Consider the following 288,358-nt stretch of genomic DNA (forward strand, 5'->3'; position numbering starts at 1 on the left):
TGTTTATCTTCCAACACTAGAGCAAACCTAGCCACCATTTTCTCACCAGATTTTTTTTGCCACAGGTTCTGTTCAACTGTGGTTGAATGTGTTTAAACAAAACATTAATAATGCAGTGACACAGTACAGGAGTGCACATCAAACATTTGAGTCAAGTTAACAGTAAAAATCTTTGCGGGATCCTTCAATACTTTATTTTTATTTGTTCATGGGATGTGAGCTTCACTGACTGGGTCAGCATTATTGTTCATTGCCCTTGCCCTTCAGATGGGGTCACGTTGCTGTGGAGTTGCATGTAGGCCAGACCTGGTAGGGAGGGCAGATTTTTTTCCCTAAAGGACATTAGTGAACCAGATGGGTTTTTACAACAATGGTTTAATGATCACCATTGGATTTCTAATTGAATTTGAATTTCACCATATGTAGTGGCACGATTTGAATCCAGGTCCCCAGAGCAGTACTCTGGGTCTTTGCAATACTAGCCCAGTGAAAACACCACTCTGCCCCCCTTATTACCACACTTCCAGCAGCATTGTCACTGGGAAGAAAAATCTAGGCTTTTATCCCGAGTTTTAAAAATATATTTGCCATTGCCATTTCCCAGAGATTTGGAATAAAGTTAAATTTCACTTAGATGCAATTTCATTTTGTTGTTTATGAAAATCACAATAGAATTGGAAAATCAGAAGGCTCGGCAAAGTATCATGATGTCTTTCCTACAAATCAATCATAGGGAGAAAGTGCAAAAAAATCTTTTAAATGTTGCTGTCCAAATGATATGTATCTCATCCTCTGTGACAGGGTAAAGGAAGAGAAACATAACTATGAAATAAAGCTGACGAAAGCAAATTTTCTTGACTGGATTCCTGTTATTGACTGTCTGTCACATGACAGGATATTTCACTTGCGCAGCTATACTTATCAGCTCAACTTCTGCTAGGAGAACTTTTAATTAGGAGTTTCCTTTATCACCAACTCCCTTTTCTTTTCGGAAAGCAAGATCATTTAAAACCTTATCACCTTCTTGCAAAACGTTAACAAAATGTCTGCGAAGTGCGGAATTCTGTTTGTTGCTTTACTTTGTGTTATCCAAACCGTTAGGTGTGGAGGTAAGTAACTTACGTCTTATTTCTTGTGATGCTTTTTACTATAGCTCATTGAAATGTTTGGGACTATTAAAAAGACAAGATTTTGATTGCAACTTTCTTCTCCAACTGCTTTTGCATTTTGGAGGCAGCATCTACTTTAGCTCAAAGCTTACTTTATATAAAACCATATCAACAATTAATAATTGGATGGCTGTATCAATAGATCCCATTCAAGTACATTGCACTACCTGACTTTCTTTGATGGTGTAAATTTTTATGTTTCTATAATTACTTATTATGCAACAATTGCTTCTCTTACTTTAAAGATGCTTTTAGTCAGTTTTGCCAAATGTAAGACTCCATGCAAATATTTGTGGCTGTCAGTGCTTTTTCAGAAGATGATTCAATTTACAGTTATCCTATGGAGCCAAAGAATATTTATCAGGGGAAGCCACCTTTTTTGAATGCTTATTTTTGTAAGTAAATAACATTCAGAAAATATTCTTTACACTGGCTAGAATAACAGACTGCAAAATGATACATCTCACAGAGACTTCCACTAAGTGAAGGAGAGACTTACATTTAATAAACTGTAGCTTAATCAGAGCATTATACTAAAATTAAGGAAAAATTGGACTTGATTGTGTCTGCAAAGACACATAAAATAGTGAATGTAACAGATGTGACATATTTGTCAGTCAATCACTGGATAGAAGTGAAAACAAAAATGATCCCAACCCAATTTTTAAAATTGGCAGATGGGATTTTATGGTTTTAAAAACATATGTATTGTATGTTATAGAAGACTATAATGTTTCCTGGCATTATTATATTGCTTGTGTGCCAAATATTACCTAGCGTCAGGCAGGCATTTTGAGTGAGATGGTTAAAAAAATGTAATGATAAATTTCATAGACTAGAATTCTACAGTGCAGAAGAGGCCATTCAGCCCATTGAGTCTGCACAAATGCTCTGACAGAGTATCATACCCAGGCCCTTTCGCCCGCTCTCTCTGCATAATTCCACACATTTCTCATTGCTAATCCATATAACTAACACATCTTGGGACACTAAAGGCCAATTAAGCATGGCCAATCCACCTAACTTGCATACCTTTGGACTGTGGGAGGAAACTGGAGCACCTGGACGAAACCCACACACGGGGAGAACATGCGAACTCCACACAGGCAGTCAGCCAAGGTCAGAATTGAACCCAGGTCCTGGCACTGTCAGGTAGCAGTGCTAGCCACTGTGCCACCGTAGTGTATGAAACGTTCATCTAAAATCATGCCATAAACCAGCCGTGGGCAGTTGAAATTATGACTTGCCATCAGCATTTTATCAAAGTATAGTAGTTAATATGCTTTCTCATCTTGTCTAATTTCCCCGTGAAATCCCCTTGTGAGTAATGAAGATGTTGAAATTTCTGATGTATTAAGAATTTAAGTGGTTAAACTGTATTGATAAACATCATATGATTATTCTTGATTGAGTTAGCAGCTGGCAATGTCACAAGGAAAGGAATCATTCTGCTTTGAGATGAAGAGTTAAAACATGGTCCTTTTGCATAGAATCGTTGAAAACTTACATCATCCATTGTGCCTTCAGTGGCTGATTCAGGTTACGGCATTTCAGGCACAGATCAAGACACCTTTTAAATGAGTAAAGGGTTTCTGCCTCTGCTATTTTGAAGAAGTAACATATGCTTTTGTAAAGGGGAACCCATGGATGTAAGGTACATTGATTTCTAGAAAGCATTTGATAAGGTGCCTCTTCAAATATTATTCCAAAAAAATAAAAGCACATGGTGTAGGGGGTAAAATATTGGCATGGATAGAAGATTTACTTGATAACAGGAAATAGAGAAGAGGCATAAATGGGTCATTTTGTAGTTGGCAAGGTATTAACAATTGGAGTGCCACAGGCATCAGTGCTGAGCTCTCAAACTTTGACAATTTATATAAATAATTTGGTATGGTTGCTAAATTTGCTGATGACACGAAAATAAGTAGGATAGTAACATGTGAAGAGGACACAAAATGTCTACAAAGGGACATAGATATGTTTAATGAGTGGGCAAAGACCTTGCAAATGGAATAAGGAATGTGGGAAAATGTGAAATTGTACATTTTAGCAAGAAGAATAAAAAAGAAGCATATTTTCGAAGTGGTGAGAAATTATAGAGGTCTTAGGTGCAGAAGGATCTGGATATCCTTGTGCATGAATTACAAAAGGTTAGTATACAGGTGCAGCTAAGGGAATGTTATTTATTGTAGGGGGAAATGAATACAAATGTAGGGAAGTTATGCTTTAGTTGTTCAGGGAACTGGTAAGACTACATCTGGAGTACGTTGTACAGTATTGGTCCCCTTACTTAAAGGAGGAGGTACATGCATTGGAAGCAGTTCAGAGAAGGTTCACTAGCATGATACATGGAATGGATAGGTTATTTTATGAGGTAATGTTGGACAAGTTAGGTTTGTATCCACTGTAACTTAGAACAGTAAGAGGTGATTCAATTGAAATATATATGATCCTGAAGGGTCTTGACAGGATGGATGAGGAAAAGATGTTTTGACTTGTGGGAGAATCTGCAACAAGGCGTCGCTATTTAAAAAGCCGCTATCCATTTAAGACAGAGATAAGGAGAATTCTTTTCTCTCAGAGAGTCGTAAGTCTTTGGAACTCTCTTTCTCAAGAGACAGTGGAAGTAGAGTCTTTGAATATATTTAGGGTAGAGATAGACAGATTCTTGATAAGCAAGGGCGTGAAAGGTTATTAGGGAAGATTAGATGGATTTACCATGCTAAACTGCTGCTTAGTGTCCCAAGATATGTCAGTTAGGGGAATTAGCTATGGTAAATACACAGGGTTACAGGGATAGGGTGGGGGAATGGGCCTAGGTAAGATTCTCTGTTAGAGAATAGGTGCAACTTTGATGGGCTAATTGTTCTCCTTCTGCAGGTTAGGTGCATTGGCCATGCTAAATTGTCCCTTGGAGTCAGAAGGATTAGCAGGATAAATTCATGGAGTTACTGGGATAGGGTCTGGGTGGAATTGTCATTTGTGTGGACTCGATGGGCTGAATGGTCCCCTTCTGCATTGTATAGATTCTATGATTCTAAGGAGTTAAGCTTACAATCAGATCAGCTATGACCTTATTGAATGATGGGGTGACTCCAAGAGTCAAATAGTCTGTTCCTACTTCTAATTTGCAGGTTTATATATTCATATGCACTCTTTCAGGAGATGAGTTCCAGACCCCTACAACGTTCTGAGGATAACATTTTTCCTCTGCTTCCCTCTAATCTTTTGATCCAGCACTTTAAATCTATGTTCTCTAGTCACTGACCTCATACTGAAGGAAATAGACACTTCCCATCCACTCTCTCCAGGCCCTCAAAATTTTATACAACTCAATCAAATCTCCCGTCAATCTCTGCTGTTCCAAGGCCTATCCACCAGCCTATCCAATTTCCTCCTGTAGTTGCATTTTTCCAGGCTTGACAGCATTCTTGTAAATCTCCTTGATACCTTTTCTAGTGCAATTACATTCTTTCTGTAATGAGGTGACTGGAACTATATACACTACTCAATTTGTAGCCTAACATTTGTTTTAATGTTTTATATAATTCCAGCATAATCTCTCTGTTCTTATATTCTATGCCTTGTCTAATAAGTGAAAGGAGTCCATATGCTTTCTTAACCATCTTATTGACTTGCCCTGCTTCCTTCAGAGTTCAGGGAACATACACTCCAAGGTTCCTCTACATCTCTCAGTATCCTCCCATTTACTGTATAATTCTTTGCCTTGCTTAACCTTACCAAATGTGTCACCTCACAGGAGGCAATTGTATGGTGTCATTGTCACTGGACCATTAATCCAGAGACCCAGGATAATACCTTGGGGGACCCAAGTTCGAATCCTACCACAGCAGATGTTGAAATCTGAATTCAATAAAAAAATGGAATTAAAAGTCTAATGTTAACCATGAAAGCATTGTCGTAAAAACTCATCTGGTACACAAATGCCCTTTAGGGAAAGAAACCTACTATTCGTACATGGTCTGGCCTAAACGTGACTCCAGACCCACAGCAATATGGTTGACTTTTAACAGCTCCTCTGAAATAGCCTAGCAAGCCACTCCATTCAAGGGCTTGCCCAGCCAGTGATGCCCAGATGCCATGAGCAAATCAAAAAAGATATTTAATCCTATCACATTGTATCCCAGTTAATTTTGGGATAGTTAAAATCCCCTATTGGGACTATTTTGTCATTATGCTTATTCTGAATCACACGGAACCATTGAATTATTAGGGGTGTGGCAGAATTAATGAGACATAAAAGATAATATAAGAATCCGTCCTGTTTGTGTTTCAGATCCTAACATCTTTGGAATATTCAATGAAGGCCACAAGAAGTGTGCGGAGGCAAGAGGTGACAAATCTGTAGTAGCAACTGCTTGTAACATTGCTGCAGAATCACAGCAATTTAGATGGGTCTCTGGTAAGAGACTCATGAACATTAAGTTCAAAATGTGCCTCGGGGTTTCCAGCAAGATAAACTGGGCTGTCATATCTCTCCATTCATGCAACGACACAAGTGATCTGCAATCATGGAGATGCAGGAATGACACACTCCTGAGCATCGAGGGGGCCGATCTCTACTTCAACCATGGAAATAGGAAAGAGGAAAACATTGTGCTGTACAAAGGATCAGGATCATGGAGCAAGTGGAAGGTTTATGGCACCAAAAATGATCTGTGTTCGATAAAGTATGAAGGTATGGAAATGATCAAGCACTGGGAATTAATAAATTATCGCATCAATGCATGCACTTCCTGAATGTGTGAATATACTGTTAATCATTTTCAATAATACGTTATAATAGTTATTATTCAGACTGTTAACTGATGTGTTTCATTCCATCTTCAAGCATACACAAAATTTGACTGGAATTTTATGCTCCACTGGGTAGACCGCATTTGGAGTACTGCGTCCAGTTCTGGTCAGCTTACTGCCAGAAGGACGTGGAGACCCTGGAGAGAGAGCAGAGGAGGTTTACCAGGATGCTACCTGGTATGGAAGGACTGGGTTATGAGGAAAGATTGGGTAAACTGGGGCTCTTTTCCTTAGAAAGACGGAGATTAAGGGGGGAATCTGATAGGGGTGTATAAAATAATGAAGGGTATAGATAGCGTCAACAGTGGCAGGCTTTTTCCTGGATTGGAGACAAATATCACGAGGGGTCACAAGCTAAGGGTGAGGGGGGAGAAGTATAATTTGGATACAAGAGGGAGGTTTTTCACACAGAGGGTCGTGGGGGTATGGAATGCACTACCAAGTAAGGTGGTGGAGGCAGGCACGCTGGACTTGTTTAAGGTTTACTTAGATAGGCACATGAGTGAAACAGGGATGGAGGGTTATAGGAGACGGTTTTAAATAAGGGTCAGAGCCTCGGGACGTTCCTGGAAATCTAATGCTACATGTGTTGATGTTTTGTCTCTTTTACTCCGCAGGTGTGTCGGACTACCTTGTTGTCTAATGAGGGGCATGCACACGGTGGGTCGTGCGTGGGCTGCTCTTGGATGTTTCGAGAGTGGCCTAGTACTTCACGTCGTTGTGTGTGCTTAAAACTGGACCAGCAGATGGGCACCACAACAGCTCAGTGACTATCACTGCTAGCTGTGCAGATACATGGATTTGGGCCAGTATCTGTGGGAGTTTGCGCATTCTCCCTGTGGTTGTGTGGGTTTCCTCCGGGTGCTCTGGTTTCCTCCCATACCCCAAAGATGTGCTCTTAGGCTGATTGGTGTCACAAATTGTCCCTAAATTATTCTCCCCTGAATCTGGTTTCCAATGGGGGTACCATATGCATACACACGGGTCAAGGTAGGTGTAGGAAAATGCTTTGTTAAGATGGTGGCGCAGGCTCATTGGGCCAAAGGGCCTGTTTCCCGTGCTGGGTTGTTCTTTGTTCTTTGTTAAATACCTCTGCCTCCTTGCACATACATGATTGCATCGTGAAAATGCTAGGAAATTATATTTAAGTTAAAGTTTATTTAATGGTTTCACAAGTAGGTTTACATTAACACAGCAATGATATTTCTGTGAAAATCCCCTAGTCGTCACACTCCAGCGCCTGTTCAGGTACATTAAAGGAGAGTTTTAGCATGGCCAATGCACCTAGCCAGCACGTCTTTCAGACTGTGGGAAGAAACTGAAGCACCCAGAGGAAACCCACAAAGCCAACGTGCAGACTCTGCGGAGACAGTGACCCAAGCTGGGAATCAAACCCAGGCCGCTGGCACTGTGAGGCAGCAGTGCTAACCACTGTGCCATTCTAAGAGAAGTGTTACAGGAGTCATATTGTACATGTGTAATCACGTGTGGAATCAAAAGTTCTAAATTTTGCATTCCCTGCCCCTTCCTTTAGGTGCACAGATGACATCTGCAGCAGTGTGAAGGCAGTCTGCTGATCAGTTGTCCCTGTTGTCTTGGATAACATTGAACAAAGAACAACACAGCATGGGAAACAGGCCCAACGAGCCCACACCGCCATTTTAACATTTTGAGTCCCCTCTCCACCCATGACCCTTGTCTATGCTTATGGCATTCCACACTGAGGGAAGACTAATTTAGGGACAATTTGTTACACCAATCAGCCTAATAGCACATCTTTGGGGTGTGGGAGGAAACCGGAGCACCCAGAGAAAACCCACGCAAGCACGGGGAGAATGCGCAAACTCCCGCAGACACAAATCCATGTATCTGCACGGCAAAAGGTGATAGTCACTGAGCTGTCGTGTTGCCCAGCATCTGATTCAGTTTAAGCATACACTAATGACGTGAAGCACTAGGCTACTCTCGAAAGAACCAAGAGCAGCCCTTGTACGACCCATCGCGTGTATGCCCCTTGTTGGACAGACAACAAGGCGGACCGAAGCACCTGTGGATTAAAGGAGAAAAACATCAGTATCATCCACATCCTTATACAAACATTCAAGGGAATCCCCAAGTGAAACAAGTGAGCCAGAAAATATGTTGGAAGGTCCATAGGAATCAATTGATTCTCAGGGATGTCCCAAGGCTCCTGAGCCTTATTTAAAACAGTCTCCTATATCCCTCCATCTCCATCCCGCTCATGTGCCTATCTAAGTAACTCTTAAACAACTCAATGATGGCCATCCTCAGAGACTAGAGGCTTAGAGGTCCTTGGCTTACCTTAGGTGTCCTGCTGTAGGTCAGCTGCTCCTTCTGCAGTCACACAGGACAAAACTGAAGGGAGCAAATACAAGGGAGACTCCGTGGGGCCTGACACCCTTGGGTCTTCCTGAATGGAGGTCCCAGAGGTTCAACAGCCCACTTGATTCTTTGGGTGCCTGGGGCTCCTGTCTGACTCTTTGAGGGGTAGGCGAACTGGGAAGGAGGCTGAAGTGCCCCAACCATCTTTATTGCTCACCATTGGCTAGTGATGAAGTGCAGGTCAGCACGCATCTCTGACAGAAACTGGCAATTCTGCTGGACCAGGTTCTCCATGGCATCTGCCATCCTCCCCTTGGAAACCTCCATGCATTTCCATGTTGGCATCATTTTGTCAGATAGTAGGTGGATAGACTCCTCCACCTCACATGCCATTCTGTTGGGTGCCTCTGATTCATTGACAATGATTTTCATCATTTGATTTTTAATTCCAGATTTTTAAAATTGAATTCAAATTCCATTTATCTGCCATGGTGGGATTTGAACCCGAGCCCTCAGAGCATTATTCTGGCTTGCTTGATTATTAGTCTAGCAATAAGGACACTATGCCACCTCCTCCCCATCAAGTAGCTAGATCATTAAAATGTCATGATCAGTTGAGAAAATAATTAAACAGGCTAATGGAATGCTGGCCTATATACCTAGAGAAATAGAGCACAAGTCATGCTTCAATCAAACAATGGTGGAATGGGGATATCCAGAACCAGGGATCACAGTCTGTGTATACAGGATAAACCTTTTAGCACTGCGATGAGGAGAAATTTCTTCACCCAAAGAGTGGTCAGCCTGTGGAATTTTCTAGCACAGAAGGTATTTGAGGTCAAAGTATTTTAGGTGCAATTTTCCCAGGCCGCTGCACTGCTTGACTAGCTTAGGAAATAGCAGCGGGAGGGCTGAAATGGGAATCGCGACCAACTGGATGCCTGTCATGACTTTGCAGGGTCATTTTTGATATGGTATAATCATATACCATATATGGTATAACCTCGTGCTAGGAGACAGTGTTCAACAATCAACATTTGCATCTATTTAGCAAACCAAATTTTCAATCTTCTGGGCTCACTAATGTTTCCGACCCTGCCATGGGAAGTTCCTACCAATGGGGACCTGATGGCCTGTGGATGTAGGGATCATTGGGACCCACCTGGTGGTTCAGGGCAGGGTGGAGTGTGCTCCTTGGGCAGTGCCAGCCCAGCAATGAGAGCCTGGCACCCTGGCACTGCCCACTGGGCACCCTGGCACTGCCAGTTTGTCACCAGGCAGTGCCAAGGGGGTTGGGCCTTTTAGGAGTGGGAGCTTCTGGGGTGGGGCCAGTGAGTGAACTGATGCTGGCCTCTTGGGGGTGATTATGTCCCACCTCTCCCCACTACCAACATGAATCCCCCAGTGGACTCTATGAAACACAGAATGCTGGAAATTCAACCAACTAAGTTCACTCAATAAACAGGTTGGAAAATCTCCTGCATTTAGTTATTTGAGAAAATCATCCCCTGTATGTTTTCAAGAATCAGTTAGATATAGCACTTGGGGCAAAGGAGATCAAAGGATATGGGGGTAGGTGGGGTCAGACTATTGAGTTGGGTGATCAGCCACAGTCATAATGAATGGTGGAGAAAGCTTGAAGGACCACATAGCCTCCTCCTGCTCCTATTTTCAATGTTTTGTATTTCTAAAATTGTGGTTAGGCAACATTTAGAACACTATGAGCAGCTCTGGGCACCACGCCTTGAGAAGGATATACTATCTACGGACAAAACACTCAATAGATTTACAAGACTGATACCTGGATTCTAAATGCTATAGTGCAAGGGGAGATGATATAAACCAACGGAAATTTAAGATAATCAAGAGGAAGAGGTAGTTTTGTCTATCTACCCTATTTTTGCTAATTGGGGTCTATAGAACTGGGAACAGAGTCAACAAATGGGAGCCGGACCCTTCAGGAGTGAAAGTAGGCAATTGTTCTTTACATAGGGTTGGTAGAAATATGGAACCCCCTCCACAAACAGAACCTCATGTAAATAAACTACTAATGCTAAAACTGATACAAGGGACGTTCTTATCCAAAGATATGAAGGTACATGGTGAAAAGATGAATATGTGGAATTAAATTGCACTCAAGGTTCTACTCATATCCTTAGCTGTGGAAAATCTTTAAAATTTGAGGTGATAGATGACATATCAGAATATGTTCTAACAGGGCCAAAAGGGAGAACATCAATGAACAAAGCTCTGTCAATCAACAAAAAAACTCAAAACTGACACTTGTAGAAAAGACATATCATAAAAGTTAAGCTAGTAATATTAAATGAATTAATGTTAATTTATTAGTGTGACAAGTAGGCCTATATTAACACTGCAATGCCGTTACTGTGGAAGCCCGCTAGTCACCACACTCTGGTCCCTGTTTGAGTACACTGAGGGAGAATTTAGCATGGTCAATGCATCTAACTAACACATCTATCAAACTGTGGGAGGAAACTGGAGGGAGCACCCAGAGAAAACCCACACAGACACATGGAGAACATGCAGACTACATATAGACAATGACCTGAGCCAGGAATCAAATCTGGGTCTCTAGCATTGCGAGACAGTAGTGCTAAACATTGTGCCATCATGCCACCCTTAATAGAGAATATAGAACATATTGTGTGCATATGTAAAAGAGATTAGCAGGACTAAATGAGAAAATGTAAAAGAAAATAATCAGAATTTATGTAAAGATATAAAAAGCAGAATTAAAAGGGCCAAGAGCCAGTAATGATTGGTCTGTAACTAATGAAGTAAGTGAAATGTATGAGGAAAGGTTATGGTCCAATTATTTGAGATAATTGTAAAAATAAATTAGTTCTCGAAACTTAGAACTTAAGATGGTTAAATCACTAATGTCATGTACCCAAGTCAATCAGAAAAAACTCTGTGAAGAAATACCTGAGGCTCTTACCACAATGTTCCCTCTTTAAAAATTGTGCCATAGCAATGGAGAGTACACAATACATGACTGAGAAGAGAGAGAAGGATACTCTGCGTAACTATGCAGCAGGAAGCTAATCTAACGGTCTTTAAAAGCAACCCTTCTACTTTCTTGAGATAGCAGTTCTTAGGAATCCTGTTTCTTTTTCAGATTTATTTACACTATTTGGAAATTCCAATGGACAACCATGTGTAATTCCTTTCAAGTACGCTGGGAAGTGGTATGCAGACTGTACTACTAAGGGGAGAAGTGATGGCTTGCTTTGGTGTGCAACTACTTCAGATTATACTGATGGCATGTGGGGAATATGCCCAGTAAAATGTAAGTATGTAAAAATATCATCTAGAGTTCCATAACTGATGTGATTAATATCTTTTTGCCATTTTTCATCGCCACCATTTCAGGCAGGGCACAATGGAAAATTCCACAGTATGCTTTGGTTTTGAAAGCAGGATTGGAAGAATGGAGCAATGTCAGGTGGGAGAGGGGGTGCTGGAGGTACATACTGTTGCTGGTAAGCTGGCACCACAGTATAGAGGCAAAAGGCTAGGGTACATTCATCAAAGAAGCAGTGTTTCTTGCTGCAACTTGACTTCCAAGTCACCTTGCACATCTGTGAAGCTTTGCACATTCATACTTTTTATAGAGAGTACACTATCTCACAAGGAACAATTTTCTACATGATATTCAATGGTTTGAAGTATCTCCAGTACGCCCATTACACAGAATCTCATAAATCAAACTCCATGTGCTCTGTCTCCACAACAGCCAATGTTTCAGCAGCCAGAATATTTTTTAATATCCTTTTCATTTTCTTAGCTTCCCAAACTGAAGTGCTCCAATTCTCCCTCATCAGAAATATTCTGAAATCAATTGCTCCAGTTCCATATGAGCATTACTAAAAGTAATCAACTTCATGTTCTTTAGGCCACCTAAGCAACTAAAACTTAAAGCACATCTTCATCCAGATTTAATTTTCTTAAAGTTTTATTTGCCCTTGAAACATCCACTATTTTGCTTTTATCATTGTAGTACTTAACTCAAACACATCAAAGCTTGCAAGTGGTTCTAGTTTGAGTGCACGATCAGTTCAACAGATCAATTAAGCTTTGCAATTGCTGTCAGTTAAATATAACCTCGTCATCCTGTGATGACCGAGGATAATTAACTGTGATTGGAGTAACACTCTCTAAATAGGATTGTGAATTTAATGTTATCGCTTCTCAGCCTTTTGGTTAAGATCAAGGGATAGATCACGCCTAAGATGGGGTGCAATGCCTCATCTTGTCAGCTTGGATCGTGTCTGTCTCCCTGTGGTGAACTTGAATTGGGTTCAATTGGTTTTTGAATTTGGTTTTTGGAGCAAGCAAGAAATAGATTTGGGTTTGCCTGGTCCAATCTGAACACTGGATTTGTAACTTCACGATTGGGGTAAAAATTTAAATCAATTTATTTAGAAGCAACACAAACCTTCTAAAATTTTCAAGTTTATTCATTGGTCACAAGTAGGCTTACATTAATAATGATGTAAAAAAATATGAAGATTACTTTTCAATGTATGGGAGAATCCATTATGACACCTCTATCTTCAAAACTCGTAGCAATCAGAAATGAGTTTTTCAATACAAATCCACCCATCTGACAAAGCTAATCGAACCTAATCTGGTATTTCAGAATTAACTCCAATCTCCTTCCAACTCTCTGGCTCTCTATATTATGACTTTCTAATTATTTTACCCTCAGTTTTTTTGGCAGCCATTGAAACTTCACAATTGCGAAGATTTCTGCTTTCAGTTCTGCTCTGTGGCTTTTATTTCATTATCTAATCTCCTCTAACTATAGCTTTGACGTTCATTTTTCTGCCTGCTGGGGATTACCAGAGTGAGATCTTCTCCTTTCACTGTTGAAGATTATTTCTCCAGTTTGCGATTGTTTCCTGCAGCCTGAATCCCTCCCAGACTAACTAACAGGACATGTGCTGTACTTCTTTTTAACTTTGCTTTTCCCTTTTACCCATTCTGCCAGTCCATGAACCTCACTTCTTAGCCATCATCCTGAATATTGAGTCAATATTTCCAATGACCTGTATCTTTTCCTGCATGCCCCATAATCATTGCATCCTTACATTCCTTAGACCCTTTGGGAGTATAGACAGACTTTAGTAATTGCCCTGTGTATATGATAACTTTATCACGTGTGTCATGATTCAGGCCTTGATCTACAATTTACAGCTTTTTAGCATCCTTTTCTGAAAAAAATTATTATCCATGCTACAAGGATTGTTTCCTTCTTTCAGCTGCTCAGAGTCCATGATTTTGTAATTAAGCTCAAATAATTGTGGAGAGTGAACCTTTTCAGTTTAATTGCCATGTTAACTTCATGACATATTATCATATTGTGGAGATGTTGGTGTTGGACTGGGGTAAGCACAGTAAGAAGTCTCACAATACCAGGTTAAGGTCCAATAGGTTTATTTGGTAGCACAAGCCACAAGTTTTCGGAGCACTGCTCCTTCATCAGGAGAGTGGGAGTTGTGTTCACAAATAGGGCATATATAGACACAAACTCAATTTGTAAGAAGCCTCACAACACCAAGTTAAAGTCGAACAGGTTTATTTGGTAGCAAAATTGAATTTGTGTCTTTATATGCCCTGTTTGTGAACATGACTCCCACTCATCTGATGAAGGAGCAGCACTCCGAAAGCTTATGGCTTGTGGCTTGTGCTACCAAATAAACCTGTTGGACTTTAACGTGGTGTTGTGAGACTTCTTACTATATTATCATATTACCAGTGTCTTTTCATTTCCTATGATATTCTGTTTTGTCATATACATGACTTCCCATTAAACTCTACCTCAGATATTCTTAGATATTGCCTCAATACTATTTGATTCTTTACATCACGCAGCACAGAAGGCAACTCTGCAATAGGATTGGTGGGGGAGGGTGTGAGGAGGCCATCGGATCTGGCCATCTGTGGGAGCAGGAGGTCAGGGCTGGCAATGAGGGGAGTGGTGGGGGGGGGGAAATCGAGGCTGGTCTGGGAGGGGTGTAGGGACAGGGGGGAGGCCAGCGATCGGGAGTGGGGTCGGGAGGCCAGCCATCAGGATGGCATAGCCGGCGATCAGGAGGAGATAGCCAGCGATTGGAGGCAGGTGATGGGGTGGGGGTGGGGGGGGGGGGGGGTGGTGGTGGCTTAGGAAGAACCCCAGGCCAGATTTTCTTAAAGGGATACAATAATATCCTGACTGGGTAAACTACAGATCCATTAACTTTCCAAAACTAACTGCCTTATCATGCTCCATGCAAAGTTTTATTTGTATTTTCATAGAAGGTTTACTCAATGCCACAGGTATCTCACCAGAGACTATGGGCAGGATCTTAAGCCCATTCTTGCTGTCCGTGGGATTGCCAGCACGGGCTCAAAACGTGATAAAACCTGGTGAGATTGCGACTTCTGATTTTCCCCAGCTTTCCTGGCAACATAATCAGATTCGTGCCCATAATGTGCATGAACTGGACTTACATACATTTAAATTAGTTTACATGTTATTAAACACCACTCCCCCATCCCTGCTAGGTATTGAACTCCATATTGGAAGAGCATTTTGATTTGATTTGATTTATTATTGTCACATGTGTTAGTATCCAGTGAAAAGTATTGTTTCGTGTGTGCTTGTACAGTCGAAACATACCACTCATAGAGAAGGAAAGGGGAGAGTGCAGAATGTAGTGTTGCAGTCATAGCTTGGGTATAAAGGAAGATCAAATTAATGAGAGGTAGGTTTATTCAAAAGTCTGAGGACAGCAAGGAAGAAGCTGTTTTTGAGTGTGTTGGTACATGACTGCAGCAATATTTATTAGTGTAACCACCCATTCTGACAAGAATTAAAAAATGCATCCATACTGATATGGGTGCCCACCACTGCCATGTTGACCTCTCCTGATCCAAACACTCTGGAGATGTCAGCAACAATCAGTGGCACCAGCTCAGGTGCCCTTGTATTGATGGAATGGGTACATGCAAACACAGGGCCATCATGTCCACTTTTGTGTGCCTTACTTTCACAGTGTTTTCACTCATCAGTGAATGACTAACTAACTTTTTGATCATCATGAAAAGAGCAAAGGGAAAGTTGTGGAGAAATTATTCTTGCAGACATTTGTTAGGATATGACTTGAACTAATGGGGGACATCTCAAATAATTTAAAAGGGAAGTGGATAACATTTGAAAAATATATAAAATAAAATGGGTATGAGAAAATAACTGTGAATAACTTGAACAGAGATCAGCACAGATACAATGGGCTGAATGGACTCTAACTGTGTTGTAAAATTCCAATCATTTTTTGCTTAAGCTTATCTGATCAAATAGTTCAGCTGTTATTTCCTGTTTTCTTGTGTTGGTGATGATAGCCTCAGTAAATAGAATTTAAAGTTAATACGTGATGGCTTATCGTTGCTTACCCGTAAGCAGAGTGCTGCACATTTCTTTCGAAGGTCCTTTCACTGGCACATTAGATATTGTCGAACATTGTCTTTAGATGCCACTCACTCTCACTATGTCTAAATCTGAACATAGTTGTGAATCAGGATGTGAATGAATTGCTGACACTGAAAGTTTTGTGCAATGTTAAGCACGTTTTTATTATAGATGAAATGGAGCCTGTGGAAATGTTGACATATAAAAAGTAAATCTGATCACTCTTTTGGTGCTTCAGCTCACTTCCCATTTGGATTGATTAGTGAGGAGAATGCAATTTATAGTAACGAGCAGCTCACATTGTTTTATTACTCATTGACAGATACATAATTCTAACCCAGAGATTATTCTGGTCAATAACAAAGACTGAACGCATAATATTTTCATGGCGTCTATATACTACCTGTCAACCTGTCATCATCAGGAAACGCAGTTGCAATTTTTACGTATATGCTGACAACAGCTCTCCCTCATCACCTGGATTCCTCCATTCTCTTTCAATTATCTGACAGCTTGTCGAGCAACCAACTCTGGAAGAACGGAAGTTTCCTGCAATTAAATATTGGGAGAATAACAAATGAGTAATTGATGAGTGTTTTCTTTTATTGTAAGTAAGATTAGTTATCACGAGTAACGTGCTAAGTATTGGTAGACATTGTCAGTATTAGTAAGGCCTATTAATAGTAGTAAGTTTTATCAATATTGGTAAGGTTTATTATTAATAATAAGGTTTATTTACAGTAATAAGGTTATCATTTAATAAGTAGAGAAATAGCAGGACAGCTCCAAACTCGAGAATGCACATCCTGCATGATGTGGGAACTTCCTTGCCCTGAATAATCATTTGTGAAGGAAGTATCATCAGTTGCAGCAGCTTGAGCCCCAGGTTTCAGAACTCAAGCAGCAGCTGGTATCACTGGGGTGCATCCACGAAACTGAGAGCTATGTGGATAGTACTTTTATATTGCGGTCATCCCACAGTTTAAGAGTAGGCAGGGAGAAATGAAATGGATGATCATCAGATAAATGGAAAACAGAAAAACAGCAGGTAAAACAGGAATTTCCTGAACGTATCTAACTACTATTAAGTTCTGAGTGCAGATGAAAGTGATAATTTATCTGAGGAGTACAGCTAGAGGCAAGTCCATGGCACCATGGATAGTTCAGCAGGTACAAGGCAATTTGGCGAAGCAATGGTGATAGGTGATTCAATACTTAGAGGATGAGTCAGGTGTTTTTGTGGCTATAGATGTGGATGTAGGATGGTGTATTGCCTCCCAGGGGCCAAGGCCAAGCATGTAATTGAGCAGCTGCAGAATTCCCTGAAAGGGAAAGGTAAACAGCCAGCGGTCAGGGTACCAATGATGTAAACATTGGGACTGGATCTGGGGGAGATGGGACCGATACAGGCCGAACTGGTTACACCTAAATATAGTTGGGAGTTCCTTTGCTAGTGCTATTGCAGAGAGTTTAAACTAACTTGGTAAGGATATGGGACTCAGGAGATAATGTCACATAGGAATACCAAGTTGCACAGAATATTGGGAGTGATAAATAGCACTAGAATAATAGTAAATTAATAAGTTGGGTCACCTGTTGTGACCTCCTGAGGTCCTGAATCATCTGATGCACTGTCTCCTGTTGCTGACTTCCTTGATCATTTTTACCTTCACGTCTGCTTGGTTAGATAGGTTATCCTTTTCCACCATTCTTGGGTGAGTTCACCTCACAGCAGCCCCTTAGATCCTGCAGCAAGACCTTCAGGTAAAAGGAGAGGCTCGGGCCTCCCAAGCCTCCTCTCCAGTCCTGAAGTTACTGTGGCTTCAAAAACCCAAGTGCTGATCAGCTTTTCTGACCCATGCTGTGGTCCCTTTAATTGGAGATCCTTCCTTAGACAGAATGGATGCGTCATAACCGCTGACCCCCACAGCCCTCGGAACTCCCAACCCCTCCTACCTTTCTCACCTGCCTTCCCTTGGTAATAAGGAGCCAAGAGGCAGGTGCTAATAGCATTGCTGTGGAAAAGAGTCTCAAGAAACAAACATATAAGAAAATCAGGTCCCTGACCCAAGAATTGTCCCACTATTCTGGCAGGGAATAAGTCCCCAAGATTCAGCCCATATCACCATCCCTGCAGCATCTTGGCCTCAGCTCCTCTGCTACTGAAACCTTCATGCCTTTGTTACTGTTCTGCCTTGTGTTCACTGACCCATACTGGCTCCAGATTGAGCAATACCTCCACTTCAAAACAGTTACCACTGTATTCACATCACTCCATAACCAATGCCACCTCACGATTTCTGTTACCTTCAGCAGCACAACAATCCTCCCAAATAACTGCGCTCATCTAATCCATATAGGAATATAGGCACTGTGGCAATATATGAATAATATAATTTTGTTGCTAAGGTAATGTAGTACTCCTTTTGTACATTGTTTTAAGTTACAGAAGATGAATGTTGGTACTTGCGAACTAATATAAAATCCCAGATGGATAGTGATATTCTCCGATGATATATTTATAAAGAAAGCTTTGCAGAATATCAAGCACTATACCAGATAGGAAAATGCTCCTAAGGAATTAATGAGTGTTAGTGCAAGGCATGCAAATAACAGATCAATCAAAAATGCGCAAAAGGAAAATTACAGAGAAAATAAAAGTTTTCTTAACTTTGTCGTATACAGGATGACTGCTATATCCTTTCTTTAGTGAAAAGACAGCCCCTAAAATAAAGAGCCTGGAACTCACAATAGACTAAAGAAATAAAACGACATCAACTGCAGCAACTGTTTCCACAGTGTCCAAAGCTTCTTCCTCTCATTGTTCTGTAAAGTATAGCATAGCTGCAAAATCTAAATATGAGAGTACAATTCTGTGTCAGGTAGCAATTTCCTGATGCCCAGATATGAGAGCTTGAAGAGAAATGTGGAAAGCAGATCTGATGCTTTTGATCATTGATGTCTGTGAAAGATTTTGAACGTCACCGAATCAGCTACCCACTAAGTATGGGTTAGAATTCTCCAGCTGTTCACATTCGCGGGATTCTCTGGTTCCACCTATAGCATACCCCACCCATGGGTTTCCAGTTGGCATGGGGTGATGTGAATGGGAATTGCCATTGACAGCGGTGGGATTAGAGAATCCCGCCACTAGCAAACAAAATGCCACCTCCTACCGATGGGAAACATGTGGCTGGGAGGGTTGAGAATCTCACCCATGCTTTTCTTTCCAATGTCACCAATCTCGGGGGAGGCGATGGCCTACTAGTACTATTGCTTGACTATTAATCTATATATTCAGCTAATGTTCTGGGACCCGAGTTTGTGGCAGATGATGGAACTTGAATTCAATTTTAAAAATCTGGCGTTAAGAATCTACTGATGGCCATGAAACCATTGCTGATTGTTGGAAAAACCCATCTGGTTCACTAATGTCCTTTAGGGGAAGGGAATCTACCATCCGTACCTGGTCTGAACTGCATCTGAATCCCGTGCCACAACAATGTGGCTGACTTGCAACTTCCCTCTGAAATGGTTTACCCAAGGGCAACGAAGGATGGGCAATAAATGCTGCCCAGCCAGTGATGCCCATGTCCCACAAATGAATACAAAAAATTTTACCATGATTTCCAGAAAGACCAAGCTCATGAAATCACTGTTGACAATTTCACAAAAATCCATGGATACACATGGGCATAAACTGCCTAGCTGGCGAAGACATCTGCATCTGAGTGGGACTTCCATCCACCAAACAGATGTTCCTGTGACTCCAGCTGACTGATTGTCCTGGAGATTATTTGAATGTGAAAGGTGGGTTACTGAGCCAAGAAGTTGTCCTTGACGGGAGGACATGATTCGCTGCACCAGGCCTTTGGAGAAAATAGAGATCTGCCAACATGTAAGGAGAAAATACTTCATATTTCCACAGAAAACTTTGCTCACTGTTGATGTGGTCTGTGCATGGCCAAGCTCTGGTGTCACTTACACAGTTCACGCCTTCATAGAACCCCAGAACCCCCCTCTGGACAATCTTTGAATATGGAATACCAGTGCTGAACAATCCAGTTGGGCAGACTGCTGGTTGCATTTCACTGAATTTCACAGTAACTTCATTGCAGTGTTAATGTAAACCTTACTTGTGACTAATGAATAAACTTTACTCATTGTCATGTCATTTGCCACGCATATGTAGGCATGCTCATGTTACACTGCAGGGCTTGTTGTTTAAAGAGGGAGAACAGAATACATTTCAGGACAGGTTTCTAGCCCTCTTGGTTATTTTGGCTAGACTGCCAAAAGAAACCGCAACATGTGGCCTGAAATCTTACATTGGCTCCAGATTGATCAATTCCTCCATTTCAAAACTGTTATCACTGTTTTCACATCACTCCATAACAAATGCCTAAGATGTGGTGTTTGTGCTTGATTAGATATCAGCTGTAGTTTGATGGTTAGCATCTTGCATCTGAGTCAGAAGGTTGTAGGTTGATGCCCCAGTCCAGAGCTTTAAGCACAGCAAACCAGGCTAACGTTCCAGTGCAGAACTAAGGTGCTGCCTTTCAGATGAGACATTTAAGCAAGGCCCTGTCTGCCCTTTCAAAGATTCCATGGCATGATATTAAAGAAAAGCAAGGGCCTTATATTGACCTGCTCAATATGGATCCCTCACCAACATCACTAAAGCAGAGTATTTGATTATTATCTCATTGTTATCTGTGCGCTCTTGCTGTGTCCACATTGGCTGCTCCTATCTCTCACATTAAAAGAATGGCTTCTCTTTCAAAAAAAGGGCAAAACACTGCAGATGCTGGAATCTGAAAGAAAAACAGAGAATGTTGGAAAATCTCAGCAAGTCTGGCAGCATCTGTGGAGAGAGAATAGAACGTTTTGAATCTGGATAAGCTTTGTCAGCTCTGACAAAGGGTCATTCCAACTCAAAACAGTGGCTCTATTCTCTCTCTGACCTGCTAATTTTTCAAGCATTTTCTTTTTTTTGTTTCTCTTCAAAAGTACCTTGTTGACTGTAAGTTGCTTTGGAACATCTGGAAATTGTACAAGTTGCTACATTCAATCATTTTCTTTTTTATTCTACTGCCATGATTACATTTTGGGAGTATGAATTAATTATTGAATTATATACCACAACGTAATATAACATGAGATGGACTCTCACAACTCTCACAAACTTCATTTAAGAAACAATCGCATAGCTTTTTCCTCTTAAGGAATAAAAACCAACATAGGAACTCCTGATTTTCACTGTGAAATTTAAGTTTAAGATGTCCTTGAAATTTACTTGTGCTTGTGTCAACAAGCTTTATTGCTCATGTGAGTTTCAATTTGATCCCTGGTCTGTATTGAGTTCAGCTCATGTTATCTGGGTAGGAGAACATCAAAGTACATCAAGCCTAATGAACAAAAACAGGTCATTCTGCACAACTGATCTAAGCCAGAATCTATGCTTCCCAGGAACCTCTCCCCACCCATGGGGAATGCTCAGCCGCCCTCAAAATTGCTCAATTGCAGACATGATTCCAAATATGAATCAAGTTTGGTTGTGATTCTGCCTGTTTTAAAAGAGATTGCCCAGACTTCCTGCATCAGTGTACATCTGAGAGATAACCATTCAGGAGAAACAAAGGTTTATCATCCCAATGTGGACAAAAATGGAGGCAGAAGAGCCATAAATTCAAATTTTCCACCCAATTTCTGATGGCTTCCTTTTCTTTATTAATTCATGGGATGCGGGAATCGCTGGCTGGGCCAGTATTGGTTGCCCATCTCTAATTGTCCTTGAACTGATTGGCTTCAAAGATCATTTCAGAAGGCATTTTAAGAGTCAACCAGATTGCTGGTTACATGTAGGCCAGACCAGGTAAGAATGGCTCATTTCCTTCTCTAAAGGAGATTAATGAATCAAATGGGTTTTTAGCATCTTGTCAGGGAACTTCAAAGATTATTATATTGACCTCCAGAATATTTATTTATTCAGTTGTGCACTATAGTCCCATTATGAATGCATGGCTGAGTTCAAAATAGATTTAGGTCATCAGGGCTGGTTTACGCAGCTACAGAAGGTATGGTGTACGTTGTTTGATTGATGGTTTTATGAACAGTTAATAGGTTAACAGTTGAAGAGGCTTTTGAGTTACTGCTGTTTAGTTTGAAAGATTAATAAACACTTGAGGAGAGAAAGGTTTGCTTCATTATTTGTGGATTGGGTGCCAATCCAGTGTGGTGTTTTGTCCTGAATGGTGTCAAGCTTCTTGAGTGCTGTTGGAGCTACATTCACCCAGGCAAGTGGAGAATATTCCATCACACTCCTTACTTATGCTTTGTAGATGGTGGATAGGCTCTGGGGAATCAGGGGTTGAGTTATTCGCTGCAGGACTCCTAACCACTGAGGTGCTCGTTAGACCATAGTATTTATCTGGCTAGTCCAGTTCAGCCTCTGATTGATGGTGAAGCCCAGGATGTTGATAGTGTTTTGATGTTTTATACTGGACCTCATAAAATTAATTTCTTTCAAAACAATAGACAAAAAAATCACTGAGTTAAACAGTTGAGATTGTTGTAAGTTGAAAATTAATAGTTCGAAGTTATCAAGTGACATTTACTAAAGATTCTAAGTAAACATGTCAAACAGTAGGAATGTTCTATGAAAATACATAGCTGAGAAAAAACCCTTGCTCATAACTGTCGTATTTCCTGTAAATGTTTGGAACTTTCACTCTGTTAGAAAGCTCAGCCAATTGGAAAGGGGGAATATCTATGCCTGACAATCATTTCACAGCGTAAGGGCAACCAGAACACATAGGACACAGAAAATGCCTGCCTGAGTTATCACACATCATTTGGCACAATTTTCTTGTGATTTATGAAATAAAGATTTGATTGATTTAACTTTCTCTTCAACATATTTAATGCACTGTTCTTAACTGTGACATGACTTTATTGTGGACATAAAAGGTGATTCCATCGCACGATTCCTTCTGTACTTTTGGCATCCTATCACTTACTCAGTTGGCCAATTCCCAATTGATCGACTGACTTCCCGCAATAATCAGGCAACAGCTTTGTTTTAGTGGACAGATCTGAAATCCCACATCAGTTTAAAATAAATTGCTTTGGTAAATTTGTGAATGGCTGCTGACCATGTAGAAGGTATTTTTTGAATGACTTAATTTTCCTCGAATAATGGAGTCAGAGTCCCTCGTCAAATGTAATATAGAGTTGAAACATTCAAGTCATTATTGTCTTCAACCAATAATAGATGTATTGTTGCATTACTCTGTGATAAAATGAAATTGCTCAGTCATTTGCTTTCAGTTTAGAATGATGTTAGTTAAAGTAAGCTGCTTTTTTTTAATGTCTGCTATTTCCAATCATTTACTTGGGGTAAACAAAGTTGCATTTTGTAAGTCAGCAGTTTTAATTGCTTACTTGAGTAAATTAAGTTGCTGATGGTATATCCTTTCCCAACGACCCAGGATGGTCTTCCTCTAGCAGTCATTGATAAGAACTAAAATAATTAATGCAATGTTTATATAACTGACTTGACATGTTGCCTTAATGACCCATGAGTTGGTAATGGCTTTCAACAACAAGTGTTGTTTGACGCAAGGTAACAGTGATGGAGTTGATAACAAGTACAAGGGAGCTGTTGTGTCTTCATCAGATGCAATTGCAAGCTGTGCTTGTTTATAGGTTAAGAGTGGGGTGTTTTCAGTACTTTGTGAACTATTACACGGAACTCGTGAATTTGGTCATGACCTTCTGATCTGGCGGATTTGCCAAGTTTCCCAGGCAGGCACACAGCCATCTGGAACTTCCCAAAAGCTGATGAATTAACATTTGTTGCAAAAATCCAAGCAGGAAGATTCACTTCTGATGTGCCGGAAACTATCAAACTCATATGATCCCTATAGTGCTGAAGGAAGCCATTTGGCCCATTGAGTCCACACTGATCACAATCCCACTTGGGCCCTATCCCCACAACCCCACATATTTACCCCACTAATCTATGCATTCCAGGACACTAAGGGGCAATTTAGCATGGCCATCGCACCTAACCTGCACATCTTGGGACTGTGGAAAGAAACTAGTGCACCTAGAGGAAATCCCATGCTGACACAGGGAGAACATGCAAACATGAACCTGGGTCCCTGGCACTGTGAAACAGCGGTGTTAACCACTGTGCTACTGTGCTGTCCATCGTTGTTACCCCAGCATGATCTGATCTGGAAGCCCATCTAGTCCAGATTCAAATCTCATCTCTGCCGTTGTGTTCCTCATGCCAGTATTTATGACAGTCAATGGTGATGTTTTGGTAAATTGTTTCACTTCTGGTCTATGTTAAGTATTAAATGTCACTGTTTGGAGATATCTACTGAAAGTTTGTTAACAGTACAATGTTTTGAACTTTTTTTGGGGCAGGGGAGGTGGTGACAGCGGCTCATTGAATTTAAATTCTCGAATTGTAAGCAAGCCTATGATGACCATGTAATCACAATTAATTGTTATAAAACCCATTTGGTTTATTAATGTTCTTTAGGGAAGGAAACCTGCCTCCTTACCTGGTCTGGCCTACATGCGATTCCAGATCGTCAGCAGTGCCGTTGACTCTTAACTATTCAATGAAATGATCGAGCAGGCCAGTCAGTTCAATGGCAGTTAGGGAATGGGCACCATGTCCCATGAAAGAATGAATTAAAAACGTGTTAATTAAAAGCCAGAAAGATTCATACATCAGTTGATTCACTAACATTAATTTTCAACTCACAAGTACATTACCAAGCATGGCAGCAATAATTTAAAGTTAAAGTTCCACCCAAATGGAACATTAGAAATAACAATTTGTTTATATTCAAAGAAGGAGCACTTTTGAATCCAAAAACACATCTGTATATGCTAAGTTCTACTTCAAGAATGGCATTTTAACAGATTCTTTTCCATCCTCTTGTTATTTGGAGTTCTTTACCTAAGCCAAATGTTTAAATACACAAAATCCCATTCCCAACTCATCAAAACTTATTCTAATTCTGAAAGGTTTTATATTTGCGCTGATTGTAATGGGATGGCATGATGGCACAATGGTTAGCACTGTTGCCTCACAGCTGCCAGGGTTCTGGCTTCAATTCCAGCCTCAGGCCACTGTCAGTGTGGAGTTTGCTCATTCTTCTCGTGTGTGCCTGGGTTTCTTCCTACAGTTCAAAGATGTGCAGGTTAGGGGGATTAGCCATGCTAAATTGTCCCTTAGTGTCAGGGGATTGGAGTGGTACGTAGATTGGGTTACAGGAATAGGACCTGTCGGATTGTGGTTGATATAGACTTGATGGGCTGAATGGCCTTCTTTTGCACTGTAGGGATTCTATGAAGATTTTATGAAATGCAAATAACCACTTGAGTCACATTATTCAATTGTCATCTTCAGCCCAGAAAACCAGGAAAAGGTGACTAACAATGTCAAGAAATTCAACAACAAAAATTTCAAGAGGAAATTAGACAGTTAGCTGAACAGGAAGAATTTGCAGGGTTAGGGGGAGAAGGTAGGAGAATGGAACCATGTGAGTTGCTCATTTGGAGAAGCAGCATAGATATGATGGTGGGTCATGTGGGGTATGTGTGTGAAACAAAGCCACTGCTACAGAAATGAGGCATTTTAAATTCCACCAAGAGATCAAGGGCTGAGGGGGCATGAGGGAGAGCTCGCAACCGAAGTTTGAGAGTTACGGTCCCCATACTGACAAGACTTAGAGTGAATTTCCATCCCTGAATTTCTGTAGGCCATTCTGTGCTGGATTCCTGGTCTTGTCTGCAGGTAGTCATTCTTTAGTTACAAGAACTAGGATGAGAAAAGGAGACATGCATCAGTTTAGTAAATAAGTTTGACTAACAAGTATATCTTACTTGACCTTGAATGATATTATGTTACAAAGCAGAAGAGGAAAAACATTTGATTTATTGCCCCAGTGTAAATGTTATCTCTTTAATTAGACTGGTCACCATATTCCCTGCCTTTCCACGTGCTTCCTTTCCAATAAACAATTCACTTTTAATTACTTACATAATCCATAACTCTGTAGTTCCTTGTAATAATGTCTTGTCCTAATAACCATTTGCATGCAAATATTTCTCCAGCCACCCCCTTTTTTTTATCTGTTGTTAAGCTTATGTTTGTTTGTAACTCTACGTATTTATTGACAACACTCTGTCCATGCCATTTTTCATTGTCTGAATGGGCCAAGTACCATTTTGCATCTGTGCAAATGAGATACGCTGTGATGTTTAAGGTCGCTGTATTTTCTGGATACCACTCCCACAAGAACCTTTTTTTGATGCAGTGCCTTCAACCTAGTGGAACAGTGATATATTTCTAAGTCAGGATGGTCTGTGACTTAGAGGAATACTTGTAGGAGATGGTGTTCCCATCCATTTACCTTTATTTTGCCACCAGAAGAAGAGGCTGGAGCCTCAGCTTGATAAGGTACATGGGCTAGTTACCAAGGAGAAGTGTTGTGTCTTTAACATTGGGAGGTAATCAGATGTTTCCTGATGGTCACAGGATATATACCGAATGGCCGGAATATGTGTGGAAATTCCAGAGAGAAAGAACACACAGACTAATCTTCAAATAAGAATCTTGGTTGTCGTGGAGAAGAGTGAAATGGCAGCAAGTAGTTGAGACGGACCTCTCTCCAAATGGAGACTGTGATATCAGGACTTGATGCAGCAATTGGTCATTGATGTTTCTTCAGAAGGAACTCTTCAAAAATGCAGCTAAAGAAAATACAACAAAACTTATTCCAACTTATAAATCAAAGGGTTTCATTAAGAAACATCATTATTCCAAAATTGGGGCCTCACCTTCGGCCACTCCAAGCTTCCGCAATTCTACATAGTTCCTTATTTATAGTGAATCAGCTGGTTAGCTGATTATCACATCACTCTGTAATTGGTTCCTTGGTTTACTGGGTCAGCTGACCCTTACATCTTATTCCCATTGGTCACATTACATCCTATCAAAGTTGTCACCACTCACATTCTAACAACTGAGTTTGTGAACACGACTGGCAGCTGTTTGGCGAAATGCACCATTCAGCTACTGCTTTGTGAGGAAAGCACAGTCTTCTGATGCAGTGTCAAATAATAATAGTGAAGTTATCCACCCAGATCAACGGACCAGTACCAACAAATGAGACCTATCATTTCTGCACCATTCTCCCATCTCAGAAAAAAACAGGGAGAAGCTCAAGGAAGGCCACATTTGTACACAAGGCCACGTTCTCAATTTATAAACTATAACAGAATGTTGAAAATATTTTCAAAATATTTTAGGAAAACATTTTCTAAAAATGTTCACATTTTAAAAATGTCTCAATAAATCAAGTAAAACATTTTAACAACCTGAAACAATAAAACATTTGTTGGAATTTGATGCAGAGGTGAGGGTTGGGACTGGGGTGGTGTTTCATACTATTAGGGAATTATTAGAATCAGGCAGCAAGGAGAATGAGACTTAAACTACCACTAAACCTTGAGAAACTTTCCTTTCTCTGCCTCAGCATTCTGCTTAGTGTCAGGGTGAACATCTCCTATCATCTGCACCCCAGAAACACTTCCTCTTTCCATAGAATATCCAATTGTTCCTCAAGCTTTGTAACTTTGAGCTGCAACAAAATACATTGGGAAGCATTTATTACATATTTCATTTATTTGTGCACAGGATGTGGGCACCACTGGCTAGGACAGTATTTATTGTCAATCCTCAACTGACCTTCAGAAGATGGTAGTGAGCCACCTTTCTGAACTGCTTCAGGTTATAGAACATAGAACATAGAACATTACAGCGCAGAACAGGCCCTTCGGCCCACGATGTTGCGCCGACCAGTTACAAAAACAATGACCCACTAGCCTATACCAATCCCTTTTCGTCCATAAACCTATCCAGAGATCTCTTAAACGCCCCCAAACTAGACGCATTTACAACTGCAGCAGGCAGGGCATTCCAATCCCTCACCACCCGCTGGGTAAAGAACCTACCCCTGACATCCGTCCTGTAGCTACCCCCCCTTAATTTAAAGCCATGCCCCCTCGTGCTAGCTTTCTCCATCCGAGGAAAAAGGCTATCACTATCCACCCTATCTAAACCTCTAATCATCTTATATGTTTCAATAAGATCCCCTCTTAGCCGCCTTCTTTCCAACGAAAACAACCCTAGATCCCTCAGTCTCTCCTCATAGGACCTCCCCACCATACCAGGCAACATCCTAGTAAACCTCCTCTGCACCCTCTCCAACGCCTCCACATCCTTCTTGTAATGCGGGGACCAGAACTGCACACAGTACTCCAAGTGCGGCCGCACTAGAGTAGTGTACAGTTGCAACATTACACTGCGACTCCTAAATTCAATCCCCCTACCAATAAACGCCAAGACACCGTACGCCTTCTTGACAACCTTATCTACTTGATTCCCAACTTTCAGGGATCTATGTACACACACACCTAGATCCCTCTGTTCATCCACACTATTCAAAGTCCTCCCGTTAGCCCTATACTCGACACATCTGTTGCTCCTACCAAAGTGAATTACCTCACACTTCTCCGCATTAAATTCCATCCGCCACCTCTCGGCCCAGCTCTGCAACCTATCTAAGTCTCCCTGCAGACTATGACACCCTTCCTCACAATCTACCACACCTCCAACTTTGGTGTCATCAGCAAATTTACTAATCCACCCAACTATACCCTCATCCAGATCATTAATAAAAATTACAAACAACAGTGGCCCCAAAACAGATCCCTGAGGCACACCATGTAGCAAAGGTACACACACAATACTATTTGGGAAAGAGTTCCAGGATTTTGATCCGATGACAGTGAAGGAGAGGTGATATATATCCAAATGAGGGTGGTGAGTGGCTTGGAGAGCACTGATGGTGTTCTCTTGTATCTGCTGCTCTTGTTCTACTGGATGGTAGAGGTAGAGGGTTTAGAAGGTGCTATCTATTGAGCCTTGGTGACTTCTGCAGTACATCTTATTGGTGGTACACACTGCTGTGTGGAGGAAGTGAATGTTGAAGGTGGTGGACAGCGTACTAATCCAGCAGCTGCTTTGTATTGGATGGTATCAAGCTGCCTGAGTGTTGCTGGAGCTGCATTTCTGTAAGTAAGTGTAGAGCATTCCATCACATTTCTGACCTGTGTCTTGTAGATAGTGAAAAAGGTTTGAGGATTCGGGAGCTAAGTTTCTTGCTACAGACTTCCCAGCCTCTTATAATCACAGTGTCCCTATGGCTGGTCCAGTTCAGTTTTTGGTTAGTCTTAAATCCCAGGACATTGATGGTGGGGGGATTGTGAGGGGATTCCACTATCAAGATAAGACTGAAGCATTTGCAACAATTGTCAGCGAGCATCTTTTGCTCCTGATGTCCTGGGCTCCCCCTTGATTGAGTATCGGGATAATTGCGAAGTCTCCTCCTCCTCCTGTTAGTTGTTAATTGTCTACCACCATTTGTAATTGGATTCAGCAGGACTGCAGAGCTTAGATCTGATCAGTTGGTTGTGGAATCACTTTGTTCTTTCTATCGCGTGCTACTTCCACTGTTTGGCATGCATATATTCTTGTGCAGTAGCTTCAGGTCAGCACCTCATTTTTAGATAAGACTGGTGTTGCTTGTGGCATGCCCTCCTGCACTCTACATTGAACCAGGGTTGATCCCCGCAGCTCGATGGTAATGGGAGATACGCTGGGCCTTGAGGTTTGAGGTTGAGTTCAATTCTGCTGCTGCCAATGGTCAAGTGTTGTTCAACATGGAGATGTACTGACTCAGCAGCTGTGTGTTAGTGGTTGTTGATTAGCATGAGATTTCCTTGCCCATGTTTGACTTGATGCCATATAACTGCATTGTGTCTGGAGCTGATGTTGAGGACTCTCAGGGCAACACCCTCCCAACTGTATACCACTGTATCACTGCCTCTGGTCTGTCTGTCCTGAATGTGAGACAGGATATACTTTGGAATGGTGATGGTGGTGTCTGGGACATTGTCTGTGAGGAATGATTTCGTGACTGTGATTATGGCAGGTTGTTTCTTGACTAGTCCATAGAATATCTCTCCCAATTTTAGGATACTGGGTTTCCCATTATCATTTTCAGTCAATGCTAGGCAGTCCATCTAGTTTAATTCCATTTTTAGATGCTGTGGCTTGATACAACTGAGTGACTAGTTAAGCCATTTCAGTGGGCACTTAATGGTCAACAACATCGCTGTGGATGGGATTTTCCAGCCCTGTCATAGCAGGACCTGCCACTGGAGATTCGGCAGCCCAACTAAGAGTTCATTGACTTTCAGTGGGACTGGGCGACCCCGATAATGGATAGGGATGGAAAAAATGGTTTACAGAATGTAGGTTCCATATGGCACGAGTTCCAACTGTCTTGTTATAATAACTTAACTCATAGTGTTCTGAAATTTAAATAATCATAAGATTTTCCACTGAGCATATCAATAAGACAAGATTGTGGACAGCATGGTGGCACAGTAGTTAGCACTGCTGCCTCACAGCACCAGGAATCTTGGTTCGATTCCTGTCTTGGGTGGCTGTCTGTGTGGAGTTTGCACATTTCCCCCCCCCCCACCGTGTCTGCGTGGGTTTCCTCCAGGTGTTCTGGTCCCTTCCCACATTCTGAAAGACATGCTGGTTAGGTGCGTTGGCCATGTTAAATTCACCCTCAGTGTACCCAAACAGGCGCCGTAGTGTGTTGACTAGGGGATTTTCACAATAACTTCATTGCAGTGTTAATGTAAGCCTACTTGTGACACTAGTAAATAAACTTTATAGATTATTGAGTAAGTGCTGAACAAAAAAAGTCGCTCTTTCCTATTAGCCACGTTTGAGTTGCGAGGGAATGAATATTAGTTTACAGAATTGGTCCTTGTTATGGAGCGTGAGAAATATTTGGTACAGCTCAATAGTAACAGCAACTTCATCATTTATTACCATTTTGTCATTTTCTGTTAACTATCCAAATAATAGCACCAACTTGGTGTAATCATTTAGTATGATGGAATCAACAATTTGAAATTGTTTTGCTGATCTGGAATAACCTGTGAAAATATGTTGAAAAGTTGCCAATGCAATATTACACTGCTTTTAAGTCTGCAAACTCACATGATTCTTTTGTTCACTGACATTTGGAGCTGATTGTTAGATGTATATTGCAATCACTTTATTTTCCTGTTTACAATATTTGGCACTTTACAAGTTGCCTTAGAAATCCCAGTTTCCTCTCTTTCCTAATCTATGGCACAGCTTTCCTCCCTTTTTGGATCAGAGCAGCATTAGTTGTTTGGAGACAGGAAAAGGAAGGGACATCACTTCTTTTTCCACCAAGATTATATCCAATATGTCTCTGGCCTCACTTCGCTGTTGTGCATTATTTTATTTCTGGCCTCTGCTATATCAAATATACAAATTCTTGGCTACATGCAAGAGAAAAATCTGCATTCTATAGAGTCCAATCCTTTCCTATTTCCGAAGCAACTAAAAAGGTGTCAAAATAAGCTGCAACATTATATATTTTTAAAAATGTGTTCATGGGACGTTGGCATCGCAGGTTGGACCTGCATTTATTGTCCATCACTAACTGCCCTTGAAAAGGCTGCCTTCTTGCACCCACTGCAGTCCAGTGCAGAAAAATTCACTGAGTTTCAGCTCAAGTATAACATGCTTTGGCTACTGCCATTGGCAGGAAAAGGGTGTGGGTGAGAGGAGTGAGAGGGTTTGGTGGCGGTATTGCAGGGTTGATAGGGAAGATAATGAACAGAGAACGGGCTTTTCACTCCAGCAGGATTCTCTGTTCCTGCTGCAGGGAACAGAGGTTTGGCTGAGTCCCAAATATTCCATCCTCGCTTACAGTGGCAAGGGGGCATGAATTGCCGGAGAATTCTGGCCCGGGTTTAGTTCCAGGCACTGAACCCCTCGAGATTCTCCCTTTCCCTGAAGGGAAAGATAATTGAACACAGGTGGCTGCCTGCTGAGCAAAAACCATTAAAGTGTCAATCAAAGACTTGTTTAAGGCACTGAATTTGAAATTGAATGAATTCATAGAATTTGAACAATTTTCTAGGTATTTACATGGTCCTGTGCTTTCTAAGAGGGTTCAGGGACTAGCAATAATGGCAGTACTAAAAAATGGGGCAGAATGAGCAGTTGCGGAGGAAGGAATTTCTCCCTCCCTATCCCCCCTCACCTCATTAGAGTGACTTCTCCTGTCTGCCAGAGGACATGACAGGGATTTTCCCACACCTGCAGCTTCTGACAGAGAGAAAGGGGAATCTCTTCTGCTAAATGGAGTGCTGCTGGGATTTGGAAACCTGCCCAGAGGGGGTGGCAATTAAAGTGGCCAGGCCACTTCAAAGATTTCACAGTCCATTGACAGAATGAAGACTTTAATTAGTGAAATGTCTAAAATCACCACACCAAGAGTGGTGTTCAGGTTTCCCAGGCTAGAAGGGGCAGTTTAGACATGAGACCCCCATCTCCCCCACCCCAGGAAAAAGATACCCTCAGTCAACCTCTTGATACATGATATGTACAAATATAGACACTTAGTTCTGAAAGTCATGCCAGTCCATTCATTTCCTATTTCATGTAAATTAAAAAAAAATTTCCATCATGTTTTCTTTTTCTGAATTTGGTCATGAATTGTGGCATTGCTACTAAAGCCAACTTTTATTGCCCATCCTTCATTACCATTGACATGATGGTAATGAGCCACATTCTTGAACCGCTCTAATCCATTTGGTGTGGGTACGCTGACAGTGCTGTGGGGGAGGGAGTTCCAGGTTGTTGACCTAGCGACAGTGAAGGAAAGGCAATATAATTCAGGATGCTGTGTGACTTGGAGGTGCACTTGCAGGAAGTGGTGCTCCCATGTGTCTGTCCTTGGCCTCTCATTTTACCATTGTAGAAGAGGTTGGAGATCACCTTTACCTTTCTAGATGTTAGAGTTCACGAGTTTGAAAGTGCTACAAATAATTCTTGCAGCGCATCTTGTAGATTGTACACACTGCTGCCACTGTGTGCCAGTGAGGAAGAGACCCTTTAAGGTGGTGGAAATTTTATGGTTTTACTCTCTAAACACAGTACATGGATTAGATCAACCACCCAGTCTCAGTTATGATTTTCCTCTTGTAGCCCTTTATTTGGAGACAGTGCCTGTATGAATACATACTCCATTCTAAAATTTTGCATAGAAACATAGAAACTAGAAGCAGGAGTAGGCCATTCAGCCCTTTGAGCCTGCTCTGTCATTCATTTTGATCATGACCGATCATCAAATTCAATATCCTGATAGCCCCTTCCTCCCATATCCTTTGATCTCTTTAGCCCCAAGACATACATCTAATTTCTTCTTGAAATCAGATAACGCTTTGGCCTCAACTGTTTTCTGTGGTAATGAATTCCAAATGTTCACCACCCTCTGGGTGAAGAAATTTCTTTTCGTGTTCTCATTATTTTCTGAAGGAAGTTTTTCACAGCTGGTAATTTCTCATGAACCTACTGGCACTCCACCCTCCCTAATCGCTGCTTGCTTCATTTATGTTGTGGTTGTATGAACAGCAGAGTAGTGAACTAGGATCCGAATGCATATAGGGAAAGCTTTCATTTTCATTTTGTATCTAGAACCTAATATGAAATCAAACAAAATTTACAATGTCAAATGAGGCGTCCCTGTGTGAGCTGGGCAATCAGGTTAAAAAATGGTTAAAAGTTACATTCGATTACAAACTATATTTTCATTGTGCCATGATAATGCTACACGATAACAAAGAATGATTTTAAACACAAGGATCTGATATGCTTCCAAAAATAAACAAAGTGCCCGATGGGGGTGAAAACGGGAGATTTTGGGCGTGCTTAATTTTATGAATCTCCAGCATGCTGTTCCCCAGAATGACACAGAGAGATTCACACTGGTAAGAGAGGGGTGGGGCTTCATCCTGCCACAGAGGCCAGAATCAGTGCGCTGAGCGGGCCACAGCACATGCGCTGATCTGTCTGTCAATGGGAGATCAGTGCCTCTGCACTGCCCCCCGCCCTCCCCCACCCCTGCTCTCCCCCCCCCATCCCACTCCCCATTGCCGACCACCTGATTTCTTTTCCAGCTCCCTCTCCCTCTGCTGATCATCGTCTCCCCATCACCCCCCCTCAATCACTGGCCTACCTGCACCCGCCCCCATCATTGATCTACTTGATAACTGCCCAGGCCAGCCCCTCCATGTGCAGCCCCAACCCTCCCCTTCTGTAGGCCCATTCATTTGCCCCCACCCATATGCAGCCCCAATCTCCTCCCGGCATTTGCATCAACAAAGAACAAAGAACAGCCCAGCATGGGAAACAGGCCCTTCAGCCCAATGAGCCCGCGCCACCGCATCTTCCCACACCTACTGTGCCCTGTGTGTACGTGAATGGAACCCCTAATGTAGCCAGATTCAGGGGAGAATAGTGTCAATTTGGTATACCAATCAGCCTAAGAGCACATCTTTGGGGTGTGGGAGGAAACCGGAGCGCCCGGAGGAAACCCACGCAACCACAGGGAGAATGCACAAACTCCCACAGACACAGGCCCAAATCCATGTATCTGCACAGCTAGCAGTGATAGTCACTGAGCTGTTGTGGCGCCCTTCTGCTGGTCCAGGATTAAGCATACACAACGACACAAAGTACTAGGCCACTCCCGGAACCTCCAAGAGCAGCCCATGCACGACCCACTGTGTGCATGCCCCTCTTGCCTTTTCCCTCCCTCTTCCATTGATCCCATTGCAGAATATGCAGCAGTCCCCTCACCACCAATTGGCCCTGCCCCTTCATTGGCCCAGTCCCTCTGGCCCCACTGTCTTGGCATTGCCTGGCACCTGGTAGGCAGTGCCAGGGTGCCAGGCTGACACTGCCAGGCTGGCACTGCCCAAGGGGCACCCTTTCCCCTGACCTCCCAGCAGGGTCCTCAATGGCCTTTGTCCTCACCAGGTGGGTGGGTGATCAAGCCTGGTCACCTTTGATGGGAACCTGGTTTCTGCTGGCGGGAACCTCTCCCAGCAGGGTGGGAGACAGTAGCGAGCGTGGAGACTACCGTCTTGGCTCGCTAATCATATTGAACTTCAGATTACAATATGGTAATCAGCCTCACACCAATTTCTGGCGCAAGGCTAATTGCATTGAGAAACATTGCCAGGGAGACTCGGATTTGGCCTGATGCCTGTCACCAAGTCCTGTTACAGAGCTCCCACTGATGTCTCCCAGCTGACTGTGCTACTCAAGCAGCGCAGTGGGCTACGAGAATCCCCCCCATAGCTGAATGGAGAGTGAATTAACTATGTATTGCTTCTGTACATAACCAGGAGAAGTGTTTTTTTTACATGACAAGAGAATGAAATATCTTCCAGATGGAGGATCAATTTACAGTGGAACTTATCTGTTTTTTTCAGCGAACAAGTGTGATACGTTATGGTACAAAGATCCTGTAACAAGTAACTGCTATCAAATCAACTACAATTCAGCTCTAACATGGCATGAAGCAAGAAGAAGTTGCCAACAACAGAACTCAGACTTGTTGAGTGTGACGGAGCTACACACCCAAGCATTTCTGTCAGGTAACGAATGATTGCAGTTCCGTGCAAATGTTTTCACTTCTATTGTCAAGCAGAACACAGATCCTCACACCTAGTAAATTATTAACTTTATTGATCTGTTGCTGTGAGAATGGCCTCAAAAACTTACATCATGTTTCAACAGTCACCTCAGTGATCTGTGTTTCCATCTGATTACAACCAGTTTTTATTCCTTTGATCAAACATTTATGCTTTCTTGTTGCCCCTCCCAAGTCCCGCAACAGCAGAAAGATTAACAGTGACAATGATGGATGTTTTTGAGACCCATGAAGGCTACACAGGGAGATGTGGAAGCCTGGGCGAGGGTAATGATTGCGAGGTCTCAGGAAGGGAATTGGAAGACAAACAAGATTTCAGGAATGAGTTTCCAAAGCCCTTCACAATCACTGTTGTTGTGAAGGGGGCCCCAGATGGGAAAGTAATAGGGATGGCATCAATTGTTTGCTCAGGATGTTTATCTTTATCCCTTCCTGGTCAGACTTTTGTACCCTACGTTACTTGCCAGTAAACTATTATGATAAAACATGCCATATCACTCCATCTACTCAACGTTTAATATGAACTCTGCCCCACTATAAGCCTTTCTAATCTCTCTTCCTCCTGTAGCCATGCCAGAAGAAGAAAACACATTCCATCACACCTGGCCTTGCCAGTAATGTTACCTAATGTTATATTTGGATGCGAGTAACGTGATGTATTTCCCAAGTCAGTCGTATATTTGATTCCGGGAAGTACAGTCAATATTCTTCCATTTATACTTAACTCTGAAACAAATTAAATTATATTGTTTTCTTTAAAATACTCTAATATTCTCATTTGATAATGATCATTGTATGAGTTAATCGATGTATTGATTTATTATTTATAAGCTTGCAATCTTGCCAGTGAATGTGGGTTCTCTCATCTTGGCCTGCTTTTGATTTCTTTTCAGTTATTCATCCCTAGCTGTTTACTTCTGCTTTCAATTCTCCACCACACCCAAGTTATTTATGTCTTGAGAAATGTCGTTGCCTTGTTTTGCTTAGCTTCTGCTTATTCTGGGGTCATCTTTATATGGAGCAGCTGCATTAAATAGTTCTGCAGCACATTCAATTCACCAGTGAACCATCCCTGTGTGAGCTGGGGTATCAGATTAACTACCTGTTGCACTAAAATGAATAGTCAATTACCCTGGTTAAGACTGCAAACAGGGGTGAATTTTACAACCTCACTTTCTTTTTGGATTGGCTCCAACTCCACATGCAGAGGCCAACAACTCAATCTCCAATTAATAACTGGAGGAATCTATGCGTGGAGCCAGAGGAAATGGGCAAAGTATTAAATGAGTACTTTGAGTCAGTGTTCACCAAAAAAAAGGAATTGGTAAATCATGAGTTTGGGGAAGGGTGTGTAGATAATTTGAGTCATGTTGAGATCAAAAAGGAGGAAGTATTGGGGTTCTTAAGAAACATTAAGGTAGACAAGTCTCCATCACTTGATGAGACATACTCCAGAATACTGAGAGAGGCAAGGGAGGAAATTGCTGGGGCCTTGAGAGAAATCTTTGTATCCTCACTGGCTACAGGGGAGGTCCCAGAGGATTGGAGAATACTCAGTGCTGTTCCTTTGTTTAAGAAGGATAGCAAGAATAATCCAGGTAATTATAGGCCAGTGAGCCTTACATCAGTGGTAGGGAAATTATTGGAGAGGATCCTTCAGTACAGGATTTATTCCCACTTGGAAATAAGTAGACATATTAGTGAGAGGCAACATGGTTTTGTGAAGGGGAGGTCATGTCTCACTAACTTGATTGAGTTTTTCAAGGAAGTGCTGAAGATGATTGATGAGGGTAGGGCAGTAAATGTTGTCTACATGGACTTCAGTAAGACCTTTGACAATGTCCCTCACGGCAGACTGGTGCAGAAGGTGAAATCGCATGGGATCAGAGGTGAGCCAGCTACGTGGATACAAAACCAGCTCGGTCAAAGAAGACAGAGGGTAACAGTGGAATGGTGTGTTTCTGAATGGTAGTCTGTGACAAGTGGCATTCCTCAGGGATCAGTGCTGGGACTTTTGCTGTTTTGTAATATATATAAATGATTTGGAGGGAAATGTAACTGGATTGATTAGTAAGTTCGAGGACAACACAAAGGTTGGTAGATTTGCAGATGGCGACGAGGACCTTCAGAGGATACAGCAGAATATAGATGAGTTGGAGACTTAGGCAGAGAGATGGCAGATGGAGTTTAATCCGGACAAATGTGAGGCAATGCATTTTGGAATGTCTAATATAAATAGGAAATATACAGTAAATGGCAGAGTCCTTAAGAGTATTGATAGGCAAAGATACACAGGTCACTGAAAGTGGCAATGCAGGTGGAGAAGGTAGTCAAGAAGGCTACGGCATGCTTACCTTCATCGGCTAGGACATTGAGTTTAAAAATTGGCAAGTTATGTTGCAGCTTTATAGAACTTTGGTTTGGCTGCATTTGGAATATAGTGTTCAATTCTGATTGCTACACTACTAGAAAGATGTGGAGGCTTTGTAGAGGGTACAGGAAAGATTTACCAGGATGTTGCTTGGTATGGAGGACGTCAGCTATGAGGAGAAGTTGGAGAAACTTGTTTTGTTCTCATTGGAACGACAGAGGTTGAGGGGTGACCAGACAGAAGTGTACAAGATTATGAGAGGCATGGACAGAGTGGATAGTCAGAAGTTTTTTCCCAGGGTGGAAGAGTCAATTACTAGGGGACACAGGTTTAAGGTGCGAGGGGCAAGGTTAAAATGAGATGTATGAGGGGCAGGATGGTGGGTACCTGAAACTCATTGCTGGGGAAGGGAGAGGAAGTAGATACAATAATGACTTCTAATGATTGGGCGTCTTGACAAATATGTGACCAGGATGGGAATAGAGGGATATGGTTCCCGGAAGGGTGGGGAGTTTTAGTTAAGTCGAGTAGCATGGTTGGTGCAGGCTTGGGGGGCCGAGGGGTCTGTTCCTGCACTGTAATTTTCTTTGTTCTTTGCGAAACAAGATCAAATCCTACCATGGCACTTAGCAGAATTAAAATATAATTTATAAATCACAAACAAAGAGCTAGTATTAGGATCAAAAGCATGTTCACTGGTCTTGACATCTAGATTTATTTTTGTTGGTGAGCTGAGGATGATGGAAAGAAAAAACAATATAAATTGTTAACTATTGCTGTGGCCCTATCTTTCCACTGGATGTTTCTCAATATAAGAACATTGCAGCAAAAAAAATCCAAATGTCCTCTTTTTCTTCTCAGTTGTAAAGGTTGCCCACAAAGTAGCTGCTGTCAGTTTAATCTTGGTGAGTTGCTGCAGTGCATGCATCCTGTTGATTAAACCTACTGGTCAAGTATGAACTCATCAAAGATAATTGGCAGAGATATGAAGACCAGTTGAATTTCTGAGGAGGTCACTGACATATGGGAAGGGAATGTGTTTAGGGAATATGTTTATCTCAATGCACTTCCATTGCATATTTGTTATCATTCCATACAAGAGATTATTCACATAACTAAAAGCCCATGTACATGAAAGTAACGTCACATCGTTTGATAACTGGTTCAGTGGTAGGATTTCTTCTGCAGACTGTCATTACACCTGCTCTGGTCAATATCTTTTCTCCCTGAAAATTCTTGTTATGGGACATTATTTGTCTCAAAATATAAAAATAAGACAATGTTTTGAGTAACAGTTATAAACATTGCATTTTTATTTCATTTAGGAGCTATGAGTAATGTACAGACACCACTTTGGATGGGGCTAAATAGCCTGGAGGCTGAAAAAGGGTGGCAATGGTCTGATCAAAGCCCCTTCAGATACTTAAACTGGGCTCCTGGTAAGTATTGAAAACACGAATGTTTCAGCATCGGAAGACTGAAGGAAACAAATGGATAAGCGTTTCTTGAACTGATTGCATGTGTCCTAGCATTCTTGGGCTTGGAGGACGCTAATGTCATATTTATATGCAGTTCTGTTGGGGGAAGTGGAAAGAAAAAATTTATTTATTAATTTATCAGTCAAAAGTGAGGCTTACATTAACACTGCAATGAAGTTACTGTGAAATTCCCCTAGTCGCCATAGTCTTGTGCCGGTTTGGGTCAATGCACCTAACCAGCACATCTTTCAGAATGTGGAAGGAAACCAGAGCACCTGAAGGAAACTCATACAGACACAAGGAGAATGTGCAAACTCCACACAGACAGTGACCCAAGCCAGAAATTGAACCCAAGTCCCTGATGCTGTGAAGCAGCAATGCTAATCATTGTGCTACCATACCGCCTGTGAGGGTTGTAGGTGGAGTTGTGGGTTGGTGGCAAACTTCACCATTATGCCTCTGAAACCAATTGCAACTTCAAGAAGTTGGGCACGCATAGAATAGTGCGAAAATTGTGAAGTAGTGCCCTGTCACTCAGGGTTCTAACAGATTGTGATGTGGATCCTGAATCCTTTACAAATGGTAAAATCACCATTTCTGCCAGATATCACCTTTCATTTCTACAGGAACCAGTGCTATGTTCATTAATCCACTATTTTACTTTTAGCCTACAGGTCTGAATATTTCTGTATGGCTGAACTGTGTCTTCTCTGCTGCGTTGCCAGGATTTCAAAACTTAATTTTGTCTCCACTTCCTAACATCATATTTCATGTTCAAACATGGCATGCATTCTCAGTGTCCATCTCAGTGAGAGATCTTTATTGAACTGATTATAAGTTGGCAGCCTAGAGAGATCCCCCCCCCCCATGGCAGAAGTTACATGACTACAGCAAGCACGTAGTTGCATTTTAAAACACAAACATCATCTTTTTCATAACAAACAAAGGATTCAAATGTCCCCCTTTTCCTAACAAACAACTGAAGACACATTTGCATGCATTAGCAGTTATTTGTTCTACTTGTCAGTCTCCGCTGTACATTGCGTGTATTTCTTTAAATTGTTCAAGGTCTTTTAATGGTGTGCATATTTGTTGTCATTGGCTGTTTGTCTGGGTGATGCTCCTTATCCAAAGAATGTCACTTCTGTAGCATTTGTTGCTGTGGTAAATGTTGTTCAATTGTGTTTGTTGGGAGTATGTAGCTCTGTGGAATTGGAGGTGGTCCTATATTGAGTACAATTGGTCGGAGCCCTCCTTTCTGATTGCTGACTGGGATGAAGGAACAGCTTCACCATTTGTTTGCAGGCTGCACCAATATATTTGGTTGTTCACCTGCGAGACAAATGATCAAACTGACAAATTCTCTAGACATGTCCCAAGTTTCCGTGTGGAATGAGTCCTGTTGAGAGCATTACAGGTTTGTACCATGACTGGTCCTCCAATGTTCAGCTCTGGTAATGGTTTAGCAGTCTTTAAAATGGAATTTAGCTTCATGCCATTTGATTTTTCGCTCACACCTGTTAGTACTTCTGGCTTCAGCTTTTTTGCTGTTAGAAGAATAATTTGCAGGCAGTGTCACATTCGTCTTTGGACTCGACTGCTTTCCATGTCTTCATTTGATATGTTTTTCCACTCAAAGATTGCCTTGTATACATCTGCGCTAGTTTTGCCCGATTGTTTGATGCTTCCTCTGGCAGTTTTCATCGCTACCTCGGCCTTTCCATTTGATTTGGGATTACCATGGAGATGAGTTTGCAAGTTTTCCCCAGGTATGCCTGGGTTTCATCTGGGTGCTCTGGTTTCCTCCCACAGTTAAAAGATGTGTAGGCGAAGTCAAGCTAAATCACCCTCAGTGTCTCAAGCTGTATAGGGTAGGGGGATTAGCGGGACAAATACATGGGGTTACCGGGCAGGGCCTGGGTAAGATGCTCTGTTAGAGAGTTGGTGCAGACTCAATGGGCCAAATGACTTCCTTCTGCACAGCAGGATTCTATGATTCTAAGATCTTATGATTCTATGATGTACAGATTGAATTTCCCAATCTTTAGTGCAGTGACTTCACTTGTGAACTGAAGGCCATTGTCACTCATCACAATATCTGAAATGCCATACTGACTGAAGTGTGTTTTCAGTCATTCTGTTGTATCGCTTATCATCATGGAAGTCAGCTGGTGCAATTCCAGGAATCAGGAGTCTACAGTAACAACTTAATTAGTCGCAGTTAGTGTGAAGTAGTCTACTCCAAGCTACGTCCATGGTCTGTCTAAGATATCTAGGATGCCGTGCACATCAACAGTTCTCTACTGTTAAAATAGAGTTGAGGCGAAATTTCTTAGCTAGAGAGTAGTGAATCTTTGCTGTGGAAGGCTGTGGAGGTCAAGTCATTGAGTGTTCTTAAGACAGAGATAGATAAATTCTTGATTAATAAGGACACCAGGGGTTATGGGGAAAAGGCAGGAGAATGGGGAGGAGAAAAATATCAGCCATGACTGAATGGCAGAGCAGACTCGATGGGCCAAGTGGTCTGATTCTACTCCCATGTTTTATAGTCTTATGGTCTAGCTTACTTAGCTTGGTACTTGTTACAAGCATTGCACTGGCGAATGAGATATTTCATTTCATTTTTTAGCCAGTCAAGCTCTTCTCGAGCCTTTCTCAAACTTGATTTAATTACATAATGGATTTCATGGATACTCTCGAGCATCTCTCCTCTCATTGCCTTAGGGATGATGATGCTATTTCCTTTGTGCAAGATATCAGCTTTGGCTATTAACTCATCTTGGTATTCCCAAAATTCTCATGGGACCACAGATGTGTCCTTGATGCTCTTGGGTTGTCCTTTCATCATTACTTCTTAAAGCACTTGAAGACTTATATCTTGTTAGGTCATGGTTTGAACAAGGTTCTTGTCTGTCAGATTCAATGTCTCTGCTGGGTTGATGACTTGTATATCATATTGTGCAGCTGCTTCATACTGAATCTTTGTCAGCATGTTCAGGGTTACGAGTCCAAGCTTTAGACGTGCTTCAACTGAGATGAGCAGCTATTGCATCCCATCTATGATCTGGAATTCTCAATCTTTCTTCTTGCCATTGCATTGGCCTCTCATACTAATCTGCCTTCTCAGTATGAGTCTTGTGCTATCATATAGACTCAATCTTACTTTTGAGTGTTTCATTTTTGGATTACCATATTGAGTTACTTTGCACAGGTCTGTGAAGGTCATTATGTTGCATTATGCACCAGTATTTATCTAACATTTCTTAATTGCTTAATATTCACTTGTTCTCAACATTGTAACGGTCACAAACTATTTATCACCTATAGACATGAGTGAATCAACCTGTATGTATTCAGTTGCTCATCAAGCTCTTCTGCTGCTATCTCCCTGGTACCATCTGCATACACTTGTTTTGCTTTATTCTCACCAAATATTTGTGTGCATAATGACTCTGCTTCTTACAGTTAAAACACTTGTTCTGCACGCTGGCCAATCATTCTTTTCCTTTGTATGATATCCTCTGCAGTATTTGCATCTCTCCCATTGCCTATGATTGCTCTGTTCATTTAGCCTGGAATTTCTCTTATGCATCTCCTGATTTGTTCTGCCATCAATGTGCTCTAACTGATATTTTACAAGCTCTGCATTTCTGCACTTGTCTATCACATTGCTGAGTGTAGGATTCTCCTCTTTTAGTCACCTTTTTCTCACTGAGGGCTCTCATATACCTTGAAGAATTTTATCTCAGATCAGAACATCTTTTAGCTGCCCAAATTCACATGACTGCAATCTGCATTATTGTATTCCCATACTGTTCCCTGAGCATATTTGCACCTTGAGTTCTAGTGTTGAATATATACCTTTCATAAGTAGTATTCAGTTGGGGTTCAAAATGTGCATTCACGGTTTTCATTAGATATATTTAAGGTGGAATACAATTCATAGCAATTCCTCCCCAGCAGTGTTAGGAGTGTAGCTATTCTTATTAGTTCTGGCTTATTAGTTAAATCATTTGCAAACTTGTAGTTTCGCCATTGCAAATGATAAAACTGCCATTTCTGTCACATATCCCCTTTCATTTCTACTGGAACAGGGGGTGAAAAATTCACTGCAATGTTCATTCACTCAGTATTTTACTTACAGCCTGCAAACCTGACTATTTCTGTAAGGCTGAGCCACGTTGCCAGGATTTAAAACTTAATTTTATCTCCATTTTCTAACATTATGGGCCTAATTTTACCATCACGTTGTGCCTGTTTTCAGGTGTGAACACTTGGTAAAGTCGGGCTTGAGGGGAGTAGCACAATCTGTGCTTGCCTCCGTGTCTATTCCCTCTTTACCAATGGCCAAAAATTGCTGCTGTTAGGACCACACCTGAAACAGCGTGACACCAAATTAAATGCATTTGCGTGGCTCTCTGGTGGGGTGGAGGGAGGCAGGTCAGAGGGCTGTCTGTTTGTGGGGAGGGGGTGCAGGGATAGTGGGAGTAGCCACTCTGCATGCAATCAGTGGGTGGAACGATCAGTCTGGGTAATGGCGGGGTGGGGAGATAAGGTGGTCAGTTATGTTGTGGGATTGGGGCAATGTCTGTGGGGGCAGAGGGAGGCATTATCCAGCCCAGGAATGATGTGGCAGAGGAGTGTTTTTCAATAATTTTTAAGGTGCATGCACGGTTGGAGGCGCTGATTGGATCTGCAATGTTTTGGGTATATTAAGCCCGGCCCACAGGCTTGTGCGGCGTGATTCAGAATTGCTGATATTTTTGCAGGCAGGATGCACATGGGGGCGCCTGATAATGGGTCAAAAAGTCAGATCACTCCCAGTTTCAAGTCCACCCCAGCACTTAGAATCAAATTGGTAAAATAGGGCCCTGTGTTTCAAGTTCAAAGACTACTATGCTCTCTCAGCATCTGTCTCAGTGAGAGATCTTTATTCAACTGATTGCAAGTTGGGGAGCTTACAGAGGTCCCCTCACGGCAGAGGTCACATGAATACATCAAGCCAGATAGGATAAGTAGTCCGATTGCATTTGAAAACCCAAGCAGCCAGAGTCAGCAATCATCAAAACCAGCACAAATTGTAACTTTCCCACATCACTCTTGGAAACATTAAGAAAGTGTATCTTGTTCAGGTCCAATTGAATATTAATGGTGATGCGATTAATTAAATTTGGGAAACAACAGAATCAGCCCTGAAAAATGAATTACATATTCATGGAATGTTTATAAAATTCTAATAGGGTTAGACAGGGGAGATTCAGAAGAATGTTCCCAATGGTGGGGGAATCCAGAACTAGGGATCATAACGTAGGATAAGGGGTAAGCCTTTTAAAACTGAGGTGAGGAGAAACTTTTTCACCCAGAGGGTGGTGAATATGTGGAATTCATTACCAAAGAATGTAGTTGAGGGCAAAACACTGTCTGATTTCAAGAAGAAATTAGATATAGCTCTTGGGGCTAAAGGGATCAAGGATCAAGGGGGAAAGGGGGAATCAGGATATTGAATTCAATGCTCAGCCATGATCAATATGAATGGTGGAGCAGGCTCAAAGGGTCGAATGGCCTACTCCTGCTTCTAGTTTCTATGTTGTTTAATGATTAATGAGTGGCACAGGGCACAGTAGTTAGCACTGCTGCCTCACAGCGCCAAGGACCCGGGTTTGATTCCCGGCTTGGGTTAATGTCTGTGTGGAGTTTGCACATTCTCCCTGTGTCTGTGAGGGTTTCTTCCGGATGCTCCGGTTTCCTCTCTCAGTCAGAAAGCTGTGCTAGTTAGGTGCATTGATCAGAACAGGCACCAGAGTGTGGCGACTAGGGGAACTTTGTTGCAGTGTTAATGTAAGCCTTACTAGTGACTAATAAATAAACTTTTTAACTAAACCTAAAACTAACTTTTTAATAATTTAAGAATATGCTTTAACAGAATTTAGCTTCTATCTGAGTGTAGGCATGTTCTAATCTTCAATTTGTTTTCTGTGAAAATGGTTGAAGATAATTTTATTTAGATGCTTTTAGTTTCCAGTTTGTTTTGGGGGGGCGGTGGTGATGGGTCCGTGAAATTCCTTTAAACGACTGGCTGCTTGGACATCCTGATGACATCAATGCTGTGTCAGACTGAATTCTTGGTATCGAGCACTGTAATTAACAGCAGCGTAATTGTGATCGAGGTGCAATTTTCACCAGCCGGATAGCTAGCTCTCCAATAAGGCTGAGGTCACAGTCAGTGGAGAGCACCCTTCTTTTATCATTGATCTCACAATCCAGCTTACATATGCCTACTCTCTCTTTAGCTGCTGATCGAACGGCCATACTGAACATCTATTATGAACAAGCCATTTCAACTGTGAATTTACAAAGTGTTGTCCCTTTGATTTCAAACTGGTTTCCAATGATTTTGCCCCAGGGACACTTCACTCAGAGAATGCCTCTAACCTGTGCATTGCTTGCAATTTTGTAATTGGAATCACAATAATTCGCTTGTTGATATGACTGATGTTGTGTGTTTTTCCTTTGTGAACTTAAGGACATCCATCATCTGACCCAGATTATAGATGCGTTGTTATAAATCCTTCCTTGGGATCAAAGTGGGAAACCAAAGATTGTTCCCAGAAACTTGGATACATTTGCCAGGATAATCGTGGAAGCACAAATACTTCCAAGACAATTAAAGGTTAGTCCTGTTGTGTGTAACTATTAGAAAGTTAACATTGCATATATTATTTGAACATGGCAACAAGTGCCAACCAATGCAGGAAGTTGCACAGTGATAGAAATTATTTCTAAGGTTTTACTTTCATTGAGGTAAGAAATCCAGTGGCTGCTTGTTAAGTATTGATGAAGATTTCCTCTGTTTATTATTTAGTTATTGTTATGATCCCAGTTGATATCACTGCTGGTGGGAATGTTCCAGACTGGAACCCTGGCTCAAAAGACCACAACTTTTACCTTTTTTTAGAAAATGTAGATGAATTGAGCCATAGGGCTACCATTTAACTTTTAACAACAGAAAAAACATTAAACATGAAAAGTTTGATTATAATACAATATTCCTTCAACCACCTGTATCTTCATAAATGTGTGCATATTTTATCGATAAAACAGGTCACAAAATATATTTTATGCTATCATTCTCTCAATAAATACGCAGTCCCTGTAAATCAGTAGATCAACTGTGGTCAGAGAGAGAGAGACACAGTGCCTTCTTCCATCAGTTTCTAACAGCAACTGCGGACCAAAACTAAAAACTGGTCTTTTCTTTGGAAAAAACTGTCCCAAGGCATATCACTTGACCTGTCAATCACCCCTGAATCCAGCTCCAAAGGACAATAAAACCTCAGAACACTACATCAGTCCAGATTAAAATCGACATGATATCAATTATACTGCCTCAGTAGCAACAAAGGACATTGGCCACAGATATCACGGCACCAATAAAATACTAAGGCCTGCAGAGAAACATGGTTAAAATACATTTCCTAAAGGCACAGTATCATCACACATGGTTAATCTGATTGTGGCTCCAGTTCCACTTTCCTACCTACCCCCGATAGACTCTCACTCTCTTGTAAATCAAGAATCTATCTATGTCTGTTTTAAAAATGTTCAGTGACCCAGTCCCCTACTGCTCTCTTGAATGAGAATTCCACAGACTCACGACCCTCTGAGAGAAAAAAATTATTCTCATCAATGTCTTGAGTAGGAGACCCTCTCTTTTTTTAAACTGTGTCCCCTAGTTCTAGTTTCACCCAGAAAGGCACACATCTTTTTAGCAGTCACCCTGACAGGTCCCCTCAGGACCCTACTTGTTGCAACAAGACCGCCTCTCAATCTTCTAAAGTCCAATTGATACGTGCCCAACTTGTCCAACTTTTCTTCATTAGATAACTTCTTCAACATAAGAATTAGTTGACTGAACTTTCTCTGAACTGCTTTGAATACAATTATGTCCTTTCTTAAATAAGGAGATCAAAACTGTGCCCAGTACTATAGATGGGTGCTGAAATCTTGCTGCCATTTATGCTGTGGGATCTTAGTCGTCCCAGTGACTATGCACCCACCCCACCCCACCCCACCACCACAAAACACACTGCAGAGAGCAAAAAAACCCGTCCACTCTTTCAACAATGTCCTGTACAAAATCATAGAATCCTACAGTGCAGAAGGAGTACATTCGGTCCATCAAATCAACACTGACCATGATGTGGATGAGAATATAGGAAGCATGGTTAGAAAGTTTGCAGATGATACCAAGATTAGTGGCATAGTGGACAGTGAAGAAGGTTATCTCAGATTGCAACGGGATCTTGATCAATTGGGCCAGTAGGCTGATGGCTGGCAAAAGGATTTTAATTTAGATAGATCTGAGGTGATGCATTTTGGTAGATTGAACCAGGGCAGGACTTACTCAGTTAATGGTAGGGCATTGGGGAGAGTTACAGAACAAAGAGGTCTAGGGATACAGGTTCATAGCTCGTGAAAGTGGAGTCACAGGTGGACAGAATGTTGAAGAAGGCATTCAGCATTTTGGGTTCCATTGGTCAGAACATTGAATACAGGAGTTGGGGATGTCTTGTTGAAGCTGTACAAGACATTGGTAAGGCCACACTTGGAATACTGTGTACAGTTCTGGGTCACCCTATTATAGAAAGGATATTACTAAATTAGAAAGAGTGCAGAAGAGATTTACTACAATGCTACCAGGACTTGATGATTGGAGTTATAAGAAGAGATTAGATATTCTGGGACGTTTTTCTCTGAAGCGTAGAAGGCTGATGGGTGTTCTTATAGAGGTCTATAAAATAATGAAGAGCATAGATCAGCTGGACAGTCAATATCTTTTCCCAAACATAGGGGAGTCTAAAACAAAAAGGCATAAGTTTGTGATGAGAGGGGAGAGATATAAGTGTCCAGAGGGGCAATTTTTTCACACAGAAGGTGGTGAGTGTCTGGAACAAGCTGCCAGAGGTAATGGTAGAGATGGGTATAATTTTGTCTTTTAAAAAGCATTTAGACAATTACATGGTTAAGATGGGTACAGAGGGGTATGAGCCAAATGCGAGCAATTGGGGACAGCTTTGGGGTTTAAAAAAAAAGGGCGGCATGGACGAGGGCCTGTTTCCATGCTGTAAACCTCTGTGACTCTATGACCACAATTCTACTCAGGCCCTATCCCCATAAGCCCATGCATTTACCTTAGCTAGTCCCACTGACATTAAGGGACAACTTAGCATGGCCAATACACTTAACCTGCACTTCTTTGGATCGTGGGAGGAAACAGAGCACCCGGATGAAGCCCACACAGACACGGGGAGAATGTGCAAACTCCATACAGACAGTGACCCAAGCCAGGAATCAAACCTGGGTCCCTGGTACTGTGAGGCAGCAGTGCTGACCACTGTTCCACCATGCCACCCTTAACTGTACAACTTACTGTACAACTGTAACAATACATTCTTACTTTTATATTCCATTTGCCTTACAATAAATAATAACATTCCATTTGGCTTTCCAATCACTTTCTGTACCTGGATGCTAACATTTCGCAATTCGTGTATCAGGACACCCTCTGTACTGCAAAGTTTTGCAATCTCTCCCTATTTAAATAAAGTGCTACTTTTCTATACTACCTGCCAAAGTGGATATTTGGATTTTCCCATATTTTATGCCATAGGTCACATTTTCCCACATTGTACAGCATAGCTCATATTTTCTCACGTTATACTTCATCTTACCTTACCCAGCTGCACCTATCCAGCTACCACATTACCATGCTATCACCTTGTTCCTTACCCAATTACCTTAGCCACCCTACCACTTCATGCACTTAATTCAGCCTTCCTTTCCACTTCAACACTTATGCATTCATCCATCAACTTGTTCATTCATTCACTAATATGTTGAGAAACTTTGAAACATTTAAACTCTTAATCACCAGAGTTTGGAACATAGCAGGAGTCCATATGGTTCATCCCCATTGTGCTGTACAGGCTCTTTGCTGCACATTTAGTGCTGCTGTCTTCCACCCCTTTAAACTCTATCATAAGAACTGGAAGCAGGAATAGTCCATTCGGCCCCTTGAGCCTGCTCCACTACTCAATATGATCATGGCTGATGAGCCTCCATTCCATTTTCCAGTCTGTTTGCCATAACCCTTCAACCCATTACTAATTAAAAATCCATCTATCTCCCTAAATTTATTCAATGTCCCAGCATCCACCATGGTCTGAGGCAATGAATTGCAGAGATTTACCACCATTTGATGTAAGTACTTTTTCCTTGTCATTTAAAACTGCTGGTGACTGAAGTACTTAACTCAATTTTCTTTAAAGGAAATTATAGCTTCTGTCTCAACCATTACTTTGGCAAACCAACTGATGTCTAACTCACTGCAAGGAAAATTCTCCCAGCCTCTTTCTCACTCTCTTGGTCATAATTTTAAATTGATGGTTCCTCATCATTAACTCCAAAACCATAAGAAATAATCTTAACCACACCATCAAAACACCTTATACTCTCAACATCTGAAGTCTCTTCTTCTAACTGTAGCTTACTATTTCTGGTATCATCTGGGTCAGTCTACTTTGTATGTTTTTTTTATTGTTTAAGATCCTTCCTAAAATAAGTCACCAATATAGCACAAAGTACTCTAATTGCAACTTAAGCAATGTTTTAGAATTGTCGGAAGGTCAGTTAGTAATCTACAATTCTAAATTAATTGTGTTTGCTAAGGAAAAAGGAAGGAAACAGGAAAATAAATACTGTGAAACATGGGATCAAAGGATGCTGGATAATAGGAAGCAAAGATTCCACAATGCTGACTACAAAATAAATGCAAACATTTTGGAGAACCGTGACTGTCATTCATACCTTTATTGAATCACATCCAAATCGTTATGATAGATACGGGAGGTGGCATGATGGCAAGCACTGCTGCCTCACAGTGCCAGGGACCTGGGCTCAATTCCATCCTGGGGTGACTGCCACCTAAGATGCTCCCAGTTGCTTTTCTTGTGTTGTTGCTTATTGGTCTGGCATCCTTTGTTTAGCTTGCATAAATTATCTCTGTCAACCATTGCAATGGCATCATTCTTGTGATCCTTGTTGAATGTAATTTATACACACCATTCACACTGTAATGCTGAAAATGTAACCCTGTTGAATGGGCATAGTGCTATTGAATTCGGAGGTTGGAGTCCCACTGTCTGCAACCTAAGATATGTAGGTTAAGGAATTAGCAGGTTAAATGCATGGGGTTAATGGGGATAAAAGTTTATTTATTGGTGTCACAAGCAGGCTCACATTAACACTGCAATGAAGTTACTGTGAAAATCCTCTAGTCGCTACACTCCGGTGCCTGTTCGGATACACTGAGGGAGAATTTATCATGGCCAATGCACCTAACCAGCATGTCTTTCGGCCTGTGGGATGAAACCAGAACACCCAGAGGAAACCCATGCAGACACGGAGAGAACATGCAGACCCCACGGAGACAATGATAGGGCAGGGGGTGGGCCTGAGCAAGATGCTGTATTGCAGAGTTGGTGCAGACTTGATGGGGGCTGAATTGCCTCCTTCTGCACTGTTGAGATTCTATGATTCTATGACTCCTGAACTGGCACAACACCAGTTTAAAGTCCAAACAAGTTTATTTGCAGCAAAAGCTGCAAGCTTTCGGGACAGCCTGTCCCTTTGTCAGGTGGCTGGGAGTTCTGATCATAAAAATGACACAAAGACATAAACTTCTTCGTGACACAAAGATACAAAACACAAAATGGATATAGATCGATATCCATTTAAAAAGAATTCATGGAAGAAAAACTCAAGCAAACTTGATTCATGTTTATCACAAAGAAAATGCAGGGGAAATGAGGTAAATCTTCAATTAAAACAAACAAATAAGGTTATTGAAAGGAAGGGATTTAACTTGAGGAAAGGTTGTGGGACTAGAATGTAGAATTTCAAATTGAGTTCCCAGATATAGTCTGAAAAATAACCAGAGCTGACCTGCCAGTTATTAGCATTTGTTTGCTTTCCTGTTTGTTTATTGAATTTCTTTGACCCCTATGAAATATTTAAGGGGTTATTGAGATGTTAGATAAATATGTCTTTATTTTTGTAATTGAATAATTTTTTTTATTCAATAGTAGAATTTTTCTTTGGAGTTATAGTGTCTTTAGAAGTTAGTACTTGTGAGAGGGTTGATATGTGGGAAGTTCCCAGGGTTGATGTGTGGGGGGTCCCAGAAGTTTATCAGCAAGTGCAGGAGATCAGGGAGCAAGGGGTGGAATTTTGTGAGTAAGTTCATCTTGGCAAAAAAAGTTCACAGGGTGTATGTCAACGTTCCAACTGTACCCCACACAGAAACATTTGCCAACCATTCAAGTGGAAAACACAAGTGCAAAGTTCATAGGGAAGCAGAAAGAAAGGTTAGAATAAACTTCCTTTCCCACACGATAGTGGACAAGCAGAATAGTCTCCCAGTGAAAGTAACTATTTTGGTGTTAATTAGCACTTCTTAAATAGAGCTGAATTAATATCTGCTGAATGTGAAGTTTGAAGATTGCAAGGAAATATACTGTAAAGCTTGATTTTTATCAGGGTGTAGGGGAAGGAATGTAAAGGCTGTTTTCCAACATATCTATAACTGGCCAATTATCCACTTTAACCAAGGCGAAGAGGAAATATATACCTCCTGGTCTTTCATTGCTCGAGTGCATAGTCCAGTTGCAGTCTGACAATATTTGTGCTCAGAGAATCAACATGTTTCTCTGTACATTTATGTTCTTATTTTATTTTTCCTCTTTATTTTCCCATTCCTTCCCTTCATCGTGAAAAAAATTGGCTCTTCACCCAGCTGGCAATTATTCTTGAGGTTCTTCACAGTGATTCAGCAAAGAGCTGAGAGCAATCTATTCCGGCATCCACTGCCTGAATATACATAGTTCCCACAGTGAGTAAAATTCAGATATAGGTAGCCAAGCCAAAGACTTCCCTCCATAACTGTAAAGATGCACTTTCACAGACTCATTAGTGAACACTAAATGTAGTTATTTATTAATAAGAGTTATACATAAGCCACATGGCATATGCTAGCTCCCAAAATGTTGCTGCCTGGGAGCATCTCTCAATGTGGGGTGATTTCACATTCTGAATCCTGAATGGCCATCCAGGCCATGTGAACTTTACTCTGCGATATTGCCCTTAAAGGGATAATCACTACAGTAATCTAGGGCTGTTGTGGCCAATAGCTGTGCCCACAACACCTTCCAAGTCAAGATCAACTAATGTAATATAGACTCTGTGTTGAACCTGATACTTACTTTTAAATTCACTGAATTATTGGAAGAGGTCTCTCTCTCTCTCTCTCTCTCTCTCCCTCATGGTATTCATTGTTCTGCCATTAGTCTCCAGGCAACTGCATTGGCAACAACATCCTTGAAGTTTGTTTTTAGATCCTTTCCATACTTACATCTTTTAACAATTAGTGTGGATCTGTGCTTAATTTTTGGAGTGGCTTAGGGATAATAAACATACTCCAAAGACCAACAAACCTGATAACATATCCATACAACACAATGTAAAAACTCAGCTTTGTAAGTGTCTGACAGGTTTCTGGATTCAATAGATAGTATTTCCCTTGCCTGTGAAGTTCTATGATGTGATGGACATGAATATGTCTATTAAAACAAATTGAACTTGAATTTGTCTTTCAGCGGTCAATGCACCCATTTTTTGCCCAGAGGGATGGCAATCATATGCAGGTTATTGCTATAGTCTGCATCGGGATCTCAAAACGTGGCAACAATCTTTGGCAGCTTGTCGAAAGGAAGAAGGAGATTTGGTTAGCATTCACAACATTGAAGAACACAGCTTTATCATTACACAGCTTGGATATTGTGAGTACAAAGTGTTATAATGCTGCCTTTGTTTCTACAACAAATTATTATTTGAGAGGAATCATAATTAACTGCTCGCTTTAGTTGTGCTGGAGATAAGGTGGGAAAGTGCTTTTCATGTTAAAGTTCAGCAGGTCAAGGAACCACGTGGCCTGTGGCTTATGTTCTTTTATCGATTAGAATCTCCTAGAAGTCATGTTGCCATTCTTGTCTCCAGCTGATGAGGAAAAAAGATTCAGCAAGTTAAGTGGCCACCATTCAATCTGCTGTTACTAGATATTTGTCCTGATAGAATTTAAAGCAAAATCAAAATCAAGGACAAAATACTAAAACAAAATAAAACAACACGTGGATGTAGCACACTTGGATTTTCATAAGGTATTTGATAAGGTGCCACACTAAAGGTTTTTGCACAAGGTAAAAGCTCATACGGTTGTGAGTAATTTATTAGCACAGGTCGGAGATTGATTGATTAAAAGTTAGAAACAAAGTAGGAATAAATGGGTCATGGAGCTGGTTACCTTTTCCAGGTTGGAAAGAACGGGCTCCAACCTCAGGACAAAACACTGTGCCAAATTGTCCAGGCACATTGACACTGGCAAGAGGCAGGTCTGTCAATGCACTAAGCATTCCTGTCTGCACGCTCACCAAGTCTGCTCCTACATATCGGGTGCGATTTTCCGGCCACACTTTCCCCAAAACCGGAAAATCCCAGGTCAATGGACATTTGCATGGAACCCACCAACCACCCACCCCCCCCCCCACCCCCCCCCCCCCCCCCCCCCCCCACCGCTGCCCATTTGTTACAATTCCCATGGTTGGTGGGATGGGAAAATTCCCCCCCATTGCCTCATCAAAATCCTCATCTGAATCCTTTGCAGCAGAACATGCCTGCCACCTGGTTCTCATGTGAACTGACACACATATTACCCTTTCCCCATGACCTGGCTGCAACCCATTCATACCTGGTGACTCCCCACATGCTGATCTCAGTCCCATTCTATCCCCTAAAAGATGCACAGTGTTAGTATTGAACTGGTGGTTAGAGTGTCCAATCAAGTGATTGTAGTCATTCAGCAGACATCTGTTGTTGCTAAAGTAAACAGAAAACACGGCAGAAGGTGGAATCTGAAACAAAAACGGAAAGTGCTGAAAAAACTCAGCAGGTCTGGCAGCTGGTCTGACAGCATCTGTTGAGATAGTCACCGTTTTGTGTCTCTCTCTGACTTTTCTTCAGGGCTAAAGCAATGGAGAAATGTGACAGATTATATACTGTCTAAGGGGGAAGAAACACCTGGGGCAGAGTAGAAGGTCAGTCATTGGTAAGAGCTAGGAGAGATTGTGACAAAGATATGTAGGTTATGAGACAGAGGAAGTACTAATGGCAGGGGAAGGGGCATATAGCTGTATAAAGGCAAGATATCAGAATGTGTTAATGGGAGAACAAAGGGCATTGCTCAGTGACAGAAAAACAAAAGAATAAATGACAGATGGCCCAGTGGGGGAGGGGTAGTGGGATTTTGCATTGGGACAATGCCTGAATTTCTTGGGCAGGCTGAACTACCCCTCCCAAGGCAGTCCAAAACGTATGCTAAATTCTCCCTCAGTGTACCTGACCAGATGCTGGGGTGTGGCAACTAGGGGATTTTCACAGTAACTTCACTGCAATGTTAATCTAAGTCTACCTGCGACACTAATACATAAACTAAATAAACCAAGATAACCTTTTCCCACGCAGCCTCAACTTTTAGGCTGAATGATGTGGGTTAAAGTAAGGTGAGAAACCAAGAAATGAATGAATGTCCATCTCAGGCTGAATGTTGGGGTTGGGGGGGTGGGGGGGGTAGGATTTGGGTGAGGTGCTGCCACAATCTGCAGGTCCTTCAGATTTGCGACACCATGCCCTCCAGGACCCACAGATCCAGCACTTTCTCCCTCACCCCAGTCTACCCCCTCGGTGCTGTGACTGCATTCCATTCCTCATCCTACCCCCAATCGACTCCCCTGGGCAACCGCTATCATACCATCGCAGGGACCACTGGAACTTGCCCTATGTGCTGTCCTGGTATTTATTTCCACTACCGCTTCTGGCAATTACAGCATTGTATCTGGATGAGTCTGAGAACTGTCGGCTAATCAGATTGGTGACAGGTCATCCAAGCGGAACTCTCTTCCAAAGGCTGTGAGACGCCCTGCCCACTACCAATCAGAGCTCAATTAAGTGTGAAGTGGCCGTGGGCAACCGAGAGTTGGTGGGAATAGGTTACATGCTGACTCTCAGGATGGGGAAGGCTGCTGAAAACTCTGCTTACTACTGTACAATGGCATGGACAGATTGAGGAGTCATGGAGTCATAGCCATTTACAGCAGGCTCTTTGACTCAACTTGTCCATGTTGCCCAGGTTTTACTACTAAGTTATTTCCAATTTTATCCGCTTTTAATCGTATCCCTCTATATCCATCTTACCCATGCAACTGTCTAAGTTCTAAATACCCACCTCTACTACTACATCTGGCAGCTCATTCTAGAACTCACTGCCCTCTGTGTGAAAAACTGCCCCTCTGGACCCTTTTGTATCTCTTTTCTCTCATTTCAAAGCTATAGCCTCTAGTTTTAGCCTCTTCTACCTTTGGGAAAAGGTGTTTACTATCTAGCTGATCTATGCCCCTCATTATTTTATAGAACTCTATAACATCATCCCTAAGCCTCCTATGTTCTAGGCAAAGAAGTCCCAGTCTGTCCAACCTCTCCTTATAACTCGAGCCATCAAGTCCTGATAGCATCCTCATAAATCTTTTCTGCATTCTTGCTAGTTTAATAATGTCCTTTATATAATAGGGTGAACAGAATTATACACAGTATTCCAAGTATGGCTTTACCAATGTCTTGTTCAACTTCAACAAAAAGTCCCAACTCCTGTATTCAATGTTCTGACCAATGAAACCAAGCATGCTGAATACCTTCTTCACCACTCTGTCCACCTGTGACTCCACTTTCAAGGAGTTTTGAACCTGTACTTCTAGCTTTCTTTGTTCTATAACTGTCCCCAACGCCCTACCTTTAACTGAGTAAGCCTTGCGCTGGTTCAATCTACCAAAATGCATCACCTTGCTTTAATCTAAATTAAACTCCATCTGCCATTCGACAGCCCACTGACTGAATTGATCATGTTGCAATACTAGATAACCTTCTCTACTGTCCACTATGCCACCTGCAAACTTACTAACAATGCCTCCTAAATTCTCATCCAAATCATTAATATAAATAAGAACATAAGAACATAGGAGCAGGAGTAGGCCATCTAGCCCTTCGAGCCTGCCCCGCCATTCAATAAGATCATGGCTGATATGTTGTGGCTCAGTTCCACTTTCCCGCCCTCTCCCCATAACCCTTAATCCCCTCTCTTATCAAAAACCCATCAACCCGCGTCTTAAAAATATTTAGCGAGGCAGCCTCCACCACTTCAACGGGCAGAGAATTCCAGAGATTCGCCACCCTTTGAGTGAAGAAGTTCCTCCTCAACTCCGTTCTAAACCGCCTCCCCTTTATCTTGAGGCTGTGCCCCCTAGTCCTACTGTCTTTTTTTGAGCGGGAAGAGTCTCTCCACCTCTATCCTATCCATCCCATTCATCATCTTATACGTCTCAATGAGATCTCCCCTCATTCTTCTAAACTCTAACGAGTACAACAGTGGACCCAACATCGATCCTTGAGGCACACTGCTGGTCATAGGCCTCCACTTTGAAAAACAACTCTCTACAACCACCCTCTGTCTTCTGTCATCAAATCAATTTTGTATTCCATTGGGTACCTCGCCCTGGATCCTGTGAGATTTAATCTTATACAACAGCCTATCTTGTCAAGGTCATTGTCTACATGGACTTTAGCAATGTCGACTGCACTGCCCTCACCTACCATCTTGGTTACCCCTTCAAAAAACTCAATCAAATTCATGAGACATGATCTTCTACTCACAAAGCAATGTTGACTGTCCCTGATCAATCCTTGCCTCTCTAAATGCCTGTAGATCCTGTTGCTCAGAATACCTTCTAACAACTTACCCACGACAGACGTGATGTTCACCAGCCTTTAGTTCCCATGCTTTTTCCTGAAACCTTTCTTAAACAAAGATACAACATTTGCCACCCCCTAATCTTCAGGCACCTCCCCGTGGCTGTCGATGATTCAAATATCTCTGCTAGGGGACTCGCGATTTCATCTTCAGCCTCCCACAACATCCTGGGATACACTTCATCAGCTCCCGGGGACTTATCTCCCTTGATGCGCTTTAAGGCTTCAGGCACCACCTTCTCTGTAATATGTATACTCCTCAAGACGTCACTATTTATTTCCTCAAGTTGCCTACCTTCTATGGCTTTCTCAGCAGTAAATACTGATGAGAAATATTCATTTAGGGTCTCCCCAATCTAATGTGGATCTGGACATAGTTGACTTTATTGATCCTTAGGAGTCCTACTCCCTTCCTCGTTATTCTTTTGCCCTTTATGTATTTGCAGATGTTTTTTGGATTCTCTTTGCCTTATCTGCCAAAGTAATCATGTTTCCCCTTTTAGACCTTCTGACTTCTCTCAATTCTATTCCGACACCATCTAAAGTCTTCAAGTCATCTACTTGATCCTAGGTACCTATGCATGTCAGATGCCCCCTTCTTCTTCTTGACGAAGGCCTCAATATCCCAAATCATCCAGTGTTCCCTACTTCTACCAGCTTGCCCTCCACTCTAAAAGGAATATGCTTACGCTTAAACCTGGTTAACACACTTTTGAAAGCCTCACACTTACCAGATATCCCTTTGCCTGCCAACTGACTCCCCCAGTCAACTTTTGAAAGCTCCTATCTCAGACCATCTGAATTGGCCTTGCCCCAATTTAGAATTTTAACTTTTGGGCCTGACCTATCATTCTCCAGAGCTTTCTTAAAACTAACGGTATTATGGTCACTGGCCCCAAAGTGATGCCTCTCTAACACTTCTGTCACCTGCCCTTCCTTATTTCCCAAGAGGAGATCAAGTTTTGCCATCTCTCTAGTCGGGTCATCCACATACTGAATAAGAAATTCCTCCTGAATACACTCAACAAATTTCTCTTCACCCAAGCCCCTAATACTATGGCTATCCCAGTCAGTGTTGGGAAAGTTAAAGGAAGTAAACATATTACAGTTCAAAGCTCAATCAGTTCTTTATCAAATTGAAATGTCCTTTAGAGTTAGCCATTTGTAATATATTCCCCCATTTCAGTGTGACTTCTGTAATGACTCTGAAAGAGCATCTTACCCAGGCACCATCACCCCACCCGCCTGAATCGTATCCAGCTCCTTGGCACTGTGAGGCAGCAATGCTAGCCATGTGCCACATGAGGATGCTCTGTTTTTCTTTTCCCATAGGCCATTGGTATGGTTCAGCGTGACTCCATGGACAGACCTGCTCCTCGTTGTGCTCAAAATTTAGGATGGAAATCCAAATGCAAACCTGTACTTATACCCTGAGCCGTGAGCTCAGTAGAGAGATGCTGTCAGAAAAAAAACTTTCCATGCTTGGGTAGGGAGGCGAGATGGGGGTGAACTGTGGTGGGTTCCACTAAAATGATGATGTTGCTACATCTTCAGCCTGTCCTTGGGATTAATGCAGACATTTTGCTCTATTAGAGGCTGCAAGGAGACCCCCTGCACAAATACTTCTTAGGGAATCCCTATCCTGGGGCATTGAATGAATGTGCTTGGAGGAAGAATGAAATAGAAAAATGGAACTGTCTCTCCCAACCTTACTAAAATACCAGTGATGTGCCTGCACTCTTCTACAGATACAGGCAGATCCACATGGGTATGCATAGTCCCAGAATAGTCCCGGGCAGGCCAGTTCGGAAGGAGGTCTGTTGTATCACAACTATGCTCCTCCAATCTACAACGGGTTGCCAATTCTATAGGTACTGGGTAGAGGAATACCCTAATCTCAGTTAAAAACAAATTGTTTTTGTATTTATTGCAGTATCCACTGATGAGCTGTGGCTTGGAATGAATGACCTTAAGATGCAGATGCTGTTCGAATGGACAGATGGATCCCCAGTGACGTTTACTGCCTGGCTGCATAATGAACCAAGTCACTTTGATAATAAGCGAGAGGACTGTGTTGTGATGAGGACCAAGGTTATAACTAAAGCTATTCATTTTGTAAATGATGACAAGGGCATCTTTACATGTGCTGATGTGTAATTCTGAATAGGACTCTTTAAAAAAAAAACTGGGGTAAAGGGCTAAGATCCATTGTACAGTGCCAAGATTGGGGCAAAGGAAGAAGTAATCTCCCAAATATTGATAAGTTGATATTAAACATGGATTAAAAAAAAAGCTGAACAGTTACATGAAGTCCAAAGAGACAGAGAAATTATGGTAGGTTACAGGAACCGTGGTGTACAAAGGCTGTAATAAATCTAGTCAAGAAGAAAAGAAAAGCTTACAAAAGGTTCAGAGAGCTATGTAATGTTAGAGATCTAGAAGAGTATACAGCTAATAGGAAGGATCCTAAAAAGAAAATTAGGAGAGCCAGAAGGGGTCATGAGAAGGCCTTGGCAGGCAGGATTAAGGAAAACCCCAAGGCATTCTACAAGTATGTGAAGAGCAAGAGGATAGACATGAAAGAATAGGACCTATCAAGTGTGCCGGTGGGAAAGTTTGTATGGAGCCAGAAGAAATAGCAGAGATACTTAATGAATACTTTCCTTCAGTATTCACTATGGAAAAGGATCTTGGTGGTTGTAGTGCAGATTTGCAGTGGATTGAAAAGCTTGAGCATGTAGACATTAAGAAAGAGGATGTGTTGGAGCTTTTGAAAAGCATCAAGTTAGATAAGTTGCCAGGACTGATGGGATGTACCCCAGGCTACTGTGGGAGGCAAGGGAAGAGATTGCTAAGCCTCTGGCGATGGTCTTTGCATCACCAATGGAGACGGGAGAGGTTCTGGAGGATTAGATTGTGGATATTGTTCCTTTATTCAAGAAAGGGAGTAGAGATAGCCCTGGAAATTATAGACCAATGAGTCTAAACTCAGTGGTTGGTAAATTGATGGAGAAGATCCAGAGAGGCAGGATTTTTGAACATTTGGAGAGGTATAAAATGATTAAGAATAGTCAGCATGGCTTTGTCAAAGGCAGATCATGCCTTACAAGCCTGATTGAATTTTTTCAATGTTACTAAACATATTGATGAAGGACAAGTAGTAGATGTAGTACGTGTGGACTTCAGCAAGGCATTTGATAAGGAGCCCCATGCAAGGCTTTTTGAGAAAGTGAGGGTGCATTGGATCCAAGGGGACATTGCTTTGTGGATCCAGAACTGGCTTGCCCACAGAAGGCAAAGAGTGATTATAGATGAGTCATATTCTGCATGGAGGTCAGTCACCAGTGGAGTGCCCCAGGGATCTGTTCTGGGACCCTTACTCTTTGTGATTTTTATAAATGACCTAGATGAGGAAGTGGAGGGGTGGGTTGGTAAGTTTGCTGATGACACAAAGGTTGAAGGTGTTGTGGATAGTGTGGAGGGATGTCAAAAGTTGCAGCGAGACATTAATAGGATGCAAGACTGGGTGGAAAAGTGGCAGATGGAGTTCAACCCAGATAAGTGTGAAGTTGTTCATTTTGGCAGGTCAAATAGGATGGCAGAATATAATATTAATGGTAGGACTCTTGGCAGTGTGGAAGATCAGAAGGATCTTGGGGTCCAAGTTCATAAGATGCTCAAAACAGTTGCACAGGTTGAAGCTATGGTTAAGAAGGCGTGTGGTGCACTGGCCTTCATCAATCGAGGAATTGAGTTTAGGAATTGAGAGATAATGTTGCAGCTATATAGGGCCCTGGTCAGACCCCACTTGGAGTTACATGCTCAGTTCTGGTCGCCTCATTACAGGAAAGATGTGGAAGCCATAGAAAGGGTGCAGAGGAGATTTACAAGGATGTTGCCTGGATTGGGGAGCACGCCTTATGAGGATAGGTTGAGGGAGTTCGGTCTTTTCTCCTTGGAGAGACGAAGAATGAGAGGTGACCTGATAGAGGTGTATAAGATGTTGAGAGGTATTGATCGAGTGGCTGCTCAGAGGCTTTTTCCCCAGGGCTGAAATGGTTGCCACATGAGGACACAGGTTTAAGGTGCTGGGGAGTAGGTACAGAGGAGATGTTAGGGGTAAGTTTTTCATTCAGAGAGTGATGGGTGCATGGAATCGGCTGCTGGCAACGATGGTGGAGGCGGATTCGATAGGGTCTTTTAAGAGGCTTTTAGATAAGTATGTGGAACTTAGTAAGATAGAGGGTTATAGGTAAGCCTAGTAATCTCTAAGGTAGAGACATGTTCGGTACAACTTTGTGGACCGAAGGGCCTGTATTGTGCTGTAGTTTTTCTATGTTTCTATGTTTCTTAAGATGTGCAGATTAGGTGGATTGACCATGTTAAATTGCCCCTTAATGTCAGGAGAATTAGCAGGGTAAATACGTGTGGATAGGGTCTGGGTGGGATTGTTGTCAGTGGAGGTTCGAAGGGTTGAAAGGCCTCTTCTATATTGTAGGGATTCTATGATTTGATATCATTTATTTTGACTGGAATTCTGATAGATCAATTAGTAGTGATTGTTTTTCAATTTAAGTGGCTTGGATTACCTTCTAGGTCAGTTGGAAGCTCCAATTTAAACTAATGGACCTAGCCTAGGATGCAAAGAGCTTAAATTGCCCTTGGAGTTCTACCTGATCCACTTCATAAATTAATCTACTTGAAAATATCAGAGTGTCAGTAGTGTTAAGTTCTTCCCAATTCCTGGGTAACAAGATAAGGGCCAGTACTCCCAAGTCTGGCCCCATTCTGAAAGGCAAATTGAGTCCATTTGCGAACAGGGTGCAAAAATCCTGGACAGAATTCTCTGAGCTAACAGGTTATTCATCGGAGGCAAGTGGGTTCCTGACTTCACTGCCCCCACCCCCACTTTGTAAATTTGAGCGCATCCTGGAAGCACTGGGGGATTGACTCACAAACTGGGAACACTCTTTTCAAAGCACACATTTTCCTGCTTTAGCCCCCAAAGGCAACTGAAAATCCAAGCCTTGTTCATATTAGAAGATATTTTACTTGAATCCATTACCTTCTGCTAATGCTCTAACCCCATTCTATGGGTGGTTCTGTCAACCTGCCACAAAACGTCTTTAGAAAATGTAAAAGGGAGTGAAAGATGTAGAGAAATTTAGGAAATTTAAGACACCTCTAGTGATCAAACAAATTCCATGACACTACTATATCTTTATGTTGGCCACAAGCCACCTCATTTCCTCTATTCACTCAATTTGGGCCCTCATAAATTCCATGCCAACTCTATGCCAACTGATGCCCCCCTCCACACCCCATGGCCTCGCAAACACTCCAGGTGGGATTTTCCATCTGGGTTCACCCCTAAGGCTGGAATTTCCTGCCCGAGATCAATGGACCTTTGCATGGTTTGTGTCCCACCTGCTACTATTCCCATGGTGGGCAGGACAGGAAAATTCCACCCTCCATGTCAACTCATGACCAACCGCTCGTTTCCCCTGCCTCATTATTCATACTTGGCTGACATTCTAGACCAATAGAAGCATTAACTTAGCAGGGAATATGTTTTGACAAGCGATTCTATGGATATCTTTAAGTGGTTATAATACATTGCTCATTCTGTGATCTCTTTTGTCAATGTATCAATGCTTATTTGGATAAGATTAAGAAGTGTGAAGAATTTGAAGTCCCTGTTATTGATACTTCAATGGTTTGTCTGAATGTCACTTCTATGGGGTTTTATGAACAGCAGCTTTTTTCAAAGAATATTTCTGATTTTTTTCTCAGCAGTTTTACACTTTGCATTATTATTACATAACATAGTATTAGGTATGTACACAGTTCATACTCGGCAAAGGGACATGGAAGGCCCATGAACTGGCATTGAGTTAGCATGAAAAGTATTGGGGGGACATGGATAATGCGTGGGAGGCATTGGTAAGGCCTCTTTGACTTATCTTTCAAAAACTTCCTGAATTCAGATTGTTTGTCACGATCTCGCTGTGGTGATGTGGACCATGAGTCACAGGGAAACTGGCCACACTCTACAGACATTGTGGGGATCTAAGAGATGTTTACCCTCACAATGGAAATGGCCAGGGTCAGGAATGAAGTGTGTAAGTTTACCTGCACTGGCAAAAATTGTTGGCACCAGGGATGGACACAGAATCCGACCTTTTTTTCTGGAGTCAGCCCAACTCCGCAAAAATCTGGCTCTTTCCTTTTTAGGTTGGACGCTCCCTTTAAAAAAAATATACTTCCTGACATTGAGCCTAGTTTATATGCCTATATCTCCTCGTCCTTTCCCTATCTAATTCAAGTAGCATATCCTCAATTGAATCCTTTTGTTGGTTTAAAGAACTCAGTCAAATCTCCTTGAAGTCTATGGCCTTAATTTTGCACTCCCCTCACCCCCCGCGGGTTTTAAGGTGGGGGTAGAGCATGAAATCACATGGATGGAATTCTCTCCATGCTCTCGCCCTTTCTGACTGACTGGGGGCACCCTCATACTTGGCTGAATTCTCCATGCCATTCATGCCCGCCACTGCTGCCAGTGAAGAAGACAGAGAATTTGGCACTCAACCAAGTCTCCAATCACTGCAGCGGGACCAGCTGGTGTAAATGACCAGAGAATTGCGCCCCTGATCTCCCCCAATAAAGCCACAGCCCCTCTTTATTCTCTCAATTTCTTTTTAAGTACTCCCCCTGCACTTTCTATACTCCTCTTGTACTTCCACTGTTTTGAAGAATCTGTATCTGCCAAAAGTTCTTTATTTTCCATATCCAAACCTCTCTATCTCTTGACATCTAGGCTTCTCTGGACTTATTGGTTCTACCCTTTATCTTTACGAGGAATATGTTGCCCTATGTTCTGTCCATTTTCTTTTTGACTACTTTTCTGATGTGTATTTTCCTACAAGTAGCTGCTCCCAATCCACTTTAGCAAAATCCTGTCTTATAATATCAAAATCAGCCTACCCCCAATTCAGAATTTTTATTTCTGGTCCACCTTTGTCCTTTTCTATAATTAGCTTAAATTTTACTGAATTTTGGTCACTTTCAGATACTTTTGTCACCTGTCTGGTTTTATTTCCGAAAATTAGGTCCAGTACTAACCCCTACTCAGAGTCCAAAGATGTGCAAGTTAGGTGGATTGGCCATGCTAAATTGCTCCTGAGTGTCCCAACATGTGTAGGTCAGGAATAGCTACAGTAAATGTGTAGGATTGCAGCAATAGGGTGGGGGAGAAGGCTTGGGTAAGATAGTCTGTGCAGACATGATGGGCCAAATGGCCTCTTCTGCACTTTAGGGCTTCCTTGTTTCTTCTTATATGATTCTCTCTTGTAGGACTTTCTATGTGCTAGCTCAAGACACTCTCCTGTGTGCACTTTAAGAATCCCTGCCCTTCTAAGCCTTTCACACTTTGACTATCCTAATTAATAGAAGGGCCTTATGGGAATTGACTGGAAGCCAGCCTGGGATGTGTTGAAGGAGGAAAAGGATTGAAATATATTCTCAAATATATAATCTCAATCTATATTATTTATCTAAGAATATGTAGATACATATTTACAACAGGAGATGGAGCTGTACGCAGGAGGAGGCAACCCAATTTCAGAAAGAAACGTAACTTAAAGGATCCAAGTTATAAAAGAAGTCTTATAGCCAACTGAAGGATGGGGCAAGTGGGTCCAAAGCTCACCTGAAACCGTTTTAATATTTAAAACAAATAATTAGTGGCTGGATGTCAAGGAGTAGAGAGACGGGTGGTGATTACCAAAATTATAAGAGGCCAAAAGGGATAAATAATAAATGTATTTGTAAATAATTTTAAAATCGTGTAATCTAAGTAACTAAATTGAAGTGGAGAAGTGGCACAATAAAACTCAGAGGTGGTGAGGAGAATTTTAATTATGTCGCAAGTTGTTATGACCCAGAATGCACTAACTGAGAATGTGATGAAAGCAGATTATATCCGGACAATCTGGGGGAGTGGGGTTAATTAGAGGCTCTCTCAAAGAGCTAGCACAGACACAAAGAGCCAAATGGCCCCCTGTGTTTAAGCATTCTATCATCATAAACTCTCACTACTAATAAACCTCCTGTGTGTGAAACTGGGCTGAATGTTGTTGGAACATTGGAATGAACTCCCCTCTCTTTGAGAGATGTTTTGTCATTGACACAGGCATTCAGAATCCAAGGTTATCTTCTCATCTGAACGATGAGGTCTAGAATGTCTGCAGTGAAGTAAACAAATACCCAATGCCCGGATTTTCCTTTTCTGAATATTGTATTATCCATTACAATCCCCTGCAGTTCAGAATTTTAAAATCGTTTTTACTCTAGAATGCAGACAGCAGAAACATTTCCTTACGCAAGATCCTCCAGAATGATATTTAATGTTTTGGGAGTTAGGGGTTGGATAGTATGTTTGAACCAGGGCACGGTTTACTCAGTTAATGGTAGGGCATTGTGAAGGTTATAGAACAAAGGGGTCTAGGGATCCACATTCATAGCTCCTTGAAAATGGAGGCACAGGGTGATGAAAAAGGCATTCGTCATGCTTCATTTCAATGGTCAGAACATTAAATACAGGAGTTGGGACGTCTTGTTGAAGTTGTACAAAGCATTAGTAAGGCCACACTTAAAATATTGTGTAAAGTTCTGGTCACTCTATTATCGAAAGGATATTACTAAATTAGAAAGATTTACTAGGATGCTACCGGGACTTGATGGTTTGAGTTATAAGGAGAGGCTGGGTAGACTGGGACTTATTTCCCTGGAGCATAGGAAGAAAAGGGGTGAGGTCATAGGGATCTATAAAATAATGAGGGTTATAGATAAGGTAGGTGGTCAACATCTTTTCCCAAAGGTAGGGGAGGCTAAAACTAGCAGGCAAAGGTGCCGAGGAGTAACATACCCACTCTGTAACCTGTTTAGATGTAGTACCAATAAACAAGTGTTAAGCAGATACCAGAGTGTGTCCACAGTCCATCTAAGAACCAAGTTCCACAGCTAGAGTGCAAAGTTGAAGAATCCATCTCAGAACACGAGGCACTCTACAATCTACTGCTAGCAACATTAACCTTAACTCTTAAGATGGATAAGAAAAGAAATTCAGGGACAGTTTTAAAAATCAATTTCCAAGGAAACAAAAAGCATGAATATATTTACTGTTCAAAACAATGGATGTTGCAGCTCCCGTTCTGAATATCTGCCTTGTATATTCTACATAATATGTTAATACTTCACTTTTTGCAAAAAATGTTTTATGGCAGCATGAAGAATGACAATATTATGACAAAAAGAAAGTATGTATATGGGTGGCGGATCAAATATTTGGAACATTGTTATGATGTATTACATGAATAGTTCAGGTAGTCAGCTCAGAATAACATTGTTGATTTTTCTAAAAGAAGATGGGTATTTTACAATATATTCACATGTAGGCACATGCAGATGCAATCACATTTCAGGTAATTATTACTGCTTGTGCTTTTCAGATTGGCTATTGGGCAGATCATGTATGTGAAAAGCAGTATGGATATATCTGCAAACGCAAACCACTTTCAAAACGATCACAGCAGGAGATGACCCCTGTGGATAACACATGTCTGAAGGTAAGGAAAGGCATTTACTGCTAAATAATCAGCTAACACCACTTTAAATAATCTGACTGCTTAACTCCTCTGTAATTGCCTTTTATTAGCTTAACAATGTTCACCTTGATAAAAAAGTTTAAGCAAAATGTAAACATTTTATGAAGTGGATAGAAAGTAAAGCCTACAAAATATTTTCTTTATATTACTGTGTAATCTTCTATATTAGCAGACAAGAAGAATATTAGAAAGTGATGTTTGGTCATTGTAGTAATCTTCGCATTGAAATATGAGCACACAAGATTTTAACTCGATTATCTTTTACAATTTTTCTTGTCGGTCCCTTGTTCCTTTCGCTACTATTTGAAGTCCTTTTTGCTGGTTATACTCCTCAGACAGCCAGCCTTCTGTTATTTGCTCCAGTGATAGTTCTAAGCAAGTCTCAACTTTGAAGTGGCTTGATACCATGCATTCAGCCCTTTACTTGAGCCTTGTGTGCATGTATTTTCACCAAGACACATTGCATATAGACATAGAACAGGAACCTCTGCCTCTGATTATCCCTTGCCAATCTCAATTGTCATGTCCCACTATTTCTTTACATAGGGTTGGTTGCCATTTGGCCTACGTGGATTAGTGAGCACAAAATGAAGCCTCTGATAAAGCACTTCCCTCCTTTCCCTTCTTCCCTCTACCATTACTAGGATGCTACTGGGACTTGATGGTTTGAGTTATAAGGAGAGGCTGGATAAAGAACATAGAACAAAGAACAATACAGCACAGGAAACAGGCCCTTCAGCCTCCAAGCCTGCACTGCTCATGCGTCCAACTAGACCATTTGTTTGTATCCCTCCATTCCAAGTCTGTTCATGTGGCTATCCAGATAAGTCTTAAACGATCCCAGCGTGTCCGCCTCTACCACTTTGCTTGGCAGTGCACTCCAGGCCCCCACCACCCTCTGTGTAAAATATGTCCCTCTGACATCTGTGTTAAATGTTGCCCCCCTCTCCTTGAACCTGTGACTCCTTGTGTTCGTCACCTCCGACCTGGGAAAAAGTTTCCCACTGTTCACCCTATCTATGCCCTTCATAATTTTATACACCTCTATTAGGTCACCACTCATCCTCCATCTTTCCAGGGAGAACAACCCCAGTTTACCCAATCTCTCCTCATATCTAAGACCCTCCTTACCAGGCAACATCCCGGTAAACCTTTTCTGTACTCCCTCCAAAGCCTTCACGTCCTTCTGGTAGTGTGGTGACCCGAACTGGACGCAGTATTCCAAATGTGGCCTAACCAACGTCTATATAGTTGCAACATCATATGCCAACTTTTATACTCTATGCCCTGTCCTATAAAGGCAAGCATGCCATATGCCTTCTTCACCACCTTCTCCACCTATGCTGTCACCTTTAAGGATCTGTGGACCTGTACACCCAGGTCCCTGATGGTTCTGCCATTTATTGTATAGCTCCCCCCTACATTAGTTTTACCAAATTGAATCACATCACATTTATCTGGATTAAATTCCATCTGCCGTTTCTCCACCCAATTTTCCAGCCTATCTATATCCTGCTGTATTCTCTGACAATGTTCATTGCTATCAGCAAGTCCAGCCATCTTTCTGTCGTCTGCAAACTTACTGATCACACCAGTTACACCTTCTTCCAAATCATTTATATATATCACAAACAGCAGAGGTCCCAGTACAGAGCCCTGCGGAACACCACGAGTCACAGACATCCAGCTGGAAAAAAGATCTTCCACTGCTATCCTCTGTCTTCTATGGCCAAGCTAGGTCTCCATCCATCTAGCTAGCTCTGCTTTTATCCTGTGAGACTTAACCTTTTGCACCAACCTGCCATGAGGAACTTTGTCAAACGCTTAACTAAAATCCATATAGACGACATCCATGGCCCATCCCTCGTCAATTGTTTTTGTCACCTCCTCAAAAAACCAACCAAATTTGTGAGGCATGACTTCCCTCATACAAAACCATGCTGTCTATCGCTAATGAGATTATCCCGTTCTGAATGTGCATACATCCTATCTCTAAGAATCTTCTCCAACAATTTCCCTACCACAGATGTCAAGCTTACCGGCCTATAATTACCTGGGTTATCCTTGCTACCCTTCTTAAATAACAGGACCACATTTGCTATCCACCAATCCTCTGGGACCTCACCTGTGAAAAGTCTGACAACACCAGGTTTAAGTCCCTTGTGAAGGGACAAACCCGAAAGCTAGTGAGTTTACTATCAAATAAATCGGTTGGACTTAAACCTGTTGTTGTCAGACTTTTTACTGTGTTTACCCCAGTCCAACGCTAGCATATCCACATCATGACCTCACCTGTGTCCAGTGAAGAGATAAAGATTTCTGTTAGAGGCCCAGCAATTTCATCTCTTGTGTCCCTGAGCAGTCTAGGATAGACTGTGATCTTTTTCTCTGGAGCATAGGAGGCTGAGGGGTCACCTTATAGAGGTCTATAAAATAATGAGGGGCACAGGTCAGCTAGATAGGCAATATATTTTCCCAAAGGTAGAGGAGTCTAAAACTAGAGGGCATAAGTTTAAGGTAAGAGGGGAGAGATACAAAAGTGCCCAGAGAGGCAATTTTTTCACACAGAGGGTGGTAAGTGTCTCAAACAAATTGCCAAAGGTAGTAGTAGGGGTGGGTACCATTTTGTCCTTAGATAGCTACATGGATGCAATAGGTATAAATGGGATATAGACCAAATGCGGGCAATTGGGATTAGCTTAGGGATTTAAAAAAAAAGGACGGCGTGGACAAGTTGGACCAAAGGGCCTATTTCCATGCTGTAAACCTCTATGACTCCACTTCAAACTTCGCTGATTAATTGCCTCTTCTAAACCTTCTTGTCATATTTGTGACAAGTGGCTAAACTTGTTTCCCGCCTTACAGCTATTTCTTCGGTTTTGCCATCATTCCTGACTGCAGTTTGCTGCCCTAACTGATGAATGGTGCCATTTTGTGAGCTCTATAATCCTTGTGCACCTTTTTTCAGCATTTTCCATTGACTGCAGTATCTCCATTGCTCATTTAAAGTTTGATCTAAACTCTGCAAGTATTGTCAATTGAATCACCACATTATTCACTCAACAGGCTAATCTTTCCTGTAACACATCATTCAAGATGGCTCAAAAATCAGAATACTTTGAGCGATATCTATTTCAATTTAGTAATTTAATGTGCAATTTTTTCACCTGGGGCTTTTTCCCTTAAATTAAACTTGAATCTTCAGCGTATAACTGATGGTTTAAGCTGAAAATCTGAATTCATCAATTCCACAAGCTCACTGGATGTTTTAGAGTCAGTTGCCTTTGGGCTCTGAGGCTGCAAATAATATTATTTACAGTCTGATATAATATTAATTATTATATTAACATAATATTATATTAATATTATGATATAAATATGAATAATATTATTATAAATTTGGGCTCCAAACGCACTCAAGAGAATTGCCTTGTGCTTTGCCTCTTCCTCCTCCCCCACTATTTCATTCACTTTGAAGTAATACCCAAGACACTTTCCATATTGGTTTCAGTCCTTTGCAGAGGAGTCAAATGAGTCTATCCATCCAAAGAGGGGCATCACGTTAAGCACACTTTTCTTTTATCAGCTTCACTCAACTGGATACTCACAGCCTGAGGATTTCTTAAAAAAACATTTGTCACCAAATGTAAAGACGCCCATTCTCCAATTTAAGGGAAACACAACTCATTTATTTATAGGGTAAAACAGAAACCCACACTTGCCAGGGTGATCACCTATCCTGCTCCTCCATTGGTTTCCTGGGTCATGAGACCTTAAATCTGCAGATTGATCCTTAAAGGGAAATTGCTATGTAACTGAACACATCTATTCACTGCCTTAACCTTCTGAACCACCTGAGCATTTAGTTTCACCTCATTTATTTCACATTATTGCCCCTTACAGAAGGGCGTTCTGTTGACTGCAGCACTTGTATGGTTAATGCACCAAAGTGTCAGCAGATTTACAGGAATCACGATACTGCAGAATACATGTCTGGATTAACAAAATGTTGAAAGATTAAAGTGCCTGAGAAACAATAGTTTACATTTTGCCAAGAAAGTGTGACATGTTTGTCATACTGATAAGAAAGCATTGTTAAAATCTGACTCATTACCTTTTAAAATGAAGGGCCTGGAGATGGAGTCAGTCTTTTCATGTGTTGGAACTAACTGTTCCCAACAATAGGCAATAATCAGCATCTCATTTTTTTTTTGCAATGTGAGCTTTCAAGCCCAAGAAAAACCCTTTCAAATATTTCTTTCCCAGAATCTTGAACTTCATTTACAAAAGGGAAATGGTGCTTGACAAATGTATTGGCCAGAATTTTCCGGCTGCCACTGCAAGCAAAGACATAGAATTTAGTGCTCAGCCAAATCTCCATGCACTGCAGCAGGACCAGAAAATCCCACTGGTGTGAATGGCCAGAAAATTCTACCCATTCAGTTTTTTGTGAGGTCATAATTATTCAAGTGATAAAAGGGAAACAGTTGATGTAGTAAATTCCATAAAGAATTCAACAAGGTTCCGCATAATAAGTCAATAAGGTTTGGATTCATGGGCCGGAATTTTACTGACACGCCCGTGCCGATTCCGTTCCAGAATCCTATGCGGGTAGGATTTTACAAATCTCACCTGAGCAAGGTCGTAAAATACCAGCCATGAAGTTGAGGATAGTAGAATAAATGGTAAATTGGTTAATTCATTGAATGATGGAGCACACTTGATGGGCTGAATGGTCTACTACCGCTATGCCTTTTGTTTTTATGTTCTTATTTATGCTAAGTTGGAGGACACAAAGGGGAAAAACAGGGAAAGGTCAGGATGGAGGGAGATCCAGCAGTCAGAAAGGGGCTTCCAATGGAGGCATCCACAACTTCACCCCCTTTTCCCACCTGAGATCTAGATTCAGTTTTTATCAGGATTCTTCCACACCAGTTAAATCCTGCTGCCAGTCTAATCATTGAGGTTGGGTGGGAATCAGCTCTTAAATGACCATTCACTTGCCACTTCAGGGCCTCAGTTGGGGCAAAATCAGAAAATTGCAGTTTATTCCATTGATTAGCTACTCAGGAACATTGATCTGCTCAAAATAAACTCTATCTTATATGTTAATGCTGTTCAAATATAGACAGATAAGCTATTAATCAGAAATTAGTGGGCAGGTAGAAAATGCTTGCAAACAGCACTGTGGATGCACCTGCACCAAACAGACTGCAGCAATTCATAAATGCTGGCTTTGTCAATGAGGCTTACCTTCCATGAAAGAATCAGACAAATGTTAATATGTCGATTTCTATTCATAGGGTTGGAAGAGATATGGGACCTACTGTTATTTGATTGGGGAAGCTCCCAAGACATTCAATGATGCATCCAACGCATGCAGGAACCAAAATGCATTCCTTGTTAATGTTCAGGAAAGGTAAGCAATGCTGCATCTGAAATGTCCGGAGAAATGTTACAGGTAATGTTGAAATCTTACTGGAAAATGATATAACACACAATGATGTATCAGGAATATTAATAATGGACAAACCAACATGCTGCTAACACCAATTTGAAAGATATCTAATTTGACAATTCATTGGGAGAATTTAAGGATCAGTTGAAATATTCTTATCCCTTATGTTACTCTGACCAAAGCATTTATATTGATTTCCTCTAACCATCAGACTACTGGTTGCAGATGGGAATCATTAATAAGAACTGGTTAATGCATTCTATGAAGTTTGTATATCATTATTACATAGATTCCATCATCCCAGTACACTACGTAGCCTATTAGTTACAGATAACACTATCTATTAGGGCGGCATGAGGTTTGATTCCTGGCTTGGGTCACTGTCTGTGTGGAGTCTGCACATTCTCCCTTTGTCTGCCTATGTTTCTGTCAGGTGCTCCAGTTTTCTCCCACAGTCCTAAGATGTGCTGGTTAGGTTGATTGCCCCTTAGCATCTCAGGATATGTAGGTTAGAGAGATGAGGGAGTAAAATTTGCGGGCTTACGGGGATAGAATCTGGGTGAGGACGGCAGATTTCCTTCCCTAAAGTGGACCAGATGGGTTTTCCCAACAATCGAAAATGGTTTCATGGCCAACCGTAGATTCTTAACTCCAGATTTTTTAAAATGACATTCAAATTCCATCATCTGCAGGGGCAGGATTCAAACCCTGGTCCCCAGAACATTAGCTGAGTTGCTAGATTAATAGTCTAGCACTAGGCCATCATTTCTCCCATGAATATAATAGTTCTAGCGAAATATACATTGATTGTAAGCAAACTTAAACCAACCAAAGGTATCATAATGAACAGCTGTATAATCTGCCAATAATGAACACACTGTGAAGTGAAAATTCAAGTGCAGAATTGAATTAGAAACTGAAATCAATGTGCTAACAAAAAATATTGAGGTACTTTTTCATCTTCAACATAATCTAGTGGAGCAGATTGTCTGCTCATTGAGAACCCAGTAATTTTTATTCCATTGATAGATTTCTCAGGAGCAATGATCTGCTCAAAATACACATCATCTAATATGTTAATTTTGTTCAAATATAGACAGATAAGTTATTAATCAGAAACCAATAGACAGGTAGAATAAGCTAACAGTCACTGACCATCAATACAAACACAACCAATCAAAATTGTGGACTGAAACTATACCAATCAGATACTCATAATTGCTGCAAAACCATGATTTCAATGGACACATATGTTTTGTTTCTCAATTATGTATGCCAAAACTTGTAAATTATTACATAAAGAAAATGCTTTAAGCAGTTTCCTGCTAAGATTTTAGTTTAACTAAGCTATAATTACCTTTATTTCTTTATTCTTGAACACTGAAACTCTACTTTGTAAATTCAAGTCTTCGGGTACTTCTCTAATTTGTATAGAACTCAGAAAATGTCAATGAATGCATTGTTATTGTTTTTGCTTAAAACATCAAAATTAAAGGGTGGCATAGTGGCACAATGGTTAGCAATGCTGCCTTACAGTGCCAGAGACCCAGGTTTGGTTCCCGACTTGGATCACTGTCTGTGAGGAGTCTGCAGGCTCTCCCTATGACTGCATGGGTTTCCTCTGGGTGCTCCAGTTTCCCCTCAGCATCTGAAAGATGTGCTGGTTCGGTGCATTGACCGAACAGGTGCTAAAGTGTGGTGATTTCACAGTAACTTCATTGCAGTGAAAATGCAAGCTTTACTTGTAACTAATAAATAAACTTACTTAAACTTTACATTGGTTACCAATTACTGCATACTTCATTTAGTTTCCAAACTCTGATTTCTTTCTGTAAGTCTGTGCTTTCTAATCGTATTCGCATACACACATGACCTTTGACCTTCCTTTGACATTCCTAGCTCCTTTTCTCTTGGCTCAGACAATAGTCAACTTCACAAAAAAGTCATACCATGAGATGAGAATCCATATTGCCAGAACTATTTTCCTCCCCAACTTACCAGGCCACTACCCCCACCTCCAACGTCTCCTGCCTCAGTACCTGCTTAAAAACTGTCATGTCTGTAACATTTTCCAGTTCTGACTAAAGGTTACCAAGGCGAAATGTGATTAACTCTCTGCTTCTCCCTCCATAAAAGCTGCCTGAGCAGCTGAATATTTCCAGCATTTTCTGTTTATATTTCAGATTTGATTTTGATTTGATTTGTTATTGTCACATGCGAGTGTCTGGAACAAGCTGCCAGAGGGAGTAGTAAAGGCGGGTACGATTTTGTGATTTTAAAAAGCATTTAGACAGTTACATGGGTAAGATGGGTAAAGAAGGATATGAGCCAAATGCGGGCAATTGGGACTAGTTTAGGGATTTAAAAAAAGGGCAGCATGGACAAGTTGGGCTGAAGGGCCTGTTTTCGTGCTGTAAACCTCTATAACTCTATGTTCAGTGAAAAGTATTATTTCTAGTGCGGTATACTGACAAAGCATACCATTCATTGAGTACATAGGTGAGAAGGAAAGGAGAGGGTGCAGATTATAGTGAGCTGTGATAGAAAGAACAACTTAACACAAGGTAGGTCCATTCAAAAGTCTGACAGCAACAGGGAAGAAGCTGTTCTTGAGTCGGTGGTATGTGATCTCAGACTTTTTCCAAATCTTTTTCCAAAGATTTCCAACATCTGCAGTATTTTGTGGATTTTCTTATGTGTGCCAGAAGAATTGGTCTCTTGGACATTGATTTCCAAGGAACAGTATTCTAGAGTCATAAGATTTTGATGTGATCCAAATTTGAGGCTACTACCATCAACAATTACAATAAATGGAGATATGACAGATGGGTTTTTTTTATACAAGTGTAGGGAAACATATTTGGGTTATGCATTAATCAATAGTAAAAATGTATATGATGAAAGGGCCTAAAAGGAACAGATTTGGAAGTGATCATTGGACATACTCTGAAAACATATCATCAAGCTTGACACCATTACTATTCAGACAAATCACTTATTAAATTCAGTCTAATGCGCATTTGCTGAGTATTTCCTGTTTTTGCAGGTAATAGTGAGCAAGTACATGATGAGTTGGATATCTTCTTTCTGTGTTGTATCATTTTCTGAAACTTGAAGATTCAAACTGAATGTTCTACTGTTAGAATATCTTTCCTTGCCACTGTGGAAGGAAAGCAGCTTTTCAACTTCTTTATATTTTTTCTTACTTCCAGATATGAGCAAGCTTTTCTGACGAGTTTGATTGGTTTGCGACCTGAACCATATTTTTGGATTGGCATAAAATCTGATCCAGACAACGCAGGAGCCTTTATATCTGTGAATGGGGAGCCAGTGTCATTTACAAATTGGAATGTCAATATGCCAGGTGAACATTAAGCACTATGCGCCTTGTAACATGGTATCTTGTTAGATTTCACTTGTTGACACTGAATTGGTGTTGAACTTTTCTCTGCTGGGCTATGGCACAAACAGAAACTTGAGATGAAATTTAATGAGGGCAACAATTTTCCCACCTTTCATACCAATGGGATTTTCCCACCCTGCTGCAGTAAACGAAGATTTAGCTTGTTGCCAAATTCTCTGTCTTTGCTGTAGCAGGAGCATGACGTAAATGGGCGGTAAAAACGCACACAGGGTCTCAGGCACCGGCTTGAGAATTGGTAGGTATCCTGTGTCACTTTGCAGGAGGCCAGGTGCAGTTACAAGTCAAGTCTCTCATGCAGTCTAACCCCCAGTAGGAAAGAGCTGCAAGTAAAAGCCTGGGAACTACAGGCCAGTGAGCCTCACATCTGTAGTGGGTAAACTGTTGGAAGGTATTTTGAGAGACAGGATCTACAGGCATTTAGAGATGCAAGGCCTGATTAGGGACAGTCAGCATGGTTTGTGAGTGGAAAATCATGTCTCATAAACTTGATTGAGTTTTTTGAAGGGGTAACCAAGAAGGTAGATGAGGGAAGTGCAGTTGATATTGTCTACATGGACTTTAGCAAGGCCTTTGACAAGGTACTGCATGGTAGGTTGTTGCATAAGGTTAAATCTCATGGGATTCAGGGTGAGGTATTTAAATGGATACAAAATTGGTTTCTTGACAGACCGGAGAGTGGTTGTAGAGAAATGTTTTTCAGACTGGAGGTCTGTGCCTAACAGTGTGCCTCAGGGATCAGTACTGGGTCCACTGTTATTTGTCATTTATATTAATGATTTGGATGAGAATATAGGAGGTATGGTTATAAGTTTGCAGATGATACTAAGATTGGTGGCATAGTGGGCAGTAAAGAAAGTTATCCCCAATTGCAGCGGGATTGTGATCAATTGGGCCAATGAGTTGACGAATGGCAGATGGAATTTAATTTAGATAAATACGAGATGATGCATTTTGGTAGATTGAACCAGGGCAGGACTTACTCAGTTAATGGTAGGGCATTGGAGAGAGTTACAGAACAAAGAGATCTAGGGGTACATGTTCATAGCTCCTTGAAAGTAGAGTAACAGGTAGACAGAGTGGTGAAGAAGGTATTCGGCATGCTTGTTTTCATCAGTCAGAACATTGAATACAGGAGTTGGAATGTCTTGTTGAAGTTGTACAATACATTGATAAGGCCACACTTGCAATTCTGGTCACCCTATTATAGAAAGGATATTATTAAACTAGAAAGAGTGCAGAAAAGATTTACTAGGCTGCAACCGGGACTTGATGGATTGAGTTATAAGGAGAGGTTGCATAGATTGGGACTTTTTTCTCTGGAGCATAGAATACTAAAAAGCATTCAGATACATAGTTACGGGGGTGTTTTTATAGAGGTTTATAAAATAATCAGGGGCACAGATCAGCTAAATAGTCAATATTTGTTCCCAAAGGCACGGGGGTCTAAAACTAGACGTCAAAGATTCAAGGTGAGAGGGGGAGATACAAAAGTGTCCAGAGAGGTAATTTTTTCACACCGAGGGTGGTGAGTGTCTGGAACAAGCTGCCAAGGGTAGTAGTAGAGGCAGGTACGATTTTATCTTTTAAAAAGCATTCAGATAGTTACATGGGTACGTGGGTATAGAGGGATATGGGCCAAATGCGGGCAATTTGGATTATCTTAGGGATTTAACGAAAAAGTGCAGCATGAACAAGTTAGGCTGAAGGGCCTGTTTCCGTGCTGTAAACCTCTGACTCCAGGATGTGAATCCCACCCCAAAAAGCTGCTGACCAATCAGAGACCGCAGCTCTCAGGGATTGACAGTGCTGTCAGGAGTAATGGCTACCAGGAACTGGTGTTACTCTCAGGCCAGTAGCCAAGTTCAGCCACTGAACCCAGGTACAGGTGAGTTTGCGTGGGATGGGGGTCATGGAGATGACATCACTGGTAAGGGAGGGGTTCAGAAAGAAGGGCAGGGGCTACGCCTTTCAACACAATCCCCCTTCCTCCCCAACGACCACCTTCCCATTGCCCCATCCCTTGATTGGGCTTAGAGTGTCTGAGAACGAAGGAGTCAACCATATGAGGATGGCAGGTCCCAATGGAGTTTGCTGGGTAGCATCACTGCATGGTGAGACACTTGCTCACTGCTGCCAGCAGTGGTGGAACGAGGTCCCTTTAGAATCCCTACAGTTCAGAAGGAGGCCATTCATCGAGCCTGCACTGACAACCATCCCACCCAGGCCCTATCCTCATGACCCCACATATGTACCGTTGTTCCCTTGTCACTGAGGGTAATTTAGCTTGGCCAATCAATCTAACCAGCACAGCTCCGCACTGTGGGAGGAAACAAGAGCACCCGGAGGAAACTCATGCAGACACGGGGAGAATACGCAACTCCATACAGACAGGCACCCGAGGACGAAATTGGGTCCCTGGCGCTGCGAGTCAGCAGTGCTAACCACTGTGCCACTGTGCTGCCTCTTTGTGGGTAATTTAAGCATAACTTGTGGGGAAGGAAACTCTTGTGATTGGGTGAAATGTTAGTTTTACATAACACATGATATTCAGCTGGCTCCTTTGAATTTATTGAGAATAAACTTAGGTAGTTAGAGTAAAGCTAGTGCTTCAACTGATTACATTGATTTCTCGAATAGTGCATTTAGTTAAAATTTGTTCCCTTCTCCCTATCATTGAGAAAGAAAATATCCCCAACCTGGTGTCAGTATTCACATCCCAATATGAAATTTTGTGCCTGAATAGAAATAATACGGTTTATCTCTAGGACTGTTACTTAATTTCCTGCTCATTTTCAAGTCAAATCCTATGGCTTCAGTTGTTAAAATAGTGTTGATATATCTTATCCCTTCATCTATTTGGTTCCATCAAGAATTTGATTTTTGAACAATCATTTACAGGAAGAGAAGCTGGATGTGTCGGCATGGCAACCAGACAGGCCGCTGGTTTATGGGATATTCACGACTGTGCAAGCAAGGCGAAATATATCTGTAAACACTGGGCATCCGGTGCCACATCTCCGCCAACCATCCCAACAACTCTTGCTGCAACCTGTTCTAAAGGCTGGGAAACTTATGAAAATTCAGGATACTGCTACAAAGTGAGACCACTGAATGTTGACATTCTGTACTTCAGTATTTTTAGGTTTTAGAACTGTGTGTGCCATCTTTTTAAAAAACAGCCTGCTGCCAATTTGGGGGACCTGGGGAGGGTGAGCAATTAAAATGCTGGATTACCTACTCCACCCATAATCCAATTGCCTGATTTTATTTTGTTATATAAAATACTCACCTCAGCCAATGCAACTATCACATTTACACGCATCAGGATCCCATTTAATCAATAGGATCTCAGTGATCCCCCCACCCCAAATCAAAAAAAACCAGCAGTGACCACCCTGGCATCAACTGTTCCTCCTGGGAGGGTATGCAATGTAAGATTAAAACTTTCCATCCTGGGGCAAGGAGGAGACAGAGTACCTTTCTGTGTTTTGTAAGGGAAAGGCAGTCAACCCCCTGCTTGGATGCTCCTGCTTAGAAGGCTGCACGGTGGCAGAGTGCTTAGCACTGCCACTTCACAGCGCCAGGGACCCAGATTTGATTCCCAGCTTGGCTCACTGTCCGAGTGGAGGCTGCACATTCTTCCTATATCTGCGTGGGTTTCCTCCGGGCGCTCCAGTTTGCTCCCACCAGTTTAAAGACATGCTGGTTAAGTGGATAGGCCATGATAAATCCTCCCACAGTGTACCTGAACAGGTGCCAGAGTGTGGCAACTAAGGGATTTTCACAGTAACTTCATTGCAGTGTTAATGTAAACCTTACTTATGACACTAATAAATAAACTTTACTTCTCCTGCATAAATTCCCAACATCCTGAACATGTCTCTGCTCTAGAGGGCGCATACTTCCTTCCCGGAAAAGATTCGGCCAAGAACACCTTCTGATGTCTGGCACTGTGCTCAGTCAAATCATAGAAATTTGAGGTACAGAAGGAGGCCATTTGACCCATTGCATTTGTGCTGGCTGAATGAGCCAACCCACCTGATGGCACTTTTCAGTTCGTAGTCTGTCACCTTGTAGGCTTTGGCACTACAAGTCCATTATCATAGAAACCCTACAGTACAGAAAGAGGCCATTCGGTCCATCAAGTCTGCACCGACCACAATTCCACCCAGACCCTATCCCCATATCCCTACATATTTACCCACTAATCCATGCATCTCAGGACACTAAGGGCAACTTTTAGCATGGCCAATCAACCTAACCTGCACATCTTTGGACTGTAGGAGGAAACTGGAGCACCCGGAGGAACCCCACGCAGACATGAGGAGACTGTGCAAACTCTACACAGACAGTGACCCAAGCCGGGAATCGAACCGGGTCCCTGGAGCTGTGAAGCAGCAGTGCTAACCACTGCTACCGTGCCGCCAAGTACTTTATCCAAGCACCTTTCAAATGGGATGGGAGTTTCAGCCTCTACACCCTTTCAACTGGTGAATTCCAGATCCCTCACCATCTTCAGGATGAAAAATATCTCTTCAGCTTCTCTCTAATCCTTCTACCAAATACTTTATGCTCCCTAATTATGATCTCCTTGATTTCTGGTTTGGGTCACTGTCTGTGTGGAGTTTGCACATTCTCCCTGCTCCTCCGGGTGCTCTAGTTTCTTCCCACAGTCCAAAGGTACACGAGTTAGGTGGATTGGCCATGCTAAATTGCCCTTTAGTGTCAGGGGGAATAGCATGGTAAATGCATGGGATTATGGGATTAGGGCCTGGGAGGGATTGTGGTTAGTACAGACCCAATGAACCAGATGGCCTCCAACTGTGCCGTAGGATTCTATGATTCTATGATTCTATGTTTTCTTACCACCTTATAGCAGGTCCTACTACCTTCAAAGATCAATATAATTGTTTATGTATTACCGATCTCTCTCTAGCTCAGAATTAAGCTCTACTCCTGTATGTAGAAAATATTTCTTAGAGATTTTAAGAAGTCAAATGTTTTGTTTATTTGTTTTTAATATTAATTTTCCTTCTTGTCATTTTTCTCTCTCTCTTAATCTAATATTTCTTCCTCCTTCTTTATCCCCCTTTCTTTTCCATTGCTGTACTCTCTTTGGCAGTCCTGAAATCACTTTGTTTAAGCAGCTATATGCTCATATTGCCTGAGGTCCCAGTTTCTACATTGGCCTTGCCATGCTTTTATCAGCTCACACTTCTGGGAGGTTAGAGTGCCAAAAACTTACAAGCTGAAATATGCACAGAAAGGATCTAACTGACAGCATATGAGCAAAATGCTTTTCTCCAGCAAGATCTAGCTTGTTGTACTACGCTGATGGCCAAATCTCGGATGCTCCAAGTCTCAAGCTGCACTTTGCCCACAACCAGACTGTGGTTAACATTGGAAAAGCACTGCAGGTCCTATAAAATATCATCAATCGGATAGAATATAAAGTATTGTAACAACCTGCTCAGTACAAAATACAAGGAAAATTACAGCACAGAAACAGGCCCTTCAAGTCTGCACCAAACATGTTGCCTGTGAGAATGAAACCCCCTAGTCTTTCAGGGACCATATCCCTCTATTCCTATCTTGTTCATTTATTTGATCAGGCGCCCCTTAAAACTCACTATCGTATCAGCTTCCACTACCTCTCCTGGCAGTGAGTTCCAGGCACCCACCACCCTCTGTGTAAAAAAAAAACTTGCCTCATACATCTCCTTTAGATCTTACCCCTCTCACAATAAACCTATGCCCACTAGTAATTGACTCTTCCACCCCGGGAAAAAGCTGCTGACTATCCATTATATCCATGCCTCTCATAATCTTGTAGACTTCTATCAGGTCATACCTCAACCTCTGTTGTTCCAGTGAGAACAAACCAACCTCTTTTCATAGCTAATGCCCTCCACACGAGGCAACATCCTGGTAAATCTTTTCTGTACCCTCTCCAAAGCCTCCGTATCCTTTGTATGGGATGTATTCCAACATCTGCTCAACAGCCCTTTTAATTCATGTTATTTTACCTCAATCCTTCCACAAGCTTCATCAGAAACCACTTATCAACTTTGAATCTTCGAGCTAAGGTCAGCCATTTTCTCAGGTTTTGTTCTGAAGGTACTTGAAGATTAATAACAGATACTCTTTCCCACCCAGCTTTTTCTGAAATCCAAGCAAACTAAGAGATCATGGTTTGAAGCACGTGATTACTGCCGAGCTGTTGGCGGAGATCTTGTCAGCATCCATGATTATGCTGAAGAAAGATTTATTTGGAATAAACTAGTGTAAGTATTTAATGCCACCCATTCATCCCGCACAGCAACTAGGACCAACACAGTTTTAGTAACAAAAGGAGGAATTTTGACATGGCTGAGCATGTGGGATTGGGTGAAGTTTGGGGAATCCTGAACACATTGGGAAGTTGGTTTCAGCCTGTTGGCTCACAGGTTGGTTGGGATCTTAACTTTGTTAATGAGGCAACACTGCAATAGGGCCTCCTGCCCCTTTATGGGATGCGATCCCAGCTTTAAGAGCCACTGGCCAATCACAGAGCCGGAACTCTTTGGTCCCGGCAACGTTGGGGGAAATAGATCCCAGCAGATATGAAGAGGTACGACATCAACAAGGCTCTGAGATATTGGGTGGAACTCTCCCAAGCACTATGTGAAATTTCTCAGGAAACCCCCTGGAGGCAGGTGTGAAAGTGCTTTGCATCCCACTTTTTGGATGCAGATGAAGGCCTGACCAGAATACCCCAGCCCTAACCCCCTACACTCGATTCTCCACAATGCCAGCGGGAAAACGCAATTATTGTTTACAACTCGATATTCTCAATGGTCCCAGGCTGCTGCTGCTGTCTCCAAGTGTAATCACCTTGCACCTTCTTCCCATTAACACAATAAACACACAAGGAAACATCTAATTGTAGATTTAGAAATGACGGGGCCAATAAATTTTCTTAGAGCTCCAGCACCTCAAAATTTGCCATTCCATCCTTGATGAGGGCTGACCCTAAAAATTATCTCAGGATCACTTTTGGGCACATGACACAGTTAACCTGTTCATCCAGTGCCAATTCAGCAGCCAAAGTTTAAATCGGCTCCACTGTGTTACTCAATTTCTCTTCATACTCTATTTAGGAGTGTGATGACTTTATCACCTGTATGGATTGGATTATATAAGCCAGGACCAAGCAGTGGATTTGTCTGGAGTGACGACAGTCCAGTAAGTATTTTGTTCTGATCATTTTACTGTTTTGGAATGTGCTAGCTTTCCATTTTTAGATGCTTTAACAAAGAGCATTAGTTAGCTTCAAATATTTTAATTTAAAGTTTTACATAAAGGGGGCAATTCTCCCAAATTCCCCCAAATTTGTGTAAAAACTGAATTAAATCCCACTGGTTTTTTCCAGCAGGGTTTTAAAAAAATGAGTCTCCCATGCTCTGTGCATCTATTTCTGCCCAAGAGTCCAGCAGCGTAGTGCTGAGCAGGCCAGTGTGGGAGAGGCTAGCAGGCCCAGAAATTTTATTCAGCTCCACGCCGATTTCTGGCGCAGACCTGATGGTGCTGGAAATCCAGCAGTTGAAGATGGTGGACGCCGTGGCTCCCAGTGGGAAGCCTGCTACATGGCCTCCCACTGGAGAATCACCCTCAAAATGTGAAGAAGTATTGTGGAAAGTTCCAACATCTGAAGATGCATTTACACAACAAGCTAACTGCTGGGGAAAACATGGGTTGACTTTCCACCAACACAAAACATGTATGACCAGGTTTTCTCCTGTTCTGCTGCACTATCAGAGACAGAGTGGGATGGGATGCCTACCCATTGCCATTGGCTGTGTCCGGTCCAACTTTCAGCCATTCGGTTTATTATCATGTTTTGAACTGGTAGCCATGTTGTCGCAACACAGCTGTGAGCTCCACCTCAAGTGGGGGGAGAAAACGCACTGCTGTGAATAGCTGTACGATGAATCAGCCACCAATATCAGGTGAAGTCTTTTTAAATCCTTTTCTGTTTGAAAAATTTGTCCACTAAATATTTTAGTTCCTCTGCAGCATTTGATCACTTTGTGACCATTGATCCATTGTTAGAGAGAGAATGGCCTTGACATGTGGGACAGGATTTTCACTCACTGGCAGGGGCAGATACAGAGGTGAATGCATGGGAAAGCTCACAGCCTTGGGCAGTCTATCAGTTTGTTGGGACCATTCCATCCCTGGGCCATTTTCCTAGCAGAAAGTGGCCAAATCATGGTCTATTAAGGCCTATTGTCAGAGGTGACCGGAAATCGTCCAGTCAGACTTGAGAACCCTAGGTTGTCGGGAACAAGGCTAGCTGCCTGGAAGTGGCATCCCAGTGACAGGCTGGAGAGGTCAGTGTTCTAGCAGGTGTTGGGGCCTCCCCACCCACCTGGTCTTAGCCACAGCTGCTGACCACCTTTATTGTGGAACTCCCCCTCTACAAAGTTTGACTAGCTGCTGAGGCCATTCTTAATTTGAATGTTTAAAAATTTGGAGAGAAGTCATCTCAAGATGGAGACATCTCCCTCCCTTACCTGAATTTCAGGCTTCATCTCTTATGAGCTCGAAAATCTGCTATTAGCCCTTCAGCTTTGACACCCTGTCTGCTATTCTTAATTAGATGATGAGTCTACCATCTTCCACTAATTGGCCAATCAGAGGAAACTTCGAGCCAGGTGATTGTTTCCCAAGTGGTGCAGGATTGTGAACCCCATTTGACCCTGATGCTGATGTCCCAGCTCAAAGGGTAAATGCCTGCCCATTATACCCCCTTCTGTGGCTCTTAAAAGCCCAATATGCAAGAGACACACAGCATCTCCTATATGCCCAGTGTTGCTAGGATGCAATAGCAAGAGCAAACGAACATATGAAGTAGGAGCAAAGTAGGCTCCTCAAACTTGCTCCACCATTTAATTGGCTGATTTGCTTGTGTTGAGTTCCACATTACCCAATACCTGATAACCTTTGATTCCCTTGCACAACAAGAATCTATCTACTTCTGTGTTAAAAATATTCAGTGAATCCCTCACTTCCACTGCTTTCTGAGGCAGAGTTCCAAAGCTGCACAATCCTTTGAGAGAAAAAAATCCTCATCTCTGTCCTGTAAGGGTGACCCCTAATTTTAAAACATTGCCTCCTACTTCTTGACTCACTCACAAGAGGAACATTTTTCCTGCACCTCCTTTGTCAAGACCATTCAGGATCATATTAACTTCCATCAAGTCATCCCTCATTCTTCTAAACTTCATGGAAACAAGCTCAGTCTGTTGAACCTGTCTTCATAAGACAATCTGCTTATTCCAGGTATCGATATATTAAACCTCTGCTGATCCTCTTCAACACTTTACATCATTCTAAGGAGGCTAAAACTGCACACAGTACTCCAGATGCAGTCTCACCTGTGCCCTGTATAGCTGAAGCATAATATCTTTATTTTTATGTTCAATCCTTCTCATCATCAAAAACAGTATTGTATTAGCCGCCTTATTACATGCTTTATCTGCATACTAACTTTTTGTTGTTAATGCACAAGAACACCTCTATCCCTCTGCACCTCAACATTCTGTGGTTGCTGTTGCTTTAATTATTAGTCTGCTTTTCTTTTCTTCCTGACAAAGTAAACAACTTCACATTTTCCCACATTACACTCCATCTGCCAAATGTTTGCCCACTCACTCCGTTTATCTATAGCTACCTGCAAACTCCATATCTCTTCTTCACTGTATACTTTCCTACAAATCTTTGTGTTGCCTGCAAATTTAGCTATCACACCATTCCTATCCTCGTCTAAATTATTGATGTAAATTGTAAAAAGTTGAGGCTCCAGCAGAGAGAGAGGATTCCACTTGATACATCCTACCAATTGGACAAAGAACCATTCATGCATAGTCTCTGTTTTCAGCCATGCAACCAATAATCGATTCAGACTAATATGTTACCCCCTAACTATGAGCTTTTTTTTTGTAATAACCTTTGATGTAGCACCTTATCAAATGCTTTCTGAAAATCCAAGTACAGTATATCTACAGGTTTCCCTCCATCTACAGCACATGTAACGTCATCAAAGAATTCCAGTAAATTGGTTAAATGTGATTTCCTTTTCATTAAACAGGTGGCACGATGCCACAGTGATTAACACTGCTGCCTCACAGCACCAAGGAACCAGGTTCAATTCTGGTCTTGAGTCGCTGTCTATGTGGAGTTTGCATGTTCTTCCTATGTCTGAGTGGGTTTCTTCGGGGTGCTTTGGTTTCCTCCCACAGTCCAAACTTGTGTGAGTTTGGTTGAATGGCCACAATAAATTGCCCCATAGTGTCAGGGATACCAGCAGGGTAGACAAATGGGGTAAGGGGGATAGGGCCTGGGTGGATTGTAGTTGGTGCAGAGTCGATGGGTTGAATAGCCTCTTGCTGCACCGTAGGGATTCTATACTCTATCCTCTAAAACCATGTCGACTCTTCCCAATTATCCCGGGTTTGTCTAAGTGCCCAGCTATGACCTCTTTAACACCTAATATCTTCCCATGACAGATGTCAAGCTAACTTGCCAGAAGTTTCCTGTTTTCTGCCTCTCTCCTTTCCTGAATAGAAGGGTTATATTTGCTACTTTCCAATTTGACGGAACCTTTCTAACAAGTTTTAGAAAACTAACACCAACGCATTAGCTATCTCTTTTAGGACCCTGTGATGATGTCTACCTGGACCTGGAGACTTGCCAATCTGCAGCTGCAGTTTGCTGAGTACTAAAAAGATACAACTCTGGTGCTGCACACATCTGCCATTTGTGAACAGCTGTATTATTAAACCGCGTAAAAAGTCTGACAACACCAGGTTTTAGTCCAACCTATTTATTTGATAATATACTCACAAGCTTTCGGGGTTAGCCCCTTCGTCAGGTGAATGGAGAGTTCTGGCCTCAGACAGAGCATATAAAGCACAGACAGTTTAGAGATTACTGATTAGAATGCGAATCCTTACACCTAACCTGCTGTTCAAGACCTGAAGTGGCTGATAATGTGAGTGGAAGGAGCACTGATCACAATTTAAAGAGATGTGTATTGTCTCCAGACGGTATAGTGAGTGAGGTTTTGCAAACCCAGGCAAGTCACGGGGGTTACAGATAGTGTGATAAGAACAGGATATGGTGCTCGACTCATAGATCGGCAGTTCCGATGTGCCACAGCGAAAAACCGCACTGATCTCCTCAGAAGGCAAACACAGGGCACAGTGGGCAGAGTACCCTTCGTCGTCCAGTACTTCCCCGGAGCGGAGAAGCTACGACATCTTCTCCGGAGTCTTCAACATATCATTGATGAAGACGAACATCTCGCCAGGGCTATGCCCACACCCCCACTTCTTGCTTTCAGACAACCACACAACCTCAAACAGACCATTGTTCGCAGCAAACTACCCAGCCTTCAGGAGAACAGTGACCACAATACCACACAACCCTGCCACAGCAACCTCTGCAAGACATGCCGGATCATCGACATGGATACCATCATCACACGTGAGAATACCATCCACCAGGTACATGGTAAATACTCTTGCAACTCGGCCAACATTGTCTACCTGATACGTTGCAAGAAAGGATGTCCCGAAGCATGGTACATTGGGGAGACCATGCAGACGCTACGACAACAGATGAATGAACATCGCTCGACAGTCACCAGGCAAGACTGTTCCCTTCCTGTTGGCGAACACTTCAGTGGTCACGGGCATTCAGCCTCTGACCTTCGGGTAAGCATTCTCCAAGGCGGCCTTCACGACACACGACAGCGCAGAGTCGTTGAACAGAGACTGATAGCCAAGTTCCGCACACATGAGGACGGTCTCAACAGGGATCTTGGGTTCATGTCGCACTATCTGTAACCCCCGTGACTTGCCTGGGTTTGCAAAACCTCACTCACTATACTGTCTGGGGACAATACACATCTCTTTAAACTGTGATCAGTGCTCCTTCCACTCACATTATCAGCCACTTCAGGTCTTGAACAGCAGGTTAGGTGTAAGGATTCGCATTCTAATCAGTAATCTCTAAACTGTCTGTGCTTTATATGCTCTGTCTGAGGCCAGAACTCTCCATTCACCTGACGAAGGGGCTAACCCCGAAAGCTTGTGAGTATATTATCAAATAAATAGGTTGGACTAAAACCTGGTGTTGTCGGACTTTTTACTGTGTTTACGCCAGTCCAACGCCGGCATACCCACGTCATTATTAAACCGCGCCTTATCAGCCGGAGATTCCAGTGCTTCGGACTGGCTGGCTCCCAAAATCAGCCGTATACACCTGCTTTCCACCGCCCTGGGTCATGCAAGTTCTGTCCAATGCAGTGCAAATGGGATTTCAAGGCCTGAATTGACCAAAGAGTCTAACTGCCCTTCACTCTGGCATCTGACTATTTAATTCTGCATTGAATCAATATTTACATGTTATTGCAACATTGGTGCAAAGTAGTGACACAATACAATGTAACAACACCTTAAATCTCTTTAACTGTTGCTGATTTTAAGCATATGTTATTCCCATTTGCTATTTATCATGGTCCATCCAAAGCAATGGAACTTCAGATTTAGGCTTTTTACTTCATGTGAACTACCTTTACTTACCATTTTATGGTGCTAACTCAGTAGATCTATTGTTAGGTTGACTTTGTTTCCAATTGTTGATTAGGATCAGCAGTCTTTATGTCATTGTTACAGGTAGATTTTCTGCACTGGAATCCTGGAGAACCCAACCAGTTTCGTGGGATTGAGAACTGTGCTGAAGCAGGAATTGGCTATGAAATGCAATGGAATGACATACACTGCGAAAGCATACATGATTGGATTTGTAAAATTAAAAAAGGCAAGGATAAAATGTTTCCTCAACTTTTAACATACCACATTGAATTATATTTAAAACTCGAACGAATTATGTTTCAAACTTGATCAGGAACGCCAAGTGTTGCAAACATGATTTATCAAGGAGGTTTAGGATACTGTGTACCAATGACTAACATTTGAATAGAACTTGTATCAGCCATGATCCAGTAACACATTTCCTCTGAGTCATAAGGTTCTGTGTTCATGTCCCACTCCAGTGCTTGAGCACAAAACAAAGGGTGACACTCTAGTATAATATTGAGGAAATGCGATGCTTTTGGAGATGCCTTATTTCTGATAAAACAGTTATGGGGAGCAAGGAAATGGTGGAGGAGTTAGACAGAAATTTTGCATCAGTCTTTGCCTTGGAAGATACTTTGAACAACCCATTAAAACTAAAGAATATGGGCGAGGAATGAAGTATCATCACCATCACTAGAGAAGTACTATTAGACAAATCTACTGGGGCTAGAGATAGGTAAGTCCTCTAGCCCTAATGGCTTGCAGCCGAGAATCCTGAAAAAAATAGCTACAGAGATAGTGGATACGTTAGTTGTAATTTTCCAAAAACCCTTAGATTCTGGAGAAGTACTGGAAGATTGGAAAACTGCCAATGTGACATCCTTACTCAAAAAGGAAGAGAGGCAAAAAACAGGAGGCAAAAGCCTGACAACTATTGTTGGAAAAATGTTGGAATCAATTATTAAGGAAGTAATAGCAGCATATTTGGGAAATCATAATCTAATCAGGCAGAGTCTGCATGGCTTCATGAGAGGGAAATCATGTCGAACTAACTTCTTTGAGATTTTCAAGGAAATGTCAACCAAAAAAGATAGAGGGAAGCTAACAGATGTATTGTATTTGGACTTCCAGAAGGTATTTGACAAGATACCTCACAAAAGTTAAATCGTAAAATAAGAACTCATGGTGTTTGAGGTAGTATATTGGTGTAGATAGAGAACTAGCTAATAGCCTGAAAACAATGAGTGGGGAGAAGGTGTTCTTTTTCAGTTTGGTGACCTGTAACCAGTGGGGTTCCATAGGGATCAGTGCTGGGATCACAATTGTTTACAATATATATTCATGACTTGGAGAAAGGAAATTAATATACTGTAGCCAAATTCACAGGCAACACAAAAATAGATGGAAAGGCAAGTTGTGAGAGGGATACAAACGTTTTGCAAAGAGATATTCATAGGTTAAGTAAGTAGACAAAAAGTTGGCAAATGGAGTATAATGTGAGAAAATGTGAAGTTATTTATTTTGGAAGGGAGAACAAAAAAAAAAGAATTATTTAAATGGAGACAAACTGCAGAAAGCTGAAATATAAAGGGTCTTGGGAGTACTTGTAGATGAAACGCAGAAAGCTAGCACACAAGTATAGCAGGTAATCAGGAAGGCTAATGGAATGTTGGCCTTTATTTTAAGAGGGCTGGAGGAAAAGAGTAGAAAAGTCTTGCTGCAGCTGTACAGGTGGCACCACATCTGGAGTACTGTGCGTAGTTTTGGCCCCCTTATTTAAGGAAAGATATTGGCCGGAATTTTCTAACGTTGTACAGCTCACCACTGTTGCCAGCATTCACAGCAGCGGGATCGGAGAATCCCATCCATTATTTCATTGGCAGTTCAGAGAAGGTTCATTAGAGTGATCCCTGGTATGGAGGGCTTGTCTTATGAGGAAATGTTAAACATGTTGGGACTGTACTCATTGGAATTTAAAAGAATAAGAGGTGATCTCATGAAACATAAAGGATTCTTAAGGTGCTTGACAGAGTAAAAGCTGAGAGGATGCTTCAGTGCATTTTAAAATCTAAGACCAGAGGGCATTGTTTCAGAAAAAATGGATGCCATTTTAAGACAGAGATGAAATGAAATTTCTTCTGAGGGTTATGGGCCTTTGGAACTCCTTGCCACAGAGTGCTATGGGAACAGAATCCTTTCTGAATATTTAAGGCTGAGATAGATAGATTTCTGATTAGTAAGAGAATCATGGATTACAGAGAAAGGGCAGGAAAGTGGACATGAGAAATGTTGGATCAGCCATGATCATATTGAATGGCTGAGCAGGTTCGAGGAACAGCCTACCCCTGTTCGTATTTCTTATGATTTTATGATCTTAAACCAAGGCCCCATTTGCCTGCTCGAGTGAATGTGAAAGATCCAATGGGACTTTTTCAGAAAAAGAGCAGAGGAGTTACCCTCAGTGTCCTGGTCAAATTTATCCCTCAAGTAGTATCACAAAATATAGCTTATCTGTTATCACATTTCTGTTTGTGGGAGTTGGCTGAATGCAGATTGGCTATGAAGTTTCCTGCACCACACTGTAACTACAAGCAAAAAGTATTTCATAAGCTGTAAAGTACTTTGAGATGTCTGATATTAGTGAAAAAGACTAAAATACAAGGTTTCATTCCTCTTTCCTGCTTAAATGGAGAAGTTACTGATTGAATTGCTGATGAATATTTATTCATCAGTATTTACTAACTTGGGGAAATAAATGGCGATGCCTTGAGGAGTGTGCATGTTACAGAGAAGGAGATGCTGGAAGTCTTAAAGCACATCAAGATAACTAAATTCCTGGGACCTGATGAAGTATATCCCAGGACGTTGAGGGAGGCTGTGGAGGAAATTGAGGGTTGTCTAGCAGAGATATTTGAATCATCGATAGCCACCAGTGATGTGCCTGAAGCTTGGGGAGTGGGAAATGTTGTGCCTTTGTTTAAGAAGGGCTGCAGGGAAAAGCCTGGGAAATATAGGCCGGTGAGCTTAACATCTGTAGTGGGTAAGTTGTTGAAAGGTATTTTGAGACGCAGGATCTACAGGCATTTAGAAAGGCAAGGACTGATTAAGGACAGTCAGCATGTCTTTGTGAGTGGAAAATCATGCCTCACAATTTGATTGAGTTTTTTGAAGGGGTAACCAAGAAAGTAGATGAGAGGAGTGCAGTTGATGTTGTCTACATGGACTTGTACAAAATTTAATACAAAATTGACTTGATGACAGAAGCCAGAGTGTGGTTGTGGAGGTTGTTTTTCAAACTGGAGGCCTGTGACCAGCGGTGTGCCTCAGGGATCAGTGGTGGTCCACTATTATTTGTCATTTATATTAATAATTTAATGAGAATTTGGGAGGCATGGTTAGTAAGTTTGCTGATGACACCAAGATTGAACAGTGGAGAAGGTTATTTAGGATTGCAATGGCATCTTGATCAATTGGGCCAGTGGGCTGACAAATGGCAAATAGTTTAGAAGAAGGCGAGGTGGTGCATTTTGGTAGATCAAACCTAGACATGACCTACTCAGTTAATGGTAGGGCATGGGGAGAGTTATAGAACAAAGAAAGCTAGAAGTACAGGTTCAAAACTCCTTGAAAGTGAAGCACAGGTGGACAGAATGGTGAAGAAGGCATTCGATATGCTTTGTTTCATTAGTCAGAACATTGAATACGGGAGTTGGGATGCCTTGTTGAAGTTATTAGTCAGACATTAGTAAGGCCATCTTGGAATACTGTGTACAGTTCTGGTCACCCGATTATAGAAAGAGTATTATTAAACTAGAAAGCGTGCAAAGAAGATTTACTAAGATGTTACTGGGTCTTGATGGTTTGAGTTATAAGGAGATGCTGGATTGACTGGGTTTTTTTTCTCTGGAGTGTAGAAGGCTTAGGGATGAGCTTATAGAATTCTATAAAATAATGAGGGGCATAGATCAGCTAGATAGTCAATATCTTTTCCCAAAGGTAGGGGTGTCTAAAACTAGATGGCATAGATTTAAGTTGAGAGGGGAGAGACACAATAGGGTCCTGAATATGAGTGGAGCTGCCAGAGGTAGTAGTACAGGTGGGTACAATTTTGTCTTTTAAAAAGCATTTAGACAATTACATGGATAAGATGGGTATAGAGGAATACGGGCCAAATGTTGGCAATTGGGCCTAGCTCGGTGGTTAAAAGAAAGATGACATGTACAAGTTGGGCCGAAGGGCTTGTTTCCATGCTGTAGACCTTTATGACTCTAAGTCATGCTTTTTATGATGAGGTTAATAACCATACTAAAATATGAGAGAGAGAAATTTAAAATGTGCCCTTTAAATTTTTAATATAATCTGTCTCAATAACTTCCAGGCTTGCACAATTATTAAGAAAGACAACAAAGGAGAGAAGTCAGGGCTGAGAAAAATCCACTTGGCTTATTTGTGGGGAGTATGAATGCATTTTCACTGGTGCAGCTCATAAGGGAAAGAAATGCAATATTCAACAATTTTCTATGGGGCATGTACATTGACAAAAGTTACACTTTCCAGATCTATTCAAAATGGATCTAATTTTCACAGTGGGGTTTTGTTAGGGGCTGTTTCCTTCCTAAGGTCATTTGAAATAGCACTTTAAGTTGCCATAGTGACTGACATGGCGATGGTATTTGTGATTTATACTGTATTAGCTCTTTAAATGTCACTGTTTGTTGCAGTGGTGGACAGAAAGCTTAGGACTAGTTATTACTAATGATTTGCTATGGTTACAAAAGCTGCTTGCTGCTGCCAAGTGCCAGTAAGCAGCCATTTGAGGAATTTTTTCTGACGACCTTATACCCGCTAACCATTAAATATGCACACTGGCAGTCAATATTTGCTGATGAAAAGCAGCATTCAGTAGATCTCTGCCTACTCAATGACACTCTTAACCCAGTCTCACTATGTAAAGTGAATCTGGCCAATGTATCTTTGAGAGAATCTTTGTTGGAACCCTCATTGTGTTCAGCAGCTAAAATATTTTCAATCAGCAGGAGGTTTTTGTTTGTGCCTGGCAGTGTGGGGGTGGGTGGGAAGGGAATGGATGGCTTTGAAATGAGGAGAGTGAAAGACAAGTAGTGGAAGTCATGAAGAGGAAGATGAAGTACAAATGTATGGCAATGAAGAAAGAGGAATATTGATGCAAATGAAAGTGCTAAAAGCTCGAAATGAGACCTTGAGATGGAGAAGAGGCTTTCCCTGATTTCACTGGAGTAGGGGAGGAGGGAATGCCAGCTGGGATTGGGAGAGGAAGGAATTTCAGCCTGGCCTGAAGAGACTGGAAGAGAACAAGAGGCGAAGTGTGCCAAGCTGAACACGGGAAGGGGAAAGGGAACAAAGGGAGGGAGGCTGTGGGGGAGAAACCGAGATGGCGAGAGAGAGAGAGAGTTCCAACTCCAACCGAAGGGAAGGTGGTGGTGGTGGTGGTGGTGGGGGGAGGGGTTGGATGAGGTGGGTGGGTGGATGAGGGGTGGAGACAAGGAATAGATTGCCAGCTTGAATTACTTGGGAGAAGAAGAGGAATTTGAGAAGGAATTGGGAGGATTGACAGAGAATGAGCCAATTAATGGTGTGATTTGTTGTATAAGATGTACAGTTCTTTGCGCTGGTTTACAGTGAGGCAGTGTCACACAGTGGAGTCCTCCAACTTTGCCTTTATTGTTCTGTCCTGCAACTGACACTGTACACCTCCTGGATCTTCATTCCCATCATATCCTCAAACATCTGCTGGACATCACTCTTCACCCAGCTTTGTACACGATCAAGAAGATTAATGGGTACTGAAGGGGTGGGGTAGGGATTGAGAGGGCAGAGTATCTGAGAGTGGAGAAGTGAAAGGAGGCAGAGAATTATAGGCCCTGATTTTACAGGCACACCCACCTCAAAATTGGGGCGGGTGAGGATCGCAGAACGGCATTTTCTTTGTTCTTTGTTCCCCTCTCACCTTAAACCTATGCACTTCTAGTTTTAGACTCCCCTACCTTTGGGAAAAGATATTGATTATCTAGCTGATCTATACCCCTCATTATTTTATAGACCTCTATAAGATCACCCCTAAGCCTCCTACACTCCAGGGAAAAATGTCCCAGGCTATTCAGCTTCTCCTTTTAACTCAAACCATCAAGTCCCAGTAGCATCCTACTAAATCTTTTCTGCACTCTTTCTAATTTAATAATTCCTTTCCACAATAGAGTAATCAGAACCATACACAATATTTCAAGCATGGCCTTACTAATGTCTTGCACAACTTCAACAAGACACCCCAACTCCTGTATTCAATGTTCTGACCAATGAAACAAGCAAGCTGAATGTTTTTTTCCATCACCCTGTCTGCCTATGACTCCACTTTCAAAGAGCTATGAACCTGTACCCCTTGATCTCTTTGTTCCATAACTCTCCCCAATGCTCTCCCATTAACTGAGTAAGTCCTGCCCTGATTCGATCTACCGAAATGCATTGCCTCACATTTATCTGAAATAAAATCTATCTGTCATTCATCAGCCCACTGGCGCAATTGATCAAGATCCTGTTGCAAGCCTAGATAGCCTTGTTCACTGTCCACTATGCCACCAATCTTGGAGTCACCTGCAAACTTACTAACAATGCCTCCTAAATTTCCATCAGAATCATTAACATACATGGCAAATAACAGTGGACCCAGCACCAATCCCTGATGCATGCTGCTCATCACAGGCTTCTAGTTTCAAAAACAACAATCCTCTTTTGTCAGCAAGCTAATTCTGTATCCAATCAGCTACCTCACGCTGCATCCTGAGCGATTTAACCTTATGCAACAACCTGCCATGAGGTACCTTGTCAAGGGCCTTGCTAACGTTGGTGCAGACAATGTCGACTGCATTGCCCTCATCTACCTTTTTGGTTACCCTTTCAAAAAACCCAGTCAAATTCATGAGACATAATTTTCCATTCACAAAGCCATGTTGATTGTCCTTATCAGTCCTTGCGTCTCTAAATGTCTAGATCCTGTCTGTCAGAATTCTGACAACTTACTACAGATGTTAGGATCACTGTCCTGTAGTTCCCACACTTTTCCTTGCAGCCCTTCTTAAACAAAGGTACAATATTTGCCACTCTCCACTCTTCAGGCACCTCTCTTGTGGCTATTGATGAATATATCTCTGCTAGAGGTCCTGCAATTTCCTCCCTAGCCTTCCACAACATCCTGGGATACACTTCATCAGGGCCTGAAGGTTAACATACCTTGATGTGCTGTAAGACTTCCAGCACCACCTCCTCTGTAATATGTGCACTTTTTAAGGCATCACTATTTATTTCTCTAAGTTCCCTAACATCCATGCCTTTCTCAACAGTAAATACTGATGAGAAATATTCATTTAGGATCTCACCCATCTCTTGTTGTTCTGCACTTATATGACCTTGTTGATCCTTAAGAGGCTCTACTCTCTCCCTTGTTACTCTTTTGCCCATGATAATAGAAAAGAGTCTCACCGAAAATCTCCATCTTCGTTCGCGGTTGGGATTCTCCAGTGCCAGCCAGAATGAATGGAGTTTTGGTTGAAATGCCAAATACTCTATTCTCACTTGCAGTGGGGTGGGCAAGGGATGGGATCGGGGAATCCCGGTCTCTATTTCTTTTGATACTTCATACTGATTCCTTCCTATCTGAGTCATCATTATTTCATCTTGGAATTGCTGCCTACTCTAAACTCCTTCCTGTTATCATTATCTATTTCCTATTGTTCATGGTTCTTTGTATCCTTTTTTTTGTAAGCAGACCTATGAAAGTCGAGGTCTCTTTGAGTCCATTAACATTGGCATTCTGAATGGATCCTTTGATCTATTTGGGACCCAAATCCATCAATCTATTTCCACATTTGTTCTTTTTCCCTTCTTGGCTCTTAACCCCTCGTAGGGTCTTTTCCATTGCCTCCTTTCACTCTCAGGTACTCAGCTCTCCCAATTTCCCACCCCATCCATCTGTACTCCTCGACCCTCCTGTTCACCTGCTTCTATTCCAGACTTATCTTCCTGTTAGATCAGCGTCTTGATTCCTTCTGTGCTTTTCTTGGTTTCATCCTTTAGGTTTACTGAAACATTCGGCACTGGCTGATGATGAACAGCAACATAAATTGCCCATTCCATCCTCATCAACCTTCCTACCCAGTGCAGCAGCTGGAGACTAATCTTGCCACTAAATCAAGCCTCTCCATCTGACTATATCTTCCATACTAACCTACCAAGTCTATCCAAGTGATAGGGTGATGCTCATCACTGATACACTTCAGCCTGACCCCATACTCCTCTAGAAACTTCTTTCCCTTTGAGAATCTCACTTTGTTTCATCCCTCTCACCTCATTTTCAAGATCACCTAGATATCTTCACCATTTTCCTTGTTCAGTCTTTTCTCTTTATGACATACCTTCATCTGCAATTTCAAGCTCTATCTCAGTTCATCAGGCTCTCTGTTCTCTGAATTCATTGTCCTCTCACACCGTCTCCCTGCTTTTGAGCTCCCCAACCCACATTCATGACCAATCCCTCGACCTTGCCTTTCACATGGTCTTGCTAGCTCTATTGTCAATTACTGAAAAGGCCATTTCTGATCATTTCCTTGTATCATTCTCCACTCCACCCACTTTCCACATTCAACCTCTCTCCTTCTGAAACAATCCATGTCCCAAATTCACTTACAACTGAGCTATTCAGCCTTTGGCCCTCTATTCACCACGACATTTCTAAAGCTACTGTTTTTCTCAGTTGCACTCTCAACTCCAACTTTGATAACTTAGTCCCCAGTAAAACCATTATTCTCTCTGACTATGGCCATTCCCTTTGTGTGGGCCTCGTCTGCTCAACCCTAAGTTCAAGAGGTTCATATTTGAAAGGATGTGGTGGGCAACTGGTTTAACTAATGCTGGCAAATCTGGATAGACCATTTAAAACACTTTTGATTCCTGTTCGCATCTGCTGGAGCTGCTCACTTCTTCAGCGTCATCCTGAAATGCAAAAATGAACCTTGGTTATTTTCCTGTATTTCAAATGAGCTTCTTAAAACCCTCCTCCCTGTCCCTACATTGTTATTTCCAACAACTGAAGCAAGAAGCTTACTGACTTCATATCACTGTGAATGAGATAGCCTAATCAGCTACTTGTACTGTGTCCTTCCCTTCCACTAGCCCATCTGGCCAAACACTTTAATATTTCCAACTGCTCTCACCCTGAACTAGTACCCTCCCCTAGTTTCTCTCCGATCTCCCCTTATGCTCTCACTGAGCTCACGTAAGATTCACTTCTTGTTCCCTTGATCTAGTTCATATTAAATTGCTGATTGCCCAGCTTTAGCTCCTGGCCTCCATGTTGCAGATGTGGTAAATAGTTCTGTCTCTTGAGATGTTGTTTTCTCCTTGAAACCTGCTGTCATCCCTGTCTCCTGAAATAAGTAACATTTTGGCAAACTATTGTCCCATCTCCAACCTCCTCTTCCTCTCCAGGTCCTTGAATGTGTTGTCACCTCCCAGATCTGTTCCCAGGTTTCTCAGAACCCCATTCTTAAATCTTTACAATCAGGTGTCCGCCCTTGCCAGAGTATTGAAATGGTTCTGATCAGTCACAACTGACATCCTATGTGACTGTGACAAAGATAAATTAGCCCTCCCTGTTCTTCTGACCTGTCTGCAGTCTTTGATAGAGTTTGACTGTACCATCCTTCTCTATAGACTTTCCACAGTTGACCAACATTCTTACGTTCTTATCTATTGAATCATAGCCAGAGAATCACTTTCAATGGCTTCTCTTCCTCCTCCCACACCATTTCCTCTGGTGTCTCCCAAGGATCAATCCTTGGCCCTCTCTTATTTCCCATCTATGCATTGCCCTCAATGACATCCTCTGAAAACATATCGTCAGTTATCATATATCTGCTGACAGTACCTAACTCTACTTCACTGCCCCGTCTCTCGACTCTTCCAATGTTTCCTGTTTCCAAATGATCAGACTGCTTATCTGCCATCCAGTACTGGATGGGCAGAAATTTCCTCCATTTCAATATTGAGGAGATTGAAGTCAGTGCTTTTGGTTTTTGCTCTAAACTCCATTCCCTCACTGCCAATTCTGTCCCTCTCTATGGCAACAGACTGAGATTAGGCCTTGGTGTCAATATGATGCTATGATAACCTTCTGACTTCAGAGTTGTGCCATTATCATGACTGTCTATTTCTGCCTCTGTAACATTGTCTGACTTCCCCCATCTTGTCTCAACTGCAGCTGAACCCCTCAGCCATGCCTTTGTTATCTCTAGGTTCTGCTATTCCAATGCAACCCTGGTTCGTTTCTCACAGTCTATCCTCTGTGAACTTAAATTCATCCAAAACTCTGAAGCTAGTGTCATAACTCGCAATGAGTCCCATTTACCTAACACCTCCATGTTTGCTGATCTACATTGGCTCCAGATCAAGCTATGCCTAGATTTTAAAATTTTCATCCTTGTTTCAATTCCCTCGTCCCCACCTTCCTCCCTTTGGAATCTCTTCCAGCCTCACAATCACCCGACATACCTTGTACATCCCCAATTACAATTGCTCCATCATTGGTGGCCGTGCCTTCAGTTACCTCAACTCCAAGCTTGAGAATGCCTTCCCTCCACCTCTATTACATGCACTCCTTAGAGACATTCCTTTTAATCAATTGATACATCTTGATGTGGCTCAATGTCATGCTTGTTCTTCTAACGTTCCTGTGGAGCACCATGGGATATTTCAGTACATTAAAGGTGCTACATGAGTGTAAGTAGTTGTTGATGTAATAGATTTCCTGTCTGCTGTCCGGGGACCTTATAATTAACTGAAATTAACCACTAAATCTAAAGTATTATAGAGGCAGGAAAATCTGGAAACTAAAAATATTTCTGTTGCATTCCGAGGGAATTAACAATCCTATTAATTACCATTTCCAATTACTATCTGATGATAATACATTTTTGTTTCCTTAGGAAAACCAGTAAAGCCTATATCCATTGACACAAATTCAGAGCGTAAGTCCACATTTCTTTCACATTTCTTATTTTGTTTAAGATCATGATAATACTGTTTGTTCGCAATGGAAGCTTTATAGTCAGCGCTGATCTGCATATCATGATAGTGAGTATTTCTTGCAGTCAACTGAAAACAAATGATAATTTAGAAATTCTTCCATGATCCATTTTGAGCTTTGTGGTTTACTCAGGTTGAAAAACCTTCCATATTGGGGAGGCACAGTAGCGCTATGTTTAGCACTGTGGTCTCACAGCTCCAATGAGCCGGGTTCACTTCTGGCCTCAGGTGTCTGTGTGGAGTTTGCACATTCCCCCTGTGTCTGCATGGGTTTCCTCCGGGTGCTCTGGTTTCCTCCCATAGTCCAAGTAGTGCGGGTTAGGTTGATTGGCCATGCTAAATTGCCCCTTAATGCCGGGGGATTGGCAGGATAAATACATGGGGTTACAAGGATAGGGCCTGGGTGGGATTGTCATTAGTGTAGCTCAATGGGCTGAATGGCCTCGTTCTGTATTGTAGGGATTCTATGATTACTATGCGCAGAAGTCTGTGCAAATACCTTTGTTTTTAGCTGGTGCCACAATCTCTGCTTCCTTAAATGGGAGAATTCCCCACAATGTGAACCCTACCTTAAAAATTGGCTGCCTGCAGTTCGAATTCTAATCCCGGGAGAGTTGGTGGGCTGAATTAGAGGTTGGGTCTATCGCTCCCAGAATGAGTATAAAGGCTGCTGGATATGTGATGGTGGAGGCAGAAGGCCTGTCTTTCTGCTTTGTTGAAATAACTTTAAAAAATACAAAAAAAACAGCCCTTACCCCTACATACTCCCATGCTCCACCCATTGCAAACCCATGCCATGTCATGCACCCCACCATCCCTCCATGGCCCCTCATTCCAGTTTCAAGTCCGCCCAGCACTTAGAGTTAAAATAGTAAAATAGAGCCCATAGATTCATAAAGCTGGTTTTACCACTGATCAGAAACTTAACTGGACCAGCCGACTGTGGCTACAAAAACAGATCAGAGGCAGGAAATTCTGCATTGAATAACTCACCTCCTGGATCCCCAAAGCCTGCTCACCATCTATAGTTTGTGGCTGCGGTACCATTCAGCTCCATATACAAGTCTTGTACAAGTCATATACAGTGCTGCTCCAACAATTGATCAGCTTTATTGATTGAAATACACATCCGTAAAGAGAGATAGAAAAGAAAGATATTTAGCATTTATTCAACTAAAAGGAGCTCAGCCTTTTTTGAAAAGGTAGATGTTTGTTGGAGGCAATGAAGGTAAATGTCTCCCCTGTAGAAGAAAAATAAGCTGGGAATCTATCCAGAACTTCTCCGCTCTGCCACATAACTTCACTGGAGATGCTTTGAAAACTCTGTGTGTATGAATGGCATTTCTGACTTACTTCCCGCAGACTGTGAACAGTTCTGATGCAACAACAAATATAAAGGTGAGGTTAACAATATACGCCATACACAGTTAAACACAGAGATCACTGTCCTCGCTGCTCTGCAACACCCTGTGGAGAAGCAAAGTGTCTCTGACAGTGACTTCTGGATTTCCGTGTTTAGGTGCGCATCAGCAGCAGGAATCATTGTTTATTTTACCATTATAATCTCACTCACTTCTGAATGCATTCCTTCTCGTTCAGGTATCATGCTCTAAAAGGGCTAGGGCAACCATCGACTTCCGCTGGATTGGTCCATGATTGGCAAAGTATTACAATAATTTGCTGTTGCTTTCTACAGAGTAGCTGAACGGGAAACTCTCCCACTCCTTATCACCTACCAGCAGGAGCACTGGAAGGATTTATAGGCCAATAATCAACCTGTCTGTTACCTGTGGCCCTCAGGTCCTGAAGTGGGATTTGAACAGAGAGCTTCTGGGTTTACTACGCAACCCACCATGTTTTTCTTGACGGTAACAGGCAGCCTGCCATTCACTGGTGACAGGATCTTCTGGTCCCACCATTATAAGCATGGTTCCTCGTTGAATGCACTTCTCGTTGCCATGAAACCAGAAGGAGGATGTGCCATTGGCAAGATTGAAGGATCCTGCCAGTGGGACTGATAGATCTTGCTGACTGAGAAGTTCCGACCCCTGGCTCACAGATAGGGATGCTACAACTGCGCCACAAGACCTCCCTCAGAATGCCCTAGATCAAAAATTTCTGGCTTTCAGTGCGAAACTGATAGGTTCATGCTATGGGCTGCATGGTGGCACAGTTGTTAATATTGCTGCCTCACAGCTCCAGGGACCCAGGTTCAATTCCAGCCTCAGGTCACCATCTGTGTGGGTTTCCTCCGGGTGCTCTGGTTTCATCCTACAGTCCAAAGATGTGTGGGTTAGGTGGATTGGCCATGATAAATTGCCACTTAGTGTCAGGGTGATTAGCAGGGTAAATACATTGGGTCATGGGGATAGGGGCCTGGGTAGGATTGTTGTTGGTGCAGGCCCAATGGGCTGAATGGCCTCTTTCTGCACTGCAGAGATTCTATGATTTTGTGATTTCAATGCAAATTTGTGTAATTATCTGAATGCTTAACAGAAAATACAGAAGATGGCTGGATAATAAACGAGGATTCTCAGTACTACATTAATCAAGAAGCTATGTCATGGGATGATGCAAGGACATTCTGCAAGAAGGGGTTTGGAGATCTTGTTATAATTAACAGTGCTTCTGAGAGACTGTTTTTGTGGAAAAGGGTAATGGAGATTTTCTTTTGAGAACTGGTTAGCCTCATATTTTTAATGTTGTTGCAAACCTTGAAATTAACCAAAAATATCATTGCAGATATCAAAAAATCCTCACAATCAGTATTTCATTGGCTTGCTCGTCGGTCTTGACAAAAGTATTAAGTAAGTGATTATTTAAACAATATTTTCTGTTTTTAACCTTACATTTCATTCTATCAGTTTGGAGCTTTTAACTCTCCTCACTATTTCATGGGTTGATGCACCACCTTGCATGGTACAGAGCCAAAGGTCTTGTACTCAATTCCCTGGAGCGGGCTGCATTGGCTTTACATTGATGTGGGGATTGGGATTTCTCTGTGATGGTAGTAATAAAGAACCTTCATCCGTGTTATCCAGGAGGACCACTATGAAAGGGGAAATGAAACCATCTCTATCCACCAGCACAATCAATAAACTCAAGCAAAATACTGGGTCTCAATGAGGTCTCAAAGGTCGGAATTTAAACTGAGGAGATATTGGAGTACTGTCGATGGCCTCAGTGCTCCAGTGCTGGGGATTTAAAATTGGTTATTGTTCACATTCCTATCATTCACCACCCAACAACTTAAGCTGCAAGCTCAGTGCACAAAACACCACCTGCTGTGTTATGAACCACATAGATCAGAATAGTCCCAGATTAAGTAATTATGTTGAATTATCTTAACTTACGGGATGATGGGGGGCATTGCTGGCTGGCCAGAATTTAGTGCCCATTCCTAGTTGCCCTTTAGAAGGTGGTGGTTAGCTTTTTTAACCACTGCAGCCTGTAAGGTACAGGTACACCACAGTTAGGGAGGGAATTCCAGGATTTTAACTCAGCAACGGTGCAGGAAGAGCAATATATTTCCAAGTCAGGATGGTGAGTGGCTTGGAGGGGAACTTGCTGGCGGTGTTCCTAGGTATCTGCTGCTCTTGGCCTTCTAGATGATAGTGGCTATGGGTTTGGAAGGTACTTTTTTAATGAGTTCCTGCATTACATCTTGCAGTATACACTGCTGCCACTGTTCATCAGTGTTGAAGGGAGTGAATGTGGAAAGGGTAGCATTCAAGTGGGCTGCTTTGTCCTGGATGGTGTCAAAATTCCAGAGTGTTGAGTGCCATCCAGGCAAGTGGGGAGTATTCCATCACACTCTGATCTTATCTGTGCCTAATCTGCTGGAAATGAGAAGCAAAATCTTGTGTTCCAGCCAAAACTCCATTCATTTTCAGTGGCACAGAAGAATTTCAGCCACTAATGAAGATGGAGATTTTCGGCACAGACTTCATGAAGGATCGAAGGACTTGGGAGAGGGTACAGAGGAACATTGGCAGGAATTTAACAAAATAATCTCATCGGATGTGGATTTCATTGGCAAGACCAGCATTTGTTGCCCTTGAATTGAGTGGCTAAGAGATTGAAGGAGTTGATTTTTTCCAAAAGTGGAAAGGAATATATTGGCTTTTTATTTGGCCTTTGATCAATACAAGATACTGAGTGGGATTTTCTAGCTGTGCTCTCTCCAAAACCAGAAAATCCTGCTAAAAGTCAATGGACTGTGGCATGATCCATCCCTTGCCTGCCTGCTACAATTCCGTGGTGAGTGGGATGAGAAAATTTCCCCAATAATTCACCATTGAGTGTTGAAGCATGTGCAGGTTCATTTTTTTTTAAAAATGTGAATACTTCAAAGTAATGCAAAATAGAATGAGGCAATTGAGTTATATTTTCTGTTCAATTGAGATTATTGATTTTGTAATGCTTTTCCAGATGGATAGACAATACTCCAGTGGATTATCTAGCCTGGGCACAACATGAACCAAACTTTGCAAATAATGATGAGAACTGTGTTACCATGTACAGTCATATGGGTAAGAAAATATTTGTTCTGCTTTTGTTCTTTACAGCGAATTTGCTGGGCAAGTGATCTTAACAGTTGTTTGTCAGTGAGAGGGCCAAGCCAAATTCAGTTGCTGAACTCCATCCATGCTTCAAGCCATATAATTCTTCCACCTTGAGACCTCTGACAAAGCATCCGCAGAGCATGGACCAGCAGCAATGTGTCCAAGAGGCAGAGTAGGCTAAGTAAGGGTGGAAGAGTAAGAAATCAATAATAAAGAGGAAGAGAATTATCAAAGAATGCAAACCTGCCTTTATTAGTTGTGACAATAGAATATAGCAACTGTGAGTTATGCTGGAACTGTATAGAACACAAGTTAGGCTACGTGTGATTATTCTTAAGAGGAGATTTAGGATGATATTGCCTGGACTGAAGAATTTTAGGTATGATGAGAGACTGGATACGTGAGGGTTTTTTTCTTTGGAGCAAAGAAGGCTGAGGGGAGGTCTAGATGAAGAGTATGAAAGTATAACAATATAGATTTTCATTATCCTCCCACACTTGATCATGAATGCCATGGTAGAATGGTCAGGAAGGTTCTATTGTCCTAATTAAGAGGTCTATAAAAAGGAGACATAGATTTTGGGTGAGAAGTTACTGGCAATTTGAAGAGATGGTTGTGGGGAGCTGAAACTCACTGTCTGATAGGATGGTAGAGGTAGAAATCCTCATAATATTTAAAAAGAACTTGCATATGCAATGGCAATGCCATCACATACAAGGTTATGGACCAAGTGCTGGAGAGCAGAATTAGGCTGGATTGCCACTTGCTGGTCATTATAGTTTCATAGAATCCTACAGAGCAGAAGGAGGCTATTCCACCCATCGAGTCTGCACAGACCACAATTCCACCCAGGCCCTATCCCCATAACACCATGTATTTACCATAGCTAGTTCCCCTGACACTAAGGGGCAATTCAGCATGACCAGTCTGCCTAACCTGCATATCTTTGGACTATGTGAAGAAACCAGAGCACCCAGAGGAAACCCACACAGTCTTGGGGAGAATGTGTACACTCCACACAGACAGTGACTCAGGCCGTGAATTGAATCCAGGTCCCTGGTGCTGTGAGGCAGCAGTGCTAACCACCGTTTCGATGAGCCATGTTCGATGGGCTGAACGTTTATAAAGCTCTGGTTACGTCACAACTAGTGAATAGTGTCCAGTTCCAGTCACAACACTTTAAGGACATACAAAAGTTAAGGAATAGGAATAGAGGTATGCCCCTTGGAGCTGCTCTGCATTTAGTACAATCGTGGTTAATCATCATGAGTAACTCCACTTTCCTGCCCAGTCGCCAGCTCCCTTAATTCCCTGGTAGACCAATAATCTGTCTGTCTCAGCCTTAAGTATAAGGAATCTCAAGAAAGATTGTGAGGGCCCTTAAGAAGATGCAGAAGAGGTTTACCATAGAAATTTCAAGGATGAGGAATTCTAGCTATAAGGTTAGATTAGTAAAACTGAGGTTGTTCTATTTGGAGCAAAGTAGACGGAGGGGACATTTGGTGTAAGTGTACAAGATTATGACAGGTTTAGATAAAGAGACAAAGATAAACAAATTCCATTAGAAGATAGCACAAAGACTAAGGGGGACAGGTTAAAGTTTTGTTTTGGGTGGCGGGGAGGGGGCGGGGGGAAGGTGGCGAGAAACATAGAAAAGTTTTTTCTAAACACAGCAAGTGGTAAAGACCTGGAACGCGCTGCCTACAAACATGGTAGGAGCAGAGAAGATCAATACTTTCAAAAGCCAGTTGGATGGGTACTTGTGGAAAATAATCTTGCAAGGATGGAGAAGAGTGTGACTGACAGAGCTGGCATGGACATAATGGGCTGAATGTCCTCCTCCTGTTCTGTAATGATTCTATGACTCTTTGTGAAAGGAGATATAAATAAATGAAAACACAAACATATCATTTGTTACCCATTGAATCGCTGAGCAAAATAAATTGAGCAATAAAGATTTATAAGTGGCCTTCATGACCATGTGTGGGAGGATAATATAAATATATACTATCACTCTTCACTTAAATGTACCAGTTCAAGAATATTGCTATATTAAATCTAACATGCAAATTCATTGATAAAAGTATACTTTTGTCTAAAGATTACTTTGTACTTTTGTTTTTTTTTTCATTTTTGAAGGATTCTGGAATGACATGAACTGCGGTCATCCATTCCCCTTTATATGTGAAAGAAGCAACAGTTCAATTAACACAACACTCACTCCCACGCTAGCACCTGGCCCAGGGGGTTGTACTGAAGACTGGATTCCATTTGGATCGAAGGTATGTGTTTTCAAAACTGTAAAGCTTTAAGAAGTCAATCCGTAGGTCACTGATGTAGCAGTGCAAGCTGCACTTGCTACAACTGGCCAAGAAGGTAGCTTGCCAAACCACCTTGAGAAGAGGATTGGGATAGTCATTAAATCTTGACCTTGCTAGTGATGTCCAAACCCAGGTATCAGTGAAAAGTTCAAGTAGAAAAATTACAGAATGTCAGTTGTTGGGGAAGAAATGGAATGAATCCCTGCTAAGTCTCCAGGAGAGTTTTCATGTTCACCCTGACTTTCTGGGGCTCCATTTACAACTCACTGGGAGAAGATGTGGATTGTGAAATTTAACCGGTAAGTCTGTGCGACCAGGTCACATCAGGATGTTGCTTTACCACTAAGATACATGAGATGGAAAAGCAGATTATCTTGCAGGCCAATTTCATCATGTAACCAGATCCCAAATGTTCGTCAGCTGAGCTCTATCAGACATACATGACTAGATTTTCCAGTGGGATTTGAGGCCCAGGCATTGGGATCAAATGGGGCTTCTGAACCCTTACTTACCAAAAGCCAGATCAGGAGAGGTGATGGCCTCCTACTTGGCTACTTTTGGACCCACTGTTGGATTAAGGATGACAAGCAGGTCAGATTCCTTGTCAGCCATATGAAGGAAAGGCATTGGAGCCTCAGCCATCACCATCTGTGGTTCTAGACATGTACAGCTTGTGTGATGATACGGCAAATCAGACCCCTTGAGGAACTAGCTGACTCAGTTGACTGGAAGGCTGATATGGAGCAGATTAGTTAAATCCCTGTTCTGGCTTGGGTAAATAGAGGACTTGCTTCTTTGTCCTACATATAATGGAAGTTGTGGCCGTGTGGGTCAGATTTTCCTTGGGCAAAGAACCCAAGAAGAAGAATGTTGTATTAGATTATGTAGAGGAGTGTCACATGCAGTCCCAAGCAGCTTATGTTTTGTCAAAAACATTGCTTAATGATAATTTGCGATGCTATTCTAGTTTAGATGCACATGAGAAACTACCTAATCACTCATTAGGCCCTGATGTACTCACATGAGGGCATTGACTGATCTGTTTTTGAGACCCTTGAAAAGGAAATGCTGTTATTTGCTGCATCTCCCGTCAATACATAGCAAGTTCCATATTGCCAGCACACTCTGGGTAAATACGTTTTGTACAACACCAAGTTAAAGTCCAACAGGTTAATTTGGTAGCACAAGCCACAAGCTTTTGGAGCATTGCTCCTTCATCAGGTGAGTGGGAGCTTTGTTCACAAACAAGGCATATAAAGATACAAACTCAATTTACAAAATAATGGTTGGAGTGCGAGTCTTTATGTGTAATCATGTCTTGGCAAGTATATTGGAAATCCAGAAGACAATAACAATGGTATTGCACTTTGAGCAGTGTCTTGTAACCCTGAATCAGTTGGTGGTTCGAGAGAAATTCCAATCTTGCTGGGCCGTTCAGATATTTTGCATAGCACAGTGAAATGCTGAAACAAGCAAAAAGCCTATAGGAATAAAATTACTCGAATGGCCTTAGTTTTATAACTTTAATAGTAAACCATCTCAATAAAAATAAAATTTAAAAACAAGTTAAATAGTTCAATCAATAATTTTCTGAGGAGTGGAACTGTGTGGCCGCCTTCTGAAAGGAGAAGCAGAGCTTAATACATGCATGTTTATATGGATCCAACCACTGGATTATTAGCAAAGATTCAAAATGATAACCTTTCAAATTAAAAGTTGCTTTCGCCCCCAAGTTGGATTGTATTTGAGAGTACCGCTGGTGTGAAACTGATGTGTTGTGAAAAAAAACAGAAGCTTGACATCACTTCATAATTGTTTTTAAATTCCCTCAATTGTTTCCCAATTCTTTCACATCAAGGTTTCAGCCCTTCAGTGAAAACAGGGCGTGTGAGAAACCACAATAATGAGCTGCTGATAGCGTGTGAATATCTTCCTATCTGATGTGTCAAACATTTCTACCAATATTACTTTTGTGTTATGCTGACTGATAATTTGGCATATTTTAATATTCCTTCTTAGTGTTTCATGTTCTATGGTAAAAAGCAAGCAGATCAATTGACTTGGAAAGATGCAAGAGATCGTTGCATAGGCAAAGGAGGAAACTTGGCGTCAATTCAAAACGCTAAAGAACAAGGTATGCAATTAGAGTCAAAGGGCTGGAGTTTACAGGGCACTCTCATCCCTGACACCAATCCCCAGCTAAAATCCCAAAGTGGGGAAGGCGCCTACCAACAATCCTCGACGCCTGCTCCTCAGCAGGTTTAATTACTCCAAGGTGATACCTCTCCCCATTTCTTTGAGTGTTGAAGATGGTGGCTGGGGTGCTAGTCAGGTGCACCACTTGGAACTTGATGGTGTTGAAGGTGTTCAGTGTTTCTGGTCAATGGTAACCTCCTGGGATATTGACAATGGGAGATTCTGTCATGGTAATACAACTCAATCTCAATGGAAAAAGTTTGGATTCTCTCGTATTGGAGACAGTCACTTCCTGGCACTTGTGTGGTGTGAATGTTACTTGTTGTAGCTTAAGTCTGAATTTTGTGCAGGTCTTGTTGCACATGAGCATGGAATGCTTCAGTAACTAAGGAGTTGTGAATAGTGCTGAACATCAGTTATCTGCGACTATTACCACATCTGACCTTGTAATGCCGAACAGTTTATTAATGAAACAGCTGAAGATTGTTGGGCCTAGGACACTTTCTGAGCAACTTCTCAGCATTATTTCTACAGCCTATCTTAAATAATAGTGTCCCATTTGTCACGTTAAAATCCTCTGGCACTTTCTGTATCTGGGGAAAAATACAAATTATGCAAACATTTCCACTCCCACTTCCTTTAGTATCCTGATCACTCGAATATTAGCCAGTCTTTCCAGTACTTGAAACTGAACTAGATCAGCCATATAAATACTGTGGCTGCAAAAATAACTTACCTAACTGCCCAAAGCCTGTCCACAAGGCACAGGCCAGGAGTGTGATAAAATACCTTTTCAGTTGCTTGGATGGGTGCAGCTCCAACAACACTCATGAAACCTGACACCATCCATCTCAAAGCAGCCCGCTTGTTGGCACCACTTCCACAAACATTCACTCCTTCCAACTCTGAAGCACAGTGGCACCAATGTGTACCATCTACTGCAGTAACTTACTAAGACTGCTTAGAATACACCCACTGATGCCACCCCATTGAAGGACAACTGCAGCAGACATTTGGAAACACAAATGTCCTGAGAGTTCTCCTCCAAGTCACTCACCATCCTGACTTAGGCATATACCAGCATTCCTTCACTGTCACTAGGTCAAAATCCCAGAATACCTTCCCTAACAGCACTGGGGGTGTACCTGCACCACTTGGACTGCAGAAGACGGCTCACTTCCTCCTTCTCAAGGGCAGTTAGGGAAGGGCAATAAACGCTGACCTAGCCAGTGATACTCACATCCCATGAATTAACACAAATACGCCTGGAAAATAGCTTAGAGTACAAAACAGAGAGTGGAGATCAACTAAATACATAGAAGATTATGATAAAGTATTATGTTCAGTAAGATAAACAAGTGAATCAACTTATAGTGAGGAAAGCTTCCAGTAGTCAGTGGATTGACAGCAAGAAACAATTAACATCAAAACAGTTAGGAAATGTTAGGAGAATATTTTTATGCAAAGGATTGTTTCGGTAGGATACTGTCTGGTAGAAGCAGAAACTATTTTAAAAAGAATTAGATATTTGTTTGAGAAAGGGAAATGAAGTGCCGGAAAATGTGACAATACAAATTGTTGTTTGAAGGAACTGGTATAAGATTGATGGGTTGAGTGGCCTCCATTCGTTTTTTTTTGAAAATTAGTGTAATTATTATATGCATGCCAGGGATCATTTTATTTCTATAATTTAAACTGGAATTAATTAATTATTCCATTTTTTAAAAGGTCTTGGTCACGTCTCTGTGAATTACTTTGGGTCATTCTTCTATGTTAAAAGCATTGTATAATTACAAATATTGTTTGCTGCAATGCTGACCATACATATTCTCAAAATAATTCAGTATGTTCTTCTCTGCAGCATTTGTTACCATGGAACTGAATGGTTTTCCCGTGAATGTTTGGATTGGATTGAATGATATTAACAAAGAGAGTAAATATCTCTGGACTGAAGGAAGGGGAGTAAACTATACTAACTGGGCCAAGGGATTTCCAACAGGACAAAGATACAGCTATGATGATCCAGTAAGTACCAACCATAACCAACATTCCCTAGGCAATCGAGTAGCCTCTTTTCTAGTAATAAACTCTATTTGGCTTCATGAAGTCTCCAGCCTCTAATATTCAGTAGAATGAGCATCACAGAAAGCAGCAGCAGACATTTAGTAGAAATATAGCTTATACGAAAATTATAAAACAGAATGTAGTTTATAGTAAAATTATTAGCCAGTGAAACATTACACTATGGAGGCTGTGGATTTCCTTGGGAAATTCTTCAGGGTTGAATCAGGATTAACTGAGATTGGGGAATATCGGAATGCCCACTAGTTGTCCCAAGATCATTCTTTTATTCATTCATGGGATGTGACTGTCACTGGCTGGGCCAACATTTATTGCCCAGCCCTGAGGGCATTTAAGAGTCAACCACATTGCTGTGGATCTGGAGTCATATGGGCCAGACCAGTAAGGACAATGGATTTCCTTCCCAAAAGGACATTAGTGAACCAGATGGGTTTTTACAACAATTGTTTCATGGTCTTCATTAGACTTTAAATTTCAGATTTTTATGGAATTCAAATTTCACCATATGCCATGGTGGGATTTGAACCCAGTCCCAGAGTCTCTGGATTACTAGTGTAGTGACAATACCACTACCCAATTGTCTCCATGGATCAGGTGGATGTTTGTATATTAACAATGAAATTGGAGAGCCAGCCTCAAGAAATTGATCATTGAGAGTGGCCATAGTATAATGAAGTGATGGGGGTGGGGGCTGGGATGGGGGGAGTAGCAGAGGCTGGGATGGTGGGGGCAGTTGGCAGTGTCAGATAAAAAAATGCAAATAGAAAAACTAATTTGGTTTTTGAAAGGCTTACTTCTCTATTGCAACTGCAATTGTTCACAATACAATTGATTGCAGGAGCAAAAACTTGAAACATATTAATCCCTGCTTCTCTCAACACTGCCAGTTCTTTATACACCTCGTGGCGCAATTATTGGAATTGCAACATATACATTGATTAATAATCCTAACTCTTATGGGACTATTCCAGATCAGTAGCGTTTCTCTGATAATGACTGTCACTCAGGTTTAAATTAGTCAGAGTTCACAGACACATGTTCGGGTCTGAAGAAATGATCTATTATGCCTTCTTCCAGTGAGCCACCTTTAATAAATACCAACTAGTTTAGAAATATCCAGGCTATTGGAAAGGTCTAATGTCTCTCTACAATTATACATTTCTCCATTTTAGAATATAAATAAGGGGTTCTTGGACTTGCAAACAGAACACAATGACCTGCAGCTTTTCTGGTGGGTTGGGCCAGGAGTTGCGTGTGTCCACCCTTTCGCAGGTTCCCCGACCCACGTGCATCTCCCAGCCAGAGAAAAATGGCTCTGCCAGGAGCCTGCTGAAAAACAGCAGGCCGCTGTTTAGCATGAGTTTATACCTTTGCATGCCATTATTGGAATCCGCCCACATCTGTGTCTCCCACTTCTTTGGCATGATGTAATTTTCGTGCCAATCAGAACAGGTATTTAAAAGTCTCAACCTGGCGTGGTAGCCTTGAACTGGCACCAGGAAATAAGTGTTGAGAGTGAAGTGCGGAGAATGTTCAGGCAGGCCCTGGGCAACAAAGAACAACACAGCACAGGAAACAGGCCCTTTGGCCCAACAAGCCCGCGAAGCCATTTTAACATTGTGAGTTCCCTCTTCCACCCATGACCTTTGTCTACACTTATGGCACTCCACATTGGAAACCAGATTGAGGGGAGACTAATTTAGGGACAATTTGTTACACCAATCAGCCTAAGAGCACATCTTTGGGGTGTAGGAGGAAACCGAAGCACCTGGAGAAAACCCACACAAGCACGGGGAGAATGCGCAAACTCCTGGTGGCCTTCCTCCTACTGCCTTCAGGTTTTGGCCCATTGACGAGTGACGTCTTTTGGGGGTGGGGGGGCTGAGGGAGGTTAGGGGGAGGGTCTTCCATTTCTTCACAGCTCCCTGGGTGAGATTCCATCAGGGAATCCCACTCCCCCCCCACCCCCACTCCAAGCAGTGCTGAAGGTGACTGTGAGAGGCAGTGTTGAGGCCTCCCACTCTCACACTTGGCACCTAGGGGGAGCAGCGGCCACCTGCTCCCTCTGGACGTGAAGGTGATGGCATCCCTTAATTTCTATGCCTCCAGATTATTCCAGGCTCCCAGTGGTGACCTAGCTGGGATCTCCCAGGCCTTCATGCACTGATGTATTATATTAATGATTTGGATGAGAACATAGGAGATTATAGAGGTTGCTAAGTTTGCAGACATTACCAAGATTGGTAGCATAGTGGACAGTGAAGGAAGTTATTTCCAATGTTATTGCAATGGGATCTTGATCAGTTGGGCTAGTGGGCTGACGAATAGCAGATGGAGTTTAATTTAGATAAATGCGAGTTGATGCATTTTGGTAGATTGAACCAGGGCAGGACTTAGTCATTTAATGGTAGGGTGTCAGGGAGAGCTATAGAACACAGACATTTAGGGGTATATGTTCGTAGCTCCGTGAAAGTGGAGTCACAGATGGACAGAGTGACGAAGAAGGCAGTCAGCATGCTTGGTTTCATCGGTCGGAACATTGAATACAGGAGTTGGGACATCTTGTTGAAGTTGTACAAGACATTGGTAAGGCCACAATTGGAATATGTATACAGTCCTGGTCACCCTGTTATAGAAGAGATATTATTAAACTTGAAAGAGTGCAGAAAAGATTTACCAGGGTGCTACCAGGACTTGATGGTTTGAGTTGTAAGGAGAGGCTGGGTAGACTGGAACTTTTTTCTCTGGAGCATAGGAGGTTGAGGAGTGATCTTAAAGAAGTCTACAAAATAATGAGGGGCATAGATCAGCTAAATAGTCAATATCTTTTCCCAAAGGTAGGGGATTCTAAAATTAGAGGGCGTAGGTTTAAGGTGAGAGGGAAGAGATACAAAAGTGTCCAAAGGGGCAATTTTTTCACACAGGATGGTGAGTGTCTGGAACAAACTGTCAGAGGTAATTGTAGAGGCGGCTACAATTTTGTCTTTTAAAAAGCGTTTAGACATTTACATGGGTAAGATGTGTATCGAGGGATGTAGGCCAAATGGGGCAATTGGTATTAGCTTAGGGCTTTAAAACAAAAAGGGTGGCATGGACAAGTTGGGCCAAAGGGCCTATTTCCATGCTGTAAACCTCTATGACTCTAAATGTGTGGCAGGTTACAGGTACCCTGTATGCCTGGGCAGGGCAGTTCATTAATTTTGATGTGGGCCATGCACAGCAGGAGGGTGCTTGGCTTTGCATCCATCGCCGGGATCCTGGATGTACAGGGCACAGTGGATGGGATGCACATCGCCTTGTGGGCCCCCCATGCATGGCTACAGTGATTTGTGAACCTGAAGGGGTTCCATTCCCTGAGCATCCAAATTGGCCGCGACCATCAGTTCAAGGTCATGCAGGTCGATGCACACCACCCAGGGGGGAGTGTCGATGACAGCTTTGCGATTCAGCAGTCAGATATCCCTGGGCTCTTTGAAGACCAGCCCAGGCTCCCGGGATGGTTACTGGGCGACAGGGGTTACCCGCTAAGGTCATGACTGATGACACCCGTGCTGAGGCCCTGTATCGAGGCAGAGACAGCTACAACGAGGCCCATGCAGCCATCCGGTCCATCGTTGAGCAGTGCATTGGCCTGCTGAAGATGCGTTCCCGCTGCTGGGACCAGTCTGGGGGGCCCTCCAATATGACCCTGCGCATGCTTCACACATCATCATTGTTCGCTGTGTTCTTCACAATAGTGCCCAGCAGTGTAGAGACCAGCAGGAGGAGGAGGAAGACGAGGAGCAGCGATGGGGCAAGATGGGTGCTCCACCACATGAAGTACAGTGGGTGGTGGTGGCAGGTGTCTGGTGGGGAAGGACAGTGAGGGACACCTTGATTGCAGCCCGCTTCACTTAGCTGGTGCTGTGCAGTGAAGGGGGTGCAACCTACACACATCCAGCACACCCCAGTAGCAAGTGCAGCAGCTATTTCCCCTCCAAACTGACCTGGGTGCTCAAACCACCACATTACCCTTCCCCCAACTTCTGTCATCCCATCACCCTATCCCCCAGAAACATCCAACCTGACCCTATTAATGTGCCTGGGCTGACAATGGTTGTGAGTCTTGGTTGAAGGCTGGAGGATGATGATGACTCCGTTGTGCACACTGGAATCCTACCCCTGGTGCCACTCAAGCCTGACTCCTAACTGTTCTCCGAATGCACTCTGCTATTCTGGCCCACGTAGCTGTAAGGGCCGAGAAAAGGACTTGAACTGAGAGGCTGGTGGATGTTGTGGAGGGTAGGACAGGCTCTCTGAAAGGTGGCTGAGTGTACAAGGCTCAACAGACAGCATCTCTGTGTTTTAGAATTGGGAACACAGCTGTGGCGGAGGGGAAGAGAATCAGAGACACATTAGTCACAGCATGATGTGCAATTCAGTTTCTTGTGTTCTTAACATAAATGATTACCAAACCCTGACTAATGCTGATCTTCACCTGTGCCCTCTAGTGAACTACAACTTTCTAACTTAGTGCTGTCTACTACTTCTTCTCGGTGTTACCCCAGGATGCACATTGGAGGCAGAGGTGTCCAGCTATGATGCACAGCTCATTGCCTGTGATGCCCTTGGCAGATGTCCCTTGGGTGGCTGGGACATGGAGGGTCCCGACTGACTTGTGGATGGCATTCTTTGGTGCCACCCTGTTCAACTCACAGTCCCTGAGATGCCCTGCTATGCAGAAGTGGGGGAAATTGGTAGGTCTCTGGATATCCAAGATCTCCTGGGTGGAAGATCCCGGCATGGGCTCAAGCCCATCCTCCTCCCATGGGGTGCCCAGAGGCCCTGGAGGCACTCCATGGAACACCAGGATAGCTGGATTCAGCTCCAGAAATTCTGCCAATCCTGGAGGCCTAGATGCGTCTGCCCCACGATGTTTGATCCCTCAGCCCTGGCCCTCTGAGACTTGGCCAAGCTCTGGAGCTCCTCAGCAGTAGCCCTCTGATCCTGGGCTAAGTTGTTGAGGCTCACAGCCACGGCCAGCTGTGTCTCCAGAATGCCAGTGAGAGTCCCAGCCATGGCTAGCAGTTTCTCCCACACGCCCTCGACATCTATGGCCATCGAACGCTGTGTCTCCTGGATGCTGGAAACACACTTACTTGTGGCCCGCTGTATCTCCAGGATGGCCTGGACCCTGTCACCCATGAGGACAGACTCCTGAGCCAGATTTTCCACTGCGATCACCACCCTTGCAGTGTTGGCCTAGTGCAACAGTACTCTGTTTGACTCCCCTAAACAGCCGTGCAGTCCCAGCATGGTTGCTGACAGCCCTTCCACAACTCTCCAGGTTTCTTGATGCATCTCCACCAGCCTTGGGAGGAACAAACCCAGAAGCCCAGTAGCTGGCTTGGGGATAGCTGAATCCTGGCCTCTGACAGACCTCTGTGTTCCCCAACCCTCGGCTATGTCTGCTCCTCCTGATGTGTATCAGCGGCTGTGATGTGCCCACCAGATTGTGACACAGAAGTCTCAACACTAAAGATGTCCAAAGTGGTGATTGTCTGTGTTGGTGGGTTGTGTGGTACATGCAAGTGACACTTTAGTGGTGCTGCCCTTGGAGGACTCCTCAGTGCCTCCCTCCAAGGTGTCCAACAGGGGGTCATGGGCAGTTTGGTCCAGAGCAGCAGGAGCTGCAGCAACACCCGAAGGGCCAGGTTCCTCTGGGTCCAGAGTTGGAAAAAATAATACACATTAGGGGAGGGAGGCAAAATATTCCATGCAGCATTGCACTTATTTACAGGAGGACCAAGATTGAGAGTGCACTTCTGGTCACTTGCATGCTGCAAGCTGACCTGGTTGTCGGTGACCATTCTGTTCCTGGGGGAAGGGTCACTTGTTGCATGCTCTTCAGGTGTCTAAGCAGCGTTGGAGATCAATGCCAAGCATGTGCAGTGTTCCAAGTGGGATGTTTACTCATCCTTGCTGCTTGCAGAAGGTCATTCATTTTTTTTTTTGGGGCACTGCCTGCAAGAGTGTGGTATCAGGCTCCTGGCATTCACTTCTGCCACCTCTTCCCACAATGCTGTGGCAGATGCACCCCTTGGGTTAGGGCCTGGCCAGGGAACAGATGATCAGGCCTCTCCGCCACAGCATCTAGCAGGTGCTGCTGGTATGCCTCCAAAAATCCAGGAGCCAGTTTCCAAGCAGCCATCTTTGTAGCTGTGTATCCATTCCTGCAGCATATACACAGCTCTGGCTTCATAGGGGAGTGCGGATACAGTGAGTGCGGCCAATCAAGGGCCCATTGGCAACAAATATTTGTGAGAGATTTTGAAGGCTGCATTTAGTTGAGTATCATTCAGCCGTCAGGGTGCTGATTGGCTGCCATTCATTAGGCTGCTGTGTCCGGTGGGACAGGGGTGGGTGCAATATTCAGGGCTCCCATTCAAGAGAGGGAATGATCACAATCTGGGGTTGTGCGTGTCAGCACAATGTTAGTTCTCTGCAGGGCAGCAGTGAGGTCAGTATGTTCAAGGGATGGAGGGCTTGTGTTCCCGCATTATCCAGATCCATGGGGGCATGAGGTGAGCGGGCAGCCATGTCTGTGTGTGGGGGGAAGTGGGGGGGGGGGGGGGGGGGGGTGGTGGTGGACAGCGATGAGGCCGGCGATGTCTCTGTGTGGAGGTTGTGGGGGCTAGCAAGGAGGCCACCGATGTGTGTATGTGGTTGGATGACAGTGATCTGGATGCTGGGAGGTCTTTTCCGCGATCTCCCAGTGATGTGAACATGCGCGGGTTCCAGCTCATCTCACCGAGTTCAGGCTCTTTGGCCCCGTCCCCCGAGCATTTAATGATATTCGCAACTGGACCCTCTGCATTGCACAGAGTGCTGAGATTTAGGTGAGAAACTGAACTTCAGAGCAGTCGAGATTTAGAACAGTTTTCCTGCCAATTCAGCACTTTTGGCAGCATCGCCCCCTGTGAGAAAATACTTATTTAAAAATATATTAAAGAACGGAACATGCAATATACTTCACGTGGCCAAGTAAAATGCAATGTTGTATTTTATTAAAAGATGGAAAAAATAATCACCATTTTGACATAGAATCCAAAAGTTCAACCTCTACAATGTTACAGCAAAGTATTTTACAATACTCTTCAAAACAAAAAAACAAAGGTACCTTAAATTGCCTGAGTATCAAGTTGTCTGTTTAGCATGGTGTCTCTCCTGGATTAAGTACCTAGCCTCTAATTTTCCTCCCAATTTTCACTGACCAAGTTTTTTTTAAAAGGCTGTTTCTAACCTGATTAATACATCTTTAGCAATTATGGGTGTTTACCTCTGTGGAAATTCATCCCGTCTTCATTGTCCTTTTAAAGTGATATCATTCAATAACATAAATAAATAAATCAATTTTTGAGAATTCTAAAATCATGAAGTTCTGTGCTTTTATCAGGTCAAAAATGTTTGTAATGTCTTACAATAACAATTGCTATAAGTTATGCTTATTTATTCCTTGTTAGAATTTGTATTTTATATTTAAAAACTTGCATATATTTTTATAAAGAATAGTCATTTTATTATTTCTTCTGGTACAACCAGAGGTTGTAAATTTTTTTTATACAGTTCAACCAGTGGCTATATACCTGTCGTGCCTATTCGTTTGTAAAGAAGATTGTAATATTTTATTTCTGTGATTGATAATTTTTATATGAATTGATAATAGTTCACAAGCGTTAAAGACAGAACTACACTTCTTTATCTTCTCCTTGATTACTCGTAAGCAGAGGTGTTTTTGAATGATGGCTGTGGCATTTTTCCCAACGTCTTTTGTTTGCGTGGCCCAATTTTATAATTAACACATAGCAAAGTCTCTTTGATCAACTCAGAAGGTTAGTTGACTACATAATTCAAACCTGGGGCGGTGAGAAGGTGGATTGTACATATGCCTGCAAGCGTGCACACATGCACAAAAGAACCACAATATTGAGTATTAATTTACATAATTTCTGAAGTCCAGAAACATTGGAGCCCAGAGGGTTCTTCTTTCATGGCAGAGTTCAGTCCAGATGAGTTCCTGGTTGGAGATAGCAACACAAAAACCCTTGTAATGAAAAGCAACGCAGCATGAGAGAATTTCTGTGCTTAGACCACTTGGCAGGCAAAGACCAGTGACTTTTAAAATCCAACAATCTTGAGGAGTTCAGACATGGAGATCAGCTGCTTGATCACCTGCGGTGTTCTGCTGGGGGTCTATTTGACTAGTTGGCAATTCAGCAGAGTTTTCAACTTTTAACAGGATTATAGAGATTTCAAAATGGCCACCTGAGTCATGTGACCACCTTTCTGCACTAATTTCTAAAGGAACAATTAAAGAATGATTCTTTTGCTCCTGTAATTCCTATTGGTAGCTTCCAAAACATAAGGCCAATCCCATGGTCATGTGACTTGTAGCACTTACCCTATTGGGTTAAGCAGAAAGTCCATTTTAAATATAGCAAAAACAAAGGCTGGTATACTCTATTTGGATTTAAAAATTTTTTTTGAAGCATACAAAAGCTGGAATTCTACTAGCAGTTCATACCCCATCGCCGTTGCTAGAGTGAATGGAGAGTTTGTCACTCAGCCAAATCTCCCACTCTCTGCAGTGGTCCAGAGAATCCTAGCTGCAGGCAAGCAGGAGAATCTGGTCCAAGATATTGGTGATATCTAGTTATATCTGGTACCAGCTTTCAATAAATTATCTTTTCAAACTTACTTCATTAAGGTTGCCATGTTACAGACAAAACTGGATATGCTTTATCTCACCAGGAGATGTTAATTTCTGTTAAAAACATTTTAATATTCTTTTTGCTAAGAAACACATTATCAGGATTATGTCACAACATGTAAGAGGCATTTTAGATGAGAACTTGAAACGCAATAACTCACAAGGCTATAGACCAAGTGCTGGAAAATGTGATTAGAATAGATAGATGTTTGATAACTGTCACAGATATGATAGGCCGTTGGCTTTCTTTCTATGCTGTAAAGCTTATGATTTTATAAAATAGATAGACCCTAAATATTCTGTTTTTCTCATTATAGTGTATTGGGTACCCATGTATAAGGAGCTTTTAACAATATTCCAGTCGCTTTTAGTTGATGGTCATTAACTACAGTTTTAAGCAAGTTACCAGAATTATCTCTGTGCAGAGATATCTTTGATGTGGAGATACCGGCGTTGGATTGGGGTAAACACAGTAAGAAGTCTCAACATACAAGGTTAAAGTCCAACAGGTTTATTTGGTAGCACAAGCCACTAGCTTTTGGAATGCTGCTCCTTCATCAGGCAAGTGGGAGTTCTGTTCACAAACAGGACATATAAAGGCACAAACTCAATTTACAAAATAATGGTTGGAATGTGAGTCTTCACAGGTAATCAGGTCTTAAAGGTATGTGAGTGGAGAGAGGGTTAAGCACAGGTTAAAGAGATGTGTATTGTCTCCAGCCAGGAACTCAAAAACTCAGCACACATGGAGCAGTTGAACCAGGAGCACTCCTCATCACAATGGATGTCTTGGCACTCTGCACCAGCATCCCCCACGGCAATGGCATTGCTGTAACTACCTCAGTACTCAACGTTGACAACTGCCAATCTCCAGATACAATTTTACAACTCATCCACTTCATTCTGGACCAGGATGTCTTCATCTTCAACAACCAGTTCTTCATCCAGACACACAGAACAGCCATGGGGACCAAATTCGCACCTCAATATGCCAACATATTGGCATATTGAGGTGCGAATTTTGCAAGGTTCGAACAAGACCTCTTCACCACACAGGACCTTCAATCGATACTATACACCAGATACATCAATGACATTTTCTTCCTTTTGGACTCATTGTGAATGATGACTGAAACAACTATATGATGACATCAACAAGTTCATCCCACAATCAGACTCATCATGGACTACCCTCTGGAATTGGTTGCATTCTTGAGCACACGCATCTCCATCGATGACGGTCACCTCAGCACTTCATTGTACCGCAAGCCCACAGATAACCTCATGATGCTCTATTTCTCCAGCTTCCACCCTAATCATGTTAAAGAAACCATCCCCTACGGATGAGCCCCCCACGTACACAGGATCTGTTCAGATGAGGACGATCACAACAGAAGCTGAAAGATGCCCTCATAGAACAGGATATGGCGCTCGACTCATTGATCAACATTTCCGAAGCGGTACACTGAAAAACCTCACTGACCTCCTCAGAAGACAAACACGGTACGGCGGAGAGAGTACCCTGCGTCATTCAGTACTTCCCTGGAGCGGAGAAGCTACAACATCTCCTCCGGAGCCTTCAACATGTCATTGATGAAGGCAAATATCTCACCAAGGCCATCCCAGCACCCCCACTTCTTGCCTTCCAACAACTGCACAGCCTCAAACAGACCATTGTTCGCAGCAAACTACTTAGTCTTCAGGAGAACAGTGTCCACGACACCACACAACCCTGCCACAACAACCTCTGCAAAACATGCCGGATCATCGACACCGATGCCATCATCTCACGTAAGAACACCGTCCACCAGGTACACAGTCCATACACTTGCAACTTGGCCAATGTTGTCTACCTGATACGCTACAGGAAAGGATGTCCCGAGACATGCTATGTTGGGGGGACCATGCAGACGCTATGACAATGGATGAATGAACACCACTCGACAATCACCAAGCAAGAGTGTTCCCTTCCTGTTGGGGAACACTTCAGCAGTCATGGGCATTTGGCCTCTGATCTTCAAGTAAGCGTTCTCCAAGCCTTCATGACACATGACGACGCAGAATCGCTGAGCAGAGATTGATAGCCAAGTTCCGTGCACATAAGAATGGCCTCAATCTTGCATTTATGTTGCAGTATCTGTAAACCCCATGACTTGCCTGGGCTTGCAAAATCTCACTAACTGTCCTGGCTGGAGACAATACACAGCTCTTTAACCTGTTGTTAACCCTCCCTCCACTCACATTGTCGGTACCTTTTAGACTTAATTACCTGTAAAGACTTGTATTCCAACCATTGTTTTGTAAGTTAAGTTTGCGTCTTTCTGATCGCCCTGTTTGTGAATAGAACTCCCACTTACATGATGAAGGAGCAGCGCTCCGAAAGCTAGTGGCTTGTGCTACCAAATAAACCTGTTGGACTTTAACCTGGTGTTGTGAGACTTCTAGCAGAGATATCTAGACAGAAGCCTTTCTGCTTTTCAGAGGAGTGACCACATATTAAACTTATTTGTATTAAGGTTTTCTTCTTAAAATGTAATGGCTTAACTGTGCCTGAATTTAACCTAATTATCTATAATTGTATCTATATTTTTTACACACAGAGCATGGTTTCTGCATTTGCTGCCCATTTAAAGTCTGCACATTTCAGATAATTGCCCTTACCAAGTGAGCTTCACCACATGGCAATAGAAAATTAGAATATTAATTCAGAACTCCAGTTCATTGTCTTCTTATATTCTTCAGCAGCTATCTCCAGAAATATTTCTAACTATATTTGAACTGGTTCATCACATTCACTTCATCGGGTTTCTTCAGTACCGTAATTTCATAAGTCCATTACTTCCTATGTAAAAAAAAAATACTGCCTGGCTAGTAATAAGTTCTTTGATAATGTGCCATACAACCTGATCTGTGATATTTGCAGGACACATCATCAATCAGTTTTTGTCTGGCATCCATGGATTAATTAGTAACCATGGTTAGCAATTGTTTCAGGAGTTTACTGGTATTAGGTGCTGACTCTTTTTTTTTGCTTTTACTATATGGGCAACTGACTGTGTGACTGTGATTGCAAATGCAAATAACAATATTGGAGCTTGGAGGGATGACTACTGTGATCTTAAGAGAGGCTTTATATGCCAAAAGTACAAAGGTGAGCATTTCATATGACATTTCAGGACAACTTTATTAATGACCTCAAAGTATCTGGTAAATGAGCTGAAAAAAAAAGACTGTGTGCAAACCTTACACCAGAAAACAAGTTCAGCTTAGTTAAAAATTCTTCATTATCCTATTACATGCCAGATTATTTGTGCAGATCGCAGCATGAAGAATTGTTACTTGAATAGCTTATACTGAACAGGTGAGCTTCTGTGGGGTGCTTACTAATGTTATCCTCCATCTTCCTTTTTATGTTACCCTCTCTCAGCACCGCAGCTCTCTCAGTCTTGTCTCCTCTCCTGATACCCTTTATATTCACTTCATCACATCTTTTCCCCTTCCACTTTCCTTCTTCCCAAGCTCTCATCACTCCTGGTACCATCTCTCCCTCATCTTTCCAGCTCCTTTTCCTACCTATCCCGTTCCACACTATTCCCCTCCTTCACCTTCTTCCCCCACCTACCTTCACCATTTTGATTTCTCTTCCCTTTCCTTCCCTCCTTTTTCGTTTTCTCCTTTCCTTCTGTCAACTTCTATCTCCTCTTCCTTTATCTTCCTCCATTCCCCACCTTGGTTCAGTTAGTTTTCTGCTCTGTTTGAGCTGAGGACTACATTTCATCTTGAGTTTTAGTATGCAATGCCATGAGAGATGGACTAGTCGTATTTATTTCCTCTTCCTCTCTCAGCTGCAAAGAGTCTTGCATGCTCTCAGCATTAATGATTCTGAATAAAGATAAGTTATAGATGATGTGGAACAGAAGAAGGAAGAGGTGGAGATGGGCAGCTATTACCTTTTAAGTATACAATGCATAACCAAACTAGGGAATTAGAATTGGAATACTTTTTAAAGAACTTTATCATTTATTTTTCTGATTAGCGCATGATCACTTTTAAGATGCAACAAAGTGCATTGATGTGCTTGCCTATGAGCCTCATATTTTGGAAATTTAGGGATTCATTTATATCACAGATATCATGATCAGTGAACCTGTAGCTTCCTGATCTGCACTGGTATTGAGAAAGGCTTATTGCTGACTGTGTACACCGAGAAAATCAACCTCATCATCGCAGCTACCCAAGTGCCTCATAATACATTCTGAGTTTACTAAATCAATTTGGGTGAATTGAACATCACCTTGACATCATAAAATAAATTGTACTCATAAATACCTGAATGGAAATAATAAGCGTAGAATCTGATTCTATCCTCAGATCGTGCCTTAATGTTAGGGCCCACGACCGTGGCACCATCAAACTACATTAAGTATGCCAACGATTCATATAAAATAATTACGGTCAAGCTGAAATGGCAAGATGCTCGTAAAGTTTGTGAGGCCGAGGATGCCCAGATTGTCAGTATCAGAAATAGCTTTGAACATTCCTTCCTCGTATTAGAAGCTTCAAAATTTGGACAAAAGCTGTGGATTGGGTTGAATGGCAACGAGGTAAGAAACAAATAGTACACATGTTAGTTGGAGAAAAATGGAAATGCACTGTACTTCTAAAGATATTGATTTCTGCTAGCAATCTGCACCATACTTTCAAATACATTTGACAGAGATACACATCACATTTAAGCTGTAAGAGGATTCATAGCAATCCCTGAGAATGGATAAGAATCTGGTTGAAGCATGGAAAATAATGAGTTATTTTGGCTGGGGGGAGGGAAGGGGGCAGGAGGAGAATGGAGTGGATTCTTGTGATTACCACTATTTTTCATTTATGTAAGTGATGCAGACACAGAAATTCAAAACCAAGTGATGAAACCTGCTGATCATCCCAAACTAGAAAGGGCACCAGAAGCAACTCAAAGATTGCAGAGAAGGACGGACAAGTATTTGGGCGTGTCAACGGCAGATAAAATTTACTGTGGACAATAACATCATCATCTTTTTTATGGGAAAGAAACCATATAGATTCCGACAATAGTTTTGATGTAACTATGGGGAAGGTGATTGAGCAGGCTTATGAGGTTTGATGCTGGACGTGTCCAAACAATGCAGAGCTGTAATCCAGAGACAATAGAAAGTTCAATCACAGAGCCAAAATAGCTGCCTACAAATAAGAGAAATTTCTTATCAGCCAATTCATTTCACTTTCATACTCTCCTCCCATAACCTTGCAAATGATTCTTCTTCAAATCTCTATCAAATTCCTTTTCGAAAGTTACCATCGTGACTGCTTCCATCACCGTACTAGACAATGCCTTCTAGACCATAAATTCATTAAAGAATAAGATCCCACTTATAAGACAGAGATAAGGACAAGTTTTTTTCTCTCAAAAGCTTGTGGAATTTTGTTGCGCAGAAAGCAGTGGAGGCTGACTAACTGAATTCATTTAAGTCTGAGTTAGATGGATTTTCAATAGAAAATTTCTGAGGTGCAAGTGGAGAAGGTGAGGTTTTGATTGGTCAGGGTCTGCTGGAATGATGGAGCAGGCTCAAAGGGTTGAATGGTTTCACCTTAATCCTTTGTCCTACGTTTGTAATTTACATAAATGCATTGAAGGAGGCTCAAAATTGATGTTGCCCTAGGGGCCAGTGCCTGGCCCACTTCCGTCTGCACAATGAATAGATCTGACAGAAAGAGAAGAGGGCAGAAGTTAACAGCTTGAGGGGACAGCTGACCAATGCAATTTAATACAGAGAAAACATGAAAAGAGCAGGTGTACACTGAATAGAAAAGTGTCAACATATTATGAATGGACAAAGGGACTTAGGATTTATTTCCTAAATGTTCCAAGTGAGTTAGATGCAGCGTTGAATTGTCCCTGCCCTTTGGTGACAGGCTGGGAGATTGCAGGACTGACGTAATATCAGGGAAGATATTAGGAAGGGTACCTGATGTCTCCCCAAACCTGCACTACATTGCCAGTGAGGGGAGATGGGAAAAGGTGGCTGTCTGCCTGGTGGCCAATTGAGCCACTTAGTAGCCAATTAAGGGCCACCTCCCATCACTTGGGCACTTTGTCTACATAGGGAGAGCCTTTTGCCATGTGTGAAAATCATCTGGGCTTCCCAGTGGGTGGGGATCTTCCATGATGAGCACTTCATGACCCACAGAGTGGCCCTCTGGTAATGATCCCTCCATTGGGCACCTCCAGTAATGTGCCACTTTGGGTACTATCATACATGGAAGCTGGACCACCTCTTGTTTTTGACTCTAGTGGCAGGACATGCCAGTAAATTAAATCCACAATAAAAGAATGCCAACAGCTTTTTGCATTTTATAGAGTCACAGATGTTTGCAGCATGGAAGCAGGCCCAACTTGTCCATGCTGCCCCATTTTTTTTAACCACTAAGCTAATCCCAGTTGCCCATGTTTGGCCTTTTTCCCTCTATATCTATCTTAACCATGTAACTCCTAAATGCTTTTTACAAGACAAAATTGTACCCATCTCTACTACTACTGCTGGCAGCTTGTTCCAGGCATTCACCACCCTTTGTATGAAAAAATTGCTCCTCTGGACCCTTTTGTATCTCTCCTCTCTCATCGTAAACCTATGCCCTCTAGTTTTAGACTCCCCTACCTTTGGGAAAAGATGTTGACTGTCTAGTTGATCTATGCCTCTCATTATTTAATAGATTTCTATAAGATTACCCTAAGTCTCCTATGCTCCAGATAAAAAAGTCCCAGTCTATTGAACCTCTCCTTATATCTCAAACTATCAAGTCCCAATAGCATCCTAGTAAATCTATAAATACAGGCCTAGGAAAAAGAGGATATAGAATTATAATTTTGTATAAAGGAATTGATAATCCATTTACAAGGCTTAAAAGTATATAAAATATTCACCATCCTGTGGATTATTATCTAAAAACTATGAATGTGCAGGGCTACAAAGAGAAGGCTGGGGAGTGGTGCTACGTACGTTGCTCCTTTGGAGAACCCTGATGGGCTGAATGGTCTCCTTTTGTCTTGTAACTATTCTATGATTCTGTATGTGCAGTGGCACTTTGACAGAGAAGACATTAATGTGTAGATTCTACACGATGATATTTGGGATTGGAAGCAACAGATATGAAGGATTTATATAAAAAGTTTTGATTGTTTGAGAATCAGTGGCACAAATGATGTTGAAAATTTGGGTCAAGCAAAGATTACCAGCTGTTTTTGTTTTAGCAAAAAAATCCAGAAAATAGAAGCAGGAGTAGACCACTTGGCCCTCCAAGCCTGCTCCATCATTCACAATGATCATGGCTGATCATCAACACTAACCTGTTCCCACTTTCCCCCCATATCCTTTGATCTCTTTAGCCTCAAGAGCTATATCCAACTCCTTCTTGAAAACATACAATGTTATAGCCTTAACTGCTTTCTTTGGTAGAGAATTCCACAGGCTTACGATTCCCTGGGTGAAACTTTTCCTCATCGCAGTCTTTGTTGGTTTCACCCTTAACCTCAAACTGTATAAGCACAAAAATACAAATGATTGAGAAATGTGATGCAACATTTTAAAACTGAAATATTTTCAGACTTCAGGACAGTACAGATGGATTGACGGGTGGAAACTGCGCTATTCCAAATGGGAGGCTGGAGAACCCAAGATCAATGATGGATGTGTCTTCATGAATCTGGATGGAAGTTGGAAAACTTCAGATTGCAATGATGAATATTATGCTGCTTGTAAAATATCTTCTGGTAAGAAATATATTGCCCACGATAAATAGTTTGTGGTAAACATGCTTTTCAGTCCAAATTTTATTAATTTAAAAATAATAAATTAATAACATGGGCGGCACGGTAGCACAGTAGTTAGCACTGTTGCTTCACAGCTCCAAGGTCCTGAGTTTGATTCCTGGCTCGGGTCACTGTCTGTGTGGACGTTCTCCTCGTGTCTGCGTGGGTTTCCTCCGGGTGCTCTGGTTTCCTCCCACAGTCCAAAGATGTGCGGGTTAGGTTGATTGGTCATGCTAAGAAATTGCCCCTTAGTGTCTAGGGATGCATAAGTTAGAGGGATTAGTGGGCATAATATGTAGGGATATGGGGGCAGGGCCTGGGTGGGATTGTGTTCGATGCTGTACTGTGCTGTAATGTTCTATGTTCTAAGATTCTGACTATCAACCCTATCTATGCCATTCTTCAGCTGTATATGGCATTGTTAAGATCACATTTGCAGTACCCTGTACAGTATTGGTCTCCTTATTTAAGGAAAGATGTAAATGCATGAGAGAAGGTTGACTGGTTTAGTACCAGAATGGGCATGTTTTCTTGTGAGGAAAGGTTGTAAAAGTTGGGTTTGTATCCACTAGAGTTTCGAAGAGTAAGAGGTGACTTGATCAAAACCTTCAAGGTCCTAAGGGGCATTGATAGGATGTTTCCTCTTATCAGAGAATTTGGAACTAGAGGTAACTGTTTAAAAATAAAGGGTCGGTCATTTAAGACAAGGAGAATTTTTCTTCTGAGGGTCGTTAGCCTGTGGAACTCCATTCTTCAAAACAGAATGGAAGCAGAATCTTTGAATATTTTTGAGGCAAAACTGGACGGATTCTTGATTAACAAGGGGTGAAAGGTTATCAGTAAGCAGGAATGTGGGGTGGCAATTACAATCAGATCAGTCATGATTATATTAAATTGCAAAGCTGGCTCAAGGGCCGAATGACCGACTCCTGCTCCTAATTCTTGTGTTTGTGTATGTAACTAACCTGTAAGTAGTTCATGATCCCTTTAGATAGCATTGTTGGGGCACGGCTAGTCAATGTTCTTTCATATTATATTTATTTGCCAAATATTAAGAGAGAGGATAGGCTGGAGAATGCTGTTTAAAAATAGCTGATTACTATCATGATCTGATTGCATGTTGTTGGCAGTCACTCGATGCTTTATCAAGACACCATCCATTCCCATTGGCAGTGTGCACACGAATCTTCAATACCATTTGCAAATATTAGGAGATAAAGATAGCAATCACTGGGGCCGGTATTCTCCGACTGTTTGTGCCAGGGGCATTCTTTGGTTCTGCTGGCAGTGCACACCAGTCTGCGGGGTTCCCACTGGCGTGAAGTGACATCAGTTAAAATTTCCATTGACTGCGGTGGGACCAGGGAATCCCACCATTAGCAAACAACTCACCACCTCCTACCGGCAGGAAACATGTGGCTGGAAGGCTGGAGAATCTTGCCCCCGATTTCTTTCCTGTAGTGTATGGGGGGGTGACTGACAAAATTGCAGACCGATTCAACTTAGGACCTGCTTTCGTGCACTTCCTATACAAAAACAGCAATGGCAGAGGGCTAATAGATCATTTGGCCTTTCTTTCAACTGGAAATTTGTGCATGTTGGGGGGGTGGGGGGGGAGCTGTTTCAGGTCAAATCAAGTAGACAAACTCAAATTACATTAGGACAAAGTAAAAGGTGGCAGCTCCCCAAAATGAGGGGGAACGGCCCGAACAAAAACAAAGTACAAAGGAAACTTAAGACATGTCAAATCAAAATGTGATTGTCGGGGTCTATAACGCACCTCAGCCCTTGCGGTGCCCAACAGGCATGGAAGGCGTCAACTGTGCCTGCGGACACCGCGTGCTCCCTCTCCAGGGACACCTGGCCACGAACGTAGCCATGGTAGAGGGGCAGACAGTCGGGACAGACGGCCCCCCCCAACCTGTTGATGGCGCGTCTCACCAGGCCCAGGAACAGGTTCACGAGGAGGTCGGTATCCCAACCCTCCCCTCTCCGCACCGGGTGTCTGTAGATCAGGAGGTGCATGTTAGAGGGAATAGTAGAAGAATCAGTTTCTTTTTAAAACATGAATGAAACCTAATTGATGAACTGCTTTAGCTAAAGCCACCATCAGATCAGAGCAACCATCAAGAATAATTTTTAATTTTCTTTTGTCAGTGAAACCACCTCTTGATCCACCTCAACTTCCTGGAAAGTGCCCAGATTCAGCGCTATCTCTTTCTTGGGTCCCATTCTATGGCCATTGCTACTTATTTGAAACGTCAAGTTCAAAAAACTGGGCTGCAGCAAGCCTTCATTGCATTCGCCTTGGTGAGTACTTTGCTCGAAGTCGATGTGAAATCACAACATTTCACAAACTAACATCCCCTTTACCTGCTTTGAAAAGATAAGTGAAGATTGAAAACTTGCCAAATGAATCAATGCTAACCAGCAGAGCATGGAGTCCAAGCAAATGTTCAGAATGACTGTCCTTTTATAATTGAAGTTACTGCTTGCAATGAACTGCAGCATGCAGACTTAATTACTGCCACTCCACCATCCATCTCTGTCAATCATACATATGAATATATGAACATAAGAATTAGAAACAAGAAGATACCATTCAGTCCCTCGAACCTGTTCTGCTATTTAATAGGTTAATGGCAAATCTGATTGTGGCCTCAACTCTACTTTCCCATCTACCCCATCAGATCTACCTGTCACAGAGTCAGTGCAGACTCAATGGGCACTGTAGGGATTCTATGATTCTTGATTCGATACCCTTTTGTCTCCTTATCAATTGAGAATCTAATTAACTCCGCATTAAAAATATTCAAAGTCCCTACCTCCCCTTCTCCCTGGGGAAGAGCATTCCATAGATTAACAACCCTTTGAGAGAAAAATAGAATTCTCATCTCCAAGTTAAATGGGAGACTTCTTGGATAGAATTCTCTGAAAAAGTGTTAGATTCAATCAGAAAACTGATGTGTTTCTCCAGAGAAACAGGCGGGTTTCCTGGTGAGATCTTCCCACACTTTGGCATTGTTTTGAAAGGGGGTGTGTTTTATAGCATCATTACAAGGGGTGGGGCCTAGATTGGCAAGAAGCCCGGCTTCACGGAGATTGGGGCACGCTTTTTACCCCAATCTCAATGTAAAATTAAAGACCGCGCCCCCCCCACCACTGATGGACATTGGACCACCCTCCTCATTGATGGCATGTTTCTCCCGTCATCCCCGGACATAGATAGCAGGCCTGGTAAGCACTGCCAGGAGCCATGTCCCTGACCACCCGAGGGCTACAATGGCCTAGGAGCCATTGGCATGGTCATCATGTCTAATCTCTAGTAGTGATGCCTGTCAGTGCCACATCATGCCATCAGGTGGGCACATTGCACATTCCCAGAAGATTCAGTGTCAAGCTGATTTTGCATATTAACATTGATTTAAATGAATCATAATCCATGTCCTTGCTGAGTGTGAACCTGTTTACTTTTGCTGGGAGAGCCCAGGAACATGGTGAACTGTTTGGTGCCTGGCACAAATCTTATTCAAGGGCTCTCCTGGTATCTTCTTAAAATAATGGGATTTGTACCAAGCACATGGCAGAGAATCGCTCTCCCCTTATTTTTAAGCTGTGCCCCCCCTAGTTCTAGTCTCCCCGAGAAGGGAAAGCATCTTCTCAGCATCAAGTCTGCTCAGGATCTTGTATGTTTCAATGAGATCCTGACCCATTCTTCTGAACTTCAATGGATAGAGAACCTTGCCCAATCTTTCCTTATAATTAATTAGTCTGACAACACCGGATTAAAGTCCAACAGGTTTATTTGATAGCACAAGTTTTTGGAGCGCAGCTCCTTCATCAGGTGAATATAGGGTTTGTTTAAACAGGGCATATATAGACACAAACGCAATTACAAGATAATGGTTGAAATACGAGTCTCAACAGGTAATCAAGTCTTTACAGGTGCAGACAATGTGAGTGGAAAGCACAGGGTAAAGAAGTATGAATTGTTGCAGCCAGGACAGTTAGTGAGATTTTGCAAACCCAGGCAAGTTGTGGGGGTTACAGATAGTGTGACATGATACCAAGATCCCGGTTGAGGCCATCCTCATGTGTGGGGAACTTGGCTATCAGTCTCTGGTCAGCGACTCTGTGCTATCATGTGTCGCGAAGGCCGCCTTGGAGAATGCTTGCCCGAAGATCAGAGGCTCAATGCCCTTGACTGCTGAAGTGTTCCCCGCCAGGAAGAGAACACTCCTGTCTGGTGATTGCCAAGCGGTGTCCATTCATCTGTTGTCATAGCATCTGCATGGTCTTGCCAATGTACCATCTTTTTCCCTGCTTTCAGATGATAGTTGTTCATCATCCTGCTATTCACATCACTGCTTTTGTTTCTTTCCTTGGCCCATAACCACTCTCACTGGCCTTGCACCATCAACTATTTTGTCCTTTAATCTTTACTGTCTTGCACTCTATTATAGGCTGTCTCTTTACTTCTTCATCCCACCTTCCCTTCTTTCAATTGCTCAGAACCATTTCTAACCTTTCCAGGTTCGAATGGAAGGTTATCAAAATGATAAGATAATTCTGTTTCTCCCTCCACAGATGCTGACAGTGCTGCCGAGTATTTCCAGCGTTGATTTTCAAATTCTAGAATCTGCAATATTTTATGTTTGTTCAACTATCATTGTCTGTACAACTTTTTATTTATTTAGTATCCGTGAATTAGCACTATCTTAGCAGTTGTTTTGTTTGCTGAAAATAGATATCAGAAATGTAATTATTGCCCAACGGACCTGTAAATACTTTTAATGAGCCATTTAAAAAGGGCTGATCTCAATAATTCCTCGTAGGTTGCAAAATGTGCATTAATCAGTCTTGATTGATGAGTGGTTCAATTCATTTTCCTTTTCACATTTGATTGAAAATATACCTTTATTTTCTTTTCACAGGAGCTTCATTAGTAAGCATAGACAGCACTGCAGAAAGCTTCTTTTTGTTTCATACAATAGAAATAATGGCTGACAAGGCAGGAGCTTTCTGGATAGGAATGTACAAAAACATTGAAGGTAAAAATCTTTCTTTCTAATCAAACACTGCTCCTTGGAGGCAAAATGTAGTTTCCAGAACTAACTGTGAAGGAGTTATCTGGAAGTGTAAAACATTGAGCAAGTGCCTCATATGTTAAATCTCTGATGTAATAATGTCTAATCATGGAATTAAGGAACAACACAGTACAGAAGGAGGTCCATTGAGCCTGTGCCAATTCTTCGGGAAAAAACTTTATATTAGTTATTTCCTTATTGTCCATCATTACTTCTCCTTTTAAAGCATTTCCCCATTCCTTTTCACAAGTTGTTATCAAATCTGCATCCACCCGCCTTTCAGATGTATTAAAGGGAACACTAGGTCAGCTTTAAGGTCAGCTGGGTTCCTTCACCCTGCCACCAACCCCACCCACTGCCTGGAAATTCCACCTGACAGGCGCTGCCAGTGCCAGTGAAAAACACTTCTGTTTTTCCACTGGCGTGGTCACTTAGCTCCAATCTGGGTGAATCATGCCCACTATCTGTCTAGTCTATCTTGAACTCTTGCAGGCTGGTTGTTTCTCTGAGTTTCAGTCACTATCTTTTAGGAAAAACCTGTAACCCGATCCTATGATGGTTTCTTCCCCTCTCAAATTTTATTTCCATGGCATTATGAATCACTTCGGGCTTTTATCCACATTGACATGTTAATTAGCTAACCTTTAGCTAATCATTCTATCTTTGAATTAACAAAACAGTTTAAAGAGTAACTTTAATAACCCTGACATTCCTAACAAATCCCTGGACTTGGAGACTAAAGGCTCTATTTTACCATTTTAATTCTAAGTGCTAGGCGGACTTGAAACTGGGAGTGTTTCAGATCTGACTTTTTGATCCGTTCTCACGTGGCCCCATTCGCACCCTGCCTGAAAAAATAGCAGCAATTCTGCACCGCGTTGCAAAGCCCGAAACACTGCAGCTCCAATCGGAGCCTTTAACTGCGCATGTGCAGTAAAGAAAAAAGTTCGCCAGCCACGTTGCTCCTGGGCCAGATAATGCACCCCCGGCCCCCACAGATATGGCCCCACCCCCACAACATAACTGATCCCCTTATCCCCCACAACCCAGAGCAATTGTGGCCCCCTGCCCTCCACCCCCCCCCCCCCCACATCAATCACACTCAGAGTGGCAGCTGATCTCTTCCCCCTGATTGCACACTGAGTGGCAGCAGATCCCCCTGCCCCTGTCCGCCCACCCTTCCCCCACCAGGGAGCCATCTGACCCGCCTCCCTCCCCTCACCAGCAAGCCATCTGACCTGCCTCCCTCCATCAGAGAGCCATCTGACCCAGCTCCCTTCCCTACCCAGCACCAATCTGAGCCAGAGAGCCACCGGAAGCTCCGAACTTACCTTAGCAGAAGCTGGAACGCCCGAATCAAATCTTTGCGGACCATGTCTGTTTTGCACCAAATCTGAATGGGCAAATGCAGTCATAAAGGGGGAGGTGCCAGTAAGTTTGGGCATGCAGCCCATTAAGTCAACATAAATACGTGTGGATGCATTTAAATTGGCGTTGTGGCTGTTTCCAGTGTGGTTCTGATGGCGGCCATTTTTGGCTATTGGTAAAGGGGGAATGGGTGCAGAGGCAGGCGCGAATCACGCTACTTGCCTCACACCCGACTTTACCAAGTTTTTGCACCCGATTGGTAAAAAAAAATCAGGCCCTAAAAGTCAGTAGATGATTAGCAAAGCCACTCTATTGACAGTTGACAATTGTGGATAGCTTGAACTTTCTTCCCAGTAAAGCAAATTGAGTTCCACTTTAACCAATAATAAGCAAGACAACCAGGGTCAATGTCAGCAAAACCCTGACCAGGTCACATGACCCCCTTCATTCCTTCGTTTTTTTTTTCTCCTAAGTTAAAGACAGAATATCAAAAAAAACCTGATAAAACTTTGCATTTGTAAGACTCTCTTTCCTTTCTAAGAATCTCCTGAAAACCACCTCTTTGATCAAACCTCACCAATAGCTCTTTACACGGCTGGTGCTAAATTTTGTTGATGATGCTCCTGTAAAGTGATTTGCATTAAAGGTGCTACATAAATGCAAATCATTACTGTTTTTTTTGTTGAAACTAAATAGCATCTACATGGCATGAGAGAATTTTGGACACCTATTGACAACATTAACTATTTGGTTTCTCATTTCAGGTGAGTGGTTATGGCTGGATAACAGCGTGGTAGATTTTGTAAACTGGAATAAAGGAGAACCTTCCAGTCAGAAAAATGAAAACTGCGTTGAAATGTACTCGCATTCTGCTTACTGGAACAATGCTCCGTGCACAGCGTCTAAACCATTCATTTGCAAAATGCCGAAAAGTAAGTTAAATGGTACCATCGCTTCCAAGAGAAAAGTTTCCTTAATGCGGGGTTGATTGAAAATTAACCATTATTTCTTCTTTGCAGTTGTTGAACCAACTAAGGCACCTTCACGGTTGGAAGGTAAGAACTATGTGCAGCAAATGAATTATTATTTCTATCCCTGCTTTCTACATTTCTATTCACTCTGAGGATCTCTTTGATACGCTATAGCATTCGACTGCTGGGAAAGTAGGACGGCGGAAGTTAGATACTTCTTTATGATTAATATGAATGAGTTGATCCACATAACTGATGCAGCACAGTAAAAGTAAAGTCACCATAGCCCCACTTGACAATAGGCTGCTTTCCTTTTTGAGGGAGGAGAGCTGACTGGTATGATTTAATCTGAGAATCACCTCACGTCAAGCGAGGGACAAAGTTAAGATGGCAGTGCCTTCATGAATAAACTCAGCTGATATGGGAATTGAACCCGAGCTGTTGGCATTGCTTCCCCTCACACACCAGCTGTCCAGCCCAGCATAGTGCAGCAAATACCTCAGATGTTAGTCTTGTACCTAACAATCCAGCAGAAATTTATAAATCTCCTTGGGGGAAAGTGATACTAAACATTGCTAATTCTAATGCCACTGTTCTAGTACCTCATTGCTTAAATCCCAACCTCAGTGCTTTAAGCACAGGAGTATCTCCCTGAGATGAGGAATGGAATATCAATGTAAAGTCACATGGTTGGCACCTGGCATCCTCCAGTTGCTGTGATGGTCTGGAAACAAATCTCACACACTCTTGGCAGCAAAGATGTGAGGCCATGTGGACAAAGAATGGCGAAAAATCACAAATAAAAGCAAAAGTCACCAAAATTGTGCCATAAAAATGTTAAAGCAGAAAATGAAAAAAAATACATACTCTGTCAACAGAGTGAGTGTTGAACGAGAATTAAACTCATCATTTGGTGGGAACATGTGGTATGGGGCAAAAAACCATTGATCTTTTTAAACTTGGATACCTGTGCCTCCAGTCTCCTTTAGCTCTTTGTTACTAATATGACAAAGTGGTAACCACTGGCTGCATGGTTCTGTCTTTCTTTTCTTGCAATAGGGCTAGTTTATGATTGAACTGGGGGGAGTAGCTATGAAACATCCTTCGACTTTTGGATTGGAAATGGAGGAAATAGCTCTGGATACCACATTGGGGCTTTACCTCTTAGAATCATAGAATCCTACAGTGCAGAAAGAGGCCATTTTGGCCCATCGAGTCTCAACCGACCACAATTCCACCCAGGCCCTACCCCCATGAACCTGCATATTTATCTGCTAATCCCTCTAACTTACGCATCTCAGGACACTATGGGGCAATTTAGCATGGCCAATCAACCTAACCTGCACATCTTTGGACTGTGGGAGGAAACCGGAGCATCCGGAGGAAACCCACACAGACACAACGAGAATGTGCAAACTCCACACAGACCGTGACCCAAGTGGGGAAGCAAACCCAGGTCCCTGGAGCTGTGAAGCAGCAATGCTAACCACTGTGCTACCTCTCTCCCTGCCACCAGGATTGTCTGGTCCCGCTAAAAGTCATTTGGATTTTGGGCTGACCTGCCACAATCCTCATGGCGGGTCCCACTATAGCGGGGCAGCAAAGTCCTGGCCTTTACATTCCTGATATTATTTTAGAAGTTCATTACGTTTTTCTTTGCTTCCTTTTTTCAGTTTTGCAGCCAAAAGAGACCCCATCACACAGGGTGACCGGCGTTGTGGTGGTGCTGGTGATTGTCTTTGTCGCAGGCGCGGTTCTTGCCGGCTACCTCATTCTAAAGCGTAGGAGGAAGACAACAGACCAAGATACAAATTTTGATAACAGTCTTTATTTCAACAGAGAGACGACAACTGCACCTTGCGATATGAAATCTCTGGTGCCAAACATAGAACAGAACGAACGTGCTTTAATGTAATCTGTGAAAAGAGTTTAAAGTATTTTGAAATAAATCTACTATGAACTGTATGCAGTTAGACTGGAAACCAGCTTTAGTGTTTGGCTAAAGCACGCTTTTGCTGCAATGTTTTGCACTGAACTCCATAATTATTCTGTTGTGTTACTGTCTCTTTATAAAGTATATATATTGATTACTTTTATTTTTATTCATAGCTTACCTTCATGGTATAAGCTTATAGAATTATGTTTAGTATTTTTGCCATCACAGTTACTCAATTTCTTGTGCATATGAAAGAGGTGACGTCTCGAGGCATCATGACAAGGAAGTTATCAATACATTAGCTGCTTTTAAGTCAGCTCAAGAGCTTATTGCAATTATCTGCTTCAGGGTTCCAGTGAAGAAATCATGCAAAAATAAGGTCATAAGAAGCATAAGCAAAAACCATGACATTATATAAAAAAAAGCTTTATAAGTCCATTGCCATCTGATTAGATTTAAAAACAAACTGCAAGTTTATAAGACGTTAAATGATCTCTTGTGAATTTGGAAATGACAACAATTTGCATTCTTCCTTAATGCTTTTATTAAGGCACTTAATAAAATTTGTGACCTGTAGACAGCAGAGGTGTGAGAAACTTTGTGTTTGTGTGTTGTATTTATTTTAGAAATCATCCACATTGTTCATGAATATAAGCCTCAGAAACTGATAGTTTACTATTAATACTGGTGGATGTAGTTCAGAAAGACAAGACTGTGGTACTGTACTGAAGAGTTTGGACTTGTGTCCAACTTTGTTGGATAGCGTAGGTTGCAAAAAAGATGTGATCACGTTGTATTTCACCATCCAAACACTTCCCACAGACATCTTGAGGGAGAGGACAATTTGCAAACATCTTTCAGATGTTAGTGTTTGCAGATATCTATGGAAAATCCTGAGGCCAGGCATTAAAACGCTGTCCAGTGGCTTACCCCAGTACAAGTCATAGTGGTGTGTTCCTTCCATATGTGATCAAATCCATCCCATTTCTCTTTCAGTGTTTACTCTGAATTGTGGTTAGTAGAAGTTTGACAGATGCTTGGGACTGTCCATCTTGCAGCACTGTTCTAATGGAGTCGATATTCTTGGAAGCCAGGGTAGTAGGGTCAGACAAGACAGCCTGGACAGTGGGCTATGAATGGCAGATGGCATTTAAATTTAGGTAAATTTTGGTAGATTGAACCAGTTAATGGTAGAGCATTAGGGAGAGTTACAGAACAAAGAGATCTAGGAGTATATGTTCACAGCTCCTTGAAAGTGGAGTCACAGGTCAACAGAGTGGTGAAGAAGGCATTCAGCATGCTTGGTTTCATTGGTCAGAACATTGGATACAGGAGTTGGGACGTCTTGTTGAAGTTGTACAAGACATTGGTAAAGCAACACTTGGAATACTGTGTACAGTTCTGGTCACCCTATTATAGAAAAGGTATTATTAAACTAAAAAGAGTGCAGAAAAGAATTGCTAAGATGCTACCGGGACTTGATGGTTTGAGATATAAAGGAGAGGGTAGATAGACTGGGAATTTTTTCTCTGGCGCGTAGGAGGCTGAGGGGTGATCTTATAGAGATCTGTAAAATAATGAGGGGCATAGATCAGCTAGATAGTCAATATCTTTTCCCAAAGGTAGGAGAGTCTAAAACTAGAGGGCATAGGATTAAGGTGAGACGGGAGAGATACAAAAGTGTCCAGGGGGGCAATTTTTTTTTTTACACAGAGGGTGGTGAGTGTTTGGAACAAGCTGCCAGAAGTAGTAGTAGAGAAGGGTACAATTTTATCCTTTAGAACATAAGAACATAAGAAATAGGAGCAGGAGTAGGCCATCTAGCCCTTCGAGCCTGCCCCGCCATTCAATAAGATCATGGCTGATCTGACGTGGCTCAGTTCCACTTTCCCCGCCTTCTCCCCATAACCCCTAATCCCCTTGCCTATCAAAAACTTATCTACCCGCGTCTTAAATATATTTAGCGAGGTAGCTTCCAACACTTCAGTGGGCAGAGAATTCCAGAGATTCACCACCCTATGAGTGAAGAAGTTCCTCCTCAACTCTGTACTAACATGCACCCCCCCCTTATCTTGAGGCTGTGCCCCCTAGTCCTACTGTCCTTTCTGAGTGGGAAGAGCCTCTCCACCTCTATCCTATCCATCCCTTTCATCATCTTATACATCTCAGTGAGATCTCCCCTCATCCTTCTAAACTCTAATGAGTACAAGCCTAGTTTATTCAGCCTCTCCTCATAGCTCAACCCCCTCAACTCCAGTAACAGCCTAGTGAACCTCCTCTGCACTCCCTCCAAGGCCAAAATACCCTTGCGTAAGTGCAGTGACCAAAACTGCACACAGTACTCTAGCTGCAGCTTCACCAGTGCCCTATACAGTTGCAGCAAGACCTCCCTACTTTTATATTCAATCCCCCTCGCTATGAAGGCCAGCATCCCATTTGCCTTCCTGACCACCTGTTGCACCTGCAAGCTGGGTTTTTGCGACTCATGCACAAGGACCCCGAGGTCCCTCTGCACTGTAGCATGCTGCAGTTTTTCGCCATGTAAGTAGTAGTCCTTCCTACCATTATTCCTACCAAAGTGGGCAACTTCACACTTGCCAACATTAAATTCCATTTGCCAGTTCCTGGCCCTTTCGCCCAGCCTATCTAGATCCCTCTGCAGCCTTTCCACACAATTTGCCGTTCCACCAATCTTGGTGTCATCAACAAATTTCGACACCATACACTCGGTTCCCTCCTCCAGATCATCTATATAAATGGTTAATAGCTGAGGCCCCAGCACCAATCCCTGGGGCACTCCACTAGTCACCAACTGCCAATCCGAATAGCACCCATTGACCCCCACTCTCTGCCTCCTATTCGACAGCCAATCCCCTATCCATGCTAACACCCTACCCCCAACTCCATGTCCCCTAACCTTCTGTAACAACCTCTTGTGCGGCACCTTATCAAACGCCTTCTGAAAATCAAGAAACACCACATCCACCGGTTCTCCTCTATCCACCTCATAGAATTCCAATAAATTTGTCAGACACGACTTCCCCTTAACGAAACCGTGCTGTGTGTGCTCTATCAAACAATTCTCCTCAAGATGCCTCGCTATTTTCTTCTTGATTATGGATTCAAGCAATTTACCTACAACAGACGTTAAACTAACCGGCTTATAATTCCCTGCCTTTTGCCTGCTATCCTTCTTAAACAACAGTGTAACATTAGCCATTTTCCAATCTTCTGGCACTTCCCTGGAGTCCAGCGAGGTTTGGAAAATAATCATCAAGGCATCCACTATCACCTCCGCCATTTCTTTCAGAACCCTTGGATGCATTCCATCCAGTCCTGGGGACTTGTCCACAATCAGTCCCTCCAGTCTGTCGAGCACTAAAAAGCATTTAGACAGTTACATGGGTACGATGGGTCTGGAGGGATATGGGCCAAATGCAGGCAATTGGAATTAGCTTAGGGGTGTAAAAAAAGGGCAGCGTGGACAAGTTGGGCCGAAGGGCCTGTTTTCATGCTGTAAACCTTGACGACTCTATGACAGTGAGGCAGCCGGAGCGGCGGGGTCCAGGCGGGGCAGCCGGAGCAGCGATTCACATTAATTCTTTGGCTGCCGTTACTTGAGAATATGGGAAGTGGTATACTGTTTGTATTCTCTGCTGGCAGCTTACATGGAATTTGCAGCACTGAAGCAGGTTATTAGACCTACCTCATCTACTTTGGTGTTTATATTCCACACAAGCCTCCTCCCACTCTTCCTGATCGCACTATCTGGATAACCTTCAGCTTCTTAGCTATTTCTTCAATATATCTATTCTAGAATCAGAATGGTTACAGCAAAAGAGGAAGCCATCCAGGACATTGTCTTTGCGTCAATTCTCTGCAACAGCAACTCAGCTAAACCCACTCCTTGAACTTTTCCCTTAACCCAGTAAAATATCTTCTCTTCAGATCCAGTTTCGTTCTGAAAACTGCAATTGAACTTGTTTCCACCACATGCTCAGGCAGTGCATTCCAGGTCCAAACCACTTGTCGCATAAAGACGTTTTTTTCTCATGCCACCTCTAGTTCTTTTGCTAATTATTTTAGGGTTCTTGACCATTAATTTCTACAGCATTCTGAACCCCATTGCCATTAATCTGTGATGTGTGGGAAGGTTAACAATGGTCCTGTCAAAGGAGATCCTTATTTCAGGCGGAATAATAGAAAAAAAATCTCCATAACATCTGAGGAACTGGCCATCTGTGTGACTCAGTCAGAATTGTTACCGGAACTGGGCCATGCTAACTGAGCCTGTCCTAAATCAGCATCAACGTAGAGCAAATGGAGCTTGGTGACGGCTCTATGATACAATAGACAATGGACAGTTACACATATGATTTATAATCACCAAACAAGTGGAAGCGATTTACTTTTTGATTAACTTTTACACAACAGCTCTTACTATGAATAATAAAGACAAGAAACAAATGTTTGTTTTAATGTACTAAGTTAAACTGAAGTACTGTACTATTCAAACCAGTTTGAGCATGTTCAGTTCTTGTTTTGACAAACTTACCTTATCAATTATTCCTATCATTCTTTGTGGTTTCAGAGGGTAAGCAGGTCAGTGATGGGAAGGCCAACCAGAGAATTTTATAGCCCGTGTCTCCAGCCTGCAATAGCAGTGTCATTTACAATTCCATCACAGACTTCTGTCATATGAGGTTTCCCCATTCGGATGAATGTTTTGTTGCTGCTTCAGACCCGAGCCCATTTCTTGTTCCAATATTTTTCTGCACTTTTCATTTCTTTTCTCTTTACCCATCCTAGATCTCTCTTCCCACTGCCTTTCATTTCTCCCCATTTGGATATCCTGCCTTCCCAAATCCCTAGCCCCATTTTTCACTATTTACTATTCTACTCTCCCTCCATCCTCCAGGTTTGACTGAATCTTAGATAGCTTAAAGGTAAAATTGTCATTGTCTCAGATGACCATAGACTGCTCTCCCCTTTGAGGGGGATGAGTCTGGCTGGTGGTGATTTAGAACAAGAACAAAGAACAAAGAACAACACAGCACGGGAAACAGGCCCTTCGGCCCAACGAGCCCGCGCCGCCGTCCCACTGTCTCAGTGACCTATTCATGATTTTAGTCTACGCCTAATGTGCAAGGATCAGGGAGGTCCAATTTAGGGACAATTTAGTACCCAATCAATCAGCCTAAAAGCACATCTTTGGGGATGTGGGAGGAAACCGGAGCACCCGGAGGAAACCCACGCAACCACGGGGAGAACGTGCAAACTCCCACAGACACAGGCCCAAATCCATGTGTCCGCACAGCAACAGAGATAGTCTCTGAGCTGTCATGTTGCCCTCGAGATGGTCCAGTTTAAGCACACTAACGACATGAAGCAATAGGCAACTCCCGAAGCAACGTCCAAGAGCAGCCCACTACAACCTGCCGCATGCATGCCCCTTGCTGGACTTAAATGCCTGTGGAGACAAAAAAAATTCATTATTAAACAGGCAAAGACTGTAACATCCCTGAGGCAAAACGTATTCCCAAGCCTACAATGTTTAGTAAGGCCTACTATATCCCCCTATATGTAGCCCGCTCATGTGGCTGTCTAAGTGACTCTTAAACAACCCTAGCGTGCCTGCTTCCACCACCTTACTCGGCAGTGCATTCCACACCCCCACTACCCTTTGCGTGAAAAACTGCCCTCTAATATTTGTCTTATACCTAGCCCCCCTCACCCTAAGCCCTGTCACTGATTTAACTTGAGAGTCATCACACCTCAGGTAAGGGGTGAGGTAGAGAGACGGGACCTTCATGAATAACCTCAGGTAGTATGGAAGTTGAACCTATGTTATTGGTGTTGCTCTGCATCACTAACCAGCCATCCAGCCAACTGAGATAGACCGGCCTCCCATCTTAGGTAAACCTATGGCTTCTCTCTTTGCCCCTCGTGACATCTTTTGAAGGGTCCATCAAGGCACTCACTGCTGCCTCCTGATGAGAAGTAACTTCAGTTGCATCATTGCCACTCAGTGCACCTACTGCTAGCTAACTTTGTCAGCCTTCTTCCCTTCCAACTCACCTGTCCTGGCCCTGACTCTGTGGACTCTGCTAGTAGTCATCACATCTCATTCCATAACAAGCCTGCCATCTTTTCTGACCATATCATGGCATTGACAGAAACCTGGCTGAAGAGTGAAGACTTCTGCCCTCTAAAATGAAACCTTTCTGGCTATTATCTTTCATCACTCGCTCTACCCGAAGCATTGCAATGGAGATGTGGCCCATAACACAAAAATGTACTCTCTAACCCTCAATTCCTCTGACACATTCCCCTCTTTTGTAAACCTTACCTATTCATCTCGTTCATCTCTCATTTAAGATGCTTGTTCACCTACCCAAGTACCGTACATATAATTTTTGCTGAGGTAGTTTCCCTGCTTTCTCTGCCCCTGCGCCAAGTAACTTCTCATCCTGGAGATTACAATCTCTATCTCAATTCACCATGTTCTATTTTCTCTGAGCTCTCAGCACTCTTACCCTCCCTAAATCTTTCTCTCATTATAAACTCCCCAGTCTTTATTCATAGTCACCCCCTTTACCTTGCCATCTCACAGGTGGCCTCAGTATTCCTACCATATCATCTATGATCACTTCCTTGATCCATGTTCACCTTCATCTTTCTTGACATCTCTGGAAAAAAATTCTCTCCCAATTTATTTGTAACTGTACTCTCAAGGTCTCAACTGACTAACCTTCAAACTTTCATTTCCCACAACATTTCTGTAGCTTCCAATCTGCACAATCACACCTTCATTGAGTTATAGAGCCATAGAGGTTTATAACAAGGAAACAGGTCCATCAGCCCAATTTGTCCACGCCACCCTTTTTTTAAACCACTAAGCTAGTCCCAATTGCTCGCATTTGGCCCATATCCCTCTATACCCATTGTACCCATGTAACTGTCGAAATGCTTCTTAAAAGACAAAATTGTACCTGCCTCTATTACTATCTGTGCAGCTCGTTCCAGACACTTACCACCCTCTGAGTGAAAAAATTGCCCCTGTGGACACTTTTGTATCTCTCCCCTCTCACCTTAAACCCATGCCCTCTAGTTTTAAACTCCCCAGCTTTTCGGAAAAGATGTTGACTATCTAGCTGATCTATGCCCCTCATTCTTTTATAGACCTCTATAAGATCAGTCCCCAGCCTCATACACTCAAGGGAAAGAAGTCCCAATATCCAGCCTCTCCTTATAACTCAAGTCCTGGTAACATCCTAGTAAATCTTTTCTGCACTCTTTCTAGTTTAATAATATCCTTTCCATAATATAGAGCAACTAGAACTGCACACAGTATTCCAAGTGTGGCCTTACCAATGTCTCGAATAACTTCACCTTTGACATCCTGTTCCTTAATAAAACTGTTGTTCTTTCTCTCTCTCTCACTCTTATCCAGCTGTTTCCCCTTATCTCCACTCATTTCAACACAAGGGATACAGACTTGAATGGTTATGGCAGGCAACTAGTCATTTATACCTGGCCAGACCGCAGAAAGTATTATTTTGTCCTGTTCTTATCTGCTATACCCTGGAATACACAGATCGTCCAGTTTCTTTCCACATGGCAAGCCATCTTCTTAAACTCATTTCTCTTGTCTTCTCCGTCCTCACCTCCAAACTAGCATGAGGCATCATCCACTTCTTTCTCACTAAGATTGATACTATTTGATCAGTTCTCTTTGTTTATTTCCTCTCTTCCCTAATCCACAAGGCAAAATGTCTTTTAATGTTCCCCCAATGCTCTAAACCTGAATTTATGTCATTCTCTCCTTTCCAAGCTCACATTGTTCACAAGACCTACCTGTTACTCCATCAATCCAATTTTCCCTGAATTGCTGCCTGCCCCAGTTCGCTTCCTGTTTCCCATGTTAGCTGCCATTGTTCAGATTCCCCTCTCTTCAAGTGCTGTTCCCTCTGCCTTCAAATCTGCTCAGGTAATCTTGCGCTTGACCCCTCAGTCATTGCAATCCACTGACTCATCACCTGCATCTTTTCACCTATTGTGCGTTTGTGTTATTTCTATATTTCCTCACCAGCAGCTTTGCAGTGGAACAGGAGCACTTTAAGAGACCAAAGTGTTGTCTCTCAAATCCATGCCCAGTTTCCTGGACCTCCATGAATGAATGTCTCCAACCGGGTTTCCATTCTTGCCACAGTACCAAAATAGCCCTCATCAAAGTGACAAATCACATCCTGTGACAAAAGGTTAATTATTCTACCTCATGCTTCTTGACATGTCTATAACTTTTGACACCGTTGTCCACATTATCCTCTTCCAAGCCTCTCCACTGTCACCCACCTGGGTATGACTGCTGTCAACAGTTTCCATTCTGATTTATGCGCTTGTAGTCAAAGAATCATCTACAGTGGCTTCCCCATCCATTCCTGCACCGTTACCTCCGATATCATTGAAGAATCTATCCTTGCAACGCCCTCCTCCCCTTTCCTATTCCTTATCTGCCTGCTGCCCCTCGGAGACATCATCAAAAATACAATGTCAGCTCAGTCGGTGGAGTTTTACATTTTTCAGCAGGGTGGAGGTGTGGAAGAGCTGAGGGGTCAAGGGTAGGTTGTTTGAGCAGATTTGAAGGCAAACAGATGGCTGCCTGTGGATCACAAAACCTCTTTTGTGGATTGAAGAGACTGATGTTGATTCAGGGGGCAGGATTTTCCAGTCGCGCTCGCCCCGAAACAGGAAAATCTCACCCGAGTCAATGTCCAATGCCACTGCAGATGATTCTCTGACTACAAGCACATAAATACGAATGGAAGCTGTTGAGAGCAGTCATGTTCAGGTGGGTGACAATAGAGAGGCTTGGAGGAGGATAAATGTTGTTAATTGTGTCAAAACTTGTAGGACATGTCAGAACACACAAGTAAAATAATTTATCTTTTGTCACAACACAGGGTGTAACTTGTTACTTATTCCACTGGTAAGTTGCTGGTGACGAAACACTAGAAATAACAGGAATTCTCAACAGGAGAGACCATGCAGGTTGTGAGTAGATAAACATTAAAACTCACAAAAGTATTGCTGCTAACTGTCTGCCTCTCTACTGTGGTTATATTTGTGTCCGCGTATCCCTGGAGAGGGAGCACATGGTGTCCATATATACCACTGAGGCCTTCCATGCACACTGGGCACCACAAAGACTGGGGTACCTTATCAACTGTCTTAATCACGTTTTGGTTTAATGTTTTATGTTTCATTTGTGATTTGTTTTTGTTTCAGATGGTTCCCCTTTAAGGGGCTGCCCCTTTTATCCTGTCCCTTAGTTTATTTGATTTAGTTAATTTGTTCAACTTCAAAGAGTTGGAACAGTTGGGTGTGGGGGGGGGAACAGATGGATGCTGACAGTCTGCTAAGCTGGTCTGAGAATAAACTTGCTTCATGTAAAAGACAACGTTATCAAGTAGCAATTACCCAGCAATAACCTACTCACAGTTTGCATTCCACCAGGGCCACCAAGCTCATTACAGCCTTGGTACAAATAGAGATAAAACAGCTAAATTCATGAGATAAAGTAAAAGTGACTGCATCCAAGACAATCTTTGACCAAGAGTGGCATCAAGGAGTCCTAGCAAAACTGGATTGAATGGGAATCAGTGAGTCAAAATCCTGGAACTCTCTCCATAATAGCACTTTGGGTGTACCTACATGGCTGCATCAGTTCAAGATTGTGGCTCATCTCTGTTAACTCCAAAAATTAACTCCATTACTTTGCTGATGAGGCAGATTAATGAGTGGCTAATTGTCTGGGTTGGATTTGCCCTCTTTTCCTTTTGTGGACAGGGCACACCTGGACAATCTCCCACATTGCCAGTGTTGTGCTGCATTGGAACAGTTTGGCTAATGGCACAGCACGTTCTGGAGCACAAGTCTTCAGTACTACCAGCAGAAAGTTGTCTGCACCCATAGCCTTTGCAATAAGCAGTGCCTTCAGCCATGTCTTGATGCCACGTGGAGTGAATCAAGTTGGTTGAAGGCTGGCATCTGTGATACTGGGAACCTCAGGAGAAGACTAATGAGATGAATCATCCATTTGACTGGAGATAGTTGCAAATGTTTCAGCCTTATCTTTTGCACTGATATCTTGATCTCACCCATCATTGAGCATGGGAATATTTGTGGACCCTCCTACCCAATTTGTTGAATTGTCCGCCACCATTTACAACTGGCAGGGCTGCAGGGCTTAGGCCTGATCCAATAGTTGTAGAGTTGCTTAGCTCTGTCTATTACTTGCTGGTTGGCATGCAAGTAGTCCTGTGTTGTAGTTTCACCAAGTTGACACAATTTTTAGCAATGTTGGCACTCCCGATGTGCCCCCCGTTCTCTGCATTGAACCAGGATTGATCTCCCAGCTTGATGGTAATGGTAAAGTGGGGATATGCTGGGCCGTGAGATTGTGGTTGAGTACAACTCTGCGGCTGCTGATGGCCCATGGTACCTCATTGTTGCCCAGTCAGTTTTGAGTTTGACCATTTAGCATGGTGGTCAACACGATGGAAGGTATCCTCAATGTGAAGGTGGGATTTCATCTCCACAAGGACTTTGCGGTCATCACTCCAACCAGTGCTGTTGTGGACAGATGCACCTGGAACAGGTACGTTGGTGAAGACAAGGTCACATATGTTTTTCCTACTTGTTGGTTTGCTCACTACCTGCAAGCAGTTATGTCCTTCAGCTTGGTCAATAGTGGTGCTACCAAGTCACTCATGATGATGGGTATTGGAGTCCCCAACTCAGAGTACATTCTGTGCCCTTGCCACCTTCAGAGCTTCATCCCAGTGGTCTTCAAAATGGAGGAGTACTTATTCAGTTGAGGTGGTAGCAGGAATGCCATAGGTGGCAATCAGCTGGAGGTTTTATTGTTCCTTGTCCATGTTTGACCTGATGCCATGAGACGTAATGTTTAGGACTCCCCGGGTAACTCCTTTATGGCCTTAGAGCACCATGCCACCAATTCTGCTGGGTCTATCCTACAGATAGGATAAGGCATGCCCAGGGATGATGGTGGTGCCTGAGATATCGTCTGTAAGCCATAGACACGATGCAGTGAGTATGACATGTCAGACTTGTCAGGCTTGAGCAGTCTGAGATGGCCCTCCTAGTTTTGACACAAGCCCTCAGATACTAGTAAGGAGGATTTTGCAGGGTCAACAGGGCTGGATGTGTCATTGTCATTTCTGATGCTTAGGCCAATGCTGTTAGATTTACCGTTGGCTTTTCTGTAGTGGTATGATATAACTGAGTAGTTTGTTAGGCCACTGGAGGGACTACTGAAATGTCAGTCACTTTTCTGTAGGTCTGGAGTCATGTGTAGGCAAGACCAGGTAAGAATGGCAGATTTCCTTCACTAAATAATGTTAGTGAATCAACAATGGTTTCATGGTCACCATTTACTGGAGCTAACTTTTTAAAAAAATTCCAGATTTATTAAATACATTTTATCAGCTGCTATGGTGGGATTTGAACCCTTGTTCCCAGGGCAATAGACTGAGCCTCTGGATTGTTCATCCAATTATATATCTGCTGCATCTAAACCAATTTAGTTATGGGCCTGTTAACAAGCGGAGTGTGCCCACTACCACCCCATTGTTACTGCCTTCAGATTAAGGGCAATCTGATCTGAATTTTAAGGCCTGCTTGATAAAGGAGTAGTTGGCAGAGGCAGAGCCAGGTGGGGCACATATAGATCAGTGGTGTGTGTGTGTGTGTGTGTGTGTGTGTGTGTGTGTGTGTGTGTGTGTGTGTGTGTGTGTGTGTGTGTGTGTGTGTGTTTTAGTGGGTTCAGAAGTGTCACTCCTGTTCTTCCTGGCACCATGAAAACAAATGTTAAAAATTGGTTAATATTTGGCTGTTTGTTGAGTGACCTCCAGTGATTTTAAGAACAACCAGATAATCTGCTCAACATCCAGATCTCAATTTTAGCTACTATCCTATATACTCCAAAGAATACCAATTAACATATTGGCCGGAACTCTTCCACTTTGCCCGCCACGGAATCAGAGCGGAGAAGGATCCGACAACAGAAATAATGAGGAGCCTCCTATTTGAAACAATCAAGCTTTCTGGATGCCCTTAGGGCCCTACCCAAGATCGGTAGTAGCCAAAAGGCCAACAGAAATGGAATAGTGAATGTTATAACTCCATTTTTAAGCTGCTGGGGCCCCATTTATACCAAACAGAGGCACTTCAAATCTGTCCCTTCATTTCCCACATTGCAAATGGCATTGAGAATTAATCATGTGAAAGAATCACGGGTGTTAGCCCTTGAGTACACGCTACTATACTTTACACTCGTCTTTTCTCTAATTTTATGCCCTCATAGAAAATGTTGCTAGATTAGTTGCAGAACTTTGAAACTTGAAAGCAGACAAGGACCGAGAATTCACGTTTTAAATAGTAAGATGCATGTTTATGCCCTGCATACAGTTTTCTAAAAGTGATCTGCAAAGGTACTGATGAGAAAAGGACTGTCCATGAGAACCCCCATCCTTAACCACTTCTCCCTCCCTCAAGCCCTCCCCCCCTCCCGCACACACACATATACTGAAGTACTCTCAATGCAGAAATAAATCCAACATGTCTCCATGACAACCAGAACACTGAGTAGTGGCTGCTAATCTCTCAACTGTTATCCAATTCTCACTAATAAGAACGAAGGCTAAGGAGGACATTAAAGCTCTTAGATTGGAAGAAGAAATCCGTACGTTCAGTGGAAAGGTAAAAAAGATCTTATGATTTATTATCAATTGACTGATGGATTAGTAACAACGTTAACAGTAGTGTATTTAGGTCACAGCTTCAAGGGGCACCAGATCATTGCCTCACAAAGCCGTTTGTCTTTGTCTCTTTCTTTCCTTTCAGTCTTTTCTTCCCATATATACATTTGACCCTCTTTCACTCTACACTCATTGTTTGCCTACAGTTCCGTTTACTCATGCTTTCTTTCCTTAATGTGGGTTTATTAAGTTTCTCTGCTGCTTGTGTGTCTTCCTTACGTTTTTGCAGCCCCCCCCCCCACACACGCTAGATAGATGTTGATGCGCTACACTCGAAATAACAAAAAACACGTACAAAAATGGATGAAATAAACTTGAGTGGTACCTCACCGCCCTATAAGAGGAACTTTGCATTATACACGGGAACTGGAAGTTGATTCCCGGCTTCCAATTTGGAACAGCCCTCACTGACTTTACAGAAATGGTGCATTACTGTCCAGTGCCAGTTACAACTGGAATGGTGAGGTAGGCAAGCAAAGGGAAGGAATAAAAAATGATATTGCAACCCAAAAACCAAGAACAGAACATCAGCAAAAACGTTGAGAAAAAAAGATTCCTTTGCATTGTCTCCGCTCAGATGCCTGACCCAAAATTGTACATAGGGTCATGCATCCGTAAATACATTTGAACAGTTATCAACTTCATGGAATTGTTTGCCCTTGAGAAGAAAGGAAACACAGCAGCAATAAAAAAAACTTTGCAAAGTTGGAGGTTGTTGACAATCTGAACGATTAGTGAATGTTTTTAACCCGAGTTATACACGGAGATTGGAATTCGATTAGATCCAATTTGATTACTTAGCATAACAGTGAAAACCAGTATGTGATAACAAAAACAGGAAAACACCTAGAAAGTAAATATTAGACCAATAGCTTCATAAAAATGATTTACCATAATAAGGTTTAATGAATAAAAATATCACCACCATCTTTTAATGATTTCGATATTTGCAAAAGATCATTTTTATGCCAGAAAATGAGACACCAGATCTGAATAAAGATCTCACATTAGGAGAGAACATCCTTCAAACACTCATCGATCCAAAAAAAATGGGTATCAAGTGAAGCATGTCCTATTGGACAATAAATGGTTTAAACAATGCAAACTTGTTAAACTTCAGTGGATAGAACAGGTGAACAGTAGCTTGGCCATTCAGGTTATTACCTTTCATTTTTCCTCTTCCTTAGCAACCATAAAGTGAAGATTTTTGCTTTTTCTAGATTTGAGAACTGCATGAGGAGAAGAATACACCAGAAAGAGACAAAGGAAGGATATGCTGCCTTGGAAATTACCGTTTGGTGTTTGGATGATCTATACCAGTGTAGTGAACATTTACATCATTGAAGGATGGGCCGGGGAGCACGAACAGACTGATGGCCATGCCCATGAGCCCCTGAGAGAATTGCTGCATAATTTGTCTCCTGATGACCAAGTTGCGTTTTCCAACCATCAGACAAGGTTTCTGATTCAAAAACTGTGGGATCGAGTACATTGCTCAGAAAGAATAGCTAGTACGAAAGAGCAATGTGATAAGGTAGGTTCATATCTTAATCTTTAGCAATGTTCAGGAGAATTATTAGCCACTGTGTAATTTGGCAGGCAAGTCAATAATTTTAGAAGAAAGAACCACATTGGAAAATGCCTCAGCTTGGTGGAATGGCAGCCCTTCTGCTGCTGAGATTGTGGGCTGGAATTGTTAAGCCTGAAAGGCAGCATCGTGTCCGAAGTCAATGACATGATATGGGAGAGCTGCTGAGTCCTGTTCACCTCCGCAGGCAGCTCTGACATTTTGAAAATGTGAATGTTAGCTCTTTACTGACCAGGGAGGGAGTACAAAGCAGCATTGGGGAAAGGTAGAGAGGGTGCTAGCTATTCATTGGGATATTGAGGGTACTCCTGCTACTCCAACTCCTCAAAAAAAATCACTCCTTTCATTGCTTAAAAGAGACTCACCTGTTTTTACCGTATTTGCGCCACCATCCAGATTAGAACAGACCCTGGCTCCCAGTTTCCAAAATAGGTGAAAACAGATGCAGTGAGTTTCACATTCTACCCTTGTGGGTCCAAACCATGTTCCAAGATTTGAACAGATCACCTACACTGTCACTGCAGTGCAGTATTGAGTAAACCCTACATTAACAAGGTGCCAATGCCTGTTCAGATAGATTTAAACAATCCCAGGGTACATTTTTGAAGAACAGCAGATGGTTCTCCTGATCCTCTGACCAACATTCTTCTCTTAACCAGTGCCACCAAAGCTGAATGATCAGTCGCTCACCTCACGTGCATTAAACACTTGTTTAAAAAATAATTCACTGACTGTGGAACACATTGGGGCATCCATCCACAAGATGTGAAAAGCACTATATACCCAAAATACTTATTTTTAAAGTTGAGAAAACAAAGCTTCATTTAATACAAGTTTCCACTTTGTAACCGGCATCCATAGTTCAAATCCATTTCAAAATGATATTAAACACATTCTATACATAGAATTAACAGTATGTTTCTGTGAAGATTCATACCTGTAGTTAGTTACTAACTTGAAACTGTAAGCAGCTGCAATTTCTTCACCAGTTTGTTTATTATAGAAATAAACAGAAGTCAACTTGTGAGCAAAGCAATTCTGGCACTTCTGTTCTAAAATGACTTAATAGCAATGATCCTAATAAAATAAATGTGCTTCTTAAGGGTTGTTGAGGGCTCATTAAATATTACTCAGACTAAAGTATTCCAGAAATGCCTTGGCTAATAAAGCAAACTCGGCTACATACTCACTTACACCTGTGAACCAGTGATGCAAAATAAGATCAAGATGTCAGCATTTCCCCACAGCACTGGCAGGAGTGAAGGCTGCAGCAGAGTTTCCAGCCACACACAATGAGCTCATTAGTAACCAGCAGCAGCACGTGAATCACTACAGCCAGTGAAACCTATGTGGGAGGGTCTGTTTGCACAATATTTCTACTTCACTTTAGCTTGCATTTCAGTACAATCAAAGTATATCACGATACTGACAACGTAACTGTTCGCTGTTCTATCTGTTTTAGTCTTGCCTTGCCAAGGCCTCAGGTCAGTTTATTGTAGCTTAGAACAGATGAAACTTATTTCCAGCACAGATAAAGAATAACAGCCTACAGTGTTTATTTCAAGTATCATAACTTTATTTACTCACTAAGTTGTTATCATTTTGAGGGCACATGATGTTCCCATTTATGTAGTGTCCAGTGTATGTGAGACTTTAGTCTATGTGGTGTTCCAGTATTATTCGGGCTTCAGTCTGTGTAAGATTCTAGTGTTTATAGTGTTAGATGTAGTGTTTCATTCTGCCATGTTTCTGTTGCTGGGATTCCAGCATAGTGGATATTAGTCCATGCAATGTTCCATTGCACATCCTTCCAGTACACCTGATGTTCCAGTGTAAGTGATGTTTCTCTATGGGGGGTTCTAGTAAATGTGGAGTTTCCATCCAACATGTATATTTCTGTTATGTGTGGTGTTTCAGTGTACCTGTTGTTTGTGATAGTCCAGAGCTTGAACTGTCATGTTTCCTGTCAGATGGATAACTGCCTGCCAGCAGCTGAAAGTTGCAAACACATGACTAGCACTCACAGTGCCAGGGACCCGGGCTTGGGTCACTCTGTGCGGAGTTTGCATATTCTGCCTCTTTCTGTGAGTTTCCTCTGGTGCTCCGGTTTTCTCCCACAGTCCAAAGGATGTGCTGGTTAGGTGCATTGGCCGTGCTAAATTCTCCCTCAGTGTGCTCGAAAGGGCACCAGAGTGTGGCGACTAGGGGATTTTCACAGTAACTCAACTGCGGTGTTAATGTAAGCCTACTTATGACACTAATGAATAAAATTTTTCACATCCGTACTACGGGTGGCTATTCAGCGCCCAATTCAAATATCATTGAGGATATCCAGATCCCAGTGAGCCTCGCAGAATCTCCAATCGGTTGTGTACAGTCTTCATGGAAGAATAAATGGAAGAATGCTCTTATTAAATATAGTTATTAAATGGATAATTTAATTGATTATCAAGTTGCAAATAATCCTTACTGATCTGTTCACTCACATTCATGTTAAAGCTTTGCAAATCTGAGACAATGCAAGGATGGCTGCAATCACCGTTCTAAATTGTTTCATTAAATTATGCAAGAATGGGGCTGTTAACCCAAAGTCCACTTAAAAACCATGCAGTGACCCAAACCAGTACTAAACTATCCTGACCTGGCCCGACTCTTTGTATAGCACTTAATTCTTTCCCTCCTCCCGTCTCAGGTTTCATTGGGAAAGATGTTGCGGATTGGAGAACCCGTCATCTTCGTCATTTCCCCCAATTAAATCGTCAGGTGCTTCGGTCCGCCTTGTTGTCTAACAAGGGGCATACATGCGATGGGTTGTACGAGGGCTGTTCTTGGATGTTTCGAGAGTAGCCTAGTACTTCATGTCGTTAGTGTACTCTTAAACTGGACCAGATGCCGGGCAACACAACAGCTTAGTGACTATCACTGTTTGCTGTGCAGATACATGGATTTGGGCCAGTGTCTGTGGGAGTTTGCGCATTCTCCCCGTGCTTGCATGGGTTTCCTCCGGGTGCTCCGGTTTCCTCCCACACCCCAAAGATGTGCTCTTAGGCTGATTGGTGTAACAGATTGTCCCTAAATTAGTCTTCCCTCAATGTGGAATGCCATAAGCATAGACGAGGGTCATGGGTGGAGAGGGGACTCGTAATGTTAAAATGGCGGCGCCGGCTCGTTGGGCCGAAGGGCCTTTTTCCTGTGCTGTGTTGTTCTTTGTTAAGTACAAGGCAAGAAGGCTCGAAGATGATTGAGGCCATTAGTGGCTGCTTAAGGGCCTCTGGGTAGAGGGCCATGCCGTTTGAGCAACTCAGAGTGTAAGCTGTGGTAGGTATGCCTGCAGCCTTGTTGTCTGGGGGGTGGGAGAATTCCCTCTGACTTGGGTGGCTCGTGTTCAATGGAAAGATTGGCTGGTGACAAGTGCTGCACACGTGGGAAGATTCCAGCTTACCTGTAAACTGAATCTGTTCCCAAGCTGGAGCCAGCTTTGTCCCAGTGATCCAACCTGGGCTGCCTTTTCTCCAAATCTCTAGTGACATACCTACAACCTGGGCCTGCTGCAGTACCAGCAGTCATGATGTCAAACTTCTTACTGTACCAGCAGTGGCCAGCACTCTCACTGGCTCTCTCTGCCCTGGCAACTGCCAGCCTCTGATTGGCTAACAGCTCTCAACTGCAGCACATCCACCCTGAAGAGCCTGTCATTAAACAGATGAGTGTCTGATTCAGGATGGGGGGCCCCAAATCGCCACAGCAATTTGTCATTAATTCCCAATCAATTGTTTCCACCATTGCTACAATTAAATTCCATTATTCATTTTTTTTAAATTATAATCCTACAATAGTATATTGTTATTAGTGGATACCATAGAACCCTACAGTGCAGAAAGAGGTCATTTTGCCCATCGAGTCTGCACCAACCACAATCCTACCCAGGTCCTATCCCACATCCCTACATATTTACCTGCTAAATCCACTAACCTATGCATCTCAGAACATTAAGGGGCAATTTTAGCATGGCCAATCAACCTAACCCACACATCTTTGGACTGTGGGAGGAAACTGGAGCATCTGGAGGAAACCCACGCAGACACGAGGAGAATGTGCAAACTCGACACAGACAGTGACCCAAGCCGGGAATTGAACCCAAGTCCCTGGAGCTGTGAAGCAGCAGTGCTAACCACTGTGCTACCATGCCGCCTTAATACAATATAGTAATAAGCAAATTTTGTCAATTAGAGTTTATAATAATACAATTAACATTTTATTTTGATTTGCTAAAGTAAAGATTATATAAAACAATGCCATTCAAATAAGTTGCTTTACTTTCAGAGTAATACACACATTGCAGAATTTTAACTTCCAGAAGTGCCTATAGGTAGGGAGAACAAAGAACAAAGAACAATACAGCACAGGAAACAAGCCCTTCGGCCCTCCAAGCCTGTGCCACTCATTGGTCCAACTAGACCATTCTTCTGTATCCCTCCATTCCCAGTCTGCTCATGTGACTATCCAGATAAGTCTTAAACGATCCCAGAGTGTCCGCCTCCGCCACCCTGCTTGGCAGTGCATTCCAGGCCCCCATCACCCTTTGTGTAAAATACGTCCCTCTGATATCTGAGTTAAACTGGAGGAGGTTGGCAGTGAGTGGGAAAGCTACAAGTTTGTGAGGCAGTTTTTGCTATACTTTTTTTTACTCAATCGTGATATTAGTGTCTCCATTCTAGTATTCCTGATCAATTGGAGCAGAAAGGGGGAGGAGATTCTTCAAATATCCCCATGGTGGGAAGCCTAGCATATTAGTGCAAAAGATAAGGCTGAAGCTTTTGCATTACCTTCAGCCAAAATTGCAAACAAATCATTCATCTTGGCCTCCTCCAGCGGTCCCCTGCATTACAGATGTCAATCTTTAACCAATTTGATTCACTCCACATGATATTAAGAAATGGCGGAAGGCACTGGATACTGCATCCTGACAATATTCCACTCACTGTATTGAAGACTTGTTCTCCAAATTGTCCAGTGCAGCTATAACACTGGCATCTACCCAGCAATGTGGAAAATTGCCCAGGAATGTCCTCCGTCACAAAAAGCAGGACAAATCCAACTTGGCCAGTTGCTGCCCTATTAGCCTAATCTTGACCATCAACAAAGTAATGGAAGGCGTTATTGACAGTGCAGTAAAGCAGTATGTTCAGCTCAACACCCTGCTCATTGATGCTCAGTTTGGATTCAGCTGCTGACCTCATTACAGCTTTGGTTCAAATGTGGACAGAAGAGCTGAACTCCAGAGGTGAGAGTGACTGTTCTTGACATCAAGGCAGCATTTGACCAACTGTTTCATTAAGGAGGCCTGGAAAAAATTGGAGTCAATGGGAATCAGGGGAAAACCCTCCACTGGTGGGAGTCATACCTGGCACGAGGAAGAAGGTGTTGGATGTCAATCATCTCAGTTCCATGACATCACTGCAGGGTTTCCTCAGGATAATGCCCTAGGCCAAACAATCTTCAGCTGTTTCATCAATGACCTCCCTATAGTCATAAAATCAGAACTGGAATTGGGGTATTGCTCAAATATTCAGCACCATCAAGGACTCATCAGGTACTAAAGCAGTCCATGTCTAATCAGCCAATGACATTAAAGGAAATTCATTGGGTCAACTAATTGGGGGTTGTTAATTGTCTCAGTAAGTAAACAATCCCTGTAAACCAATGGGTGAAACATGGTCAGACACATGCTGAAACCAAGTGACAGATGTCCCCTCTACTGGGGCTACATTCGCGGCCAGGTGTCCCTGGAGAGGGAGCATGCGGTGTCCACGAGCGCAGTTGGCGCCTTCTGTACCTGCTGGGCACCGCAGGGGCTGGGGTGTGTTATAAACCCTGACAGTCGCATTTTGATTTGATGTGTCTTAAGTTTCCATTGTACTTTTGTTTCTGTTTGGGCTGTTCCCCTTCCTTTTGGGGAGATGCCCCTTTTACTTTGACCTAATTTAATTTGAGTTTGTCTATTTGGTTTGACCTTAAAAGAGGCCAAGTGACAGATGCCACCCAAAAAAACTTCTGTGTATTTTTCATCAAATCCATCCCCCAGACGCTTGTCACATTGTGAACAGACAAATCTGATTGGAACTGATTTTTACACAAGCGCTTCCAAACTCCACTCTTAAAGAACATGCTTGGAAACTTTTCCCACGCAAGGCTTTCTTCGGATGCTTTCATCAATCTTCAACCTAGCAGAGTTATGGTTGCAAAATGATACTTTAACCAGTTTCTTGGCTATATTACCTAAATTTAAGTCCAGCAACACAGCTTCTCTTGTGGGATCTTCTACATTCTGGCTTAAAAAGTTCTCCTGGATGCACCTTAAGAATTCTGCTCTCTCTACACATTTCACACTACGCCTATCCCAATTACTGTTGGGGAAGTTGAAATCCCCCACTACCACTACAATATTACTTGTACATTTCCCTGAAATTTGCCTATATAACCGTTCTTCCATTTCTCTCAAACTGTTAGGAGGCCTATTGAACGCTCCCAGCAATGTGTCATTTCCATTTTAGTTTTTAAGTTCTACACATATTGAAGACACTTCTAAAGTGTCATCCCTTCTTACAGAGTCATGGAGTCCTAGAGGCTTACAGCATGGAAACAGGCCCTTCAGGCCAACTTGTCCATGAGGCCTTTTTTTTAACTACTAAGCTAGTCCCAGTTGCCTGCATTTGGCCCTTATCCCTCTATACCCATTTTACCCATGTAACTGTCTAAATGCCTTTTTAAAGACAAAATTGTATCCGCCTCTACTAATACTTCTGGCAGCTTGTTCCAGACACTCACCATCCTCTGTGGAAATATTGCCCCTATATACCCTTTTGTATCTCTCCCCTCTCACCTCAAACCTATGCACTCTAGTTTTAGACTCCCCTACTTTTGGGAAAAGATATTGACTACCTAGTTGATCTTGGCCCCTCATTATTTTATAGACCTCTATAAGATCATTCCTAAGTCTCCTATGCTTCAGGGAAAAAAGTCCGATCTATCCAGCCTCTCCTTATAACTCAAATCATCAAATCTCAGTAGCATCCCAGTAAATCTTTTCTGCACTCTTTCTAGTTTAGTAATATCCTTTCTATAATAGGGTGACCAGAATTGTATACAGTATTCCAAGTGTGGCCTTACCAATGTCTTGCACAACTTCAACGAGACATCCCAACCCCTATATTCAACGTTCTGATCAATGAAACCATGCACGCCTAATGCCTTCTTCACTACTCTGTCCACCTGTTACTCTATTCTAATTGATGCCCTGTGACACCCCTTTCTCTTTTACTTTCTTCCCTGTCTTGCCTGAAGGCCCAATATGCTGGAATATTGAGTTGCCAATCTTGCCACTCTCAATCATGTCCCAGTGACAGCAATGACGTCACACCCCCATGTTTTAATTTGTGCCCTCAATGCTCCTGCTTTGTTCATCGGACACTTTGCATTAAAATAAATACCATCCAATCTTGCCAAACTCCCTTGTGTCTTAACTGGCCTATAACTTCTATGCCTTCCTGAATCACTTGCTGTCTCTTCTAATTTTGAGTGTGCATGTCCCCCTGAACCTTTCCTTCGGATCCTATGCCACTGCCGTGTTAGTTTAAACCCTCCCCAACAGCTCTAGCAAACCTCCCTGCAAGGAAACCAGTCCCATTTTGGTTCAGGTGCCTTTTACAGGTTCCACCATCCCCCAAAGCAGCCCCAATGCAGCTAGGAATCAAAAACCCTCCCTCCTGTGCCATCTCTCCAGCCAAACATTAATGTGGACAAATCTTCTACTTCTTTGATTTGATTTGATTTATTATTATCACATTTGTTAGTATACAGTGAAAAGTATTGTTTCTTACACACTATACATTCATTCATAGAGAAGGAAACAAGGGAGCGCAGAATGTAGAGTTACAGTCATACCTAGGGTGTCGAAAAAGATCAACTTAATGCAAGGTAGGTCCATTCAAAAGTCTGATGGCAGCAGGGTAGAAGCTGTTCTTGAGTTGGTTGGTACATGACCTCAGACTTTTGTATCTTCATCCTGATGGAAGAAGGCGGAAGAGAGAATGTCTGGGGTGTGTGGGGTTCTTAATTATGCTGGCTGCTTTGCTGAGGCAGCGGGAAGTGTGGACAGAGTCAATGGATGGGAGACTGGTTTGCATGATGGATTGGGCTACATTCACGACCTTTTGTAGTTTGTTGTGGTCTTGGGCAAAGCAGGAACCATATCAAGCTGTGATACAATCAGAAAGAAAGCTTTCTATGGTGCATTTGTACAAGTTGGTGAGAGTCGTAGCTGACATGCCAAATTTCTATACCCACTAGCACATGGCACCAGAAGCAATCCAGAGATTATTACCTCATGAAATTTGTTTTTTAATCTACTTCCTAACTCTCTCAATTCTGTTTGCAGGATCCCATCCCTTTCTCTACTTACATTGTTGGTACCAAAAGGTACCATGATCTCTGTGCCCTAGCCCTTCAGAGTATTTTGCTGAAAAAATTCAAAGCTAACCTACAGTTTCATTAGTTTTGAATATGTTTTGAATTCATAAAAGTTCCTTTGGGCCCAGTTGCATTATGTCTACCGATGAACACCAATGTATAATTACACTGAATTAATGGCACTAAGATGTGGAATTATTCAAATTCAATTGTGTTTTGATTACAGTGCCTTTTGCCAAATGATACCTTCTCAATTGTGAAGGAGGAGAATGAGGAGCACCCACTACATGAGGATGCCTTTCATAAGCTTTCTATTCTTTTTCTTTATTATATCATTAATATGAAAGATATCTGCACTTCAGATATTCGCCCAAATGTTGAAGACTACAGATTCTATCTCAGTAAGATTTTAAGTTTAAAACCACGTCAAGATTCAAGTCATCTCTCCCATGATGAAGTCAACAATCTTTTGGAAATCATTCAAGAGCATTACACAGTTTCTTCCTGGAGTCAGGTGAGGAAAGTTTTTTTTTAGCAAAGCAACATGAACAGTGAATATGCTGTCATGATTTTTGCTCTTATGTTGAGGTAAATTAGTGTAGGTAAATGCAACATATTAACATGAATTATTAACATATGAATTAGGAGCAAGAACAGGCCACTTGGCCCCTCTCTGCCATTCAATAAGATTATGGCTGATCTGCTTATGACCTTAACTCCACATTTCCAATCACCTCTGATAACCCTTCCCCCCCACCCGCTTGCTTATCAAGAACCTATCTAGCTCTGTCTTAAAAATATTCAAAGTCTCTGCTTCCACTGCCTTTTGAGGAAGAGTGTTCCAAAGACTCACAAACCTCTTAGAGAAATAAATCCTCCTCCTCTCTGTCTTAAATGGACGACCCCTTATTTTTAAACAATGACTCCTAGTTCTAGATTCTCCCACAAGAGGAAACATCCTTTCCATATTCACCCTGTCATAAACCCCTCAGGATCTTGTATGTTTCAATCAAGTCACCTTTTACTCTTCTAAATGTCAATGGATACAAGTCTAGCCTGTCCAATTTTTCCTCATAAGGAACTCCACTCATTTTGAATACATGGAGAGTGAAATTCATCTTTGGGAGTAGGGCAAAGCAGTCAATAGTGAATTGGTGGTAGTATCTTTTCTATTGAAGTTAATATTGGGTAAACAAATTTCCAATCTGTCGTCTCCTATTGTGTGCTACAGCTGTGGACCAATTTCACCCCACCTAAGACATTAAGTTTTCCTAGGTTCAGGTGTAACATGACTAAAATGTATCTCAGAAAAGAAATCCTCAATGCAATAACATGACATTTTTTCATCTCACACGATACTTCTCAGAGATTTCCAATTTGGTGTCAAATTAGATCCGTTTTCTTACTATGGACCACCAGGAAATGGATTGAGAAACCAGATAATAATGCACAGTCAAAAGAGATTTTCATTTTCTGTTCAATTCTGATTTGAACCCCCTTCTCAGAGGAAAAGCAATCCTCTGTATCAGCACAGAACTGTGAAAAGACGTCCTATTTCATTATTCAAAAATATACATTTATGGAATTATTGTACCAATAAAATGTGTCTTTTTAAAGTTGCAACACATTTATGAGTATTTTCAACTCAGAAGGCATAACGGAAACTTTGTTTTATTTTCTAGTGTATTGATGCAGACTGGCTGGAAGAGAAAGCTGGCATCATGAGTCCACTTGGAGCTGATGAAAATACTGCCCCTCGTCTGGCTGGTGCAATCATTACTTCCATTCTGCAAGGATTATGTATTAGAAGCTTAGCTTTACCCAACCCACACTTTTTCACTGAATTTATTTTCAGATCACTAAACAGTACAAATAATATAAGTACTGCAGGTATGTTAATTGATTGAAACAACACTGGTGATAATCCTTCCTAAATTAAAGGAATATTATTGTCATGTAAATGTAAAAATAAACTTACAACATTGGAAATTGTCAGAATTTATCACAATTTTAATAATTATGAAAATAAAGGGATTAAGTATTTAATTATTGTCAGTTTATTAGATGCGTTCTCTGAATTTTACTAGCCATATTTTGTGGTGAAAATAGCTTTCATGGTCATTCCTCTTGCTCACAATTCAGCACAATTATAAGCTCATAGAATCCCTACAGTGCAGAAGGAGGCCATTCAGCCCATCGAGTCTGCACCGACAACAATTCCACCCAGGCCCTATCTGCATAATCCCACTTATTTACCCTGCAAACCCCCCTGACACTAAGGAGCAATTTAGCAAGGCCAATTAAACTAACCCGCACATCTTTGGAATGTGGAAGGAAACCAGAGCACCGGGAGGAAATCCACGCAAATTCCACATGGGCAATCACCCAAGGTTAGAATTGAACCAATGTGGCTGGTGCTGTGAGGCAGCAGTGCTAACCACTGTGCCACCGTGCCACCCACAATTAAATTCAATTTTACGAATTGCGCTGTTGGGATTCTGAACTCTCAAATGTAGATTAATGGTCCTATACCATGACAGTTAAAGCACTGTACCTAATGCATAACTTACAGTTGCCCTTGAATAACTACAAATTAAAGGACCAAATCCTAGGCCCCATTTTTGCCATCTTGCACCTGCCAACAATGGGTTGGTAATGCCATCAAGATGGATCCAGCAGCCCTAATAAGACATTCAATGCTGATAGGCAGTGGGCAACTTGTACATGGTTTGTGGTTGTCTAAATGGCTTATTGGCATTATTTGTTCTCCTCTTTCATTCAGATCTGAACCATCTCCTTAATCAGTTGGGTTTGGGGAGATACTTTGAATCGCATTCACATGATCATGAAGATGATCGAAGTGCAGAGAAACAGTTCAAAGGCTCTGGCCATCTACGCTTTGCAATAAAGCATAGCCAAGATCATCATGAGTGTGATCATGTACATGATGATGATGGATTCACATGGACAAAGGTAAAATAAATTGCCCTGATTTCCCTTTGGAGGAGTGATATCACTCTAAATTATAATTTCCCCAGTTTTTCTGTCATTACACAAGATCTATGAATCTACTAAAATTTGTATTTTCAGTTAACTAAAATTTCCAACAATATTTGATCTTTCCATTCACTTAAGAATCCTGAACACTTGAATAATAGCTCCTCTGAGCCATCACTGCTCGAGGTTAAACTGACTCAACAACCTTTTACTCATAGTTCAAATGCAGTGAGCTACATATCACTTTGGTTGCCTCCCTGTGTTGAATTTAATGCCTGAATATCCTTGCTTTAGCACGGTGATAAGAATTGTAAATATTCTAAAGTTGGGAAAGGTGTTTTAGAAACATAAACCGGAATTCTCAGATCCTGCATATCCCAACACCACTATCAGTGAGAATGGAGAATTTTGCACTCAGCCAAATCACTATTCACTGCAGCGGGGCTGGAAAATCCCAGCCACGGATGAGGTTGAAAGGAAGATGCTCTTCCTTTCCGTACAGACTTCCTCCTGGGAGTAATGCTGTCTCACTTATTGCACAATCCATTTATTTTTCTTTACTGCCACCATATATCTATTCAAAAATGCACCAGAACCCTCCCCAGTGTCCTGTGAAATCCATGTCCATAGTACACAGGAGTGGAAATTGTGGAGTGGTTCAGAGAGTGAATGACGACCTATGCAGTAGCCAGCAGATTTAATAGCATTGGTAGGGGAGGGCAGGTGAGCAGCACTGAAAGGAGAAGATGAGACTATGAAGTAGAATGGATGATAGTGAAAAAGAAAGAAGCAATGTGATGGCAGTGAATGAGAGAGTGAATGAATTGCAGTGGAAAAGGGCTTAAATAATGTGCATAACATGAAAATGAAAAACAATGAATGGCAAGAAAATCAATGATGTGGTGATGCCGGCATTGGACTGGGGTAGACACATTAAGAAGTCTCACAATACCAGGTTAAAATCCAACAGGTTTATTTGGTAGTAAACACCACTAGCTTTCGGGGCTGTGTCCCCCCACTCGCCTGACGAAGGGGCAGAGCCCCAAAATCTAGTGGCATTTGCTACCAAATAAACCTGTTGTACTTTAACCTGGTGTTGTGAGACTTCTTACTGGGATAATCCATGACCATGAAAGCGTATGGAATTGAATGGAGTGGTATCTCTGTAATCTATGTTCAGAGGAGTAAAGCTCATGGAGGGTCATAGTGTAGTGGTTAAATTGCTGAACTAGTAATAAGCGAGAGGCCCAGATTACTGTTTTTGGAATGGGATTCAAACAGCAAATTCAGTTAATAAAACTGGAATTAAAAACTAATCTCAGTAATGGTGATCAAGAAACTAGCCTTGATTGTTGTAAAAACTCATCTGATTCACTAATGTCCTTTAGGGAAGGAAATCTGGTATCCTGGTCTGGCGTATGTGTGACTTCAGACATAGAGGAATGAGTCTTAACTCTCTCTGAAATGGCCTAGCAAGCCACTCAGTTCAAAGGCAATTCAAAGAATCATAGAATTCCTACATTCAGAAGGAGGCCATTCAATCCATCGAGTCTGTACCAACCACAATCTTACCCAGGTCCTATTCCCGTAATCCCACACATTTACCCTGCTAATCCCCCTGACACTAGGGTCAATTTAGCATGTCCAATCCACCTAATCCGCACTTCTTTGGACTGTGGGAGGAAACCGGAGCACTCGGAGAAAACCCACGCAGACACAGTGAGAAATTTAATTCAGGGTGGCCAATAAATGCTGGCCCATTAATGAATAAGAATCATTTTTTGGTGAAATGACGAGCTAGTTGATGTACTGAAAACCTTAAATATTACGTTTATTTTTCTGTTCTTGAAGACTAAAATTATGCTACTCATGAAATATGAAAATGCTCACATTGAGTTGCTTCAAAGTAGAAATTCACTTTTTTTAAAACATCTTTAGTGTTTGGATTTCCTCTTCAGACTTTCATACTCTTATCCTGTGTTTTCATGTAGAAGTGAAGGAATGTTCTGTATGCCAACCACTTGAGTTACAAAGCCTAACTTATTTTCGGATGCAGGCATCTCTTGAATTGCCAGCTTTGAGAAGCTTTTGGCCAGCTTTCACCAGTTTTCTGGGTTGGCCTTGTTGTTCAGATGCTTTGAACATCATTGAAATCTGTGTCCCTGCTTAACATGCATCAACAAAATTGAGTTCTGCACTTCAGTGGTGCGGTAGACCATGGTGTGAATCCATTTCCCACTGCTCAAGTCATTTTGATTGGGGACTCCAAACATATTGCAGCACAAGGGCAAAACAATATTGGTGATACTAAATTTTTCACTGAATTAAAGTTTAGGAAGTTTCACAACACCAGGTTAAAGTCCAACAGGTTTATCTGGTAGCACAAGTCACAAACTTTTGGAGCGCTGCCCCTTCATCAGGTGAATGGTAGTTCTATTCACAAACAGGGCATATAAAGACACAAATTCAATTTACAAAATAATGACTGGAATGCGAGTCTTTACAGGTAATCAAGGCATAAAGGTACAGACACTGTGAGTGGAGAGAGCGGTAAGCACAGGCAAGTGTGAGGTGGTCCACTTTGGTAGGAAGAATGGTAGGAAGGACTATTACTTACGTGGCGAAAAACTGCAGCAGGCGACGGTGCAGAGGGACCTCGGGGTCCTTGTGCATGAGTCGCAAAAACCCAGCTTGCAGGTGCAGCAGGTGGTCAGGAAGGCGAATGGGATGCTGGCCTTCATAGCGAGGGGGATTGAATATAAAAGTAGGGAGGTCTTGCTGCAGCTGTATAGGGCATTGGTGAGGCCGCAGCTGGAGTACTGTGTGCAGTTTTGGGTGCCGCACCTGCGCAAGGATATTTTGGCCCTGGAGGGAGTGCAGAGGAGGTTTACTAGGCTGATACCGGAGTTGAGGGGATTGAGCTATGAGGAGAGGCTGAATAAACTGGGCTTGTACTTGTTAGAGTTTAGAAGAATGAGGGGAGATCTCATTGAGACGTATAAGATGATGAATGGGATGGATAGGATAGAGGTGGAGAGACTCTTCCCGCTCAAAAAAGACAGTAGGACTAGGGGGCACAGCCTCAAGATAAAGGGGAGGCGGTTTAGAACGGAGTTGAGGAGGAACTTCTTCACTCAAAGGGTGGTGAATCTCTGGAATTCTCTGCCCGTTGAAGTGGTGGAGGCTGCCTCGCTAAATATTTTTAAGAAGCGGGTTGATGGGTTCTTGATAAGAGAGGGGATTAAGGGTTATGGGGAGAGGGCGGGAAAGTGGAACTGAGCCACGACAGATCAGCCATGATCTTATTGAATGGCGGGGCAGGCTCGAAGGGCTAGATGGCCTACTCCTGCTCCTATTTCTTATGTTCTTATGTTCTTAAAGACATGTGTATTCCAGGCAAGAGTGACTTCAGCAGTCACCGGCATTTGGCTTCTGATCTTTGGGTAAGCATTCTCCAATGTGGCCTTCACCACACAAAATAACGCAGAGTCGCTGAGCAGAGACTGATAGCGAAATTCCACACACGTGAGGACAGCCTCAACTGGGGTCTTGGATTGATGTCACACTATCTGTAATCCCTACGACTTGCCTGGGCTTGCAAAATCTCACTAACTGTCCTGGCTGGAGACAATACACAGCTCTTTAACCTGTGCTTAACACTCTCTCCACTCACATTGTCTGTACTTTTAAGACTTGATTACCTGTAAAGACTTGCATTCCAATCAATATTTTATAAATTGAGTTTGTATCTTTATACCCTATTTGTGAATAGAACTCCAACTCCCCTGACAAAGGGGCAGTGCTCCGAAAGCTGATGGCTTTTGCTATCAAACAAACCTGTTGGACTTTAACCTGGTGTTGTGAGACTTCATACTGTGTTTACCCCAGTCCAATGCCGGCATCTCCACATCATTAAATTTTAGGGACAAGCTTTGTTTTCTGCTCCTGTAACACCTGTATTTATTCACATATTAAGACTCAGTGATTTGTGAGTGTACGAGCAGCATTGCAGCACAGTGGTTAGTATTGCTGCATCATAGCACCAGGGACCCGGGGTTCAATTCCATCCTTAGGTGACTGTCTGCATGGGCTTCCTCCAGTTTCCTCCCACACTCCAAAGATGTGTGGGTTAGGTTGCTTGGCCATGCTAAATTGCCCCTTCATGTCAAGGGATAAATAGCCAGGATAAATACACGGAGTTAAGGTGATAAGGCCTAGGCAGGATTGATGTTGATGCAGGCTCGATGGGTTGAATGGCCTCTTCCTGCACTGAAGGGATTCTATGATTCTAGAGAGATCAAGTTGGGTGAACATTAATGCTTGCGTTTTTGCAACAATTCAACTATTTTTATTTGTTTCATGTCCATCTACAAATTTGTACATCAATTTCAATTACCTAAATGGTTTTAAATTTAATACTGTTTAAGCAGGCAAAGTGGATATTAAGTAACAGAACATTTTTTCATGAGGGTTTTGTTTCTTCGAATTAGGATGCACATTTTGGCAGATTGTCCTTCCCCTCAACACCCCCACCCCTAACACCTCAATGCCTAGCCAAGGTACAAATAAGCTAAAGTACCATCGAGTACATTCAGCCTGACTTGACCAACTCTATCACTAAAATTGTAAAACGTGGAACAAGCTAGCTTTCTAGGAGGCAAATAACCAAGGATGTTTCAGCTGCCTATGCATTGCTTTCTTCCACGTTAAAAATTAAAAGCACCTTAGCAGTCAGAAGAGCTAGGAGCAGGAGTAGGCCATCTGGCCCCTTGAGCCTGGTCCGCCATTCAATAAGATCATGGCTGTTCTTTTTGTGGACTCAGCTCCACTTACCTGTCCACTCACCATGACCCTTAATTCCTTTACTGTTCAAAAATGCCTAAAAGACATTCAATGAAGTAGCCTCAACCGCTTCATTAGGCAGGGAATTCCATAGATTGGGTGAAGAAGTTCCTCTTCAACTCAGTCCTAAATCTGCTCTGTCTTATTTTGAGGTCATGCCCCCTCATTCTAGTTTCATCTGCCAGTGAAAACAACTTTCCTGCTTCAATCTTATCTATTCCCTTCATAATCTTATACGTTTTTATAAGATCCCCTCCCCCTCATTCTTCTAAATATTTGGCCCAATATCTGGGCTCAGTTGTGGTTATCTACCTTGTGTGATTATACTCAATGATATGTGGTTATTGGTGTCTTGTAGTGGGCCTGACACACAAGCAAATTTGTATGTGTTATGTATGGATTATTAATTTCTGCCATACCTTATTGAAATGTATGGCTTGTGTGGTCCTTTCTAGTTTTCTAAAAGCTTCAACTTCAGATAAATTGACTGTCATTTCCCCTCAACTAGGTCTGCTTTTCTGCTGAACAGCTAATGGGAATTTTTGCAAATGGCAGTGAATCTGTTATTTCGAAAGAGCACTTCAACCAGATGAGCCCAGCAATTATTCAACAGCTGCTTAGTGGAGCTTGTCATCACAGTGAACAAAAATATGCACAATCCGTTGTCCTGCCAACCAACACTGAGAGTAAGTCACAACCAATAACATCGTTCTATAATTGACATCGCCACAATGGGAGAATCAATGTACACACATATCTTATTGTGCACTCCGTAGGATTGACCAAGCACTAGGTTTGCACATTCTTTCCAATTAAGTTCCCTGCCAGTCTTTCATGGATTCATTTGAAATAAGCAGCATTTCTGAGAGATCTGGGAGTAGAGGGCCTCTTCCCTTACTCTAATTTCTTGTACTTTCCCAGTCTGGGGCAAGCTATGACCAATGTTGATTACAAACCTAAACTTCAAAGCATTCAATTGTACCATCAGCGTATTAAAATTATTGATGGTTAAACTTTGTTACAAGTCACAGTCTGCCTGCCAGAACATACTACTCAGAACCAACATATAGGGCCCAGTTTATAATACTTCAGTACATCTGCTAAAATAGAGTTGGTGGCAACTGTGTACAAGCCATGATATGCTTTCCTGAACATTTCAGCAATAGACAAAATAGACTCAAATTCACTGTATAAATTCAGTGTTGAAAACAAATATAATGCTAGAAAACGTGCAGATGATGCTAAAATAGGTGGGAAAGCAACTGTGAAGAGGAGAAAGATTTTACAGATGGATATAGATAGGCTCCAAGAATGGGCCAAAATTTGGCAGATGGAGTTTAATGTGGATAAGTGTGAGACTGTCCATTTTGGCAGAAAAAAATAAAAGAACAAATTATTACCTAAATGAAATTGGATATAAAATGCATCTGGGCAGAAGGGTCTGGGTGTTTATGTTCATGAGTCGCAGAAAGTTGCTATTCAGGTGCAGCATGTAATAAAAAAGACAAATGGGAGGTTGGCATTTATTGCAAAGGACTGGAGTACAAAAGTAGTGAAGTGCTGTTATAATTGTATAGGGCGTTGGTGAGACCACATCTGGAATTTTGTGTCTAGTTTTGGTCTCCTTATTTGAGGAAGGCAGTTATTTGAGGTGGCATTGGAGGCAGTTCAGAGGAGGTTGACCAGATTGATTCCAGGGACGAAGGGGTTGATGTATGAGGTGAGATTAAACAGCTTGGGTTTATACTCGCTGGAGTTTAGAAGGATGAAAGGGGATCTGATTGAAGCATATAAAAATTTAAAAGCTAAAGATAAAATAAGTGTCGATCAAGTGTTTCCCCTTGTGGGGCAATCTAGAACAAAAGGTCACAGATATAGGCTGAAAGGTGGTAGATTTGAAACTGAGATGAGGATTACTTCTCGCAGAGGGTGTGAATTTGTGTAACTCACTGCCTCATTGTGCTGTAGGTCTGAATTGTTGAATGGTTTGAACAAAGCAATAGATAAATTTCTAATAAAAATAGTGATAAGAGGATATGGGAAAGGTGGGGAGGTGGATTTGAGACCAGGGAGAGATCAGCCATGAGCTGATTGAATGGGAATTAGGATCGGGGGGCTGAATTTGCCTTCTGCTCTGAATTCCTATGTTCCTAAATAGAATTGTATGTTAACAGTCAGCTATTTCAACCTGTTCTCCTAATGGAGTAGGAAATCTGAGTAGAATTGACTATCTTTCCAGTACAACTTTAGCCCCACAAATCATTAAAATTAATCTGTCTCTCACCTCTTCTAAAGCTACTGACTGTACACTTGTGTTAATATTTTAACACTCAATTGCAAAGACAATCCTTGAATGGTTATTTTATGAATAGCGCACTGGGTTAATGTATACATAAAACACATTTAAAAATCAAACCCTTGTCCCTCCTAATATAAAAGCAAAATACTATGGACGCTGGAATCTGAAGCAAAAACCAAAAATGTTGGAAAATCTCAGCAGGTCTGACAGCATTTGTGGGAGTCATGATGTGGAGATGCTGGCGTTGGACTGGGGTAAACACAGTAAGAAGTCTTACAACACCCGGTTAAAGTCCAACAGGTTTATTTGGTAGTAAACGCCACTAGCTTTCGGAATGCTGTTCCTTCGTCAAGTATGTGAGAGAGTTCTGACCACAAACAGGGCATATAAAGGCGCACACAGTTTACAGAATACTGATTAGAATGCAATTCTTTACTTATTAGAATGCGAGACTTGAATATCAAATTAGCTGTAAAAACTCACATCCTAATCAGCATTCTGTAAACTGTGTGTGCCTTTATAAACCCTGTTTGTGATCAGAACTCTCCACTCACCTGACGAAGGAACAGCATTCCAAAAGCTAGTGGTGTTTATTACCAAATAAACCTGTTGGACTTTAACCTGGTGTTTGAAACTTCTTACTGTGGGGACAGAATAGGCTCTATTCTCTACCTGCAGATACTGTCAGATCTGTTGAAATTTTCCAGTATTTTTTGCTTTTGTTCTTTATCCCTCCTTTTTGAAGGAACTCTTTTTTTTATGTGCAAAATAAGAACTCGTTCATGAATATCTACACAAAAAATTTTCACAAACTGAAAGCAAACATTTCAAAACATGGATAAAAACCTCTGAAAACATACCTTGTTAAAATCATTCCCAAACAGATAGTATTAGCAAAAGTAACAATTAAACAGTTGAATTGTGGCAAAGCTCAATTTGTTCACTAATATTCTTTGGAGAAGGCAAGATGCCTCCTTGGTTTATATATAACTCCAATCCCACACCAATGTGGTTCACTCTTAATTGTCCTCTGAAGTGACTTCAAACATGACTTAGCTATATTAAACATTCAGCAGTTAAACATTCAGCAGTTCATGAAGGTCCACCATTGCTATCTCCCCAGCGCAACTGAGAATAGATGCTCTCCTAGCAAGGGGCGTCCACATCTGAAGAAAGAAAAATTAAGAACTGGTTCAAAAATATACTTTCCAGGGAAGAAAATGCATAATTGAAAAAGAAGGGAAAGAAAAAATTGTAATTGAAACTGAAATTGAAATGCAGATTCATCAACAATCAGAAAGGGAAGAGTTGCTGTTCCATGCATTGATCCTTCATGCCAATGAAATATCTCCATTCATGTTGTGAACCAGGCTGTTATCTTTGCAGATACTGAGGGAACTATTGTCATAGAGTTACAGAGGTTTACAGCATGGAAGCAGGCCCTTTAGCCCAACTTGTCCATGCCACCCATTTTTTTAAAATCCCCTAAACTAATCCCAATTGCCAGCAGCTGGCCCATATCCCTGTATACCCATTTTACCCATGTAACTGCCTAACAGTTTTTAAAAAGACAAAATTATACCTGCCTCTAATATCACTTCTGGCAGCTTGTTCCAGACACTCACCACGCTCTGTGTGAAAAAATTGCCCCTCTAGACACTTCTGTATCTCTCCCCTCTCACCTTAAACCTACGCCCTCTAGTTCTCGCCTCCCCTACCTTTGGGAAAAGATATTGACTATCTAGCGGATCTGTGCCCCTCATTATTTTATAGACCTTTATAAGATCATCCCTCAGCCTTCTACGCTCCAGAGATAAAAGTCCCAGACTATCCAGCCTTTCCTTATAACTCAAAGCATCAAGTCCCACTAGCATTCTAGTAAATCTTTTCTGAACTCTTTCTAATTTAATAATAACCTTTCTATAATAGAGTGACCATAACTGTACACAGTATTCCAAGTGTGGCCTTACCAATGTCTTGTACAACATTGATAAGATATCCCAACTCCTGTATTCGATGTTCTGACCAATGAAACCAAGCATGCTGAATGCCTCCTTCACCACTCTGTCCCCCGTGACTCCATTTTCAAGGAATTATGAACCTGTATTCCTAGACCTCTTTGTTCTGTAACTCTCTCCAATGCCCTACCATTAACTGAGTAAGTCCTGCCCTGGTTCAATCTACTAAAATGCATCACCTTGCATTTATCTAAATTAAATTCCAGCTGCCATTCGTCAGCCGACCGGCCCAATTGATCAAGATCCCATTGCAATCCTAGATAACCTTCTTCACTCTCCACTATGCCACCAATCTTGGTGTCATCCATAAACTTACTAACTATGCCTCCTATATTCTCATCCAAATCATTAATATAAATGACAAATAACAATAGGCCCAGTGCTGATCCCTGAGGCACACTGTCGGTCACAGGCCTCCAATTTGAAAAACAACTCCCTACAACCACACTCTGGCTTCTGTCAAGGAGCTAATTTTGTATCCATTTAGATACCTCACCCTGAGATTTAACCTTATGTAATAACCTACCATTAGGTATGTTGTCAAAGGTGTTGTATTCCAGTATTTTCTGCTAACATTCTTATGCATACTTCATACTTTAAAATATGTCCACGAAGACCTTGGTATTTGCCTAGAGTCATTTCAGTTTGAACAGCTTCCATCCAGGCGATCACAGTGATACAGTGGCTAGCACTGCTACCTCATAGTACCGGGGGCCGAGGTTCAATTCTTGGCTTGGGTCACTGTCTGTGCGGAGTCTTTATGTTCTAATTAGGTGCATTTGCCATGCTAAAGTCTCCCTTAATGTACCCGAACGGAAGTGTGGCGATTAGAGGATTTTCACAGTAACTTCGTTGCAGTGTTAATGGAAGTAGATTTGTGATACTAATCAATAAACTTGAAACTACTGATCAAATAAAGAATTTAGATATAATGGTTTTAAAATTCAATCTAGCTGCATTTTAATTTTTTTTTGAGATGTGAGGAGTTTTGATGCAGCCACATTTATTATCCATCACTAGATTTCTCTGAGGGTATTAAGACCCTATTTGTGAATCTGGAGACATTAATGAATCATTTGGGATTTTCAACAATTTAGCCATTTTTATGTTTATCTTACGTCAGCCCACAGATTCATACATCAAATTCTGTTCCCCAGCTTGCACAACCCACCACTTGTGATGAGATTTTAATTCATAACTTCCATATTGCTTGGCCATTATCATAACCATCCAACCAATAACACCCCCCTGCTCCCCTCCAACAGAATCTGGCAATGGTCCAATCAGCTCCCAAAAGAATGTGAGGTGGGGGCTGACTTTGATGCAGTTGCTAAAAAGAATATAGATTTCAATTCTTCAGTGAGTTATTCCACTTTCCCACCTGAACCCCACTGATGAGATCTAAATTTGCCCTTCTGTAGATTGGTACACCTCACTTCACTGAGTACACAGCCACCGCTTCAGCATCAGGTCTCCTCCAGATCCATGACTGAGAACCCCACCTTTTCCCTGACTGTCATTTACTTTGTAAAAGGTACAAGGTAAATTCTCAGAAAGTTGCAAATTCTGCCAGTGGTATGCAGGAGGCCAGAGTACCCATCCTGCTCACAAACCTCACCTCATCTCCTCACCCTGACCATCACCCCCCCAACCCAAACCATCCCCCCAACCCAAACCACCCCCTGCCCACCCGCGCCCCCCACCCCCGCCGAGTAATTATTTCAGGCTCACGATTGCTACCGAAATCTAAACTTAAAAATTTGTGCATCTGGAGATTAATTCAGAAATGTCAATTATACTATTTACAGGATTATACATGACTCCTGTATACTCCTTATCCAGGTAATAGAGCCCAGAGCCCAAGAGGTCTCTGCAGCAACAGAAAAACTATTGAAGCTTGAAGAATGAATATCTGGGGACAGTTCCATTGTAGTTGCAGGAACTACTGTTTCTCATCTAGCATCCACATACTTGGTGCTATGAATAGCCTCTCAGTATAAGCAGATCAAAGTATTTGTATCAAGGAAGATTCGATGACAACTGAAATGTTCTTATTCTAACATAGACAGTGCCACTATCATGTGGTCCAATTATTCATTGAGCCACTTTGAACAGTTAATTATTTCACACAAAATAATCTATCAAAAACTTCAGTTTCATTTTATTTGTACAGGATTTTCTGTGGAATCTAATGCTGTTTATTTTTAAAAGGATTCCTGCCTCTGTTTTCCATAATTAGGGTTCAATTTTGGGTTAAAATACCTTTTATCATGCATCTTTTCATGTGGATATTTGCATTTTCAAAGTATTTTCATACACATTCAGGAATGCTAATTGTGGTCTTTTTTCTAGAATATGGATACAGCACAGTGGCCGTTCTGATCATTACTGTGAGCTCCATGTGTGGTATTACCCTACTTATCTTCAACTCCTGCAAGCAGGCATATCAGCTTATTCTGCAGCTGTTTGTAGGTATTGCCGTCGGAACAATGTCAGGTGATGCATTGATGCATCTTTTGCCCCAGGTACGTTACTGCACAAAAGTAACATTATTGGGTTGGCAAGATACTCCAGGGCATGGGAGACAGCAAAACTACCAACATCAAGGACGAGAGGGCACAGAGTTAAAATAATTGGCAAAAAGAAGCAAAACTGATCGGAGCAAAGACTTTTTCGTGCAGGGAGTGTTGATGGCTTGCAATGTTCAAGCACTGCCTGAGAGTGTGTTGGAGGCAGATTCAATTGAAACATTCAGGATGGAATTAGACTGGTATCTGTTAACGAAGAATCCTCAGGGAGAAGGTGGGAGAATGACGCTAGCTGAATTTTTCATTCGGAGTGCCGGTGCAGACATGGTGAATCAGATGTGCAATAATAGTGGTTAGCACTGCTACTTCACAGCTCCAGGGATCTGGGTTTGATTCTGGCCTTGGGTCACTATCTGTGCGGAGTTTGCATGTTCTCCCCGTATCTGTGTGGGTTTCCTCTGAGTGCTTCAGTTTCCTCTTACCATCCAAAGATGCCCGGGTTAGTTGGATAGGAAATTCTAAATTGCCCCTTCGTGTTGGGGGATTAGCAGGGTTACAGGGATAGGGCCTGGGCGCGATTGTCGTCAGTGCAGGCTCAGTGGGGCAAGGGCCTCCTTCTGCACTGTAGGGATTTTATGATTCAACTCTATAACCGGTCTGTCTTTCTGTGATCAAAGATCAAAGCTACGAGAAAAAGTACAGGGGAGGAAAATAATTTGACTTCAGTGGAAGTTCAGGATAGTTTCAGGTTGCACAACTGGCAAATGACAATCACTGATGGCCGCGCATACTTGGAAAATTAGTCCTTATAATTCTATGTTAAATCTGCTGCATGAAAAATCACACTGAAAGGGGAACAAATGTTATAGGTTTCTGCAAACAAAGACATTTTGGTTATGATTTTTCATTCCGTTGACAGAAACATAATGAAGAATAAAACCTGATTTGACCTGGCTTTGCATGTTTTTGCTGAATCAACAGGTTGTTGACTCAAGCTTGACTATAAACTTGAACAAGTTGCACTTGCTGCACTCTCACTTACTGTGCTTCAGTGCAGTACTAAAGGAGTGCCACATTGTTGGAAGTGCTGTATTTTGGGAGAAGTCCTGGGATAAATTTTCATTAATGGGTCCAGATCCTACAACTATGAGGAAATGCGGGGAACCCGCAATTGCCAACCTTGGGATCCAGAGGGTAATTTCTGTAGAGGTGGCCAATTATCGGGATCCCATGTAATTAAAAGTAAAGGTTGGAGGGTCAATAGGAGGCACTTCAACTCTGACACATTTCGGTGAAAGAGAGTGTGTCTCAAGATGGAAGGACCTTCTGGAGATTTTTTAGAAACTTCAAAAATGAAGATGGCTTCTGCTGCTAAACCATTATAATGGAGGGAAAACAACACCTGCAGCAAAGCCAGTGTGTTGGGAGGGAGGTCGAAACCAAGCAAAAGAGATCTGGCTTCTTAGTCTGCCACTGGGCTGCCTCTATTCATATTGCAGGATTCATTGCTGACCACAGCACTGCACACTGGTCTTGACAAGCACAGGAAGCATCTTGATTGGCTACATTCTGCTTGCAGGCATCCCCCTCCTCAATCAGACACTTTAAAAATGGCATCGGTGTGGGGCTATGCATGCTGACTGGTGATAAGAAATAACATCCAATTCACCTCCAGTCTTGCCTCTGCAGCTATTTAAATCAAGGCCTTGCACACTTATTCAATTGGTATTAGTTGAAGAAGAGCAGGGAGTTCTCCTAGAGTCTTTGCCTATATTCCTCCCAGAAACAAACCGATAAAACAACAAAGATGAAATTCTCATTAGTTCTTTGTGGGATCTTGTTCTATGCAATTGGGTTTATATAATGTGGATGAAACATTAAACATAATTTACATACAAACACAGCAGTGCAAACACAGCACATTGACTGTCCTGAGGTGATGATAAGGCATTGTATAAATGTAAGTTCTAATTATGGCCTTTAACTGATTTGACCTGTTTTGATGGATGAGATTTTATAATTCATGGCTGTAAAGTTTAATGAAACCATTTGCGGTGGCCAAAAATCTTCATCTCAGAGGGAAGGAACCAGGAGCAAGCCCAGCCCACAGGAGGTGAAGACTATAATGGATCTGCCTCAGTAACAATACTGAATGAAATGTGACACAGCCAGACCAGTCTACCTTTCTGAATTATACATGGAGGCTGATTGTGAAGGCCAGTTTTACAAAATGGTTCTGGAACATTTAAAAATCTGACCCCGTTCACGATGTTCCCAATTTTCACTGGAACGGTACAAGGGTGCAAAGGGTTTACTATCCATGCCCTGCACTCCAAGCCTTGTCGGTTCCATTGCAGGGTAACAACTCCTGCCTCTCTCACAACTCTCTCACCCGTGCAACTTTCAGAGTCAGACTGGTTTCTCCATGACTTGTGATCACAGACCCTCAGAGGTTTCAAAAACCATATCCTGAATTCAGGAAGCTTTAGAAAGACAAATTCAAAAAATCTTACCTGTCCCCACCTCTTACTCCCATGGGCTAACAATGCCAACTCCTGAACTCCAGCATTGTCCTTCATACTGTCCATGCCACCACATGTCCCTTCCATGTCCAAAATGTTCTGTATAGGTAACCAATGAGCCATATAATGAATGATAATGGCAAGTGTGGAACTACTGAGAGGAAAGCATCCATCCAAAACTGTTCTCTGAAAATAAATTATTGTTCCTACATTCCTACAATGTTATACAAGTGTCAAAAGACCATTGAAGTATCAATAACAGCGGTTTCAAACACTTCTCATTCCTTAATCGTGCCCAAATAATCATCGAGATATTGACAGAAAAGATCACAGGAAAAAGAACTTAAAGATGTCAATCGAGCAAGCCTCATTATGTATGCTTGGCTTTGAGCCAGGAAAATTAAAGCATTAGGTCAGAGAGGGTTTCTGTTTTTCTGTTCTGAAAGCTGAAGTGAATTGTTGATTTTGTCCGATTGACATATTTAAGTGGTTATACTATTGATTGAGACTTTTATAAGGCTGTGTGAACAGCAGTTTTTCTATCAAATGCAAATTTGGCATGAAAAGCATAAAGAGTCATGGGGGAAAGGTGGGGGAGGATGAGGGGATGTGAAGGGTGAAGGAGGAGAGTGGGAGCGCCTAACATTATCAAAGAGCATCCCATCTCAGCATTTGCCCACCTCATGGACACTGAGCTCTGAGTTGATTGGCCTCACATTATTCCACACCTGTCCCACCTCACCCTGAATAAAAATTCTGTTTACCAGAGCACTTTGTACTAAGGCAATTCCAGTTCCTCAGTAGCTAAAATGTAGACCTGAATGGAGCAGCAATGAATGCATATAGCAGTACAGCAATGCAAATACAGCAATGCAAACACAGCAATGCAAATACAGCAATGCAGAGAATGCTCACTGGCAACTGCCCGAATTTCAATGCTGATTAGTCGATTAGTGGCTTCAGAAACTCCAGCATAAGTCCCAAGACCCTGTGCTGACTCTCCCTTCCAATACAAATATTCTTGCTGATAAATAAAGCTTCATATCAATTTTTAGACCCATATTTGGATTACTAATGTGGAGACAATTGATTAAAAATAATCTGCTGTAGTTGTCATGAGATATAAATCAATGAAGTACTGTATACAGTTCATTAAGTGCGTACTTTTGTTCATCCCTCTTGTGTTAAGGTTCTTGGTCTACATGAGCATGAGCGAAAAGACACTGGTCATGGTCTTGAAGACAAAGGGTACATTTGGAAGATGCTTACAGTACTTGGAGGAATATATGCATTTTTCCTAATTGAAAAGCTATTCTCGCTCATATTGACACTAAGAGGTCAGGTAAGTTAAAAAAAGTTAACTGAAAATGTTAACTGAAAATGTCTTAAGTGCTTTTATCAAAAGAAATGTTCCTTCAACATTCACCCTTAATCAAAGCATTCCTGTGACTGATGATTACTATCAATTAATAGATGATATGCATATTTATTGTTTGATTTGATTCAATTTATTATTCGGTAATCGGCATACAGTGAAAAGTATTGTTCCTTGCGCACTATACAGACCAAGCATACTGTTCATAGAGAAGGTAAGGAGAGAGTGCAGAATGTAGTGTTACAGACATAGCTAAGGTATAGAGAAAGATCAATTTAATGCAAAGTAGGCTCATTCAAAAGTCTGATGGCAGCATGGACGAAGCTGTTCTTGAGCCGGTTGGTACATGTCCTCAAACCTTTGTATCTTTTTCCCGACGGAAGAAGGTGGAAGAGAGTCTATCTGGGATGCGTGGGGTCCTTAATTATGCTGGCTACTTTTCCAAGGCAACAGGAAGTGCAGATTGTGTTAATGGATGGGAGGCTAGTTTGAGTGATGGACTGAGCATCATTCATGCCCTTTGTAGTTTCTTGTGGTCTCGGGCAGAAGAGGAGCCATACCAAGCTGTGACACAACCAGAAAATCAAACATGAAAATCGAGTTGGAATGGAATTTGGCCACATAGTCATAAATGAATGAGGAGTTGAATGAGGAGTCTAATAAGTCTTTATAAGACCCTTGTCAGGCCTCATTTGGAGTGCTGTGCGCAGTTCTGGTCGCCACACTATAGGAAGGACGTAGAAGCTATTGAAAGGGTACAGAGGAGATTTACAAGGATGTTGCCTGGATTGGGAGGCATGCCTTATGAAGATAGGTTGAGGGAGCTGGGACTCTTTTCCCTGGAGAGACGAAGGTTGAGAGGCGACCTGATAGAAGTTTATAAAATGTTGAGTGGAATAGATAGGGTGGATTCTCAGAGGCTATTTCCCCGGGTTGAAATGGTCGCTACGAGAGGACACAGATTTAAGGTGCGGGGAGGCAAGTACAGAAGTGATGTTAGGGGTAAGTTTTTCACTCAGAGGGTGGTGAGTGAATGGACTCGGCTGCCGTCAGTGGTGGTGGAGGCGAACTCGCTGGGGTCTTTTAAAAGACTTCTGGATGAGTATATGGAATTTAATGGGATTGGGGGTTATAGATAGGTCTGTAGATTGGTAGGTGTTGATGTGATCGGCGCAACTCGTGGGCTGAAGGGCCTGTTTGTGCTGTAGTGTTCTATGTTCTATGTTCCAAGTATGTACTACCCTCTTTGACAATTTTGGCAGAAAATATGCCTGGGATGGATTTTCCCACTCAGCATGGAGAAATCAATATTGGGGTTGTTTTGGCTGCGGGGCAGGGGGGAGGCAGTGGTTGATGAGGAGGTGGAAAAGAAGCTGCAGCCAATGATTTTTGCAGAGGCAGGCAGCTTCCTAAGTCAGGGAGCCACTGGCAATGGTCAAAGAAACAAGCAGTATTTTTAACTCTCTTTCGTTCAACCCCACAAGTGAAAAGGGCGCACAATGCCAGGAGTGGGCTGATGTTGGAGGAGTGCCCAGATTGTCACTGCAATGTGATACTGGCAGGCTGATAAGTTTCATAGCATTTGTGACCAGCTGTCTCCACCCCGCTACTGAGACAGAATAACCGCTGGGCCTTAAACAGACAAAATATGCAGTTAACTTTCTCCAAAATTAAATACGTCGGATAGAATTTTCCAACCGCACTTGCCCCAAAACTGGAAAGGCCTGCCCGAGGTCTGTGGACCTTTCCATGGTCCACCCCTCGCCTGCTAGGTTTCCCATGGTGGGCGAATGGGAAAATTCTCTCCAGTGAATCCATTTAAAAGACATCTCTCCCACATAAAACATCAGTAAATCTCAAACAGGGGCTCTAATTTGTAATGTTATGTTTGGCACCACGGGCGGGATATTCCAATTTCACCTGTGCCCAAATCGCTGCAAGTGAGAATGGAGAATTTGGTGTTCCAGCCAAGACTCCATTCACTGCAGCAGCACTGGAGAATCACAGCCACAAAAGCGGTTGGAGACTGTTGGCACATATGTTCACCTTGATCAAATGGATCAGATATTCTATGTAAAAGTAAGAGAGTTGGTCATCATTGAGTTGCCTAAATAAAGGGTGACTTGACGTGAATATTCTCTGCAGAGCTCAAAGCTGCCTTAATCCTTTCCCACCATTCAACAGAAGAAAGGAGTAGATATATTTCTACAGTGGCAATTGTAGTGTGCAGCCAGTGCGTTTCCAGCTTGTAACGTGCCCCACAGGCTGTGGGCTGATTCGCAGCAGGTATTATGGACCTGCAGAATTTTATTCATTTAGCGAATGCAAGATCCCTAAGCCAAGCAGCATCTTCCGGTCCTGTTATGTTGAGTGTAAATAGGCCTCCACAGAGTCTATGGATTGGACATTCCTCAGTGATGTGGTGCATAGTTTGCTGTCTCCCACAGGCACATAGGGGGCTGGCACTAATGTCCCCTCTGTGGAAATTGGCCAAGCAGGAACCATGGATTGTCCTGAATCTGTTGAGGGTGGATCACTTTTCCCTTGGAAGATTGAAACCAGGCAGCTATTGGGTTGTGTTTGGGACCAGGTACTTGTTTGTCATGTCAAAGGTACCCATTCTTTCATCAAGGTTGAATTTGCATTTAAGTCCTGTGTGGGAATGTTTCTTCAGATCAGCCTTCATGATGGCAGTCGTATCTTGGGTGGGCTGAAGAGATCAGCATGATGTGACAGATGGGGGCTTTGCAAACTTTTCCTATCAGTTTTTGCTTTGTTGTAAGGGGCATGATAGCATCCAGCTGTGTGGCAATCGGGGTGGGTATCTGTGTGTTGAGCTCTTTATCGGCTTTTGCATTGTGAAGATGGAATAAGCTGGATACTGGCCAGAATTTTCCAGCCATTCAAGCTGCTGGGATCTTCCATTCCCGCTGATGGCACCTTCTGCCATAGGTTTCCTGACGGTCTAGGGTGGAATCAATGGGAAATCCCACTGACAGCGATGGGATTGGAAAATATCGCCGCTTGTGAGCGGTACGCTGCCTTGAAACATGTGGCTGGTGGGGAGGTGGGCCAGGTGGTGGCAGAGAATCTTGCCCACTGTGTTTGCAGTCACCATGTGTTGCACTATTGTTAAGGTTTTGATAAGTCCTCATTTTGGTCCAAGCAGGGGGCTTGAATCGTGAAGCAGATATCATTGGAAATATGGATTTTTGGTAGGTAGTTTTTGGGAGATCATTTGTGAACAAGTTGGAGCTGTTACTGAGCCTTGGGAGAGTAATCTACAGGGTAAAAGGTGAGCTGCACACAGCTTTGGGGACAGAGAGAAGTAAAAAATGGAGCAGCAAGCAAGATAAATGTAGAATCTACAATGGCATTTGCATCAGATTTCAGCCCCTGTCGAAAATCTATATGTTATCACCAAGTTTCTTCCAATTTTTACCTGATACAAACTTAGGATACATCTGAGTATTCCTCCAAGTAACCGTCTCAATTTACCCTTGGTTACTGGATGGATGGATATCAGTGACAAGAGACAATAGCAGCATTGGAATCTAAGCTAGTCTTATTTGCCCCCATTTGTATTCATGTTTGAAGCTCCCATTGATTTCTCATGGGGCCCTCTGGCTGAAAGTCAGGGACAGGTATCAGTGCAGCGGTAAGTCAACGCTGTCAGTTGCTGCCTGGTTTTATTTTCACGACTGCTCCCATTCCTGACTACGAGAAGGGACAGCTTGAAAATAACTCCTGTTGCTCTTGATTCCATCTAAATTAAATGAGGTATAGATGTTGGAAGTCATGTCGGAGTTTATATTAACCTCACCGAATTTTTGTTTCCCTTTCAAAATCAGCCATTTGCAAATGGACACTTGTCACATTCACACGACCTTCCAATGGAATCGAACCTAAATATCCAATCAGAAGGAGGCAAATCTATTTCAACTATGCAACTGGTAAGATACCCCTCCAATTAATGTTCATCTAATGTTATGTGATGGGTTAGTTAATAAAACACAACTAGAAAACTTAATAGGCTAATTTTACATGTGTCCACAATTTCCATGAAATATCGTACATCTGGACCACAGACTGAAGAAGAGGAACTACAAGGCAGTCCTCCTAAAGCACAGTGCTTCTGATTTTCCAAGTGGAAGGACAAATATTATACAAATCAGACTTGTTCCAAGCTGCATTCTCATTGCCGCGAGCGCTTTGCCAGGAATGAAAATTTACTCTAATAACTGTGAACTTTCTTGATTTGAGGGGTGACCTGGTAGAGGTTTACAAGATTATGAGTGGCATGGACAGAGTGGAAAGGCAGATGTTCTTGCCTAGAAAAGTAAAGTTCTGGGGGACATAGGTTTAAGGTGTGTGAGGAAAAATTTAGAATAGATGTGCAAGGCAAGTTTTTTACACAGAGGATAGTGAATGTCGAACGCACAGCCCGGAGAGCAGGAACAATAGTGGCATCTAAGGCGCAACTAGACAAATACATGAGTAGGATGGGAATGAAAGGATACGGATTCCGAAAGTGCATACGGTTTTAGTTTAGGCAGGCATCATCATCAGCGCAGGCTTGGAGGGCTGAAGGGCCTGTTCCTGTGCTGTACTGTTCTTTGTTTTTTGGTATTCTGTTTCCCACGTGGCAGTCGGACAAATTACATGACAAGCTGGTTGGTGGGAAATTCAGCAGTAGGAATCCAGCACCTTGGGCACAGACCCCACTGATCACAATGATGTGGAGGTGCCAGCTTTAGACTGGGCTGTGCGCAACAACAGGTTAAAGTCCAACAAGTTTATTTGGAATCGTGAGCTTTCAGGTGCAATGCAGAAGGAGGCCATTCGGCCCGTCGAGCCTGCACCAACAACAAACCCACCCAGGCCCTACCCCCACGTATTGACCCTGCTAACCCCCTGACATGAAGGGGAAATTTACCATGGCCAATCCACCTAACCTGCACATTTTTGGATGGTTGGAGGGAACCGGAGCACCTGGAGGGAACCCACGCAGACACAGGGAGAACATGCAAACTCCACACAGTCACCCAAGGCCGGAATTGAACCAGGTCCCTGGCGCTGTAAGGCAGAAGTGCTAACTATTGTGATACTATGCTACCCTGACCTCCACCCACCCATCATGGCAGGAGTTAATAGAGGCCAAATATCTTCCACAAGCCTTTCTGAGACTTGCCCTGACACATTCTGGACATTCATGGGAAACATCATTAGCTGAGCACACATGCAGAGAAATGTTTTTTGAGGAGGTAGCAGAGTCAGTATCATGACATTAAAACAAAAATGACATGACAGATAAATAAATCTTCCCAACTCAGGAACTGCAGTATTAACCTAATTTTACGTAGAATCAGGGTGTTTATATCATAGCATCAGGCCAGTTGGCCCAATTAAGCAATGCCAGTATTTATGCTCCACACAAGACTTCTCCTTACTCCTGCGTACCCCTAAGAGCATACATCGTTAGTAGTTTTTTATCCTGAAATGGTGATTTTTAAAAAAATTTATTTTCACAGGATGTGGGTGTCACTGACTAGGCCAGCATTTATTGCCTAGTCGCCCTTCAGAGTTTTATAAATAGGGGTATGATGTCTAAGATCAAAGTGGAGATGATAAGTGTGTACAAAACATGGTTTAGGATATAGCTACAGTGTCATATGAAAATTTGTGCATTCAGTATAGAGCAGATATAATAACCAGCAAAAGCATAAATCAGAAATTCACCAGGATGATACCTTAGATAAGACCTGCTAGTTTCAACTTTAGGTCAGAAGTGTTGCTCAATGTCAGAGCGTCCAAGTAGACAATGGTTTTGAGCCATCGCTTGCTGAGTTATGAGCCCAGCATGTGATTGTACCATTCTGCTACACCGATGACTTACTGACTGATGTGCTAAGGTTTTGCAATAAGATCCACAGTGAACGTTGGTTAATCTCAAAGGGACCTCTCCATTCCCAAGCCACAATTTTTCAATGAACAGAGAGGAGGATCAGATTTCATCATCGGGTAGTCCAGGGCACTGCCCCTCCACTAGTGCTGATGTGGAGATGTTGACGTCGGACTGGGATAAACACAGTAAGAAGTCTCACAACACCAGGTTAAAGTCCAACAGGTTTATTTTGGTAGTAAACGCTACTAGCTTTCAGAGTGCTGCCCAAAAGCAGTGGTGTTTACTACCAAATAAACCTGTTGGACTTTAACCTGGTGTTGTGAGACTTCTTACTGTGTTTGCCTCCACTAGTGCGTCAGCCTCTAGACACTGATCAAAAAACCGGACAGACCACACAATGCAATGATGGACTATAATATTAGAACAAAAAACAATACAGCACAGGAGCAGGCCCTTCGGTTCTCCAAGCCTGCGCCACTCATGTGCCCAGCTAGACCATTCGTTTGCATCCCTATATTCCCAGTCTGTTCATATAACTATCTAGATAAGTCTAACGATCCCAGTGTGTCCGTCTCAACCACCTTGCTTGGCAGTGCATTCCAGGCCCCCACCACCCTCTGTGTAAAATATGTCCTCCTGACATCTGTGTTGAACCTTGCACCCCTCACCTTGAACTTGTGACCCCTTGTGCTCGTCACCTCCAACCTGGGAAAAAGCTTCCCACTGTTCACCCTATCTATGCCCTTCATAATTTTATACACCTCTATTAGGTAGCCCCTCATCCTCCGTCTTTCCAGGGAGAACAACCCCAGTTTACCCAGTCTCTCCTCACAGGCAACATCCTGGTAAACCTTTTCTGTACTCTGTCCAAAGCCTCCACGCCCTTCTGGTAGTGTGGCAATCTTTGTGTCATCTGCAGACTTACTGATCACACCAGCTACATCTTCTTCCAAATCATTTTTATATATCACAAACAGCAGAGGTCCCAGTACAGAGCCCTGTGGAACACCACTAGTCACAGACATCCAACCGGAAAAAGACCCCTCCACTGCTACCCTCTGTCTTCTATGGCCAAGCCAGTTGTCCACCCATCTAGCTATCTCCCATTTTATCCCATGAGATTTAACTTTTGCAGCGGCCTGCCATGAAGGACCTTGTAAAACGTTTTATTAAAATCCATATAGATGACATCCACAGCCTTTCCCTCGTCAATCATTTTTGTCACGTCCTCAAAAAACTCAACCAAATTTGAGAGGCATGACCTCCCTCATATAAAACCATGCTGTCTATCGCTAATGAGATTATTGCTACAGATTTGTACACTGGATTGCTCCACACAGAGTCTTCTGAATCAATGCCACTTTCTTTAGCTTTCTTTAGCTCCTTTTTTCATTCTGATGAATTGTTGCAAAGCTAGTTACAGAAGTGGAATTATATTCTAAGATATAGAAACTTGTGGATAATTCCAAAATAATTTTAGCTTTGCAAAGTTACTGTAATACATCTGAGCTATTAATATACTCTGGAGGGAGTTACTTGCTTATAATACAATTGCTAAAACAAACATATATTTTTCTCTGTAAAAATCCATGTGGTTCAATTAAAATACTATTATTGTATAATGTTTGCAATTAGGTTTGAATCCATTATTATCAAGATGACTCATAATCATTTCCAAACAAATGATTTATTCATTTATGAAATTGCCTTCCTAAAATGTAAGTTAGCTCCCATAGGAATTAGATTTGCTATGATGCTCGAATTTTTTTCACACTTGTTGAAAACTATTGGCCTGGATTCTCCCAAAAAAATTCTAAGTTCCCAATGTGCGGGAAAATGGGTATAAATCCTGCTGTTTTCTTTAGCGTGATTTGCAGAATGTATCTCTAATGCTCTGTGCCCTAGAATGATTCACTTGGGAAATCTGTGGGTGAGGCCTATTCTTGCCCAAGATACCAGCAGCATAGCGCTGAGTGGGCCACTGCACATGTGTAGATCTGTCAGTGTGGAGATCAGTACATGCACTGTGGCCCCCCCCAAATTGCTGGCCTCCAGATTGCTGGCTGGCCCGATTGCTGGCCTCCTGGACTCCCTGGGACAGTCCCACTCCCCGCCCTAATGCCAATAACCAGACTCAATGTTTCTCACCCCTCCCCAACCCCACTGGCAACCCCGAAATACCTCACCTGGATGGCCAGTCCAGTGAACAGCGCCAAGGTGCCCTTTGGGCATTGCCAGATTGCCCCTTGGGCAGTGCCAGCGTGCCAGGTTGACACTGCCCAAGGAGCACATCCTCCCAACCCCTGCCCCCTATTGAGGGGGGCCTCAATAGCCTGTCTTCTCTCCAGTGTGGCTCGGTTGTCTGTTCCATCAGTGGGGAGCAAGGGTAAATTTCACTAGAGGGAACCATATACAGTGAGGCACTTGCGGGCCTGGAGAATTTAGTCCAGGGCTCGCCAATCCTAAAGAAATGGAGACTTCCAAATGATAATCAGCTCTGTGCCAATTTCTGACGCAAAGCTGATTATGCAAAAATATTTAGTTGTGGAGACACATGGAGGCCATGATGCCCAGCGGGAAACCTGTGGAACAGCCCCCGCTAATGTCCCCGGCCATCTGTGCTGTTTGAACAGCACAGCATGCTGGGAGAATCATCCCCATTGTATCATCTGATCCAAACTAATGTCACAATATTTATTGTCTCAACAATACTGAGTTTATCTAGTAAAGAAGATAGCATGACCACACAACCTCTCATACCTTCTGTAAACTTATCTCCTTTTTGTAAATAGGGAAATCCAGAAGATTCAGAAAATATTGAAATTCCTACAAACAATGCAATAAACACGATTGCTGAGAATGACAAGAGTAAGTATTACATTGTGAATTATAGCAGAAAGTACAAGTGTTTCCAATGTTTCACCTCTCTGACTATTAAGATGCAGGCCAGAAAAGGTGTTTTATGATGATAGCCTAGACCCTAAGTTTTTAACATTTGAATTTGGCACAAGTGACCAAAAGGTGTTTCACTCCAGATATGATTCAAGTGACCCACCAGGGAAGCTTTTATCAAATAAAGTTTATTTAGGGACACAGTTAAAATATAATAAAATTAGTTAGCATAACTTTTATCAATTACAAGATTCAAATGTGATACAGTCTCAACCTTCACAGCTAGCTATCTATGATGTTCCAAGTCAAACAATATCCCACAAAAAAACATCCTTTTATAGATTTGGTACAAAAAGCAAGTATGCTCATGTGGTGTGGATTTTCAGCTTTTTAACATTGCTGTGAATTGGTCCTTTGAATTTTGGATTAAATCTCTGTGACTCTGAGTGAGAGAGACTGCCTGCCTGCTTCCACCAGCTCCTAATAGCAGCTAAACCAAAACTAAAAACTTGGATTTTTCTGTGGAAAAGAAAAACCTGTTCTCAAGCATCACGTCACCTATAAATCATGCCCCATTCAGAAATTATGAAAGGATCATTAATTCCCAGGACACTGCATTAGTTCAGATTAAAAATGAACATTGCTTCAATAACTATTAGAGTAATTACAGGTAAACTGATGCTGACAACTTATAGGGCCTTCCAGAAACATCGTGCAAAGGTACGCTATTGTCACACTTACCATTTCAGTGAAGATGAAACTCAGGGATGTATCTGCTTGCCATTAGATTCTCAGCACACTATCAAATAATGGACATGTTTTATAAAACATCACCATTGGCTCATCCTATTAATGTACTAGGAATTCCAGGTCCTAAATCATAGTCACAAACTAATGTCGCAATATTTATTGTCTTAACAACACTGAGTTTATCTAGTCTTTGAGTTTATTATCTCATTTCTGCAACTTCCTGACTTGTTAACCCACCAAGGCCAACTGCAGATTAAAATAAGTGGCCCAATTTCTTCGTCACTGACAGTAAACCAAAGCAATTTGTAGCATCCTTTAATAACAATTGCCCAATCAATCTGTCAGTGCTTCATCATTACTTGTGACTGGATAGATAATGGCCTATTACTTATCAATGTAATTAAAAATGCGTTAGTTTTACATCTAGTTAAGTTTTTTTCTTCTTGTACAATTGAGTTTGTTCATAGGTGCAATGATTGACCGTACAAATTGAAGAAGACATAAATAAACCTGTTATTAAACATTTTGTTACATAAAGTTTTTTCACAACACATAACAAACTGAGCACTTGAGAAATACAACTCTGTGGTAGCGCTGCATCACAGTGGGATTTCATGTATTTGTAGTTTTGTGACCTGGTATCAAGAAATTTGGATAACACTGGAAACTTTTGCATGCTGAAAAATCACAAATATTTAATAATGATAAAGGAAGTGGAAAGTTTTTAAGGAGGAAAAGCTCATTCGCGTCATGTTGCCTCTCAGGGGCAGACTCAAACTGGAGGCTGCTACCTGTGCAACACATGTGATGTTCATCATTCATCTAATTGAAGAACTTTACATGGACCACGCAGGTCGTGGTGCTGTTTGGCCTGGGGGAATTGACACTATCCACACAAATCTCCGAAGAATTTAATGAGAAAAGGAAAATGAATTTTGCACAGTCAAAGGGTGGCATGGTGGTACAATGGTGGCACAGTGGTTAGCACTGTTGCCTCACAGCGTCAGAGACCTGGGTTCAATTTTGGCCTTGGGTAACTGTCTGTGGGGAGTTTTGCACATTCTCCCCATGTCTGCATGAGTTTCCTCCGGGTGCTCCAGTTTCATCCCACACTCCAAAGATGTGTGGGTTAGGTTGATTGGCCTTGCTAAAATTGTCCATTAGTGTCAGGGGAGATGAGCAGGGTAAATATGTGAGCTTATGGGTATTGGATCTGGGTGAGATTGTTGTCGGTGCAGGCTCGATGGGCCAAATGGCCTCCTTCTGCACTGTAGTGATTCTATGATTTTATGATTCTATGATCTAATTCTTTGAAATAGTTGCAATTGAACCAGATTTTTCTTCTCAGCTTCTAATCAATTTTGTTTCACATGTTCCAGGGCACTTAACAAATTAATTATCTTCTCACATTTAAAAAGATACAGGTGTAGTATAGTGTTTGTATTAATCATTATTATTGTTGAAATCACATTGTAATATTAATGACAAATGCTGTAATTTGTTCAAATCAACTTCCTTGGTGCTATGTTTTATCAATTATTATTCTGCAATATTCACGTATGTGGATGAAAGTCATGTAAACATGACGTGAGTAATTGTTAAAATAATCATCTAGTATTGTATTTAACTTAAAAATTTCTTATTAGTGCCAGGATATTGAAACTCATAAGAAGTATCAGTTTTGATCCTTTTAGAAAGAGACATGTCAGAGTTCATCAAAAAGCAGAATAGTGTGGGTGCTAGAAATGTGAAATAACAGAAAATGCTTGGAAATACTCAACAGGTCAGGCTGCATCTGTGGGGAGAAGAACAGAGCTAACAGGTAGGATTCTCCAGACATTATCGCCAGTGAGATTCTCCAGTCCTGCTGCAGTGAACAGCGATTTGGCTGAGTGCCAAATTCTCCCTGTCAGTGGCAGTGGGGCATGAAAGGCAGGAGAATTCCAGTTAACTTTTCTAGTCAATGACCTTTCATCAGAACTGGAAAAAGTTAAAGATATTATAGATTCTGAAAAAGAAAAGGAAAAAAGTGAAAGTCTGTGGGGTATAAGAGTGGAGCGATTGAATGACAAAAGACATAGAGTCAAAGGGACTGATGCTGGGGGAAGGAAAGAAACAAAAGATCTGTCCTGAGTATTCTGCTACAGTTTGAAAGAGAAAAATAAGAGAAAAATCGAAACACACAAAGAAGACGAAGCAAAATGGGGGATAGAGTTTAAAGTTGTTAAACTCAGGGCAGAATTTTACCAGCACGTCTACCTGTGTTTCGTATGATCCTGCCCGAGACCAATGGAGAATGCCATTCTCCGAGCCGAGCCTGCCCCTGGAATCGGGGCGGACGTACAGGTAAAATTCCAGCTCAGTGTTGAGTCCAGAAGGCTGGAAAGTACCTAATTGAAAGATTTGCTGCTGTAGCTCACATTTATGTTTGGCTTCACTGGAACAGTGCAGCAGTCCAAGGACAGAGATGATAGCATGAGATCAAGGTGAAGAATTAAAATGACAAGCCACAGGAAGCTTGAATTCATGCTTGCAGACTGAATGGAGATGTTCTGCAATGTTGGCATCCAATTTGCATTTAGTCTCCCTGAAGTAAAGGAGATCACATTGTGAGCAGCAAGTGCAGTGATCTAATTAAAAGAAATATATTCAAATTGCTTCTTCAACCAGAAGGAGTGTTTGGCATCTTGAATGGAGAGGAAAGAGGGAGTCAAAGGACAAGTGTTACATCTGCTGCTTTTGCACGGAACGGGGACTGTGTGTTTGGGGTGATTGAGAAGTGGACCAGGATATCACAATGGAAAGTGAGAACGAGATGTGTTTGATGGAGGCATCATGCTGGAGGTGGCGGGAATGGCAGAAAATTCTCCCTTGAATACGAAGGTTGGTAGGGTGGAAGGTGAGGATATCATGGTCCTTGGAGAGAAAGAAAGGGGCCAAAGTGGAAGTGCAGAAAATGTGACAGAATTCACAATGGAGGTTGGGGGAGATCTTGTTTGAGGGTAAACCCACAATAGTGTTTCCTTGTCTGTATCTTCCACCCCACCAACCTTCAGTATTAATGAATCATTTTCCCCCCACCTCCAGCATGACCCTACTAACAAAGACACCTCCCCCTTCCTTCTCGTTTTAGCATCCTGATAGGATCATTCCCTCCACGATAGCATGGTCCATTGCTCAACTGTGCCCAACACCCCATTCCTTTTTTATGCAAGAGAAATAACTCTTCCTTTTATTTCCTCTCCTCACCATCCAAACTCCCAAGGACTCCTTTTGGGTGAAGCATAGATTTACTTCCTTCAATTTAGTCTACTGTATTCACTGCTCATAATGTGGCCTCCTCCATATTGGGGAGGCCAAACACAGACTGGTGACCACTTTGCAGAACACCTCCATTCAATCTGCAGACATTAGCCTGATGTGCAGTCAACCCCCCACTTCCTGACCTGGTTTGTTCCATTTTTCCATTTTTCTCTTATTTTCACTTTCAGACAGCAGCACACCAGCTGTAGACACATTTTATGTTAGTTCCTGTTGTTTATTTTCTTACCCTGTCACCATTCTCTTTGGTCCTTCTCTCATTCAATCTCTCCTCTCTTCCACCCTGTCAGAGACCTTTATCTATCCTTATCCCACCCACCCCTTGCTCTTAATCATAGAATCATAGACAGTGAAAGAGACCATTCGGTCCATCAAGTCTGCACCACTACCCAGGACCTAAACCTGGAACACCGTGTATTGACCTTTGCCAATCCCACTGTCACTAAGGGGTGATTTAGCATGGCTAATCAATCATCTTTGGAGTGTGGAAGGAAACCAGAGCACCTGGAGGAAACCCATGCAGACGCAGGAAGAATGTGTAGACTCTACACAGACAGTGACCCAAGCCAGGAATCGAACCCGGGTCCCTGTCACTGCGAGGCATCAGTGCTAACCACTGTGCCACAGAGCTCCCCACCTATTACATCTCTACATTTTACAGTTCTGATGATACGTCTATACCTGAAACGTTGACTATTTCTCCCTTCTCAGGTGCTGCCTGACTTGAGTATTTCTCACATTTTCTGCCTTTGTAACAGAATTAACGGTAGGTGAATTCCAATTTATTTTTCTAATATCACGGAAAATGTATTCTTTGCAGAGGAAACATTTAACCTGTTGGCCATCATGATTGTGGTGGGTGACAGCATGCACAACTTTGCTGATGGCCTGGCCATAGGAGCAGCATTTTCATCGTCCATCGAGACTGGTATCACCACCACTATTGCTATTCTGTTTCACGAAATTCCTCACGAAATGGGTGAGTTCTCAATTAACTGTTCCATGTTTCAATATCTTGAAATTAAATTTCACAAGTGTAGTCTCTCAAAAAATGGTGATAATTTTGTTGCATAAGTAGTAACAGAAGTGACTGATAATTGTGACACTTACAATGTAACCTCTCTGAAGCAATAAAAACTGAAGGTGATGAACTGAATCACTAATTTTACCGAGTTCCTGGCTTTAAATAAGCTTGATGTTGAGTTGCTGGCGTTGGACTGGGGTAAACACAGTAAGAAGTCTCACCGCTTCACCTGATGAAGGGGCAGCAAGTGCTCTGAAAGCTAGTGGCTTTTGCTACCAAATAAACCTGTTGGACTTTAACCTGGTGTTGTGAGACTTCTTACTTTAAATAAGCTTGCCTGCATTTTGGAATGGGATCTGCCTCCACTGGGTTTCTTGCCCTACAATAGCTGTCTGTAGTTTGAAACATGATTTAAGACTTTCAACTGGCAATGCAGCTGGGAGTTTGTAATTATAAATTATAAGAAGAGATGGTATTGGGGTTCCAAGATCCTATAACATGTGTTCATTTTCCAATAGTTGGCACTCAGAAAGCACTGGGTACCTACTATTAACTCCTTTAACTTTCTTACGTATGTCCAATGTTGATCTGATGCAAAGAGTTCTTCATGAATTCCAGACTTGTTAGAACTTGCGATGATGCATTCATCCTCAGAAATTCTGTCCTTGTTGGAAGGTTTCCAAGGTAAATAGTCAAAGCAACAAGGTTTGTGCCTTGAATATTAATTCATTTTAAGATTTGCAAAAACAGTAGCAGAGCCACACCACGAAGATGCATATGTCTCCAGTTTAATGTTCATTGAAATTCTCACAGGAGGTTTAAAGGTTGGCTTCCACTGCCTAAGATCAGGAAATATGTCGCAATATGCTGTATCTTGGGGATCCCACAAAATAGTAGCTCACTGTGCTTTGCAGACCTTTACTATTCACAAAGACTTGGACATAAAGATTCCTTGGAACATGGTCCCAGCTCTTTTGGAGGCTAGACGGCATGGAGAACAAAAGCATCACTTGAGAATCCTCAAACATATTTGTGAGGGTTATCAAAACTCAATTTATCAATGCAATGTTCTCATCTGTTTGACCCAGTATACAACCAGTGTTTCTTTTTGCCATAAGTCCTAAGACATATAAAGTAGGAGCTTTATGACCACACTGTTGACAGCATCATTCAAAAAGATCACTGCAGAGCTTCAACTTAACTCCACTTTTCCTCATGATCCTTGTATCCTCTGATTGCTTTAGTGCCTAATCCATTAATCCTTGTGTTGAATATACTCGACAACTGGCCATGAGCAGTTCTTTGGGTAGAGAATTCTAAAGATTTGCAACCGACTGAGAGAAGAAATTGCACCTCATCTCAGTCTGAAATTGTTGATTCTTTATCATGAGACTATGGCTCCTGGGTCTAAATTCTTCAGCCAGGGATCACGGAAAATTCTCAGCATCTACCCTGTCAAACAAATTTTATGTCTTAGGGGACTGATCCAGAATCGAGGGAGCTCTGGAAAATCAAAACCAAAGCATCCATGATATAAGATTTCTATAATCATCTCATTTGAAATCCTAGATGCAAGTTATCAGGCTAAGAGAGTTTGTCAGCTTTTAGTCCCATTAAGTTCTATAGCTCTTTGCTAATATTGATTAATTCAAGGTTTCTTATTAGATTGTTTTTCATAGTTGTGAAGCCAGCATAATTGTGGATCCCATGCACTCCAGACATTCTGTCTTCCATCAGGAAAAAGATACAAAAGTCTGAGGTCACATATCAACCAACTCAAAACAGCTTCTTCCCTGCTGCTGTCACACTTTTAAATGGACCTACCTTGCATTAAGTTGATTTTTCTCTACAACTTAGCTATGATTGTAACACTACATTCTGCACTCTCTTGTTTCCTCCTCTATGAACAGTATGCTTTTTCTGTGTAGCGCACAAGAGACAATACTTTTCACCGTATGCTAATACATGAGACAATAATACGTCAAATCAAATCAAATCAAATGGGGTCGTGCTGCCTCTCTTCTTATGGCAAGATGAACCTGGGAGTGAGCTACTGCTGGATTCATCTCTGAAATTTCAGTCCAGGCAACCAGATATGGCCTTAGATCTGTGGTGAAGGGTAGATGTCTGTCATTCTGCTGCTGCCTTGAGAAAGGTTAAGTCACCTCTGGCCATTTTTCCCACTGTGTTCTTGATCAGTGAGTTTAGTAATTAGTTGGTCTACTGGCAGCTATTTGTTCTGGAAAATCTTGAAAGAAAGCAACCTCCAGTCCACTGTTTCCCAGTGCCTGATATCTAATGCAAAATGTGCTGCCACCAGAACTTCCATAGAGGAAGAGACACCAACTGGTCCTAAGACCACTCCTGAATTGGAGATTCCCAGCTGTTAGTTGCCACACATCCTGCAAGATTCGTCTCACGTTGATGTCATATTATTTGTTCATCCTTTTCCCCTGGTAACTGCCAAAATCATGTTTAATTATCTGCTGCTCACCTATCCTGCTGTTGCAAAACCAGCTCCGGTTAGCTGTTTAAAGGCTGCACTCTAATTTCTAAGCTACACAAGTTGATTGTTGTAATACAGATGGCAAGCGTTAGGCTGAGTCAATGCCAGGAAATGAAGTGTAGCACTGGCTTTCTGAGCAACAATAAACAATGGCCTATTTATTGGGAAAATTTATGATCTCCTTTTAGATGGAACAAAGCACTTCCAGGACCTCTGAATGCACTTAACCTCCTCATACATAACTGCTGAGAAATATTCAGAAAAGATTTTCTGCACCTATATAATTTGATGTTTCCTTCAGTGCTGCATTATAAGACTGGCTTTGTTGAGCTCTTTGCTCTTAGTCCTCTTTACATATGTATCATAAAAGGGAAATCCTCACAAAGGATCTCATATTGCAGCTTAACAGCATATTTTAAGGAACCAAAAGAGAAAATGCTGAAAACTCTCAACAGATTGGCAGTGTCTGTAAGGAGAGAAAAGATGTTTCGAGTCCAGATGACCTTTTATTAAAGCAATTTTTTACCACTTCAAGGAAACTGCTAAAAGTTAAAGTTTGTAGTTGAGAATCTTAACTCATGAGTACCTATTTTGTGGGCTCTACAAGTATCCCCCAAGTTTCAAATGCCACCTGTGTCTTGTACGTTTTTATGTGTTTGAATTAATGTCAGATTCCATGCTGATATAGGCATTAGCGTGTACACAGTTAATGTCACAGAGTTGAGTTATCTGGATTCAAATCATCAGCTCTTTTCTCTCCTTACTGATGCTGCTAGACCTGGTGAGATTTTCCAGCATTTTCTCTTTTGCTTTCCAGCGTCTGCAGTAATTTGCTTTTATCTGGTATAATTTAAGGCCCCACTTAAAAGCTATCTCGAGGGTAACTTCCAAATGAAGTTTGGTGCCTCCAAAGTGAAGAACAGGAAATGAAGTTCACAGAAAAGGGAGCTAAAGTAAAGGTTTATTCTCTGTTTGACAATAGGATGAAGCACAGCATTTCACCTTTAAGGCTCTAAAATCAGCTTTCCACAACTAATGGTTCAAGTTAAAGTTAGCTCTGTTGATCCTAGAATGAAAGTGACAAAATCTGGGACCAAGAACAGTCATCTAGACATGACATCCATCCTGTCTAGGAGCTTGACTATGGTGCACCTTCCCTCACTGTGTGTGTAAACCTGTCATGCCCTCTCTAAGACTCAGTCCAACTTCCTCGCTGTTGCCACAATACTCCCATCTTTTGCCACCCTAAATATATTTGGCAACTTTATGTCTTACTAAATATTGGCTGCTGGTTCTTGCACTGTATTTCCGGCATTTCTCACTAATAACACTTCTTGTTTTTATACAGGTGACTTTGCTGTACTTTTGAACTCTGGTTTATCCATAAAGCTCGCCTTGCTGATGAATTTATTTAGCGCACTAACTGCTTTTATTGGACTCTACATTGGTCTCTCTCTGTCAGCTGATCTCAATATTCAGCAATGGATTTTCACTGTGACAGCAGGGATGTTCCTTTACCTTTCGTTGGTAGAAATGGTGAGTTGAAGATGTTTAATATTTATTACCAACTTTATTGAGACTTCCAGAATTATGTAGTATTTCAGCACCCTGTTCAGTAAATTGTGCTTTTATGGTCAGATTAAACTAAAATGAAATTTCATGACAAGTCATAAGTGCAAAAGGAGAGAATGGTTGTGATGGCCTTGTGGAGATGAATTTGGAGGAGGCTTTTAAATGAGGAAAGAATGGTTGATAGACATGAGGATTCCACAGAGCTGGGTCTATCTGTTTCTACCATCATTACACTAATGTCAATATACGCAGGACCTTGGATGGAATCAATTATTTAGGCACAAAAGGTAGACAAGCAGAAGAGGGAGCTCGGGACTTCCTTCTTAACAGATTAAACATGAAATACTGTGTGTTACAGTTAAGTTCTAAGGTGAACACTTGGGGAAGGCGAGGCTAAATGAGGAAAAACTAGCAAGTATGTCATGCACAGCAAGGGGAGCTCAGGATGTCAGCCTTCAAGGTTATTCCTACTTTGCAAGTAAACTAGATAATTTTCTGTGTACAAAACACATGGGTGATTCACCGTTACAGTGTCAAGTTTTAGTAGCTTCATCACACACTGCTGTTTGCAAACACTGACACAGGTTATTCACCCACACTCCCTAACACAAAACTCATCTTAATTACTAGTGTTGAAAAACATTTTGTGGTTTATAAAACTAAAGGTGGCTAAATTAGATATTTCCTGAAACTGTGTGGGGATCTTGATGTGTGATTAACCTCTGCCGACTGACTGTAATGCAGACAACATGTCTGCCCAGGTTCAAATCCCTTCACCACAGATGGTGAAGTTTTAATTCAATAAAGATTTGGAATTAAAAGTCTAATGATGACCACAAAACAATTATTAATTGTCATAAAAAGCCCATCTGGTTCACAAATGCCCTTTAGGGGAAGAAATCTGCCATCGTTGCCTTGTCTGGCCTACATGTGACTCCAGATGCACAGCAATGTGATTAGCTCTTAACTCTCCCTCAAGGTCAATTAGAAATGAGCAATAATTTCTGGCACAGCCAGTGACACCCACATCCCATGAACAATTTTTTTAAAGCTTATGATCTCTTAATTAGTGATAGAGGATGGGGGTTGTGGTCCTCCCTATTACTGAACCTGCATTTAGCTGTGTAGGGAGACTGTTGGGGATTTGAGCTCAAAAGTGGTGATGCTGGTTTTAAATCAGCATTGTACACTGATTAACGACATGATGCTCCTGGTCTGTGACATTAACCATGTACACACTAATGTCTTTATCAGCATGGCATCTGACATTAATTCACCCATATTTAAATGTGCAAAATGCAGAAAGTATTTGAAATCCGGAGGATACTTGTAGAACCCACAAAACGGGTGCTAATGAGCCAAATTTCTCAACTGCAAACTTTTACTTTCAGCAGTTTCCTTGGAGTGGTAAAAATTGCTTTTAATCAGGAACAGGAACATGTAGTAAATCTAATATTTGTGACCCGTTGAGCCAAAAGCCAGGGATATGTGTTTTCCAGAAAATGAAACCAAGCCAGTTTTATTATTTTATATTGCTAAGTTTAATCAAGTGAAAATCCTTCCGTGCAAAATATTGCACAATAAGTCCTTTGTAGTGCAGTCACATTGCTCAGCGATTGATCTGAAAGAACTAAATCTAACTTCCTTCTTTAGGTATTGAGGTTGATGTGCTTATTATGGTCACAACAGCTATTTGTATGTTTAGAGTTATACATATTGGTAAAGTATTTCAGTAACAAAAAACCTTTGATAACCATAAGTAATATTTCCAAAGCTTTTTAACTCATGAATAGTCCGTTAAATTTCCTGGCATGGTCCTAGCCAATCTGATGATTTGTTACAAAGGTATTTTTCAATTAATTATTGAAAAATGACCATGACGAAAACAGTTCCTCAAATAAAAATGAAAACACTTTGAAATGAAAATTTTCATAAATTGAGTATTGAAGGTCACAGTTTGCTGATCACATAATATTCCGCTGAATGGTAAAATGGAGATCACAACTTTGCGACGTTAGCTTCTCATCTTAGAAGCACTATCAAAGCAAAATACAAGATGAAAGTTTGGGCCTGTTATTACAGGTTGTTTTAATGTGGATCATAGAAATCACTTACAGAGTGACGTATTTGCTGCATTTAAATTTTAGTCCTGCATTAATGTCACTGTGATCACACATTATGTATCTACTGATGATGTATGATTTATATCACTGACTTTACATTCCATCCAGCTTTACATTGCCCTGATATTGACTACATGTACATCAGCAATGACGTTGGTTGTAAGATGCTTTGTGATGCCCTTAGGCTGTGAAAGATGCTACAGAAATGCAAATCGTTCTTTTTCAGTAGCACTTTGTTTTCAGTAGCACCAATTTTCTAATAGCACAAACGTGGAGCTGTGCAGATGTATAGTGGAAACACTATGCCCATAGTGGAAGGAGCAGACCACGGCCTATTTTGCACAATGTTCTGTTCCATTTTGATTAGGCTGCATGGAAAGGCCTGCAGCATTCCTCATTCCCATTTGGGGGATGGTGAGGGGGGAGGGGTGGGGGCTGTGTGGGGGTGGTGGGGGTGCTGCAAGTTGCATACACATGTAGCCCTCAAAGGGCTGCAGCTGATTGTGAAAGAAAAGTGACAAAATAAAGACCCTGCAGGCTCACTTACTGGATAAAAGGATGCATAATGCCAAGGACATTGTTTCATGAGGCAATAAATCATTTATTATCTAAAAAGGAAGAATATACAGGGCTACATGGGAGTGACAGCACGTAAGTTGCTCTCTGAGAGGACCATGGGCCCCAATTTAACCAGCACGCCCTCCTCAAAATTGTGGCAAGTGAGGCTCACAGAATGGAACTCTCTGTTGCCCTGTGGTGGGATTTTATGAGTCTCGCCTGAACAAGGTTGTAAAATATAGGCCATGATGTGCTGAATGTTTTCCTTTTGTGCTGTAGCCATTCTGTGATTCTGGAGGTAACAGCTATAGGACTCCCATCATACGTTCCAATGCAGATCCCAACATTGTGATAGGCATGGCCAGAAAGCCTTGGGGCCATGGCCCTGTTAATCCATGGCAAAATCATCTTCTTCACTTCCCTAATGCTGCATGTTCAGAATCTTTAAAGATATATTCACTTTGACCTACTTGTATGATATGTCAAAGCAAACTGGAAACTTAAGAGAAGTACTGAAGTGCCAAAAAAACATCAAAAATTCAAAAATGTAGTCTTTCCAAACAAAACAAGTTAATTCATACAGCTTAAAAAACATTTAAAATACACAAACAACAATGAGTACAGCATTACTAACTGGATGTGATGTTCTTCAAGAAGATGGTGGTGAGCCTTCATGAATTGCTTCTTTTCATGTGATAAAACTGCACAATCAATACTACTCGTTAGGGATGGCATGGTAGCACAGTGGTTAGCACTGCTGCTTCACAGCTCCAGGGACCTGGGTTCGGTTCCCGGCTTGGGTCGCTGACTGTGTGAAGTTTGCACATTCTCCTCGTGTCTGCATGGGTTTTCTCTGGGTGCTCTGGTTTCCTCCCACAGTCCAAAGATGTGTGGGTTAGGTTGATTGGCCATGCTAAAAAATTGCCCCTTAGTGTCCTGAGATGTGTAGGTTAAAAAGGTTAGTGGGTAAGTATGTAGGGATACGGGGGTAGGGCCTGGGTGGGATTGTGGTCAGTGCAGACTCGATGCACCAAGTGGCCTCTTTCTGCACTGTAGAGTTTCTATGAATTAGGGAGTTCCAGGATATTGCCTCAGTGACAATAAATCAAGTGATATATGTTCAAGTCAGTATGGTGGGTGACCAGGACAGGAACTTAGAGCGGTGGGAGCATAGGTTTACAGCTGGGATGTTGTTGACCCCTGTAGCCATTGTTGAATCCAGTGCATTTTGCCATTTCTTGATGTCATGTGAAGCTAATTGAATTGGTGGAAGACTGGCATTTGCAATGGTAGAGGAAATAGGAGGAGACCAATAAAGATCATCCCCATAGCACTTTTGCTGATAGATATTGTAAGTGTTTCAGCCTTGTCTTTTAAACACATGTGCTGAAATCCACTATCTTTGAGAGTGGGGATATTCATGGGGTCTTTTCCTCAAATTAATTGCTTAATTGTCCTTCCCTATTCACAACCGGCCGAACAGAGATACAGGGTGAATTTTCCAGCTCTCCCGGTCTGCAGGATCTTCCGGTCCTGCTGAAGTTGATGCCCACCATAGGTTTCCCAGAAATGGCACAGGCAAGGAATGTAAGTCGCCATTGACTTCAGTGGGACCAAAAATTCCCACTGATGGCTGAAAACCCGCTGCTGTGGGGCTGGGAAATTCTGTCCGCATAACTTTTCTCAGACCTGGTGACTGTGGGATCGCTTGGCCCTGTCCATGTTGTCCTGTGTTGTAGTTTCACCAGGTTGGCATCTATTTTTCATTATATACTTTCTGAAACATTTCGTGTACCTGCAGACTGTTCTAGATGGAGATCACTGAACAATTTGTTTCAGATTAAGCTCATCGAGTTTTGCACAAAAGTCTGCAGGCTGTCTGGACTTTGGTAATGTTATCTGTGGTCTGAAAGCAGGCAGTATAAAAACATTGTTGATTGCACTTGTAGACCAGGTTAGCAAATAGAGTGATGGAAGAGTTCAGAAATCACAAAATGTTTTTGACAGAATGAACATACTGTTCATACAATTAAAAACATATTTCAATTTGAAATATCTTGGCATCAAATTTTAAGATGATCATGTTATCCCTTGATTTACCTTTTATGTGAAAGAATTATTTATATTCAAAAATAACTATGTGTCGATCACATAGCATTGTAATCTTTCCTTTAAATATTATTGATATTCAGAATTCCCACCTGCTTTCAAATTTCTCATTGTCTTCTGGACTGAATCTAGCTTGTGGAGCTGAATTTTTAATCAGATTTGGAATTGGAAATGGGACTTAGTTCCAGGTCCTGATTCTGCCTGGTGTGTCCCCTGTAATCATAGAATCATAGAATCCCTACAATGCAGAAGGATGCCATTTGGCCCATCGAGTTGGTACCGACCCATCTTTTTTAAAAATCTTACCCAGATATTGTCCCCACAACCCTACATCTTCACCCTGTAAAACTACATATCTTAGGACACTAAGGAATAATTTATCATGGCAAACCAGCTAACCTGCACATGTTTCGAACTGTGGGAGGAAAGCGGAGCACCCAGAGGAAACCCATGCAGACATAAGAAGAATATACAAACTCCACACTGTCACCCAAGCCCGGAATTGAAACCAGGTCCCTAGCGTTGTGAGGCAGCAGTGTTAACCACAGTGCCACTGTGTCACTCCAGCTCAATACTCGAGCCAAATAAAAGCCAGGGAACAGGTTCGACATCCAATCAGGTGCAGCAGGTGATTTCCCAATGCTGGAGGGCCAGTGGGAGACCTTCTATCACTAAGTGATTGGTGGTCCGATTGACCGAGGTGGGAGCTGCCGGTAATAAGATCCAGAGACAAGTGCTGGAACAAGTTAGTTTTATTTCTGAAAATGCTAAAATGCTGGCCATGATCCTAGAGGGTGCAGCTGTAGTACATTGGCCATAAGGGAGGTGGCGTACTCCATTGCTTGATCCGTCAGAAATACTTCCTTCCCACCCTCGGCCTACAGTATTAGTGGTCCAGGCCAATATGAGCTTCTCCCATTGCCAACTGGAAATCCCAATCTTAATAAGCCCCTCAATTAATTAAAACTCACCTTAGTCGACTGCCCACTGCTTCCTGATGGGAAGCGGATCTGATCCCCATTCAAAATGGATCAGGGTCAAGGTAACTGTAGCAAAGTAGCGTTCAGGCTGGTCATAGCAACTTGTGCACAGGTCCAACACTTTTAAAAACCCAACCACTGGAATCTGGAATTTATCTGAAGAGAAAATAAAGTGTGAGATCCATGACTTAATACACATGGTGCCCCTCCTGCGTTTAGCCCCTCCATCTTAATGTCTTAAGATATCCATCTAAAAGATTATAATCACTAGGATTGCTTTTCACTTGGAGAAAATCAGCATTAATTGGGCAATAAAAGTCTTTAAATTGGCTTGGTAACCAACTGCCCCAGTAACTCCAGTGATTGGCTTGTTGAAACTTTTAGAGGTATATCTCTGAGTGGTTGAAATGTCTGCCGGATACAACCAATTGGATTCCATTCCATTAAACTGGGATCCTACAGGTGTGATTCGGGCCATGGCTGTAGTTAGACACATGGGTCTACCTACACCACATGGATTGCAGTGGTTCAAGTAGGCAGCTCACCATCCCTTCTCCAGGGCAATTCAGGATGGGCAACATAAACGCTGACCTGGTCAGTGTCGGTCACATCCCATAAAAGAATCAAAAAAGGGAAGAATGCATTTCCGTCTGATTGTAGAAGCATTTTAAATTGTGATGTACTTACAAAGCCTTGCTAGCACCATTGATTATTCCAGCATGAATCAAGCTGAATATAAACCCACCTATATCCCTCTCATTTGGACAGAGGGTCAGGGTCTGAGAACAATAAACTATAGCATACCCCCTCAGCAGAAGGACTCCCTTCAAATCTGCAGGGAAGTTGTATATCAAAGGGAAATTGGGGCAGAGGAGAAGACTTGTACTTAATATCAGCATAGGTGCTTACCTGGTAGCAAAGATGCCAAAAAGATGTCAGCTAGGGTTGTCAGCTATGACTCTCACCAACTTTTACAGATGCACCATAGAAAGAATTCTTTCTGGTTGTATCACAGCTTGGTATGGCTCCTGCTCTGCCCAAGGCCACAAGGAACTACAAAAGGTCATGAATGTAGCCCAATCTATCACACAAACCAGACTTCCATCCATTGACTCTGTCTACACTTCCCACTGCCTCAGCAAAGCAGCCAGCATAATTAAGGACCCCACGCACCCTGGACATTCCCTTTTCTACTTGCTTCCGTCGAGACAAACTGACTCAAGAACAGCTTCTTCCCTGCTGCTGTCAGACTTTTAAATGGACTTATCTTGCATTAAGTTGATCTTTCTCCACACCCTAGCTATGATTGTAACACTACGTTCTGCACTTTCGTTTCCTTCTCTATGAACGGTATGTCTTGTTTGTATAGTGTGCAAGAAACAATACTTTTCACTGTATGTTATGTTACACATGACAGTAATAAATAAATAAATCAAAGATGCACTACACTTAGTGGGCATCCTGCACTTCTTTCACGCTTATGCCCATTTTACAATACAATTTACTGACCACGACAGTGACGAAATGTTCATATAAACTGATGTTAACAATGAATCGAGGAGGCGATGGCCTAGTGGTATTATCATTAGACTATTAATGTAGGAATTCAGCTAATATTCTGGGGACCCGGGTTCGAAACCTGTCATGGCAGATGGTGGAATTTGAATTCAAGAAAAACTGTCTGGAATTAAGGATCTACTGATGACCATGAAATCATTGTTGATTGTCAGAGAAACCCATCTGGCTCACTAATATTCTTCAGGGAAGGAAATCTGCCGTCCTTACCCAGTCTGGCCTACATGTGACTCCAGAGCCACAGCAATGTGGTTAATTCTCAACTGCCTATGTGCAACTAGGAATGGGCAATAAACACTGGTCAGCCAGTCCCATGAATGAATTAAAAAACAAAATCATAAATGTGGAATAAGTAGAATCTGAATCCAGGAAAGTTAGAGTCGATATCAATTCTTTCAAAAGAAAGAAACAATTCTCTTGTTTGCCTCCAACCGGCTATTTCTCAGTTCCTGACGAAGTGGACTGGAAATGCAATGTTAGCACCACCTAATGGTATTTATTGGCTTTGCAACCATTGCTACAAGCAACATCTGAAGCTGCAGTCCATTTTTACTAATAGTCATCAAAATAATGAAAGATAAAATTAATGACAGTGTTGTAATTAAGTAAAAATTAACTTTGAAAATCTTTAAAATATATTTTGTTATTATGAGCTATTACATTCTGATATTTAATTAATGCCGAGATTTGACAAATTAACTCATAGGATGGGCGAGAGCCTGCCCGCATTTCTGCCATAACACAGTTACAAATGCTGACTTCTACCCTCCACCAACCTAGTAATTTTGGGGCCAAAATTTGTTTTAGGATTAGACAAGTTAGAATGAGTTGTTAAGAGCCGTCATTTAAAACTACTCAATTACACATTAAAAAGTCACCATAGTCCCAGATGACCATATAGGCAATAACTTAAACTGAGGATCTCACACCTGAGGGAAGGCCTTCACGAGTTGCTATAGGAAATGTGCGTATGTTATGAGCATCACTCTGCATCGCTAACCAGCTGTCCAGCCAAATGAGCTAAACCAACTATCACAGCGCTACACGGACGATACAGGACCAAGTCTCAACAAACTGGGTAGGATTTTGTGGCCTTCCCACCAACTAGGAATGGGCAATAAATGCTGACCAGCCATTGATGCCCATGTCCCAGGGTCATCCAGTCCTGCTGAAGATGGCCAACCCCATGGCAGGTTCCTTGGCAGTGGGATGGGCGAAACGTACAAAATACCATAGATCATAGCGACCAATGGTGAGCCACCTCTGTCACTAGAAAAAACATCCGGGGGTGGGGAGGTTGGTGACTGGAAAATCATGGCCTGTACCTTGGTATGATGAAAACAAGGGACATAATCTTATAGAGGAAACTCTCTCTGGTTGGAGAGCAAGCAAGAACCCTAATCATTTATTTTAGGAATGATCTGCCACATCGTATGCCACACAGGCATTTGACAAGCCAAAAGCAGGAATTTCCCCTGGATCATGGGCCCTGAGGATACAAGTGCTGCTGACTGAGAGGTGCTGGCCAATCAGAGCCCAGAAGCTCCACTGAGCAGCAGTGCCAGTGGAAAGGCACTGGTAAGACACTCAACTGAGGCCCAGGGTTGTCACTGGATCCCAGGCTAGGGGTGAGATATGGCGAGAGTGGGGTGGTGACAACCATTGTAACTTGGAAAATAAGGGTACCAAAAAAACCAATCCAAACTGGTCTTACGTACCTTAAGATGAAACTTCTTACTGCAATTTGAAAATCTAGAACTGGTTTTTCCTTCTGAGAGATGCCCATTGCTAATGCTGGGTCCTTCAATCATTGAATGCCTCTGAACAAGGAACATCCCTAGCATAGTGACCAACTGACCTGTACCTATGTTGGACATTTTGCCTCACATCCCTTATTTCTAAGATAGCCTGTAGGAGACTGAGCCTGGGAGTCTCCGTCTGCATTTGTCCCTCTGTTTTGTTTCTGAGTATGCACATTATAGCTGCAGGACACCAGCTCTTAGGGTCACCAGCAGCCCCCACTCCCCACCAGGCCCACAGTCAAAGTGTCCCTTATTTTGTTTCATAAAAGTCAGTCACCCTGCCCCCTCAGACCTTGCAAGCAACGCCACCCATTTAAAGATCTCGGTTGGCAGTGGGACGGGAAGGCGGTCCAGGGGCCTTCCTGCCATGGAATAGATAGAGGTAGGAAGGTGGCGACATGTGTTGGTGGTGGGGGTACTGCCACCTGCCCCTCCCTGACCCGATTAAATGACAGCTCTGCCATTAAACTCACCAAGGGTGAAGGCACATGATTCCATCTTAGATTTGTGCTGCCCGCAGTGAGGCCAGAAGCAGCATACATACTGGCTACAAACTGCCAGATACTAGATAGCAACTCACCTTGTCATCTCACTGGCTGAAAAATAATGCATGGCATGGAGGAGATTCATCTTTTACAGCATGAATACAATGATATTTCAAAGTTAACCTCCTTTTGTTTCATTTACAACAGCTTCCTGAGATGGCACATGTAAAAACAACAAAGCCCTGGCTGATGTTCATCTTTCAGAACATTGGATTGCTCCTGGGTTGGACTTGCCTACTTCTTCTTGCCCTATTTGAACATAGACTCACCATATAAAACGATCTCAAGTGCTGTCCTCCCACAAAGAGATGAAAGCTGCTTGCACAGAAAATTGACTACAATTTCACATAATGCACTGCACTTCTGAAACTAACAATTATACTTGGAGACAATTGAAGCTACGATCAGGAAAGGCGTACAAATCATTACTAATATTTAATAGTTATTTTGCAATTGCTTTTCATGAACATTTTAACAACTCAACAAATCTAAAGCAGTTTTGCTGAAAAGTACATTTGGTATATCTGTCCATTGACCATTTGTTATAAGTACAAGAGAAACATCATGTTTGAACCAAAATAATTTACTTACAGTTCACAGGAATTAGTTTGCTATCAAAAATAATTGAGCAGTATTTTGATATGAACCTGTATTTTTTTTTAAATCTAACTTTACATCACCTTCTTATTCTAGTAGTTATCTATTTTGTTTCATGTAATCATGTAATTTTAAGGAATGTTATTAAAACTTAATTCCTACTTTTGCTGTTAGATTGCAATCAAGTATATTTGTTAAAGATGAGTTTTTTTTTCACCAATTGAAAGCAAAAAGGTACACTTATTTCTTTACACCAACACTCATGGGGTAATTTTCCAAATATGTGTTGGCAGTGAAGAACCTTACTCACTGCCAATGCACTTCAGAAAATCACAAGCAGTGCATTTGCCATTCTCTGATATGAGCTGGCAAGACAACCACAAATGCTCAGAAAATTATCCAGTAACTTTATTACAACCTTCTCCACATCTATGCTGCATTAAAAATCTTAAGGAAGCTTTAACGCTGCAGGCAATGAAAAGAGGATTTAGTCAGACTAGAGTAGGGGAATGGAGGAATCAGCATTTCCCCCTTGATCTGGCTGATGCAATTTTAAATTGTAGGGAACAAGATCTTTCATCCCAAGCCAAATATGTCCCACTGGGGTGCACTGAGCTGTTTTACCCTGATGCCTGAGCAGGGGAAGCAACTGTAACTTCCCTGCCAGGCCAAAGCTGACAGAAATGGCAGAGCCAAAGGAAAGAGCCAGTAAAGTAAATTTTAAAAGTGTTAACATGCCACTGTCCAACCTCCCAATCAAAAAGTTGAGAAATTGGCAAGTGGTGACATCAGACCATTAAAATTGGAGGGCTGATGGAGGGGGGAGATAGGCAGGAGGTTGACATTGGGGACTGAATGAAACTGTCATAAGAAATGGGAGCAGGACTAGGCCATCTAGCCCTTCGAGCCTGCCCCACCATTCAATAAGATCATGGCTGATCTGAAGTGGATCAGTTCCACTTTCCCGCTTTCTCCCCGTAACCCTTAATTCCCTTGTCTATCAGAAATCTATCTCCATTGATAAGAGAAGTGGTCAGGAATGGGTTTGGGAAAGGGTCACAGTCAGGTTTCCAGAAATAGAGGAGTGAAAGGCAGAGCTAGAAAAATTAGTTCAGACCAGTATTTCTATTTCCCCATTTTACTGGTGTTCCATTTTAAAATATACAAGACCAGTTCAAGCTAGTACTCTTATTTCCCCATTTTACTGTGTTCATTTTAAAGTGTACAAGACAACTTCAAGTCAGTATTCCTATTTTCCCATTTTAACGGTATTCCATATTAAAGTATGCAAAACCAGTTCCGACTCATATTCTTATTTCCCCATTTTACAGTTCTTTCCTTAAGTTGGCCCATTATGAAAATACAAAAATATTAAAAGTGACTTGCTGGCTGATTTATGGCCTTGGGTCCACTTGCTGTTAGTTTTGGTTTGACAAGGAAACAATCAAATCACTTGTGTCCTCTTTAAAAAAGAGAACATAAATTAGATACCAGAAACATTGGAGAATGCAAGATTTAGTGAGAGGGAAGGACTGAGGGAGATCAATATTAGTAGAGAAATGGTGCTGGAAAATTGATGTGATTGAAGGCAGATAAACTCCTAGGGCCTGATATTCCACATCCCAGAGTACTTAAGGAAGTGGCTCTAGAAATTTTAGATGCATTGGTGGTCATCTTCCAGGATTCTGTAGACTCTGGAACAGTCCCTGCAGATTAGAGGATAGTTAATATCACTCCAATATTCAAAAAGAGAGGTAGAGAGGAAACAAAGAATTATAGACCAGTAAGCTAAACATTGGTAGTGGGGAAATTCTCAAATCCATTATCAAAGACTTTATAGCAGAATATTTAGAAAGCAGTGGCAGGTTCAGACAGAGTCAGCATGGATTTATGAAGGTGAAATCATGCTTGACAAATCTGTTGGAATTCTTTGAAGATCTAACTAGTAGAATTGACAAAGGAGAACCAGTCAATGTGGTGTATTTGGACTTTCAGAAAGTGTTTGACAAAGTCCCACATAAGAAACTATCATGCAAGATTAAAGTGCATGGGATTGGAGGAAGTGTATTGAGATAGTTAGAAAACTGGTTGACAGGGAGGAAACAACAAGTAGGAATTAATGGGTGCTTTTCAAATTAGCATGTAGTAACTAGTGGGGTGCCACAGGGGTTGGTGCTGGGCCCCAGCTATTCACAATATAAATTTATGATTTGAATAAGGGAACAAAGTGTAACTCTCAAAATTTGCAGATGATACCAAGTTGGGTGGGAGGGTGAACTGTGACGAGGATGCAGAGATCCTTCAGCATGACCTGGACAGGTTGGGTGAGTGAGCAAATCAATACAGTATAATTTGGATAAATGTGAGGTTATTCATTTTGGAAGCAAAAACGAGAAGACAGATTATACCTGAATAGCTGTACATTGGGAGAGGGGAGTGTGCAGCAGGACCTGGGTGTCCTATTGCATCAGTCACTGAAGGTAAGCATGCAGGTGCAGCAGGTGGTAAAGAAGGCAAATAGTATGTTGGCCTTCATTGCGAGAGGTTTCGAGTACAGGAGGAGGGATGTATTGTTGCAATTATACAGGGTCATGGTGAGACCACACCTAGAATATTATGTGCAGTTCTGCTCTCCTTTTCTGAGGAAGGATGTTCTTGTTTGCAGCGAAGGTTTACCAGGCTGATTCTGGGGATGGCGGGAGAGATCGACTAGGTTAGGATTGTTTTTGCTGAAGTTCAGATGAATGAGGGGGGGATCTCATAGAGATTTATAAAATTCTAACAGGACTAGACAGGATAGATGCAGGGAGGATGTTCCTGATGGTGGGTGTGCCCAGAACCAGGGGCCACAGTTTGAGGATATGGAGTAGACCATTTAAGGTGGAGTTGAGGAGACATTTCTTTACTCAAAGAGTGGTGAGCCTGGGAAATTCATTACCAAAGGGAGTAGTTGATGCCAAAACATTGAATGTATTCAAGAGATGGCTAGATATAGCACTTGGGGCGAATGGGATCAAGGATTATATGGAGAAAGCAGGATTACGCTATTGAGTTGGACAATCAGCCATGTTCATGATGAATGGCAGAGCAGGCTCGAAGAGCCAAATGGCCTCCTCCTGCTCCTATCTTCTATGTTTCGGAAAGCTGCAGGAAGGATTGCAGTCAGGCCTTGCGGCATCATCGGAGCTGAATCCCTATGACATTGAGGCTCCATTTCTCTTGCTTTCACCTCTTGTTTACAGCCCCCTCTCCCTCCTTCCCTCACTGCCCATTCAAATGCTTCCTTCAGGCATACAATCTGCCAGAAAGGCCAATTCTAATTCTCCATCCGCATGGTAATTGTAGTTGACTACTGGTAATTTAATTTAAACTTTAACAAACCTTTATCATTTGTGAGTGATAATTATGCCAACACTGCCACTGACGTGAATGTCACTGAACTATAAAATGCAGGCATGACGTGAAAATCAGAGGAAAATTGAAAGGTATGTCACTCATTTAAGTCAAATTACCTTCACTGGCCTAAGCTTTCAGATCTTGACCTTTTTCTAACCTACCCTTTATCTCTGTTTTGTTGCTGGTACCTTGAGCTGGCTGTCACTCATCATTTCCTGTGATTTTAACTCTGCCCCGAACATCACAATCTTCTTTCTGGATTTCTTTGCTTTCAATTATGATTTCCAAATCATTCATCCATTGTTGTAATTTTTTAACTTTCATTTTATCTTCGTTAGTCAATCTGATATAGTTGTAATTGATTCTGCTTTCTCTTATCAGTTCCCTTCTCATGTGAAGTCTCTTGAAAGTTGGATGTATTTATGGAAATATTTTATTCCTCCTGCCTGGATTTTGAATACTGTGGAAAGACTTTGTACCAATGATAGGAGAATTGAAAACACCAGTCAAATATGGCCATATGAGTGTAATGAGAAAGTGCATCCAGCTTTCTTCAATATTTAGTTAGAAACCCATCACATACGTTAGGGCATGCCCCTTTAAGAGATTGGTTCAGGTGACTTGGGACTCAAGCTCCACCCTGGTTGGAGCTTGCTTAGCCCGTCTTGTGCTGACTTTGCTAGGATAAAGATGTGTTAGTAAACTGTGAATCATATAAAAAAAGCCTACAGTGCAGAAGGAGGCCATTTGGCCTATCGAATCTGCACCAACCACAATCCCAGGCCCTATTCCCGTAACCCCACATATTTAACTTGCTAATCCTCTGATATGAGGGTCAGTCAAGGGGGAAACCGGAATACCAGAGGAAACCCACACTGACATGAGAGAATGCGCAAACTCCGCACAGACAGTGAACCAAGGCCGGAATTGAACCCAGGTACCTGGCGCTCTGAGGCAGCAGTGCTAACCACTTGCCACTGTGCCACCCCAGTTAGTTTACTACCACCGACCTCATGGTCTATTATTCGTCTCAATGTCAGGCCTCAAGTGCACAATAGAACATTCCACCTTCCCAAAACAAAAAACAGTAAAGACGTGGAAATCTAAAACACAAACGGGAAATGCTGGAAACAGACGGGCTTCTGAAGGCAAAGCTGTGGCTTTTGATATACCTTCATGATCATTTTAATTCCCCTGCTTTGGGGAATAGTGGATTCCCAGCCAGAACATCAGTCAGTTGAACCATATCATGAACACTCTTTCCATGAGCAAATACATAAGCAAGGACGTTGAACTCAGACCTTCACGACCAACGGTTAAGATATCACCACCGTGCAACAAGGCCTCTTGGACATTGTGATGACAAAGTGAAGGCAGAAATGCAGTGATATTGCCGCTCAACTGGTAATCTGGTGACCCAGGATAATGCTCTGGGGACTGGCTTTCGAATCCCACCACAACAGATGGTGAAACTTGAATTCAATAAAAATTGGGAATATGATGATCATGAAATGATTGTCATAAAATCTTATCTGGTTCACTAATGTCCTTTGTGGAAGAAAATCTGTCATCCTTACCTGTCCTAGTCATGTGATTCTGGATCCACAGAAATACGGTCAACTCTTAAAATGTTGTCAGGAAAGGCCAATAAATGCTGGCCCTGCTAGTGATGCCCACATAGCATGAATGAAAAAAAAATCCACATGAGATTGTTTGTTTGCCTGTTCTCACCTCGGCTGCTACCTGACCTGTGGAGTGCTCCTGGCATTTTCTTGATTTGTTCCTTGTTTTTCTTCACCCCCTTGCTCTACGTAGCGCTCACAAATCTGTTATTTCCTTTTTATTCCAAGTGGGAGGATGGCCTCAATACCTGCCCTATTTCCTGTGAATTCTGGAAACAGTAGTTATTTTGGCATCCACAGTTGCGCACAGCATTGTGACATATGTTTCTGCATATCCAATGATGCCAACTGTTTCAAATGTTCTCTTCAATATATATATTAGAATTTTGTAGCATTTGTACAAAAGCAAGTCTCAATAGATTGATTTTCTGAGATATATTGTCAATGCAAAACCTACCTGCTCTATGCTGCATTTTGACCACAAACCTACAGAAATGAAAGTTTATTTTGTGCAGAATATTACATACAACAGCAATCAGCAGCTCAGGCCAGTTTCTCTTGCAGGCTGCTAGACCTCCATTGTAGATCTAAGTGGTTGCCAGATTTCTAACATATTATTCTATAAATGTTCATATTTATTTAGGACTGAGATGAGGATAGTTTTTTCAATGGGTTGTGAATCTGCTGAATTCCCCTTTCTAGCAAGCGTGGGTGTTCAGTTGATGAATACGTTCAAGACAGAGATGGGAAGTTTTTCACTGAGGCAATTAATAGGGATACTGTGGGAAGCTGCACTTAAGCTGGAAAATCAGCAATGATCTTGTGGAGAGGCAGAGCAAACTCGAGAGGTCAGATAGCCTTTTCCAGCTCTTATTTCTTATGGTCTTCCTCAATGGTATTTGTTGAAGCATGGGAGAACTTAGAGAGCTTGAAAGTGATATTATAACTACATGGTGACAGAGTGGCACAGTAGTTAACATTGCTGCCTCACAGCACCAGGGACCCGGGTTCAATTTCTGGATTGGGTCACTGACTGTGTGGACTCTGCACATTCTCCCAGTGTCTGCGTGGGTTTCTGCCGGTATTCCGGTTTCTTTCTACACTCCAAATGATGTGCTAATTAGGTACATTGGCCATGCTAAATTCTCCTTCAGTGTACCCGAACAAGGACTGGAGTGTGGTGACTAGGGGATTTTCACAGTAACTTCACTGCAGCGTTAATGTAAACCAACTTGTGACACTAATAAATAAATAACTACATAATTACTTCTGCTCTTGTGACAGTGCCTTCAACTGTCTGGGCCCCAAGCTCTGGAATTCCCTCCATAAACCTCTCTATCTTACTTCCCTCCTCCTTAAAACCTAACCCTTCGGCCAAGTTTGTGGTCGACTGCCCTCACAATCCCTTATACAGCTCAGTATCATGTTTTATAACGTCCCTGTGATGTTCCTTGAAATGTTTCCTTACATTAAGGGGACTCTATAAATTGTTCAGAAAAATATTAAGAACACTAGCTTTGTGTATCACTAGCTTCCTGTCTGCCTGATTGTTTCCATATTATAACTGGGGGAAGGATTATAAGACCATAAGACATAGGAGCAGAAATAGGCTACTTGGCCCATTGAGTATCATGGCTGATACTTTTCTCATCCCCATTCTCCTGCCTTTTCCCCTGATCCCCCATATTAATCAAGAACCTCGTTATTTCTGCCTTGAAGACACTCAGCGACCTGACCACAACCTTCTGCTGGCTGACCAAATTCCTCCTCGTCTCCGTTCTAAAGGATCGTCCCTTTAGCCCGAGGTTGATCAGAAACATCAAAATTACAATCATCATAGAAACTCCAGTGGAACATTGAACTGAACAGTAAGGTATTTAGACATTGTATCATTGTTGGTTCTCATACTGAATGGACATGGCATGGTCTTACTGGCTGCTCAATGTATGGTGTTCCCTCTTTCCTGAGAAAGTTGCTTTCAACTGAGCCCCCAGAGGAGAAACATAAGCACTAAAGCCAAAACATCACAGATTCTGAACAGCTACAAAGCAGGGGAGGAAAGAAAATAGCACCATTATATACTTGGACTGGCAAAGAAACACATATAAAACAACGAGACCATTGAAGATCCGATTAATTCTACCTATAACTGATCACTCAATAGAATGAGGCTCATTAAAACATAATCATACTTAATAAAATCATATCCTAATGATAAAGAATAGGGAGCAGTTTCCTCAGGGGTTTTTAGTTATTGGTGAACCGCCAAGATGAAGATGTGACTTACATGGGAAGTCTGATATTGGAGGAGGAAAACTGAACTCAGTCGATATTCAGTATGTGAGAGGTATCTTTCCATTTCTGTTATGAGCAGGAAACCATGTGTAAATGTTTACTGTAAAAGAAACAGCACCCACTGTTATTTATGGGCAGAGATTTCTGGTTAGTTCCAATAACAGTTCAATGCAAGATTCTAGACATTGTTTTCCAAGATATACTGTTTGGTAAGTTGGTCAGAAACAGCAGGATCCTCTGGCCTCCTGGTGGTGTGTTTCTCAGCAGTGGGAAGTAGCCCGCCATTCGCCCACGATAGGATATCTAGTCCCGCTGCTGTCCATGGGAATTCCCATTGACTCCACCCAGAGCCACCAGGAAACTCTTGGTGGGGGTGCAACATCAGTAGGGTCGGAAGATCTTGGTGGAGTGAACAGCGGGAAGGTAGGGTCTGACACCTGTTATCTGGACCTGGAGTTTGCACCTGTTGGGCATGCACTCTCAGAAGGCCGGGAAGCAGATTGGAAAACTAACAGTATGGGCTGGCACTGCAAATGTGCTCCCTTAAGGTGGACAGTAGCTGCGGAGCTGTTTCAGGGAGCTGCAGGCCTCTACAAAACCCAGCAAACTGTGCGTAGGCAGCACATTCAAACACCTGACAGCAGAACTCAGACAACCTCAGTCCCCAGACACCTTTTTCAATTTTATTTCCTTCCACCCTGCATTGAGGTTGTAGCGGAAATGCCAGACCATCAACCATAAAAGTAGATGGGCCAGGTGAAATGTACTTTTTAATGAGCCTAATTTGTAGAATTATAGAACCCCTATAGTGCATAAAGAGGTCATCTGGCCCAATGAGCTGCACCAACAACAATCTCACCCAGGCCCTATCCCCGTAACCTCACGTATGTACCCCGCTGATCTCCCTGACAATGAGGGTCAATTTAGAATGGCAATCTACCTAACCCACACATTTTTAATAAAGTTTATTTGAGTGTCACAAGTAGGCTTACACTAACAATGCAACGAGGTTACTGTGAAAATCCCTGAGTCACCACACTCCGGTGCCTGTTTGGATACACTGAGGGAGAATTTACCATGGTCAATGCACTCAACCAACATGTCTTTTGGACTGTGGGAGGAAACTGGAGCACCCAAAGGAAACCCACACAGACACGGGAAGATGAGCAAACTCCACAGTCATCTGAGTCCAAAATTGAACCCAAGTCCCTGGTGCTGTGGGGCAGCAGTGTTAACCACTGTGCTAGCGTGCTGCCCTTTTAATTGCCTATTTACTTCTCAGTGGGCGCATTTTGGATTCTTGTGTGCACGACTGAAATATTGCGCTTTGATGTCAGGATAAGAACACGACGCCCTCTCACACATTTTCATGTACTTCCAGTTCAGGTATACGCCCATCCAGGCAATGTAAAATTCTGGCCCTGGTTCCCATTCAAATTATAAACAACATGAAGTTTTATCTTTACGTGACATCTATAAACTAAACTCACCACGGAAAATTAGGGCTTGTCCATTTCAATACTCTTCTTAACAATGTGGTAAGTTTTAGTTATTGTCAAACAACCTCACCAGTGCTGGAAATATACTTATACAAGAACAGGATCCGTTTTCTTCAGATTTTGATTGTTACTGGAAATTTTTTAACAAAATGCATTTTTTTTTCTGTCTTTGTTTTCTATTTGATTTAATCCAATCATTCCCCCCTTTTATTTCACTTTGTACCTGATTGAATTCACTATTTTAACTTACACTTCCTAGATCAGCATCTGTGCTGTTTATGAACAATACTTCAAATATTTGATTATGGAGACACATAGTCGATTTTCATGTTTATACAGATCTCAGATGTTTTGTAGAGAGTTTGTGGAATTGGAACTCCAACTTAAAGCAATCTTCAGTGCAAATGGTGATTAAAACAAAAATGGGCAATAGCAAGACCAACAAATTGTGAACGCTGGTCATTTCCAGGTAAAGTACATTCAGCTCAATTATGATGTTGTTGGTTCCACAAAGAAATCCTGAGTCCTCCTGCCATGGTCTTCTCTCCTTTTTGCCCAAGTAGCATGATGCTCCAGGTAACTACGTTTTTACTGTGGGACATGGGCATCATTGGCTGGTCAGCATTTATTGCACATCCAGAAGTTGCCTGAGTGCAGTTGAGAGTCAATCACATTGCTGTGGCTCTGGCATTTTGGCACAGTGGTTAGCGCTGCTGTCTCACACGTTAAGGACTCGGGTTCGATTCCCGGCTTCGGTCACTGTCTGTGTGAAGTTTGCACATTCTCCCCATGTCTGCATGGGTTTCCTCCAGGCGCTCCGGTTTCCTCCCACTGTCCAAAGTCCAAAGATGAACAAGTGAGGTGGATCAGCCATGCTAAATTGCCCCTTATTGTCAGGGGGACTAGCTAGGGTAAATGCAAGGGGTTATGGGGATAGGGCTGGGTGGGATTGTGGTCGATGCAGACCCGATGGACCAAATGAACTCCTTCCGCACTGCAGGATTCTATGATTCTATGATTAGTGTATATGGTCACATGTAGGCCACACCAGGTAAGGAAGACAGATTCCCTTCTCTAAAGGACATTGGTGAAACAAATGGATTTTTCTGACAATTGACAATGGTTTCCTGGTCATTGCTAGATTCTGAATTCCAGATATTTGTTATTTAATTCAAATTCCACCATCTGCTGTGGCGGGATTCAAACCCGGTTCTCCAGAACATTAGCTAAGTTTCTGGATTAATAATCTAATGACAATACCACTTGGGCATTGCCTCCCCTGCTGACCCTCCCATCAACTGCGTAACTTACAGTGGAGGATTGTTCCCTAGGATAAGTGGCATTGGTTTCTTGCCATCTTAAATCCTGCTCTCAGCACATCTAGCCAGTTATTGCTTCCCTTCAGGTTTAGACGGGAGATTGACGGAGCCTGTGCAAAGGAAGTCTGGGAGAAAGCTATTCACCTCAGCTCCTGTCTGCACAAGAATTAAAAGCAAAGCTCACGTGCGGAAGTGATATGCGGTTGCAATGGACAGAGCTCGCTTAATGTGATTTTGTTTTTGAGTAAATCAACTATCACCTCAAATAAATACAATCAGTTTTATTGTCAGATATGATGAATTATTATCCTATCCCTGCCCACAGTAAACCACAAATCACAAATTAATTATTCATTTCACAAGAACAAGGCATTGTTTGTGATACATCAATTTCAATTCAATGGATCTTAATCGCTCTTTTTTCTTACGAGTTATAAAATCATGTGTCTGTCACTAGGCAACAGTTACTTTCTTTGCTCTGAGTGCCTGCCACAGCCAATCCTAATTCCTCCTGAACCTTTAAACCCCCAGTTTCCAATAGCAATTTCTCACTTCTTACTCATTACTGACACTCTGAGAGTATCCAACCCGTGTCAGTCAGGACTCGCTTCCATCATTTTCTTTTTCTGCAGGAGGTTTATTTTCTTCTGCTAGCACACTGGTTAATAAATTACTTTTAAAATTCTTTTGTGGACCACTTCTTCATAGACACGTTCATTTCTTTTTAAAGAGCTAACAGCTGTGTTAAAATAGCGCAGAAAACAATTACGTGCAGACACATTAATTAGTGCAGCTACCAGACAAAAATAAGGCTGGGATTGTATCATTCTACTTTATGCTTTTGAGGCTGGGGGTGGGGGAGTGGGGGGCATTTGTGGGCATTTGGTTGTCTTACTGATTACATTAACTGGCAAGTTCTGGCTGAACTTGCGCATAAAGGATACCATAGGCTGGATTTTTGCAGAATCAAGGAGACTCCATTGAACTTTAGACGTGTGGTATGGGATCCAATTCCTCAATTCCAGCTCCCATTCCTGACATTCACAATGTTGACTAGTGCGGGAGAAGAGGGCAAGCCCACATCTGCATTCCCAACATGACTGACTCCAATAGACGCAAGCATCTCATGGCTCCCCATAGTCTACATGGAGTTACAAAGAGAAGAACAAAGAACAACCCAGCACGGGAAACAGGCCCTTCGGCCCAACAAGCCCGCGCCGCCGCATCACCCTACACCTATTCTACCCTGCGTGTCTACGAATAGAACCCCTGACTTAGCCAGATTCAGGGGAGAATAGTGTCAATTTGGTAAAACCAATCAGCCTAAGGGCACATCTTTGGGGTGTGGGAGGAAACCGGAGCGCCCGGAGGAAACCCACGCATCCACAGGGAGAATGCGCAAACTCCCACAGACACAGGCCCAAATCCATGTATCTGCACAGCTAGCAGTGCTAGTCACCGAGCTGTTGCGGCGCCCGTCTACCGGTCCAGGATCAAGCACGCACACCGACACGAAGTACTAGGCCACTCCTGGAACCTCCAAGAGCAGCCCACGCACGACCCACCGTGTGCATGCCCCTCGTTTGACAACGAGGTGGACCTCCACCTGCGGAATAAAAAGACAAAAACGTTAATCACAAGCCTGCCTTTCCGGTGTCTCCCGAGGTTCTAACCCTTATTTAATAACCCCTACCATAACCCTCCATCCTCGTTTCACTCATGTGCCTATCTAACTGAACCTTAAACGAGTCCAATGTTCCCGCCTCCACCACCCTACTCGGTAGCGCGTTCCATACCCCCGCTACTCTCTGCGTAAAGAACCTTCCTCTCATATCCAAATTATATCTCTCCCCCCTCACCCTTAAATCATGTCCTCTTGTATTTGTAACCAATCTAGGGAGCAGTCTCTCACTATTGACTCTGTCTATTCCCTTCAGTATCTTATATACCTCTATCATGTCCCCCCTCAATCTCCGTCTTTCCAAGGAGAACAGTCCCAGTTTCTCCAACCTTTCCTCGTACCCCAGCCCCTCCATGCCAGGCAACATCCTGGTAAACCTCCTCTGCACCCTTTCCAGAGCCTCCACGTCCTTCCGGTAGTAAGGTGACCAGAACTGGACGCAGTACTCCAAATGCGGTCTAACCAACGTTCTATACAACTGAAGCATTAGACGGCAGCTTTTAAACTCTCTCCCCCTTCCTATAAAGGCTAGCATTCCATAAGCCTTCCTGACAACATTCTCCACTTGTGTCGCAACCTTCATGGATTTGTGAACCTGCACTCCCAGGTCCCTCTGTGTTTCTATACTCCTAATTTGTCTACCTTTAAGTACATAGCTCCTCTCTACATTATTCCTTCCAAAATGCATCACCTCGCATTTGTCAGGATTAAATTCCATCTGCCACCTATCTGCCCAATGCACCAACCTATCTATATCCTGTTGTATCACCTCACAATCCACTTCGGTACCCGCCAACCCTGCCATCTTGGTGTCGTCAGCAAACTTGCTGATCACACCACCTACGCTCTCTTCCAAGTCATTTATGTATACTACAAAGAGGACAGGTCCCAGTACCGAGCCCTGCGGCACACCACTGGTCACTGGCCTCCAGCCCGACAAGGTCCCCTCCACAACTACCCTCTGTCTCCTATTACCCAGCCTGTTCTCAATCCACCTAGCTACCTGACCTCGTATCCCATGCGCCTTAACCTTTTCTACCAGCCTACCATGAGGGACTTTGTCAAACGCCTTACTGAAATCCATATAGATGACATCAACGGCTCTCCCATCGTCAACCGTTTTTGTCACCTCCTCAAAGAATTCCACCAGATTCGTAAGGCAAGACCTCCCTCTAACAAAGCCATGTTGCGTATCCCCAATCAGACCACAACGCTCCAAATGCTCATACATCCTACCTCTAAGTACTTTTTCCATTAATTTCCCTACCACCGATGTCAAACTCACTGGCCTATAATTTCCAGGGTTATCCCTGCTACCTTTTTTGAACAGCGGTACCACATTTGCTACCCTCCGGTCTTCTGGGACCTCACCTGTGTCCAAAGAAGAGACAAAGATTTGCGCCAGAGGCCCAGCAATTTCATCTTTCACCTCCCTAAGCAGCCTGGGATAAATACCATCAGGCCCCGGAGCTTTATCTGTCCTTACGCTACCTAAAAGCCCTAGCACTTCCTCCCTCGTAATAGATATTTCCTGCAACTGATCCTCAGCTCCCTCCAAGAGACCGCACGATTCCGAACCCCTCTCCTTTGTGAATACCGACGCAAAGTATTCATTCAGGAGCTCCCCCATTCCCTCCGACTCAATACATAACTCCCCGCTTTTGTCCCTAAGAGGACCAATTTTCCCTCTAACTACTCTCTTGCTCCTAATATAGGAATAAAATGCCTTCGGATTTTCCTTAATCCTACCAGCCAAAGCCATTTCATGCCCTCTCTTCGCCCTTCTAATTCCCCTTTTTAGCTCCCTCCTACTCTCTCTATATTCCCCCAGCGCACTCTCCGTACCCAGTCGTTTTGACCTAACATACGCCTCCCTCTTCTTCCTGACCAAGTCTTCAATACCCCCTGTAATCCACGGCTCTCTAATCCTACCTTTCCCATCCTTCCGCTTAACCGGAACATACCTCCCCTGCAACCATTTCATTTTGCCCTTAAAAGCCTCCCACTTGCCAACCGTGGACTTGCCAGCTAACAATCCCTCCCAATCAGTGTCCTGCAGCTCCCTCCTAATCCTGCCATAGTTCGCCTTTCCCCAGTTCAGCACACTCCCGTTCGGCCGGCACTCGTCCCTTTCCATTTTTATCCTAAAGTAGACGGACTTGTGGTCACTATTAGCCACATGTTCGCCTATCTCTACCTCTCCCACCTGCCCCGGCTCATTACCCAACACTAAATCCAGTATAGCCCCTCCCCTAGTCGGACTAGTTACATACTGCTCTAGAGACCTTCCAAAACACATTTTACAAACTCCTCTCCCTCCATACCCCCAGCTCTAGGCCCCCTCCAATCCACTCCAGGAAGATTAAAGTCCCCCACTACAACCACCCTATTCTTCCTGCACCCGTCCAAAATACCCCTGCAAATGCCTTCCTCCACTGACCTCGGGCTGTTGGGTGGCCTATAGTACACCCCTAGCAATGTAATCTCTCCCTTTTTATTCCTCAACTCCACCTACAGTGACTCAATCCCTACCTCTTCTATATTGTCCTCCCTCTGCACTACTGAGATGCTTTCCTTGACTAACAGTGCCACCCCTCCACCTCTCTTCAACCCTCCTCTGTCACACCTAAAACACTTGTACCCAGGAACATTCAGCTGCCAGTCCTGCCCTTCCCGTAACCATGTCTCTGTTACAGCCACACATCTAACTTCCTCACAAACATCAAGGCCCTAAGCTCATCCGTTTTCCCTGCCACACTCCTAGCATTGAAACAGACACAGTTCAACCCACGAGTGTCCCTCGGAACCTCCTTCTCCCTGATACTTTTCCTTTCGCCCGACTCTCTCCCAGCCACCTCCCCACCCCCCCTCCATATTAGTTTAAACCCTTCATAAACACCCCAGCTAATCTCCCCGCTAAGACACTAGTTCCCCTCCCATTCAAATTCTCCCCACCCCTCCTGTACAGTTGCCCTTCTCTCCTAAACACCTCCCAGTGATCCACAAAAGTAAACCCCTCTACCCTACACCAATCCCTCAACCATGCATTCAGCTGCATGATCTCGTCATTCTTTGCCCTGCTGGTACTGGGCAACAACCCAGAGAGTGCCACCCTAGAGGTCCTACTCTTTAGTTTGGCCCCCAACTCCCTAAATTGCCTACGGACCTCTACCCTACTCCTCCTTCCTATGTCCCCCTCCCCTACATGTACTATGACCTCAGCCTGTGCCCCCTCCCCTTTCAAAATTCCCTCTACCCTGTCTGTTACATCCTTGACCCCTGCTCCAGGAAGGCAGACCACCATCCTGGAGTCACGCCTCTGTCCACAGAACCTCCTATCCATACCTCGGACCCTCCCATCCCCTACCACTATCACCTTGCCAGCCCCCTTCTGTCCCTCTAAGTCAGTCTCCCCTTCCTGCCTATCTTTCTGTGCCCCTGCCGACGAACCATGGGGGGCCTCTGGGGAGGCCGGGGGACCCTGACTACTCTTCTTCTTCCTCTTTCCCCTCCTAACAGTCGTCCATCCTCCCTTCTCTTCAGCCCTTGAGACCTCCTCCTGCTCATGTTTCCCAGCCATTATCTCCTCGTTCTCCCTGACTAGAAACGCATCTTCCAGACGCCCCTCGAGTGGCCTGACCCGGGCCCTCAAGCGCTGCAGTTCTAAACATTTACTGCAGATGTGGACCTTGGGGACACGTGACACCACCAGGAACTCCCACATGTGGCACCTGACGCAACTTACATTCCTCCCTATATTCCCTACCATGTCCCAACCTCCTGTAAGTGCCCAAAGGTAGAAATCTGTCACTCACCTTCTCAAGCCTGCACTCGCCTAAGCCCAGCGAGCCAAAGCCCTTCTCCCTCAGTTCCCACTCACTCCGCTGCCCGCTCTATGCTGCTACCCCTTATTTATACCCCCCGCTCCCCCTTAACGACAATCCCCTGGCCTAACTTCCGGTACGGAAGTAAACTACACTCTAACAAGCCCCGAGAACCGGAAGTACAGAAAAAAAGCGGTTTTTTACTTTAAATCAGTCATTCACCACAGCCACAGCCACCAGGTTCAATGCTCCGGAGAACAATCCGGAGTTGGGCCAGTTTTCTCCGCCCTCCCTCAATGGCCCCTCATACCCTCCATGCCAGCCCATTCTCTTGCACCCACACCTAAACGATCCTCAAATTTTCTAAGCCAACAGCTAGCACTTCCATCCATTCACACACAAGACGCATCATATAGACCAATGACCCCTACCGTGATATTGGCATGTGTGGAAAAGTAATCCTTCGTAACTTGCTTTTTAAAAAGTGCAACCCTTTAAAGGTATCAATCAACCAAGCATTTAAACTATCAATAACAGAGAGTATATTGCTTATTGTTACCAATGTTGTTAATGGATTTAGTGATTCTGTACAGAGTGTATATTGGATAAATGGATTTGCATGGATGGGGCATGGGCGTGGGTAGAGGGGTGCGTGGATATAGGGGCAAAGGATGGAGGACCTAATATTGCACCAAACTACTGGGATGAATTCTCAGAGAATCAAGGTGGCCTGTTTAACCAACCAGTATCAACACTTGGCAGTCTCTGTGGCTGCCTCTAAGCTAGTTCTGGGATTAGCAGGCCTGACTCCAGCATGTATCCCGGCTCCAGGATGAAAATAACAAAATTTGAGGTCCCTTTTCTAGAAGTGGGCCCACTGAGCTGGGAAATGTAAAAATCCACCCTCTAGTGTAGGTGGGGTTTCTGCCTCATGGTCCTGCAGCCCCTACTGAAAGATCATGGAGGTGAAGCTAAACACCACTATGAGGATAAAGTCAGGGATGTTTAACTCCATTCCGCTGGAGTGGCTTCTGGTGCCACCCCATGTAACCCCACCAACCATATGCCATGGTATCATTCACCTCCATCAGGCGGAGAACATTATCAGCAATGCTGACCTTCCCATTCACAAAGACTTTAAAATCACACCAAGAAAGTTCCTAAAATCGAACCTGAAAAGCCATTCTGGAAAACAGCAGCTAATATTCACCTAACACAGGAGGCATCCCATTTCTACACTTAAATCTCAGGGGGCCATTGAACAGACAGCCCAACTGGAAGTCCCATTATAAGCTGTTTCCATCAGGTGAAAATAAAGCACAAGATCATTCTGTTCACATCTGTGAATGTCTGTGAAATAGACTGGGTCTGCACTCGTTGGAGTTTAGGAGGATGAGGGGGGATCTTATAGAGACGTATAAGATAATGAAAGGGATGGATAGGGTAGAGGTAGAGAGATTCTTCCCGCTTAGAAAGGATAGCAGGACTAAAGGGCACAGCCTCAAGATAAGGGAGGGGGGGGCAGTTTAGAACAGAGTTGAGGAGGAACTTCTTCACTCAAAGGGTGGTGAATCTCTGGAATTCTCTGCCCGTTGAAGTGGTGGAGGCTACCTCGCTAAATATATTTAAGTCACGGGTAGATAGGCTTTTGATAGACAAGGGAATTAAGGGTTATGGGGAGAGAACGGGAATGTGGAACTGATCCACTTCAGATCAGCCATGATCTTATTGAATGGCGGGGCAGGCTCGAAGGGCTAGATGGCCTACTCCTGCTCCTATTCCTTATGTCCTTATGTGAACTTCCGAAATACCACAAGAAGTAATTTTAGGACAGGATGCAATGTATTGAAATACAACAAATATAACATGCAATAGATGAAGTGAGTCTCACACATTGCCAAAACTTTTATGTCCTTCCACAGATTCCAAGAACAGATTAAAATACATCAAACAGAAAATTCAATGATATAGTGCTGTTTCGTGCTGTGATTACCCTGAGACTTGCCTGGCTTCCTGGAGGCAGGCAGCACGGCTGCCTAAAAGCTGCACAACCATCTGTGTTTAGAGAGTCAGAGACGTAAGTATTAACAGGGGGTTTCGGTTTAAGAGCCGTGGAGTTATGCTGTAACTACACTGGACCTTGGTGAGACCACATTTGGAGTATTGTGTGCAGTTCTGGTCACCTCGCTATAAGAAGGATGTGGAAACATTAGAGAGAGTTCAGAGGAGATTTACCAGGATGCTGCCTGGTTTGGAGGATAGGTCTTATGAGGAAAGGTTGAGGGAGCTGGAGCTTTTCTCTTGAGAGCGGAGGAGGATGAGAGGTTTATAAGATGATGAGGGGAATAGATAGAATGGAGGTGCAGAGACTATTTCCTCAGGTGGATGTATTTGTTACTAGGGGGCATAATTATAATGTGCTTTACTGACTACTGTCCAGTAGCTCTGACATCCATCATTATGAAAGTGCTTTGAAAGGTTAATCATGGCACAAATCAATTCCAGCCTTCCGGATTGCCTGCATCCACTACAGTTTGACCACAGGTCCACAGCAGACGCCATCTCCCTGGGAGATATAGGAGGGATGTCTGAGGTAGATTCTTCACTCAGAGAGTGGTTGGGGTGTGGAATGCACTGCCTGCTGTGACAGTGGATTTGGACACTTTGGGAACTTTCAAGCGGTTATTGGATAGGCACATGGAGCACACCAGAATTATAGGGAGTGGGATAGCTTGATCTTGGGATTGGACATAGCTCGGCACAACATCGAGGGCTGAAGGGCCTGTACTGTGCTGTAATGTTCTATGTTCTATGTTCTATACAGCACTGAAAAAGGTCCAAGCCAACTTACCTAAATATTCTAATCACATTTTTCAGCATTTGGCCCACAGCCATGTATGCCTTGGCATCGCAAGTGTACATCCAAATGCTCCTTAAATGTTATGAGAGCCTCTGCCTCCACCACCCTTTCAGGCAGAGAGTTTCAGATTCCCACCACTCTTTGGGTGAAAAGGTTTTGCCTGCCAGCAGTGTGCTTTACTGACTATCGTCCAGTCGCTCTGACATCCATCATTATGAAAGTGCTTTGAAAGGTTAATCATGGCACAAATCAATTCCAGCCTCCCGGATTGCCTGCATCCACTACAGTTTGACCATAGGTCCACAGCAGATGCCATCTCCCTGGCCCTGCCTCAACCCTGGAACACCTCAGAAACAAAGACACCTATGTCAGATTCCTATTTATAGACTACAGTTCAGCCTTCAACATCATTATTCCTATGAAACTCATCTCCAAACACCATGGCCTGGGCCTCAGCTCTTCCCTCTGCAACTGGATTCTGAACTTCCTAACTCACAGACCACAATCCTAAGGATGGACAACAACACCCCCTCCATGATCAGCCTCAAAACCAGTGCCCCACAAGGCTCTGTCCTCAGCCTCCTACTACGGTCCTTATACACCGATGACTGTGTGGCCAAATTGCCCTCCAATTCGATTTTCAAGTTTGCTGATGACACCACCATAGTAGGTCAGATCTCAAACAGAGTACAGCAATGAGGTAGAGAATCTGGTGAACTGGTGTGATGACAATAATCTCTCTCTCAATGTCAACAAAATGAAGGAGATTGTCATCGACTTCAGGAAATGTAGTGGAGAACATGCTCCTGTCTACATCAATGGGGATGAAGTTGAAATGGTCGAAAGCTTCAAGTTTTTAGGTGTCCAGATCACCAACAACCTGTCCTGGTCCCCCCATGCTGACACTATAGTCAAGAAAGCCCACCAACGCTTCAAGACAAAGGAAATCTGGTATGTCAGCTACAACTCTCAGCAACTTTTATAAATGCACCATAGAAAGCGTTCTTTCTGGTTGTATCACAGTTTGGTATGGCTCCTGCTCTGTCCAAGACTGCAAGGAACGAAAAAAGGTTGCGAATGTAGTCCAATCCATCATGCAAAACAGCCTCCCATCCATTGATTCGGTCTACACTTCCTGCTGCCTCAGCTAAGCAGCCAGCATAATTAAGGACCCAAGACATACTCTCTTCCAGCTTCTTTCACTGGGGGAAAGATACAAAAGTCTGAGGTCACATACCAATTGAATCAAGAACAGCTTCTTCCCTGCTGCTGTCAGACTTTTGAATGGACGTACCTCGCATTAAGTTGATCTTTCTCTTCACCCTGACTATGAATGTAACATTACATTCTGCACTCTCTCGTTCCCTTCTCTATGAATGGTATGTCTTGCCTGTATAGTGTGCAAGAAACAATACTTTTCACTGTATGTTAATACATGTGACAACAATAAATCAAATAAATTCAAATTCCCTCTAAATCTCCTGCCCCTTACATTGAGTTTATGCCCCGTGTGGGACTCCACTAGACCCAGGCCAATTGTCAGAAAAATAGCCCTTGATCTTCATCTTCTGTTTCCTATCACTCAGCCAACTCTGGATCTAATTTGTCAAACTTTCTTGGGCCCAATGGGCTTTTACCTTTGCTATCAGTCTCTCGTGCAGGACATTATCAAAAGCATTGCTGAATTCCAAGTAGAATATCAAATTCATTGCCCTCGTCTACACACCTGGTTACCTCTTTGAAAAATTCCATCAAGCTGGTGAGACATGGCCTCCCTTTCACATGCTGATTGTTATTGATTAATCCCTGCCTCTCCAAATGCAGATTAATTCTGTTTCCCAGAATTGATTCCAGAAGTCTCCCCACCACTGAGGTGGCCTGTGCTTTCCTGATTTATCCCTTCCTATCTCCTTGAATAAACATTGGCTGTCCTCTAGTCCTCCAACACCTCTCCTGTGGCCAGGGAGGAATTGAAAATTATTGACAGCACCCTTGTTATTTCCTCCCTTGCCTCACTCAACAACCTGGGATACATTTCATCCCGCCCTGGAGATTTATTTACTTTGAAGCCTGCCAGAGCATGCAGAACCTCCTCTCTGTCTAAGTTAATTTAATTGCATCACAGTCCTTCTCCCTGATTTCTATACGTACAGTGTCTCTCTCTCTCTCTGTCTCTCCTTGCTGAATACCAACACAAAGTTTTCATTTAGATCCCTACCTACGTCCTCCAACTCCACACACTAATTATTACTGTTGTCCTTAATGGGCCCCACCCTTCCCCTAGTTATCCTTTTACCCTTAATGCACTTGTGAAACAACTTTGGATTTTCCTTTATTCTACCTGCCAGTTTCCTTTCATGTCCCATTTTTGCTCTCCTAATTTCTTTTTCTAATTTACCTCTTGCACATTCTATATTCCTGAAGAACTCCTGCTGTATTGAGTCCTCGGTGTCTGCCGTAAGCATTCCTTTTTCTCTATATCCAATGCTATATATCCCTCTGTCCAGGGTTCAATGGATTTGTTGGTGTCACCCTTTTCTTTATTGGAACATGTGGGCCCTGTACTCTCCCTATTTCTTTCTTGAAAGTGACCCGCTGCTCGGTCACAAATTTACCCAAAAGTGGCTGCTCGCAGTCCACTCTGGCCAAAATTTACCCAAAGTTGGCTGCTCGCAGTCCACTCTGGCCAAATTATATTTGGTCTTATTAAAATTAGCTTTCCCCCAGTTTAGACATTTGATTTCAGGCCCAACCTTGTCCTTTTCCATAATAATCCTGAATCAAACAGACCTCTGATCGCTGTCTGCCAAATGCTCCCCCACTGACACTTCAACTCGTTACCCAGCTTCATTACATAAAATTAAGTCCAGGACTGCCCCCTGCCTTCTAGGACCTTCTACATACTAGTTTAAGAAGGTCTCCTTGGGTGCGTTTTAAGAATTCTTCTCTTACTAAACCTTTCACCCTGTGAGCTGGATTCTCCGATCTTGCCCGTAGCTGGGACTCTACTGCAGCAAATGATGAATTGTCTGAACACCAAATTCCCCATTCTCACTGGCAGCAGTGGCAGGGCATGAAAGGCTGGAGAATTCCGGTTTATAGCTATCCCAGCTAATGTTGGAGAAGTTGAAATCTCGCACTATCATGACCCTAGTACTTTTACTCTCTGAAATGTGCCTACGTATCTGCTCTTCTATTTCTCTTGGACCGTTAGGGGCCCATTGAACACTCCCAGCAATGTGATTACTCTTTTTTGGTTTTTAATTTCTACCCATATGGCTTCATTTAAAGAGCCTTTTTCAAATGTTTTCCCTCCTTATTGCTGCAATTGATTCTCACATTTTAACTGTTTCCTTTTTAATCATGAACATCCTGTCCCTCCATGCTTCTATCTCCCATCTAGCAAACATGTGGATCATTTACTTCTTGCTGGGTCACAGCCCTTCCACCTTCTGTCTTGATTGCACTTTGAACAAGTTCTCCTTTGACTCCTTCATTACCTTCAAATATAAGGTGTTGCTATCGGAGCCTTAATAGGTGCCATCTGCACCCACCTTTTTGTGGGATACGTGAATCATATTTTGTTCCAGTCCTGCAAAGATCCACTTCCCTATCTCCTTTCCAGGAAATTACTGATTATTTCAGTGTGGTTTCCTGTTCCCTTTCTGAACTGGAAAGTATCATTAATTCTGTTTCCAATTTCTGCCCCTCGCTTATCTCCACATGATCTATCTTTGATTCTTCCCTTCCTTTCCTTGGTGTCTCCATCTCAATCTCTGACAATAAGCTGTCTATTGCTATCTCCTATAAGTCCACTGACTCCCACAGCTACATATCCTTCCCTGCTTCCTTTAGTGACTCTGTTCCACTCTCTTGTTTTCTCTGTTTTGGTTGCATCTGTTCTGGCAATGTCCCCTTCCATACCGAATACTTTCAATATGTCCTCGCCTTTCCTCAACCAACCAACCCTTTTGGTTGGCTGGGCTCTCAACTGTACAGATCCATGTTAGAACACCCTTGTCCTCACATTCAGTAGATCATCCTCTACCATTTCTCTAGTTGATGCCACCAGCAAACACATTTTCCCTTCCCCTCCTGTTTCAAAGGGACAGTTTCCTCTCTGATCTGGTCTACCCAGAGCACTTTCCCATGTAAGCACAGGAGATGCAATCAATACCTGAGCAAATATCTCTTGCCTTCCAACCTATCAAGCCTTACAGAGTGAAGCAATGATTTATTCATCCTTCTTTCAGTTTAGTATACTGTATTCGCTGCTCATATGCTGTTTCCTTTACTTTGGGGACAGCAAATGTGGACTGGGCCATTGCTTTGGCGAGCATCTCCATTTAGTTTGTAAGCTTTATAGTCATAGAAGTCGACAGCATAGAAGATGCCCTCCAGTCCAATATGTCTGAGCCCGTCAAAAACAATCACCTAACCATTCTAATCCCATTTTCCAACACTCAGCCCATATTCCAATGAGTTTCTGATCGCTTGCCATTTTAATTCTCCTTCCCACTCCAACTCTAATCTCTCTGCCCATGGCTTAGAATCATAGAATCCTACTTTGCAGAAGGAGGCCATTTAGCCCATCAAGTCTGCACTGACCACAATCCCACCCACCAAACTCTATACAGGCTGTGACCTGAGGCCAGAAGTGAACCCAGGTCCCTGGTACTGTGAGGCAGGAGTGCTAACCACTCTGCCACTGGGCTTCTTCCTGGACTATGCTAATGAAGCTCAAGGAACAGCACCTCATCTTTCAATTAGACATGTTAATATAAGAACATAAGAACATAAGAAATAGGAGCAGGAGTGGGCCATCTAGCCCTTCGAGCCTGCCCCGCCATTCAATAAGATCATGGCTGATCTGAAGTGGATCAGTTCCACTTTCCTGCTTTCTCCTCATAACCCGTCATTCCCTTGTCTATCAAAAACCTATCTACCCGTGACTTAAATATATTTAGCGAGGTAGCCTCCACCACTTCAACTGGCAGAGAATTCCAGAGATTCACCACCCTTTGAGTGAAGAAGTTCCTCTTCAACTCTGATCTAAACTGCACCCCCCCCCCCAATCTTGAGGCTGTGCCCTCTAGTCCTGCTGTCCTTTCTGAGTGGGAAGAATCTCTCTACCTCTACCCTATCCATCCCTTTCATTATCTTATACGTCTCTATAAGATCCCCCCTCATCCTTTTAAACTCCAACGAGTACAGACCCAGTCTATTTAGTCTCCCTTCATAGTCCAACCCCCTCATCTCCAGTATCAGCCTAGTAAACCTCCTCTGCACTTCCTCCAAGGCCAATATATCCTTCTGCAAATGCGGCGACCAAAACTGCACACAGTATTCCAGCTGTTATAGCCTTCTGAACTCAACAATGAGTTTGGCAAGTTCAGATCTTCCCATTGCTTCGGACATGGCAGGCTAGGAATGGTTCTGCTGTTGCCGTTTTCCTCCTCTCTAGATATGTCTTTCCTTTCTTGTCTAATTATTTCTTTTGTCATTTCATCATGCCTGCTTTCCACCATATCACAGGCCTTTCATGCTGTTCTTTCCTACACTTCTCACTCTCTTCCTTGCATCTGTACTTGTCAAACTGATGTTACATCTGTAAAACTTTTAAGTTCTGATGAATGGTCATTAACCTGAAGCTTCTGTTTCTGTCTGCACAGATGCTTCTGACCTGCTGAGTGTTTCTGACATTTCCTATGTTTAGTTAAATAATATCATACTGGTTAACAATTGGATGAAATACATTCGTACAAACTCTGAAGACAGCAGCTGGAAATAAATCAAAAGTTCTGCAGAAAATATTGAGGGAAGAGCTTAAAAACAAAAATTACTCTCCTATGGATGTTTAATTATCTTTGAAATGATCACAAAGTCTCGTCAGGGAAAATGTTTCACATGGCACATTGTCCTCAAGGATGACAGTTTAATATACAATAATTGAGGTATAAGGAGTACATGGGCAGCATGGTGGCACAGTAGTTAGCATTGATGCCTCACAGCACTGGGAACCTGTTTTCGATTCCCGTCTTGGGTCACTGTCTGTGTGGAGTTTGTATATCCCCCTCGTGGCTGCGTGGGTTTCCTCCAGGTGCTCCGGTTGCCTTCCACGGTCCAAAGTTGGTTAGGTTAGGTTGGCCATGGTAAATTGTCCCTTAGTGCCCCAGGATGCACAGGTTAGAGGGATTAGCCGGGCAAATATGTGGGTTTACAGGGATAGGGTCAGGTTGAGGTTATTGTCGATGCGGACTCGATGGGCCAAATGGCCTCCTTCTGCGCTGTCGGGTTTCTATGTGTCTTGAGTCTATCAGAAACAATATTTAATGTGCACTGGCAGTATCACCAATGCTGATCTGAGAACTCCTGTCAGCTGCAGCATTTCATGCTGATTTATGTAAATAGGCCACCACAATGTGTCTCACGCATGCCTGCTGAAGTGTTTGGAAGTCAGAAAGGTGAACATATACGCATTCTTTTGAAAATAAACTCTTTAATCAGGTTTAAGATGCTTGTTCTTATTTCTGTAAGGAAACTTTAGAATGAACTCCAAGACTGTATCTGGTATTTTGCATCAATGTTGCCTTTTGTGAAAATGCCTTTCATCAGTCTGAGAAAAAAAGCAAAAAAAATGGACACATTAAATAAAAACGGAAAGTGCTGGAAATACTCAGTAGATCAGGGAGCACCGGTTTAGAGTGAAGCAGAGTTAATGCTTGGTGTTCATCTGACTCTTCTTTGGGATCTATGATCAAAATCTTCTGTCCTCATTCATGAGGAGCGGCGTAGTGGCACAGTCATTAGCACTGCTGCCTCACAGCACCATGGACCCGGGTTTGATTTCCGGCTTGGGTCACTGTGTGGAACTTGCACTTTCTCCCCATGTCTACGTGAGTTTCTTCCGGGTGCTCTGGCTTCCTCCCACGCTCCAAAGATGTGTAGGTTTGGTAGATTGGCCATGCCAAATTATTTTACTTATTTGTTAGTCACAAGTAAGGCTTACATTGACACCGCAATGAAGTTACTGTGAAATTCCCCCTGTCCCACAGTCCAGAGCCTGTTCAGGTCAATGCACCTAACCAGCACGTCTTTCAGAATGTGGGAAGAGACCGGAACACCTGGAGGAAACCCACACAGACATGGGGAGAATGTGTGAACTCCACATAGACAGTGACTCAAGCCAGGAATCAAACCAGAGTCCCTGCAAACAGCAGTGCTAAGCACGGTGCTACAGTGCCGCCCTCAAAAATATTTTGTGCCCTGTGTGAGGATCGAATTCACGACCTCCAGATTATGAGCCTGATATGCTACCTACTGTACTCACTGCGCTAACGAGGCTCTGCCCCTTAGTGTCAGAGGGACTGCCTAGGGTAAATGTATGAGGCTATGGGGATAGGGCCTGGGTGAGATTGTGGTCAGTGCAGACTCGATGGGCTTCCTTCTGCACTGTAGGATTCTACGATTCTACGTAGCTGAGATTCTCCAGTGTCATTGAAAGCTAATGGTGTTTCAGCAGGAAAGCCAAAATTTCCATTCTCACTCGCAACAGATCCTGCCACAGACAAGGCTGGAAAATCCCACCCTATCTTGAACGTTGCTTATACATTGGCTAGATTCAAAGAGCTGAAAGATACACAGCAATAATTTCACCTCATTGATTTCAACTAAAATAATCTGGTTTCAACCTGTGAATGTTTATTCCAAAAGATAATGCCCAGGGTCAATATTTTAAACTAAATTAAAACACATTTGATATTTCATTTAAAACATCAAATGAAGTGATAAATAAAAAAATGTGATTAAAATCTTCCACCTTCTCATTGCCATAATGTCAAATATTTTCATTCAGCAATATGTTACACGTTGCCATTTACATGCATCATTCCAAAAAAAATCCATATTTGAAATTCATGCCACTGCATATTGTTAGTATGCATATGATGAGTCAGGCACTGCACTTGTGAAATGGCATTTTAAGTCATTATAAATATGCTGTTAAAGAGAGGATGAATGTTGTGTTAATGTTCCCATTAACATTCTGGTGTCACACTTGGGATAGCCACCTGCGACAGTACTTTATATCGGAATACCCTGCAAACTTGATTTTAAGACCTTTATTATGTGGAGTTGCCAGCGTTGGACTGGAGTAGGCACAGTAAGTAGTCTCACAACACCAGGTTAAAGTCCAACAGGTTTATTTGGTAGCATGAGCTTTTGGAGCGCCGCTACTTCATCACCACATGTGACACTCTGAAAGCTCGTGCTATCAAATAAACCTGTTGGACTTTAACCTGGTGTTGTGAGACTATTTGCTAAGGATCTTTATGAACAAAGACCAAATCTAACCTAATCTATGGGCAAGTTAAAAAAAAGTAGCCAGGGAGAATACCAATGTTGTTATTTTCCAGCTTTGTTTGATGCAGGCGCAAATCCCATTATGACCAGGAACTTTCGCGAGAGGGCCATAACAGAATTCAAGATAGGGTTTGATTTGATCTATTAGTGTCACATGTATTAACATACAGTGAAAAGTATTGTTTCTTGTGCACTATGCAGACAAAACGTACCATTCATAGAGAAGGGAATGAGAGACGGCAAAATGGAGTGTTACAGTCATAGCTAGGGTGTAGAAAAAGATCACAGAAGCATAGAACAAGAGTAAAAGATAGAATTAGAAGGTATGCTGGGCACAGCTTGCAAGAAGTCACCTTGTTCTGGTGCCATCTTGAATTTGGTGATCCCATTTTGAGATTTTCCCCACCCCCAGCAATGGCATGAATCTGATTGCCATTCATTTAAATATATTTCAGTCTTCAAAACTGGGTTAAGGCCATATCTTCCAGGAATGTCACATGTTCCCACCCACCAACATGACGTCACACTGGCGGGAATCACTACTGGTCTCTAGAAACGGAGACCAGGCGTAATGACTACACCGGGGGCTTGGAGATCATTATATCCCACGGGTGGTCAGGGACATGGCCGGGCAGTACCCTGGCACTGCACCCTGCTACCCTAGCACTGTCATGTTGGCACTGCCAGGGATGGGGCCTACAAGGGGCGGGCCTATGGGGGCAGGGCCAACAGGGGTGGTGCTTGTAGTGGCTCACTTCACATTAGGGGGGGAAAATGAGGGACGCCATGTCCCGAAGACTAGAAATTAAGGGGTGGGGGGATGGTGGGGGCCATTGTCTTGAAGATGCAATGCCAGCAATGATGAGGGTCTTTAATGTGGTTTTGAGATCAGGTGACCCTTTAAATGATCTCTGTGAAGTGCCAACGTCTTGAGACCCAACCCTCACAATGACAGCGTAAAACACAGCCCCCCCCCCACCCCGCTTTAAAATAGCAAAGTGTGGGAGGGAAATAGACAGAAACCTGGCTGGAGAGAAACATACTGGTTTTCCATCTGAACATTTTTGGGAGAATTTGGCCCCAGGTCATCCATTTGGACAGTGGTAATTATTACTTTTTTTTTGTAATTAGTGATCTTACTGGACCCAATGAAGAAGTAAAGAAGGATTTACAATGAGGGATTTCGTCACCTGCTCAGGAAAATAGGTTAAAATTTGGAATGGTGACTTCCTGGCAGCTATTTACTGGGTGGTTTGCCTGCCCACCATGGCAGTTAGTGTTTAAATTGTAAAAGCAAAAATATTGCGGATGATGGACATCTAAAATAAAACCCACCCGGACCCCTCCCTTTAGCCTCTTCTCTCAATCTTTTCACTGAGAGTTGTCGGCAAATAAAAACAGTAATTATTGGGAATATTCAGCAGGTCAAGCAGCACCTGTGGAGAGAGGAAACAGAGTGTTTCAGGTTAATCACCTTTGATCAGAATGCCTTCAACAATTCAAAAGTGCCAGCGCCTATCTGGATCTTTCTTCTCCTTCAGTTCCCTCTGACCTTTCCCATTGCCTTGTATTCATCTTTCCCTCCCACCTCCCCCTGTCTGACACTGGATGCTCTGTCCTTAGCAAAAACTTTTTCCCTCTATGCTCCCATCTCACTCAATTTTTAAATATAAAAACACTGATCCATCTCCCATGTCTCTGTGCTTACTTCTTTGTTCAGTAGACCCTTTGATCTTTTGTCCCTCCACCCACCCGGACCCCTCCTTTTAGCCTCTTCTCTCAATCTTTTCACTGAGAGTTGTCGGCATGACATTGGCTATCTGTATTTCTCCATTCTCCTCACTCACTCTACACTGTCTTCCTCTGAACTTGCTGCACTCTGTTCGCTAAGGCCCAACCATTACATTATCATCAAATCTGCTGGCAAGGATGGCGCTGTTGTTGTCTGATGAATTGACCTTTACTTAGCAGTGGTTTAGCAGCAACTACCAATACACCTGGCCCCGTTGGACATTGAACCTACCACTAAATAGCAGGATATCCGCCTAAACTATCCGGCATCTTTCATGACTGGGGTTCTCCAGTGCCATTGAAAGTGAATGGAGTTTTGGCTGGGACGACAATTCTCACTTGCAGTTGAGGCCGCCATGGATGAAATCGGAAAACCCTACCTGTTATCTCCTGAATGGTCATTGACCTCATCTCCTCTGAAAACTTTCCATAAGGCTATAAGACCATAAGACATAGGAGCAGAATTAGACCACTCAGCCCATTAAGTCTGCTCTACCATTCAATCATGGCTGATATTTTTCTCAGCCCCATTCTTCTGCCTTTTCCCCATAACCCCTGATCCTCTTATTAATCAAGAACCTATCCATCTCTGTTTTAAAGACACTCAATGACCTGGCCTTCACAGCCTTCTGTGGCAAAGAGTTTCACAGATTCACCACTCTCTGGCTGAAGAAATGCCTCCTCATCTCTGTTTTAAAGAATTCTCCCTTTAGCTTGAGGTTGTGCCCTGTCGTACAAGTTTTTCCTCTCCACATCCACTCTATCCAGGCCTCGAAGTATCCTCATCCTTCTAAACTCCAATGAGTATAGACCCAGAGTCCTCAACTGTTCCTCATACGGCAAGCTCTTCATTCCGGGGACTATTCTTGTGAACCTCCTTTGGACCCTCTCCAAGGCCAGCTTCCTACTTCCTCCAACGCTGAGTTGCCTATTTCCACCTCTTTCCCAAGATCAATAAACAAGACGATATGTGTAGACCATCTGTTTCCATTCTAATGAAAGATTATTGACCATCACTTTATTGCTTGACCTTTGACATGTTTTGTTTATATTTTAGGCTTAAATTTTTCTCTGTAGCTTTTATTGCTCTGTTATCTTCCACCTGATTAAACAGGAATTAGGTGACTCGTGATAAGTAAAGGTTTGATTACAATTCTGTAATTTTAACATATGAGATATCAAATGAATATCAATTCTGCAATTCTCAAATCATGTAATCTGTTCAGTTATAGTTTCCCATGTGTTCCACCTACTCTCAGTTCTTCTTGGAGTGTTCTCTGGTGAATGGTCGCTATTGGAAACATTAGTCATGATAAAGCTGCAATGCTTTTCTAATTCCGTTTTTTTTATTGCAAATGCCAACACATTTCAAAGCTTTAGATCTATCTGGGGAGAGAGAAAGTAATGAAAGTGGGATAATGGCATTGCCCTTTCTATTCCATTGTCCAGTGATGATTATCACACTCTCTACCATCATCTGCAACTTCAGCAGAAAGGGCACTCACCCAGCATTTCAGAAACAGGTTGGTGACGTCATTAAAATACTTAACTATGAAGTATAACACCAACATGTCAAACAATTTAAAGGCAAATTACTGCAGATCTGGATTCTGAAACAAAAGCAGGAAATGCTGGAAAATCTCAGCTGTTCTGACAGCATCTGTGGAGAGAGAACGGATGTAGAGATGCCAGCTTTGGACTAGGGTAAACACAGTAAGAAGTCTCACAATACCAAGTAAAGTCCAACAGGTTTATTTGATAGTAAATGCCAGGGAAGCAAATGCCAATTTACTATCAAATAAACCTGTTGGACTTTAACCTGGTGTTGTGAAACTTCTTACTGAGAGACAACGGAGCCAACATTTTGAGTCTGGATGACTCTTCATCAGAATGATTTGTTGGAAATAGCACATTTTTTTTATTCGTTGGGTGTGGGTATCGCTGGTTGGGCCAGAATTGATTCGCGCCTGAAACCACAGTAAATTTGGGCGTCAGGCCTATAACGTGATCTGCGCCTGATTCCAAGCAGATCGCGCCTTTACCAACACCCGATTTGGATGTGGATCCGGTCCACGCCCCAGTCGGTGGCCCAACGGTTTAAATGCGTTAGCATGCATTTAAATTGATTTAATGAACTGTGTGCCCAACTCTACCACCAAACCCCACTTTACCATCTTCAGATCCGTTCCGGATCTGCGCTGTTATCAACCTGCAGAATAAAAATCTGAAGCGGATTCCTGTTCTGCAGGGGAACCTCCGAAGTCCATCCTCCTCGAACACCCTGCGCAGACCCCCGACTAACCACTCCAGCAAACCCACTCCCGCCCAATCCGATCCCCCCCCGGGAGGCAGGCACCCCACCCCCCCCAACCCCCCAGCAGACCACCCCCCCCCTGGATTGGACTCCCCCTGGGAGGCAGGACCCCCGGCAGATGCCCCTGCAATCTCACCCCCCCCCCCGGGAATCAGCTCCCTCCCGCAATCGGACCCCCCCACCACACCTCCAGGAGGGTGGTGGAGGATGGAGGGGAGGATGGACTTGGGAGAATCTCCATGCCCCCCCCCTCCAACCAGAGATCCATCTGAGCCCGCCCTCCTCCTGGCAAATGCCAGCGGAAGACCAGGAAGGTGCTGCAGGCTGTTCAACGAGTAGTCAGAAGGATGGTGGAGGGAGACCTGCAATTGAGGTAGGTTGGGGGTGTGCTCTGCCAAGGGGACTCGAAAGCTTGTGAGTTTACTATCAAATAAATCGGTTGGACTAAAACCTGGTGTTGTCAGACTTTTTACTACGCAGATTTTTTACACAGAGAGTGGTGGGTGCCTGGAGCTCGTGGCCAGGGGAGGTAGTGGAAGCAGATATGGTAGTGACTTTTGAGGGGTGTCTTGATAAATACATGAATAGGATGGGAATAGAGGGATATGGTCCCCGGAAAGGTAGGAGGTCTTAGTTAAGTCAGGCAGCATGGTCAGTGCAGGCATGGAGGGCCGAAGGGCCTGTTCCTGTGCTGTAATTTTCTTTGTTTTTTGTTGTTCTAAAGGACATTGTGTACCAGATGGAGTTTTATGACAATCAATAGTAGTCTCATGGTCATCATTAGATTTTAAATTCCAGATATTTTATTTGATTCCAATTTCACCATCTGCCTTGTTGGGATTCGAACCCTATCCCTTGATCGGATCCTGGGTCTCTAGATGTCTAGTTCAGTGACAATACCAATGAACCATCACTTCCCCTGAGAAGATATTGCCACCCAATTACAAGCATTCATTTTGAAAAATGTGTCTTCAATATTTTTACCCTAGTGAGATTCGGATTAATTGAGTAGCAAAGTTATATCTGGCAAGAACAGATCTGAATTTTGTTCTCGCAGCAAAGAATCCATTTAAAGCAAAGCTTTGCCAAAGTGAAATTGAAGCAACATTACCACTTGAACGTGGACAGAAAATAGCTGCGATGCTGAAGTTGCATTAGATTATTTCAGAGTGATCAATCTGATGTAATAAACATGATATGGCAGGGCAGAAAGTACATGTAATTAAAACTGACGGTAAGTGACATTTACCTATTGCATCAAACAGCTGCATCACTGATTTTTGTGTGATTGTGATGAACAAAGCAACCCTGGAATGATTTATGTGAAAGGCTCTTTGTCTCCATGGATTTCAGACTTACAAATCAAAAATGTTGCTGAATTTAAAATTAAGACATTGCCCACTATCACTCTCTTCACCCAAGAACTGTGAGTCTTTAATTAAATACCCTTCTTTGTGAAAACGTAATGATCCAACTTTCAGGTCCGGTGCAATTTTCCAACCAGCTGCTATGTGCCATATTTCTACATTATGGAAGCTAATAGGTGAATCAAATAGACAGCCTCAAAAATAAAATAAAACATTGAGCAATAAGCCATGCTACTGGCAAAACAAAATGTTATTGATCCCATTGCCAAATGTAAATTTGAATAAAACATTCTCATTTGCAATTAACTATTGAAAAATAATGAAGATAAAGATAAAATACTGTGGATGCTGGAATCTGAAAGAAAAACAGAAAAATGCTGGAAAATCTCAGCAGGTCTGACAGCATCTGACGGCTCTGACAAAGTGTCATCCAGATTCAAAACGTTGGCTCTCTTCTGTCTCCACAGATGCTGTCAGGCTTGCTGAGATTTTCCAGCATTTTTCTGTTTTTGTGTGAGCATTAATGAAACTTTGTATGTTGCTAAACAGAAAGTTTTTTAACATTGCAATATTGACCCAATACTGTAGGATCTGGATGTGGCCCAGACTAAAGACACAGATGTAAAATCTTGCAGGCATGCATTTTTTAAAAAAAGATAAAAATCATAAGGATAAGTTACAAACATGCCAGCAAGAAACAAAATCTGAAGCCCTATCCGGTACCAGGTAGAGAGGGAAAATTGCTCAGTTCAACAGAACTCTGCTTCCACCATGTATTTTGCCACCGGATGTGTGCTGCTTGTGGTAGCGGCAGAACGCAGGCCTTTCGGAGTTTCTGAGAGGCATCTTGCCAGGTCAGTAACTTCACAAAACCCCAGCACCAAAGTCAGGAAACATTGTGAAGTACATCAAAGAAACATTGTGAAGTACTTGGAATGTTTTGCCACATGGAATAGGGCTGAAGGAAAGTGTGGACGGAATATGTCACACGCGGTTTAATTAAGTTGCATTTGGAACCAAGTTGTTTCGATGTGATGCTACATTCCTTCAAGGAATTTCAAAGACAAGACATGTGGCATATGGTAATATGTAAAAGCACTTGTTAAAACTAATAACCATGTTATTTAAAGTGTCTGGTGAGCTTGAGTGATATGATTGTTATTGAAAATACTTAATTATAAAAGATGACTTAAAGAAAGATGATTTTTTAAAAAAATGAACATCAATCTTCTGTTAGGAAGGAGGTATATTTGACTCTCCTCTATGATGCCTCATGTTATCACAGATGTGGCTTGTTAGTGCATCATCGCTGGGGGCAACGGCGATAACAAATTCAGGCTGCCCTGAGATACTTTTTGAGTTTCTGGAGCTTTGACTGGCTATGTGGTATATTGCTCGGTTGTTACTATGGCAACATCTATACTATATTACAAGGAAAATGCATTGGATAAATATAACACAAACAAACTGGGTTTATCAATGGAATGGTTTTGTTCAGCTAATGCTTGCTGCTGTTGGTGTTAAGTTTGACTCAGTTTTCAGTACAATTCTGGACAAACCACGAAGTTAAAATTAATGCATCCAACCTGCACCTCAAGCTTTATTGAGCTATATTGCTACTCAACTTTTTGTCTGATGATTCTGTACTCTCAAGGTCAGCTGACACTAGAGATTTGCCAGAAATTTCTTTCCTGTTGAATTTTGAACACAAAGGAACAGCAGGGTGCAGTGGATCAGATGGTAGGATTATTTATACATAACAGAGCCTGCTCAGTTTTGAGTGTCAGGTCTTTTTACAAGTGTGCAATCTGCCCCATATATTTTACCACTATGCATTGCACCCGACTAATCAAAGGGAAAATATGCTTTGTCAGCCCATGCTTACCATACTTAATTAACAACAAACACTTATATTGTTCTCCTCCCGGTTAGAGAGATGTTTCAGAGTGCTTTACAAGCACTCTTTACAAGAGTGCCTTGTGAGTGAATACCTTGCAGTGAGGATAAGAGGTTGTGAAAACACAGTTGAAGAGAAGACTTGTTAGGATATTTTTGAAAGCAGCTGGTTTGAAGCTGGGGGATTCAGTGACTAAAGGAGCAACCATTGATGATGAATCAAAAGGAATTGGAAACTTGTGTTGCTCTATGATAGGGAAGAAGTACACTGAGGTTGGGGGTGGCATTTGAAAATGAACAAGATGTTTCAGTCAATTTCCTGTGGCAGGGAGAGGAGGAAGTGAAGCTTTCAGAGGACAAATGTGTGCGCATGTTTTTTTTAACAGGCTTGAGGTTTCTAAGTGGATAGTTAATGACCATTTAAACATGATGTAACACTCAGCCTCAATTTGGAGGCAGACAGGCAGGAGGAGTTCAGGAACAGGAGATAAACCGGGAAAGTCACCCTACCCAGGCTTCTAGCAGGGTGGGGACAGTGCCTCCATCAATGGCCTCCTTTCAAAATCACCCAGCCACAACCCCTGCAAACGGTCTGCCCCGACACGTGCTCCCTCCACACCAGCCTTTCCATCAACAACCCTTCTGATGGACAAAAATACAGAACAAATTCTATTAACTCTGTTATAATACCATTTACATATCAGGGGTGTCTTTGTTTCTGCTTATTACTTTAATTTCATAAAAGCAATTGAACAAGTCTCTTGTGAGCATTTCAATTTTAATGACTTGTTTTAGATTCTAACTGTTCAAACTTTTATCTTAAACTTCATCTACTCCCATTTTGAGGGATTAACGTTCCCATATTCTATTGTCTCTTTTAATCTGATCTCCATTCCTAAGCTGGGGCCACTATAAACAGTAACTATGATTCACCAAAAAAAAAGCTCCAAATGTTATTTTTTTCTGCCAATCACATTGCTGAACAGTAATGATTAACATATTTGTGTCACGGAAGCCACCAGCTCGATCTTTTGATCTCATTTTGAACACGACAACTGAAGATCAAGTTGCTGACAAGTGTGGCAAGAGCTGGTAAAAAAATGAATTATCTCTTTCACGACATCTGGGGAGTTTACTCCTGTCAAATAAATTATCGGATTACAGAACATTGCAAGTGCGGAAGCAGATTATTCGCCTCGTCTTTGCTGATGCTTTACTCCACTCATCTAGTCTGCTCCCTCTCTACTCTAGGCCCCTCAGACATTTTAGCATTCCTCCTTTCCAAGCAATTGTCAAATTTGTTTTAAAAATAAATTGGTGGGACAGGATTTTCCGCGGGGATTTCCCCTGTGTCAGACTCAAATTAGGGGGGTCAGAAGCCTGCACTGCATAATGATCAGGGTTGCCAACTCTCCAGGATTGGTCTGCAATTGATCCTGGAATTGAAACTCACTTTCTGAGGCACTGTTCTGTGCAGCCCTGGAGAAGAATCATCGGGACATTAAAAAAAAAGTTTAAAGTTTATCTATTATTGTCACAAGTTGGCTTACATCAACACTGCACTGAAGCTGCTGTGAAAATTTTGATTTGATTTGATTTATTATTGCCACATGTATTAGCATGTAGTGAAAAGTATTATTTCTTGTGCGTTACACAGATAAGGCATACCATACATAGCGTAGGAAAGGAGAGAGAGCAGAATGCAGTGTTACAATCATAGCTAGGGCGAAGAGGAAGATCAACTTAATGTAACGTACGTCCATTCAAAATTCTGATGGCAGCGGGGAAAAAGCTGTTTTTTAGTTGACTGGTACATGTCCTCAGACTTTTCCATCTTTTTCCAGTATATCCAGAGTGCGTGGGGTCCTTAATTCTGCAGGCTGCTTTTCCAGGGCAGCAGGAAGTACAGACAGTGTCAATGGATGGGAAGCTGGTTTGAGTGATGGACTGGGCTTCATTTACTACCCTTTGTAGTTTCTTGTGGCGGTCTTGGATAGAGCAAAAGCCATACCAAGTTGTGATACAACTAGAAAGAATGCTTTCTATGGTGCATCTGTAGAACTAAAATCCCCAAGTAAAATCCCCTAGTTGCCATACTCCAACACCTGTTCAGGTACACTGAGGGAGAATTTAGCATGGCCAATGCACCTAACCAGCATGGCTTTCAGATTATGGGAGAAAACTGGAGCACCTGGGGGAAAACCACACAGATGTGGGGGGAACATGCAGACTCCATACAGACAGTGGCCCAAGCCAAGAATCGAACCTGTGTCCCTGGTGTTATGTTGCAGTAGTGTGAACCACTGTGCCACCCTTTTTTTTGTCTTTTTTTTTGTACATTGCTCTTTACCAGATATAAAAATATTGAAATTGGGGAGAAACAGCTGTTTGGCTGGCAGTCAAACAACATTCAATTGGCGAATGGCCCCTTTTTACTTTCCAATTGGATTAGGAAGGCAATGTATCACAAGAATGGATGTGTTGGCTAACTAATGGCTGGACCTTGATGAAAAGTCATGTGATGAAACCTCCAGGAATACATTTAATCATAACTGACAACCCTAAAGTCAGCCAGCTGTGATTTTCACCAAATCAGGCAATTCATGGCCAAAGAACGCACCTTCTATCCACTAAGCAAGAACGTGCCCTCTCTCCAATGTCTTGAACTTGAAAATAGAAAATGTCCTTAGCTGTCCAGCCAGTATTGTTGGGAGGAAGTCCCTCCACAGGTGGCCACTGGTTGCCAGGCAGATGAGGTGGGCCTCAAAGCCAGCCAGCGCTATAACATAAGAACATAAGAACATAAGAAATAGGAGCAGGAGTAGGCCATCTAGCCCTTCGAGCCTGCCCCGCCATTCAATAAGATCATGGCTGATCTGTCGTGGCTCAGTTCCACTTTCCCGCCCTCTCCCCATAACCCTTAATCCCCTCTCTTATCAAGAACCCATCAACCCGCTTCTTAAAAATATTTAGCGAGGCAGCCTCCACCACTTCAACGGGCAGAGAATTCCAGAGATTCACCACCCTTTGAGTGAAGAAGTTCCTCCTCAACTCCGTTCTAAACCGCCTCCCCTTTATCTTGAGGCTGTGCCCCCTAGTCCTACTGTCTTTTTTGAGCGGGAAGAGTCTCTCCACCTCTATCCTATCCATCCCATTCATCATCTTATACGTCTCAATGAGATCTCCCCTCATTCTTCTAAACTCTAACGAGTACAAGCCTAGTTTATTCAGCCTCTCCTCATAGCTCAATCCCCTCAACTCCGGTATCAGCCTAGTAAACCTCCTCTGCACTCCCTCCAGGGCCAAAATATCCTTGCGCAGGTGCGGCGCCCAAAACTGCACACAGTACTCCAGCTGCGGCCTCACCAATGCCCTATACAGCTGCAGCAAGACCTCCCTACTTTTATATTCAATCCCCCTCGCTATGAAGGCCAGCATCCCATTCGCCTTCCTGACCACCTGCTGCACCTGCAAGCTGGGTTTTTGCGACTCATGCACAAGGACCCCGAGGTCCCTCTGCACCGTCGCCTGCTGCAGTTTTTCGCCACGTAAGTAATAGTCCTTCCTACCATTCTTCCTACCAAAGTGGACCACCTCACACTTGCCAACATTAAATTCCATTTGCCATTTCCTGGCCCATTCGCCCAGCCTATCTAGATCCTTCTGCAGACTCTCCACACCCTCCGCACAATTTGCCGTTCCCCCAATCTTGGTGTCATCAGCAAATTTCGACACCCTACACTCGGTTCCCTCCTCCAGATCATCTATATAAATGGTAAATAGCTGAGGCCCCAGCACCGACCCCTGGGGCACCCCACTAGTCACCATCCGCCAATCCGAATAGCACCCATTGACCCCCACTCTCTGCCTCCTATTTGACAACCATTTGATAACCTATCTCTCACACAGATCTGTCACCCGGTAGCTCAAGTACACTGTTCCCAGATCCTTCTGGGAATGAGGAAGCCAACTGAAAGATTGTATTCAGCCCCTGAGAATAGATCTTAATTGATCTAAAAAAAACAATTGGCTGAGGCCGAGTATCCCTTCCATTTCCCTAACCCGTCTCTGGGAAAAAATGGTCAGGGTGGTGTTTGGAAACAAGCACACTGGGCGTCAGTACAGAATTGTCTGCCGGCCCATTTCACTGCTCATTCCCATTGGAGCTAAAAATTCAACCCATAGACTCTGCTTCAGGCAGAATATGTCCACATTTGAAGCAACCTCTGTGGAAAGATTCTTTTTATTAACTATTTTGTTTGTGACTATTTTAGGTTTTCTCTCACTCATTAAATTTGTGACTTGCTAAGCAGAAGGAACAATCTATCACTGGCTGTCCTATTATTCTGCTCCAAATTGAGGTTTTGCCTTCTGTTGAAGATAGCTTTACTAGTCACCCCCAGTAGCAGTCTGGCCATTTTATATCTCTGGCTCTACCCATATTGTTGTCTGTAATTTCACGGTAGTATCATCCAAGAGTATAACAATGTGCTGTTAGACTCTGAGCTGGATATTTGTGCATTTTGCCTGTTTGCTGCTTCGTAAAGTTGGAAAGCAGTAAGCATTGTGAGTCCCAGCATGAATCATATTGCTGATTCACAGCAAGTGAACTTACAGAACCACAGTTAAAATACAGCTGGCACATTTCAATCAATACAACTTGTCTTTATGTATTCGTACAAAATAATGACTACATGACACTTTCCAGTATTAAAGGATTTTTACTTGACCTTCAGCTAAATAACTCGTAGCTATCCCGTCTACATTTTTAAATTCTGAATTTGTCCTAAATTTGCCCATTCAGTCTACTAGATCTAATTGAGTGACAGTGTCTGGAACCTTACGTGCAGATGTTTGGACAACTGTTCAATGTGACTTCAGTGGGAGGTGTAGGGAAACCCCGAATGAATGTCATAAGCAGTGTTTGTGCCATTCCTCTGGATTTCTATGTGTCTTCTGCAAAAAATTTTAAAGACAAAGAAAAAAACTTGGATAGATGATTAGGAGAATCTCATCAGTAATTCAATTAATTTATAAAGAAAATTACCCTTGATGTTTGGGTGAAACAGAAATTTATTGGTCTAGATCTTCCGCAGAATGGTAATCATTAGTATATTGCCACTACTCTCAAACTTTTCCATGCATCAATACTGCTCCACATTTCTTCAAAGATTTACCAAGCCCCACTTCTCCAGAAATGTGGAGAAGTGCCCATCAGAGAACTTTAGCCCAGTGATGACAGTGCTAAAATTGAAAAAGCTAAGTGACTATTAACTGGCAAGCTGTCAAGTGAAAGACTAGCACTGTAAAAGTGGAAAAGCCTTCAGATGCATTGGAGTAAATTAATCACTGGATAAAGTACTAATCTGCATTGTAAAATATTGAAAGACAAGCAGAGATAATTATTTAATCTCTCTGAAGGCTTCCACTCACTGTTTGTAAAAAGTTTATCCATCTATTTGGCCGCTTGGGAGCTTTGACAGAATCAATTTTTGTAGAAGAGCTCAACATCTGTAAACTCATTTAATGTTTCAACAACGTCTGAGATTTTGGCTGCCTTTAAAGGCTTGTTAGGATGCCAGATCAGAAACCCCAAGATGTATTATGGAGCCAGATTAGACCCCAATAATTTTCTATTTTAGTATTAATGTGAGGATAGGATGTTTCACTCCAAGTGTGATTCATGTGACAAGCTACAGAGTGCTTCTCAAAACAAGCTTTATTTAACAGCACAGTTTAACTATAACAAGTGAATTAGCTTAACTTTTAATACTTTAAAAATACTTAAACATAAAATGATACTTCTTTTAATTGCTAACCTATCCAATCAAGCAATATTTCTCTTAAAGACTTAAACACCCTTTTAAAGTTAGTTAGCAAAATGCAGGCATACTTGTTTTGACTTAGATTAACCACCTTGGAGCTTTTAGAAATTAGCTGGCGTCAGAGAAACAGAGACAGACTTCTTTCTCTTGGCAACTCCAGGCAGCAACTGCTCTTTATTTTAACATGAAAATAAAACTGTGCTTTCCTGCAAGCTTAGCTACCCTCTCCCCCCTCTTAAAGCACATGACTCTGTCCCTACAATTCAACCTAACCAAAACTCAAATAATCCAAAATCACAGGAAAACTTGAAATAAACAAAAGATCCATTAATTCTACAATGTAACATGTTCCTAAAATCAGTTACTATCCTACATTCTCAGTATTTGAAGTGCATGTTTTCCAAGACAAATCACCTCTTGTAACAAAACAATTCTATGGTCCACATCAGAACCTCCAAAGTCCTCCATGGAGCCCACCTGGATTATAAATTTTGAATCCTGAATTTGGCTAGGATAAGCATGAGATGTTTCACTTCAGATATGATTCAAGTGACCCACTAGGGAGCTTTTATCTAACCATGTTTATTTGAGACTTAACATAAGAAAATTAGTTGGAGATCTTACCAATTAGAAACAAGAAACAAAAAAACAACTACAAGGTATAACCCTTAAAAAGATATCTGATGTGTTCCAATCAAACCAAAACCCTTGCCATAGATAAAGTCCTTTAAACAGGTTCAGTACAGCAAAGTCTACTACTCAAGTGATAATGAAAATTGAGTCCTTTGGTTGAAATCTGCAGTTCTTTGGATTCACTCCAAGCAGTTTGTAGACAAGACAGTTTCCCAAACTACCAGAGACACTCTGGTCCAGTCCCCAACGACAGCAGATTTTCACTCTTCAGGAATCAGCTAACACTCTAACTCCCAAACTGAAACTGGAAATGGATTCCTGTCACCTGACCGGCCCACAGTTTTTTCCTCTTCCCAACTATGAAATCCCCTAAAGCTATGAACATGAATTTTAAAAAAACTCTTAAAGATACACTAACATCACAATTTTGCCTCTAAAAAAAGCCCCTTAAACTTAAAATATATCAAAATAGCAGAGTATCATCACAGGCACTAATGGATAACATACTGCAAAATATGTTTACACAGCTGTGAGTTCAATTTCTTTGACGGATTTATGAGCTTTCTGACTGACTCCCAAATGTTAATGTAAGGCTTGTGATTACTATTTATAAAGTTGACACTGGGTGAACGAGTTACAAGGTGTGAAGGGGTAGGGGCTATTAAAGAGAAAATAAAGCCAGTATGAACAGCGTGAGGGGGCTCAAATGGAGTTAGATGAAGGGTTAAAGAAAGTTGAGAGAGATAAAGGAGGATAGTGGTGAAAAGGTGGAGTATTGCAGAGGGTGATCAAAGCTGGGTAAATGGGGTGAGGGAAGTGACAAAGTGGGGTGAAGAGTTTATGGGAAAAAGGGGATGAGAATGGTGGTGGAGGGGCTTATTGTTGATCTGAAGTACTGGGTCTGCGAATTGGCCTTTTAATCTGGTGGCTTTGGCTTTGGCCTCTGTCTCTACCTGGGTGGAAAGCACGACTCCAGATCATCCCATCATTTAGGAGATCAAAATCCTGCCTGGTGGCACTGCCAAAGTGAGGAGCATATCAGGAAAATTCCCAACTCCCAATTCCCATCTCCTTGATGAATATCCAACACCTTGTATTTAGAGCCTGTATTTCCTCTGAGATGCAGCAGTGCACAGCAAATTGTGAATCTTGACAATGTGGCCTGCTCCTGTCTGGAATGGACAGCTGGCATTGCAATTGAGGGCCTGGTGACCTTGACAATTTCTAACAGCACTGTCTCACCCTACTCTGCAGATGTGGGTTTGGTTGTAGGAGCTGGCACAATTAGGCATTGACCTCCTATCATAACATGACCACCTGAGACATTGCTCCTGGCTGAGGTAAAGGTATAAGAGTGCCCTTTTTTAAAATTTGTCCATGGGGTGTGGGCATCGCTGGCTGGGCCAGAATGTATTGTCCATCTCTCAGGGCATTTAAGAATCAACCACATTGCTGTGAATCTGGAATCACGCGTAGGCCAGACCGGGTAAGGACAGCAGATAACCCTTCCTAAAGGATATTAGTGGACCTTAAGACTATAGGTGAGTAATGCTGCATACTGAGAATGCTCTTCCCACTTCCTCCCATGCCCATAGCTTCCTCTCTCTGCTACCTGTGCTCCATCTCCATGTTGTGTTGTAGCCTATGAGGAACTGCATCTTTAACTCCCATCAACAATAGTCAGCTTTGTACTGACAGGTCTTCAAACGCCATTGAACTCGTGGGAAATGTCCAGTGTCACTATGTTTTAACTCCAACAATTTTTCAGAACTCTTCCAAAAGCACAGAACAGTCTTTCTGCTCACTCTGCAGCAAACAAACATCCAAACATATGAAATCGGAGCAGAAGTAGGCCATTCGGCTCCTCCAGCCTGCTTCACCATTCAATAAGATCATGGCTGGTCTGTTGTGTTTGGAGTTCCACATTTCCATCTACCCCGGATAACCTTTGATCCTCTTGTCCAACATGAATCTATCTACTTCTGGTTTAAAAATAGCCAGTGCCCACTTCTGAGGCAGAGTGTTCCAGAGTCGCAAAATCCTCTGAGAGAAAAGATTTCTCTTCATCTTCATCCTAGAAGGATGACCCTTAATTGTAAAACCACGTCTTCAAGCTCTGGACTCACTTACAAGAGGAAACATCCTCTCCATGTCCACCTTGTCCAGACCATAAAATCTTAGAACCGTAGAATCCCTATAGTGCAGAAGGAGCCCTTTGAGTCTGCACTGATCTCCAAAAGAGAATCTTACCCAGGCCGACCTCCCACCCTACACCCATGTATTTATAATGGCTAACCTACCTAACCTTAGTATCTTTGGACACGAAGGGGCAATTTAGCATGACCAATCCATCTAATCTGCAGGCTTTGGATTGGGGAAGGAAACCAGAGCACCCGGAGGAAACCCAAGCAGACACAAGGAGAACATGCAAACTCCATACAGACAGTCACCCACAACCAATCAGAATCTTAATTACTTCAAGCAAGTCACCTTCACTCTTCTAAACTCCAGTGGAAACAAACCCAGTCGGTTCAAACTATCCTCATAAGACAAGCCATTCATTCCAGGTATCAATCTAGTAAACCTTCTCTGAAGCACATTCAATGCATTTACATCCTTCCTTAATTAAGGAGACCCAAACTGCACATAGTATTTGAGATGTAGGCTGGCATTCCCTAGGAATGAATTTCTTCACTCAAAGGGTGGTGAATCTCTGGAATTCTCTGCCCATTGAAGTGGTGGAGGCTACCTCGCTAAATATTTTTAAGATGCGGGTTGATGGGTTTTTGATAAGAGAGGGGATTAAGGGTTATGGGGAGAGGGCGGGAATGTGGAACTGAGCCAAGACAGATCAGCCATGATCTTATTGAATGGCGGGGCAGGCTCGAAGGGCCAGATGGCCTACTCCTGCTCCTATTTCTTATGTTCTTATGTTCTTATTCCAATGGGATTCCCTGGTCCCGCTGGCAGTGCACCTCTGCCCGTGGGTTTCCCGCAGGATTGGGGTGATGTCAATGGGAATTCCCATTGACAGTGGCAGGACTGGAGAATCCACCATCAACAAACAATGCGCCACCTCCCATTGGTGGGAAACATGTGGCTGGGAGGTCAGAGAATCTCACTCGTGCTCTCGCCATTGCTCTGTATAACTGAAGTATAACATCCTTACTTTTATGTTCAACTGCTCTCCTAATAAAGGATAGCATTCCATTAGCCTTCTCAGTGACATGCTGTACCTGCATAGCAAACTTTTGTAATGCAGTCACCTTGATCCTTCCTTGTGAAGGTTTGTCCTCTATGTGACACTGCTTGTTCAAGGCTGTACCCTGACATATCTGGGTCCGGCCTGTTTTTCACCCAATTTACTGCATTCCTGATGGATTGTTACCTAACTCTGCCTGAAAAGTCGGAACGATGTTATTGAGAATCCATAAATCCAGCAGATGGCCTATCTTAGTGCATGTACCAGCAGCTGACCTCCATCGCTGACCTTGTTGAAGTTTATGGGGTTAGCGGGAGGACCCATGATCTTAAAAGCTGCGAGTAGCTTGGGATGTATTTCAGGTGCCGACCACCCACCCTATTCCCCCTCATCCAAAGATACCATTGCCTCTCATGCAAAACATGGTGACTGTAAGGGGCGAGGGGATGGAGGGGGGAAGTGGGTTGAGGATTGCTGTATTCCTTATTGGAGAGAGAGAGAGAGAGGATCCAGCTGTTCCCTTGGACCATTTACAAATGAGGTAACCTTAAACTTATTTTTAAAAGGAATTTATCTCTGAGGTTGATCTCACAAGGCCATTGAAATGTGTACAGATTCCGTGTAACAAGGAAACCATCTGTAAAGCCAAATGAAAAGCAGCTGGAGTGGCTCGATATTTAGGATCAAAATGTCAATTGCTTTGAGAATGGCACCAAAAATACCGTAATGCACATCAGTGAAAATGATAAGCTTACGTTTGAGACGTTACTATCGAACCATTCATCAAATGCTCGGAGCATTATTCCACCAAAGTCCGGAACACAGGACACACATTTACGTCATGCATGAGATTTAAATCTTTTGGTGTGATCAACTGGGAAACACTGGAAACTCCAAAAGGTACGCAAAAAAAACCCCTGCCAGCTTTTTAATTTGGGGGGTTGGGGGGGACCCAGTTTGATTTCTGTGACCGAGACAGGAAACTCTGCAGTTTTCTTAACCGAAAAATGTCAGGTTTTGCAGCAAATTTTAAGATCCAGCCTTGACCTTGTGCGGTATTGTAAACATGAATGTCGCCCATTTTATATCTCTCCATCTGCATTTCCAATTAATATAAATGAAAAATTAACTTAGGAGTGGGGTATAAGAAGCGACTGAATTAATATTACCTGCTTTTAGCCTCTCGCACAGGCCAGATCTGAGTGAGATCTGAGCAAGCTCAAGCAAGAGGCTTGGGGATGTAGCTCTGTGGTAGAGTGTGTGCTTTGCATGTGTTATGGTTCCTGGGTTCATAAGAACATAAGAACATAAGAAATAGGAGCAGGAGTAGGCCATCTGGCCCTTCGAGCCTGCCCTGCCATTCAATAAGATCATGGCTGATCTGTCGTGGCTCAGTTCCACATTCCCGCCCTCTCCCCATAACCCTTAATCCCCTCTCTTATCAAAAACACATCAACCCGCGTCTTAAAAATATTTAGCGAGGTAGCCTCCACCACTTCAACGGGCAGAGAATTCCAGAGATTCACCACCCTTTGAGAAGAAATTCTTCCTCAACTCCGTTCTAAACCGCCCCCCCTTTATCTTGAGGCTGTGCCCCCTAGTCCTACTGTCCTTTCTGAGTGGGAAGAGTCTCTCCACCTCTATCCTATCCATCCCATTCATCATCTTATATGTCTCAATGAGATCTCCCCTCATTCTTCTAAACTCTAACGAGTACAAGCCTAGTTTATTCAGCCTCTCCTCATAGCTCAACCCCCTCAACTCCGGCATCAGCCTAGTAAACCTCTGCACTCCCTCCAAGGCCAAAATATCCTTGTGTAAGTACGGCGCCCAAAACTGCACACAGTACTCTAGCTGCAGCCTCACCAATGCCCTATATAGCCGCAGCAAGACCTCCCTACTTTTATATTCAATCCCCCTCGCTATGAAGGTTCAATCCCTGGCATCTCCAGAAAGTTGCATTTTTTTCACTCAGAGGGTGGTGAGTGAGTGAGTGAGTGAGTGAAATCGACTGCCATCGGTGGTGGTAGAGGCAAACTCGCTGGGGTCCTTTAAGAGGCTTCTGGATGAGTACATGGAATTTAATGGGATTGAGAGTTATAGATAGGCCTGGTAGGTATGGATATGATCGGCGCAACTTGTGGGCTGAAGGGCCTGTTTGTGCTATAGTTTTCTATGTTCTATGTTAAGATCTATTCCCTCTGGCAGTGATTCCCAAACCTTTTCCTACTGTGATCTAATTTTAACTCTTGAAAGTTGGTGCGATCCCAGAGTGAGTGGGGGAACTGGGGAAGATTTGTTCAACTGGGGGGATTGGGTGTGAGAAGGCAGGGGGCAGAGGGCATGGGACATTGGGAGTTGTTGACTGGGGCCAATGGTTTTGTCCACAATCATCTTGAAGAACCTTGTGTGGCCTCAGAGTGAGGAATCGTATGCATGAATATAATGAACCCTCGGTGCTGATCCCAGGATTGTTCCACCAGAATCTCCAATCAACACTCGCCTGTGCTGCCTCTGGGATGACAGCCCCAACAATCATCCTGTAACCCCCAACCCAATAAATTTTATACAATATTTTTATACAATAAAAATCAGCCTTGGAATGCAGTCCAACATTGACAATGCAATAAAGTAAAAGAAAAATACTGCGGATGCCAGAGATTGGAAATGAAAACTGGAAGTGCTGGAAAAACTCAACAGCATCTGTGGAGAAAGAAACTAGTTCATCTTTTCAAAGCCAACAAACTTCTTTGGAACTCAATTTCATTTTGTTATTTTTCTTCTTCGGAACTGAAGAGATAGGGATGTGATGGGTTGTTTGTTGTTGAAAAGTGGGGGGAAAGGGTTAAGTGGAGCAAAAGAGAAAGTCAGGAAGAGCTTATACAGGAAAGGAGGTTAAATGAAAAAGATGTCATGGAACTAATGTCTCGTATTTCACAACAAAAACAGAAAATACTGGAAAGCGAGAGAATGAAGTTAATGTTTCTGAGCCTGGATGACCCTTCAAGCAGCAATTTGTTTATGCCATTTTGTTTTGTTAGTTCATGGGATGTGGGCAATGCTGATTGGACCAACATTTATTGCCCACATGAATTACCAGGACCTGCTATTTCAGAGGGCATTTAAGAGTAAACCACATTGCTGTAGATCTGGGGTCACATATAAGCCAAACTGGGTAAGGACAGTGGGTTTCCTTCCTTCAAGAACATTGATTAACCAGATAGTATTTTGCGACAATCAACTTCTAATTCCAGATTGTTATTGAATTCAAATTTCACTCTGCCATAGTGGGATTCAAACCATCATCCCCAGAGTGTTATGCAAGTCTCTGGATTACTAGTCCAGGGATAATAGCACTGCACCACTGCCTCCCCACATACTAGGACAAAGGGATGGTAATGATAATATGAAAGTCCCAAAGCAATAGTCCAGAGTAAGTGTGAAGAGTAGAATAAAGGTCATTGCTGTCTGAAAACAAAAATTAGAACAAGATAAAGACTGGCACTTGAGGGAAAACACAAAATGGAGAACAGAGTTCATGGTCTGACATTATTGAACTCAGTGTTAAGTCCAGAAGGCCATAAAGTGCCTAAATGGAACATGAGATGTTCTTCCTCCAGTTTGAACTAGGCTTTGTTGAAATGCCACAGCAGGCTGGAGACAAAATGTGAGCATGAGAGCAAGGTGGTGAATTGAAATAGCAAGAAACTGGACGGGCAGGATCCTGGTTGCAGACTAAGCAAAGGTATTCCACAAAGTGGTCATCCAGCCTGCATTTGGTGTCTCCAGTGTAGAGGAGACTGTTTTGCAAGTTTAAAGATGTACAAATAAATGGCTGCTTCACCTGCAAGGAGGTTTTGGGCTTTAGATAGTGAGAAGGGAGGATGTAAAAGGGGCAGATGTTATGATTCTGACATTGTGTAGGAAAATGCCATGAGAAGGGGTTAAGGGGTGATAGAGGAATGGACCAGAGTGTCACAGAGAGAATGGGCTCTTCAGAATGCTGACAGGGGAGGGGAGAGGAAAATATGTTTAGTAGTGACAACATGCTAGAGTTGGCAGAAATGGCAGAGAATAATCCTGTGAATACAAAGGCTAGTGGGATGGAAAGCGAGGGCAAGAGGAGTCCAATCATGGTTCTGGGAGGGAGCGAAGGGGGTGAGGGCAGAAGCACAGGAAATGTGTCAGAGACAGTTAAGGATTCTGCGAACCAGTTTCACAGGAGAATCATACTGGACTTGAAACAATAACTCTATTTCTGCCTCCACAGATGCTGCCAGGTCAACAGAGTTTTTCCAGTACTCTGTATATTGACAAGGCAATACTCATTTCCCTTCTGAAACTGTCCTGCGGATATCAAGAGCTGACAGAAAAGTACAGGACTGAAGAACTATGTAGGGCATAATTTACAGAAGTACATTCGCTGCCACCAGCATGAATGATAGAGTATTCACGAGGTAACACCATCAACAGAAATTTTGTCCTTAATAATGCAAAACTATCCTCGCATTGTGATGCGTTGCTATGGAGATAAGGGTGCCCACTCATTTACGCAGTCTATTGTAGCTGTATACAGTATTTGGCATATTTAGCTACACTCAAAAATCTTTTGTCATAACTGTATCCTAGACAACACCCCATAATGCTGATCTTGAGTAAGGAATTGCTGCTTAGATCTGACCAAAGGTTTCATGTGAATCTGTACATCATGGAGGACTTTTCCATTTTGAATGTTTACTACTGCTAACGAATATCTTGATGTTTAAAATAAATACATGAAGTAGCAATATGGTTTTCAATGCCAATTTAGCCTTCACTTTCCACATTTGATAGATTCAGCAGAGCCCACCATCAGCAAAGTAATAAGTTAAAATGGTTAAGATTGAGAGATTCAACAAACATTCCAAACAAAAATCTTGGTGGTGATATTTGTGGGTGTAATTCATAAATAATGTTCACACCGGCTGTCTAAGCTCTCAACTCATACATGGGAATAATGCATTGTCTGTCTGCCGTGTCACATCTATTTTTAACTGCACACCAGTGTTTTACTTGATTTCCCTCTACTAGTCAGTTTTCAAGCATTACCCCTCCCAAACAATCACCCACCAAGTTCCAATCTTATTACATGTCCCAGTTCCCTCCTTTCTGATTTGATCTCTCTGGCAGTCTTCCAGCTTGTGAAACAATGGCTGGCGCCCTGGTTGTCAACTCTGTGTTAAACATTAATTCATTAGGCTTAGGAGCTCCACTCTGGCATGGCAGTTTCTGCCTCATTTGCTGCAGAGGGGCTGAGAAGGTACAGGATTCCCTAGTCTCTGTTTGTTCTGCACCCACTGAGCTCTCTGTTACTCCTCACCTCCTCTGCCTTACACAAACTGAGTGGAACTTTCCCAGGCAAGGGGAGGCGGGTTTGGGTGCAGTTAAGTTTCCTCAAAGTGATGTGGGGTCAGGACCTCGATATTATCCCACTCTAAGGTAGGATTGAAGATGTGCAGGGAAGCCTCTAATCCTCATTTTTGGATTTCCCAGCCAGCAAACCTGTTTTTCCAAACAGTCAGTAACTTGCCAGGTTAGCTGAAGTGATTACACAGAGGGAAAAACTTCTTCAGTGAAACTGACAAGTGGTAATGATTTAATCAATTACACTGATTTAATCAGTTACAGGCAAGGCCATTGAGTGGCTGCGTTCAAAGCTTTTCTTCTCTCAGATGGTGTTAGCATTGTTTGACAGGTGATGGTAAATGTTTTGGAAGGCACTTTACCTGTCTAGCTCTTCACTCACCTTCAGCTTCGCCTCCCTGTTAGCAGCCTTCATCGTGGCAAAGGGGCAGTTTATAATGAAGGAGGAGAACAGAAGCCACTCTGCTATCAACAGCTGTTGTACAGACTGAGATCCAGGGTATAGAGGCAGAGAAACAGCTCTCTCTATGAGTCTGCACACTGGTACCTCAGGTTCTCATGGTAGGTCACTCGTGACATCTGCAGCTCATTGGGACAAGACCTGTGACAGGACCAGTGGATCAACTGGGCAACTATTACCATTGGCAGTCAAGCTACCTGTCATTGGAGGGTTACCCCTCCCCTCACATCCCCCATCCCCAGTCTCTGTCTTTTACCATAGTTGAGGTACTCTCCACTTCAGCAAGAGTTGGAAGCAAAGAGGAGGGAAGGATGATATTTGTGATGGTGAGTTCAAAGCATTGTTATTTTTCATTCATTTTTGGTATGTGGGTGTTACTGGTGAGACCAGCATTTATTTATTGTGCATTGTTAAATTGACTTTGAGAAGGTGATGCTGAACTGCATCCTTGAATGGCTGCAGTCCCTGAAGTGTAGATATGCCCACCGTGCTATTAGGAGGGAGTTCCAGGATTTTGACTCAACACCAGTGAAGAAATGGCAATATAGTTCCAAGTTGGTACGGTAAGTGTTTTGGAGGGGAACTTGCAGGTGGTAGTGTTCCCATGTATCTGCTGGTGTGAGAAGGCACAAGGCTGAGGCTGAGTGTGAGTATTTTCTGAGCAGATAGCAAGTACCTGGAGAGTGAGAGAGAGAGAGAGGGGTGGGGTGGGTGGGGAGTGGGGTGGAACGAATGGAGCTGCAAGATGTGTTGAACTGAGGATTATTGTGTCAGAGAATGCTGGGAAAATCAGAGGTAGGGTAGGGGGCAATACACCAAAAAGTGTAAAACCATATACTTTGCCTGATCTGTTGAGGATCTGGATGCTCTTGGTATTCTGTCTCCAGGTTGGAGAGACCAACTGCTGCTGACTTGCTCTGTTATTTCCATCCACGCCTGTTTTGTTGGAAAGGTTGCCCTTGGCAGAATATACCTCACTGCAGCTCAGATATAGATAAGTATTCCTGTGTCAAGCATGCAGTTAATAGCTGCTAAGCAACAGCTTTCGCAATATCTCTATGATCAGTAACAGCAAGTCAATAGTTCAGTTTTCTAGAAATCTGGAGAATTTAGAAAGACTGAATATTAAAAACTACCATGTTCCTGTTTCTGTGCGTGGTCAGAGTCTAGACAGGGATTTTAGGTGTTGTCTATTCTCCTGAAGTTTACAGCTCAAGTCCACTGTTTCTCAAAACCATTCCTCTTTATTTACAGCAAATATTAACACATTAAAAAAATCATTTACAGGGTGTGACTGTCACTGGCTAAGCCAGCATTTATTGCCCATCCCTAAGTGCTGTTGAGAAGGTGCTTCTGAGCTGCCTTCTCGAACCACTGCAGTCCCTGTGGCGTAGGTACATCCAGAGTGCTGTTAGGGAAAGTGTTCTAGGATTTAGACGCAGAGACTGCAGGAAGGATGCTAAATTTCCAAGTCAGGATGGTGAGTGACTTGAAGGGAAATTTCCAAGTGGTGGTGTTGTCATATACCTGCTTTCCTTGTCCTTCTAAATGGCAGTGATCGTAGGTTTAAAAGATATTGCCTAAGGAACCTTGGTGAGTTCCTGCAGTGCATCTTATAGATGATAGAAACAGCTGCTACTGCTCGTTGGTGGTTGAGGAACAAATGTTTGTAGAAGGATGCGAATCAAGCAGGGCTACTTTGTCCTGGATAGTTTCAATTTTGTTGAGTGTTGTTGGAGCTGCACTAATCCTGGCAAATGGGGAATTTTCCATCACACTCGTGACTTGTGCCTTGTAAATGGTGGAAAGGTTTTGGGGATCAGGAGGTGAGTTATTCACTGCATAATTCCTAGCTTCTGATGTGCTCTTGTAACCATAGCATTTATATGCCTGGTCCAGTTGAGTTTCTGGTCAACGATAGTCCCCAAAATTTTGATAATGGGCGATTCAATGATGGTAATGTCATTGAATGTGAAGTGGTGCTGGTTAGATTCGCTCATTGGTCACTGTCTGGTACTTGTGGGCATGAATGGTATTTGCCACTTGTCAGTCTAAGCCTGGTTATTGTCTTCCTGCATTTGGACATGGACTGCTTCAACAACTGAGGAAACACAAATGATGCTGAATATTGTGCAGTCATCAGCGAAAATCCCCACCTTATGATGGAAGGAAGGTCATTGATGAAACAGCTGAAAATGGCTGGGGCCTAGGATACTACCCTGAGGAACTCTTGCAATAATGTTCTCGAGCTGAGGTGATTGACCTCCAATCACCACAGCCAACTCACTTTGTGCTGTATATCAATTTTCGCCTGATTCCCATTGACACCAGTTTTGCTACAGTTCTTTGGTGCTGCACTTGGTAAAATGTCAATGGCCATCACTCTCACTACTAGAATTCAATGTTTTTGTTCATGTTTGACCTAAGACTGCAATGTGTCAGGAGCTGAGTGGTCCTGATGGTATTCAAGCTGAGCATCCATGAGTATGTTATTATTAGCTGTAGGGCTGCTGTTGAGTCCTCCTATCATTTTACTGGTGATCAAGATGGGGTGGTAATTGGCCAGGTTGGACTTGTCCTGTTTTTTGTGCACAGGACATACCCAGGCAATTTTCACATTGTTGGGTAGATGCCAGTGTTATAACTGTACTGGAAGAGCTTGGCTAGGGGCATGACAAATTCTGGGGAACAAGTCTTCAATACTATTGCTAGAACGTTGCCAGGGTCCATAGCCTTTGCAGTATCCAGTGCCTCAACCATCTCTTGATATCACGCCGAGCGAATCAAATTGGCTGAAGACCAACATTGGTGATGTTGGGGACTTCTGGATGAGGCCAAGATAAATCATCCACTCAGCCCTTCTGGCTGAAGATTATTGTGAATGCTTCAGCCTTATCTTTTGCACTGGTGTGTTTGCGCTCCTCCATTATTGAGGATGGAGATATTTGTGGAGTTGTTGAATTGTCCACCACCATTTATGAAAGAACACAGTAGGACTGCACAGCCTGGATCTGATTCATTGATGGTGTTCTTGCTTGGCTTTGTCTATTACTTACTGCTAATGTGCTTGGCGTGCAAGTAATCCTATGTTGTAGCTTCACCAGGTTCACACCTCCATTTTAGGTATTCCTAATGTTGCATTCTTCATTGAATATTCATTCGTGGGACGTGGGCGTTGCTGGCCGGCCAGCATTTATCGCCCATCCCAAGTTGCCCCTACTGAGTGGTTTGCTAGGCCAATTCAGAGGGCAGCTGAGAGTCAACCACCTTGCTGTGACTCTGGAGTTACATGTAGGCCAGATCAGGCAAGGACGGCAGATTTCAAAAGAACAAAAGAAAAGAACAAAAGAACAAAATCAGCCCGGGAACCAGGCCCTTCGGCCCAACGAGCCCGTGCCACCATCTCAACACCACCAGTCCCCCTGTCCACCCACGACCCCTGTCTAATGTTTTATGGCCATCCAGATTGAGGGAATCTGATTTAGGGACAATTTATTCCTGCCAATCAGCCTAACAGCACATCTTTGGGGTGTGGGAGGAAACCGGAGCACCCGGAGAAAACCCACGCAAGCATGGGGAGAATGCGCAAACTCCCACAGACACCGGCCCAAATCCATGAGTCTGCACAGCAATCAGCGATAGTCACTGAGCTGTCGTCTTGCCCAGTATCTGGTCCAGTTTAGGCACACACTAACGACATGAAGCACTAGGCCAATCTCAAACAACCAAGAGCAGCCCCAGTACGACCCATCGCGTGTATGCCCCTCATTGGACACGAGGCGGACTGACTTAAAACCTGTGAATGAAAAGAGAAAAAACATTATTATCAAACCATATCCGTTTACATTACCAGGGACGCCCCAATGCTAATGACCCTTATTTAAAACAATCTCCTATATCCACCCATCTCCAACCCAGTCATGTGCCAGTGAACCAGATGGGTTTTTCCAACAATTGACAATGATTTCATGGTCATCAGTAGACCCTTAATTCCAGATTTTTTTTATTGTATTCAAATTCCACCATCAGTTGTGGCGGGATTTGCACCTACGCTCCCAGAATATTTGCTGAGTTTCTGGATTAGTAGATTAGTGATAATACCACAAGGCCATCCCCTGGCTTGATTGTAATGGTAGAGTGACCAATATATTGGGAATGAGGTTACAGATTGTGGTTAAGTACAATTCTGCTGCTGCTGATGGCTTACAGTCCCTCATGGATGTCCAGTCTTGTTTTGCTAGATCTGTTCAAAGCCTACCCCATTTATTTATGCCACACAACACGATGGAGGGTATCCTCAATGTGAAGACTGTACTTTGATCCGCAAGGACAGTGCAGTGGTCACTCATGTCGATACTGTCATTGATAGATATATATGTGGGAGGCCAATAGGTGATGTTGAGGTCAAATATGTTTTTCCTTCTTGTTGTTTGCCTCACTATCTGCTGCAGACTCAGAGTGGAAATTATATCTTTTAGGGCCCAGCCAGTTTGGTCTGTTGTGGTGCTACCAAGCCACATTTGGTGATTGACATTAAAGACCCCACCCAGAGCATATTCTCTGTTCTTAATATCCTCAGTGCTTCCTTCAAGTGGTTTTCAACATGGAGGAGTCCTTATTCATCAACTGAGAGAGGATGGTACTAGGTCATCAGCAGGAGATTTCCTTGCCCATGTTTGATCTAGTGCTATGAGACTTCATGGGATCTGGAGTCAATGTTGAGGACTCCGAGGCCCCACTGTATTTCACTGTGCTATCACCTCTTCTAGTTCTGTCCTGCTGGTGGCTTGTCCAGTTTCTTTTTTGTTTATTGCCTATTGTTGGTTTGCTCAGCCATCTCAGAGGGCATTTAAGAGTTGGCCACATTGCAGTGGTTCTGGAGTCTTATGTAGGCCAGACCCGAAAGATTCCCTTCCCTGAAGGGCATTGGTGAATGCGATGGGTTTTTACAATAATGCTTTTGTGGTCATCATTAGACTTTTGACTCCAGATCAACGGAGCATGCCGTTCTCTGAGCCTCGCCCGCCCCCAGAATCAGAGCAGGTTTGCCGGTAAATTCCGGTCATACTCTCTGACGGTTTGTACTTCTCTCTTGGCTTTTCCATTCACTAAAGGAGAGCGATGTGAATCGGTCACATGAATGAATCCATATTCATTTGCAAAATTGTGGAATAGCTCATTAACAAATGGGATGCAATTTGCTGCAAAAATTTTCTTGTGGAATGGGATTATTGCTTCTGCTGCGATACAAATGCAATTGTAAAAATTTATTTATTAGTCACAAATAAGGCTTAACACTGCAATGTACGTCTGTTCAGGTCAATGAACCCAATCAGCACGTCTTTCAGACTGTGGGAGGAAACTGGAGCACGTAGAGGAAACCCACATAGACATGGGGGGAACATGCAAACTCCACACAGACAGTGACCCAAGCCGGGAATTGAACACAGGTCGCTGACACTATGAGGCAGCAGTGCTAACCACTGTACCACCATGCCACCCACTCAACTCATTGCGAGTAACAATGAAGGACATTAAAGAAGGTTTTCCCTCTAAATTGAGAGACTAAACTCCGATGCTTTGATGGAAAAGCAGAATGTAATTGTAGTTCTTTTGTTCTTGGCTGTTTGCTGCACACACCATGAAAAATACAATTAGAAATCATTTCTTCTAGAGAGTGAGTATTACCTGGCCACTGGACTGCATACCATGCTCTAGATATCCCTGGTGAAGTCCTTAAAGAACATCAAGGTAAAGTGTTCTTGTTCTGACTATCATCTTGCTGAAAACTACTAAGTCGTCAATGACAATGAGGTGCTTGCGCTGCTCAAAGCGCGGCTATTCTATCAGATTAGTGGGGATATAGTCTGGCCTTCTGTTGTATATGCTGCACTTGTGAGGATGAAAGAAAGCAGAGTTGTGGTACGTGGATTGATTTCAGTCAGCAAGGCAGGTTTACTGAGAAATTGTTCACTGTATAAAGCCTTGGATTAGACCCAACAAGCAGCCAATGATGTCACGAATTAAACCCGTGACGGGACCCTTAAAGTGGCAGCACAACAACACAGTACCTACCCAAATATAGAACATCATCGTTCCAGACAATATTCTAGAATTTTGGAGGCACTCTTCATCACATTGTCGGGTTTGTTTTATTCTGTAGAATCAGAGAGGAGCTTTCCGATAATTTGTCAGAGCGTCAGCTCTGACTGAAAACTACCGTGTCTCCAGAAGTTTTCAGACCAGGGGGCGACTCTCCCAACCCTCTGTGCTGTTCCAGCAGTGCAACAGGCAGGGAGGCATCAGTAGAGGCCACTTGGTGGGTTCTTTGCTGGGCACGTTGGGCTCCGCACGTCTCTGGCTCCAAATTTTTGGAGACAACACCTCCACGCTGGAAATCGGTGCGGAGCTAATTTAAATATTGCAATTTGTATTTACATTTGATTTGTGGCCCTGGGACTGAAGTCCCCCGGCCCGTAGCACCACCCCCCCCACCCCACCCCAGCTTGGAGTGGTCCACTCCAGCGGGGTTTACTATTGTTCCCCACTATCCCGGAACAAGCAGCTAATCCTGCTGGAGGGAACAGAGGCCATGGCCCAGGAAGTCGGAGGTAAGGGGGGTACCCTCTGGGCAGTGTCAGGCTGGCAGTGCCAACCTGGACCCAGCACTGCCCAAGGGGCAAACTCGCAATACTCAAGGGGCAACTTGGCACTGCAAGAGGGGGTGGGGCCTATGGGGGGGCCTAGTGGGGCCAATCAGTTGGGGGTGGGGTGTCCCATTACCACTCTGTACAGGGATCGGTGGCAGAGGGAAGGAGGAAGATAATCTGGTGTGGCTATCTGGCTGGGTTACGGTCGGTGCTGTCACAGTGGAAGGGGGGATATGGGGGCTTGCTTAGAAGGCCAGCGATCGAGGGGCTTGTGTGATCCAAGAGGCAGCATTGGGGGGTCGCGGGACTGGCTAGCAATTGACCTGGCCAGCCGTGCGGAGCCACTGTGCATGTGCCAATCTCAGCACTGACGAGTCGCGGTATACACACTGACCCTTCCAATGCTGTGCTGTTGGCCTCTCCAGTGGGAAGAGGCCCTGCCCACTGATTTTCAGGGTGACTCTCACTAGGGCACTCTGCAAGGTCCGGAGTGTGGGAGATTTAATCTGAAAATCACAAATTACTCCAATTTTCACGTAAATTCGGCACTTAGAATTTTTGGGGGAGAATTGGACCTACAAATTTTGAGCCACTCTGAGAAAAGTAATCAGGGATGTGATTTCCACCATTAGTGGGCAGGACAAGGTCTGATAGAGCCGTCAAAGCTGGGTCCATAGAGGTCGGGGCGCCTTTTATTAATGGGGTCCCAATCAGCTCTGAGATGAAACTTCCACCAGCCCTCCTTCCCTCAAAATGAGCAGAGGCTCCCCACCATCCCCCATTCATACCCACTGCAATAGTGTCACTTGTGCTTCCCTTCACTGCCACGTCCTGCCCCCCTCACTGCCAGGACTCCTCCCCCCCCCCCCGCCATCACTGCCAGGTTCCGCCATCTTCATTGCCAAGTTCCCCCTCCCTCAGTGCCAACTCCCCCCATTATTGCCACTCCCCCCGTCACTGCTCGCTCATTCTGTCACTGCCAGCACTTCCCCATCTATGCCAAGGTCACCCTCCTTCAAAAGTCTCCTAACCACACACAACGGAACACTCTCAAATGGGGTCCCCAAAGGGCCTGCCCTAAGACAAGTTGGCACAGGATGGCATGCCAGTGAGGTTGAATATTCAGTGAAGGAGAATCATGTTGCTTGTCAGCAACTTAATATTATATAAATACACTAATGTATATTTACATGTGGTTCTTGACCCTTTTGGACAGAAACCCTACTACGTTACTGGCAAGGGTTAGTGAGAATCTTATTTCTTGACTCATGCGTGATTTTGTACCTGGGTCACCCTTTACAATCACAGCAAATACAGCTGCAAAATCACCCCAGAGAGTCATACGACACAGAAAGAGGCCCTTTGGCCCAACATGTCAAGCACCGATCTATTCTAATCCCATTTTCCAGCACTTGGTCCTTAGCCTTGTTAAATGCTAAGGACCTAAAAGTTTCTTAAATGCTGTGAGGTTTTCCCTCTAATTCCCTCTAATCTCCTGCTCCTTCTTGAAACATATTTTGCAATAGTTGGTAAGGGCTGAATGATTGAGGATGTATATGCTTCAGCCTCTTCAATGAAGAGTAAATCTTCATGTTTGGTTCCTTCTGACAGTATTTGTGACAGTTTGACTACAATTGATTGACACTTCTCTGGAACATAATCAATGATAGAGTCATAACTCATTAATCTTAATCTGAACCATTGGCTTTTGTACAGCACTTTCACAATTTCTTTAATGTTCAGAGGATGACTAGTTGTTTATAGCTGTTTGAGTTTTGAAATGCAATTCCATAATGTAGTCTGAAAATTTATCATGTACTGATGTTGCTATCTGCTGCCACTATGGTCAATATCTAGGTCATAATGCACCAAGAATTGAGAAGCAATTAAAAGTTCTTTGATCATTTGAAAAGTACTTTGCTGATCCACATTCCAGCACTACTGTTGACCTTGTCTCAGATGTCTCAAGAATGTGGACCTCTGTTAAATTTGCCTATTTGGTTGATGATCTCATTCCATCTTTGAAGCTCAGTTATGTTCCTGACTTGTGGACATTCTCTGATTACTTTTGTTTTTCTGTGAATCAACTGTCCAGAGGCTTACAATCTGTGACCTAGAAACTTGATCATCATAGGTTTTTCACATTTTTCATTCCTATATTTTAGGTATCCTGTGAAACTCTCAGGACTGCTCTGATTCTGCAATCATGCTCTTCCCTTGTGGAGTAATATATCATGTTGTTCGCATGGTATATTACTCCTTCAGTGCCTTCTAGAGTGTGAGACATTATATTCCGAAAAATCTCTGAAGAAAACATTGTTTCAAAGGGTAATCGATTGCAACAATAAAGAATGAACAATGTTTTAAATATCTGAAGTAATTTGGATTCTTTGCCAAGAAGCAACTGGCAAATCCATGATTTGCATCCAATTTGGTAAATAATGTACGTTTGGCTCATATTGCAAGTCTGTCATCCACTGAGGCCATTGAGTGGGTTTTATGATCCACTGCTTTGACCAGTTGAGTTAAACCCACGCAGATTGTTATGGAGCCATTTGGTTTTGGCACCATAACCATTCCTGAGAACCATTTTGTTGGCATGGTGACCAGTAAGATAACCCCCTACTGCTGCATTCTTCAGTTTCATCCTTGACTTTGTCCAAGAGTGAATGAGATATATTCCTCAGTGTAAACTAGCTTACAGGGTGATACAGTGCTCAGTTTTTAACTTCCCTGGCCCTGTAAACTATTTTGGAAATTAATTTTGAAATATAATCAACTTCACCCACGCTATGGATTAATTTCAGTTTTAGGAATGCCTTTCTGCTTAGTAGGGAACACTCTTAATTTTGAGTGACAGACAGGCATTAGGGATTTCTCACTCATTATATTCCAGCTTTGCCTTTGATTTTTAAAGTTGCTCAACCAGGATTCTATAATTTGCTAGATAAGGCTTACAACATAATTTATTTCAGCCATGTGATTTCATCTGATAAAACGGAAACCCCTGTCCTGTGTCTAATTTAAACTCTGTTAGTTCTCCATCCACTTGGGGTTTCAAAGTCCATTACTTGTTTTCAGCATCATTTCCCTCCTTCAGGAAGGTCAGTTCTTTTGCTTATGGTTCTTCCACCTCTTGTATGTGGTTCTGTTTTAAAATCTTCTTCCTCATTTTACAAGTTATCAGTATTTTCAGGTGACAAGCTTTGAAGTGGCCTTTATTTACACTGTTGGTGTCACTCCGCCAACCCCTGTTCCTGCTGGACATTCTTCTTGCTCGTTCCCACCACACCAAAGATTTCAAAATGGCAGTTGGCTGGTAAAGAACCTCAACAAAGTTGGCTCCACCTGTCAATAGGTTGCTGACCTGCAACCGGTCCTGCCATTTGATCAGGGACAAATCCACAAACTTCCCCCCATTATTTCCTTTCCGCCTTTGCTGCTCCCATCAAGGGACAGAGTGTCAGGCAATGCTACAAGAAACTGAAGCTGTTCCAAGTTTGAATCCAAGGTGTGAGACTGACTGAACATTGAATCAAGACAAAGATAAAGGAGATTGGAAGCAGAAATGTGAAGAACTCATGGAGTGGGAAGAGAAGTGTGGAGCAGGGCAGGATTCTATCCAGTCAGAAATCAAACCAAAGAATGAAACTATCACTGTTGAAATAATTTACCAGGACAAACAGGATGACTGGGATTAGCAATGTATCTGTGGAGTGAAGCTGTGCTCTGCAATTGATGTTTCCATTAAGTGAGTAGACAAAAGGGTTTCATAAAAATATATTAAGCTTTCATATGCTAATGCTCTCCAGCATGAACATATTTAATACTTTAATGACCTGTTTACTAAAATTTATTTACCTGTGCAGATCCGCTGCCTTGAATCTCAAGGTAAGAGAAACATAAAAATGTTTGGATATGGATAGGCCTGTGTCAAGCATGGTGTTAACAGCTGCTAAGCAACAGCTTTCACAGTAGCACTTTGATCGGTTACAGCAATTTTCTAGAAATCTGGAGAATTTGGAATTGAAGATTGAGAATTAAAACTATAATGTTCCCAGAGCAAAAATTCTCAATTTCGATGAAATAAACCTTTAAAATCTCAAAAGTAGAACTGGCCTGTCCAATTATAGGATTACTTTTCCTTTCTTGAGGATAAAATGTTGAGCTCCGCTCATTGCCAGAGTTTCTGGGTGACTTGTGGCATCCAGCAGGTGTGTTGATTGCGAATCCTGGAACAACACTCGTAGTTCCCAAGCAACCATGAATTGAGACCAGGCCCTCAAATTGACTCAGGCTCATCAGCAATGGCTCCAGCGGGGAGATATGAGCACTCCTCCTGTTCTTGTCCATTGCCTGTTCAAAATTGACTCCATGATGGTTTCCACATCTCTGTGCAAGTGTGAATTGGGAGCTCAATGGTGCTAAGTGTTTTCTTTTTAGCCTATATATGAAATTGTGCAGCTTTACCTAGCTTCGGATATTTATCAAATCTGATTCCCAAACCTACTTATTCCCTGTTTTCAAGGACAACACTTCTCCTGCTCCTAGACCTGTTTCATGCTTCTTAGACAATCCTTATGCTCTGTTCCCCATGTCTGATGTTTTGCTTTCTATGTCTTCTTTATTACCCAATAAAGAAGCACCCAAAATGTGGTGGATGCTGGGACGGTGAGTAACTTTAAGGAGGAGTTAGACAGATTTTTAATTGGTCATGGGTTGAAGGGTTATGAGGAGAAAGCAGGAAAATACGGATGAGGAGCATATCAGCCGTGATCGAATGCTGGAGCAGACTTGGTGGGCTGAATTACCTAATTCTGCTCCTGTATCTTATGAACTTATGCACTAGCTGCTCCCATCTTAAAATTCTAGTTCTCAAAGGCTAAACTCCCACTCCTGAGCCCTCCACTGAATTATATTCCTGCTCCTTCTACATCCCAATTCTGAGCTGCTTCTCCTTAGAGTTTTTCAGCTCTATGCTCTTAATATTTTAATGTTTTTCAAAGGATAAGGGTAGCAGGCAGAAAAGTGTGGTTGAAGTCCAGGATCAGTCATGACCATACAGAATGGTGGAGCAGGCTTGGCGGGCCATTTGGTCTATTCCAGCTCCTTTTTCTTGTGTTCCTGTGTTTTTATGCTTCTCCTCTGCTTTCAATTGTTCCAGCTTTCTCCAAAGTACCAGACAAGACCATCCACATTTGCAGTGATTATACACTAACAGTTAATCAGGCCATCAAGTTGGATAAATATCTAATCCAGAGAATTGAAGACCTGTATGCAAAGTTGGCAAGACGTCAATCTTACACAAAGCTGAATATGAATCATGCGTCCCAGCATCTCAAATTAGATGATGCTTCCCAGGAGTATGTCGCAATAAACACGCATAAGGGCCTATTCCAGTCCATGAGCCTGCCTTTTGGTGTGTCTTTGCCATGTGCAATATTCCAAAAGAAAATGGAAATTCTGCTACAGAAGCTACTGTGGGTTGTAGTATACCTTGATGACATCCTTGTAACTGGATCGGCCGAGGCCGAGCATCAAGCACACTTAGAAGAGTTGTTAAAGAGATTTCAGGAGGCTGGAGTTCACCTCAAAAAAGAAAAGATCATTTTTCAAGCCACTGAGGTGGCCCATGTGGGGCACTAGCTAGATGAACAAGGATTACACATTGTGAAAGACAAGGTCAAGGTGAGAAACGAGGTGTTTTCCCCACAAATATTTGATTTGATTCACATGTATTAACATACAGTGAAAAGCATTGCTTCTCGCACATTATACAGACAAAGCATACCGTTTATAGTGAAGAAAACGAGAGTGTTACAGTCATAGCTAGGGTGTAGAGAAAGTTAACTTAATGTAAGGTAAGTCCATTCAAAAGTCTGACAGCAGCAGGGAAGAAACTGTTCTTGAGTTGCTTGGTACGTGACCTCAGACTTTTGTATCTTTTTCCTGATGGAATAAGGTGGAACAGAGAATGTCTAGGGTGCATGGGGTCCTTAATTATGCTGGCTGCTTTGTCGATATAGCAGGAAGTGTAGACAGAGTCAGTGGATGGGAGGCTGGTTTGCATGATAGATTCATGGCCTTTTGTAGTTCCTTGCAATCTTGGACAGAGCAGGAGCCATACCAAGCTGTGATATAACCAGAAAGAATGTTTTTCTATGGTGCATCTGTAAAAGTTGGTGAGAGGCGTAGCTGACATGCTAAATTTCCTTAGTCTTCTGAGAAAGTTGAAGCGTTGGTGGGCTTTCTTAACTACATTATCAGCAAGGGGAAACCAGGACAGTTTGTTGGTGATTTAGACAGCTAAAAACTTGAAGCTCTCAATCCCTTCTATTTCATCCCCGTTGATGTTGACAAGGGCATGTTTTCCTTTATGCTTCCTGAAGTCGATGACAATCTCTTTCATTTTATTGACATTGAGAGAGACATCAATACAACTGAATGTAAATTGTTAATTGGGATGGTTAACGACAATGGATTTTCTTTTACCAAATGTATCAGTCATATTGGCCCCCTTGTAGAATCTGATAAAGAAACATCATCATTGTCCTTGGAAGGCTTTCCAGGAGGAAGTTTCCAATAGAACAAAGCAATTGCCGCATTCCTCAAACCAGTTGGCACACTTCAACCCACCCAAACAACTGATGTTGACCTGCGGCACCTCTCCATGTGGTGTTGGGGTGGTGTTCTCCCATGAGTGGATGATGGTTCTGACAGGCCAACAGGATATATGACAAGAGCCCTCTCAGAGACCGATAAAGGCTACTCACAAATTGAGAAAGAAGGACTATCAATAGTCCTGAGCATCAAGAAGTTCCACCAGTACTTACATCGTAGCCATTTTACCACCATTCCTGACCACAAACTGCTTTTGGGTCTCTTCAAAGAGGACAAGACTATCCCTTCAATCACCTTGGCAAGAATTTAATGATGGACATTAATTTTGTGAATAACCTTTCAAACACCAACCTGGAACAAATATGATGAATGTGAATGCTCTTAGCCACCTACCCTTACAAGAAACTACCACATGTGCTCCAGCACCACGAGAAATCATCATGACTTACATTTTTTAGACACATTGTCAGTCTCAGCAAAACAGCAAAGTAAGTGGAATCCAATGGCTATTGCATCTATTATAAAATTTTTCTCCCTCTGTAACATTTGAAAAACAATATTGGAGAGAAAATTTAAGAAGTGTGGACTAAACATCCAAGCCACAAATGTTTCTCTGAAACCAATTACATTTTTAATGAAAGAAATGATTGCCCTAGATTTTCAGCGCTCCTTAACAGTTGACAATGCATTTTGTCAAAAGTTGCTGTGCATTTGGTTTTATAGCCCAGGGTACAAAATTACCTCTCAGTGATCACTTAGCCATCAAATATTCATACCATTTATAACACTGTCAAAACTAAGGTTAATAACTCTATTAGCAGATCTGTTGTTGCCGGTGTACTTTACTAATGAAGCAAGCACTGCACTTTTCATGGATCTTTTTCCCTGACAGTGCACACATTGCATTTATCCACCAATTTCTCGTTTCACGCTCTGAAAGATTTGGGGAGGAAATTTGCTGATGTGAGCAGTGGGGAACCAGCTCATGATGCAAAAACAGTCAAGTTTTCACCACAACTTGGAAAATATTGACAAGAATTTCAATTTCAAACAGGATAAAAGAGACATCGAAACCCGTAAATGTGTCTCCACAAAGGGTGTTAATTTTCGTTTTGTCACCTAACTGGAAAGAAATATAAAAATTTAAAAACTAGAAGCAGGAGTTGGCCATTTGCTCCTTCGAGCCTGCTCCGCCATTCATTTTGATCATGGCTGATCATCAAATTCAATATCCTATCCCCCTGTTCCCCCATATCCCTTGATCCCTTTAGCTCCGAGATCTATATCTAATTTCTTCTTGAAATCACACAATGTTTTGGCCTCAGCTACATTCTATGGTAGTGAAGTGCACACATTCACCACCCTCTGGGTAAGAAATTTCTCCTTATCTCAGTTCTAAAAAGTTTACCCTTTATCCTCAAACTATGAACCCTGGTTCTGGATGTAGATAAGATGTAGTTAAAAAAAAAAGTCAGTTTACCACGAGCCTGTTTCACCAGACTGGTGAAGACCAATTCCATCTTTATTATATCCAGAATTAACATTTGCTGAATCCTACTGCAGGTTAAGGCTTAGTATTATTTTACCTTATTTAACAGCAGTAGTAGTGATTTACCCATTTCTTCACACCGCATTGTCTTGCACTTACCTCTTGAGTTTTTTTTTTATAGGAGCCTCCCATTATTAATATCAAGTTGTCTCATATAATCTCTTTAAATAACTGATAAAAACGATTCTCAGTGTGAATTTATTCTGACAATTTATCACTAGGATTTTTTGTTATCAAAGTTGTGAGGATAAGGGGAGAGAATACTATCTCCTTGCACTTTCGCCATTCTGTTAAAGATACCCTAATGGATTGCTTGTTATGTATCACTGAAAAACATCTGACTGAGGACACTTTGAAAAAGCAAAAAATAGCTCTGAACATCACGACTTTACTGTATAAAAATGCTTGCTGAACCTTTCATCAGAAGTGATGATGTTCATTGACCAGAAAGTTAACTGTTTCTTTCTCCTCAGTTGTTGCCAGATCTGTTGAGTATTGTCTGTTTTTATTTCCGTTTTCATCATCTGTAATATTTTGCTTTTAGTTGTTTGGTGGTACAGAACTTGAGTATTGCTGAAGAAAGACTGACATCTTGCACTCACCAGGACAATCACGAGAATAACAATATCAGGAAACAACAACTTTATACTATGTGAAAGGAGAGTGTTGATTGGTTGGCAAATGAATTCTGAGGGATTGCCATGAAGAATGCACCAGCTGAAGGTGACTGACAGTTAACTGCCAAACACTGTTTGAAAGTTAAACCAGGCAGTGATTCTGGTTGGCCAACATATTGCCCTGTGGAATGAATCAATGAATGGTTATCACTTATTTTGTTTAGTAAAAACAGACACAATGGGCCAGATTTTACCAATCGGAGGCTAAGGGCCGGACCCGAACGTGAAATGGATCCGAGCCCAGAATCCTTGTTCCAGTGCGCCCATATGCTTTTTGTTGGCTCCGGACAGGTCCACGCTGTGAGCAGGGCTTCGTGCTGCCGGGATGATCGGAGCTCTGAACTGCGCATGCGCAGTCTGAAAAAAGTCTGAAACAGTGCGCCCGGGCGCCAAAGACAAAACCAGCAGGGAGAGCTGGGGTGGGATTGGGGATGTGGGGGAAGATGAGCTGCAATCAGAGCCCCCCCACCCCCGCCGAGAGGCAGGCCACCCCCCCGGAAGACACCCCCTCATCAGACCCCCTCCCCCAGGAGGCAGCCCCCCCCCCCCCCCGCCTTGGCAGAGCACACCCCCACCCTACCTGGATTGCTGCTCTCACTCCATTATCCTTCTGACTTGCACTCGTTGATGTGGAGATGCCAGTGTTGGACTGGGGTGAACACAGTAAGAAGTCTCACAACACCAAGTTAAAGTTCTGTTGGAGTTTAACCTGGTGTTATGAGACTGCTTACTGCAGTTGTTGGACAGCCTGCAGCACCTTCCTGGCCTTCCGCTGGCATCTGCCGGAGGAGGGGGCTGGGCTCAGATGGATCTCTGGTTGGGGGGAGGTGGTGGAGATTCTCCCAAGTCCATCCTCCACCCCCCCACCCCAAATAGAGATCTATCTGAGCCCACCCCGCCTCCTGCGGCAGACGCCAGCGGAAGGCCAGGAAGGTGCTGCAGGCTGTCCAATGACTGCAGTAAGAAGCCTCACAACACCAGTCCAACAGGACTTTAAGCTGGTGTTGTGAGACTTCTTACTGTGTTCACCCCAGTCCAACGCCGGCATCTGCACATCAATGAGTGCAGGTCAGAAGGATGGTGGAGGGAGAGCAGCAAGCCAGGTAGGTTGGGGATGTGCTCTGCCGAGGGGGGGGTCTGACCATGGTGGGGGGGAGGGGCTGCCTCCCGAGGGGTCTGACTGTGGGAGGGGGCCTGCCGGGGGGCCTGCCTCCCGGGTGTTTGGATCGCGGGGGTGGGGAGGGGGGTCTGCTGGGGTGGTTAGCAGGGGATCTGTGAAGGGTGCTGGAGGAGAATGGGCTTCGGAGGTTCCCCTGCAGAATAGGAATCCGCTCGGATTTTTATTCTGCAGGTTGATAACAACGGATCCGAAGACGGTAAAGTGGGGTTTGGCGGTAGAGTTGGGCACATGGTTCATTAAGTCGATTTAAATGCATGCTTTTGTATTTAAGTCGTTGGGCCGCCCGATTGGGGCGCAGACTGGATCCACGCCCAAATCAGGTGTTGGTAAAGGTGCGATCTACTCGGTTTCAGGTGCAGATTGCGTTACAGGCCCAACGCCTGAATTTACCGCCATTTTGCGCCCAATTTTTGGTAAAATTGGGCCCAGTGTATGTGCATGTTCTTTCTGTCTGCAAAGAGCAAGGCCCAGTGTATTAATATGGAAATCTTCCATAAATACACGACACTGTGAGTTTGACTGACAATCTTAAATTGCTTGTCAGCGTAATCTTTAACACACCGAGGATTATTTAGCAGATTTTGTCCAGTTGTGGAACCACATCCAATATTGGACGCTGTGTTTTGAGTTTCGCAAGCACAGGCTGCTTGGGTATGTTCTGTGCCTTGCCTGTTATGAGCAGTGGAAGGAACATGCTGTTTGATATGATCCAACAGTCTTTGGGATGTAGGGCTTGCATGTCTGGCATCACACTGAAATTCATCCACCACATTACTCATTTGTGTAATAGGCAGAATATCATTTTGGCTTGATGGCAGCATACTGTTAGTACTGTCTTGTTCATAAAGTTTCAACAAAATATCTTTCTTCAGCAATCTAAGGCTTCTGTTTGAATGTTAATTTCAATATGCTGGATTCATTTGAAAATGCTCCTTGGAAGCTGAGCGCTGTACATTTTTAAAAAATCTATCACATCATCACCATACTCAGCACTTCCAATGGTTCTTTGCAAAAAAATTCTCAACTCTTTCAAGCTCATTGGTGGTGTGAAGCCATTGGCAGAAAACTGTCAGCTCTAACTCTATTTTTGATGGATAAAGATGCATCATCGTAACAGTTCCGGACCTTTCTCTCAAGGCTTCCTTTCTGCAGCAATGGATGTTGCCAAGAGTTTCAAGGTTTAATTGGTCAGGAGCATCCAGCATACTAACATGGGCCTTAATCTTACACAAGGGGTCAATTGAAAATCACTGGTCCCTTTCAGTGCCATTGCTGATGTTCGCATTACTACAGTTGCCAGGGTTACTTTGCACCATTGTGATAAGATAGCATATAACAAGCGGGAGAGAGTGAACAGACATAAAAGAGGAGAAAATCACTGATACTTCACAAAAAACATTAAATGAAACCTCTCTATAATAAGGAGACGCTTAGCAAAGAAACAGCAAAACACCTGAGAGAGATGGAATATTCTTTATAATTTTCAAAGAAATTAGTAAAGAGGTTTGAGAGGCTTTAAGTGATATTTTAAAAAAATCATTCAGATGCTTTATCGAAACACAGGAGAACAATTGTAATGTATTTGCTGATTGTGGGGCCTTGCAGATGTGTGTAAATTGCTTGACAACATTCTATACGGTATAGCAATGATTGCGATTCAAAAGGAGCTCATTTACAGTGAAGCAGTTTGGCACAAATAAGTCCTGGATTTTCATCCTTGAGACAGGAATCTCGAGTCAGGCCATCTCCCAACATCATGATCCCGACTCCTGTTCAGCATTGCCCACATAAAGTTGTTTCATCACAAGGTGGCATTAGGCATTAGTGCTGTGGTCTCCAGAACCTGGCCTGAGGTTGGGGGGGAAGGGAGGCAAATGCTGAGGTGGGCAGGTTCAGAGGTCCACCTCAGCTCACTGGGACAGCAACCCAGTTTTGTAAAAAAATATTAAGCACCTGAGCCCTCACCCATCACACCACCTACACCCTCCACCTCTAACCAGTCCCCATGCACTCTCTATGCTACCTCCGTGTCCCCATGCACCCTCTATTCTCTCTCATGTCCCAATATCCCTTCCATACTCCCCATATATCCTCGAGACATACCCACCCAGTAGCCACCATGGACAAAACTCATGATCTTGATAATAACACTGGAAAGTCTTTTAAATTTTACAAGAAACTGTCAAAGTAAACAAGCATGCATTCAAACTCCCCCTGGAAAAAAGGTGGCTTACTTCTTTGGCTGATAACTCACCCACATATTCAACCTGCTTCCAAAGTTAAATGTTGTCAGGTTCAGAGCCTTTATTTATACTGTTGTGCAATAGTATCCCATTATGAATTCTTGACTGAGTCCAAGTTTCATTAATAGATTCAGTTCTGTGGGGGTTGTTTACACAGCTGTGAAGGGAGCATTGGGCTTTGTTTGACTGAAAGTTTAGTGAACTGCTAAGAGAATTATCTGTCTTTGAAGTTAATTTTTGGATGTTTCTTTGTTTATTTTGATAGTTTTATGAGTTTTGAATAAACACGATCAGAAAATTGCTGGCTGGCTTGAGGCTAAAATCACAATGATGGAATCTGTCATTGAAGTTGAGTATTCTGCTCCCATTCGTCACAAATGAGGTCTCAGCATTAAGACTCACAATGCATTAAGAGTGCTTGAAGTATAGTCCAACAGACTGCTAAGTGGTGCACCAGTGAATACTGGTTACAATTTTGCTAGAATATCTAAATGTGCTTTGCCGCATGAAATGCTAGGGTTGGATATGAAAGGATCAAAAATGTAGCAGTAAAATGTAAAGAAAAAGGCTCCAGTAAAAATAAATGAAGGTGAGGTCATCACCAAGGACATTAAACAGTTGAAGAGATGGGAGGGTGCACACCACATTGAAAAGAACATTGTCACCAAGGAAGCTCGAGACATCATAGAAAGACATTTGTCATAGAACATAGAACATAGAAAAGCACAAACAGGCCCTCCAGCCCACAAGTTGTGCCGAACATCTCTACCTACTAGGCTTACCTATAACCCTCAATCCTACTAAGTCCCATGTACTCATCTGGAAGTCTCTTAAAAGACCCTATCAAATCCACCTCCACCATCATTGCCGGCAGCTGATTCCACGCACCCACCACCCTCTGAGTGAAAAACTTATCCCTGACATCTCCTCTGTACCTTCTCCCCAGCACCCTAAACCTGTGTCCTCTTATGGCAGCCATTTCAGACCTGGGAAAAAGCCTTTGAGAATTCACCCAATCAATCCCTCTCAACATCTTATACACCTCTATCAGGTCACCTCAGAGAGAATGTCTGGGGTCCATAATTATGCCGGCTGCTTTGCTGAGGGAGGAGGAAGGGCTCAAGCCCATGTCAGGGCCTTCCAGCCAGGAGACTGTGGCTGTGGCAACACCTCCTGACTCCTCCCTTCCTGACACCAGGGCATCTCAGGAGCAGCAGGATGATGAGGGTGTCATGGAAACATCCCAGACATCTGGAAGCAGGCCAGGACCCTCAAGGTCCTGGTCCTCCAGAGGATTCCCGCTCTACACATTACTGGCCACAAGGTGAGATAGGCAGTTGGCTCCCTCCACCTCCCTTGTACATTCTGGGGAGTCACTGAGGTGTAGTGGTAGGCCACATAAGGTTAGGAAGTTGTAGTTGCACTGAGATGGCACAGGTGAAGGGCTGCAGTAGTTGGATATTTAAGCACCTTAATGTTTTCTGTTCACATGTTTTTATGTTACAAGGTCTTATTTAAACACCTTTGTTGTAAATAAGTGTTGTTTCACCACCCACTTGTGACTAATATGCCTCGATTATGAATCCTCTATTAATGATCGCAGGAGTAATGCTTCATGTTGTTGTCAGTTGGGGAGGCCCCTCAATGCTGTGCCACTGAGAAAATGAAGGCATCGGTTCCCCAAAATCCACGAGTGATTCCCTTCTGTCCCCCACCCCACCCACCCACCCAGGGTTTCAGATCCCTTACCCACTATATAGATATGGGCCCAGGTGCCAGCGTGCATACGGAGCTCAGGTAGGAATCAGACTAGTTTGTACCAGGGCACCATCATAATGGTGCTGAGCAAATCGTCATTACCTGCCTGCCTGCCAAAAAACTCGCTAACACAGAAGAACCGGGCCTACCACTCTGGTGTGACGATGTGCAGGATATGGAAGGAATTTGCCAGGAGGGATGGGGGAAGGTGGGGGATGGAACCCCCAAACACAAACCCCTAGTGAGTGAACTGCCTGGTGATCAGGGCCTCCCATGCCACCCTCGCCTGCCTCAGTTGGGCTGTCAGCCCTCGAGCGCCTGGTTGGTGTTCCTCAGCATGCTCTTCCTCATCTTCCTGCTCCTCCTCCTCCCCCTCCTACTGGTCATCCTCCCCAGTGAGAGGGCTGGTCAGCCTTCACGTCCTCCTGCTTCTCCTCCTTAAAGAGGTTACCTGTCTGTATAGCCAGATTGTGCAACGCACAGTACACGGACACTGTGTGGGAACAGGTCACTGGGGTGTATTGGAGGGCAGAATGGTCCAGGCACCGGAATCGCATTTTGAGGAGCTCAATGCACCTCTCTACTATTGCACTGTTAGCTGCATGGGCCTCTCCGCTTCAGACACAGGCCTCCACACAAGCGTCATCAACCATGTCCGAAACAGGTATAACCCATATCACCCACAAACCAAACTCGCAGCCTGGGTTCATTCTTGAATGCCTCCGGGATGTCCAAGCTCCTGACAATGAAGCTGTCATGAACGCTGCCTGGATGTCTGGCACAGACATGCATGATGGTAATATTGTGGATGCACACTAGCTGAACATTCAGGGAGTGGAACCCCCTCCTATTTACAAATTTCCGTGGATTCTTGAGGGTGACGTGGGCGGAGTCGATCGCCCCCTGTGCGTTAGGCATCCCGCAATGCCTGTGAACTCTGCAGCCCAGGCTTCCTGCTGCGCCTGCTCCATGTTGAAGTTGATGAACTGGCTAGCCTGGGTATATAGGGCTTCAGTGAGCTGCCTCACACAGGTATGCACGGCAGATTGGAGATGCCACCGACTTCAGTGTCTGGAAAGAACCAATCACGTAGAAATTTAGGGCGGCCATCAATTTGACAACCACTGAGAGGGGAGTGCCCCCTCCCACCCCCCCCACCGCTAGGTGCCAGGTTTTGCAAAAGGTTGCACAAGTGTTGCACGGTCTCCTTTTGGAGTAGGAGATGCCAGCGGCACACGGTGTCCGACATCTGCTCGAAGGACACTTGTGCACAGAATTGCCAGGGTCTCTGTTCCCTCGTTCTCCTACAAGAGCTCCGCACCCGCGCCTCCCCCCCCCCCCCCCCCCCCGCCTCGGATGAATGGTGGCCACTTCCTGTCTCTAGTGATTGTCTCCCTCCGGTCCTGGAAATGGTAATGCCTGAGCCTCCTGTGCCTCCAATTCTTCCCTCCTGCTCAGCTCCAGCAGCAACCAAAAGGACAGCTAGATCAATCGGTTGCATAGAGAAAGCCATGTTGTCACTCCAAAGGCAAGGGGGGAGGGGCTGGAGAGTGGGGGGGGGGGTGGGGAATGGAGAGGAACACACGTAGAAGTTATGGAACTGTGCTTGCCCCTATCACATCAACTGTCACTGTCAATACCTCCCCAATTCCCCCAGCCACATGCTCCCCACAATCACAGCCCCCCAATTCCCCCAGCCACATGCTCCCCACAATCACAGCCCCCCCAATTCCCCCAGCCACATGCCCCCCACAATCACAGTCCCCCCAATTCCACCAGCCACATGCTCCCCACAATCACAGCCCCCCCAATTCCACCAGCCACATGCTCCCCACAATCACAGCCCCCCCAATTCCCCCAGCCACACGCTCCCCACAATCACAGCCCCCCCAATTCCCCCAGCCACATGCTCTCCACAATCACAGCCCCCCCAATTCCCCCAGCCACAAACTCCCCACAATCACAGCCCCCCCAATTCCCCCAGCCACATGCTCCCCACAATCACAGCTCCTTGCAAAGTTGAGAGGCTGCAGCAGTGCAATCAGTGAGGGTTTTGTACACATCCTTCAGCTGGGAGTGAGCTGAGTACACTAGGACCCAGCAACACTGCAGGACCCGAGATGAGTGCTGGGAACCAGATCCATGCTGCAAGTGGGTCATCGGAGACCCTGCAGAGCAATAGCCCCCATCCCACTACACACTCGCAGAGCTGCCACTGACCCCAGGCAGAAAAGAGCCGCAATAACAGGACACCCGTGAGTAGCAGAGCTGTCAAACACTATGCACTTACCTCCTTACTAACCTTCACTGATGGAGCGCCAGAATTGGACTTTTATTGATCATGTCTGATTTCTGTCGATTCCCAATTGTTGAACTTGGTGGTAAATGGGAAAGTGCTGGTAAAGTTGGGCGTCCAACTTATTAATTCAATTTAAACATATTCAAATGCATTTAAATTGCTGTTGTGCCTGTTTCGGGTGTGATCCCGATCGCAGCCATTTTCTGTGCTTGGTAAAGGGGGAACCAGCATGGAGCCTGTCGCGGATTGTGCTTCTAGCCTCATCCCAACTTCACCAAGTTTTTGTGCCCAAAAATGGGCTCAACTTGATGGTAAAATTGGGCCCATTGAGTTAGAAAAAAATCTGATAAACATTGTAGGAATCCATTCCCTTATTTCTTTTACTGACCTCTTCTGTCTAATTAATGTCTGGGTAATTGAAATGAACAATAATTATTTTTCCAATACAGAAGCAACTAACTGAAGATGCTGAAATCGGAAACAAAAATATTTGAAACATTGTTTTGTGATTTTTTAAATCAATTTTCTAATTTGTCTGCACATTTCTTTCTTCACTTCCCTTTCACCATTGAAAGGTTTGCAGACCCTTTATCATCTTTTCTCTTTATTTTTGTCTTGCTGTTATGTTATCTCGAATAAGTACAATTACTCCACCTTCCAGTTTTCTGTATCTATAGTTTCTAAATATGTTATACCCAGCATTGTTTAACACTTTTCTGTAGCTATATGTCAGTGATGCCTACTATGATTGCCTACAGTTCCCCTGTATCATTACTGACACTGTATGCATCGCTGCACAGATCTTTCAACTTATTTTTAATTGGATATTCTCTCGCTCTGGGTGGGATTTTGTGCACAACCCACGGCATGTTTTGTGGAGGTGGCCCACCATTGGCCAGCGGTGGGATCTTCTGGTCCCACCATTGTCAACGGGACATCCCATTGAATGCATCCCTCGTCAGAGTGAAACACATAGCGGAGGTGGGTCTTCAGCAGGACCAGAAAATCTCATGGTGTGAATGGCCAGCAAGTTTGCCCACTTTATCTTGAATCATATTTTTAGATTCTTGTTTGATTTGATTTAAATGCATTCACATGTATTACAAGAGTATTACATGTATTACAAGAGTATTGTTTCTTGCGCACTATACAAAGCATACCGTTCAGAAGGAAGGAAAGGAGAGAGTGCAAAACATAGTGTTATAGTCATAGTTAGGGTTTAGAGAAAGATCAACTTAATGCAAGGTAAGTCCATTCAAAACTCTGACTGCAGCAGGGAAGAAGCTGTTCTTGAGTCAGTTGGTAAGTGACCTCAGACTTTTGTATCTTTTTCCTGATGGAAGAAGGTGGAAGAAAGAATGTCTCGGGTGCGTACTGTTCTTAATTATGCTGGCTGCTTTGCCAAGGCAGCAGGAAGTGTAAGCAGAGTCAATGGGTGGGAGGCTGATTTGTGTGATGGATCTTTCATAGTTCCTTGCGGTCTTAGGCAAAGCAGGAACCATACCAAGCTGTGATACAATCAGAGAGAATGCTTTCTATGGTGCATGCCAAATTTCCTTAGTCTTCTGAGAAAGTAGAGGTGTTGGTGAGCTTTCTTAATTATAGTGTCGGCATGGGGGGACCAGGACAGGTTCTACAACTCTACTCCCTTGCCATCAATGCCCTCCCTTATCTTATCCCTTCCTATGTACAGCTGCCAGGTTCTATTTACATTTAGGCTGCTTATGATTCCAAATGTATAATCACTCAGTAAAATCCTATGGGAGCCTATAATCAGACAATTACCACTACACAGCAATTGTAGAGATGGATAGATGAGCAACACAAATATGGTAAATATATAACAGCACACTGCATAGCATTAATAGGACCACATTTCTGATCTAGCTCAAACAATATAGAGTCATAGAGGTTTACAGCATGGAAAAAGGCCCTTTGGCCCAACTTGTCCATGCTGCCCTTTTTTTTAAAACCTCTAAGCTAGTCACAATTGCCCGCATTTAGCCCATATCTTTCTATACCCATGTAATTATCTAAATGCTTGTTAAAAGACAAAATTGTCCCAGCCTCTACTACTACCTCTGGCAGCATGTTTCAGACACTCACCTCCCTCTGTGTGAAAAAATTGCCCCTCTGGACACTTTTGTATCTCTCCCCTCTCACCTTAACCCTATCCCTTCTAGTTTTAGACTCCCCTACTTTTGGGAAAAGATATTGACTATCTAGCTGATCTGGGCCCCTCATTATTTTGTTGACCTCTATAAGATCATTCCTCAGCTTCCTACACTATAGGGAAAAAAGTCCCAGTCTATCTTTTCTGCACTCTTTCTAGTTTAATAATATCCTTCCATAATAGGGTGACAAGAATTGCTCACAGTATTCCAAGTGTGGCCTTACCAATGTCTTGTACAACTTCTCAAGGCATTCCAACTACTGTATTCAGTGTTCTGATCAATGAAACCAAGCACGCCGAATGCCTTCTTCACCACTCTGTCCACCTTTGACTCCACTTTCAAGGAACTATGAACATGTACCCCTGGGCGTCTTTGTTCTGTAACTGTCTCCAACGCTTTACCATTAACTGAATAAGTCCTGCTCTGGTCCAATCTACCAAAATGCATCACCTCGCATTTGTCTAAATTAAACTCCATCCGCCATTCGTCAACTCATTGGCCCACTTGATCAAGATCCTGTTGCAGTTGGAGATAACTTTCTTCACTGTCCAATATGTCACCAATCTTAGTGTCATCTGCAACCTTACTAACCATGCTTCATATATTCTCATCCAAATCATTAATATAAATGACAAATAATAGTGGATCCAGCACTGATTCCTGAGGCACACCGCTAGTCACAGGCCTCCAGTTTGAAAAACAACTCTCTACAATCACCCTCTGGCTTCTACTAAGAAGTCAATTTTGTATCCATTTAGATACCTCACCCTGAATCCTGTGAAATTTAACCTTGTGCACAAACCTACTATGAGGTGTGTTGTCAAAGGCCTTGTTAAAGTCTAAGTAGACAACATCAACTGCATTGCCCTCATCTACCTTCTTGATTACCCCTTCAAAAAACTCAATCAAATCTGAGATATGATTTTCCACTCATAAAGCCATACTGACTGTCCTTAATCAGTACTTGTATCTCTAAATGCCTGTAGATCCTGTATCTCAAAATACCTTCCAACAATTTACCCACATAGATGTGAGGCTCACTGGCCTGTAGATCCCAAGTTTTTCTCTGCAGTTCTTTTTAAACAAAGGCACAACATTTGCCACTCTCCAATCTTTAGGCACCTCACCTGTGATTATCGATGATTCAAATATCTTGGCTAGGGAATCCGCAATTCCCTCCCTAGCCTCCCACAATGTCCTGGGATACACTTCATCAGGTCCCGGGGATTTATCTATCTTGATGAGCTTTAAGATTTCCAGCACCTCCTTCTCTGGGATATATACACTCCTCAAGACATCAATATTTAATTCCCCAAGTTCCCTAACATCCATTCTATTCTCAACAGGAAATACCAATGAGAAATATTCATTTAGGATCTCACCCATCTCTTGCGGATCCACGCATAAATGACCTTGTTGATCATAGAAATCATAAAAACCCTAAGTACAGAAAGAGGCCATTTGGCCCATCGCGTCTGCACTGACCACTATCCCACCCAGGTCCTACCCCCATATCCCTACATATTTATCCACTAATCCCTTAACCTACACATCTCAGGATACTAATAGCAATTTTAGCATGGCCAATCAACCTAACCCGCAAACCTTTAGACTGTGGGAGGAAACCAGAGCACCCGGAGGAAACCCACACAGACACAAGGAGAATAACAGATGTGTCGAGTATAGGGCTAACGGGAGGACTCTGAATAGTGTGGATGAACAGAGGGATCTAGGTGTATGTGTACATAGATCCCTGAAAGTAGGGAATCGAGTAGATAAGGTTGTTAAGAAGGCATACGGTGTCTTGGCGTTTATTGGTAGGGGGATTGAATTTAGGAGTCACAGCGTCATGTTGCAACTGTACACAACTCTGGTGCGGCCGCACTTGGAGTATTGTGTGCAGTTCTGGTCCCCACATTATAGGAAGGATGTGGAGGCTTTGGAGAGGGTGCAGAGGAGGTTTACCAGGATGTTGCCTGGTATGGAGGGGAGGTCCTATGAGGAGAGACTGAGGGATTTGGGGTTGTTTTCGCTAGAAAGAAGGCGGCTAAGAGGGGATCTTATTGAAACATATAAGATGATTAGAGGTTTAGATAGGGTGGCTAGTGATAGCCTTTTTCCTCGGATGGAGAAAGCTAGCACGAGGGGGCATGGCTTTAAATTAAGGGGAGGTAGTTATAGGACGGATGTCAGGGGTAGGTTCTTTACCCAGAGGGTGGTGAGGGATTGGAATGCCCTGCCTGCTGCAGTTGTAAATGCGCCTAGTTTGGGGGCGTTTAACAGATCCGTGGATAGGTTTATGGATGAAAAGGGATTGGTTTAGGTTAGAGGGTCATTGTTTTTTAACAGGTCGGCACAACATCGTGGGCCGAAGGGCCTGTTCTGCGCTGTAATGTTCTATGTTCTAATGTGTAAACTCCACACAGACAGTAACCCAAGCTGGGAATCGAACCCAGTTCCTTGGGTCTGTGAAGCAATAGTGCTAACCACTATGCTACTGTGCCGCCCTTAAGATGGCCTACTCTCTCCCTTGTTACTCTTTTGGCCTTTATGTATTTGTAGCTCTTTGGATTCTCCTTTGCCTTATCTGCCAAAACAATCTCGTGTCCCCTTTTTGCCCTCCTGATTTCTCTCTTAACTCTACTTCTACACCCCCTATACTCTTCAAGGGATTCGCTTATGCATGTCATGTGCCTCTTTCTTCCTCTTGACCAGAGCCTCGATATCGCGAGTCATCCGGGGTTCCCTACTTCTGCCAGCCTTGCCCTTCACTCTAAGAGGAATGTGTTTATCCTGAACCCTAGTTAATACACTTCTGAAAGCCTTCCACTTACCAGATATCCCTTTGCCTTCTCACAGACTCCCCCAATTAACTTTTGAAAGTTCTTGCCTAATATCATCAAAATTGGCCTTGCCCCAATTTAGTATGTTAACTTTTGGGCCAGACCTATCATTCTCCATAGCTATCTTAACACTAATATAATTTTGATTGGAGGCTCTTACCTTTAGAACTGAAGCCAACATCAGCAGGCCTGAACAACTGCCTGGCTCTGGCCTCAGTTCAATATAGCAGATACACTGCAGTTGTCCAATGGATGCCAGGCTTGGGAAGGTGGGGAATTGGATGGCTCCTGCTCTTCCTGGCTGACAGATTGGGCAGGCTGGGCACTGACCTTATGGAAGGGTGAGCAGCAGGCAGGCAGTGGATGCTCTTGCTCTACCTGGCCCCTACGCTGAGATTGACATTCTATCATTTTTAACAGATAGAGATCATCATTTTAAATTTATAGACAGTTCATTTTGCAATTTAATCCCTTCATCGGAATGATTGACTGGCTGAAAGCAAGAACAATACATAACAATATGTGAACCTGTCAACTCAAGTAATGCATGAAAATACAGGCATTGAATAAAAAGCTGTTGAAGTTTTTATTCAAATACTACATTGCTGCATATTCCATCACTAAGGGCAGGGAATTTATAATCAAAGAAAATAGGTAGCAGGCTGTAGGAATGAGCTAATAATTTGTCTATTTAAATCTAACCACTGTAATAAGTTTAAGACAAGCACTCCGCATTGGAAAGAGTGCAATGTTGGATGTTATTTGGCAATATTTTTGGAGATGTAATGAACTTTTAAAAAAGGATCATTTTGTTTGTAATGCTCCAAGTGTTAAACAGATGATTCTGCCTAAAATCCATATTTTACAGGTAGGAGTTTGGTCACTGTGCTCAGTGTTAATTAGTTATTACGTGTTACCTCTTAATTGATATGAAGTTTCCAATTGGTATCATGTTTGTGGGGAGGTGATGCGGCGGTGTTACTATCACTGGACTAGGAATCCAGAAACCCAGGCTAATGCTCTGGCAATCCAAGTCCCATCACAGCAGGTGAAATTTTAATTAAATAAAAAAAAAATTGGAATTTAAAGCCCATTTATTATAGAACCCCTACAGTGCACAAGGAGGCCATTCAGCCCCTTGAACCTGCACTGACGACAATCCCACTCCAGGCCCAATCCCCATATCTCCACCTACTTACCCTGCAAATCCCCCAGGTACATTTAGGGGCAATTTTGATAAAATCAAAATGCTGTAATGCTTGAATCTGAAACAAAAGCTGGAAAATCTCAGCCTCTGTGGAGGGAGAGTAGAGCCAATGTTTCGAGTCTAAATGATCCTTCGTCAGAGCTGGGCAATTTAGCATGGCCAGTCAATCTAACCTGCACATCTTTGGATTGTGGGAAGAAACCGGAACACCGGGAGGAAACCTATGCAGACATGTGGAGAATGTGCAAACTCCACAGTCATCAATGAAGACCATGAAACCATTGTCAGTTGTGATATAAAAAAACAATCTGGGTCACTAATATCCTTGAGGGAAGAAAATTTCCAATCCTTATGCAGCCTACATGTCACTCCAGACCCTTTGCAATGTGGTTGACCCTTCTTAAGTCCCCTCTGAAATGCCCGATCAAGTATTCAGTTCGAAGGCAATTAGGGATGGGCAATAAAAGCTGGCATGGCCAGCAATGCCCACAAACCATGAATGAATAAAAAAAAATCCTATATCAAGCCTAGTCTCTTGTCTGAGAGATGTGTAATACTGTAATACAATGACCTTCAATTGGTTGATGATGCTAAAGGCAACTGCAGTTTCAAGACAGCATGAAATGATTATTCCAGCAAAGCCAAATGTTCCTGTGATGTATGTAAACATACCACATTGCTCATTTAACAGTAAGCCAATAAATGATGAAGCTCCTCACCAAAACCAACAGCTTCTGTGCACAAAAGCAAAATATTTCTCAGTTTCTGTCACATATTGGACATGCCAGCACAGGAGCTCGTGGAAACAAGCAGTAAGAATACAGAGGCTTTCTGAAACCTACTTGAGCCAAGTACAATATGGAAACTGGGTGCTGTGTGGAAATCTACAGACACCAGCTAGCCAATTTGTTCGATTGAGAAATGATTGCTTTTCTCAGATTGTTTGTATCATCATTAGTAACAATATGTAAATGTATACGAGGCAAGGAACATGTTGGAATCCATGTTGTAAACAAATGGAAGTGCATTGGACCCCCTAAATATACTGAAAGAGAACATTACCGCATTGTCAATACATTTTTAGTAAATTAAGTTGAAAGACAAAAGTGTCAGCAGTTTTACTAGACCATGTTAAGAACTTATATTTCTTAGTCTCCAGAATGTTCCAAAGCAGTCCTTTGACAAAATTAGGGTGGGGCAAAAATGCTGGCCTAGCCAGTGGTGTCCACATCCCTTGAATGAATAAATAAAGAAACAACAAGTATTACAAACAGCAAATAACCTATCAATTGAGACATAAATACAACCAGGTAAACTTGCATTGTGAACAGCCAACAGCTTCAATTTGCTAGTCATGTCACATATGTTAATGGTGGCACAGTGGTTAGCATTGCTGCCTTACAACACCAGGGTCCCAGGTTCAATTCTGGCCTGGGGGTCACTGTCTGCATGGAGTTTGCATGTTATAAGAACATAAGAAATAGGAGTAGGCCATTTAGCCCTTTGAGTCTGCCCTACCATTCAATAAGATCATGGCTGATCTGAAGTGAATCAGTTCTGCTTTCTCCCCATAACCCTTAATTCCCTTGTTTATTAGAAATGTTCTCTCCATGTCAGCGTGGGTTTCCTCTGGGTGCTCTGTTTTCCTCCCACAATCCAAAGATGTGCGGTTTAGGTGGATTTGAATGCTAAATTGACATTAATGTCAGGGGGATTAGCAGGGTAAATATGTGGGGTTGTGGCAAAAGTGCCTAGATGGGATTGTGGTTGGTGTGGACTCAATGGGCTGAATGGCCTCCTTCTGTACTGTAGGCATTCTATGATTCTCTTGTTGGCCAAGATCTTCACATTTTAAAACTTTTAATGTAACAAATAACTAAAAGTATCATTAACTAAACAGTATTTACTTTTTGCATGCAACTTATAAGTTAAGCTACAGAACTGTGCCCTTTTTATATTTACCCGCCAGCACAGTCTCCCTGGCATGACAGTTCTTAAAACAATAATTAGACCCATTGTCTGATGGGTGCCCTTAGCCCCCTTTTGTCAAGCAGTAACTCTGAATGACAATCTCCAAACACTTCCCTCGGCTTTCAGAGAATTTCAAAAATCTGAAGCCTTATTTGATCGTTCTTTTCTCCCTTGTCTATGCCCTGGGCAAAAGCTTCCAGCTGTTCACCCTATCTATGCCCCTCTTGATTTTATAAATGTCTATCAGGTCGCCCCTCAGCCTCCGTCATTCCAGGGAGAACACTCCCAGTTTATTCAATCTTTCCTCATAGCTAATGCCCTTCATACCAGGCAACATCCTGGTAAACCTTTTCTGTATTCCCTCCAAAAGCTTCCCTCGCACATCCTTCTAGTAGTGTGGTGACCAGAATTGGACACAATATTCCAAATGTGGCCTAATCAACATTTTATATAACTGTAACATAATTTGCCAACTTTTATACTTGATGCCCTGACCGATGAAGGCAAGCATGCCATGCTTTCTTCGCCACATTTTCCACCAGTGCTGCCACTTATAAGGATCTGTGACCTTGTACCCCCAGATCTCTCTGTGTGTCTATACTCCTGATGGCTCTGCCATTTATTTTATAGCTCCCACCTGAATTGGAGCTGTAGGTTAACTTTTTGTGAATCATGCACAAGAACACTAAAACTCCTCTGTACCTCAGCATTCTGTGGTCAGTTCTTTGTATTTTTTTATTCTTCCTGCCCAAGTGGACAGATTTGCACTTTGCCACAGTATGCTCTGTGTGCCAGATTTTTGCCCACTCACTAGTGAGTATAGAAATTGGTTAGTCCAGATTAATGGATAGCCGGGGAGATGGATCCGGAGGGAGGGCATTAGATTTCTGGGACTTTGGGACTCTTTTTGGAGACAATCGCACATTTACAAGGTGGACGGGTTGCACCTGCACCAAAATGG

General features: G+C 42.7%; 2 protein-coding genes across 2 annotated transcripts; both read left to right on the forward strand.

Annotated features, from left to right (window-relative positions):
* The first annotated feature begins 1,000 nt into the window (after positions 1-1,000).
* Positions 1,001-137,334, forward strand: mrc1a (mannose receptor, C type 1a). Its single transcript, XM_080217211.1, has 30 exons — positions 1,001-1,109; positions 5,470-5,871; positions 11,476-11,646; positions 35,302-35,466; positions 39,219-39,332; positions 45,895-46,041; positions 53,084-53,266; positions 59,272-59,429; positions 66,848-66,964; positions 72,307-72,422; positions 75,674-75,825; positions 78,784-78,983; positions 82,042-82,169; positions 83,025-83,109; positions 88,608-88,752; positions 99,524-99,565; positions 102,120-102,277; positions 102,366-102,430; positions 104,055-104,155; positions 106,328-106,470; positions 108,529-108,643; positions 110,567-110,729; positions 122,581-122,687; positions 123,908-124,140; positions 127,172-127,337; positions 129,534-129,686; positions 132,311-132,427; positions 134,596-134,763; positions 134,851-134,886; positions 136,476-137,334. The coding sequence occupies exons 1-30, from the start codon at positions 1,043-1,045 to the stop codon at positions 136,715-136,717; spliced, it is 4,359 nt and encodes a 1,452-aa protein (XP_080073337.1). The 5' UTR covers positions 1,001-1,042; the 3' UTR covers positions 136,718-137,334.
* Positions 137,335-149,436: 12,102 nt separating this feature from the next.
* Positions 149,437-206,562, forward strand: LOC145361432 (zinc transporter ZIP12-like). Its single transcript, XM_080217227.1, has 13 exons — positions 149,437-149,521; positions 150,801-151,114; positions 159,864-160,151; positions 161,320-161,527; positions 162,420-162,610; positions 167,985-168,162; positions 174,146-174,318; positions 178,033-178,185; positions 182,070-182,171; positions 186,916-186,991; positions 191,907-192,065; positions 195,965-196,152; positions 206,028-206,562. The coding sequence occupies exons 2-13, from the start codon at positions 150,854-150,856 to the stop codon at positions 206,154-206,156; spliced, it is 2,106 nt and encodes a 701-aa protein (XP_080073353.1). The 5' UTR covers positions 149,437-149,521; positions 150,801-150,853; the 3' UTR covers positions 206,157-206,562.
* The last annotated feature ends 81,796 nt before the right edge of the window (positions 206,563-288,358 follow it).

The sequence above is a fragment of the Carcharhinus amblyrhynchos genome, chromosome 2, assembly GCF_965287045.1.
Source record: "Carcharhinus amblyrhynchos chromosome 2, sCarAmb.v2.hapA, whole genome shotgun sequence".
Classification (NCBI taxonomy): domain Eukaryota; kingdom Metazoa; phylum Chordata; class Chondrichthyes; order Carcharhiniformes; family Carcharhinidae; genus Carcharhinus; species Carcharhinus amblyrhynchos.

Excerpts from the sequence above, each read along its gene's own strand:
- LOC145361432 (XM_080217227.1), top strand. The coding sequence starts at position 150,854 with ATGCTGCCTTGGAAATTACCGTTTGGTGTTTGGATGATCTATACCAGT. Across the intron at positions 151,115-159,863 it reads CGAAAGAGCAATGTGATAAG|TGCCTTTTGCCAAATGATAC; the intron begins GTAGGTTCATAT and ends TTTTGATTACAG. Across the intron at positions 186,992-191,906 it reads GATTGCTGAGAATGACAAGA|AGGAAACATTTAACCTGTTG; the intron begins GTAAGTATTACA and ends TATTCTTTGCAG.
- mrc1a (XM_080217211.1), top strand. The coding sequence starts at position 1,043 with ATGTCTGCGAAGTGCGGAATTCTGTTTGTTGCTTTACTTTGTGTTATC. Across the intron at positions 66,965-72,306 it reads TGGATAACACATGTCTGAAG|GGTTGGAAGAGATATGGGAC; the intron begins GTAAGGAAAGGC and ends TTCTATTCATAG. Across the intron at positions 75,826-78,783 it reads TTGGAATGTCAATATGCCAG|GAAGAGAAGCTGGATGTGTC; the intron begins GTGAACATTAAG and ends AATCATTTACAG.